This window comes from Cryptomeria japonica, chromosome 1, assembly GCF_030272615.1.
Source record: "Cryptomeria japonica chromosome 1, Sugi_1.0, whole genome shotgun sequence".
Lineage (NCBI taxonomy): Eukaryota > Viridiplantae > Streptophyta > Pinopsida > Cupressales > Cupressaceae > Cryptomeria > Cryptomeria japonica.
The window spans coordinates 19,463,901-19,752,258 of NC_081405.1; the positions used below are offsets into that span (position 1 = coordinate 19,463,901).

Genomic DNA, 288,358 nt, shown 5'->3' on the forward strand with positions numbered 1-288,358 from the left:
AGAGCCCTTGTCAACACTGAGATAGGTTCCTTCAACTAAGAACCCAAACAAGGACTCTAGAAATGTTACAAAGACTCCAAGGGGTGTTTTGAACTTAGTTTGGCAAGTTTCATATCATTGCCCATCTCAGGCAGCTTAGACAATGCCCAAACCTTCAACGCTTTCCAAAGACCACTCAGGACTCACAAGAGCTACAATAACCAACAAGGGTTGACACACTTCCCAAGACCCCAATTTCTCCTAAACCTTTGATTCACTATTCCATAGGCCCAAGTGACCTTTTCCAACCATTAGATTTGATCTATTAAGAAGATGTGATGCTGCTGCTATAATTAGGCCTGTCACGCCTAGTAGCCCTGCGAGGTTGAGGTTTCAAGTTTTCTCCTTAATACTCCAAAGGACCTCTACAAATCATGAGTGATTTTGACTCCTTTGGATGAGTACTAAAACATATCCAAAGGGCTTAACCTGATCTAAGATCTAAAGGTCACAACCCTTACTCACCTAGTAGGCCTAATAGCCCTAATTAGGCCACTTTAACAAAGGAAGTGTACTATAAAAGTGCTGAAATAAAAAATTAATACTTGGAACATGTAGAGGGAATGGAATTAACATGAATCACCAAATTTCAGACCCTAGTTACACCCCTGGCTTCATTCATGGAACCGGTTGCACAATGAGACTAGGTGGCCACATAGAGATGTCCACCTTAACACATCAAACCCTCGCTCTTTCTTGCTCCTTCCCTACAAAAGACCTTGGAAATCATAATGTAAATAGTCTAACCTTTCTCCACCCCAAAGGCTGTTCAAAACCAATGAGGTATTAGCAAGAAAATGTTATTTTTCCCTCAAAACCTAGGTAAAATTGTCAAATCCGGGTAACTTCCAGAAAAATGCACTTTTATCTCTGATCCCGAGGAGTTAAGACCTCAGATTTGAAGCATTAGAAAGGTGATTCAATTATATACCACATTCCACCATTTTTTAGACCTAGAGATGTCCGTACTGTACGAAATATTGATTATAGCAGCAAAAGTGCAGGAAATTCACCGTTTTTATTGATTTTCCAAGTGCCAAATATTACATTAACCTTCAACGACCTCTCCCACAGTTGGATTTCAACATTATATGCCCTCCATAATAGTTAGGAACCACTTTTTGTACCAGAAGTGGTTGTTGGAGGAAGTTGCACTTTTTAATCAAAAGTTGTCATGTGTGTCTTGACAACTTTGACAACATTTTCATCCAAAACTCCTCCACACAAATTTGACTCCTAAGACAACTAAAACTCCTTAAAAATTCATAATAAAATTCCTACAAGGCATAGATGACCCCTAAACACCATATTCCCAAGGTGGTTCATAACACACCTACCTAAGGCATTGGCTTACAAGGTGGGGTATGCTTATTACATGATATCAACATGGAAGAAAAGACTCAAAACATGAAAATAAGACATGAAACCATCTAAACACATCCTTAGTTATTTGTCTCCTCAAGAGCACTTTGTGTTGGATTTGAAGATGCCCCTGCATCAGTGCCTATTGTTCTACGAGCACTACCTTCCAAATATAAAGTCTATGTGACAACTTTGAATGTCATAGAGATGACACCCACTTTTGAGAAGCTAAAGAATCTACTCCAGAAAGAAGAGTCTATAAGCCAAGAACATAATCAAGATGATCATACAATGGCCACACATCATAAAGGCAAGAAGCCTATGAAACAATTCAGTGGACCTCCCAAATCTGGTAATTGATCCGAACCTCAAAAGAAGTGTGGAATATGTGAATAAGTTGGACATAATGTGAAAAATTATTGGTACAACTCTTTGGCCAAAGGATTATCTGACAAATCACATTGAAATAAGCCATTTCAAAGTGGCAAACCATGATGGGAGAAAAAGAACAAATAGAAACAACAAAGCAATGGTGTTGAAGCGAAATATTCTCAAGAGAAGGAATACGCTCTTTTATCCCACGCTCCAGAAGATGGTTCACAATCAACCTCTATATGGTATGTGGATTGAGGTGCTACAAAGCAGATGATTGGATAGAAGAAGCGGTTTCTCACATTGAAAACTCATCACAATATAGTCACTCTTGGAGATGATACCACCTATGACATCAAAGGTATTGGTGACATCTCTTTACAGTTTGACATACATTGTTGCAAGCTTATCAATATTTTGTACATGTCAGGACTTACCAAACAACTTCTTTCTATTAATCACTTTCTTTATCATAACCTTAGGATTGAATATGTCTTATCAAAGATAAGTCTAAAAATGCAAAGATTGCTGCTAATGTTATTGAGATTCGTAAAATGTTTAGGATTGATACACATGCTAATAATCAAGCCTTAGTGACTACTTGACAATGATCTTGCTATGCTTTGGCCTCGTATATTTGATCATTTGAGCACTAATTACTTACTAGAACTTAGTAATAAAAGCATGGTTAAAGGGCTTCCCTTTGCTTAAGAATTTGAGTGCTATATGTTCCAGTTGTATTTCTCAAAACCAACATTGAGCACCCTTCTATCCAAGTGAGCATTGTACAAACCAACATTTGCAGCTAGTGCATACTGATCTGTGCGGCCCCATGACACCTAATCATAATGGATACAACTACTTTCAGCTTTTTGTTGATGAGCACACAAAGAAAATGTGGGTATATTGTTTGTAGCATAAAGATGGTTTTTTTTTACTTCAAAGAGTTTTGCATTCATGTGGAAAAAAATAGGAATCATTGTATTTGTGTCCTCCACTCAGATTGAGGAGGGGGATACACCAGCACAAAATTCTCCACGTACTTGAAGGAAAATGGAATTTGATGTCAATTGACTGCAACATACACACCACAACAAAATGGAGTTGTCGAACAGAGAAAATTGCATCATCATGGAGATGGTTTGAAGTATGTTGAAAGATTTTCAACTAGGACATGCATATTGGGCTAAAGTTGTGCACACAATGGTTTATCTTCTAAATCACACACCAACCAAAGCCCTTGATGGCATCACAACATAATAAGCATGGATAGGGGTAAAGCCGTCTATCCCTCATCTTCGTGTATTTGGATGCACTACCTATATGCACATTCCTAAACAAAAAAGAAATAAACTTGATGAAAAAGCAATTAAATGTATTCTTGTTGGTTATAGTAATCAATCTAAGACATATCTCCTTATGCATCCTAACATAGAAAATATAAATTAGTAAAGATATATTTTTTTATGAGCAAAGTGATTCAAGTTCTCCTCCCACATCATCACCTACTTTAGATAGTGATCCTATATTCAACATGGATGGGAAAAATGATGGAACGTTGATAGTCAATCAACACCCATAAATGTCACAAGACCTAAGTGGTATACTAGTAATATTTGTGATGCAAAGATAGATGGAGTTTCAAACACTTCAAGTTTAGCTCCAAGGACTTGTAGAATGGTTCACAATGAGGTAAATCTAACCTTGATGACTTCAATTGTTGATATTTTTGAACCATCTAATGTTTAGGAAGCACAAGAATCAAAGTCTTGGAAAGAGGCTATGGATGCAGAGTATCAATCTTAGATGAAAAACAACACTTGGGAGCTTGTTGATCTACCACTTGTAAGAAAACATTTGGATGTAAATATATATTCAAAAATAAGTATAAAGAAGATGGTGGTATTGATAAATATAAGGATATACTTGTAGCCAAGGGTTACACCCAAAAAGAAGGGATAGACTATGAGGAAACATTCACTCCCATAGTAAAGATAAAAACAATTAGAATGCTTTTTGTTTTAGCTACACAATTTGGATGGAAATTGTATCAAATGGATGTGAAAAATGCATTTCTTAATGGAGACCTTAACAAGGTCTATATGACCCAACCAGAGGGATACATTGCAACTGTAGACATATAGATCTGACCACTTTCCTAATTGAATATTTAATATTTATTTTAACCCCATTTCTCCTATTATTTAAATTCTATTTAAATAATTTTTTCATATTCATCTATTTGATTAAAGGAATTACTCAATTTATTTAATTAAGTTCACCTGAACCTTTTCTAGCCTTTAATTAAATAAAATCACTATTTAATTAAAATCCTCTTTCTCCCTTTTTAATTAAATTTACATCACTTCAAAGAGGGGCAAAATGTAGATGTATAAATCTGACCACTTTCCTAAATGAATATTGTTAGAGTATTCGGGTATTTACTTGATTAATTAAACAATATTTTTTTAATTATTTAAGTTCCCTTTATCTATTTTACACTTAAGCTAACTTTAGGTGCATAATAATTAATTCTTTTATTAATTATTATGTGCAAGCCTAGGTTTTCCTTTTTAGGGTTTCTTGACCTATTAGAGGTTGGATTTTTTTCATTGTATTGTAAGGATTATCACATTACACATTTTGTGAATATTGAGCTCTCATTCTTTTGAGCATATTTTCTGTGTTTTGCTTTTTTATTATTTGCTTCCTTGATTCTCTTTGTAACAGATTATTTAGCTTGCAGAGATCTTTAGGCTCCTGTGGTGTTGTGTTTCTCAACTCTCACATGGTATCAGAGCTTCAGATCTGCAACTATCTGTTCTTGTTTTGAGATGTTTTGCATTGGAAGTAGATCTAGGGTTTCAAGAAGTTTTTTCTTTGCACTTAGGGATAGGCTTTTTTTTCTGAGCACTCTGGGCCTAAACGGACCTCACCATTGTGCTCATAAGGCCCCAAAACCCCTATAGTCATATAAAACTTGACTAGTTTTGAATCATGAGCATCTTGGAGTATTTTTTCCTCCAATACCAAGTCGTACGACCTTGACACACAGTTTGAGAAAAAAATTCAAAAAAATATTTTTTTGCCTGTTTATAGCATGCAGGCCAATTCTTTTATTTTTTGAAAAAATTAAAAATAAAAAAAATAAAAAAATAAAAAAGGGGAAGCTAATTTTTTTTTGCACTTTTAAAAAAAACATTGTTTGGAGCAAGCACAGGTTCCCGTACCCTGCCACCGGTCTGACAGTCCGGCCCCCGCCAGCCCTGTTAGACCGGGCCCTGTCATTGCTGCCGTCGACCCCCGCGGGCCCCAGCCCCTGCCAGCTCTTGCTCCCATCGACGCTCATGTTCCCGGCCCTCACTGCATTGCCCGCAACACCTCGCCGGCCTCCTTGTGGCCCCATTGGCCCATGCCGCTCGTGCCCGCCGCACACAGTCTGTCGGTTCTCGCCTGCAGCCACTGCTAGCGCTACCCTCTCTTGTCACCTGCACTACGCCCGCGCCCGGCTACCGCCGCTCCATCTACGGCCTTCCTGCACCACTCGTGCCCACCGGCCACTAGGGCTCCTCCACCGACAACCGCAACACCTCCACCCAGCCACCATAGCTCCACTCGCCCACCACCGGAGCGCCGCCCACTGGCCACCTCCGCCAGGCTCCTACCACCGGACCTCCTCCCTCTTGTCTTTTTAAGGGGGGGGTTCATTTTTTGGCCATATCTTGAGCATACAGAGTCATTTTTTTGAAAAAAAATAAGCGTCGGAAAGCTAGTTCCGAGATGGACCTTGTGATATTGGAATATGTTTTCAATTTTTCTATTTGACTATGTTTTTTTCCAGTCAAAGTGGGGTCTCCATTTTGCACTCCAGGAGCCATAGAATGAGCATCCAAACTCCATTTTATGAAAACTTTATATCGTTGGAAAGTTTGTCCTGTGTACTTTCCAACCATATGAGTTTTCTTTCTAGATTCTGCTCCAGGAATATTTTCTTCAGTTTTTTGCCTTTTTAGCACTTTGTGGATATCTTGGTTGTTTCAGGTCCTAAGATCTCTTATATGAGTAGGATGTCTCTATTTTGGTTCTCCTTTCTATTTCTAGTCTTCTTATCATTGTAGCTTCTTTTATGCAAACACACTGAGATAAAGTTCCATCATGCATTGTTTACTTGGTATCTTGCACATCTTGTGCTTTATTGTACATGCACTACTTATAAAGTACCATGGGGGGGTTGATGTTTACCTTGTTTACCATCCACCTTTGTCAAGTGAGTGTTCCTTCCACGACATTCACCTCATGTTGTGTGTCAAGTGAGTGTTCCTTCCATGACATTTTGTACTTTCTCTGCACCTTCGATGTTCTTGGTTCTTCATCGTACAGTTCTTGTTGGCCATTCTTTTCAATGTACCTATCCCTCTCCCTCTTTAGTATTATGGGGAGGTTTGTCCTATTGGTTCTAATGCTTCTGTGGTTTGATTGATTAGCTCTTCAGGATTTGGTTTCTCATGCCATCTGTATCTTCAATTTCAGTTGTTTGCCTTTATTTGCCATCTGATTTGAGTAGTGTCATTTGAGGGCACTCATACAGATTATAGTCTTCTCTACCTAGTCATGTTCTATTTGTTGGCATTATAACAGACAAGTGGAGATTGTTGGCAATTCAATAAGGATATTGAGAAGGTTGTTGATGATTATGGATACAACTGATTAAGGATGATTACTGTCTTAATATTATTATTTTGTCATTGATGTCAATAAATTGATTTTCTAATTCAATATGATGTTGCCATATCTTAATGTAGCGTCCTAAAATTGTGACACTTGCAATTTTGACTGCATTTGGGTCTTCACGATGGCGATGCAACACGGAACCTGAATGGAGACCCCGAAACTTGTTCATGACATCAAAAACTGCATTTTTCAGCACCTTGGCCTGATCCTCCTTGCACCCTGCTGTCCCTGGAGGTGGGACCATGGTGCCCAGTGCCCTGGTCCCTGGCCCTATTTTGGGCCCGGTCTCTTATGGGGCTTCGGGTCTTTAAGTTTGCAAATTGGAAAATAACATTTCCTGGTCGGCCTAAGGTCGGGAAAATCATTCTATCAGCCCTAATTGACAAGTATATAAACTACATTTCCTCTCCCATTTTGGAAGATGGGAAAAAGGCGGAAATGATATTCAAACATTCAAGCATTCAAGCATTCAAGCATTCCTTCAAGCAATTGATCATTCTAAGTCTCCATTCAAGGCTAAGTGTTGCATTCAAGACAAGGATTCAACCATTGAAGAGGAGATCACATACAACATACAACATACTACATACATTACACCTTCGCATGTAAGAATACAAACATTCTTACAACAAGGTATCAGTACTTGTTTACATTACAAACATTTACATTTACAGCATTCTCATTTCTTGGTTAATTCCAAAACCGGGGTTTGACCTAAAGGCAAACCCCTCATCCCTAACCTCCCAATCGTCCTCTTTTTTCTGTGTGTAGGTTGCAGGTATGCGGCTGTAATTGAAGATCTGGAATCCTTGTGCAGAGACGAACAGATCCCCCTTCATTTCACGGATTTTTCGAAGGACCGTGTGCATGTCGGGCGCCATCGTCCCGTCAACTTTCGCTCAAATTTGCAGAACAGCACCGTCTCGACATTTTACTGCTAATTCCAGGTCCGCAGCTTCATCTCATATCCCTATCTTTGTTTATAAGTGAATCTTTCCTACTTTACATGCATTCCTAGTTCAATCTTGCTATCTACATTTGTTTACAAAAGAGGGTATCCTTGATATCTTAACCCTTGAAACTCATTTAGAATCCAATCTTGCATCGCGTGGGATTGGATCTTGTGGGTTTCAACCCCTCTTTTGAATGTAAAGTCTCTTCTAAGTGAAAACCATCAACCCTAGTGACCTCCCTTCTCATTCCTCGGAGTTGGGGAGGGGAGAACGACTAGGGTTCGATTTTTCCACTTTACATTTTGGTGAACCCGACATGAACATCCTCATTCTGATTATTCATGGTTAGATCTGAAAAATTTGCTTCCTTAATTACATTTCCATGTTTGATCTTTTGCAAATTTTAGAGGCTAATTGCATAAAAAAACCCTAAAATTTTCTTTTTAGTAATTAAACTTGTGGAATGTTTAATTGTTAATGCTTGTTTCAGATCTACCCTTCTATTGCAAATTGTCAATTCATATTTGTGCTTTAATTCTGAAAATTAAGTGGTTAAAGATCAAAACCCTAATTTTTAAAACCTTCTTGATTCAACCTTTGACTGATAATTTCACTGATCAAAACACCTCCAAATCGGCTGTAACTTTGGATTCCGCAATAAAATCACAATATCTTTCATCCCTGAAAATTTGGAAAAAAGTTGCGAGGACCGTGTGCACCCTGAGCGCCATCGTCCCCGACATTTTTTCTGAAATTTCGGGAGCTAGATCTTACTGTATTTTTCTGCTCAAATCCAGAATTTTGGCTGATTTTATCAATTTTAACACCTTCAAAATTAAAGTCAAAGTTGGTCTAGAGATTGCTCGGATAAAGGCTTATAATCATTCAAAAATCATTGAAATTGAAATTTGTATCAAAATTGTGTTCCTTACAGTTCTAAATCTGAAAAGTGTGTTGGCATTCATTCGAAATTTTAGTGCTTTATTCAAATTTTTGCAATTTGTGACTTTTGAAATTAAGTGTTTCATTGCAACATCTTTGATTTCCACTTTCCAAATTCGAATTTTGCATGAAATCGAGTCAAATTTTAAACTTCAAAACTTGCATTGCTTTTAGCATTCCCTCTAAAATCATAAAATTCAAAATTTCAGTTTCCCTCTCTTTTTCAAAATTCAAATTTTACATTTTTCAACAATCTTGGTAGGGTTCAATTTTGAGATTGCAACTTTAATTTGGCCTATCTACAGATCGTAAAATCACTCAATTTTTTCAGATTAGCTTTAAAATCATCATAACTTTCATCCCTGCAAATTTTGAAAAAAGTTGCGAGGACCGTGTGCACTCCGTTCGCCACGGTCCCGGACATTTTTTCTGAAATTTTGGGAGATTGTCCTGATTGCATTTAACAGCTTAAATCTAGGAGATTGGCTGATTTTATTGAAATTTGCTACCTCTAAAATTCAAGATCTTCTCTCTTTCTTTAGTGCATGAGTTTTACAACAATAAGCCCTACTTACACTATTCCCATTAGACGAAGCCTTAGAATTAAGTCTTTCCAAGGTTTAATTACTGAGGAGATGGAACCTAATTTGAATGGCCTTTTTAACGAGGACATGGGTAATTCTTCCAATCCTCTTAATGATGAAGAAGCTCTCCATGAGGTTTCTGTAGAACAACTTTCAAAATTGGATAACCAATTTGGTGATTTTCGACAATGGATGTCTCAAGAATACCCTGATAGTGAAGCTCTTTCCTTAATTGAGGGTCTAAAACGTATGGTTCAAAGTGATAAGAATGGAATTGATATTTTGCGTGGTATTGCACACATTGTGGATTCGAATGTGATGCCTATGAAGAGTTGTGCCGAAACTTTAGGTTATACACAACCTCCTACTCAAGTTAATCATTCTATTCCTTTGACAACTCCTATTGCTAGTATACCTACTTTTACATCAAACATAATGACTACTTCAATACAAGACATTCCTCCTATGATTACCAGTCATGGGGGCAATCCCTCTTCTTCAATCAACCCTCTTCCTTCATTCAATCCAACTTCTTCATTCATTCCTTCAATGAGTGTTCCTATTATATCACCACAAATGAACATGACGCAAGGGGGCAATTCGTTTAATCATTCCATTCCTCCTTGTAGTGTTCCTCCTTTCCAATCATCTCCTATGACTAACTATCATAGTGTCCCACCACCTTACTCTCTACCTTCTTTCAATAACATAACGCCTCCATCACAATCTAACACGTCTAATATGAACTCTTCGACTGAAGCGACCATTAACAATCTTGCACAAACTGTCTCTTCTTTACAACAACAAATTGCCTCTATGAATCAATCTAAGTTTAGTGTGCCCACATTTGATGTTGCGAGCCCACTTTCTCTTGACATTGTTCGAGCTATCCCCCCTAAACATGTTGAAATTCCGCATTTGGAGCTTTATAATGGTAAGGGTGATCCTCTAACACATGTTAAGACCTTTCAAACAATATGTACCAATTTTGCTTATGACCAAAGGTTGCTTGCAAAACTGTTTACTAGAACATTAAGAGATAAAGCCCTACAATGGTATTTCTCATTGCCTTCCTATTCTATTACTTCTTTTGAACAACTTGCAAATGCTTTCATTCAACAATTTCAAAACAATATAAGTCCTAAAGTTACTTTGATTGATTTAATGCATTGCAAACAAGGTGTTAAAGAAAAAGTGACTGATTTCATTGGTAGATATAAGCATTTGTATGCTCAAATTTATTTTCCAGTGCCTGACAATGATATTCAAAGAATCTTTATTTCTAATTTACAAAAAGATATTAGAGAAAAACTCCTGTTTTCTGAGTTTACTTCTTTCCAACAGTTGTGCGCAACTCTTCACAATTATCAACTGACTGTGAGTCAAATGGAACAAGAAAATCCTATGGCTCCGGGTGATAAGGGTGATAGTAGTCAACAACCATTTGGGAAGTTTAAAACGAACAGAGAGTCCATTAAATTCAATGAAAACATCATCAACAACAATGTGAATGCAGCATCAGGTGTGCCTCCTATTTCTAAGTTTTTCAAGAAAGAAAGAAAGTTTACTCCTTTGAGTGAATCATTGCATAGTATTATGAATAAGTTATTGGAACAAAATGTGCTTACTCTCCCTCCTATAAGACAAATAGATCCTGCAAAGATTAACTCACCCTATTTCGATAACAAATCTTTTTGTCAATTCCATCGTCATCCTGGGCATGATACTGAAAAATGTTTTTCTTTAAAGGGTAAAATTCAAGATTTGATTGATAATAATACTGTAAAGCGGAAAATCGCGATCGAACCCCCATTGTTCTCCCTCTTCCAACTCCGAGGAGAGAGAAGAGAGGTTAGCTATGATTCGATGGTTTTCACTTAGGGGAGAGACTTTACATTCAAAAGAGGGGTTGAAACCCACAAGATCCAATCCCACACAATGCAAGATTGGATGCTAAATGTGTTTCAAGGGTTAAGACAGCAAGGCTACCCTCTTTTGTAAAGAATGTTGATAGAAGAATTAAGCTAAGCATGCATAGAAAGTGATAAAGATTCACTTATAAACTGAGATAGGAATACAGTATGAAGCTGCGGACCTGGAATTAGTAGTAAAATGTCGATACGGCGCTGTCCTGCAAATTTGAGCAAAAGTTGTCGGGACGATGGCGCCCGGCGCCACGGTCCTCCGAAAAATCCGCCAAACGAAGGGGGATCTGTTCGTCTCTACACAAGGATTCCAGATCTTCAATTTCAGCCGTGTACCTGCAACCTACACACAGAAAAGTGAAGACGATTGGGGGGTTAGGGATTAGGGATTTGCCTTTAGGTCAAACCCCAGTTTTGGAATTAACCAAGAAATGAGCAAGAGCTGTAAATGTAAATGACTGTAAAACAAGTACTAATACCTTGTTCTAAGGATGTTTGTATCCTTATGTGTGAAGGTATAGATGTTGTATGTTGTATGTTGTAGCATGTAGTATGTGATCTCCTCTTCAATGGTTGAATCCTTGACTTGAATGCAACACTTAGCCTTGAATGGAGACTTGAAATGATCAATTGCTTGAAGGAATGCTTGAATGCTTGAATGCTTAAATGCTTGAGTATAATTTCCACGCTTTTTTCATCATATGACCTTCTTCCTCCAAATGGGAGAGGCAAATGTAGTTTATATACTTGTCATTTAGGGCTGATAGACTGATTTTCCCGACCTTAGGCCGACCAGGAAAGTTTATTTTCCAAATTGCAAACAAAAAGACCCGAAGTCCAAAGGAGACCAGGCCCAAAATAGGACCCAGGGACCAGGGCGCTGGGCGCTCTGGTCCCACCTCCCGGGACAACAGGGTGCAAGGAGGTTCAGGCCAGGGTGCTTGAAAAATGCAGTTTTCAGTGTCGTGAGCAAGTTTCAGGGTCTCCATTCAGGTTGTGTGTTGCGTCACCAGCGTGAAGACCGAAATGCAGTCGAAATTGCAAGTGTCGCAATTTTAGGACGCTACAAATACTATCTCTGTTTCTAGTGTGAATGATAAAGGCAACACATCCGTAGCTCCTCCTAACCAAAATCTTTAGGTTTTTACTGATCCATTACCTTCTCATACCTCTAATGCGATTGATACTACTGATTTCTCTATCTCACCTGATGATCTTGTGTCTATGACTCCGAATGTTATTAACTTTGTAGAGCAACAGAAAATCCCTAAAGAACCTTCCATCACATTTGATTCCAGTGAAACTATCAGGGCACCTGATGGTCCTTTATATATAGTTGCAAAAGTCAAGAATACACCTTGCCGTGGAGTGCTTATTGATCCTTCTTGTATGATTAATGTCATTACTGAAGAATTTCTTTTTACTTTGCAATTGAATCAAGTGATCTATGATGAAACAAATGTGGTTGTGAAACTATTTGATGCATTTTCTTCTCCTGCAATTGGTTCTATTACATTACCTATTGAGGTCCATAACAAATCCCTTCATGTGGACTTTTCTATTATTCCATCATCTGAACAATTTCGTGTGAAGCTAGGTTGTCCTTCGTTATCTTCCATGAAAGCTATTGCTTCTCCTATTCACAAGTGTTTGAAATTTCCCCATAATGGTGAAGTTGTTACTGTCAATCATAGTCTCTTTAAACCAGCTAAAAGAAATTCTAGCGTTCCTATTGATTACTTTTGGCCTAAACAATTCCAATCTCTTCCTCCGCGAAGTGATCATCTTTTCAAATCTTATCAAAAGTGGAAAAAAGATATGATCCTATCTCTAAGTGAACCTAGAACACCCAAACTTGACATTCCTATCGTTCTTGAGAAGGAAGTTCTTCCTTTGAAAGATAAAACTAATGTCTTTCCTCAAGAAGATTCCCAACCCATCCCTATGGATGTGACTATGCCTATGATTAATAAACTTCCTAAAAGTAGACCTATCCCTCCTCGTCATGATGGACTTGGTCTCCTTCCTAAACCAAATATTCCTCCCTTATATGGAGCAGTTCCTCCTCCTTCCTCTTATGGAGAGAAGAGACCTTCCTCTTCTCCTATTGTTCAACCTAAGAGACCACAACCTAAACACCCAAATGATAAGGATGAGAACATTCCTCCTCCTCAATCTTCGCAACTTCCTACTAAGACTAGACGAAATCGTTCTGCACGTGAACGCCGATGAAAGCGTCGTCTTAGAGCTCAGGCAGCTACTTCTCAAACTTTGCAATCCCCAAAAACACCTTCAACTAATATTATTCCATTTTCTCCTCAGCTGATGATTGAGCCGAAATCTCCAAAACATAAGATGCATGATGGTCTTGATCCTGTGCGAGTTAAAGATCCTATTTTTATAAATCTTGATGATGATATAGATGAAAATGTTACTCCTGTTCATTCTGATAGTGAATATGAATATGTTGATGTTGATAACCATCTATCTAACGCATTTTCTAAAGCACTTATCCTAGCTCCTAGACAAGAACAACGTGGCTCGGAACATGAACATAGCCCTTGTTTGGATCTTGTGATAGCTCCATCTGCTGTGTTGGATGTTCCTCCTCTAGCGTGTTTCCTACCTTCCCGAAATATTGATCAGCAAGATCGGGGGGTAGATGACATGCTAGACTAGTTCATTAGCATAGCAGACTCTCTCCTCCTCTCTTTTGTTACTTCTTCTATGTGTTATTCTCATTCTTCTATTTGTTGTCCTTAGTGTTGCCTACTTGAGGACGATGCAAAACATTGAGATCTCTTTTGGTCTCTCTCATGTTGACTCAAAAGACACATGTGTTCCCTTCTTCTAGGTGACCTTCCTTGATTGGGGAATGAAGAACAATTATGCATACATACATATGATATACATGAATTATCATACAACATACTGACCCCGAGGAAAGTGAAGTCACCTTGTGCTTTGTGTTCTGTGTCTATTATCCTTGGGCTTATCTCACACTTGGGGGCTAAATCCTTGTGATAACGTGCTCCTTTCCTTTCTCATTTCTTATATGTATCACTACCTTAAAGCAATCACCCCCGGTGAGGCGTGTGCGATCGCTTTAATGTAGGGGGGCATACATCCCGTCCATATCTTTTCAAGATACTTGAAAATTTCTTTACAAATTTAGCTTTGCCTTGAAACTTTTTGATATCTTTCTTGCATGACTCATAGTGAGGGAACCTTACTACTGACAGTCATGGTTCTCTCTCATGATTTTCCCTTTTACTTTGTCAATCGAAGTCGTAAGATCCTTAGTCCACTGGGGGCTTGGTGTATCTTGCCTCCTTAACGTGGTGAAAGTTTTTCAATGTTGTTTCCTTGTACTTTACTGGAAGTATGAGCGTACGCTTATACTCCCGCTAAAGTGGGGGCTAAATGTAGCGTCCTAAAATTGTGACACTTGCAATTTTGACTGCATTTGGGTCTTCACGATGGTGATGCAACACAAAACCTGAATGGAGACCCCGAAACTTGTTCATGACATCAAAAACTGCATTTTTCAGCACCCTGGCCTGATCCTCCTTGCACCCTGCTGTCCCTGGAGGTGGGACCATGGCGCCCAGCGCCCTGGTCCCTGGCCCTATTTTTGGGCCCGGTCTCTTTTGGGTCTCAGGTCTTTATGTTTGCAAATTGGAAAATAACATTTCCTGGTCGGCCTAAGGTCAGGAAAATCAGTCTATCAGCCCTAATTGACAAGTATATAAACTACATTTCCTCTCCCATTTTGGAAGATGGGAAAAAGGCGGAAATGATATTCAAACATTCAAGCATTCAAGAATTCCAGCATTCAAGCATTCCTTCAAGCAATTGATCATTCTAAGTCTCCATTCAAGGCTAAGTGTTGCATTCAAGACAAGGATTCAACCATTGAAGAGGAGGTCACATACAACATACAACATACTACATACATTACACCTTCGCATGTAAGAATACAAACATTCTTACAACAAGGTATCAGTACTTGTTTACATTACAAACATTTACATTTACAGCATTCTCATTTCTTGGTTAATTCCAAAACCGGGGTTTGACCTAAAGGCAAACCCCTCATCCCTAACCTCCCAATCATCCTCTCTTTTCTGTGTGTAAGTTGCAGGTATGCGGCTGTAATTGAAGATCTAGAATCCTTGTGTAGAGACGAACAGATCCCCCTTCGTTTCGCGGATTTTTCGGAGGACCGTGTGCACGCCGGGCGCCATCGTCCTGTCAACTTTCGCTCAAATTTGCAGAACAGCACCGTCTCAACATTTTACTGCTAATTCCAGGTCCGCAGCTTCATCTCATATCCCTATCTCTGTTTATAAGCGAATCTTTCCTACTTTACATGCATTCCTAGTTCAATCTTGCTATCTACATTTGTTTACAAAAGAGGGTATCCTTGATATCTTAACCCTTGAAACTCATTTAGAATCCAATCTTACATCGCGTGGGATTGGATCTTGTGGGTTTCAACCCCTCTTTTGAATGTAAAGTCTCTTCTAAGTGAAAACCATCAACCCTAGTGACCTCCCTTCTCATTCCTCGGAGTTGGGGAGGGGAGAACGACTAAGGTTCAATTTTTCCGCTTTACACTTAAGAAGTATGATTTGATGAGTATAAAGATGTCGGTAAAAGACATAGAAAGAATATGATGAATAAGGGGAGAAATAAGTTATTCAATGCACAACTATTACCGAGTTAGACAATGATGAGATCATGATGTTTAGATTGTTTTGATATCATACATAGGTTATTGATTGTAAGGTTAATACTATACTATGTTACCGAGCAAAGAACCTAGTCGGTAAACCCTAAGGTTATCGCTATCGGTTAATGAAGGAGAAATGTCTACCGAGCGAAGTTTAGTATTTATCGAGTTGCAACCGAGTAATAATAGAATGCATTAAATGATTACATGCATTATTTAATGAAGGAAGCTGATGAGCTGGCTATGATTAAATGATTAGTATGCCATGAATGAAGTTTGTTAAAGAATCTATGGCAAAGGCAAATCGGCAGGAAGATCTACAGCTCAGATTGAACCGTAATACCCTAGCACAAGTTCCAAGAAATGTATGCAAGTTCCAAGGTGGGGTAACACATTTTCAGATCGACGAATACATTGAACCTAGACAAAGTTTGAAGACTTGATGGGTATGATTGATCATGGGAAATGTGATCAAGGAGATTAAGTGGTTGGCAAATTGTTTATAAATAAGGAACTGTTGTTAAACAATGCATGTGGGCAAGTGTATGCAAAGGGATGCTACATAGTGATTACTGAGCACTGAAGCTTAAAGACCTGTCTTGTATAACAAAGTATAAAGCCCAGCAGATGGACAAGATGAGTCCTATATTGTATTGAGCAAATAAGAATCTGCTTTAGCATTTTAGATGTGAAGTTGCAGATAGATTTTTATTACTATTATTTTGTGAAGTGACATAAAATCTCTTAACCAAGTGGACTTAACAGTCTTATTTGTAAAACCCTCTTGCAAGGTGACATTCAGATTGAGTGTTTGAAATCCTTTAACAAGGTCACTTCTAACAAGGTGAAGATCCTAACAGATTTGAGGGAAATCCCTTAAACGGGTCACATCTAGCAATGTGTTTGTAATCTTTAACAGGATTTGCTTTTAACCGAGCATACTTTAGAAGATTATATTTCTTAGTGGGTCCAAAATCCCACAGTGGTTTTTCCCTATTTGGGTTTCCACGTTAAATCTGGTGTTATGAGTGCTATGATGTTTATATGCTTTTGAGTTTGCATGTTTAGCAGTTTTGGATATATTACTGAAATATATGTTACCGACGTTGAATCTGATATTTTTATGGAAGATTAAGTTTGTATGATTCACCCCCCCCCTCTCATCTTATTTGCTTGGCATCTGCACTTGCATTAAGTATCAGAACCATCAATTGGTCTCAGATCTTTGGACTCCAGAAGAAAAAGTTTAAAGGTACTTGAGGCAAAGATCCAAAGATGTATAAGAGGGATGCACCGAAGTTGAACAAGTCAAGTTTCTCTACATGGCAGAAAAGGATGAAGCTGCACCTATCAAGAGTTGGAGAATATGTTGTATATTATCTAGAGAATGATTTCATCACACCGAGCACCTATCCATTGACAATGGAAGAAATAAAGGCAAAGCAAGAACATATCCAAGCAATGATTGAAATAACATCTACATTGACTAATTCAGAGTTTAATGATCTAGAAGGCTATAATAATGCAAAGGCTATGTGGGACAAGCTCATATCAGTGTATGGAGGAGATGAACATGTTCAAAGAGAAAAAGTGGATAGTCTAAGAGGGCAACTTGAATCTATGAGGATGAATGAAGGTGAGAATATAACCCAGTACAATACAAGACTAAAGGAGATTGTCAATCAAATCAAAGGAGCAAGTGGAACCATTGAAGAAAAGGACATAACAAGTAATTTGTTAAGAACCCTTCTACTAGCTTATGCAATCCGAGTCTCTGTAATCAATGAATTGAGGTCTGTACCAAATATGCCAGTCTCTTTAGATGCTACTATTGGTAAGCTACATGCATTTGAGTTAAGTAACTTTGATAATAGTGGGTCATCGGTAAATAAAATTGAATCTGCAGTTAGTTCTTTTCATCTTGATGAATCTAATGATTACAATGAAAGAAAGTATAAGTACTCTGAAGAAGATCATAGTGGAGCAAGTGGAAGATTTTGCAAGAACATAGAGGAAGTACACAAATTGTATGAGAAAATCAGAAAGCAAGAAGAGTTTGAAGCACTATTAGCCATAAGGTTACCGAGAGGCAAAGGTAAGTATAAAGAAAAACTACCTTTGAAATGTTTCAATTGTGATAAGATAGGACATATGGCTTCTAACTATCCTGACAAAGATTCTACTGAAAAGAGAGATTACCGAGATGACAGACAGAAAGATAATCATTACAAAGGACACCAAGACTTCAGAAGAAGAGATAGAAAGACATGCTTAATAGCTGATGAGGAATCCAATGATGATAAATCAGATGAAACTGATACAGAGGAAGTAGTTTATGTGGCTATCAAAGATGGATCAGATGAAGAAAGGTATGAAGAAAAAGCCCTAATATCTCACATAAATACTAATGACTCTTGGATCATAGATAGTGGATGCTCACATCACATGACAGGTGATAAACACAAGTTTGTTATGTTAGAAGACTATGATGGAGGCTATGTAAGATTTGGTAATGATGCACCATGTCTGGTAAAAGGTAAAGGATCCATAACACTTCTTGACAATGCAAAGTGCAATGATGTTTATTGGGTTGAAGGTTTGAAATACAAATTGTTGAGTGTAGCATAGCTAAACAACACAGGTTACCGAATAGAATTTCAGAAAGGAATTGTCAAAGTTCATGACAAGAATGGAAAGTTAGCTGCCACCAGGACACAAACAAAAGGTAATACATTTCACCTTGACTCAACTCAGAATAAGTGTCTATATGCAAAGATAGATGATACTTGGTTATGGCATAAAAGGTTTTGTCATGTAAATTTTGATAATCTGACCAAAATAAGAAAGAAGCACTGAGTAAGAGGTCTACTGAGTCTTGAAAAACCTGAGAATGCTATGTACTGAGGATGCCAGATCGGTAAAATGACAAGATCAAGCTTTACAAGTAAGTCTTACACTTCTAAGGGAATTTTAGATCTTGTGCACACCGATCTTTGTGGTCCTATGAAAGTTCAAAGTTATTATGGTGATAAATATTTCATATTATTTGTGGATGATTACTCAAGGATAATGTTAGTTATGTTTTTAAAAGAAAAATCAGAAGCTTTTCAAATGTTTAAATGGTACAAGGCAAGAGTTGAAAATGAAACAGGAAGACAACTAAAATGTCTTAGATCAGATAGAGGAGGAGAGTTCACAACTGATGAGTTCAACTTATTTTGTAATGATCATGGTATTAAAAGACAAGTCTCTGCACCAAGAACTCCACAACAAAATGGAATTGCTGAGAGAAGAAATAGATCTATTGTGGATTGTGCCAGAACCCTGATGATTGAAAAGAAAGTGCCACAAACATTTTGGAGAGAAGCAATAAGCACAACAGTTTACACCCTAAACCGAGTACAACTGAAGAAAGGTACTTTGAAGACACCATATGAAATCTGGTATGACAAGAAACCTAATGTAAGTTATTTTAAAATCTTTGGAAGTAGATGCTATGTACACAAAGATGATAGAAATGGAAAGTTTGATCAGAAAAGTGAAGAAGGAACATTTCTTGGTTATTCTTCTAGAAGTAAAGCATTTAAATGTCTGATCAAATCATCTAACAAAATAGTAGAAAGTGCAAATGTGAAAATTGATGAATTTGCAAAAAGAAATGATGAAGGAAACTCCAAAGAACCAGAAGATTATGATGAATTTGTCTATGTTCAACCAGCAAGTCTTACCGACAGAACTGTTGAAGAAAATGAAGAGAATATCCAATTACCGAGTGATGAAGAAGATCATACAGAGCCTATCGAGCCTATATTAGCCAAGTATGTCAGAAGACATCATGCATCAAGTCAGATTATAGGAGATAAGGATGATCCAGTGATGCCAAGGAACAAACTGAGACAGAACACGTGTCTGATATTTGAATTTGAACCGAGAATAGTGAAAGAGGCATTTAACGGTGAAGATTGGATAAATGCTATGATAGAAGAGATTGATCAAATCAAGAAGAATGACACATGGACACTAATCCCAAGACTGAAGGACAAAAATGTAATCGGTACAAAGTGGATTTTTAGAAACAAGTTGAATGAAAAAGGAGAGGTCATTCGAAATAAAGCTAGACTAGTTTGCAAAGGTTATGCTCAAGAAGAAGGAATTGATTATGGTGAAACTTTTGCACCTGTGGCTAGACTAGAAGGAGTAAGAACATTGTTGGCATATGCCGCTTATAAAAATTTTAAGGTATATCAAATGGATGTCAAATCTGCATTTCTGAATGGTATATTAGAAGAAGAAGTTTTTATTGAACAACCTAAAGGATTTATTGAAAACAAGAATGAATATCAGGTATGTAAATTGAACAAAGTTTTATATGGTTTGAAACAAGCACCTAGAGCATGGTATGAAAGATTGTACTCTTATTTAATCAAGATTGGTTTTATAAGAACAAGTGAAAACAACAATATGTACATGAAGAATGATGAAAATGGAATATTGATCTCAGCTATATTTGTTGATGATATTATTTTTTGTGGAAATGACTCTTTATGCAAGAACTTTGGAAATGAAATGAGCAAAGAATTTGAGATGTCATTAATCGGTGAGATAAAGTATTTTATAGGTTTACAGATACTGCAAATGAAAAAATGAGATTTTCATTACTCAATCCAAGTACATAAAGGATATCTTGAAGAAATTTGGAATGGAGGATTCAAAACCAGTAAGTACTCCTATGACTACCAACTGTAAATTATCAAAGAATGATGAATCTGCATCTGTTGATGAGACACTTTACCGATCCATGATTGGAAAGCTACAATATGTTGTTCACAGCAGACCGGAAATAGCACATACAGTAGGTATAGTTGCAAGATTCTCTGTAGATCCTAAGGAAACACACATGACAACAATCAAGAGAATTTTCAGATACTTGAAAGGCACTGAGGATTATGGCTTAGTATATCAGAAAGGAAATGACTTTGATTTAAAAGTTTATATTGATGTTGATTGGGCAGGCAACATTGATGACAGGAAAAGCACAAGTGGAGGAGCTTTCTTTTTAGGAGAAAGACTAGTGAGTTGGCTTAGCAAGAAACAAGGATGTGTTTCATAGTCAACAACAGAAGCTAAATACGTTGCTGCAGCATTGAATTGTACCAACATAGAATGGATCAAACAACTATTGGAAGGTATAAATGAGAAAGTTACAGAGCCAGTAACTATATTCTGTGATAATACTAGTGCCATTAACATTTCAAAGAATCCTGTTATGCACTCTAAGACAAAGCACATCTCTATCAAATATCATTATCTTAGAGAAGAAGCCCAAGAGAAGAAAGTGGTGTTGGAGTATGTTAGCACAAAGGAACAAATAGCAGATATCTTCACCAAGCCACTGCCAAGGGACACTTTTGAGTATCTCAGAAGTAAGTTAGGGGTCCTACCCCTATCTTCTACGACTGAGTTTGGTGAAGGCATCAATTTGATGACTCTACAGAATATCTTTAGGAGTTGATATTGATTTACACACTTTAGGAGGTTTTCTAAAGGTGTGCAGGAAAAAAATACAGGGAACAGGAATTGAAGACAAAATGCTCTGACCGAGACTAAGTTGATACATAACAGCAGGAATTCACTTTATACAGGAAGAAATTATGTTTTAGTTCTTTACTTTTTGGCATTGTTGTTAAAGGGGGAGAAGACTAAAGAAAAAGAAGACTGAAGAGAAAAGAAGAGAAGACTAATGTATGGGGGAGAATTCTGATGACAGAAGGAGAGCATTTCAGCATTTTAGAATCTCATAGCAATCCGAATCAATTAGGTCAAATCAATTGGTTTTTCCATCAATGCCAAAGGGGGAGATTGTTGGCATTATAACAGACAAGTGGAGATTGTTGGCACTTCAATAAGGATATTGAGAAGGTTGTTGACAAATATGGATACAACTAATTAAGGATGATTACTGTCTTAATATTATTATTTTATCACTGATGTCAAGAAATTGATTTTCTAATTCAATATGATGTTGCCATATCTTAAGAAGTATGATTTGATGAGTATGAAGATGTCGGTAAAAGACACAAAAAGAATATGATGAATAAGGGGAGAAATAAGTTATTCAATGGGCAACTATTACCAAGTTAGACAATGATGAGATCATGATGTTTAGATTGTTTTGATATCATACATATGTTATTTATTGTAAGGTTAATACTATACTATGTTACCGAGCAAAGAACCTAGTCGGTAAACCCTAAGGTTATCGCTATCGGTTAATGAAGGTGAAATGTCTACCGAGTGAAGTTTAGTATTTACCGAGTTGTAACCGAGTAATAACAGAATGCATTAAATGATTACATGCATTATTTAATGAAGGAAGCTGATGAGATGGCTATGATTAAATGATTGGTATGCCGTGAATGAAGTTTGTTAAAGAATCTATGGAAAAGGAAAATCGACAGGAAGATCTACAGCTCAGATTGAACTACAATACCCTAGCACAAGTTCCAAGAAATGTATGCAAGTTCCAAGGCGGGGTAACACATTTTTAGATCAGCGAATACATTGAACCTAGACAAAGTTTGAAGATCTGATGGCTATGATTGATCATGGGAAATGTGATCAAGGAGATTAAGCGGTTGGCAAATTATTTATAAATAAGGAACTGTTGTTAAACAATGCATGCGGGCAAGTGTATGCACAGGGATGCTACATAGTGATTACCAAGCACTGAAGCTTGAAGACCTGTTTTGTATAACAAAGTATAAAGCCCAGCAGATGGACAAGATGAGTCCTATATTGTATTGAGCAAATAAGAATCTGCTTTAGCATTTTAGATGTGAAGTTGCAGATAGATTTTTATTACTGTTATTTTGTGAAGTGACAAAAAATCTCTTAACCAAGTGGACTTAACAATCTTTAACTAACGGAAGCCTAAAGCCTCTCCTCTATAAAACCCCTTCCCAAAGTGTGCATATGCTGGATGAGATTCTTCGGTTACCCGGGTCGAGAGAAGGAAAATTGAACAAGGAGGAACTCAATGGAGGAATCTCAACTAGAAGCAAGATTAAGAAAAAGGTAGATGTTGGAAGTCAAAATAAAAAGCAGGGAAGGCCATCCCTAAAACATCAAAGGGAATAGGAAAGCTGGAAGAACCGTGCTGATGGAACACAGTGTTCCATAGAGTCAACCCTATCCCCAGTTAAAATATGAAGATTATATCTTGGAATATCAGAGGGCTAAATGCCCCCCATAAGTAGGATGTGTTACGGAATGTCAACAAGGATCATAAACTGGATGTGGTCCTTGTTCAAGAAACCAAGATGTCTAAAGAAAAAGTTGAAAGGATCATAATATTCAAAGAAAACGGAGTCATAGGAACTAACTCGGAAGGTGCTTCTGGAGGAACTGTGATTTTTTGGAACAAAAATACTATAATAGGAAAGGAAATCATCTCCGCCTTTAACAGGAACTCAGTTTTGCTTGAGCATATTAAGGACAACTTTGTTTGGGTGTTATCTAATGTCTACGCTCCTAATACTAAATCCGGGAGAGCTAAATTCTGGAAAAGCCTTACCGCTGACAGACTCCAGTTTGCTGATCAAAGCTGGATTATTATGGGAGACTTCAATACCCCTCTCAAAGATGAAGATAAGATGGGAGGAATCCCCCTACATCTTGATGGAAAACAAGACCTTATGGATTTCATTAATGACCAAGCTCTCATTGATGTTGATCTCCAAGGCATCAATTACACCTGGACCAATAGAAGAACCGGAGCTGATTTGATTCAAATTAGGCTTGATAGATCTTTAATTTCTCCTGACTGGCTTTCTAAGTATAGCTGCTCCCTTGGTTCTGTCATCAAAATCGGTTTAGACCATTTCCCCATCTCATTCTCTGCCAACTCTTTTTTGGCTAAGAGAAACTTCCCTTTCAGATTTGAAAAAGCTTGGCTTTTGCATCCTTCTCTAGAAGCCTGCATTACTGAATGGTGGAACTCTGAAGTGGAGGGTAAGGCTCTTTTTAGAATTGCTAAAAAGCTCAACATCATAAAAGCCAAAATTAAAACCTGGAACAAAGAGATTTTTGGGGACATATTCAAGAACAAAACTCAAGTCAAAGCTGAATTAAAGTATGTTCAGGATAAAATCCAAGAGGTGGGGTTGACCGAAGATCTTAGGATGGCTGAAAATGATCTATTATCTAAATACCACTCCATCATCTCCAATGAAGAGACTTTCTGGAGACAAAGATCTAGAGCTTTGTTCCTGAAGGAAGGTGATAAAAACACCCACTTCTTTCACTTAACCGCCCTTAAGCACAGGGCAGCCAATAGAATATCCAAACTCACTTGCAATAAAGGTGTCCTAACAGAGGATTGCAACATCAGGAAGGAAGCTCTTGAGCATTTCAGTACCTTGTTGGGTGAAGTGGACAACCTGGATTACAACAAGCAAAATACCCTGTTACAAGCTATCCCTTCTATCCTGTCGGAAGCTGACAATCGCCTCTTATCCTGTATTCCTACTAATCCTGAAATCAGAAAGGTGGTGTTTTCCTTTCAAGGTGATAAATCCCCTGGCCCAGATGGCTTCCCCATGTTTTTCTTCCAAAAATTCTGGCACATTGTGGAGGCTGACATTTGCAATGGTGTTAAGGAATTCTTTGGCTCCAGAAGACTTCTCAAGGAACTGAACGCCACTTTCATTGTCCTTATCCCAAAGATCCCCGGAGCTAATTCTCTTAACAAGTTTAGACCCATCAGCTTGTGTAACTTTGTCTACAAGATCCTTTCAAAGGTTTTGACTTCTAGGTTGCTAGATGTTCTCCCAAGGATTCTAATCTGTCTAATAGAATGGCTTTATCCCCGAAAGACAGATTCTGGACTCTATTATCTCTGTTCATGAAAATATCCACTCCCTGAAAGTGGCGAGTAAATAGGGATTCTTCCTTAAGTTAGACATGGCTAAAGCTTTTGATAGAGTGAACTGGTAGTTCCTCCTCAAGATCATGAAATCATTTAGTTTTGGTGATAAAGTTATACAACTCTTTTCTCAACTCATGGAAACTTCCTCCTTTGCTGTCATTGTTAATGGCTCCCCGTCTAATTTCTTCAAAAGCTCCAGAGGTCTCAGATAGGGAGACCCCATCTCCCCTATCCTCTTCATCATTCTTAATGAATGCCTAGGTAGATTCATCCTTAAAAATGTGGAAGAAGGCAATCTTAAGGGTCTGAAACCTTCATCCAATGTTGTTTGCTCTCATGAATAATTCGTTGATGACTCTATCACCATGGGGGAAGCCACCATCTTGGAAGCCAAAAACATGAAAATCATTCTAAATACCTATGAATTTGCCTCTGGTCAAAAAATCAATTGGGATAAAAACTCTTTGTTTTTCATCAACACCCCAGCCCAAAGGCAAATTAGGATTGGAAGGATTCTTGGTTGTAACATATCTGAGTTTCCCTCTACCTATTTAGGGCTTCCTCTCTATCTCAAGCCTAAGGATTCCTTCTGGAATAAGTTAATTGACAGACTCAACCTGAAACTTGCTGGCTGGAAAGGGGTTATTCTTAGTCAAGCTGGTAAAGTCACTCTACTCAAAGCCACTCTCCAAAATCTTCTTGCGTATGCTCTTAGCTTGTTCAAAATCCCCTCAAAGTTTGTAGAAGCTATTGAAAGAATCCAAAAAAAGTTCCTCTGGTCAAGTGTGGAAGTTAAAATAGAATCCCCCTTATAGCCTAGAATAACATTTGCTCCCCTAAGGCCTCAGGTGGGTTGGGCTTAAGGAACATTAGTTCTATGAATAAAGCTTTATTAGCCAAGCAAATTTGGAGATTCAAAGGGGAGGAAAGAGATTAGAACTCTATTTGGAAAAACAAATATCTCTATATGCAACCTTCTGAGGAAGAATTCTTTGACAACTCTTTCTCTGTTGATGGATCAACCATTTGGAATGCTGTGCAATCTACTAAAGGCTGGGCTACTGCTGGTAGAACCTGGAACCTTGGGGATGGGAGGAAAATAAGATTTTGGGAAGATAGATGGATCCTAGATAAACCTCTGGAGGAAATCCCTATCCTCAAAGATTGGAAAGACAGTTTCAAATGCAGGTATAGTGAAATGGTAAGAGATTACTGGATAAATGAGGACTGGATTGACTTTAGCTAGCAGTGCCCGGATCTCAAGTTCCTTCAGATTGCTCTTTCTGCTAAAATCCCTAGAGACAACAAAGATGACATTTTGATATGGGGGAAAACTCTAGATGGGAAATACTTTGTTTCCTTTTTTGTGGCTATTCACAATGTCCCGGTGGAAGCTACTCTCATCTGGGCTAAAGTTTGGAATTAGAACTTAGTTCCCAAAATCCACCTTTTTTTTTTGGATTTTCATCCAAAATAAGATATTAACCCTAGATAATCTTCATAAAAGAGGCTTTATTTTTCCTAACATGTGTTCTCTTTGTTGTAGGGATGAAGAGACAACTTGCCATATTCTCAACCAATGCTCTTTTAGCCAGGACATCTGGAAAATCATCCTGTCCAGGTGGAACCTGAGCTGGGTCTTCCCGAACTCTCTTGGTGACACTTGGCTTCAATGGCATTGTCCTAACTCTAATTCTAAAATTGTGGAGACCTGGAGATTCACTCTACCGATTGTTATCTGGAATATATGGAAAGAATGCAACAACAGGATTTTCAGGGACAAAAGGGCTACTCCTGAAGTGGTTGCAGACAAAATCCTTAGGAGTATTTTTGAATGCCTCTATGGTACTGATCAAGGACTTGCTGCCAAAGAGGATTTCAAAGACAGATGGAATCTTTCTACTACCACTATTAGCAAGGAAAAAGGTAGAGAAGGTCTTGTCTGGTGTTTCCCCATGCAGGGATGGATTAAGGCCAACTTCGATAGGGCTTCTAAAGGAAATTTGGGTAAAGCTGGATATGGGGGCATTATCAGGAATTTTGCTGGAAGTTGCCTTAAGGCGATGGTTGGTCCTCTGGGGAATCAAACTAGCCATTTTGCTGAAGCCTCCGCTGCCTTGCATACTTTAATTATAGCCAAAATTCTCAATTATGATAAAATATGGCTTGAGGGGGATTCACTTAATATCATTAAGTGTTTAAAGGGGGAAATAGAGCCTTCTTGGTCTATTGAGAATATCATCATGAAAGCTAGAGAGATTATTGCCAGTTTCAAATAAATTATAATACAACATGCCTTCAGAGAGAAAAATAGTGTTGCTGACTATTTAGCGAATATTGGAGTTAACTCTGACGCTCAAATGATTTGGCACGAGGATGATCTCAATTTAAATATTAAAGAGATATGCAAAAAGGATCGTTATACGGGGAGAGAAGGACAATTAAACTATGACAAGTAAAAAGTATCATTTATGCCTTGCTGGAAAGGCCATCATTACTTGGCACTACAACATATCTCCTACTATCTCAAATAATCTGTCGCACGCTTTGTGGGTTACTTAGAGTGAAAATTTGAGTTGCATCGGGAAAGAAGGTCTTAATTCATAGAGAAATAGAGTCGATAGCTTGCATTCGAAAACGGGAGGAGATCTAAGACGCGAAGAACCTGACAACACGTCGACCAAGAAAGAAATGCCTAAAGTCTGGGCAAAGCTGGAGAAGGGCTCTCTCACTAGCTTCATGGAGAAGCTTGAGGACTATGACAAAGGTAGGGTTAACTTAGCCGTTTCCAAGATTTCTGAAAATAGTCTAATGGCTCTTTTAAACTTTATGGAGTTAAATTTAAGTTGGATGTTGGGCTTATTTCAATTGTGACTGGAATGCCCCACATCGGGCTTAACTTCTTTCAAGACCTCAAGGTCTCCAACAATGTGGTTACCCTGTTCCCGCGGAAAGAGAAAGAGCAAGCCAAAATTGGCAAGGCTACCGGGGGCTACTACGATGCTGCAAACATCAAGAAGTTGTGGGGCTGGGTCCTGAACGCAATCATGGAGTATATTACAGTTGAAGGCCGCTTCTCTAGGGCCCACACTTACCACTTCGTGCTCTTAAACCATTTCAGAAATGACAAAAAAGTGTCTTTGCCCTACTACCTTTTTTGTTCCCTCTCCAGGTCCCTGAACAAGCACAGGGCTAACCCTTCTAGCCCGATTCTCCACTGCGGGCTCCTGATGCTCATCTATGAGCATTGCAAAACCTTCGCTCTGCAGGAAAATAAGCGGATTTTTGCTTCCCCAGGTAAAAGGAGGATGGAAGAGGGAGATACTAGCAAGGAGAAGGCATCATCCAGCAAGAAAAGGCAGTGGTATAGAGACGAATGACACTAACGGTGAAGACAACTGGAAAGAAGAGGAGTTGGGCAACGAGGAAGAAAGTGGAGATTCTGAGCCTGGTCAAGATAGCCCTATTCTAAGTGATCACCCTGGTAAGGACAACAACCATCTGATGGAGAAGACGACTCCCAAGGATAATGAGGAAATTGAAGTTAATTCTGAGAAGGAAACAAACAAAGGCTCTGAGAAGAACCTGACTGAGGAAAGGGACAACAAGGACAAGGAAAGTGCTGGTGAGGGGCTTATCCTAGATAATCTCAAGAAGCTCTTGGAAGCTAGAATGAATTTCAACAGATGGACTTACGAAACCCTGAAAAACCTGGAAAAGAAAGGGATAAATTTGGATAAAAAGAGGGAGGATGAAAATAGAGAGCATATTAATTGGAAGCAGGAAATGGAGAACAAGGTAAAATTGCTGGAAGAGGGAAAAGAAGCGATGAAAAATCTGATGGGATTTATCCCAAGTATCCTCTCTGCTGTCACCAAAAACCTGGAGACATTGCCAAGGTCTTTGACCATACTCCTAAACCGGTTGTGGATCTTGACCTAGAGGAGGAGACCATCCAGACTGGAAGTGGCGGTGATGCTACCCCAACGGGCGGAACTACGAAGAGAACCAGGGCCAGTATCAAGAAATTTGTGGCTACTGCCGCCAAGGACCCTCCCAACTTCAAAGACAATATCAAAGAGCTGCAAGACATTAGCAGCACCCTGGCTAAATCCCTGGATAAAATCTGATTCCTGGATGGCCTGCTAGCTTTTCAGGGCTTTTGTGGGATTTTTTCGGTTTTCCGCTGGTTTTTTCCTTTTAGTTCTGTTCCTCTCTGTTTCTCATGGCTTTGTTGTTTAAGTCTTTCTTGTAAAGGGTTTCAGAGTCCCTTCAAAACCTACTTTTTCATTAATCAAAAATAGTCTTATTTGTAAAACCCTCTAGCAAGGTGACATTCTGATTGAGTGTTTGAAATCCTTTAACAAGGTCACTTCTAACAAGGTGAAGATCCTAACAGATCTGAGGGAAATCCCTAACCGGGTCACATCTAGCAATGTGTTTTTAATCTTTAACAGGATTTGCTTTTAACCGAGCATACTCTAGAAGAGTATATTTCTTAGTGGGTCTGAAATCTCACAGTGGTTTTTCCCTATTTGGGTTTCCACATTAAATCTAGTGTTATGAGTGCTATGATGTTTATATGCTTTTGAGTTTGCATGTTTAGCAGTTTTGGATATATTACTGAAATATATGTTACCGAGGTTGAATCTGATGTTTTTATGGAGGATTAAGTTTGTATGATTCACCCCCCCCTCTCTCATCTTATTTGCTTGGCATCTGTACTTACATTAAGAATCAGAACCATCACTATTTCAGTGGAGGTTCTTCAGATTAGCAGTTATTCTTCGACAGTGTTTGCAGGTTCTTCATGCTTCGATGATTCTTCTAATCTTCTCTTGTTCCCATCTTTTTGGAACATTCTTGTTTGGAGGCTTTTTCAGTCCTTCTTGCTTTTTCCATCTCTGTGTCAATTAGAGTTTTTTCACATGTGCTTTTCTCTATTTCTCCAGTTCATAGAGATTTGGTTGTATTTGGGTACCTGATTAGGCCTTGTTGCTGGGACCCATCTTTCTTGCTTTCAGTAGTTGTTCTAGGTTTTAGCTTCTCCCTAAGTCTAGCTTAAGGGGGGGTGTTGGAGTATTCGAGTATTTACTTGATTAATTAAACAATATTTGTTTAATTATTTAATTTATCTTTATCTCTTTAATATTGTTTAATTATTTAATTTATCTTTATCTCTTTTACACTTAAGCTAACTTTAGGTGCATAATAATTAATTTTTTTATAAATCATTATGTGCAAGCCTAGGTTTTCCTTTTTAGGGTTTCTTAACCTATTAGAGGTTGGATTCTTTTCATTGTATTGTAAGGATTATCACATTACACATTTTGTGAATATTGAGGTCTCATTATTTTGAGCATATTTTTTGTGTTTTTCTTTTTTGTTATTTGCTTCCTTGCTTCTCCTTGTAACAGATTATTCAGCTTGCAGAGATCTTTAGGCTCCTGTGGTGTTGTGTTTCTTAACTCTCACAAATATTTAATATTTATTTTAACCCCATTTCTCCTATTAATTAAATTCTATTTAATTAATTTCTTCATATTCATCTATTTGATTAAATCAATTACTCAATTTATTTAATTAAGTTCACCTGAACCTTTTCTAGCCTTTAATTAAATAAAATCACTCTATTTAATTAAAATCCTCTTTCTCCCCTTTTAATTAAATTTGTGTCACTTCAAAGAGGGGCAAAATGTAGACGTATAAATCTGACCACTTTCCTAAATGAATATTTAATATTTATTTTAACCCCATTTCTCCTATTAATTAAATTCTATTTAATTAATTTCTTCATATTCATCTATTTGAGTAAATGAATTACTCAATTTATTTAATTAAGTTCACCTGAACCTTTTCTACCCTTTAATTAAATAAAATCACTCTATTTAATTAAAATCCTCTTTCTCCCCTTTTAATTAAATTTACATTTAATTAAAGTGATCCTTGTAAATAAATAAATCTAATTTATTTATTTAAATCCCCCACTTGTATTTATACAAGTTGCATCTATTTTAGTTGAAATAAAGTAATTTTATTTTAATTAAAATCATTTTTCCTCCGCTTGCGTTTTCCTACATCTCCCACTTGCCTCCTAAACCCCTTCTAGAATCTTCTAATCAATTCCAATTTAGCCTAATTCATCTCCTAATTATTGTCACAATCCTAAGCAAAGAGAAGTCACTTCTCAAAGCTTCCAAGGTCTTCAATAACCATTAAAGGCTTCATGTCCTTAACAAGTTAACCCTCAAAGTATTCCAAACCATTTAAGGCTCTTACATAACCATTAATGGTTAATTCAACCTTCTTGCATGACTAGAGAGTTTCTCTCTAACTCAACCCTCATCTAACCTAAGGGTCTCATCAAGCATTCATGGCTTTAACCTTGCTTATCCCTTTAACCCTTGCACAAGAGTTTACCCCTTGCGTAAAATCTTTATCCAATGGATGACCCTAACTTAACCTTAACCCTTACCTCCTAAGGTAACCTTCATGTCTTCTCAAGCATTTAATGCTTCTTTCATCTCCTCTCAAGCAACCTCTTGTTGAATATTGCCACCATTTCATTGGTGAGAATTGTAAATGTGGATTGATTAACTTTCAATCCTGACCCTTGTTAAGATTATCTAATCTTGACAATCCATTGTCCTATTTTACCTATAAATAGAGCTCTCATTCTCTCATTTTGATAGATCCAAGTCCTTATGCATCAAACTTATAGTCTAATTACTAAACATTTTAGCCTCTCTTTGTTAAATTATCATAATAGCATTTAGAAGCATTTTATATCATAGAATATCCATGTTAGACTAGTATATCATGTTAGGATAAATTTATTAATCCTTTATCATAAACATCATCTTCATACTATCTTAATCATAATAATTTTAATATCATACATGTTTTAGGAATGCATTCATACATAATAATCAAACATGACTCATTCTTGGAGTTGTCATTCCTAAGTCACTTTGCTTAGTGATCTAAGAGCAAAGACATTGACTTTAGGGATCATGTGAGATAGAGAACAATGGGACACCCCTTGGTAAGTTGAGCTATTTCAATATAGTTCCTATAACTTGCACCAAGAGTCTCATTGGTGTGTGGGTCTTTTGAATCCAAATTTTAGGTTCTTGTCGCCCTCATTCCCCACATACATTTCTAGTGCCCATCGTGGGGCTCATCCCCATAAATCACATCATTTTTTATACAAGACAAAGATTACAAGCACGTTGGAATACTATTTTAGCGCTACCGCGTTCATCGTATTGTTTAGCACATCAGAACCTTTTTCTAGCACTTATGAGCTTGTTGTTAGCGCATAATAGTTCAGTTTATTTCTTGTGTGTCGGGATAATAGTGTAGTGCATTCAGTAATCGGTGTGGCGCATTTGTAACTTTCTGTAGCGCATCTGTGCAGAAGTCCAACACATGATTTTGGCACAAATAAAACATAATCTGTAACAAAAGTAAAAGTTAGGCTTGTATAAGCTCACCTATGACTTAATTTTTTTCACTAACTTTTATTTTGTTGCAGGTTACTAATCTTTGTTTGCAAGTGGGAGGATTTTTATTTAGGCTTTTAATTATTTTTGTTTCTATCTTTTTCAAGTTAGTTTTAAAATAGTTCATTTCCCATTGGGTAAAAAGAACTTCACTACTCATCTGGTGCTTAAAACAAACAAACTTCATTTTTGCAAAGGTTAAAAAGAACTACAAACAAACTTCATTTTTGCAAAGGTTAAAAAGAACTACAAACAAACTTCATTTTTGCAAAGGTTAAAAAGGATCCCATTTTTCCTTTAATGTTGATTAAAAAGAACTTCATTAATCCTTTGGTGCTTAAAACAAAACCTCACTTTCATTTTTTTTTGCAAAGGTTAAAAAAGAATCTCACTTTCTTTGTTTTTGTACAAGGCAAAAAGAGTTTTCATTAAGAATTGATTTCATGATTTTCCTTTTGTTGACCAAAATCACGATTTACTTTGTTGACCAGGTTTGTTTTTCAAAAGTTTTGGAAATGCACATTTTGCTATGAAGAGTTAAAAAGAACACCATGCTTGTTGGAGAAACATCTCCAAATAGAAGTTAGCAAATCATTGTCTTGAAGGCTAAAATGAACTTTGTTTGCCTTGTCTCGAAAGTGGAAGGTATATGCTCTCCCCTTAATCGGGTGACCAAAAAGTCAAACCACTCTTATGCTTTCTTTACTTCAAGCATTTAAATCCTTTAGAAGTCTTGCCCTCCCGAGTTGCCCTTAGGGAGCCATTAATGGTCGGCGAGAGGGGAACGACCTTAGTAGGAAACAACTTTATCACCAAGTGTTCCAACCCACTATAATCAAAAGTGGAGGTTGACAAAAGTCCCCTTCAACGGTTTTGCTCAGCGATTAGCCTTCCCCCAGTATCTTTAAGATACGTAAAACCTTTGTTCTAAAGGTTGGGAAGCCTCCCGAGAGAGTTTTTCACTGAAGACTGAACGAAAGCCTGATTAAGAACTTTAGCATTAGAAGCTTTGAGCTGAGTCAGTTACTAGACATTTTCAATATCATAGTGCAAGGGTGAGGAAGAATCTGCCCCCAAGATCACTCACCATATATCTCCCAAGATAACTACTCAATTGTGAAGCAATTCACTTTGAGTTAATTTCTGGCAAAATACAAAAAATGGGGCACCCCCTAGGGAGTGACAAGACTGTTTGATCTGACGGAGTATCAAGACTAGTGGGCTATGATATTGTTGATGACCCTTGAATAAAGAGTCTGTTTGATTTATCTTATTTGTTATCCAAACTAGTGAAAACATCGAGGATTTGAACACATCCTTAAAAGAACATACACTACTTGTTTAGCATAGACAAAATTGTTATCTCTTCTATGTGTTGTATTTTCAAGTCATTATTTTTCAGAAAATCATCCATCAAAATCACAACTGTTAATTTTCAAAATGACAAAAACAAAGAAATCGGGACATTTAGCGCATAGAAACAACATCCTAGTGCGTAGAAAACATTCAATAGTGCATTTGAACCAACACATAACGCTTTCATCAATCAACTTAGTGCATAATAAATATCACACTGGTGAAATCCCCAGTAGCGCTTATCAACATTAGTGTAGTGCATTCAAACATCAACATAGCGCATCAGAAGCATTTCATAGCGCTTTTAGTTCAAACAATAACGTGTAATAACGACATAATAGCGCATAACCTATCCAGAACAGTCATTTTCAAACAGTCTAAACTAGCACATAGGAAAGGCAGCTTAGCACATAGGAAACATTCTGTAGCACATTCTGAATGTTCTTTAGCGCATTCAGTCTCTGTCTTAGCGCATGATCAATTTTAGGGAAAAATAGAGAGCAAATCTTGCATTTTGGGAAAATTTTATCGACAGTTTCAAATACCCTTTCAGGTCCTTTAGCAAACTCAGTAGAAAAAATTCAAATCCGATCATCAGGGAGGAAATTTTCTAAAATCAACAAGTTTTCAAATTATTAAAGTAGCTTGAGATCAAAATTTATCCAACAAAATCACGAAGTATCAGAAATAGTGATCAAATTTTCACCATCCAATGGATTCTACCAAAACAAATACCTAGTTTAATCATTTAGTTGTCAAATCAAGTTTTCATATCGTGAGACTTTATCCATATCATTTGACACACTTTGTCATGGAGGAAAATCTAACTAAACCTCTACTTGATAAAGTAAACTTGAGTATTCAAACAAAGTATCCAAATCCAACATCAACATCAACCTTTGATCATTCGTGTATGACCACTCCTCATATTTTGAGAAGAACAAGTCTTCATCAAAAACCTATGTTGAAAAAGAGACAACCTAGTTCTAAGGCACTTTCTAAAAGGAATAAAATTCTCTATACCAATCATCAACTCTTTGCATCACATCATGCAATCTTGCATCATATGCGATTGTATCTCCAAGGGAAAACAAACAAGTTTGACAAGGAACCTTTGAGAAGTAGGGCTTACAGTCAAAAAGTGACATTCAACTAATGCCTAAATCATGGAGGAAGGATTAACCCCACTCGATCTCAGAGAAACAAACAAAAGGAGTCACAACTAGACTTGAGTATGGGTCATAGATTATCCAATCCTTTTGATGAGTATGCCAATATGGGCGAAACAAAGATCACCAAGGAATTTCTCCAAGAATGTCAAGAAAATGCAGCATTCCAAAAACTCATGGAAAGACTTATTGAAGCAGACAAAGAAAAATATCTACTCATGCTAACTAGAAAAGGAGCCAACATTCATGAAGATTTTGATACAAAAAACTTAAGGAATATAGATGAGAGAATTTCAAGAACAAGGTCTAGAAATTATGCCTATCAAGAACAACAAAGAGAAGAAGAGACACATGGTCCTGAAAACACACACGAACAAGAACAAAACCATACCCGTAAGTAGGAAAATCTTAATGAAAGAGGGGAAACTCTCCCTCGAAGGATGAATGTGCCCATGGTTGCTCTTACATAACAAATCCAAATAGTGTAAAGGCAAATGCAGGACATGCAACAAGGAACTACGATATGATACTCCTTGGATGAGATTTGTCCTTATCCTTTTGATAGGAGATCGAACATGTTACCTTTTCCCCCAAATTTAGATATACCAAAGTATGACAAATACAATAGTAAAAGTGATCCTCGTGATCACATTCGGGAATTTTGTACAATGAGCCTAGCGTTTTCTCATGATAACACTCAATGAGATTATTCCCAAGAAGTTTGGGAGGGCAAACAATGGAGTGGTTGTCTAAACTTACACCTCCCATTAGATCATTTGATGAGTTGGTAAAAAAATTCATAACACAATACTCCTATAACATTCAACACACAATCACCATGATGGATGTATGTAACACAAAACAAAAGAGCAATGAAACATTCATGGTGTTTCTTCAGTGGTGGAGACACATGGTTTCAAGGTATCCTCAAGAGGAACCTGAAAAGGAAAAGATGGAAAACTTTGTCGATTATCTAAATAGTGAGATGAGTTATCAACTCAAACTCCAATGCATAACATCTTTTGCCAAATTGATAGAAAATGGAATCCAAGTAGATGAAGCCTGCATCAAGAAAGGAACGTTGAAGTTGTTTAAGGAAGGTGTTAATTCATCAAGCACTAACCCCTTTAACAACCAAAACAATAACAACACTTTAGACAAATCCAGAGTTTGGACAAGGAACAAAAATGTTGTTAATGATGGGGTAGTTGATGCCAACAATGTGAAGTCTAAACAACTAGTGTTAGCTTTAATAGGTAACCCACCATCCAACAAGTATCAAAAAAGTGTTAATCAAGGCACTAACACTTATCCACAGAATACCAATCAAGGAACTTCAACATCAAACACCAACAAAAATTACCAAGGCAACAACACTAACCAACGCAACAACATTAACCAAGGGAATAATACAAATCAGATAGGCAACACCAACGCTTTCCCATATCGACGCATCTACACACCATTGGGACAAACCTTAGAATTAGTGTTTCGAGAACTCTTGGCGAATAAGATCATCACATTTCCAACCATGAACAACTTTGAACCCCAGATCAAACCACCTTGGTGGAATGACTCGTATTTTTGTGATTTTCATCGAAACAAAGGACATCACACAAATGATTGCATGAGGTTGAAGAACATCATTCAAGACATGATCGATAGGGGCAATTTAATAGTTGATGGTCACAAAATGAATGTCGACCATAAAGACTTTAAAAATCCTCTTCCAAATAACAATAAGGAGCTTCAACATCAAAAGATACTAGAGGAGCTCATATAAATCACCTATACGAAAACACCATCAATCACATATCGACATACGACAACCAAGTAAATGTCATAACAATCAAGGACAAAAAAGAACATGTGTCGATCAATGTGACAACCAGAGAACAAAAATACGTCTTGAAAGGGAACACATCAACATAAACAACTCTCCCCAAGACTCAATATAACTTGGTTGATCAACTGCGGATAACTCCTGCTCAGATATCCATACTTGAGTTACTCAAACTCTCGCCAAAATACAAAGATACCTTAGAACAAGAACTTGTTGAAACAAACGTTCCTAATGATCTGGACATTAATCGATTCCAAGCCATGGTGGCTCATGTGATAGGGACACCTAACATATCCTTCTCCAAACATGATGATGTCTCCTTGAATCATCCGTATAACACCCTGCTCCATATCGAAGTCTTAGTCTATAAACATCAAGTAAAAAGAGTGTTAATAGATGGAGCAACTAGTCTCAATATCTGTGTTTTAAATCTTATCTGTGCATTGGGCTTCTATGAGCAGTCTATTGATCCAAACAAGAAGATCACCATCAAAGCCTATGATGATGAAGAAAGGTCATCCAAAGGAACAGTAATACTACCTATTTAGGTAGGACCAATAGACACCATGTGCCAAGTCTTGGACATAGATGTATGCGGGAAAAGTGGGTTGATAGAACTCAATATGTGAAAAACGGAGTCTAAAGAGCCTTGCTCACACACCCATAGGACTTCTTGGTGCAAGCTATGGAGTCATGAAGTATGGCTCAGCTTCCCAAGGTTGGTTCCATGGTTCTCTATCTTACAAGGTCCCTCAAACCAATGTTTTTGCTCTCAGATCACTGAGCAAAATGGTTTAGGGATGACAAATGCAAGAACGAGGAATGCTTTTTTTGATTTTAAGATAAAATATATCCTAAGCTATGCATGATCCTATAAAATGCAATAGACTAGTTTATAAGATGACAAGATTAGTAGCAAGACTATCCTAGCATGATATACTAGTCTATGATTAAGCTAAATGATAACAAAAATACTCTAAACATGCATATTTAGATTAATTCCTATTTAAAAGAGAGGTTAAATGATGAGCACAAATGATATATTAAAACTTGCATGGATTTGAGTATAAGTGTGATGCTAAAGACTTGGATCTATAAAAATGGAGGAATGAGAACTCTATTTATAGCAAAAATAGGGCAATGGATGGTCGGGATTGAAAGAGTTAATCAAGGGCTAAGTTTGAAAGTTGGGAATCCATGTTTACAATTGGCACCAATGAAATGGTGACAATTATCAACATAAGGTTGGTTGAGAGGAGATGTAAGAAGCATTAAATGCTTGAGACGACCTCATGGTTACCCTAGGGGTTAAGGGTTAAGGTTAAGTTAGGGTTATCCATTGGATAAAGATTTTACCCAAAGGATAAACTCTTATGCAAAGGTTAAAGAGATAACTATGGTCAAAGCAATAAATGCTTGATGAGACCCTTGGGTTACATGGAGGTTGAGTTTAGGGAAATTCTTTAACCATGCTAAAGGGTTGAGTTAACCATTAATGGTTTGGGAGACTTTCAAAGTTAAGTGGTTGAAGCCTTTAAGGGTTTTCAAAGACTTTGAGGGTTTGAGAAGTGACTTCCACTTGTTTAGGGATGTGACAAAGTTTAGGAGATGGGTTTAGGTTAATTGGGAGCAATTAGAAGAATCTAGAAGGGGTTAGAAATAGGGCTTAGGAGGCAAGTGGGAGGTGTAGGACTTTACAAGTGGATGAAGGGATAATTGAATAAAATGAATTTAATTCAATTTGGTTGCAATTGGGGAAATTAAATAAATTAGATTTATTCAATTTAGGATAACTATTTAATTAAATTTGAATTTAATTAAAAAGTGGATAGAGGTTTTAATTGAATAAAATGAATTTATTCTATTAAATGGTAAAAGAGGTATACTAAATTTAATTTAAATAAATTGAGTAATTTACTTAATTAAATAGAGGAATGTGGGTTATTCAATTAAATTGGTTTTAATTAAATAGAGAAATGAACATAAAATATTCATTTAGGAATATGGTCATTTTTATACGTCTACAATAGACTTGACATACGATATTCTATTGGGTCATCCATGGATACATGAATGCAAGCAGTACCTTCGAGATATCATCAATGTACCGAATTCCCATACAATGAATAGGAATGTCTCATATATGTAGATAATAACCCTTTTCAGCATTGCAATGCTATGGAGGCAGCTCAAGACATCCTGGTTCCACACAACAGGGAGGCCCAAGCTTCCTCAGTACCCAATTATCGCCAAGAAGAACTTAAGTCTTTATCAATAGATTTCTAGAAAAAGATGAAAATAAAGGATCAAGGCATGGGGGAGTACTCTTTTGAACCCTTATGTCTATCAAAATTGCCAACATCACCAAAATCTTATGGACAACTGTCTGCATAAACACATCAAGCAACACAACCCATCACCAAGTTTGATGGCAAATTTATTCGACTGGGCACACTAGAAAATGAATCAGAAGAAAAAGACATCCTTAGTTGGCTATAGAAGGATGAAGAAGAAGTCAGAGCTGCTACCATAGAGGTGGCCATACCAACACAACAATATATAAAAGGGTTCCAGATCATGCAACAGATGGGATACAACGGCAAAGGACCTATTCGCAAGCACCAAGAAGGCATTATAGAATCCTGCAACTTCCTTCACAATTTGCGATAGATAAAACATGACTGAGATATGGACAACATGTATCTCCTCGAAAAATGCAAAATAAATATTAGAAACCTTAGTGGAGAGAAAAAAAAATATAATGAAAACTCATGGCAAGAAGCACTACACCAAGCAATCAAAACGACAAGGAAAGAGAAAGAACATCAAGACAAAAAGAGATGACAAGAAGCACTGGCCATTCAAAGGGAGGAAGCTTCTTATAAGAAAGTGCATCATGTGCAAGAACCTGATCAAACCGAGGTAGAGCCACCACTCGAAGAAACTACTACTCACCGAAGAGAAACAATGTATAAACAAATGTAAAGAGTACAAGCAGGCCCTGATTCTGAATAAAAAAAGCTACAAAATGAGTATCAATTGTCAAAGATCTTTTCTCACCATACAACATACCTGTTAGAAGCAAGGAGATAATCTGGAACAGTAATTCTGAAACTAATTCTAATAAATATGAATGGGGTAGTTGTTCAGATGTTACTAAAGACATTGAGGTCGATACCATCCATTCATACACATCCCTTTCTCAGGAGGGACAAGGCTCAGAATCTCGACCACGACATATCTACGAGGCTAGTGAGAATGAGCAACGACAACAATATACACAAGGCTACAACGAAGATAATACCATCAAAGACCTTGACAATATCATAAACCTAACCAGTATACCAAACAACTATAACAATGACTCTATCATGACACTTACTGCGATTGATCTCAACCCACCAAGTGACTCCTTACTGCTTGTATATCCCAATCTCATAGACTGGGAAGAACCTGAAAACCATGATATACCAATATTCCCATATGATGAATCCATTGTCTAGTATCTATGTTCAGTTAACCCGAAAACGTGCTTTTCCAGCGAACAAAATAACGATATCTGCAATCCGGGGAGTGCCACGTCTCTCAGTCGCAAAAATGAAAGAAACAAGGGATCTAATGCTAAAAACTAGTCAATGACAATATTAGATCACAAAAATGTAAAAATAAAGGATGCATCTGTAGGTGAAAACCTTTTCAAGGCACATAAGGATGGGAAACTTGACACTCTTCCTAAACATTATCAAGAAAGGTCACCCATATTAGTTGCAATAAACATCGGTACTGAAGCAACAATCAAAACCATACACCTAGTAGAATAACTCACAGAAGAGGAACAACTAGATTTTATTAAATTCTTCAAGGAAAAGAAAATCAATTTTTCTTGGTCTTATGCAGATATGCTCAGAATAGATCCAAACTTGATCACGCATCATTTGTCCATCGCTCCAGGAGCTAAGCTAGTCAACCAAAAATTAAGAAAAATGAATCCGCATGTGGCATTATTGGTCAAACAAGAACTAAAGAAGTTATTAGATGTCAGATTCATCCGACCCATAGACTATGTTGAATGGATCTAAACATTGTACCAGTTTCAAAACCTGACGGAAGCATCAAAATATGTACAAATTTTAGAGATGTCAACAAAACATGTCCAAAGGATGGCTTTCCTTTACTAAGCATTGACATAATTGTGGATCTAACAACAAGCCACACAATGATATCATTAATGGATGGTTTCTCTGGCTATAATCATATCAAGATAGCCCCAGAGGATCAAGATAAAATTGCGTTCACCTATCCATGGGGAACGTATTGTTGGAACGCCATGCCTTTTGGCTTGAAAAATGTTGGGGCAACTTATCAAAGAGCCATGACGACAATGTTCCACGATATGATGCATACCTTCATGGAGGACTATGTGGATGATTTGCTAGCTAAATCATTCACTTGAGCAGAACATCTAGGCATATTAGATAAAATATTTCAAAGATTGGAGCAATTCAAGGTCAGACTAAACCCTAAGAAGTGTGTCTTTGGGGTCACATCAAGCAAACTATTAGGATACATTGTGTTAGAAAAGGGCATTGAAGTAGATCCAGCGAAGGTACATGCCATCATGGAGATGCCACCTCCCAGGAACATTAGCCAACTCAGATCTCTGCACGGATGACTGGAATCCATTAGGAGATTCATAGCTCAACTAGCAAATAAATGTCTACCATTAAATCACCTGCTTCATAAGAATATACCTTTTAGATGGGAAGACAAGTGTGCAGAACCATTTCACCAGCTCAAACAATATCTAGTGAATCTACTAGTTTTGGTACCACTGATAGCAGGCAAGCCACTCATTCTCTACATATCAACAACCAAAGTATCATTGGGGGCATTGTTAGCACAAGAAGATCTGGAAGGCAAGGAACAAGCTATATATCACATCAACAAAACTTTGAACGGATATGAGCTAAATTATACATTCATTGGGAAAGATTGCTTAGCAATGGTGTTTGCCTCTCAAAACTTCTGACACTATATGCTAGCTCATACAATCAAGTTGGTAGCAAAAATTGACCCTCTCAAGTATTTACTTAGCAAAGCATCTCTTACAGGACGATTGGCTAAGTGGGTCATGATTCTCAATGAGTTTGATATTCAGTACACAAAACGTTGGGCTATCAAAGGACAGGTAATTGCATATCAACTGGCAGAAGAACCACTACCAGATCAACAACCAATGTAGGTGGAATTTTCAGACATGGATGTCCTCACTATCGTACCCAAACAATAGACCCTGTACTTTGATGGATCCTATACACAACATGGATCAGGTGTCAACATCCTTTTCATCACTCCAGAGGGGCACACAATTCCAAGATCTTATAGACTGATGTTTTCATGTACCAACAACATCGCTGAATATGAAGCCCTGGTAACAGGAATCAAAATGGTTGTGGAATAGAGAATCAATGAATTAAGAGTCTATGGGGACTCTCAATTAGTTATCAATCAGATCAATGATGAATATCAGATAAAGGATGATAAGCTAATGCCCTACAAGAGAATGGTGGATGATTTCAAATAGTACTTTGTACACATCATCTTTGAGCAAATACCAAGATTGGACAACAGAGTTTTCAATGCAATGGACACTATTGCTTCACTGCTGCAAATTACAGACAAACAAAGTTGTTATGAGTTCTTGGTAGAGTAATTGTTTTCCCCAGCCTATGAAAATTCCGCATCCCAAGTCATCTATGCCCTAACCGGTTCAGATTCACCTCTATACAAGACAATCTATGATTATCTCAGGAACAATACTCTTCCACCTGACCTATCTCGCAACCAAAAACATAGCTTCATCTGAAAAGCTTCCTGCTATACCTTAACTGTTGACACACTTTACCATCGAGGTCTAGATGGTACTCTTCTTCGATGCCTCGATCATAATGAATTTGACTCTGCCTTACACAATCTTCACGAGGGTATCTGTGGTACGCACTCAAGTGGTTCTACTCTCGACAAGAAACTTCTGAGAATGGGATATTACTAGCCGACAATGGAGAGAGAGTCCTATCAATTTGCAAAGAAGTGTCCTAAATGCCAAATTCATGGCAATCTGATCCATGCACCAGCACAGGAGCTGCAGCCGTTCACCACATCTTGTCCTTTCTGTCAATGTGGACTTGATTTAGTAGGGAAAATTCATCCTTCTTCTTCAAATGGGCATAAGTTCATTATCACTGCAATAGAGTATTTCACCAAGTGGATTGAAGCAGTCCCAATGACCATGGTAACTGGAAAATAGATCTCCTCATTTATTCTCAATTATCTCATTTGCAGATATGGCATTCCCAGTTCCATCATCACAGACAACGGGCATCCTTTCAAAAATCAAGATGTGCGAGAGCTATGTGAACGATTCAAAATCCAACATCGCTTCTCCACACTGTACTACCCACAAGGAAATGATCAAGTAGAAGCATCAAATAAAACAATCCTGAAAATCCTCAAGAAAACAGTAAATAATGTGGGTAAGGATTGACATGTACAACTCAATCCGACACTTTGGGCATACAGGACTAGTATTTGGACACCTATAGGGGCTACGCTATATTAATTGGTGTATGGTTCAGAAGAAATTCTACCTCTTGAGGTAGAAATCCCATCTCTCAGAGTATCTTTGAAGGGCCTCATACTAGATGAGGAATATCGAGTAAACAGGTTGCATGAACTAGAGCTTCTTGATGAAAAATGATAACATGCCTCTGACCATCTCAAGGCATATCAATAGCGAATGTGCAAAATCTATAATCACAAATTCATCCCAAGGGCTTTAAAATTCAGTGATCTCGTGCTAAAGGAAAATCCAAGAAATCAACAGGATCGAGAAAAGAAGGAGAAGTTTGAATCTAACTGGTTGGGTCCTTTTGTCATCATATTAGCCTACAGTTCAGGCACATATCAGTTAACAACTTTAGAAGGGGACGTGTTTGATGAACCAACCAACAATATCCACCTAAAGAAATTCTACACTTGAGTCAATGCACGGAAAAAGAGAAAAAAAACAAATTAAAAAATAAAAAAAATACAAAAAATAAAAAACAAATCCAAAAAGTGCAATAAAACAAGTAGTGAAAACCTAGCAATAGGCGCTATTTGTGAGAGAACAACTCCTCTATCTATCAGTACTTATATCTTTTTGATCCATCTAGTCTCAGCTAAAAACCATCGCTAGAACACTTATCACAGCATTATCTTGGACATACTTAGCGTAGTCACTATCCTTGATTATCCAAAAACAATTCTCCATATCATATCCCACCATGGCTTGGTGATCAACGTATATATCCACATCGATAGATATCTGTGACTAGGGGCATCATTCCTCTCACTTCAAGCATTCCGACAACAACAAACAAACTAGGATCGCATCATGCTAAGAGAACTAATGTCAACAATTTCTCATCAAGCTAGAAAACCAGACCATTACCCTAATGCAAATTTAACACACACATGATGGATGATTTTCTAAATTATGATTTGTTTACATATAGCATGAAGTTTTGACTATTTTGTATCTTAAAATTTGGAATCATTAGATCTCCTGAGCTCCTCGAGGATGCATTGAGCTAGAGAAGCAATGAAGGAATCTGATATTTTTTTCGTTTTCTGTCTGTGAGGTGATCATTTGTAAAGTGCAAATTTGTCTCGAGACATGATTGGAAACATATCATTGAAGACATTTTCCACTTTGCACATGCAAATGGTTAACTCTTGTCTGTTTTACGCAAGCAACAGTCAGGTCATCTTGGTTCAATTATACCTCGGCGCTTGTGCCATCTTGCAATATCAAAAATCCATGTAAGTTTTACTCAGGTCATTATGGTTCAATTATACCATGAGGCTTGTATTAACTTCCAACATATCAAAATCTCAATGATGACAAACAAAAATAGAGCACAAACCAGTGACTAAACAAGAATGACAATGACAAAATGAAAGTGATCATTTAGTTGCATATCATTTTAAAATAATTGTAAATTTTGCATTTAGTTGCATATCATTTTAAAATCATTGTAAATTTTGCATTTAGTTGCATATCATTTTAATCTTGCATTAGTCTCACATCATTATCATTATCATACATCTCATTTTCAAGATACATCTCATAAATCAAAGTAATCAATGTAATGCATCATCACATTCTCACTCATCTCATCATGAATCATACATTCACATCATCATCAAAATCAAGAACATTATTATCTAAGCATCAAATCATCATCCTAGAATCTCATATCAAAACATAAGGCATTTCATCAATCATCATCCATAACACATCACATGTGGATCAAAGAAAATCAGTGCCATATATATATATATCAAAAATGGTCGAAATGTACAAGGGATATCATGTTTGTCAAAATACAACAAAGTGATCAAAATGCAACAGAGATAGGTCTCTTAGGTATGACTATCTCTTGAGGTTGACGGTCTAGTAGTAGATGTCCCAGCTCCTGGATCTCCACTAGGTGGATCACATTAGGCAAGGCCTGTAACTCCCCTATTCTCTATCCTCGTATGATTGCGGCCAGATCGAGTAATGCAACTGCAAAATAGCTAGGAGCTCTGTGATCTCTAGGGACCACCTCCTCATATAGACGCCTATAGTAATCAACCTCCTTGGCTGAGTATTATATCTCTCTCAGCATATCTTGAATTGGGGCATCGACCATCTCTCTCTCCAACCTGTCAGCAAGATCCTTTGCCTGACCTCGATGCTCTTAATCTGTGTCTTGCTCTGTGATAACCTACATAATCTAGCATTGTTGCGCTAATACCTATGCTTGTAGCTCCTACATCATGACCTGTAGCGCTCTAATCTCTGAATCCTATCGATGGGTGGGTACCCTAATCTGAACGGGTACTTGTGTCATGGTACCACCCACACCTGTCCCTGTCTGAGGCATTGGTGGAGGTATAACATCGGATCTCCTCCTCTGGGCAAGTTGTCTATCATCCTCTATACCACCCACCGTAGCTAACACCACACCTACCCTACCAACCCCACCAGCACCAAGAATGAGACCACCTCCTCTTCTCCTCCTCTCCCTCTATCTAATCCCCCACCTCCTCCACCACCTCCTCTATGTCCTCTCCCTCTATCAAAACCACCTCTACCTCCTCCTCCACCACCTCCTCTATCATCTCCACCTCCCTCTCCTACCTCCTCTCCCTCCTCATCTCTCCATCTAAATCCACCTCGTCTTTGTGGCTCCTCATCCTCCTCATCATCAAAAGAAAGTAGCATCTCTTCTGGATTAGATATACGTGCCACTGTATGTGCCACGAAGTAGGTGGAGAACTCCTTCGTCATCCCAGCATCCACAACCCCCACCCCGTAATCCTAGATTTGTCCTGGCAACAACATGTACTCCTCCACAGTTGCTCCGCTATCTAGGGTAGGTCCCCACTCCGATACATCTTGTCGTTGACGAGCATATAAACAAGCTCCTTATAGCATCCCCTGCTACCTACCATACTATCGTTGAACATGGTTGTGCAAGAATCGCTCAATAATAAAGGGCATCCACCCAATTAGATACCTCAACATATATACATAGGGCATCTCTAGCCCGTCCTCTACCCACACCTTGCAATCCATGTACGGTCTCCAAATGACCATATCGATATCATCTAGTGCCCTCTGTCAATGCTCTAGTTTGCCTAGCTTACACTAGACAACTACACCTGTATACCCATAAACATAAGCCCGACCAACTGACCTATCCATGTCTGCAAGTGGTCTCGACACAGGAATATGCTCCCAGGCCCACACCTATAACAATGTCACCCCCACTTATAAACTAGTATATCGTAGATATACCACTTGGTGAAGCTCTCTATATAGATGGGCCAACATACAAGACCCCCATGCAAACCTGCATCCCTATGTCACCATGTCCTCCAAAACCAATCCCTATCCCACAACTGGTCCCTTCAACCTATGGTTGGGACACAAAAACTCACCAATGAAACCTGCTAATATAGATGGAAATGGAGTGTAACCAAAATCCAAAAGCTCCTGCCATGGAATCTCATACCCACTAATTTGATCATCCTGGAAGATGCGAAGGAGAGCCTTTGTCCCACCCTCCTCAGTTTGATCATAAGGTAATAAGGCCCCAACAATAGGAATCCGCAAAATCCGATAATAGTCCTCTGGTGTGATTGTCATCTCGCCCGTAGCCAAGTGAAAGGTGTTCATATCACTGTGCCACTTCTCTACCAATGTTGTCAATAGACCTCAGTTAATGATATACTGAGGCATGTCTAATAAAGAGGACAACCCATCTCTCGATCAAATCTCTGTCAGCCTGTGACAAACGGGGAATCAATGTCCATGGCCTCAGAAACTACTCTCAAGACTGGAGCACGCCAAGCTCTGCCTACAAAATAACAAGTATCCACCATCGGTTCCCAAATCCATCTGATATATCAAATCAAAGAAAAATCAATTTGAAATGGCGAAGCATCTCAAGAACACATCATAAACATATTCACATCAATCCGTGAATAAATCAAAGATCCATATTGAGAATCATTGACCCATATCGAGGAAACAAGACAAGACCCATATCAAGAAATCAAACCAAGACCCATATTGAAAAATCACGCAATATCAAGATCCATATCGAGAATCACTTACCCATATCAAGGAATCAAGCCAAGATCCATATCGAGAAATCAAACCAAGACCCATATCAAAAAATCACGCATCAAGATCCATATTGAGAAATCAAACCAAGACCCATATCAAAAAATCATGCAACATCAAATCCATTTCGCAAGCATCACATCAAGACTTATATCAAAAATCAAACCAAGACCCATATCGAGGAATTAAGCCAACACCCATATCGATAAATCAAACCAAGACCCATATCAAAAAATCACGCAACATCAAGATCCATATCGAGAAATCAAGCCAAGACCCATATTGAGAAATCAAACCAAGACCCATATCAAAAAATCACGCAACATCAAGATCCATATCACAAGCATCACATCAAGACTCATATCGAAAACCAAATCACAAACTCATATCGAAAAGCAACATCAAGATCCATATCAAACTCAAAATCAGGATCCACATAAAAAATCAATCAACTTGGCACTCCACATCGAAAGCAATGCATATTGACAGTAGTAGACTTAGATCATGCTACACCAGCATATCAGAATCAGACATCATCACAAAGTAGGACTCACATTGGATCAGGAACCATATCAGAACAATCAACAGACACATATTATCATCTATGCCATCTATCTAATCTATTCAACTCAAGACGCTTTCTTCACAATAACTTTTTCATCAACTTTGGACCCTACGTGCTAAACCAGGGCTCCTAAGCACTACACTGCCGCCTATGTGCTAGCCTTTTTCATTAATGTGCTAGCAATACAACCCTACGCGCTAATCCTGTCCCACACGCTAACTAGAACCTCCTACGTGCTAAGCACTAAACTATCCTATGTGCTACCCAGCCTACCCATTGCGCTTTTATGTAGACCCCAAGCGCTAGAACAACCTATGCGCTAGCCTGTTCCCCGTCTGTGCTACCGTATGCTCCCCAGACGTTAAAACACCTAGGTTAACCCTATGCGCTAACACTCCTATCGTATGCACTACGAAAATTAACCTACGTGCTAATCGGGCAAAAATTGACCCAAATTTGCAAAACGTGATCAAAATGAACAAAATCAATCAAAAACACAAAGAGATTTCAACCACTTACTAGTGGGCCATAAGTGGTGGGTCTCCGGTGTTGCCTACCGTGCTCAAATTAGTGCGAGTATGGAATCGACATCGTTGTCAGAGCTCCAAATGTCACAATCACAAAGAGACAAGTGTGCAAATGATTTTTCCAAGTCACTTTTTACCTTTTCATAGGGTAAAGTCAAAAAGGTTAATAAGTAGGGCATGCATTTTCCTCACTTTTTCATTTTTTTAACCTTATCAACATCATTTTTGGGAGATGAATCAATAACATACATTCAACGCAGTCAATATTCTCAAAATGCAATTAATCCAAAAACGCTCATCAACTTGACAAATTTTCACTAAATCTTTGATTCATCTCCCGAGGGGGCATCATCAATATCGCTCATCGCATCTGGGGGCATCATATCGACATTTCAACACACAAACATCATATCGATCAAATTTTGACAACATATCCAACAAATTTTCTTTGAATCAATTTGTGCACACACGTCACTTCAAAGAGGGGCAAAATGTAGACGTATTAATCTGACCACTTTCCTAAATGAATATTTAATATTTATTTTAACCCTATTTCTCCTATTAATTAAATTCTATTTAATTAATTTCTTCATATTCATCTATTTGATTAAATGAATCTCAATTTATTTAATTAAGTTCACCTGAACCTTTTCTAGCCTTTAATTAAATAAAATCACTCTATGAATATTTAATATTTATTTTAACCCCATTTCTCCTATTAATTAAATTTTATTTAATTGATTTCTTCATATTCATCTATTTGATTAAATGAATTACTCAATTTCTTTAATTAAGTTCACCTGAACCTTTTCTACCCTTTAATTAAATAAAATCACTTTATTTAATTAAAATCCTCTTTCTCCCTTTTTATTTAAATTTACATTTAATTAAATTGATCCTTGCAAATAAATAAATCTAATTTATTTATTTAAATCCCCCACTTGTATTTATACAAGTTGCATCTATTTTAGTTGAAATGAAGTAATCTTATTTTAATTAAAAACATTTTTCCTCTGCTTGCATTTTTCTACATCTCCCACTTGCCTCCTAAACCCCTTCTAGATTCTTCTAATCAATTCCAATTTAGCCTAATTCATTTCCTAATTATTGTGACAATCCTAAGCAAAGAAAAGTCACTTCTCAAAGCCTCCAAAGTCTTCAATAACCATTAAAGGCTTCATGTCCTTAACAAGTTAACCATCAAAGTCTTCCAAACCATTTAAGGCTCTTACATAACCATTAATGGTTAACTCAACCTTCTTGCATGATTAGAGAGTTTCTCTCTAACTCAACCCTCATCTAACCCAAGGGTCTCATCAAGCATTCATGGCTTCAACCTTGGTTATCCCTTTAACCCTTGCACAAGAGTTTACCCCTTGGATAAAAGCTTTATCCAATGGATGACCCTAACTTAACCTTAACCCTTACCTCCTAAGATAACCTTCACGTCTTCTCAAGCATTTAATGCTTCTTTCATCTCCTCTCAAACAACCTCTTGTTGACAATTGCCACCATTTCATTGGTGAGAATTGTAAACGTGGATTGATTAACTTTCAATCCTGGCCCTTGTTAAGATTATCTAATCTTAACCATCCATTGTCCTATTTTCCCTATAAATAGAGTTCTCATTCTCTCATTTTGATAGATCCAAGTCCTTATGCATCAAACTTATAGTCTAATTACTAAAAATTTTTGCCTCTCTTTGTTAAATTATCACAATAGCATTTAGAAGCATTTTATATCATAGAATATCCATGTTAGACTAGTATATCATGTTAGGATAAATTTATTAATCCTTTATCATAAACATCATCTTCATACTAGCTTAATCATCATAATTTTAATATCATACATGTTTTAGGAATACATTCATGCATAATAATCAAATGTCACTCATTCTTGGAGTTGTCATTCCCAAGTCACTTTGCTTAGTGATTTGAGAGCAAAGACATTGACTTTAGGGATCCTGTGAGATAGAGAACAATGGGACACCCCTTGGAAAGTTGAGCTATTTCAATATAGTTCCTATAACTTGCACCAAGAGTCTCATTGGTGTGTGGGTCTTTTGAATTCGACTTTTATGCTCTTGTCGCCCTCATTCCCCGCATACAACAACTAGTAAAGAGGAAAAGGTATGCAAAAATGTTAAGTCCCCATATGGTCTCAAATAGGCTCCTAGAGCTTGGTATAATATAATTAATGAACATCTACTAAAACATGGTTTCACTAGGCATCCATATGATCTGAATCTCTACCTCAAGGATCAAGGGGGGATATAGTGATCATTAATATATATGTTGATGACTTAGTTATCATAGGAAGCTCAGAAGCAATGGTTCAGGAAACCCAAAATGATCTCATAAAGGCTTTTGATATGATAGATGTCAGGCTACTATACTATTATCTAGGGTTAGAGGTATGGAAAACAAATCACCGTATCTTTGTATCTCAAAGAAAATATGCCAAGACACTAATGAGAAGTTTACAATAATGGATTCCAAACCCATTTCTACAACTATGGGATCAAGATTGCAGTCATCAATTTCAAATCCTTCCCCTTATTTGAATGTAACTCACTTTTGGCAAATGATTGGAGATTTGATTTACTTGACTTATACCATACCATATATCAGTTTTGATGTTAATTATCTTTCACAATGATATGCATTGGAAAGCAACAAAATGGGTCCTAAGGTATATACATGGTACAATGAATCATGGTTTGGAATATAAAAGGACTAATCAATTCTTCTTGACAGGGTATACAAATGCAAATAATGCAGGATCTATTGATGATAGGAAATTCACATTTGTTTTTGTTTTCTTCTTAGGTTCAGGTCCTATTTCTTGGGGAAGTAAGAAGAAAGCCACAATTACTCATTCCTCAATAGAGGCAAAATATCGTGCAACAAGTGCCATAGTTTGTGAAACAGTTTGGTTACGTCACATGTTAGAAGGATTGGAGGTACCAAAAAAAAAACCTAAGATCATCTATTGTGACAATCAGAGTGTTCTCAAGCTTGTTTGAAACTCAATGTTTCATAAACAAACCAAGCATATTGAAGTTGGCTGTCACTTCATAAAAGAACATGTTCAACAAAATAATGTTAAACTCCAATTTTGCTCTGCACAGGTTCAACATGCTGACATCTTCACCAAGCCTCTTGCACGTGTGAAGTTCAATTTTTTCTAGGATTATCTTATTAGTATTTTAAATCAATGATGTAATAAGGGGAAAATGTTGGCATATTCCATCGTTTACCCATACAACTTGCTTGATTTGTTATGTTTTGTTTGTTTTGATACACGTAACAATTTTTTATTTGTTGTGAACCTTGTGAGTGCCATTTAATGCACTCTGTTCACCATCATTAGATGTATATAAAACCATCTCATAATGAATTTTATTCATTTGATTTCTCCACCAAATTTTATAAGAGTCCCATTCAAAATCCATTCCTATCATGCCAAAGTATGGACTCCTTCCAAGAATCCCCCATACATATCCAAACTCATAACACATGTCAAGAGGACACTCCAAAGTTAAAAGAAACGAGTCCTAATATAATCAAGATCAAGATACCATGACTCTCCAATCTCATCCAATTTTTGGCCAAGATCCCACCTATCAATATTCTTATGAAGATCCACTCATCCTTTTGTATTCCATCCATGATGCTCCCCTTTCATCTCAAGAACAAACATCCTTCCAAGTCCCATTCATAATCCACCTCTTGGGCAAGATCGTGATATCTTTTCCACCCCATCCAATAATCTCATTCAAAATCAAGAGAAAAATGCAAATACCAATAATCCTATTCCAAGTCAAGTTATCAAAGTTTCCCTTCACCTCCATCTTATAATCCTCCATATCCACCTGAAGATCCCATCATCTCTTCATATCCCCCTCATGGTCCTAATCTTCCACAAGATCCCATTGCCTCTACCCAAGTTGTTCATGAATCCCCTACATATCAAGTTGCTTCCTCCACTTTCATCCGACCTAGTCTACTCCATGATCTTATCATTTCTTCCATACCATATCCTTCTCAAAATGGACTCACGTCTTGTTTAAAAAATAGCAAGTACCCCATTGGTAAACATATTTGTCAATGCATGCATTATCAAGGCAAAGGGTTAAACTTACATGAACAAGGCATATTAGAACCCCTTCATATCAAAGAAAATCCTGATGGTCATGGCCTCAACTACATAGCTCACTCTCGAGATGTTTGTATCCCTTCTAAATCCCACATCCCTCCATCTAAACCCAAACATATACATTCCGCATCCTCCAAATTTTTTTTGGGTCCTTATATCCCAAAATCAAAGCCTTCATCCCTTACATCTATCTTAGGTCCTTATATCCCTCCATACACTATTGATATTACCCCTACCTTACAATCCTCTCACCCTACCATAACTCAATATTAGCAAAGGCACACATATTTGAGAACCTTCCAACCATCTATCTACATCAACCCATCCAAAAGACCTTCATACAATTCCTATCCAACCATAGATCCCATTCCTCTTGGAAGTAATTTGGATGCCAAACATAAAATCCATAAGTCCAAAAATCCACATGCATTCAAGATCAACATGTCTCATGTAAAATATATGTAAACATAAATAAATACTCGATCCGAAAGAAAAAAGAAATATCCAAAAGACCACAAAGGCCTATCAAGAAAAAAGAAAAATCCAAAACTATGTGGGTTCCTAAATTGCTCAAAGAAGCAATGCATTCCAAAGAACCACAAAGAAAAGAAAAATCAAAATTGTTAACCAAACTTGTTATTCACAAGGATTCCTTCATTCCTCCATCTAAAAATCTCTCACCTTTCATACCTATTTTGGGTCTCTATTTCCAAAAATTCACTATCTTAAATCCTCCATCACCTCCTTTATCCATTTTGGGTCCTTTTTCCTTATGTCCCAAAATTTATAGCCACTCTTCTATCAAAATCTCAAAATTGAAAATCTTTTTTTCTTTCATTATTCCGCAACCCCTCAAGGTGTGTGCCAATGTTGATCTTGCCAACATTTCCATCCATTCATACACAAGTCTTCCAATACCCCATCCATTATCCAATACCTATTTTCCATTCTTCCCTTCCTTTTATCCAATCTTTTGCATAAATATTTATCTCGTTACATCTCCTCATCCATCTCATATCTTTATTCATCATCCTACAAACATCTTTGAGCATGCCTTCATGATCATGGTCCATTGCAACACATATTTCAAGGGTACCATCCAAACAAACAAAACGCTTGAGTCCTTCCTCAATCTCATATAATGCAAAAAAGTGGAAAAAAAGAAATAATTCATCCATAATAAGCTACCTCTGTCTTTCTCCTATCCATCTCCATCTTAGCAGTTCTTCATTCATTCATAATGTTCCTTGCCTTGCTAGACATTGAGGGCATGCAAATACATCTTTCTTGTGACCCAAAAATCCTTAAAAATTACTAAAAATCATAAAAAGTCTTGAAAAAATCCATAAAAATTAGATACAACCATGAAAAAAATCCATTAAAAAAATGCCTTGAAAAAAAAGAAGACATAAAAATCGAATAATTAATCAAGCAAATCCAAAGCAATAAACTATCCCTAGCAAAAATGAACGTGTAAGCAGATACGTAGCATAACAAACATCATGCCAACCAAATCAAGCGACAACAAACGAACAATCAATCAAGTCTTCAATTAACTCGATCACATGTCTAATCAATCAATTAATCAATCCCTATCTATCATTCATCAACTTGTCTTATAAAAGAAAGGGTACACTCAAAAAAAGACAAATCGATCTTATATGGGGTATTACATCTCTGGGACCCGACATTATCATTATCATTATCAATCAAGCAATCAACATAGACAAAGATCAATATGGATGTTGACTCAGTTGGTCAAGTTTGTCTTATCTTTTGTTGATTTGTCTCGAGTCATTTTCCTATGCGACTCAAGGATGTCCACAAGTGAGTAGAGGAGTCAAGATGGTTTGTGATCCTTTTTCTTTGTTTGTTGTTTGTGTGTGCTTTCATGAAGTCTTGGGGCACAAGTACTTTGAATGTGTATGTTGGTACATTCATTCGACAACTATCCTATGCAAAAATGAAGTCAGGGATCACTATGCTTGTGACTATTGTACATACCTCAACCCTTAATCCAACAACCCTAGAATGGATGTAGAGACTCCTTGTCTACAATATGTATGTTAATGCAATGGGAAAGAATCTACACCTTGACCTTTCATACCTTAGTGCAAAGACCTCCATTTGTCATATAATAAGGCTCAATGATGAAATTGTCATATCACCTAACATGCACAAGAATTTGAGATTGTTTTTTATTTAAAAAGCAACGTTAACTAGGGTGCTGACCCTTAACAAAGTCATAAACTATCAAAAAAGAAAGAAAATCCTATAGGCAAAAAGACAACACATCGGAGCAAGTCCGGGATTAACAAGTTTGAACAAAGGAAACTTGTCCAACCTTCAACAACAAAGACCGAACTCAAGAAGGGGTATGGAGACCCGATCCAAGGGGGGGCTGAGAGGACTTCCCCTTCCGCATGTGACAAACAACAGTCCAGGTGATACTGTTATCGGGGCCATCAAGGGAATGACCAAGCAGTAAGGAACTCGCTTGTGAACCATCAGTGAAGCTAGCAGTAGGCTGTTGCAAGACAACAGTCAACTACTGCAGAACAGGAGAAGAAGGTTGTTGTAGAATAGAAGGCTGCTACAGAGCATCAGAAGAAGAACCAGTAGGTGTAGAGAGAAGCTGCAAATTAGAGGCAACAGGGTCCGTCGGGGCAAGAGGAGCCAAAACAATGGAATCCACAACAACATCAACAGTAGTAGAAGGCACCTCAACCTCCTGAGAGGAACCATCCAAATCAAATTCAACATCATAGATGGTCAAGTGATCAACAGTAGCATCCTTCCACTAGGTAGCAACACCTTTGTGGTGTGAGATAGAGCAGTCCGAAGCAAGATGGCCCGTAGAGAAACATTTTCGACAGCGGACGGGAAGACCCTCAAAGTCTAATAGTTGTGTCCAAGGCCGATCACCAACCATAAGAACCACATCTCCCGGGAGAGGCAAAGAGATGTCAATATCAACAAGGATGCGAGAAAAGGTAGTATGGCCCATAGAAGACGTGACATCATCCACCTTTAAGAATCGGCCTAAAGAGTTACCAATAGTCTCATAGCAAGAAAGCTCCAAAAAATGGAGAGGGAGATTAGGAAGGAAAACCCAAACTGGATGCACATTAAGTGGTTCAGTGAGAGGGTTGAAAGAAGTTGTCCAAGGCTTAACAGAGAGGGGGTGAACTCCCCAAGCCCACAACTTTCCCAAAACCAGATCCCTATCAGCCAAAGAAGTAAAAGAAGCTATAAAAAATCCCTTAGCACAAGGAAAAAGCTCAACACTATGAGCTATCAAAGGCCTTCAGGAGTCACTCACCTAATGATGGAGGTCAGGAAGTGAAGGCCAGAGCCCACAGAATCTGCAAACTAATGCACAGTGTTGGTAGAACCCAATGTTGTCCACAACATCCTGCCCACAAACCACTACAGGGGAGGATTTGGCATAGGGAAGAGGACGAACACCCTTGGAGGGTTGGGTAGTAGACCTGGCCACACAAGCAAAGCTACGCTTGCTAGCAAAGGAAGGCTTGGACGGAACCTTAGCACCAGTAGCAGTCGGTTGAGAACCATAATCAAGAGCTAAAGAGTCAGCAACAACAACACTCTCTAGGAGGACATCCACAAGAGGGGGATCTGAAAGGGAATCTCCCACACGGGGAGCACTAGAACCACCACCAGCAAGCGGGAAGACCACCGCAGGAACATGGGAGTCGTAGGGAAGAGGCAGCGCATAGGTAGCGACAGTCAGGTCCCCAGAGAAGCCAACGCCCAAGGGGGGAGGGAGCAGAGCTAGTGAGGAAGAAGGAGGGACACCGCACCCAGACAGAGCAAAGGCGCCACACCCAAGCAACAGTCGAAATGCAGAGGCGGAAACCTGATGCGGGTGAAGACATTTCAAAAAAATTATTTACTAAGAAATTGTTTAAGAAATTGAGATTGTTTTATCATCCTATCTCATCTATTATATCCATTAATAGATTCTATTCCTTAACCATTCCTCACTTCTTACTAATCATTCTTCACTTTCGTCATATTTCATCTTTCATCCAAGCAATCTAATCAATCAATCAATCGATTGATCAATTCACAAATCACCCCATTCTATCTATTCTATTTAAATTGAGCATGTCTTCAACTCTAATATCAATCATCTATCAACTAATATTCTTCCTTTCTTATTAACTATTCTTCACTTTCATCATATTTCCTCTTTCATCTAACATTCTTCTTCTTTCAAGAGATCATTATGTCCTTTTATACATAAACAATCTCTCGAGGGGGCATATTACCTCTATCCCATTGTCCTTAGGGCATATTGGGGCAGATTTTTCTTTAATTTTCTTTGAAACAATGCTTGAATACGCATTGTCTCAAAGAGGGGCAAAATGTAGACACCTAAACTTGTCCCAAGCTTGCGAACATCAATTTTACTAACTGTTCTCCTTGATAATTAAATAATCTTAGCTATTTAATTATTTTATCTTTATTCTTCCAAATTGGCATTATTCCTCCAATTCCATAATCAATTCACAATTACACATTCTCTATCTAATATTAACTGAATAATATTATTATTTAATTAATTGTAATTATTAATTTTAATTAAATAATCTTAATTGTTTAATTAAGTTCAATTTCTACTATAGACCCACAATTAATTAATTATTTTAAAATTATTTAATTGGCTAATGATGTCCTCTTAATTAAATAAAATTTCAAATTTATTTAATTTCATTTATCACTCATTTCAAATTAATTTCATTTTCTTTCAAATTCAAATTCAATTATTCCCTTCCATTTTTCCAAATTTATTAAATAGTTTTAAATTATTTGATATAATTACTAATTACCATTTTCTTCTAGATAATTAAATAAATTTAATTATTTTCATATCCATTAATTAAATAATTCTTGAAATTAATTAATTAAAAATCTTTCCTCAAATTAAAAAATGAAAACAAATATTTTAATTTATGTTTCAATGGTTTTCGAAAATCTATCCTCAAATTCGAAAATGGAAAGAAATATCTTTATTTATTTTTATTGAGTTTCAAAAGTAAGCAATTTGGAAACTTATTTTATTTTCTTAATTTTAAAATGGAAAATAAGATACGCACATCTAAAAATTGGAAACTTTCCATTTTCTTCTTCAGTCTATCTTATCTTCATGTTCTCTAATCCAATCTTGGCCATTCATCCCTTTGGGATGAAATCAATCTCAACTGTTCAATCAACCTTTAATCTCTATTTAAACTGACAGCTTTTCTCATATTTGGTTAACCACTATCTTTAAATTCTTGTGCATCAAGTACTCATAATTGCGATTCTGAGAGCCATTATAAAACACAAGAAAAAAAAAAGAATAAAGGAGGGAAGATAATTGGTGATCAACATTGGTTTTCTTTGAGTTTTATTGTTTAATTTGTTGATTTTCTATTAGTATTCCTTCATTCGGATTTGTTTTGAGATTTATGCAATAGTGTAGGTTTGTAGTTGCCTAGCATTGTTATCGTAGCATTCCCCTCAATATCTCAAAAAAAATATACATACATATAGTTATATATTTGCACACGCGCGCACACGCACACACACACACACACACACACACACACACACACACACACACACACACACACAGATATATATGTATATGTATATGTATTATGTATATGTATATGTATATCCATGTGTATATATGTGTGTGTGTGTACACACACACACACACACATATATACCTGTCATCCCCCAAAAAAATGGACCTCAAATTGTTGTTCTTGAAGCATATCCCTACAATCCCACCACCCCCATTCCCAAAATGCCACAGAACATATCAAATCAATGCTAAATACAACTATTTTCCCTTAGATGAGATTGTTTGCCAATAAGTTTGTGCCTCTAAAATGGAAAACGTGCTTGGAAATGTAGTCATGAAAAGAGCCTAGGTAGAAAAACAATGTTGACAATGGGATATGTCATTTGACAAAGAAAGTTTGAACCCTTTCAAGATTTACCTAGTTGAGACCTATAATATGAAACACAATGAACAATAGGTGGTTTGATAGTACTATCAAAGATTCTTGTCTTCAAAGGGACATGCATTTGGAAGAAATAATAAAGAGCTCGTAGATGCCAATACCAGAATGTTGTACATATATATTTATGTATACATACATACATACATACATATACATACATGCATACATACATACACATATAGTTATTCTCTCACCAATGTAGGGGACTCCCCTAACACACCCAAAACACATACTCCTTTGCACCATATGAGGGTTACTCCACCCAAGATTCATGCATAGCATACCAAATAAATTTCATAGAAATTGCAAGAATAGAAATAACTGATTTTCTATTACTTCAATATAAAGAAACACGAATATTCAAAAATGACAATGCTCCTCATGGGCTTTACCAATCCTGCAAGCAAAACTACAAGTCAACTCTCAAATGAAGGAGAACTCTTCTCAACTTCAAATTATCACTCCACGTTGAATAATCCACACCACTCTAGATGACCCACTCAAAACCTTGGATCAACTCTCAATGATCCAATCAATTCTGGGTGTTTAAACCTCTATCCCAAGCCCTTATGTATAGTTCTCTTATGCCTCTTGCAATTCTCATGCCCCCTCTAAGTGAGCAACACATAGCCAATATATAACCTTTCAACTTCCCTAAGAGGCCACCCAAAGAGGTGTCTTTTCACTTTTCCCAAGTGGGTGCCTAAAAAGATGTCTTTTCCAAAAAATTTGTAACCATTCAATAAATATGAGTGCATGACTCCTTCCCTTCCTTGGCACCACATCCAAAAGGGTATTTTTATGATTTTAGCATTATAAATAAATAAAAAAGGGCGTCCCATCTTGAAAATACAATTGCTTTTACATATAGCCCACATATATTTAATATTTTCAACCCCTTTATGCCCCCTTGGACACTTTCCTAGGTACCTAGAACACATATGCTTGCATTTATTTTTATTCAACTAACCTTAACTAAAATTTAAAATTAACAATATTCTTTGGATGATGCAGGATTGCCCTACACCCCTAGATGCTCCAACATCAGACACTTGACATAGGCAAATTTTGTGATCTTGGTCTGACAAAATGGAGTTGGATGGTAGAGCCACCCTTTTAGATTGCCAACAGTCTTTAGTGAACTCCATCACTGCAATAGGTTCCTCCAACTGGTTTTTCTTTATTCTCTTTCAACACCTAGCTAGAACAAGCATCCTTCTCTGATAACTCTTCTTTGCTCTTGTCTTCCTTGATGTGGAATTAGCTCTACCATAACCCGACCTCCTCCACCAAATGTTGCTCCACTCAACATCCCTCCTCATCTCACCATTCAAAATTCCTCTTCTCTTCTTTGTGGGTTTTAACGCCCAAGTCTAGCCACCTCCACCAAATACATTTTGCAACCGCCTCTATACCCACCACGACAATATACACCTCTCTAGCATCCTCATTTTTTACAACCAACCTCTTATTTCTTGGCTGCTCCACTCTTTCCATCATCCTCATGCCCTTCAAAGGACATTTTTCAACTTCTATTACATATTCATCTTCCACAACATCATCTTTCTTCTTTCATGTCTTCCCAAAGACATGCTCATTTATCTTCAATCAACGTGAGTCATTCTTCCTTGACTACTGCAATATCATCCACCGCTGCAACTTGTTCTTCACCTTCCTCTTTTGCTATCAATATTTTCAAGCCTTCACAAAGACTTTTCTCTACTACAATCTCTTTCACCTTCTTCTCCAGGTCCTCTTCTAAGAAGATATTGATTCTTTGAATCTCCTCTAAGATGACATCCCCATCTTCATTAACCTCTTTCTCTATCACTGCTGCAACATCTTCAAATACCTTTATGTCCTCTAAAGGATTCTCATTTACTGCTACACTCTCCTCTTTCTCACCCTCAACCTCTACAACTTCACCTTTTCTCTCTTCTTTCATGCTATTATTAAGACATATTGCTGCAATATTTCCTTTTTCCCATTTGCCTACATGCACAAATTCATTTACAAATGCATATTTGTTAGAAAAATAATGGAACTTCTTCATACCCACATTTTCCTCTTCTCTTATCTTTTCTATTTCTCATTTGGTTTCCCTGAAGTCTCTCATCATATCTCTCATTTCATTCATGTGCATTTTTTCTCTCTTGACAAGGATTGAAATTCTTAAGGGATTGTCTACAACCAACCCCAAACTCTTCATCTTTTTCATTTTCACATACAAATTCCAATCAGTAACAAAATTCACATTCTATCTCTATCCAACAAATATTTCTTGAAGACGCACCTCTCACTTCCTCTACCCACTTTCTTTTAGTGGAGGAACTATGTGCACCTTCTAACCAACTTTAATCTCTATTGAAGGACAACCAACATGCTCTCATACACATTTCATCCAACCCAAGGTCCTGGTGTAGATTGCCTCACAGTCAACAATCTATCTACACACTTAAGATCTTTGGCTCTAATACCATTTGATGTAGGGGACTCCCCTAACACAACCAAAACACATGCTCTTTTACACTATACGAGGGTTACTCCACCCAAAATTCATGCATAGCATAACAAATAAATTTCATAGAAATTGCAAGAATAGAAATAATTGATTTTCTATTACTTCAATATAAAGAAACACAAATATTTAGAAATTGCAATGCTTAGCCTCATGGGCTTCGCCAATCCTACAAGAAAAACTATAACTCAACTCTCATTGAAGGAGAATTCTTCTCAACTTCAAACTATCACTCCACTTTGAATGATCCACACCAATCAAGATGATCCATTCAACCTTAGATCAACTCTCAATGATTTACTCAACTCCAGATGCTTAAACTTCTATCTCAAGCCCCTATTTATAGTTCTCTTATGCCTCTTGCAATTCTCACACTCCTAAGAGAGAAACACATGGCAATCAATAAATGCAACACATTGCCAATAGATGACCCTTCAACTTCCCCAAGAGGCCACCTAAAGATGTGTCTTTTCAATTTTCTCAAGTGGGTGCCTAAAAAGGTATCTTTTCCAATTTTTATGTAGCCATTTAATAATTATGAGTGCATGGCTCTTCCCCCTCTTTGTTCCCACGTCCAAAAGGGTGTTTTCATAATTTTAGCATTATAAATGATAGAAAAAGGAGTCCTTTCTTGAAAATTACAATTGTCTTTACACATAGGTCACAAATATTGAATATTTTCAACCCCCTATGCCCCCTTGAACACTTTCCTAGGGACTTGGAGACCCACAAATGCTTGCACTTATTTTTATTCACCTAACCTTAACTAAAACTTAAAATAACAATATTTTTTAGATGATGTAGGATTGCCCCACACTCCTGGATGCTCCTACATCACATCCCCAAAAAAATGGACCTAAAATTGTCATTTTGAAGCATATATTTATATGTATGTATATATGTACACACACACACACACACACACACACACACACACACATATATATGTATGTATATGTATATAATATATATGTATGTGTATATGTGTGTGCGTGTGTAGTCATTCTCCCGCCACCCCTACATTCCCACCGACCCCCTCCCAAAATGCCATAGAACATAGCAAAACAATGCTAAATACAAATATTTTTCCTTAGATGAGACTATTTGCTAACAGCCCTAAGCCTCCAAAATGGAAAATGTGCTTGAAAATGTATTCATGAAAAGAGACAAGGTAGAAAATTAGTTTCGACAATGAGCTTTGGCATTGGATAAAGAAAGTTTGAATCCTCTCAAGATGTACCTAATCAATAGGCTACTAGCTGAGACTTACAATATTGAACACAAACAACAGTAGGTGGTTTAATAGTACTGTCAAAGACTCATGCCTTCAAAGGGACATGCATCTGGAAGCAATAATAAAAAGCTCCTAGATGCCAATACCAGAATATTTGAGAAACTGTCTGGCTACAGTAACCGAATCCTTTCTAAAGTATACAAAGTAGCAAAAGACTTCAGAAACTCTATATTATACGGATACCTCATCATTTGTAGCTTAATAGTTAAAATGCAAAGTTACCCCGAGTTTCCGGGACGGGGACGGCTATATAAAATATAGGAAAAATTTAAAATATATAGGAAAATTTCAAAATTCTAAATGTTCATATGAAAACATGGATAACGCATGCATACATACATTATATTCATATGAAAACAATAAAACACGGATATAGCATGTGTATGATACCATGAAAAGTTGAAAACATTTTAGAATGTAAATTCTGAACATACAACATTGTTAATACTCAATAGACAATATGCAATTATGCATTCATAAATTAGAATTTCAATTCATTCACATTGTCAATATGCATATCAATAGACTCGGAGGTTAAATTTTCCCTACTTCTATCGATGCAATTTCCCCCCATATTTTTCAACGGGGGTTTGGGGGCAGCACCCCCAAGGTGGGGTCAAGGAGCAGCGCCCCCCGAGGCCAAAAAAACTTATTCTTTAATAAAGGCGTTGGGTGTTATTTTTCTATTGACTCGCCGAGTTTGGCGATTTTCTAATCTCTATGTCAAAATGCCCAAAGGCTACACTGCTGCCATATAGTTTCATTGTCAAAATTATGAATTAAATTATTAAATTTAAAATTTAATTAATGTTAATCTTTTAATTTTTTTAATTTTTAATAACAATTTGAATTAATAAGGGGCCTATATTAGAAAATTTAAATAAAAAATTGAAAATACTTTTTTAATTTTTTAAATATTTTTTAAGGGCCTTAGATATGGGAGACGTTTGGCCATCCCCGGGACAGATTGGGGACATCCCAGCCGTCCCCAGACGTCCCCGCGACGTACGGATGTCCCCCAGAGCTAGGGCAGGCATCCCCCCATTTCGGGGACGTCCCCTCAAAATACAGGGCAATTTGGGGATGGGGGGAAACGTCCCCTGGCCGTCCCCAAGTCCCCGAAACGTCCCCGGAATGGGGATGGGGGTTTTCAGGTCGGGGACGCGTCCCCGGGTAACTCTGTAAAGTCTCAAAATCTCACCAAGACTTGTAATAATTCAGCCAATCTTAATCTTAAACACACCTAAAATAGAGTTGTTAATTAGAACTACTAGCGGAAGCTTTGGAATTCCAAAAAGATGCATTACGATTTCTACTCAAATATGTTGTTTTACATATTTATTTAAAACATTTGTTATAATATTGACATTTGCATTAACACAGCACACACTCAGTTACACAATTCCAACCTACATGTGACATGCTGCTTAGTATAATTTGTCAATGATGTACAGTATTACTTCAAATTTGCATATGCAATGAAAATAAAACCATTAAACAGGATGGATGAATACACAGAAGTGTTGTGGCAAACTGAGAATTTATCAAGAAGAATGTTTGGCAACTATATTTAAAAACATCATTCTACAAGGATTAGGACACTCCATGACTTAAGGGGTGACAAGCTCTGCATAATTTGTCCATATAATGGCCCATTTCAACAATGCAGCATATAAATGATATATTTCATTAAAAAATAATCATGCTTTTGAATTTATATGTAGGATGGAATTTAATTCTCCTCTGATGAATTTTACATTGATGTTTGACATAATGTGTAATGTGGGTTGAGCGGAAGAAAAGTCTGCAAATGCATCTCTCAGACATACATGCAGCAAACGCATGAATGCGTGCATTTGCATGTTAAGAACCATAAATTGCTACTCTTGTTCCAAAGAATGTATTTTTCTTAAGTTCTTTGTCTTGTGAATTGAAAATTCTGCATAATGGATGACCAAATAAATGCAGTATCAAGCTGCTTGTCATATTATTGTAGCTCATGGAGAGTAAAATCTTATCTAAATGCTCCTGTAATTCATTCAGCAGTGTGAGAAAGCTTCTTCATCAGTTAAATGTTGATATACAAAAAACATAGCTTGAGATCAAGGGATATTTTGTAAAGAAATCCCGGTGCTTTTCATCATGCTTCAGAAGTTCCTGGTCTTCCAAACATCAATGTAATATAATATAATTATCATCTTTCACGTGTCATATTTAATCCATGTTCCTGCAAAACATGCAGGATTCAAAAGATGAACTCCCCTTCACCCTCACTCTCTTGCTTTCACAAATTTTCCCAATAATAGCAAGCAAGCTTGCTAGCATTTGTGCATTTGTGTGTAATATAATAAATATGGATACACACACAATTCATATTGTTTGCAAGAATCTTGTCTTCCAGACGAAAGAATGCTAGTTCTTTACCTTGAGATGAAAGATATATGCTACTGTGTCCATCAAATTAAGCAATGAACATCTAAAAAATAAAATGCTATGGTTCTGAAAATTCCAATTTGAGTCACTGCATTGATAATGAAGGAAAAACAGAAACACATAAGGAAACATCCAAATCTAGACAGGTTTACAGGTTCACCGCATAATTTGAGATTTCGCAGCTTGTAACTCTTCTTGTGGTATAAGTGACAAGAACTTGTCAATCTGTTCCCTGGCAGCCTGGTTTTACCCCACAAAGCATGATCACAATCAAGCATTTTGGCGATATTAAGTCATCAAGTTGTAGCTAACATTATTAACTTGAAGATGAAAGTAACTGGATAGCAAGTTCGAGCCTTTCTCAATATTTACTACTTACAAACAATGAATTACCTGGATTGACTTGAGACTGAATTTTAAGAAGTCCAATCTGCAACCATATTATATTCCAGTTATAGATAATGCTGTTTAATTCTGCTGCATAAATAAGTTGCAACTTGAACCCTGTCCTTTCTTCTAACACATATTCATGCACATTTTCCAGCAGAAAAATAACAATGAAGAAAAATCACAAATCCAACTGGTGCGGGAAGAAGTCTCAAGGAAATGGCACAAACATGACATTTTTATAAAAGAATATTCAACGTTAGTAATAAATAATATTATTAGTGTCAAGAACATCTCCTAGCAGCTACCTTTACATGAAAAATGGGAGAAAGATAAAGCAGAAAATTAGAAGAGGACATGACTGAAGCAGGCAGTTTTGTGCCAGATGTCTAAGCTAGATGATGCATCTGTAGAGCTCTAAAGTTTAGGAAAGTGTATAAGGATACGATGATCTATATAATTCCAGGCTGTTTTAGCTGCAGTTTACTGGGGTGCATTTTTTCTTAGCATATTCTAAAATTCTTAATATTCTTTTCCTGAGGTTGCATTTTTGGACGCGTGGAGATAAATTTTCAGAATAGTCCGCCAAAAAATTGTAATCAGTTATGTTCTTCATCAGTAAAACAAATGTTTTGTTATCCAACTTAATTATGTTATTTATTATTGCATTTTTAGATTTTCTAGTATAGTACTCAAATTTTAAGTTATGAATGGTTTGGTCAATGGTTATTAATTATGTTGTTTATCAGCAGTAAGAGTTCTTTGAATAGCTTCTATTCTATTAAGAACATCTTGTTAATAATGCTACAGAATAGCCAGCTCTTACTTGTTTAGGTATCCAATAATGACTTTTTGGTTGTTCTTTATAGCCTGCAAGTTGCTTAGCATCTGCCCTTACTGAGGTGTTTAAAACTTAATTGTGATGCAAGAGCATCTCAATGGTCGAGCAATCTTTCATTGCCCAAAAACAAATTTTTGGTTTTCCTTGTGTTTTGCAATATTTTGAAGTTCCAGTTAAAGGTTGTTTCTGTGGTCCAGCAGTACATTGCATCAAGCCTACTTGAGATCCTACAGGAATGTGAAGCCTTTTGGATGAACCCATGTTGAAGTGTGCTGAGTAACGCACTTGAGAGGAGTAATGCCATAAGAGACAATGCACATTGGGAGTTGCCAAGCCTGCAACAAGGTTTTGTTTGGAGGAGTGGGCAGAAGTAGAGAGCTACAGAACAATCTTTGGAAGTTGGTAATGCAATAGAGGAACACTTGGCAAAGGGACAAGTTGGGGTTGCATTGGCTCAGGAGGAAACATAACGGGAACAACCCATGTCTGAGGAGATCCTTGGAAAGGATGTTACTGAAGTTGTTCGAAAAGGAGTAACTAGTTGGAGAAAGAAAGAAAAAATTAAAGAAAGAAATATTGAACCTTTGGATCCAAGGGGAAGGCATGGATATAGTTTGCATTAGTGCCAGTGGGCATAAGAAGACTGGGAGGAGGTCATAAATGATTGCACATAGATGAAGAAAATAAGGAAAGAAGAGAAGAAATCTCAACTAGAGGAGGATGGCACATGGTGAATTCAGACCCACCAAAAGATGGAACAAATAAGTAAAGAAGGAAAACTAAGGGTTAGTTGTGACGATTGAGGGATTAACCAAGATAAACGAGGTAAGTTGGATATCAATAGTTGTTGATTAGGGAATAAAAATTCCAATGGAGATTGTGAAAGGAGTTGTATTTCTGAAGCATGAGTTGGTTGCTAATGAGGAAGATGTGATCTTGAAGCAAAAGGTCAAGGGTGAATGAAGGTAGTAGTCTAATGGAGAACTATAATGATATTTATTGGGATTTATACTACAAATTGCACCAAGAGGAGAGGAGATGAAGCATTGGAAGAAAGTGGATGCAAATATACTGGAAAAATTATGTCACAAGGAGCGATGGAAAAGCAAATGGAGGTGGTGGATGGATTATGATGGACAAAGATCGACAAAAGGGAAGGGAGTGATGTCCAAAACTTAGTGGAGGAGGACATGATATGACCTAGCTATATGTGGAAAGAGGTGGAGGAATATGTAATGTCCCCTACTAGGTTTAGGCCTGTTTTAACCATAACTAATCTATCTCAACATACTTATGACCTAAACTAAATCAATGAGGAGACAATAATATCTTAACATGAATCAAATCAGTGATATTCCATAGTTCAATCAATTAATTTATTAATAAGTAACTTGCCCATTTATCATACATCCATAATTCATAATGCAAATGTCAAACTTTGTTTCTACTTCAGTTGCAAGGAAGAAGAGGATGTGAATGTTACCAAAGCGTTTAGATACCAAATACAATAGGTTCCCTCAAAGTTTACGGATCCAAGCCCTTACCCTATCTTGGGACCCTATCCCTCAACGTTCTCGGTGTTGTCCTCATTTTTGTTTTCAAAAATGAAGGACCATTACATGAAATTTTTGTGAAAAAATGAAAAAAATTACTCTATGGCACGCTTCTCGAGGCAGAATTTCGACTAATCCTTGGATTGGCTTAATCCTCAGTCCATCCTCGAACTACGTTTCGAATTTCGTCAAATTCTGGGTTTGTTTGCTATGTCTTTCCTTCAATTTCGGGTTTTAAAATCTCGATTGCACGTGGAGAATTTTCTTCAAACTGCAAGTTTTAATGATATTCATTGTTTTGGTCTTTGTAGGGGAATTTTTGACTTATTACATGTGCACTTTTATTTAAAAGATGTTACTTGTAATTTGTTTTAAATTTCCCCTTTGTTGTTTTTATCTTTTTATTGTTTTTTGGTCATTTTTAGTTAAAATAGGGATTTTTTGGCTCAACTGCAAGTAAACTTGCAGTTTGGTCAAAAAACCCCTACTTTAATGGTTTTCACATGTAATAGGGATTTTAAATCCCCATTACATATGTGCAAGTAAACTTGCAGTTTGGTGAAAAAACCCCTACTTTAATGGTTTTTGCATGTAATAGGGATTTTAAATCCCCATTACATATGTGCAAGCAAGTATAACTTGTTGTAGGGATTTTATTTCCCATTTACAAGTATTTAAAACTTGCAGTTTGCTCCAAAAAACCCGATTTTGCCTTGTAAGTGAAAAAGTGACAATTTAAAACTTGCACTTTGGTCCAAAAAACCCGATTTTGCTCATAAAGTGCATTTTTGACATTTTAAACTTGCTATTTGGCCAAAAAATCCCGATTTTGCCTAACATGTTGAAAAAGTGAAATTTTAAACTTGTCATATCCTCCAAAAAACCCGATTTTCATTGTTTCATACATTTTAAACTTGCTATTTGTTCCAAAAAACCCGAATTGCAAGGAAAAACATGTTTTTTGAAGATTTTTAGCAAATTTTTGTGGAGATTTTTTGGGAGATAGAAGGCGTTTTGGATTCCTTCCTATTTCCATGCATTTTTAGACACATGGAGGTTAAGTTTGCTGGTTTTTAGGTTTATAACAGCAAACACGTTTTTGCTAAAAAACCACGTTTTTCTTCATTAAAAATGCCACGAATCAGCAATGTTATGAATCGTTTTGGCTTGGTATGCTAAGGTATTGAGGTTAGAAAGAGTCTTGGCCATTTTCCATGCCATTTCTCATGCATTTGCTGCCACGTTTTTCAGTTTTTGCCATTTTTTCAAAAACGTGGCTAGGGTTTTGGAATACGGTTAATTTCTTTTTAAGAGATATTCTTCTTTATTTCAAAGATTGATTATCTTTTGGAGAGGCATTTTCACATTGGAGCAAGGTAAGATTTATTTTCTTGTTTCTTTTTTCTTGTTTTCTTGTTTTTTTTTCTTTCTAGTTGTAAATTTGTAAATGGTTGGTTCTTCCCCAAAAATCAGATTTTGTGAGAGAGATTTTTCCTTTTGTAAAGCAATTTTAGAATTGCATTGTTCTTCCCCATTTTCCCTCTTTACTTGTATTCGGGATTTTAAATTCCGATTACAAGTTGGATGAAAATCATTGTTCTTCCCTTATGGATAAAAGATTTAACCATCTTTTTTTTGAAATCCGGGTTGCAAGTTGAAAGTTCTTCCCATTTTTGCATTGGCAAAGTTCCAAGTGATCTTCTTGAAATTCATTTTTACCTATCCGCTTCCAATTCCCTCATCCGTACATACCAATTCATCCACTCATTTCACACCTTCATTCATTTTCCCCATTTAAAGTCTACTTGCAGTCAGCCATCTAGAACCCGAAATTGGTCCAAAATGCACTCAAAAAAACACTTGAAAATGAGTTTTAAAGGTCCAATTACAAGTGCAAACTTGTAGTTACCCATTACACATATGAAGTTGCATGTTTGTTCCCACATTTGCAAGTTAATGCTCTTGTTTTCCCCACACATGTAATGCAACTTCCAAAACCCGAAATTCACTAGTGAGCCCGTTTTTGCATCAATTTCTCTCTTCCCTTGTCAGTCCGGTTTGCACACACGATCTACCAAATCAATGGATTAAGGCATGGGCCTTATTTTGCAAGCAAATTTCAAGAATGAAGGATGATACAAAGAAGAAATACAACAACAATTCATGGTTGAGAGCATAAAATGCTTTCAAGACAAAGATGGTCATGACATGAAAAGAGGAAGGCAGCCCGTTCCCTCTTGAAAAGCTAGTATTACCCCAAGCAAGAAGACAAGGATGCAAGTTCCCGTTCCGGTTCAAGATGTCTTTACCAATCTAGAATACTTCAAGTTCTAGCATCCTGAAGCGACATGAAGATCATCACAGACAAAGGATGATGCAGTTAGAGTCGTGTCTTTAGACACATGGAATAGTTTTAGTTATGCATTTGTAATTTCATTTTGACAAGTTACATGTAAAAATATTTTTTGTAAAATGCAAGTTACACATTACTTGCACTTTTGTAATTACATGTAAGACAACTACAAGTTGTGTCCGATTAGGACTGTAGTTGGAATAAGTCTTAGTTAGTTGGAGTAACTCTTAGTTAGTTAATGAAGTCTCAGTTAGTTATTGAATGAGTCTTGGTGGTTGAGAGAATCTCTCAAGTTAGTTAGGATCCTCCCACCTTTTTCTCAAGGCTCCTCTTCTATAAATACTGGAGGAGTCTATTGTAATATTTATCTTTTTGAAAGCAAGCAAAAACTCTGCCAAATTTACAGCAAGAAGTCTTTGAGCTTATGTATGTGAATTGAAGGTTTTGAAGAATAAGAAAGAAGGATTACTCAAGTTTTGAGTCTTTGAACTACATGTTTGAGTTTGAATCTTTTTATTTCTTCTATGCAAAGTGTTTCTAAAGGAGCTTAGTCCAATCTGATTTGAAGTCTTTGAGCTGCAAGTAGAGAAGATTAATTAAAATAGGAAACCCTCTTGAAGGAGCAGCAAGTCTTTGAGCTTGTGTCTATTCTTGAGGAAAAATTACTGTTTGACAAGAAATAGCAGCAAGTCTTTGAGCTTGCATTAGTTCTTGTCTTTGTGTTAAAAGAATAGATTATTTCAGTCTTTGAGCTGTTATCTTTTATTCGTTGTAAAATTTAGTATAGCAAAGGGTAGATAGGACTTCCAATAGTCAAGTCTTTGAACTTGATATTGCTGTCCCGTCCCGAAGGAAGTGACGGAAGTCTTTGCGCTTTCAGGAAACTTCATTTCCTTTCTCTCATTTCACTTGAAAGTAGTTACTGTTGTTCGTTTTCAATCGCTATCCTTTTCTGTGAAGAGAAAAGGATATTGTCTTTCTTGAAGAAAGAAGGAAGACTGCTGTCCCATCCTGTTTTTATTTCAGTTTTAGTTAGATAGGGGGAGCCTTCCCTTAATTAGGAGAGTTTTTACTCATGTGTTGTGGTTGAAACCACAATTTTGTATATTTCCCCCAAATGTACAAAATTTTCAACCAACACTCGGGATGCTGATCCTCACCCTCTCTTGGGAATCATCTTATTGTCTAGATTTAGACTACCCCTCTTTGGAAACATCTCAATTCCCAACTTCTTAAACAATGACAATAGTCACGAGAATTATATATAAACATATTATTCTTACTGTTTATTACCTTATGAGCTCTTTCCGATTTACAATATAATGTTGCTATTTATCTGATATTCACTTTAAGAGTTCTTCTGATGTATATTCTAATATATATTTGTATGATTAATATATATATATTAATTTATTTATAGATATTATTATTATATATAACTGCAGAGCGGTTTCCAAAAGATATTAAATTAATTATAATTATTATATTATTATCTTTGTTTATATTATATATATATATATATATATATATATATATATATATATATATATATATATATATATATATATATATATATTCATTTATAGATATTATTATTATATATAACTGCAGAACAGTTTTCAAAAGATATTATATTAATTATAATTATTATATTATTATCTTTGTTTATATTATGATATTCTGCCTAAGAACATTACCGGCTTCATATATTAAGCATACATATTAATTGTATCCCTATGCATACCACCCAAAACAAGGATGTGACTGCCCGTAACTTAATAATAATTCTGAAAGAATTCTTTCCATGTTCTTTTCTTATTTTTCCCTTTTCCTATCTCTGCCGGAGTGGTTTTGATCCCACAGTAGGGAGTACAACCTTCCTCTCTTTTTATATCTTTTTTTTTTCTTCTTATCGTTTTATCCTGCTGTGTCCCCCTTTTACTCTACTCCCCTCCCTTTTGTATACCTTATTCGATGCCAAAAGGGAGAGTCACCTACCATGTGAAAGGAGGTGACCGTGGGGTCCTCAAAGGATCGGGCCCCACTAAACATTTCATATCTAATAAATATTAATTAATGGATAATATTACTCATTAATAAATATAATTAATATTAATTATTTAATAATATTTGTTAATAAATATAATTAATATTAATTAATTGATAATAATACTTATTAATAAATATAATTAAATAATTAGTTTTTTATTGTTAAATTTATTTCATATTCAAATTAATATTAAGTTATTTATTAATTAATAATTTAATAATAAGTTAACTGCTATTCTTATATTACAGGATGACATGGCTGGTTCACTCATATCAATGAACTCATAATTAAATAATTAACATATAAGTTATTATTTGATAATATGGGGGATATCACAGAATATCAAAATTCTTTTGAGGCACCTTTATCAAGTGATGGGGCACATTGAGGTTGAGATGCAACTGAAGGAGCAGTTCTACCACTTAGCATTTATTTGTGAATATTAAGCTCACAAATATTTCACCTAAGGTGTTTGAGGCAAAAGCACCTCAAGGGTCTTGCCGTCTTGCATCTCAAAAGAACAGTTTTTTGAAGTTTTGGTTGGAGGCTGATTTCACAGTTCTAGCAGTTCATTCCATCAAGCCTGGTTAAGATCCCATAGAAACACAAAGCCTTTCAGATGAGTCTGTGTTGCCACAAAGTACAGAGGCTGAAGCATAGTCTAAAGCCATGTGGTAGTGCAAAGATCAAATTGTTCACCTAAGTTGGATGACATCATAATGAATTCTGTAGCTTATAATCTACATTTTGGAATGGTACAATATTTCAAAATTTTGAATCATTTTTTGTAAAGCTTCCTATCTCTTTTCCACAGTGTGCAAAAGTATTGGTCAATTTAAAAGTGTCAACACACGAGCTGCATTAAATGTTTGACCCATTGGGGCTGACATCAATGGGAATTTGTCTTATGGTGTTTGACCAATTAGAAGACCTAATTTGCCTTGGGATTAAGAAAAGACAACCATGAATTGTAATTTTCTATGCTCCTCCAAGTTTCAGGGACGGGGATGACAAGGTATGATGGGACGTATTTCTGGTATGAGGGGTACTTTTGAGCCATTTTTTAGGGGATGGTAGGGGGCTGCTATTAAAATATAGGGAAAATTTTATAAATATAGAGAAAATTCAAATATTCATATCATAACATTGATAAAGCATTCGTAATAGATATTATAGAAGCTTAATATATAACAACAGACTCGAGTTGAGATTTCACATCAGAATTGACAAACAAATTAACAAAATTTAAGTGCTTTCATTGTCAATGTGCATATATATTATATCAGAATGGACCCCTCCTAAAAAATAGGAAAATTTTCAAAAATATAGAGAAGTTTCAAATATTCATATCATAACATTGATAAAGCATTCATCATAGATATTATATAAGCTTAATATATAACAATACTTGAATTGAGATTCCACATGAGAATTGGCAAACATATTAACAAAATTTAAATGCTTTCACTGTCAATGTGCATATATATTATATAAGAATGGACAGTTCTTATAAAATAGGGAAGTTTTTAAAAACATAGAGAAGTTTCAAATATTAATATTATAACATTGATAAAGCATTCATCATAGATATTATAGAAGCTTAATATATAACATTACACTTGAATTGAAATTTCACATGACAATTGACAAACAAATTAACAGAATTTAAATGCTTCCATTGTTGATGTGCATATATATCATATAAGAATGAACAACTCTAAAAAACTAGGGAGATTTTTTAAAATATAGATAAGTTTCAAATATTCATATCATAACATTGATAAAGCATTCATCATTGATATCATAGAAGATTAATATATAACATTACACTTAGATTATTATTTCACATGAGAATTGACAAACAAATTCACTTACGAAACCAATGAGCATGGATAAGTTCTCTTGGTGCAAGGAGGTCGTGGGCCTTGCATCTATACTTGATTCAATTTTTGTTTCCTATTTATGTCATTGTAATGTATGATATCAAGTGGAGTGATGCTATGATAAGGTGATATTAACCTAGTAATCCTATATGATAGTGTCAGACCTCCAACACCTTGGGAATGGGTACTTGGTTGCCCATGTAGATGGTTACGAGATTCTATTATTTTAATATTCTCCTTGTAACTTGGAATATTAGATTTAGTGACATTCATAAGGGGGATTACTTATAATGGTGGGAGTTACAAAATGTTTTGACATCTACACCACTTTCCCAATCCAAGATTGTTGTAAAATTCCCTTATCATCATTTGCCGCACAATCATGTTTGCTATCACTCTCTAGTAGCTGAGAGGTGGTGATAATGCTTCATAGTTTGGTGACTGCTTATAGATTAAGATTATTTAAAGCATGTGCTTCAAGTCCTAACTCTTGTAAGAACTTTCCAAGTTAATGATAATGCAATTTTACTTTGGCCCAGAAAGAACACTTACCCAATCAATAAAATGTCAATGTACTTAAACAAAAAAGGTATAGAAGGAGTATTTACTGTTGTGAAACCGGTGGTTGTCCCATGTAGTCAAAATATTTGTTGTAATCTGCCTGTAAAGTCAATAAAAGTGTTTTAAATCAGCACCAACATCATATAAGATTAACATTTAGCAGAATAAAAAATAGATGCTGTTGAAAAAACTCTCAAATACAAATAAAAACTAGCCATTTAGTAAAGATAGAAAACAACACCATGGACATGCACCATTCCTAGCTTTTCATCTAGGGAAGTATCACTTAATGCAATGAGTGCCAAGTGGATTGGTGATTGGTGAGCTTATGAGAGATAGGTTACTACATATCAGCTAAGTTGCCGATTCAGGTATGGGTATGACGGTTCGACAATTTTTTTTTCCCCTGAATAAGGGTATGGGTACAGCTATATATATATATATATATGTATGTATCTTTTAAATTAAAAGTAATAAATATGTTTTAAAATTTATTATAAAATATTATTAATATATATTAAATTTTAACATATAGAATAAAAAACAAAAGTAAATATCAAATGAGTGATTTAAAAACATTAAGTTTAAATAAATTAAATTTTATTTGAACAAAGAAAAATAAAAACTACCTCGGGGTGGGTGGGAGGACAAAAGGGGGTAGCGGCCCTATCCCTATCTCTCTATGTGGAGCCACCCACCCACCCTTACAGTGGGATAAACTTTAGCCCCCCTAGGGTGGGTGGGAGGTCACCCTTATTGCCACCAACCCACCCCACTCTAAAATAGTTCTAGAATCGCCCCTCCTACCCAACCCCACAGAGGTTTAGAATTCGGGATGCAAGAGGAATTCACTCATTACTGGATAAGGGTTGTCATCTTGAGGAACGGATTAGCGACAACCATGGGGAGGAATAGAAAAAAAAATTAGAAAGTGGAAGCTAAAATTAAAATAAAAACAAAACATTGGAAAGCTTCGTTACAATGGAAGCAAGAGAGTCGATGGAGGAAGACGGAGAGAGGAAGTTAGATGGGGAAAGAAGACGGAGGAAGCAAAATGCAGCACTCTGTTTTGGCCACATTGAATAACAACACTCTATTTTGGCCACGAATTTGGGACGAATCCAGAGCTGGACAGGTACCAGACTCAGATCGAACTTGGCCTCGGTTCTAGCCCTTAGCTACTGAATCTAGTATCTTAGCATATCACTATTCATTAGAGATGGGTGTGAATGAGTAAATGATTTGATACTCCATTGAGCAAATCATCAAAAAGATATTTAGTAATGTTGGTCTATAGAATCTCCACACACCAAAAAAATTGAAATATGTAGGTAGCTTTAAAATGACAAATTCATAAGGTTGAACACTTACATTTTAAAAGTGAGGTGTCAAACTAAGGGGGATTATTGAGGAAATTCCATGGTTAAGCACTATGTCAAATCTTCACTGATTTTAATCTATAAAGTTCAAAATTTTGCAAACTTCAAGAAAGGCTTTGAAAATTGTCCTACTTCATCCTAAAATTTGTATGGAAAAGGCTCAGGGATTTTTAAATAAAATATATTTTAAAATAATATTTGCAATTGATTTTCTGATTTTTTCCTATAAAGGAAACACTCATGACATGTAAAAATACATCATGAGCTTCATTATTATTTCACACATTTGTTAATGCTGCTAGGCTTTATCTAATGAGTTACATTTGGTACAAGCATTTTTGACATTAAAAAACGAAGTGTTGGCTTCTCTATGCAAGTGTGGTAGTGGTGATGGTGGCAGCTCTCTACAAACATAGAGCAAGCATGGAAACTCACTGGTAAAGGTTGGCACCAATGTGGAGTTTGGACTCGTTAGCATTCTAGGTTCACTAATTGAGGGAAGAGAGGGCACAATTGTAGGCGATAGGTACATTGCAATCCATGCTTTCCTTGTTTCTTTTACTTGCCTAGTTTGTCTTTGTTTGCATTTTAGGTTTTGTTTTAATTTTTTTAATAAAATTTAATACAATAAATTTTTAAATATGATTATTATTATTATTTTGTTTTGTTTTCAATAAATTGAAATATTCAATTTAGATTTTTAATTATTGATATATTTAATGTGTAAGATTTGACATATTTATAAAATTGGAGTATTTAAATTAATCTTTTAAAATTATTTATATTATAACATTTTAAAATTTATTATAATGTATTAAAAAAAATTATTTAACATAATATTAATTTTACTTTTAATAATTTTGTTTAATACATTTACAAGATTTAGATTAAATCCAAGATACAGAAAGGTTATATTCCGTCTACGATAAGGAGATGCTTTCCATCATGCATGCAATGGCAAAGTTCAAATAGTATTTGGTAGGTGGACAATTTGTTTTCAAAACAGATTATAATAGCTTGAAATACTTCCTAGAGAAAAAGGATTTAAATGTGAAACCACATAAGTGGGTTAGTAAAGTCTAGGCATATGACTTTGACATAGAATATGTAAAGGAAAGAAGAATATTGTGGGTTAGTAAAGTCCAAGCATATACATATTATCCATGACCAACTGCAATTCAATTAGGCTCAACCTAGCTAATAGCTAAGTTACCGATTCGGGTACACATAAGATTGTCCTTTGGCCAAAGAGGTTTCTCCTCTAACATTGCCAACAAAAGGGTTTCATTCTCTAATCATCTATAAATAAAGGTTTTTGTCTTAGAATTTGGACATTTGAACACAAGTGCTCAAAACGAGGTTTGTAGTTAGGGATTTTTTGTATTTTTCATAGTAATCCCTTTAAAATACTCTAAACACTAAATATCTCAATAAAAAAATGTTGAGATTTGCATTAAGAAAATATGGGAAAGACAGAGAAACCAAATAGAAAATTTTACACAGTAATAATGTGATATTTTCTTCACCATTTTCAATCAATACATCTTACATAAATATAGGAGAGTCTACTCCTATATTCAAGGAGAGATTATCTCCACAAATCATTATTTAGTTGTGATTGTTACTCACATAATAATACACAACTCAAATATTATGAGTTGTTAAAACAACTCCAAACCTTAATATATATTATTGTTAATATAACAATAATATTACTAAATACTAGCATTTACATAATAATAATTACTCACATAATTATTATTTACCCATATAAATGGAGCACTAACTCAAATTTCCTAACATTCCCCCCTTAGTGTGAACATAGTAAAAATTTCACACCTTCCACTGCAGTATGCTCACCCTTGTGGCATGTCCATTCTCGTGGCTCATGATCTTGATTCAAAATGAAAGGCTCTCTCCTCCCATGGTTTTAAATAGGCTTACCACAAACCTTGACGTAAACAGGAACATCCACCATTTGCCCACCTCATGTAGTTTTCTGGATCCTCCCACAAACTCTTTCAAGATCCATGATGACTTACACTGGTCCTTATATTTCTCCAACATCAGGGGAAAATATAGGAAATGTGTGATAACCCCTAAGGTATCACATAATGTAAAAGTACATTATTTATAGATTAATTACATAAGTTCCAAATGAATAAATGATTAAATTAATAAAATATATTTAATATATAATAAATGTCAATCAAATATTTAATACATTTAAATATGACAAAAGTGAATTATTTAATATTTAATAATTCACAGCCTAGGCTGTGATCACCGCCGCACCCCTCCATGCGGAAGGGCACCGTGAAGGGGTACAACCCCTCACGGGATACAAATAATATGGGGAAGGGAGAAGGCAAGGAGGGGAGGACCAGCGGTGGAAAAGAAAGGAGAGCGGGAAGTATAACATAGAGACAAACCACAAGCAGAACCTTTGCTGCGAACAGTCAGGTAAGGATATAGTATTGTTTATTTACCAATGAATATATAGTAGTTAATACGTTGCTGCTCATTACTATATATATATACCAATGGATATAGGTAAATAATACGTTAGGCTATTTACTTTATTTATTAATGAATTTATTTATTAATGAATATCATTATTTAATATGTTAAGGTTCATTACTATATATATATCGATGAACATAGATAGTTAATATGTACATACTAATGAATACAAGTAATTAATATCTTCATTTACACATTGAGGAATGAATTTATTAATACAGATGTGATGAATGGAATTAATGAAAATCTAATACATATGTGAATAATGGTAAAGCATATTTTGATATATATATATAGTTTAACAAATAAAATGAATAGTCAAGAATATATGTTAAAGTAAAAATGTGGATTATGAAATGGGAAAATAGTACTAAATTGTCAAATGCAATATAAATATGATTGAATGATGGAGGCCATAGGGGGAAACTCCCTTAGCCTAATGGAGGGATTATGATAATCCCTGAAAGGTAGTATATATATACTGATGGTCTATATGCATATATGAATGGCTTGGTTGACAAGTTCATCCAAGAAGAGACGGATCTGGCCGGTCCCCTCTAATGGACTTGGGTGATGAGGTACATCACCCAAGGCAAGGAATTGACTTATGGTCTACCTTGGATGGCTTGGGTGTAAGAGATTACACTCAAGACAGGGATCAAATTAACCTTTGGTTTCCTGGATGGCTTGGGTGTAAGAAATTACACCCAAGACAGGAATCAAATTAAAACCTTGATTCCTGGATGGCTTGGATGTAAGAAATTACATCCAAGACAGGAATCGAATTCACCTTCTTTTTCCTGGATGGCTTGGAACCAAGAGAGGGTTCCAAGAAGGCAAGCCTCACAGCCACCTAAGGACATACTTTGTATGGCATCGTATCCTTTTTATAGATAAGAACAGTGATTAGTGCTAATTGGGTAATCTTAAATTAATTTGCAAGTTGATTTAGTAACAAATTGATGTATATGTTGTATTCTAACAATTTGTTTTGCAGGACAGTGGTCCTTAACTAGTAGGGACATTACAAAATGCAACTCACACAAAACAAAACCGGGAATAATTTCACATTACATCTATGAGAACCAAATGTTCTCAATTGCAGTCACTGTTGTCGACTGTTGCCACCTAATCTCGAACAACATAGGAAACCGCAACTCCCATTGGAAGTTGCCCTTGACTTTAGCCGATTTAGCTCGAAATGGAAATGGAACATTGATGTTATGTTCCCCCCACAACGTGAAATTTCCACTTATTTACACCACACAAGAGCACTAAAAAGAAGACAAATCGCATAAAATTGCATACCAATGTCTGGATCTTGCTATGGATTTGGATTTGGATCTTGCTGCACATGATCATAATTGCCAGTGAACGTATTCACTAGTCGATCATCTTCTAACGAAGTATGGTAGTTAGAGGATCTCTATAGTTAGAGGATCACTGACATTAGCTGCTTTCCTATACAATTGCCCTTCTAGCATCCAACACACTACACACAGTAGAAAACCAAAAAAATGAAGCACACTACACCATTTGCATCTGGAAGCAAATACACAACTAAAAAACAATGTCACCAAACCTAATGCGCGGCCCCATCGTTGGTGATTGACGAGAGGTCGCTAATTGACCTCCATCCTCCTGTGCCTTCATCCTCCAGTGAATTTACTACTTAGCAAATTTGGCTTTGAAGCTCATTTCATAGTTGTGAGGAAAAAATACATTCTCCCCTTTGATGTGAACTTCTTACAAGGAGTGTCGGGTACCACCGATCATGCACTCCAATTACAATTTTCATTTTTTATATATATATTTTTTTTAACATTTTGACACAAGAATTAATGGACCCAATTCTAAAATAATACAACTTCACTTTGACTTGCTTTGATAGCATACATTATTTATTTTAAATTTTAGACTATGACACAAAATATCTCTATAAAAAACTAAACTAAATAAAATAAAATCACTAATTTAAATGAGTGTACTTAACCCTAAGGACTCTTCCCCATTTGGCATGTCATGACACCGCCTTAGTGTTTGTTGGAAGGAAAGACCTCCTTTCTTTTCAAAGATCGGCCAATTCGATGTTTGCTGATTAACAAAATCTGAAATCCTTTTTCTCATCAATGCAAGATACAAACCATAATATTTTTAAATTTAAAAGGGACTCTATGTTCTCGCTTAGGAAAAATAGACTTTTCTACTTAATGCATAAAAATATCAAACCAAATTGTTGGAGGGTTGAATCTATTCACAATGAATGCTTCAAGATCCTTCAATACTGAATATCTGTCATGAAATGCATGACTTAATCTCCTTAAAATTTGGTTGTCCATGACACCTTGCATCAAAGAACCAAACATCAAAATTGTGAAAACAATTTACCCACTCTAGGTTACTGCTTGTATTGGCGATGAGAAGGAAGTGCTTTGCTGGCGTTTCAATGTGCAACACCAAACATAGGTGAATGAATCGCTGCTCACCACCCAAGCAACATATGGCTGAATAACTGAAGTGCAATTGGCGCTTTGAAGAAGAGAATGGAATTGACAAAGGCCAATGTTGGTATTGATGGCTTGGTTCTTATTGATTTTTGTGTTCCAAATGTGCAGCGATGAAGAGTGGCTGCTAAAACCCTTGCAGAGATCACTTTATAGACGTGTGAGGAAGCTCATCTTGACATAACCATTCTGGTAGAGCATTGAAGGCAGAAATGGAGACTTCAAGATTTTTGTTCTTTTCAACTAACAATTTCTTTTAAAAAAAAAATCACGATGATAAGACCTCACTGCTATGACAAAAACCCACATTACTAATCAACTGCTCGAAATACTTGCATGCTAACAACAGTGAAGCCTAAATTTTTCAACACAAATCCACAGATCAAAAAAGCTCTGATACCATATAAGAAAATATGGGAAAGACAGAAACCAAATAGAAAATTTTACACAGTAATAATATGATATTTTCTTCACCATTTTCAATCACTACATCTTACATATATATAGGAGAGTCTACTCCTATATTCAAGAAGAGATTATCTCCATAAATCCTTATTTAGTTGTGATTGTTACTCACGTAACAATACACAACTCAAATTATATGAGTTGTTAAAACCACTCCAAACCTTAATATATATTATTGCTAATATAACAATAATATTACTAAATACTAACATTTACATTATAATAATTACTCACATAATTATTATTTACCCATATACATGGAGCACTAACTCAAATTTCCTAACACATTAATGTCCTCAAACACTAGAATAGTATGTCACTGACAATGCCCACTCCTATCAGGCACCATTTCCCTTGGATCGCACACATTATTATGCCCATGTCTGTAGGTTTGTACTTGAAAGGCATGGTTATGTGCTTCCTATGGCTTGAAAATGTCCTCTGTAATAATGGCATGAGATCTAGTGGATTTTGAAACTTTAACCATCACATTAATGGTGACGGGTCCTTTCTTTGTCTTTGCAACTAGAGGTACATGTATATCCATGTCCTAAATATTAAATAATGTCCTTGGGCAAAAGGGAGAACTTTCTTAGAAGTTACAACATCAAAATTGAGAATTAATGGTGCTTTGAGATGTGCTTGGAGGTAGGTGAGGTGAACAATGAGAAATGGCTAGAGTCTCGAACTTTAGAGGTTGGGGATGACAAGAAGATCATACCATTGAGGCAAGTAGATGAAGGGAAGTCTGAACAAGAAATCCTTGATGAGATAGAATTGTGTAAAATGTCAAGGATTGGGGATGACTCATACTTGGTACTACATTTTAGGCAAGCCCGCACCAATAAATCCAATAGGATATATTGTAGAAAGTTATTGGGCATTAAAGATCAAAGATGCACATGAAGTACACAAGTAAAAGAATGAACCCAAGTTCGACTTCTTTAATATGTATGAAGTTACTAGTGGAGTTTGAGATTTGAGCATGATAAGAAATAGGCATGTGGGTAGAGGTATGGCTGTAAGTCTAGCTCCAACAAGCTAATTTAGTAAAAACATAAAGTCAAGAGTCAGAAGTTGGGGCTGACATGAGAAGGGAAACTTTGACACTTCAATTGGAAATGAAAGAAAGGCATGAGTAGAAGAACAAGTCCAATGCTAGAGGGGTTTAGGAAAAAATGTACTTAGATAGAAAGGCATGCAAGGATGAGGAGGGGGAAGGACGAGAGAGAACATATATGTCATATACACAAAAATAGAACCAGGGAAGATGCAAGAATTTAGAACTGGGTATTTTGGTCAATAACAAAATTACAACAAAAAGGAGACATGTCATGTTCACCTTTCTCTCTCCTATATGGCATCAAGGCTTACTTGACCAAAGATGTGATCCCACCAAGTGTTGCGGGCTCTTTTCAACATTAATAATCATTCCTTTGGAGTTATTAATGTTTATGCTTCAAATTATGCTGTTGAAATATCTACCTCTAGAGGTGGATTGCCAATACAATGCCTAGGGCCACTTCAATTCTTTGTGGGGATTTTAATGATTGAAATTGCCTATGATAAATGTGGAGCCTTACCTATCCAATGTACATCTAAGAAAGGAGAGGCTTGGCTCTTCATGCATAATCATTTGGAAATTTTTATCCCAATCTTGGCTGCCACAAAGATCATATTACATGGTACACTTGGAGTAATCTTGATAGAGTGCTCAAGTGTTTCAATTGTGCTATAATGTCAGAACATTCTTTTTCCTCCTTTGCCAAATGTTATTTGCTGCCAATGGAGCCTTTGTTAGACGTCCTTTCAAACCACTTTCCAATACAACTTCTATTGAGTGGCAATTTGCCGAACCCATGGCCATGATGACTAAATTATTTCTAAACATGTCATTCCTCAATCGCAAGGCCACATGGTGTCTTGTTTTCAAGAACCCATCTTTGTCCTTTCATTGGAAAATGATCAGATGAGTTACAATTTCCATCTACCTCATAGGCGTTACTCAATTTCAAAGATGACGAACAATCTGCTATGTTGGACATAGAAGGAACTCCACAAGTATATCACTTGATATCAAAGGAAGACAAGGTTTCCAATGCATCTATAGAGCAAAATGATAGTTTGACTATTTCCACTGATCAAGAGGACAATGGCTGCACTGTAGTATCCCTTGGCTAATCTGACCCTGTTTCGCTTATTGAACCCCAAGGAATATTGTCAAACACTTGGCATACAATGTTTGAAGCCGCTGTAGTGAATTCTTTATTTGTCTTCTTTGGGTCTATTGACGTGTATTTTGTACACAATCAAACACAGAATAAAATACCCAAGGGTACCTTATCCTCTCTTGAATAAAGCCTCTGATTGCTGAAGATATCGCGAAAAAGGATCAATCAGGATGACTCCAAGGTTCTTTGATGTAGGATCTCTACGTGTGGATAAGCTCTCTGTGGTATGATGTGATTTGCTGGAATCACAAGGGGACTTACATTTGATGATTGAACGTCTGATCTGCTTTGAATATTGCTGGAACACAAGCTCTTACTAGCTTTGATTTGAAAAAAGGAAAAAAAGAGGAGGGTGAGGAAAGGATCTAATTCTAATACTAAGAATGTAAGAGCAATGAATGATCTTTGATGAAATTCTAACTAAGTCTTGTTTTGACATCCCAGGACCATCTCCACAAAGTTAGTGCGATCTTCGAAGGAAAGCTTTAGGATGTTCAAATCATCACTGCAGGCATAGACACCATCAGGTTGATGCATATCAATGAAGAAGCGACAATTGAAGTTAAGCTTAAGCTGAATGATTCCAGTTGACTACACAAGGCAAGTCTGCAATCAACAAACTACTAGTAGTATGGATATACGAATTCCACCATCAATCAAGCACATTTCTTCCACTCATCTAATAACATAAAATCAAACATGAGAAGCATAAAGACCATGCAAATTGTCGAATCGACCCATAAGTTTCACCATTTCTTCAATGAAGTTACAAGTCTTTTACAACAACATCTTGGCAACAATCTTTGCCTTCTCTCTCTACTCTACTCTAATTGCTACTCTATCAACTAGCTAATCACCTTCTAACTACTCTCTATCTATCTTCTAACTGCTTCCAACTATATTCTAACTATTGCTTTTACAAAATGAAATACCAGGGCTTATATAGTGCCCTCAATACAATTCGATGGCTTAGATCAATTCGAGATCAATGGCCAAGATTCAACAATGAAAACCCTTATTAGGGTTTGTTACAACCATTACATAACATTTAATGCTTGACCAATGATAAAATTGTATTGCTTGGACACATGTCCTCTCTAGAAAATTCCACCAATGGATAGCTGGGGTAGGTACATCGGAGTTTGTGCCACCTTCCATGAGTTAGGTACATTGAATCTGGAAATGCTGAGGTGGACCACACTGACTGGAGAAGTGATGACTAGGATGCCACCTCGTCTGACACTTGTAACTTGGTAAATATTCAACTTGATGTTGTTGAGAAGCTAGCTTTAATTAATTCATCTGGTACTATCTGCTTCTTCAACGAACCCTTGTTCTAACTTCTTGTGTCCTTGATGTGCAGGATGATTGATGTACCTCGCCTTGGAATACTGGATTGGAGAAGAGGTCGCCCTTGTCGACGTTAGTCCAAAGAAGGCCGTCCTTGTCGATGCTAGGCTGGAGGAGGTCGCCCTTGTCCTTGCTTGATCTTACAACTCCGGGATCTCCATTTGATGCCTACACAAAATATTAAAGTTAGTCTTTTGAGCATCAAACCTCAAAGCATGAAATTTAAGACCTTTCAACGGTAAAACTTAAGATATTAATTTGAAAAAAGTCATGATAAATCAAGAACTACACATTTTCAAATTAATAATGAATGGAATTTGGATCTTCAAGACTTAGACTTTACAAAATTGCAATGGGATCATAATAAGTCTTGAATAAGAACTTCAAAAAATGATTCTTCATACCTTCCCTTTGAGTATTTAAGTACAAAACCTTGAAAAATGAAGGAAGAGGACCGGATTTTGTTGGGCAAGATTTATAGTCCTTCCTTGGATGAAGTATGCCTCCTCTAGTTTGAAAAAGAATAAACTCCACTAGCCTCTTCAAAAAATCTGGAAATTCGCCTTCAAATGTCTTCAAAAAATCTGGAAATTATCCTCCAATCTAGCTAGAAATTCGCCTCTCCAATAGCTTTCAAGATGAATTTCGCCCTCCACTCCTCTGGATTTCGCTCCTCAAATTGCTCTCCAATTTCGCACTTGAAAGGATGATTGAATGATTTGAATTGTGAAACAACACCTCCAATATATAGAGCGCTCACCTTCTACATCTCTCCATAGGCCGACTTGGCAAAATAGGCCAAAAAATAAATAAATTTGCAAAAACAAGAGGCCGACCTAATAAAATAATAAAACATGATACCTCAAGTGCCCCATTTTCAATTTTAATTTAATAAAAATTAATTTTAAATGCCTTCACAATAAAAGTTCGATTTTTTTTAAGGCCTAAAATCAATTTACTAAATGCCAATTTAATTTAATTTTTTCAAATATTTTGAAGTTGATGATTTTGGCATTTCATGCGATTTGGAGGACATCAACGTTGGGATATGGCAAAAAATAAAGAATGCACATTTTAAGCGCTCTGGTCCCTTGGAGAGGGACAGGAGCGCTCTTGCATTTTAAGCCTTGCATTCCTTGCTTTCACGTTCAAAACCTCATCCTTGGCGTCCGAAATGGCCTTGTCATTTGGAAATTTGAGTTTAATTCACTTGATCTTTATAAGGAGTGTGCCTTAGGACATTTTCGCCCTTGTCCCTTGGTGAGGGACAGGAGCGATTTTCCACTTTTGTCCTTGATCTTTATCTTTTAAATTGCTAATTCGTGTTGTGGGGTAAGCAATGATCCCTTTCGTCCCTTCAGTGCATGTTCAACTCGTTTTTTGCAAGGCGAAATTGATGTTCTAGAGATTTTCGCCCTGGTCCTTCAGTGAGGGACAGGAGTGCCTTTTGCATTTGGCCTAGGATCATCGAGTTTTTGGAGTCAAACCTTTGTTCATCATGATTTAGAAGACCTTTCCAATCTTGCTCAACTTTGCCTTAGCATAATCTCGGAGGGAAATTGTTGATTTTATAAAAAATCGCCCTGGTCCTTTAGTGAGGGACAGGAGCACCTTTTGCATCCATTGCGCAAATTCTTGATCATATCAACCTCAAGGCATTTTAAACATCATTTCAAATTCGCGCCTTGGCTTAGGTTCGTCCAAACTTGGCGAGAAGGACTGGATATTAGGTTTTTCGCCCTGGTCCCTTGGAGAGGGACAGGAGCGCTTTTACCTTTGTAGACAAAAACTCCATCATTTCATTGTCTTTGATCAAGTTTGGATGCTCTATCATGTTCATTTCGTCCTCCACCATGCCTTTGATGTTCCAATTTGACCAAACAAGGCCAGGAATGACTCAAATAAGCCTTTTCGCCCTGGACCCTTGGTGAGGGACAGGAGCGAAATTCGCTCTGGATCCTTAGTGAAGGATAGGAGCGAAATTTGACTTTTTGAACTCTCTATCAAGATAATTTTTATGGAATATAACATTTCCTTCTATCTTTCTTCCTTTTAATACTTTAAGTTATATTCCATATATACTTTCAGGGTGTTTGAGAGTGGTTTCAGACCTCCAGGAATTATATTGCAAAATCTAGTTTTTTGAGGTTTTTCAGTTTCCAGACTTAGTCAAATTTCAGGATCAGGACATTCCAGACTTAACCAAATTTCGGGATCAGGACTTTCAGACTTAGCCAAATTTTCAGGATCAGGACTTCACTCCAGCAGGACCTGCTATCCTATTGATCTCCCCGACAGCACTCAAAAATGCAAAAGCCAACTAACAAAACCCTAAAAGACCTAGAAAACAAACCCTAAAAAGCAAAAAACATGGGTCCCCATTTGCAATGGGGCGATGTGTGAAAACGTCACAACAGGTTTGTAGGCTGCAAATGAAGTTATGGAAAGCTTCTAACAATGCAAAGTTGTTATAGAAATGATATGCTAGCTGTTTTAGAGCTTACACACACATGAAATGACTGAAATTAACTAGTACAGCTAGTAGACATTAAGACAAACACTTGTCATACATCCCAAAGTACACCTACAGCCATTAGGCATTTAAGCAAACAGTTGGCTTGAAAGCTAAGTGGCTGATCAATGTTGAATGTCACCTGGAATATCAATCGACCCCAATCTGTAAGTGATGAAGGCGGCTACAAGGGTTTGCAGAATGTAGAAGAAGCAGCCAAAGACTCCTTATTCAATCTTCATCATAAATCTGAACAAACATCTCCAATTTGGTCTCCACAAAGACCACAAAATTGGCAAGGTACTGTAGCGTTTACTGGAGCGCGGTACTGTAGTGTTTACTATTCACGGGTACTGTAGCGCACTGTTCACAACATTGTAGCAGCAAATAAACCCTTTGTATGATGTTCTCAGTCTGCCATATACATATGCCCTCAGCTATGCCAATAAATCTGAAAATAAATCCCCAATCAGCACAATGTCAACTTCTAGATGAAGCCAACCCTAGGAGCAACTTCAGATGAATATCTCACAACCTCAGATTGCTGATGCAATGAAGTCTTCACGTTCTCCAATGCCGATACTCTGGACAAGCTGCAAAAACCCCTGCTTCTTCTCCAAAGCCAAGAGACAAGTCTTCTCATAAAAAATAACAATGATCAATCCCCTTCTCTTCTTTTCACAAGCCTTATATATATTTCCCATGAAGGTTCGATTTTCTCCAATAAGGCATTAAATCAATTAATGATATTAAATGACATTTAATGATATTAAATGACATTTAATGATATAATATTTTCACTTTGTCATTTAATATTTCACCTTGGTAAAAGAGCCACAATTAATTAATTAAATGGTCCCCTTTAATGATACTTGGACCCTTAAGTTATAATATAAAATTATATTATAACTTAATAATATAAGCTCAAAACATTAATGTTTATTTAAACTACATAAACATTAATGTCTCCATTAATACTCAACATTTTTAAACGTTGTCTGAGCTGGGAGCTGACATGATGAAGCTGCATATGACCATACCCCTTTACTAAAAATAGAAGGGGTCCATCTCTAACATCTCAAACTTACTATAAATAGTAAGTATAGCAAATGAAGTCAAAATGATACCAAACGAAAGCCATATCGAAACACAATGAACTCTGGAGATGATACAAGCCTCGGGAGACCCTCTATCCATACTCATTAGCCTACGAGGGTCAGAATGATAGGCTAATCACCAAAAAACCATGTCTGCTAAAATGGGGACATTACATGCACCATGGGTGAAGAGGCATCAGATGAATTTTTCTTTGCATTCAAAAGTTTGTTTGACTTTGAAGAGCCAACACAAGAAAAGAAAAAAGAAAGAGAAAAATTAATTGAAGAACAAGATCTTGAAGATGATTCAGCACTAGAGGCATTCAACAAATCAGAAATACATATGGAGGATTCATTACCAAATCTTGACATCTTCTTGCAACATCTTGAGAGTGGATCATTAGTAGAAGACAGTGAATTTATCCTAAAATTTAACTCATCCTGATCTTCAACATCTCTTATGAACCTCAATGAAGAACCAAGAGTTGAATATACATCAATGGCAAATGAGCTTGTTATAGAAGTGGGTAACATGGAAGAAGTAATGTTATCTCTCCAACTCTTGTGCCAGAAGACTGCAACTACACCATAAGAGATTGCCAATTTAATTGTTTTCTCCCTCTGATGGATGGACTTTTTGAAGCACGCTGTCATAATAAGGCTGAAGAAATTTAATTCACTATCCACAGTGAGTTGGATGTGTTATCTTATCCAATTTAAACAATTTGTCATGTCTCCTGGGTAGCCTCTATCTTCTGTTGATTATTCATTCTTCACATTACCTTCTTCCTTCCATTTAGCAGTAGTAGCAGAAGCATTTATTATTTACATATATCACACAATCAACATCATTAAACTAAGTTAAGGCTCATGTTGTGTCCCCAAGCTGATGTTGTCATGCTAAAACACTTAAATCATGCAACCAAGGTGACCTTACGAGGCAGCAATTGTGTTATGGTGCAATTTCAGATAAGTTGGTTGGTTTTAACTCAATTTAATTGTTTTCTCCCTTAGATGTATGGCTACTAATTCAAAGTTTGCCCCATAAGGGAGATTCACCAAATAAAAAAGGAATGGAAATTTCCCTCTTAACTGATAACATTTACTCTGAAATCTATCATAAATAAAGGAATTAATGTTTTGGTGGGTAAAAAACTCTATGTATTTTGTTATGTGTAGGTTATATATCAGTACTCAATTTAACCACTACTTCAATTCAAACAAGTCAAATCAAATGCTTCATGGCTTGATGAGCTTGGTAAATTCCCATCACCTACTCAATATAATTATGACTTTCTTCTTTTTAATGAGATTGTATGGAAATGGAAAGAATTTCACTTCCTTATAGGAAGTAGAATTCAAAAACTCTAGCGTTCAACAGAGGAATACATGCAGCAATTCCAAACTCAAGTAATAATAGGAAAGATGCGATCACATTAGCTTAATTTCAACGGGAACATATAAGAACCATGTGAGTATATTGCACTAAGACAAACCACACCTTTGACCCCTGAGAAATTAGAAACGCCATGTAGAGAAATCAGAAGAAATTTTTTAATAAAATTACACTGCTAATTATATGCTAATGTAGGTTATTTTTACATACTTGATTCAAATAATCAAAGATGGAATAGGTAATGGATGATGCAGTATCTCTATCAGCACCTTCAAGGTACCCTGCAGCACTGGAGACACAATGGAAAGTGATTAAGATTTTCATTTGTGCAGAATGCATATATCTAAAGATTTTTCACTTAACCATACAAGATAGTTACAATTTAAAAGGCTAGAGACTACGCTTATTCGATTTCTGCAACTTGGAAGATCATTCCATTCATAAGAAATCAAGCACATTATCAAAGACCAAGCAAAAAATCAAAGCATAGTCGACTAACTCATCTGATCCTTTGGATGGGCTTATCGTTCAATTAAAGGATGCAATCATTGCTTGTGTCCATTTGATTCCTTTGCCATTTGGAAAGGGAGGGAGAAAACAGTTAACGATGAATCATAGATTTGGGGACAGCCATCAGATAGAGAAACCATAGTCCAACATCTTGAGGATTTAACCACTAAAATACTGTTGGTAGAGACATGGACTATATGTTCTATCTAAGGCAAGGAAGGTTATAAATACAGCTCAGAAATTTAATTCAAATTATCAGAAAATAGTGCACAACAATTAAACTGTGCTGCTCTTCAGCTGAGTTTTATTAGTTCTAATAGCTTGGTGCAGACCAATTGTTGTCCATGAGAACCAAATTTCTTTATAAAAAGAAAGATTGTTTTTATGCAAGTATACAGCAAGTACATTTGTGCATGTTATCATGTCACACTGCATTACAAGATGTACAAAGATCTCCTACTTCATTGCATTTTCATTAGTTATTAGTGTGTGGAACATACATAAGACATCCAACAGAATATACCTGAGAAATGTGTCCTTTGAAAAATCATCAGAATCGTTTATTTTCTTCAGTTGGAATCTCACCAAATTTACATCTGCAGTCACACTTAGTTCAGTTAAGATTTGTTCAATGTTATGGATTTTCATATTCTAAAACCAAGGATTCAAAACAATCATGCCAAAAGGTTAATAAATCTAAAAAATCTGATTGAAATATTGTAATGTCCCCTTCTCATTAGTCTTCAGATATTCATGGGATTGGCCTATCATCTGACCCTCATAGGCCAAGAGGATTGATTAGGGGGTCGGTTTGCAGTGATTCACAGCTTCACATTTCGTGTCTATGTGGTTTTATGGCAAAATAAGGAGATTACACATATTGTGAGACGTGTGGACTTTAATTATAATATAATAATATTTTATAAAATGCAATAAAAATATGTGTAATAAAATATAATAAAGTGTACCTACAGGATAAGAAGAGAATCTTCTAGAAGGAATCACATGATTGGATATGAAAGGAATAAATAGAGTAAGGTGATTCATTGTTGAGCATCAGTTGTTGAGTATCTCTTCTTGTATAGACTTGTGGAGCCAAAGGGTTTTCTGCAGATAATCATTTAGGAACGAAAACTCCTGATGGTTGGCATAATTGAGGAGGTGAGAGATCTTCCAAGGGGTTGCTATTGTGAGAGGGAGACACCTCAGTCTTCCTAATTGTGCTTAATGAGCTTGCTGTAACTTTCATGGTGGATAGGGTATTCCTGACATCTTTGGATTTCCCAATTGAGTGCCCATTTTGCTTCACTCTTCATCAAGGATAGAAGGCGATTTTATTAGTGAATGGTTGGAGGTCGGATTGTGTGAAATTTGGTCAACTTGCAGGTCTGATAACAAATCAACTTTCAGCCCTCATACCATCGATTTTGTTCATAATTCTTCATTGGAGCATCGAAAGGTCATTTTGAAAGGGTATAATTCATTGGAAGCATAAGGTGACTCTTTGTGGAGGAGTTTGGAGGAGTTCTAAGCAAATTTTGGTATCCATTTAAGGTCTGAAACAGTTCGTATCAGACTGGTAATAACTCACGACTTTGCACATAACTCATCATTTGGACATCGAATCCCCTCTTGATGGACAGCGCTACACTCTAGGGGTTAAGGCGATTAGTTTATGACGATAATTGTAGGCTAGCAGCAGACATACCATTTTTATCAGCACTTCCATATGCAGCAGCGGGGGCTACTTGTGAAGGAGGTCGAACTGGCACATTGGAGGCTCCTTTGACTTGATATTGCTTGCTTCTTCATAGCTCTTTCTCCCAGGTTCATTTGCTAATTAGACTCATTGTCATTATCAGTTAGTGTGTGTGAGATTAGGACTGTCAAGTGTCTGAAAATGGTCTATAATTACAGTCCATATATTTGATCATTTTGTTGCTTATGTAATATCTTTGGATGGTCAAATGAAATAAATAAGAAGGGAGTTGGGATTGCATCTATGTCACCCTTACATTTATGATTGTCTGAGGACGTATGCCAAGTGTTTGTCATAATGCCAATCTGCTGTAGGTCATGATTTTGATGACTTAGACTTGTAAATATTATCAATAGATTGTTGATTATGCATCTCTAGTTATCTATTGGTTAAGGAGAGTCATCTAGTAATTGATTATTCATGAAATGTTCATATATGATGGTCTTCATTTCAAACTGAAAACTCTGTCAGCATAACACACAACTTCAGGACAGCATAACACGCATTTTGGACAGCAAAATATTCCTTGTTTTCAGTCATCTTAGGACAGGGGATATTTCAAATATCGCATTTATGAAACTTAGAATTGATGCTACAAGTCGATGTGAACTACAATGCTGATCAAAAGATATCATCAGATCCAAAATGAAAGCAAAAATGTAGTTTGCTTTGACAAAAGCCAAAGATGGTAAATAAAATCCTCCTATTGGCATACAAAGTTAGCGCAAAAGTACTTGAATCCTCGATGTAAACTTCGGAAAAAAGTTTTGTCGAAGGCATCCAAAGTGTTGATGTGGAAATGCAGCACTTCCATTAACACAGAATAAAATGCACTGAGTACATCCTACTCTCTCTTTAATAAGGAAACTTTGTATGCCTTCAAAGTGTCCAAACAAAGTAACCTCAAGGTTCCTAATGAGAGGCCATGACTAAGCTCGGAATAAATTAGGACTAATGTGATTTGCTGGTAATCACAAAGGGGACTTATGCCTGTTTTCTAGATAGATTTCAAGATAAATGCTACATACAACTTTCTAAATCTATATGCCTTACTAACTTCAGATTTTTAAGATATATGATGCTTTATGAAATACTTTCACAACTGATTTTAAAAGAAATAGCAAAAATTTAGGGTTAAGAGAGCTAATCTAGTCTAAATGAAATAATTTCCAAGACAGTAGAAGCCTTTAAAAAAACCAAGCCCAACTTTTCCAGGATAGCACAACTTAGCACAGGCTCGTGCAATCTTCAAGGGATCAAATAGATTTTCAGATTGCTAAAATGAATATATTGAACTCCAAAAGACATCAAGCAATCCAATATAGACATTTAGCAATTGAACTAAAGCTCTAAAAGTTCAGACTAATCATAAATAGAAATCAACATTCAACTAATTCCTAATAGTATGAACAAAGACTTTGTCAAATACTAGCTCAGAAACCATTCCATATTAACATGCATAAGGAAAATAGATAAACGGAAGAAGGAAGAACCATGCACTCACATGAAATAACACAGATTATTCTGCCAACAGTTTCTGTATTGATTTCGACAAAGTTTCTACAACAATTCTAAAACTTCTTACAAAAATGAGAGAGGGCTTGCCCCTTTTATAGATTCTAGGAACTGGATGAATGACCAAGATTTAATTCATTCAATGGCCCAGAATTCATCCCCAAAAACATGCACCATACACATTTAAGGATTCACATCACATCTTGACTAACTTGCAACTACCTACAATTAATCCTCTAAAAAAGCAAAAGTGCATGAGGCTCAAGACACAAAAGGGTAACTTTATAGTTGAAGAAATAACTAATTTTGGGCTTTGTGTTTTTATCTTTATTTTATCCCAAAATAGATCATTCTTTTTACAATAAAAACTCCTTTTCTTCATTCAAATAGTTTTTCCATATGTCTCGGCCTACTACTCACTCTGCTTGTACATATTTCGAGAATTTCATGATGACTGGCCTTATCTCTTGATCAAGAGGCACGATGGTGCTACTTGTTGACTTGGCTAAACTCACAATGCTACAACTTCATTTGGCCAACATAGAATAGAATGTACTCACGAAGTATCCTATCCTCTCTTGTGTAACAAAGCCCTAATGCTGTTTTAGTTGATCAAAGGGGACAACCTCAAGGTTCCAAATGTCAGTTCCTGATTGCCGGATAACTCAACAGTTGATGCGTTTTGTTGGGAGCACAAGGGGACTTACGTTTTACAACAAGCTGGTCTGCAGCGATTCACAGACTGCGAAATAAAAAGCAAAGGGGAAGGGATAGGAGACCTAAAACTAACAAGACTGGTCTGCGGGTAGACTGATGCAACATAACCAATCCTTGCTTGGCCAGAATGGCTCACAACCTCGCATGAACGGTGCAATCTTCAAAAGGACTTGGAAGATTTTCAGATTGCAAATGCATGGCTAAGCACCCAATTCTGGCGCAGCTCAGACAAGAACCGGGAATTGAACTAAGCACGATTAAAGGCTCTGACTAACCATACAAAAGAACATACAATCAGTATATCCTCAATGGTATGAGCCTGAATCCATCAAATACCTGCACACCCAAATAGAAAGACTATCTAAAATGTTGAAAGAATCCATGCAAACAAGATGATAAACACCAAATCAATGTCTATATTGATTTCCGCTGCCTATTACAACAATTTTTGCAGCAGTTCAACTCTTCTCCTAATCTGAAAACTGAAATCTAACAACCTAACTAGAGTCTAACTATCTAACTCCAAAAATATAACTACAATATTCTAACCTTTACAATGAGAGGCATCCTGCCTTTTATAGATTTACAATTTGAATTGGTGGCCAGGATGGACTGCATCCAAGGGTCCTGATTTATCCCACAAAATAAGGCTGCCCATACCCACTTAATTCTTAGTTATCCTTTCAACCACTATCTCAATTACCTATCACTGTCTGCATTCAATTTGGGTCTATCCGATAGTTGAAAATAACTGTCCACAACTGACCTGTTTCCCCTTTGTTTCCGAATATCTTGAGTGGGGCCCATAGGCAGTTTTACATTAAAACAATTTGAGTTTTTAGAAACTGAACTTTTGGAATTAAATCCAGATGTGCATTTCTTGAGAATGCATACTTGTTGCATTTTGAATGTTCTTCGGTCTTTGGTCTGGTTGGTGGACTTCAACTTGGGGTCTAGGAATGAGTTAAGAAGGAAGAAACTATGTTTTACTTGCAAGGAGCCTTGGGAACCTGGTCACTGATGCAGTGGAAAGGGAAAGGTCCATCTTATTGAGGTCCATTCAAATGGTGATGAGGACCATGTTGCTGATTCAGATCCAGATAATGAGTATGATGATCAGAAGACACCTCAGATTGAGTTAGATGTTCATGAGGGTATTGATATGGCTGATGTTGCTATGGCTACACTTTAGGATACCCTAAATTTGATGCTTTCAGACTTACTATTCAGGGGCAGCGTGTTGTGTGTCTAGTTGATACTGGTGCTACACACAACTTCATCAGTGAGGAGTTGATTGACAGGTATGGTATTACCCCAGAGGAATTTTATGGTTTTGGAGTGAAGGTAGCGGATGGAGCTATCTTAGGTTGCACTAAGAGAGTGCCATAGTTGCGGATACAAATGAAGGACTACACCCCGATTGATGACTTCCATGTCTTACGGTTGGAGGACTATGATGTAGTTCTGGGTACACAGTGGCTACAGGGTATTGGCAGGTACATTATTGATCATCGTAAGATGCAGCTTGAGTTCATGAAGGGTGGTAAGAAGACCATTCTGAGGGTATGTTCGGATGGAGGTCCTTAGGTGGTTTCTTCTCACAGAATGGAAACTATTTTCAGACACCAAGATATTATTTGGGCCACTCAATGCTTTGTATCATCTAGGAAGTCACCAGTGAAGGATGAGAGGACTTTTCACATTGATATTCAGACTATCTTAGATGAGCATGAAGTGGTGTTTGGAGACATTCCATCTGGTGTAACCCCTGATAGAGGTTTTGAGCATGTCATTGAGCTTGAGGATGCTAAACCAGTTATGACCACACCTTATAGGCATCCCAAGGCTCATAAGGATGAGATTGAGAAGACCATCAGGGAACTTCTGGATATGGGATTTATTAGACCCAGTTCTAGTCCATTTGCTTCTTCAGTCGTTCTTGTGAAGAAGAAAGATGGCACTCTGAGAATGTGCATTGACTACCGTGCATTGAACAAGAAGGCCATTAAAAATAGATACCCCATTCCCCGTATTACAGAGTTGTTAGATGAGTTACATGGGGCAGTGTACTTCTCGAAGATAGATCTTCGTTCAGGGTACCATCAGATTAAGGTGAGAGAGTCAGACATTCAGAAGACTGCTTTCAGATGCCACTATGGTCATTACGAGTTCTTGGTGATGCCATTCGACCTCACTAATGCTCCTGCCACTTTTCAGTCTTGTATGAACCATCTGTTCAACAGGCAGCTACGTAAGTTTGTTTTGGTGTTCTTTGATGACATCTTGACTTACAGCAGATCTTGGGAAGAAAACTTGTTAGATCTTGAGGAGATCTTGAGTATCATGGAATCACAGTCACTGTATGCCAAATTGTCAAAGTGTGATTTTGGGTTATCTGAAATCTTATATCTGGGTCATGTAATTGGTGTAGATGGGGTTAAGGTGCATCAAGAGAAGATATAGACCATTGTTGATTGGCCACCACCCAAGAACATATCTGAGTTACGTGGTTTCCTTGGTCTGTGTGCATACTACAAGAGATTTGTCAAAGGTTATTCACAATTTGCAGCACCATTGACAGATCTTACAAGGAAAGGGGCTTTTGGTTGGTCTCCGGAAGCACAGGTGGTATTTGACAAGCTTAAGCAAGTGATGAGCTCTTGTCCCATTTTAGCATTACCTGATTTCACTCAGCCCTTTGTAGTGGAATGTGATGCTTCGGGTGAAGGTGTGGGAGCTATATTGATGTAGAATCATCACCCCATTGTTTATGAGAGTAGAAAATTGAAACTTAATGAGAAACTTTATTCTACTTATGACAAAGAAATGCTTGCAATTATGCATGCATTGACTAAATTCAGACAATATCTAGTTGGCAGCAAATTTGTGGTGAGAACTGATCACAATAGTCTAAAATATTTCTTGGAGCAAAAGGATCTCAATGAAAGGTAGCAAAAATGGGTTTCTAAGATCCAAGCATATGATTTTGACATAGAATATGTCAAAGGGAAGAATAATGCTGCTGCTGATGCATTATCTAGGAGACCTTCATCTGCTGTCCTATGTTCCGTATGTGAAGTCTCAGCTGATTGGAAATCTCAGCTGTTGGGAGAGTATTCAAAGAATCAGTTTGCATGTGAGGTCATGGATGGGATTATTCGGGATGAGAGATATTCGGTTGTTGATGATATCATTTATTATAAAGGAAGGATTTATTTCGTACCTGAATCCACACTTAAAAATCAGATTATGCATACATTTCATGATTCTCCAACAACAGGACATCAGGGATATGGAAAAACTTACAGACAAATCAGGGAGAGATTCTCATAGAAGGGTCTTAAGAGTGATATTCTACAGCATGTGCATGAGTGTCTTACTTGCCAACAAAATAAAATTGAAAACACATATCTTGCTGGTGTGCTGCAACCACTTCCCATCCCGGATCAAAAGTGGACTAGAATATCTATGGATTTCATTACTGGACTTCCCAAGATCCAAGGGAAAGATTGCATTTATGTTGTGGTGGACAGATTGACTAAATATGCCCATTTCTTTCCCATAGCATCAGATTACACAACATCACAGGTTGCTGATTTGTTTTTCAGAGAGATCTTCTGATTACATGGTCTTCCAAAAACCATTGTGAGTGACAGTGACAGTAGGTTCATGAGTGCCTTTTGGCAAGAGTTGTTCAAACTCGTTGGTACGGAATTGACTCCCAGTACTAGTTACCACCCTTAGACAGATGGCCAGACAGAGATTGTCAACAAATGGATAGAGGGGTATCTACGTAACTATGTTTCCGGACAGCAGCGTGCATGGGTTCGTTGTTTGTATTTGGGGGAGTTCTGCTATAATACTACATACCACATGTCCATTGAGATGACTCCATTTCATGCACTGTATGGTTATGATGCCATGACGTTCAATGACTTAGCTTTGGCTGATAATAGAGTGCCTTTGGCTCGGGATTGGTTACAGGAGAATCAGGATATATTAAAATCTCTCAAGAACAATATTCAGCAAGCTCAGAATCAGCAGAAGATGTATGCTGATAGGCATCGGGTTGAGAGATCTTTTGAGATTGGGGATATGGTCTTTTTACGTCTTCAACCTTATAGGCAAAGCTCGGTTAAGGTTAAGGGAGCTGAGAAGCTGAAGCCCAAGTTTTATGGGCCTTATAGAGTGCCGAGGAGAATGGGTGAGGTAGCATATGAGATAGAGCTTCCTCTTGAGAGTAAGATTCACAATGTCTTTCATGTATCATGCCTCAAAAAGGCAATTGGTCAGGGTATTGTAGCATCTCCAGTACTGCCACTGTTAGATGATGAAGGCAAAATGGTTATGATTCCTGTTGAGATTCTGGAACAGCAAGAGAGGCATTTGAGGAACAGGGTGATCAAGGAATATTTGGTTAGTTGGAAAGATTTACCCATTGATGATGCTACGTGGGAAGGAGAAGAGATTCTTAAGCATCCAACCCTGTCTTTGCTTGTGGGCAAGCAAATCCAAGAAAGGGAGATTGTCATGTCCCTATCTTTTTGATGCAATTCCCACATTGCATTTGATGAATAAAGACACTTAAAAATTTCTAAGTGTCAAAAGTTAATAAGGAAAAATTAACTTTTATAAAATTACTTTATAAGCCTAAGTTTCTTTTTTTAATAAAGGCTTATGTTTGAATAAATGTAGTATCCCAGTAAAAAAAAATTTGCTTTTTAACAGTAAGAGTTACAAGCAAACACATCAACCCGTTAAGGTTAGAGAAATAATCCAAACTGCTGAAAGGGAACCCTTCCACCTTTTGCTCACCAAGAGCCCAATCTGGGAGGGTGAGAGCATACGGTGTTTCGGGGATCGTTAGCACCATAAAACAAACTGAAATTACAATGCCTGGGCGGCAAGCCAGCCCCTTCTGCTTATCCAACAGGATAGAAACCAAACTCTTGGCAGTAAACCAGCCAAGCGAAAATAACAAGAAACTGAAACTCGATCACTCTACCGCATATTTCAGCGGGAGGACCATTGTATTAAACTTATCATTCGACCACTTATTCAGTGGGAGGACTGAGTACATAAACTGAATTACAAAGCAAGAAGGCGGCAAGCCAGCCTCTTCCACTTATGCAATGGAGATTACAAATAAGAACAGCAAGAATGGGTGATCAGTACTACTGAAACAACCTTACAAAAAAAGAGATAAGATGAGGAGTAATGCAGATTTCTACAGAAAGAATATAAATTTCTGTTACAACCAATCTGCAGGCTGAAAGTACAAATCAGCAACCTATGGAAACACCAATATGCTCATAACTCCCTCATATCAGTCCCAAACCCACAATATATCACTCACAACAACAACCAATCCAAACTACAACCCAATATTTATTTGGCACGCATCCCAATGCAAGTACAAAAACCCACGCTATGCCTAGGAAGTTCAATTTTGTCTAGGAAATTCATTGCTTAATGAAAATTGCTAAAAAATCAAAAAATGAATCGCCATTGCTGGGAAGGAGGATAGAGCTGATACCCATAACCATCAGTTGCTCCAGCAGAGAGGTGTGATTGAAAATGTGCTTCAGCCACAGGCAAAACTAGCAGTCTCCAGAATCACTTCAGCATCAAAAATGGCTATGGCCAACTCTGAGAATGTAAGAGAACACAATGCACAGCTAGGTACTGTATTTCAAGTACGAAACCGGGTAGCACTAGGGAGACACACTCCGAAGCCTCAAGTTCTGTCATCAAACAGGCAGCATAACATTACAATTTTCCAAGATAATCCAAATGGGAGCCCAAGTCTCATATTTATAACTTCACACACCTCAAACTCAAATGCAAATTCCTTCAATTTCAATGCCTTTCATTTGCATTTCATCCCACTACATGAGGACCCAAGTGTGGCGCCATTTCCCCACAAGTCAAACCTCACGCCCAAGGCTTGGACCCACGTTAATTACTTGGCAAATAAGAGAGATGCAATATAAAATGATATCCCTCCAAATAAATTTGACATCCCTTATTACACAAGAATTTCACCAAATACTTAGGATAAAAAATAAGCATTAATCCCAAATTCAATAAATCAGTAGCAATTAATCAGATTAATTAAATATTAAACCTTATGATAAGGAAATAATATTTAATTTGTCACATATGACTCCCCTACTGATAACTGTCAAAACCCGGATGAAACTGAGTCAGGAAGACCACTGAACTGTTGCAGAAACAGGACCCTATCCACTGCCAAAAATAGAATTATGCCATACTGCCACTTACTAAAAATACTAAGTCAAGAACTAATGCTCCGAAAAGCATGATCTTCGCGCCCAGAGATAGAGCATGGAGAGCTCAGTAGGATAGTGTCACCAAAATAGCCATCCCTTGACTTACTAAAAATAGTAAGTCCTCATTCCATCAATGCTGGACCCTTCATTCTTCATTCCACCTAGCCTACGAGTCTCAAGGATAGGCTAATGGACCACTGGAAGGTCATCAATGAGAAGGGGACATTACAATAAAGTGCTATGCGTACCTTTTAATAAAGTGGCTCAAATCACTTAAATGACATGGCATGGTGGGACCCTTGTCATTCTTTAAAGGCCTTTAAGCCTTTAAGCTACGTGGACCTAAAAGATGCCAAGGAAGTTGTTTTTTTTAGTTGGATATTCCATTTAGGGTTACACCACTCTTTGGAAAAGGTTATTAGACATTTTGGAGGAGGGAAATAGCATTATATTATTATTCTATTTCTGATTTTCCCTTCTTTGCATTAGCAGCAGAAATTGCAGGTGTTTGGAGGACGTAACCCTCAAATCTGCATTGGTAGTGGAGGTGTACCAACTAATTTGCCCACATGGGACAAGGATGTGCCTTGTCTAGACCCAATGGGGGTCAATTTAGCAACAAAACCAGCCCAGCAATCACCATTAGGTATGATACATCAGTTCTGAGCAGTTTATCTTGAAATTGCAGCAAGTGTGGGTTCCATAATTGCAGTCGTACCATTCCAGGCAGTGTCGTACCATTCTAGAAGGTTGTGCATCAATTTTAAATTAAATGGAGGGTTCTAACTCCATTTCTTGTGCTTGATCTCATTGTTGGGATTAGAAAGGGTAGTGTGGAAGAAATCACAGTCAACTGACTAGATTTGTGATCGGGGTAAGCAAAACAACAGGAAAAGAAGGTCAAAATTGTATAATTTTGCCTGGCAAAGGTTGGATTTCTAGTTGGTAATTGGGTTCTTGCCCAATTTGTTATTGGTAATTCATCTTATGGCAGAATAAGCAGATTGGATCCACTGATCTGCTCCTACATCATCCTTCTCAGCTTGTATCCATTTCTGGATAGCAAACTAGCCTCAAACCCTAGCACTGGATCCTTGGTATGTTTTCTGCTTGTACATGTGAATGTTATTTCACTTCTAGATGATTGTAATCTGCTGTCATATAAAAAATCAGAAGTTGATCTCTTGATTACAGTTCATTTTTACGTTGTTTCTTGTCATATGTTGCAAACCCCATCACCAAAAAACAACACAAAAGAAACAAACTCTTCTGCATCTTCTGTCTAGTCTCTAAGAACACCAAAAAGGCTCCAAAATATATTTTATTAAATTAAAATTTAAACAAGGCAGCAAAAGACCTATTTACGGATCTTCCACCTTCATTAGGAACTCAAAATTCTCAAGCTCAAGGAAGTCATCATCAACAGCAATCCACTCAAACTTTGGATCAATCGCATCAAAGTCAATTGGCCCGTCATCCTTAATAGTACCTGATTTTGTTCATCTACAAATTAGTCTTGGCCTAACGAATCAAAAACGTAATGAATACAGTAACAACTATGATTGCAAGTATATTAGAAGTCTAACCTTGAGCTTTCTTTGGTTTCTAGAAAAGGTTGTGGTGAACAAACACCAAGTTATTTGTCCATTGTTGTGTTAGATAGTTGCATTTCTTGGAATGCATGTGTTCAAAAACACTCCAAGTATGCTCGTAGATGAACTGCATGGTTGGCTCAAAATGCGTCTCACCATTCATCTAAATTTTTGGTTTCATGACCAAAAAAATACCACCATTCCACTAAAAGACACATTATTTGGAGATGATATCATGTAAGAATATCTTGAAATCTTTAACACATTTAATTTACATTTGGATGAGGTAGTTGTTGACGTATCTAAAGTCGCAGAACTACGACTTCATTCGGCCAACGCAGAATAGAAATGCTAAGAATCCTATCCTCTCTTGAGATAAGGAAATCCCTAATGCTGTGTTAATTTGATCAATGGGGATGACCTCAATGTTTCGGTTGTCAAGTCTTGACTACAGGATTACTTAGTAGTTGATGTGTTTTGCTGGAAACACAAAGGGGACTTACGATTTTGCAACAAGATGGTCTTCTACGATTCTCGAACTACGAAATAAAATTAAAAGGAAAGGGATGGGAGATCTAAAACTAACAAGACTAGTATGCGAGTAGACGGATTCAACATAACCAATCCCTGCTTGGCCAGAATAGCTCACAGCCTTGCAGGAATGGTGTAATCTTCAAGGGGACTTGGAAGATTTCCAGACTGCAAACACACGACTAAGCACCCAATTCTGGCGCAGCTCAGATGGACACTTGCAATTGAACTAAGCACAATTCAAAGGCTCAAGTTAACTATACAAAAGGATACACAATCAAGATATCCTCAATGGTATGAGCCCGAATCTATCAAATACCTGCACACCCAAAACAGAAAGATCTATCTAAAATGCTGAAAGAAACCATGCAAATAGGATGAAAACAAGACAATAAACACCAAATCAATGTCTATATATTGATTTCAGCTGCCTATTACAACAATTTCTGTAGCATCTCTATGCCACTGCTAAGATCTAACCTATTCTACCTTCTAAAATCTAACTCTCTAACAATCTAACTTTCTAACTGTATAACCACGAAAAATTCTAACCCTTTACAAAAGAAAGGCCTCTGCCCTTTATAGATTTTACAATATGAATCAGAGGCTAGGATGGACTGCATCCAAGGGTCCCTGACCTGCCTTCCAGAAGCTGGCAGCCCTAACCCATGCCCATTAAACTCTTAGTCATCTATCCAACTACTATCTCAACTGCCTACAATTGTTTTGGCATTAATTTGAGTCTATCCGGTAGTTGGACATAACTATCCACAACTAACTTGTTTCCCCTTTCTTTCAAAATATCTGAGTGGGGCCCACAGGCAGTTTTACAATAAAACAGTTTCAGTTTTCAGAAACTGAACTTTTGGAATTAAATCCAGATGTGTATTTCTCGAGAATGCATAGACTTGCAGCATTTGGAGTGTTCTTTGGTCTTTGGTCCCGGTGGTGGACTTTAGCTTGTTGTTCATCGACACGCTACCCAATGCTCGGTTCCGATCTTGCACTTCTATAGCGCGTTCTTGCATCTTCTTCTTCTTCATCTTTCAGTGCCTAGCTCCTTGACATTTCAGGCCTTCTCCTGATTCTTTGCGATGACATCCTGCGACCTGCAAACCATTGATTTCACTTTAATAAATCAATTTGAAAAAATTAGTTAAATTAACAAACATTAAATTTTAACGTCTGGCTCGAGAATCTCTTTGTGAGATGTATCTTTTGAATGTTCTCACTTTCTTTTCTAGGAATTCAAGACCTTTAGGCAAGTTGAGAGATTTCGTTTCGAGTTACTTGCCTTTCTAATCCAAATTTCGGGATTTTTAGCCTAAATGGGAGATTTTAACTAAACACTTTAATCGCCCTCCTTGTGAAATTTCATGTGATTTCACCTTTAATCACCTAAGTCCTGGAATTTCGAGAATACTGGAGGTTTTGCAAGATTTACCTCTTTTCATTTAATTTTGGCTAAGAAGCCGCCCTTTGGAAAGTTCAAAAACGTCTTACCTCATTTTCCAATTTCGGGCTAAAAGGCCCTTTTGAAAAGTTCATAAAAATAACGCCTTTCACGTATGCAATTTTCGAGTCAAAAGGGGCTTTTGAAAAGTTTTAGTTCTAACGCTTTTTCACGTTTTTGCATTTTTTGGGCTTTTCGGCCGTTTTGCAAAGTTTCACTTTAAACACTTTCCACTTGCTCCACCTTTTCAGCTTAAAGAAGGCTTTTAAAAAGTTTAAGTTTTAATGCGTTTCACTCATTCTCTATTTTCGGCTTGAGTGGGGGGTTTTGATTTTCGGCTTATAGAGCCATTTTGCGATTTTAATATTTAACGTTTGGCAAATGAGCTAATTTTCGTGAGTTTATTTCTTTGAAAATTTTGGGCATATCAGCAAGAATGCGTGAATTTCCTTTTTTGCTTCCTTTGAACTTGGACAACCAAAGAAGTTCGGGCCCTTCACCCTCTTCGCGCGAATGTCATCCATTTGATTTTCGGCCAACAAGCTTGAAATGGTTTTCGGTATGAAAGGTTATTTTGCAAGATTTTGAAGCCTTTTCGGCTCCTTGAGTCGTTTTGCAAGACAATGACATTTTCAGCGTTTAGGATCAATTTGGGAGTTTGACGTTTTCTTCCCCTTATATTTCGGTCGATGAGGGGATTTCGTGAGTTTTAGGAAAGCTTTGAACAATTGGGGATTCGGCGAACTTGTGCGATATAGAAGAACTGGTTTGGCCGAACCCTACATCACCACAAGCCCTTTCAAAAGTTATCGGGCAGGCAGACACAACACAGGGGGGGGTCCCTGTCAATGACGGGGCATGTGTACAATACGCACAACAGTAGCTCAAGCCATGAAAGACTGAATTAAAATACTTTTGCAAATTTGATCATAATGCCAAAAGTTAAAATTTTTAGGGTTTCTATTTGTGGCATTGAGCTCAATTGGCATTATGGATCATAGTGATGCTTTTAGAAGCATTTTCGAACTCCTAGAGTGTTCTCCAAACTTCTTGTAGACAACATCTATTTTAGTAAGTCACTGAGTTGGCACCAGTCATCTTCAAAGTGCTTCAATTTCACCGGCATACTCAAATTTGGATTTTGAAACCTCAATAGTGCTTTCAACAACTCCAGTGGAATATTTAACATATACACTTAAGTCCCTAATGTTTTGTTCTAAATTGTTTATTTAAGTGTTATATTTTATTAAAGTTGCTTTGCATCCCCTCAAAAATGGATGCCTAGGGAAAAGTGAGGGGGACATGCAGATGAAAATCATTTTATTATTTCAAAAGAAACATTTGAGAGGAAAATAAATTATTTCAAAAATTGTGAATTTCTATTTTCCCTTCAAAAAAGCTATAAAAGGAGGTCTGGGGTCTCATTTGCACATATGCTGAATATTTCTTATACCGTGGTGCTACTGGATTGAACGTGTGTGTTCCTCATAATCTTTTGAGGATGGAAATCCTCTTTGGATTTCTAGTTTCAGATTTGAAAGATAATACCTAGCTAGTTTGGAGTGGTTCTACTCAAGAATTACCACTATTCTTCATAGAGTTATTATTTTTGAGGTTTCAATATGAAGATTTTTTATGTGTTCTAAGTGTATATTCTTGGAGTGTGTTTAGCATTACTTCTGGAGATTTTTTGGGTTTGTTTGGAGCTGTCATGTTCCCTTCCTAAGCACTAACAACTTGGTGACCATTAGCCTATTCAGTGAGTTCCCACAGGCTAATGTGGTTGGGTTAGAGAACTCTTTGGGGACTTGGAGACCTTGAATTCAGCAATTCAGTATTTATAGGTGTTGCTTTGAGCTCAGTTCATTAAGAGATGCACTATGACACTTTATGGGGCAGTTTTGGACAATTAGTCTATTATTAGTATTTTTAGAAAGTCACCTCCTCGACACTGTTGGTTGAAAATTTTGTACACTTGGGGAAATATACAAAATTGTGGTTTCAACCACAGCATGTGAGTAAAACTCTCCTAATTAAAGGAAGGCTCCCCCTTTTTAACTACAACTTTGAAAATAAAATAGGATGGGACAACAATCTTTCTTCTTCTTTCAAGAAAGACAATATCATTTTCTCTTCACAGAAAAGTGATAGCGATTTGATATAAAACAACAGTAACAACTTTCGAAATGAAATGAGAGAAAGGAAATGAAGTTTCCTAAAAGCTCAAAGACTTCCGTCACTTCCTTCGGGACGGGACAACAATATCAAGCTCAAAGACTTGATTATGTGAAGTCCTATCTACCCTTTTCTATACTAATTCTATCAAGAACAAATTATAACAGCTCAAAGACTAGAATATCTTATTCTTTTCTACTTAAAACAATGGGAAGTAGTATAAGCTCAAAGACTCACAGCTATTTCTCACAAAATCTGCTTCTAAACTCTCTTAAGAATAAGTGCAAGCACAAAGACTTACAGCTCCTCTCAAAACAATATTTATTCTAATTTATATTAACCTCAAATACTTGCAGCACAAAGCCTGCAAATCAAATTTGATTAAGTTCTTTGAAGAAAAACTTGCAAGAAAGATAATATAGAACACAAAATCAAGTATGTAGCACAAAGACTCAAAGCTTAAGCAATTTCCTTCTATTTCTTTCAATTCTTGAATTCACACATGAAAGCTCAAAGACGTTTTTGCTGTAAATTTGACAGAGTTTTTGCTTGCTTTCCAAAAGATAAAAATTACAATAGACCCCTCAAGTATTTATAGAAGAGGAGCCTTGAGAAAAAGGTGGGAGGATCCTAACTAACTTGAGAAATTCTCTCAACCACCAAGACTAATTCAATAACTAAGACTTATTCCAACTACAGTCCTAACTAAACACAACTTGTAGTTGCCTTACATGTAATTACAAAAGTGCAAGTAAAGACTTAACTTGCATTTTACAAAAAGGCTTTTACATGTAACTTGTCAAAAGAAAAACTACAGCTAAAAGATTACAAATCTGGAAGAATACAACTAAGTGTTGAAAAACACTTAAGCTATAGCACGTGAAGACATGAATCCTGCAAACTTCTGGATGATCATTCGTAGTTCATCAAGATCCGGTTCATGGGTGTTCTTGGCAACAACCATGGTCTTCACAATGGTATCATGGCATCGGAGGAGCGTAGAGTTGTCCTTCTCCAAGATGGACTAAATTTCATGCAAAAAGATTTGGTGTTTCATCAAAATTTGAATTGACGCAGCTGAGAATTGTTTGCTCCTCCATTCATTATGAATCCTCATCAGTAAATCTGCAAGAACTTCTTCTTCTGGTATCAGCTCTCCATCCTGACTTATTATGTTGCAAGAAGCCTTTTCACAACGAGAAACAATATCTTGGAAAACTTCACCCCGTAATCTCATTGCATCACCAATCTCCTCAATGAGCAATTTAAGAACAAGGGTCTTATTTTCCAGAAGCTATTCAAATTCCAAGTACATGACCCTGGAAGGGATAATGGCACGCTCCTATAGAACACTCAACTGTTGTTGGGGCATGGTGCGCCAGATTGTCAAACTACCTTCAACACTTTCTAGATTCTTCTTAAAAGCGTCAGAGGTATGACTTAATTTCTCTTCAATAGTCTCCAACTTAGACATCATCTAAAAAATGTCTTTCAGCACTTGCGCACATAGATCATGAAGCTGATCAACCTAGGAATCCAATGCTTGTACTTTCTGAGAAGCCCTTTCAACACTACGAATTGATTCTCGTGCCTCGATAGAGATTGAAGGATTACTCACCTCACCAGTATGTTTTTTGATTTTACGAACAACTGCAACAAGTTGTCGATTGTCCTCTTCTAGCTTGTCTTTCTTAGCTAAAAGTTCATCGCACCGATGTACCAATGAAGCTACAGAAAACTGAGCATCATGTTTAATCACCTCATGCGTTTGCTTACACAATTCTATCCTTGTAACTTTGTAATCAGCAACTGACATCTCTTCAAGTGGCTTATCTGCAATGGGTTCAACAATTTCAGCTACCTTCATCTTGTTGCTGTCAACAGTTACTCTGGAGATAGTCTTGGCCTTTTTAGCAACCTTGGGTCTAGACTATTTAAGTTGTTGATAATCAAAGGCATCAGGTGAGATTTCTTGCTTCTTCCTTTTTGGAGTAAAAGAACTAAGCCATGGAGGTAAAGCCATCAACTCTCCTTCAGTAGCAGTTGTAGGCAAAGGAGAAGCAGTTTCTGTTTGACTAACCGTGGTCATCCTGGGAGGAGTATCTGTTTGGATGGTGACCATGGTCTGTTCAGTAACCAATAGGCATGAAGATTGCCTCATAAATTCTTCAAAGCCAGAAGTGGAGGTATCAATCTTTGATAGCTGGATACATGCAGGAGTATCTTCAGGAACTTCTAGCACACTCTCTTGTTGATGATCAGGAGGCGGCTCGTATGCTGAAATAGGAATGGCATTCTGAGGAAACTCTTCCACCATTAAGTCAGGAGGAGAAAGGGGCGTCTCAATGGAAACTGAGGAAGGGATCTGATGAGGCGAGTCCGAAGCTGGAGACTTAGGAGCATCATCAGATTGCTGCCCTTCTTCTAGATTATCAAAATCGATCACCTAAACATGAAAACGTGACTTTTCCTTCCCACAGACTGTCGCCTCCTCAGGAGGAAGCACTACTGCCTAAATAACTCGTAATTTGATCCTGGTGCCAGAAGATGATGCGCCTTCCTTGTTGTCCACCTGAATCTCAGACTTATGTCCAAGAGGCCCCGTAGAATCATCTTCTTTTCCAATCTTGATTTTAATGAGTCTAAAAACACTACTTTTGAGCCAAGCGTTGGTGTTAGCCAAGATAGGCTGAAATCTCTCAAGAATGGATATGCACTCCTTGTGTGACCATTGGATTAAAGGAAGTGGAACTTCCCCAACCCTTCGTGAAATATATTCAAGTACATGCCCATCGTCAATCATCCCTTGTAGATTATCCACCAAGTTCAAATCAACAACTTGCTCAACAGTGAGCCTGCAGTAATCCATCTTCCGAATATCCACCTCTGTATGGAGATCTACCCAGATATCCTCAATACGATGCACGTGCACAAAGGATTTTTTGATCTTTTCCTTCATACCTCAAAATCAAAATCAGCTTTGGACTTAAACCTTAAGAGCTTAATTTCCTGCATTTCAGTCTCCATAGCCTTGGCTTTGACGGATGTGACAAGAGAATACCCGCCAATTTTTAATGGGTTTGTTGTAGAGATCCCCATTCCAACCTTATGTTTGACGGACTGATGAGCGTGGACAGCCATGATCTGTCTTCCCAACTCCATAAGAATGACCTTATCAGTTGGGTATCTAGGGAGTATGTATGGCTTCCCATTATAGCATTCGACTCTCATATAAGAAAGATCGGGAATTGAAGAAACAGGCATTCATACTCATTCACTCTTTCCCATGCCTCATCAAATACCCTTTTGTTCTTCAGAGTTCTGTCAAACTGGCACATGAAGTAACCGAAGAACGCATCTTGAACTCTTTTGAAATGCAATCTGCTGGGTCTCAAAGGCAGCCGATCATAGTATTCCCATACCGGTATAAGTGAGTGGTCACCCTTGGTAGAAAGACCAAGGAAACGTCTGAGTGATGCTGCCAAATACACTAAGTATGAATTCATATAAAAAGTCAAGGTGGAAGGGACTATTACAAGTTGTTCGCACAAGGCATCGCTGATGACTTTTCCCCATGATATATGATGGGACTGCCTTATGAACATGACGAACTGGTACATCCATGGCTCAAAAACATGAGAATGTTTAAGACCCATTATCTTGCTAAGTAGGGTTATGATGTCTCCAATCTCCCATTTGAAGTCACAACGGTACAACTTAGCCCACCTTGAGAAGGCGGCTAGTGGCTCATGAATCCACCTGTTAATATGATGTTTGCAATCCTTCTCCCTTTTCACATAGTACTGAGCTGCACTAGATTTGGAGATCTCCATATAAACAGGTGTAGGAGGTATTCTGAAGACTTTCTCAATTGTGTCTGCGTCAAGGCGGATTATTGCTTCACCGTCATCATTTTTAATGGTTCTTGTTTCTTTGTCAAAGTGATAGGCGCAAGCAAGAACAAATTCTGGTTCTAGGGCAGCCACTAGAAAAAAAGATGCGTGATGGATATGGCTGTCCAACAGTTGCTGCATATTACTATCTTGCGGATCCCCAACCCTTTTGACAAATTCCGACATGTCCACATGCCCTATCTTTGTATCTCTTATGTGATCCAAAGGAGAAGAAACTTGAGAAGGTGAAACCTCATTTTGGTACTTGTCATATTTATACTTCATCTTTTTTGAAATCGGAGATGATGGCAAATCTGACATTCAAGGACAACCTGGTATACTGTGATGAAGACTTAAAAGTGCTAAGGCAACATCATAATCAGCTACAACTAACATTTTTCCTTCTTCAAATAGGAAGAACTTCAACCCTTGCACTTCACGATTTTGTGAGAGAAAGAGGGGAAATAAATGGGAAATGTCAGGAATCTTGACTTTGAGCAATTTCGGATCTTGGGAAAAATTTTACAAGTATACAAGTTTGGGAAGAATGCACATGCAATCGGATTTTTAAAACCCAAATGCAAGTATAAATGTAAAATGGTAAATGGAGAAATGGGTGAAAAATGGGAATTAGACTTGTGGGAAATGGCGTGAATGGAAAGTATGGATATAGGCGTTATGGATGGATAAAAATGGAAAGATTTTGGGGATGACTTTTTCATGAAAATGGGGAGAAATTTGAATATGCAATCTGGTTCTAAAAACCTGATTTTGGAAGGATGGGCATTTTTCATTTTTGCAACTTGGAATTTCAACAAAAGACGGTTAAAAATTTTAACCTTAAGGGAAGAACAATGATTTTCATCCAACTTGTAATCGGGATTTAAAATCCCGAATACAAGTAAAGAGGGAAAATGGGGAAGATCAATGCAATTCAAAAATTGCTTATCAAGGGGGAAAATCTCTCTCACAAAACCGATTTTAGGGGCAAGAACAACATATTTACAAATTTACAAATAGAAAGGAAAATAAGAAAACAAGAAAAAAAGAAAATGAAAGAAATCATACCTTGTTTCAAACTGAAAATGCCTCTCCAAAAGATGATCAATCTTTGGAAGAAAGAAGAATAGCTCTTAAATAGAGATAAACCACAATCCAAAATCCTAGCCACGTTTTTACAAAAACGCCATAAGCTAAAAAACGTGGCAACAAATGCAAATAAAATGGCCCAAGGAATGACTGAAACTTCTCCCAACTTCAACACCTAGGCATGAAAGGCAAAAATGCCTTAGGAGTTTGCAGATTTGTGGAGAAAAAATCGCCTAAAATGTGGATCCAAGGAACCACGTGTTTGCTGATTTAGACCAAAAAACCAATAACTATAAACCCCAAATGGTGTGAAAAGTGTTTGCAAATGCATGAGAATAGGATGGAATCCCAAACGTCTCTCCTTCCTTAAAAATCTCCACGAAATCTGCTTGAATTTTTCAACAAAAATGTTTCCCCTTGCTGGTCGGGTTTTTGAAGAAGATGAACAAGTTCGATTTTGCATGTATTGGAGAAAATCGGGTTTTTTGGATGAAATGGCAAGTTTAAAATTGCACTTTTTCATCAATAAGGGAAAATCGGGTTTTAAAAATGAAATTACAAGTGTAAAATCCACGAAAATGCACTTTATAGAGAAAATCGGGTTTTTTGGGCAATATAACAAGTTTTAAATGTCACTTTATTTCATTTCTAGACAAAATCGGGTTTTGGAGAGAGATGTGCAAGTTTAAAATTACTTGTAAAGGGAAAATAAAATCCCTACAACAAGTTTTAATAACTTGCAAATATGTAATAGGGGCTTAAAATCCCTATTACAAGCAAAAGACATTAAAGAAGGGGTTTTAGAAAAGAATTACAAGTTTACTTGTAACTTATCCAAAAAATCCCTATTTTAACTTAAAAAGCCAAAAAACATCAAGGGGGAAATAAAAAGTAAATTAAAAGTTCTTATTTTCAATAAAGTGCACTTGTAACTAGTCAAAAATTTCCCTACAAAGACCAAAACAATGGAAATCATTAAAACTTGCAATTCAAGAGAAATTTCCCACCTGCAGTTAGGGAGAAAAAACCCGAAATTGAAGGAAAGACATAGCAAACGAAACCAAAATGCGACAAAATTCAAAACGTGGTTCGAGGATGGACTGAGGATTAAGCCAATCCAAGGATTAGTCGAAATTCTACCTTGGGAAGCGTTTTGTAGAGTAAAATTTTCATTTTTTCACAAAAAATTTATGTAATGGTCCTTCATTTTTTAAAACAAAAATGAGGACAACAGACACCGACTTGGTCCTTTAGTATCAATTACCCCTTGGCATGGACAATTAATGCATTTAATGATTATTTGGTGAGATATTAAATAGTCAAGGAATTATTTATAACAACCTTGAGGAGAGCCATAACAAGAATAGATCAACCACCTACTTGCTACTTGCAAGTCGCTGATGAAAAATCATGATATGAAAAGAAACTACTATCAATATGTAATGTCCCCTTCTCATTGATGCTCTTTCAGTGGTCCATTAGCCTATTCCTGAGACCCGTAGGCTAGGTGGAATGAGGAATCAGGGTCTAGCATCGATGAAATGAGGACTTACTATTTTTAGTAAGTCAGGGAATGACCATTCTGGTGCCACTGTCCTACTGAGCCCTCCTTGCTTTGCCTCTAGACACGATGATCATATTTTTCTAAGCATTAATTCTTGACTTACTATTTTTAGTAAGTGGCTGTGTGGCACAATTCTATTTTTGGCAGTAGATAGGGTTCTGATTCTGCAGCAATTCTGTGGTCGTCCGGGCTCAGTTTCATCCTGGTTGTGATAATAATCAGTACGGGAGACATTTGCGACATAATTAAATATTATTTCTTTATCCTAAAGTTAATATTTAATTAATCTATTTATTGGCTACTAGTTTATTAAATTTGGGATTAATGCCTATTTAATCCTAAGTTTGACGAAATTCAGGTGTACTATGGGATGAGAAATATTTTAGAAGGATATTATTTCACTTTTGCATCACCATTATGCGCCTAAGTGTTTAACGTGGGTCCTCCCCCTTCTTGGGCGTGAGTTTTGACTTAGGAGAATGGGCGCTACACTTGGGTCCACATGTAAGTGGAATGAAATTCAAATGCAAGGCGTGGAATTTGGAGGGATGTCATTTGAATTTGAAGAATGAAGTTATAAATATGAGGCTTGGGCTCCCATTTGCACCATCTTTGAAAATTGCATCGTTATGCTGCCGGTTTGGCTACTGAAAATCTGAGCTTCGAAGTTGGCTTCCTAGCTGAGTCTCAATTTCGTACTTGCAATATAGTACCTAGCTGTGCCCTTGTGTTCCCATTGCAGATTGGTTAATGAGTTGCAGAATTATGGAGTGATTGATGATGGATTTGACTATTTTTGGTTGCTGGTCGCGGGACTGCTGAAAGTGAAATTTGCTCATACCTCTCAACCAGGCGACTCCATCCATCTGGGTACCGGCTCATTCTTCCTTCTATGCCATGGCAATACATTGTGTGGGTTTTTAGCTATTTTGTTTGAGCATTGTTTTTATTAGACAAAATCGAAATTCCTAGTCTAGGCGTGGGTTTTCTATGTTGCACTGGGATGCGTGCAAAATAAAAATGGGCTTGTTTGGGTTGTGGCTTTGATTAGTTGTCATCACATTGGATGTACGGGAGGATCGGGATTGGTTTGAATCAATTCGGGTAAAAATTGAGTGAGTTATGAGTGTTTTGATATTTCCATGGGCTGCTGAAACTGTACTTTCAGCCTGCAGATCAGTGTAACAAAAAATTACAGTATTGTTGTTGAAATCTGCATTTTATCTTCTCATCTCATCTCTATATTGTAAGGTTGTTTCAGTAGTACTGATCATCCCATTCTATTTGCTTTCATTTGTAATCCCCACTACATAAGTGGAAAAGGTTGGCTTGCCGCCTTCTCAGTTTTGTAATCAGTCCTCTCGCTGAATAAGTGGTCGAGTGATATGTTCAATACCATGGTCCTCCCACTGAAATATGTGGTAGAGTGATTGTTTAATGTAATGTCCTCCCGCTGAAATACACGGTAGAGTGATTGAACTTTAATTTCTTGAAATTTTCCTTGGTCGGTTCACTGCGAAGAGTTTAGTTTCTATCCTGCTGGATAAGCAGAAGGGGCTGGCTTGCCGCCCATGCATTGTAATTTTCAGTTTGTTATTGATGCTAACGATCCCTGGAACACCGTATGCTCTCACCCTCCCAGTCTGGGCTCTCGGTGAACAAAAGGTGGAAGGGTTCCCTTTCAATTGTTTTGTTTATGCCTCTAACTTTAACGAGTTATTTGTTGTGGATGAATTGTTATTGGCCTGAAAAAATCAAAAAAAAATTAGTGGGATATTACACAATACATCACTATTCTTCCTCACGTCCAAGCAATGCACTTGTAGTTCCAATTCTATGGTTAAATTTTACTTGATAAACGATTAAATAAAAAAAATAGGCACTATATAAGGGTTTCCGAGAGTTATTTTTCATGATTTAAACATGATTTCAACACCAAAAAGTTGTTGAAAATTGCAATCAATGAATTGCAATTTATTCGGTCAAAAAATCGCAACAGGGTTCAGTTTTATTAAAACCATGATTAATCATGATTTTTTCCGATTTTATGCTTCTATGGTATTGATGGCATCTATCTACCTAGTTATTAAAGTGTATGTGTGCACTTGTCTGTAGTAAATAGTTGTAGCTAGTTTTTTGTAAGTATCATATATTTTTAGATTGTAACTACTTCCTTTTTTGCATATGTTCAATATAATGTGATGCTCTCACCTTGAAAAAGCTCACCATTTTCCTTTAATCTCATTCTTTGGTTTTTACCAATATGCACTAGTGGCATGTACCACATAAAGGGAAGTGAGTTTGAAGTTTCAATACAAATGTAAAAGCATGTATTGATGCATGTTAATATACATAGGAACATTTTTCTCAAACTTAAAACATGTCAAAGGGGTTGAGCTCAATTGATTAAATCATTGGGTTCTTATTATTGAGATCCAAGTTCAAATCCCCAAAATAATATCTTATATGGCAATCTAAGGTGTGACTCTTGGAATTCAATAGTTGGCTTCCATTATTAATCATCATGCCCCCATTTTCCATAATCTATGTTGTGGTCCAAAGTGCCCATTTCATATCACTAGCATTCCTCCTTATCCAAACCTGTGTAAAAATTATTCCCATCCATCTATTTAGAACCCTGTTGATGTGCTTTTTATGCACATAACAATACAGAATAAATTACCAAAGTAATTTACCCTCTCTTGAATAAAATCACCTCAGATGCTAAGAATGAGATCAACTAAAATGATTCCAAGGTTTCTACATGGCAGGTCTTGACGAGTGGGTAAGTTCAGTGGTTGATGTGAATTGTTGTGTTTCACTTGGGGACTTACGCAAATGTTTGGACTATCATGAATGATGCAGAATAGGTTTGCTGACAACTTAAGATTTATCAATAAGGCTCTGGATTTACTTCTTACTAAAAAAAGGGGAAAAAGAATAGGGTTCAGGAAATCTATTCTAAACCTAAGAACGTAGGAAATGATGAATGGATCTAGTGGAATCAAACCAGGCAAGGTCTCACAATCAAATATTGACACAAGCTTAGTGCAATCATCTAAGGTATACTTAAAGATTTTCAGACTATTACCATCAAACGTAGACACCATCCAAGTTGATGCTTGTCAACGGACGCGTAATAGTTGAAGTTATGCTTACTTAAATTCCAGTTGACCACACAAGGTGCACTTACCAACGACAAGAGGCTAGTGGTATGGATTAAGGATTCCACACAAATATACTCAACAAATCTTGCACTCAATCTAACATACATGAAAATAAATTCTAATCTAAATTCTAATCTAACTTGGAGGAATTGAGAACCATGAATGCAAATACAACATTTGAAGAGCAAAATCACCAACAATTGAACAATGATTAGGATTCAAATAGCTGCAGCATATACCAACAATTCTACAAAAACTCTCCCTTACAAATGAGAGACAAGGGAGCATATATAGAGCCTCTTCCAAAAATGGATGGCCAAGATTGATCTAAGATCAACGGCCGAGATCATGCCAACAAAACCCTAGAATTGACCTAATTAGGGTTACATCAAAAATAGCGCCACCAACATATGGCCCAATGAAAAGATACCTAGTCATCATATAGAGAATCTTCTAGAAGATTCCTCCCTGCATCTCTCTCTCTCCTAGCATACTCCAAGAATCTAGCCAATACTGAATCTGACTCATCCATGGAAATGCTAGGCAAGGTATCCTGTTGTAAATCAATCACGTCCAGTGAATCCGAGCAAGCATTCAAAGTGTTCTCCCATTCTGGCATGAGTTTCTGCGAACTATGAACATGAATCAACGAAGAGACCAAGTCATCAATCTGACTCTTCTGCAAAGAGTCCAACTGGCAAAAATCCATAAATTTCATCTTGTCTCTTAATTTAGCTAAGTGTAAACCACTAGCATCACTAACATCAACACCCAATAATTCCTCAATCGAGGCAAGGATCTTCATCTAAATGTCCTAAATTAATCCTTCCATCTCCATACAACTCGACTGGGCGTTCTCATAAGTTGATTTCTTCACGGTTAGGGAACAATACCAGCCATGGAAATCATATCTGTCTCCACTGTGCACAATGTTCTCGTTGACCAAGGTGGAACTAGGAATCTTCTTCACTGCCTGGAGGCATGGAATAGTCTTGTCTTGAATAGGCCGGAATTCTTCCCAAACTCCCTCAAAATACTGGATTTTGAATATAAGCCCTGTTGTCCTATCATATGCATGAACAAACTAGGTAAGGAAATCATCTGCCTGCTTTCTTGTGCTTGCAATCCACTTTTCCACCTCCGAGTGTGTACCTCTCGCTACCTCACAGTGTGAATGAATTCCATGGTCAACTGCAATAGGGAAAATAAGGGTGGGATCTCCACGCCTTGTCCCTGCAATATACTCTCTGAGTCCAATATTTTCTTCTCTGTACCTTTCATTCTCCGCAACAGCTCTATCTAACCTTGCATTGATTGCCTGGAGGTTGTCACCAATCTCCTAGAATTCCTGCTCTTGTGGATGTACGACCAAGGGCGACTGAAGTGATCTGGAAATCCATAGTAGCAGCAATGTCCGCTGTCACGCCTACAATAGGAACAACAATCTACGCAATCTGCATTCCTGTCTCATCTCTAGCTATGTGCGACAAAATCTCCACTCTCTTGGGCTCCTTCTTCTTAGCACTCCTAGCTAGGTAGCCATCAATATCATCAATAGGTTGTACCTCTATCATTTGTTTACTTTTCTCCATACTTCTCCTCAGCCATTCAGGAATAGCGGCCATCTCCATACCATCATCGAGACATACTTCTCGATCAAGTCCTTTCAATGCCGAGATAACATCCTCATTGTCATTAGATTATCCCTGGTCCGATCATATACCTCATTTCCCAAACTAACTTCCAAAAGGACAGTAAGGGATTCCAGCTGATCATTATTCTCATCAGGAGGTGCAGATGTTGTTGTGGCATGGAATTCCTGAATATTCTCTGGTAGTATCACTGTGTTGGAACACTGCTGAGTCTCCTTATTCTGTTTTGTTACTTCAATCACCTCGATTGATGAGACACTGGGAGGGGGTGAAGGAATGATAAGTGGAGTGATAGTCTTTTATTTCTTCTTCACATCCTCAATCTTCTTCCCTCTGGCCTTAACTTCTCTTGGCGTGTTCTTCCTTCTCTTGGGAGCTTGACTCTCTTCGTCTGCATGAATCCTGACATCACTGACAGTCCTCTGCTCATCCTCGGAAGTAGACTCTTCCGGCTTCATCCTTTCATAAGTGAAGGGAACACCCATGTCAACTAACTTATTCATCTATATATCTACCCATAGGCGGGAGAAATTCAAGAACTCTTTCATCAATACATTCAAGTCGATCTCTTCTGACTCTGACCAATTAGGCAATAGGATTGCCTTCTTCATTTCACTCTCATATTGTGGATGTGTATGATCTCTATCATCTAATACCTGATCAGGAATGAGGAAAAGTCCACACTTCCTCATGAAATCTACTGACATTCTGAACCACATTCTTCTCTTTACTGCCTGCTCGTCCATCAGGTTAGCCCAATAATCTTCTATGTCAATCTTATGAGTGAACTTTTCTCCTCTGATCCTTCCGACCTTCTTGTCTGGATTGAATCTTTTTCTCTTCTTATACGTAGCAAATCGATAGAATGCAAGCTCCTCACTCGCAATGTTGGTGGCTATGGCGGACTGGCAAACCTCTGACGTCTTCCCAACTGAAATAGGGAATGTCATTCCTGTCCTGTGATTCTCTCTCTGGATAACATCGAACTCTAGAAGCTGTCTCGCCACTTCCAACAATATCATTCTGTCGGTAGGATACCTAGGAAGTCTGTAGGGTTCGGATTGAAACCCATGAATCCTGAGGTATGTGAAAGTGGGAAACTGTATATACCACGATCCATATTTTTCTATTAACTCTGTTGCCTCCTTGGACAATCTTCTGTGGATTCCACCTTGCAGCATCCATGTGATGTACATAGTGAATGCATCATTCACTTTCTTATAGTCTTCAATTCTATGCATGCTCAGTTGGGGGTAGCATTCATAACTCTTAAATTGTCCTTGCCCATTCCCGACTTCACATTTGCATATTAATCCTCTGTATGAAACAAACCGTGCAAGCAGGTACACCAGGTAAAAAGTCATGGCGAATGACTTGGACCGCTCTACATTCCTCAACTGAAAATCCAGATTGTCACTTATAATCTTGGACCAATTCACTAGTGTTCCTCTAAGACAATCCTAGATGAGGTAGAACATCCATCCATCAAATATTGCTCCCTACAACATCCCCATCACTTTGTTGAGTAGGAATATCAAATCACTATATTCCTCCTTAAAATCTATGCACATAATTGTCTTGGGAGCCTTGGAATGATGAGACCTAGGCTCAATCATCCACTCTTTGTTAATTAAATTCTTGCATACACCCATCTTCTTTGTGTATCTGTCTGCATAATCCTCCTTGGTCACATCCTTCATGTCTGTTCCGCGTGGAATTCCGAACACCACAACAATGGCATCGTTAGCAAGGTAGGCGATGACAATGCCTTTAGGACTCTTGATCATTCTCGTGAGCGGATCGTAACATCATGCACATTCCAGGATAAGCTCACTACACTGTATGGACTGTGGAAATCCAGCGGCATGGAAAATGTCACTCTTAATAATGTTCGCATATGCTGGGGAAGGAACCTGATCTCTAACTCCGAACATCCGACGCTGCATCTGGTCGAAGTCTAGGAAATGCATGTTTGTATCAACGATCTCCTTCCATCTGGATGAAATCTTAAACTCTGGATAAAATCCAATCTCCAGCGTCTTCAATAGTTCTTTCCTTTCCTTATATCCTAACTTTGACATCGCACCTGTATGAAGCTCGAAGTTAGACTCAGGAAAATATTCGTAATAAAATTCCTAACTTTCTAAAGATTTAGTTAATTTAGAGCATGAAGTCAGGAAAATAATCCATACACTTGGTAATTTTTAGCAATTAAGTTCAAAGTGTGACAACACTAAGGCATGGGAGCCTTCCATAAAATTCATTTAATACCTCCTTATGCTTAGAAAATATGCAAGCTAAAATGCAAAAGAGTATACCGGATTAATGATGACTAAAGAAAAGTGTGAAAGGTTTGTGTTTCCACACAATGAATGTCTGAAGACACCTTCCGCAGTCAACAATGGAGGTCAAAATTCTGAAGACAACCTGAAAATCAGACTTTTAAAACATGTTGTAATCTTCAGAAATGTGCATAATCTTGATAAAAATCAGCTCTAATGATCAAAACAATCATTTTCTAGAATGTAAGTATGGCTAATAAAATTTAGTTTTCTGAGGACAAGCCTGAAAATCGGATACTTCAGACTTACCAGCACCTTGCAAAGTGGTTTAAATCCCTGAAAATGATGAAAAATTACTAAGGAAACAACCCCAAGCAAATTCGCCAAAACTGGTTAGGTGGCTGGAAATGAAAATTTCTGAGGACAACCGCCTAACAATGGAGTTTCAAACCTGCAACAGCGATAAAATGGTCTAAAAAATGCACAGAAAACTCCCTTGAACACCTCCAAATGCTAAATGTTTAAGTTGGAATTGGCTGGGCAATAAAAACTTAAGTCTGAAAATTAATGGCAGCCATTAATGGAGGTCAAAATCTGAAGCAAACCTCAGATCTGAAGCGAATCAGCAGGCTGGAAATGATGGCAGCCAACAAGCATGCACGAAAACCATCAAAATGTGGCACCAAATCACCACCTTAGCAAAATCGAATTTTCCCAACTATGGCGTCAAACTGAAATTTGAAGATTGATGTCAATGGCCGCCTTGATCTGCAGTAGCAAGGATGGCAGCAATCTAAAAAATTGCCCAAGTTGGGATTGGATACCCAAACACAAAAAAAAAATCGCCTTAGCAAAAATCGAAATTTTCAGAATTCTGAAAAATGTTGTAAATGGCAGCTTTGATCTATAGTATTGAAGGTTTGAACAGCAAGCAAAAATGGTGGAGGAAAAATCGCACAAGTCTCCAAACATGAAATTGCCAATTTTCACCAAAAAATGCTAAAGTTTGAAAAAATCACCAAACTTAGCAAAATCGAAACTTTGAAACTGGTCTTTAATGGCAGCCAAGAGGAATAGATCAGCAAGCTGGAAAAAATGGAGGAAAATAAATCCTCAATCCTACATTTCACAAAAATGCCTTGCTAAAAAATTCGCCCAACTTGGAGAAAAATCGCTTTCATAGAGAGACCTGACAGAAATAATAATAAAATAATGCTAAGTCTCCTCTCATATACTTGTTTTCACCTCTCACTTTCACCACACAAGCAATGTGGGATAAAACACTTGTATAAATACTTGCTTGGTGAAAACCTAACTTGCTTCTAGAAGGTTCAAATATTAAATAATTATTGCAAGTTATTAAATTTTGCTTTTAAATTTTAAATAATCATTAATAATTATTTAAAAGCAATTAAAAATGGGGCTTATTTATTAAAATATTGCAATTTAAATCAAAATTAAGCCTCCAGGGGAAAATCGATATAAGTTGGAATTGAAAAATCCCTTCAAAAATCATTAAAATGTCAAAATTCACCCCATAAGGAAAATTTGACCCATGCTTGGATAAAAATCCATGCATAACTTCATCAAAATGCACACAAAAAACCTCCCAAGGGAAAATCGATATGAGCTTGGACCAAAAGTCCACACAAAAATGCACTCTAGTTGCAAAAAATCACCCCCCAGGGGAAATTCAATATTAGTCTAGATAAAAATCCACACTCAAAACTCACTTAACTTGGAAAAATCCTCCCTAGTGGAATTTCGACCTTAGTCTGGATGAAAATCCGGACAAAAATCCTTACAAAAGCTCTCAGGGGAAATTCGATCTCTGTCTGGATGGAAATCCGGACAAAAATCCTCACTTAGTTGCCACAAAAATCCTAGTGGAAAATCGACCCAGGCATGGAATCATCCTTGCATTCCAGTCCGCACCCCGGTGGAAAATCAATGGCAGTCTGGATAAATCCTGACACTTAGCCAAATTTTAGCACTTCCAGGGGAAATTCAACCCAGGTATGGATAAACAGTGGGGGGAAATAGTAGCTAGTATGGATTTCAGGGGAAACCCATGTGTGGTATGGATTTTGAGTGGGGGAATGGGTTGGGTAGTCTGGAATGTGAGGGGAAAAGCACCTCTAGCATGGAATTTGACCCTTCAACCCTTGGAATATGAATTTCTCTTAGGATTTTTCATTTTAACCACTCAAAATCACTTAGAAACATTAAATTTATACTGGACTTAGGCTAATTTTCCAAAAATATAAGCGAAACGCTAGGAAAATAATGGAATAAAGTGCAAAACCAACTTAAATAATACCTTAGGAGCGAGAAAATAACTCCAAAAGGTCTATGAATATCTTGGCACTTTAAAACCACTGATGCGCGTATTTAAAAACACGTTAACGCTCAAATAGATCTACACTTAGACAAAACTTAGGATCATTAAAATATCAACTTTCGCAACTTGATCCTATGACTTCAAAAACCTTAGACGGCGCTAGGCATGATCAAAACTCCGAGACTCGAGCACGAGAAATGCAAAATTGCCCACTAAGAAGCCAAAACCCTAACCTACAAAGTTGGCAAAGAGGGGGTCCCCATTAGCAATGGGGCGATGTGTGAAAAGGTCACAACAAACCCCAACATTTTGAAGTATAGTGGCATGGCCAATTTTCTAAGTCAGTGTAAGCCATTGGAGTCACAAAGCTTTCCTTCCCGACATGGCATTCCTCCCAAGTCTACTTTCTTCTATATTGCCATCAAAGTTTAAGACTTCCCCATTTAGACATACTTCACAACCATCCCCTGCCTTTGCTCTATTCTCCAATTGGTCTATCAAACTTGTTCATCTCATCATACCTCTCCTAAACCCCTCTCCTTCATAGTCCCTCGTTGGACATTCAAACTCAGTCTCACTAGCATGCCTCCCTTCGGAACCTTGATCCCTAACTTGTGGTATGAGTTGTACGGTATTACCAACACCCCAACTCCAACCATTCTCCCCATTTATCACTATTCATCCCACCTACCACCTAACACATCAATACATCGTAATGTTTATTCTTGAGACATTCTTTACTTCAAGGATGTAGCTCCACATGTACCCATTACAAGAGGTGAGTATACTACCCTAGGAACCATTAATGCAATAGTTAGGGTTTGTGGCGACAAATCTTCACACTATTTATGTTGGGAGTTGTTGCAAGTTTCAATTATCTTCTTCCATACCTTCCTAGCACCTCTTTGTACATGTGGATGCATATTATAGGTGTGTTTCAAAGGAAAATGGTGTCGATTGGTATGGTTGCCCCCATTTGTGTACTCTAAATGTAATATCCCTTGGCTAATCTGACCCTGTTTTTGCTTATTTGAACAGCAAAGAATATTGTCAAACATTTGGCATACAATGTTTGAAGCCGCTGTAGTGAATTCTTTCTTTGTCTTCTTTGGGTTTGTAGGCTGCAATTGAAGTTATGGAAAGCTTCTAACAATGCAAAGTTGTTATAGAAATGATATACTAGCTGTTTTAGACCTTTCCACACATATGTAATGACTGAAATTAACTAGTACAGCTAGTTGACATTAAGACAAACACTTGTCATGCATCCCAAAGTACACCTACAGCCATTAGGCATTTAAGCAAACAATTGGCATGAAAGCTAAATGGCTGATCAATGTTGAATGTGGAATATGCAAATTATATCTCCATTAAACATATGCAACCTCCAAATATTTCATGATATAATCATAATAGAAAATGATGCAATGAAGTAATGATTTTCTAATACAATGACCATAGATAGAAAACCTGGTATTTCAATGGCTGCCTTGATATATTGGTTTGATTCTCCTCATATGCAAATCCCTTGTCACATATATATAGCTGTTCAACCTCTCTAAATCCCCTTCTATAGAACTCCAACTACTGTAGCGCATTGTTCATGCGCACTGTTCACAGCACTGTAGCGCACTATTCACGGCACTGTTCACGCGCACTGTTCACGGCACTGTATCGCACTGTTCACGGCACTGTTCACGGCACTGTTCATTCTCACTGTTCACGCGCACTGTTCATGCGCACTGTAGCAGCAAGAACAAACTTGCAATCTGCTCTTAAAACCTTGAATAATTTGTTGCCAAATAAGGATGATTCACAACCAACTATAAATGTTCTTCAACAATAAACTTCAAACCCTTGTAGAAAACTTCACCAATTTGCACAAATGAAAGAACTAAAGTATTCTTTCCCACAACTGCAATAATTCAGGTGTTATTTCACACCTTCAAAATTGCTATCAATAGGAAGTTTTCGTTTCCTATGATCAAAGAAGAAAATTGCGAAAGCCCTAGGCTCCACAATAAAAATCAATCAAAATACTATTCATCAACTGGATGCCGAGAATGAACTCCTGCCTTTCCTTTTATTCTTTCCTTAAGAGAGCTCAAACACCTTCCTGGCCAATGTGGGATAAAAGATTTATTCCCACATTAAATTATTCACTTAACGCACTTTATTATATTAAAGTGACTTTATTATTATAAAGTTACTTTAGAACTTTATAATAATATTAAAATATTAAATAAATCACTTAAGTCACTTAAACTTTAATATCTCTTGATGTACTTGTCTGATTGCTAAGCCGTCTGAGCCAGGAGTCGACTCTCCCTGTTCTCCATGTGATTGGATGCCTGTCTAAAAATAGAAACCCTGAATAGTGACTTACTATAAATAGTAAGTATGTGGAACTGAGTCTAGAAATAGCTGCAAAGGCCCAATCAAGGTCGACACTGCCAATAAGCTCTGCTCAGGTGTCTTTCTATTAATAGGAACCCTGACTCTCCCAAAATAGTAACTTACTATAAATAGTAAGTGTGTCAATCTGAGTCAAAAAAACCTGTGCAAAGGCCAAAACCTGAATCCAGCTGAAGAGTAATGTCTCTAATCACCAAGTAACTGCCACACGAGGCCCTCTATCAATAATTGTTAGCCTACGAGGGTCAAATGATAGGCTAATTCTTACAAACTCTGATGCTCGCAAAATGGGGACATTACACTAAACAATCTCCATGTTGACCTTGGCCTCTCTACAAATGGTATTTTGGGTTGGAAACCTAAGAAAAAACGTCTTGAACAACCCACACAAACCCTAACCCGAAATTGCCATGAGCACTCAAGTTCAAGCGTCCGAATTTGAGGATGAAAACCCATGAATCTATGGAGATTGAAGGAAGAAAAACCCATGGATCTTGCATTAAAGGATGAAACCCATTCAGCTAGAGGAGTGGTCTCACATAGAGATCACATTCAAGCATTAATGGTGGCCAATATCCACAATATTGAGCCTACATGACACTTCTAGTTGTTGCGGATGTAAGCAATGGTGTTTCAATTTGTCTTAGTTGTTGTAACAGAACATTGTAATATTTTACAATCCATTTTAATATAATAATTGATATGTAATCCAAGTTCTCTAAATATATTGTATTCTCAATTGGGTGTTGTGACTAGGCAGTCATTGGTTTGCCATTGTTGTAACTATCAATTTTCAGTCTATCATTGTTGCAACAACAATGTTTTGTAAAGCATCTGACCTGCCTAATATAAACACAATTTGCCATTCATCTACCATTGTGGGCTTACTATTATTTGGTGAATGTAACAAAGAAAAAAAATTGTTCAATTCAAGTAGAATATATTAGTGTTTAATGTTTTAGGGTTGTGTAATTAAATCTGAAGCTTAATAATGAGTTGTGAGGTTTTCTATGAAAACATTAATATAATTTAGGGTTTGTATGGCTCTAATTTAAATGGTTTTAGTCTACTAAAATCATTTACCCTAATTTTAGCACAAGACATTACATTAATAACTAAGTCATTATCTAATATTAATGTTATACATAGCCATTTAGACCTTATATTTGAGCAGATTTCCTTAATATCCACATGCACCACATTGAATACACTCGTTTTGAAATTTAGTTTCTTGCTTAGTGAGGTGCACACCTTAGCACTAAAGAATGAACTTTGAATATGAGCAACTTTTCTTTTATACAAGTGCAACCCTATATGAGCAACTTAGACTTCGATTTGAAATTCAACTCTTTCTATGAAGGTCATGACTTAACAAACTCCACACTTTTGATTTTCACCTTTTTAAGGTGTGCATCAGAAATAATGCTTGAAATCCTCTAAATCTGCATGGCTTTGATTCTCCCTTATTGAGGTAAACACTTTTGAAAGCAGTTGACTTTTTCAAACCAATCTTGACTTCCCTTCACTCAAGTGCACACCTGATATGGGAATTGTGACTTTATTTTTCTTAATACAAGTGCACCACAAAGCAAAGAAATTGACCTTGCAATTTCCTTCATAATGTGCATATCCCCATAGTATTTCAAATTGAAAACTATACTCATTCTTCCAGATCAGGCGTATGACTAGTTTTTATACTTAGCATATTCCTCCAAAAAAACTCCTTTTTTCCACTATGATGAATGGCTTCAAGATTTCCTTTTTGTGATCCTATGAACATTTAGAAAAGGATAACAAAGATAACCACACAAGATGAAGCAAAGTAGACAAAATTTGAAACATGATTTATGTTTGGAAACCTAACAGAATTTAACTTGAAACGTGACACAATATAAAAATTTGTTATGGGTACAACAAACCACTCCAAGGTGGATTGAATCATTTATTAACTAATTTATAGTTCTAAAATGTACTTGTAGATAATAGCAAAAGTTTGAAGATAATTTATATTATTTTTCATATAACCATAGTAGAAATACTCACAGAGTACTCAGCAAGTTTTTAAAAACTCGTGACTTTTTTTGCTCTATGAATTTTTCAGCTAAAAGCTCACAAAGAGAACTCATAGAGTTTTTGTAAAAAAATCACTGAGTTTTTGGCAAGTTTTTCACAAGAAAACTTGGCAAGTCTGGTAAAAACTAGGCTGCATAAAAAGAAAGAGGCCCAGACGCATCAAAAAACCATCTAAAAATATATTTTTTCGGGGGCCCACTTCTAAACGGCAGGGGAACAAAAGTTTGCTCCATGCACCCCCTCTATCATTGGGTTTTTCTCACATATAACACCTTGTGCAATTTTCCATCATTGCCAATGCCACCAACATCTAAATCAAGGATGGAGGTCGAGCCACAACTTGTCATGCCAAGCAAGGTGGAGGAGCCATAGCGGACTCCTACGACTAGATCCTCTACTTGAAACTCACCCCTAGTTTTCACTAGAGCTGGAAAGAGGAAGATGTAAAATACTTTAATGCAGTATTTACTCTTAGTTTTATGAAAACAATTTGCTATTTTCATTTTGTTTCGGACTATAATCCACATGAAGATGCCATTTTGTACACAATTTGCATTTAAATCAATCAAATATAACTAGACTCAGATTGTTTCTTTTATGTACTCATTTATTGACTCATTGGATGCATCTCCTCATCGAATTTTGCAAAAAGAAAGCATTTCTAATGAAATTTAAGCAATTTTTTAAGTTGCAAATTTTTTGCCAAGTTTTTCCCAAGCTTTTGTCGAATTTTTGCTAAGTTGCATTTTCGAGCCTTGCCGAGTTTTTGCCAAGTACAAGTTTTTCAACTATAAATATAACTATAACACATAATATGAAAGTTTCAGATGGGTACAACAAACCACTCCAAGATGGATTGAGTCATTTATTAACTACTTTATAGTTCTAACAGGTACTTGTAGATAATAGCAACAGTGTAAAGATAATTAACATTAGTTTTAATATAACTATAACATTCCAGAAAACATTATGCTAAAAAAACAGCAAATAAATCAACAAGTGGTCAATATAGGCAATGCTAAAATAGATATTTTGTTTGCCCAACGTTACAAGGAATTAATTCTAGGATCCTAATTTCCAATGTCACCCACCGACTCCTAAAAGACTTCAATTATTTGCACATACATTAGTATTTCTGTAAGTTAAAGAATATATACAAGCTTACACACCCTACATTAAATAGCTTGAATTAAATGTCAAGACGAATGCTTTAGAATCCTATACTTGGATCATAAGTCAATAAATTATTGAAAAGGAATTATTCTTAGAAATACACTAAGGAAAATACTTGTTCTAGTATCAACAAGACCAAACAAAAAGGACTTTTCTAATGCAAAGCTTTTGAGACTTCAACTACTGCATAGGACATAATTTCACAGCATTTGAAATATAAGCTAACAAACACCGAATCAAAAGTAGGACTATAATCACCTGAGGCAAAGTTTTCAATAGTCATTAGTTGCTCTCTAAGTTGAAGTATAGGAATAACATAAACGAAAAGAGGCTTTGAAGGCTTGACCAACCCTGCCGGAAGTTTAAACTACACAAAATAAAAAAGGGTGGAAAATCAGTATCACACTAACTTAAAAGCTAATATGCAGACTTACATATTATATTGTATTGGTCAAATTGAACTAAGTATTGAAAACGATAAAATATCAAGTGTTTTCAAGAACATAAACTGAATACATCCATTTCTCCATTACGCGCTCAGAATGAAACATATTGGAATGTCAAGATTGGAATAAAAAGGAATTAGGAAATAACTCACTCCAAGTACAAGAATTTCTGCTTTGTGTCTATGCATTTTTTGTTAGATCTGCTAAATATCTTTTCTGTGTTTTATACAAAACACAGAAAAGATATTTAGCAGATCTGACAATATATATATATATATATATATATATAAAGCTGACTTAACCAAATAGAATTAAGTTAATCTATATCTCGTTTTGATATTTTTTTCTGTTAAAAACACGGTTGAGTGCTTTGTTTTGTGAATTTCCTCTTAGCTATCATTGATATGATTGCCATTATGATTAGACATCGAGTACAAAATGTAATAAATTAAGATCTGGCTGGTTGTGCCTAACTGTTATATGTTTGTTAGCACCAAACACCTTAAATCAAGCATAAATATGAATGCATCCCCCAATGTCCCCATCCCACCACCGTCCCTGGGGCATGAGGATGGTAGAGGATGTCCCCTATCCATCACCTATCCTCTAGGGAAATTGGGGACATATTCTCAGAAAATGGGGACTCATCCCATTTTTTCAGTTTAAAAAAGATAAATTTCAAAAAAACAGAAAGTAAAAGGATTAAGTGGTGACAAATGACCTCCCACTCCATCCATACTCTACTATTCCCAAAAAAAGTACTCTTGGAAAGCTATATTTAAAATATATACTGATGTCCCCTATCATCATCCTGGATATGCCATGGAACATAGCCATAAAGAGGTCCCCACTTTGTTACAAGATGTCCTCTGAATACCTACATCCATCAATCAGTAATATGGGAATTCAAATAAATAAGCCTTAACATGAAAGATCCCTACTCCAAATTTTACCCAATCTGACCCAAATTAGGATGTTAGGTGCAGTGTTTATTTGCTGATAAATTTTTGGCCAGCGTATATTTGGATGGGGTTTGACTGGTTTTTGTTTTTGTTTAAGTGGGTTTGAAGTTTTTATGCAAGATTCTTGAATATAACATTAAGAGATTGCTGATTTAAACTAATACATTGCATAACCTACAAGGAAGGTAAATAAGTAACTGTCATTTGCTTAAAAGTTCAGCATACATACCATTATCTTGAACTCATAAGTCTGATGCAAGTTTCCAGCACACAGAAAAATGGAAATCAGCTCCAATTAAAGTCAAACCCCTAAGTACATGCTAGGGTTTGAAACCCTTCTACCCAAAATAGACCAGCAAGCTGAAATAGAGCTGGAAAAAGATGGAAATGACCTCTAAAAGGTCAGCCGTGCAACCGATTGAAGAAACCCTGCCTTCTAACTGATTAATCTACTCAAAGATTCCCAAAAGAGGCTGCCATATGCACACTAAAGCTGTATTATGATCGAAACTGACACCCGGGGAAATGGGTTTTCATCCAAATCCCTCAATTCTTCCAAGACTTGGTGTTCCTGGAAGCCCAAGCTGTTGAAGTTCTCATGCAAGCTGCAGATCTGAAATATGGAGAGCTAAGAATCAGCCCAAATGTTATGAAATTCACCTTTTATAACTCTCCAAGAAATTCGATCCATGAGAGGGGTTCTTTTTGGCCTTAAGAACTTAAAATTGAGTTTGAGGGTCTCTTTCTCATTGAAAAAATGGCCCCCTTTTAAAAACAACTTGAGTTACTAGGTAGGGGTGTCACTTTTCACTATTCATCCTTATGTTTCTCTATTACTATTCACATAACGCCAACTTTAATATTTCAATTTTAACCATAGAAATAACTCCCCGCAACCAACTAGAAGACCTGCGAAACTCCTGTTGTCATTTTATGACACCCTTGGTCCATCAGTGAAAACCGATCAGAGATATGTTCCATGGACCAGCGTTGCCCCAGTTTGATCAAGAGAAGACGATGGAATCATGAAGTATGAAGTGTTGTCTTGTCGGAAGTTCCTTTCCCAAGCCTTCTCTTCCTCTCTCTTTCCCGAAACTCTGGAACACCGAGGTTCCGAAGTTCCCTTCCTTGGTCTCTTGTTCTCTTGCCTTGGAACTCTGGAACCCCGAATTTCCCAAGTTGCTAAGTCTTCCCAACTTCGATGACCCAGGTCTCCGAAGTTTCCCCAACTTCGATGACCCAAATCTCTTAAGTTCCCCCAACTTCGGTGACCCAAGTCTTTGAAGTTCCTAAGTCTTCAACTCTGAACCTCCGGAACCCCCAGGTTCCCAAGTTCCTAAGTCTTCTCTTCCTCAACCTCGGAACTCCGAAATCCCCAAGTTCACAAATTCCTAATTCCTCAACCCCGAAACTCCGAAACCCATAGGTTCCCAAGTTCCTAAGTCTTCAACCCCGGAACTCCAGAACCCCCAGGTTCCCAAGTTCCTAAGTCTTCTCTTCCTCAACCTTGGAACTTTGGAGCCCCCAGGTTCCCAAGTTCCTAATTCCTCAACCCTAGAACAATGGAACCCCTACATTCCCAAGTTCCTAAGTCTTCAACCCCGGAACTCCAGAACCCCGAGGTTCCTTGGTTCCCAAGTCTTCCTAACTTCAGTGACCCAAGTCTCCGAGTTCCCCCAGCTTCGATGACCCAGGTCTCCAAAGTCTTCCAAACTTATTTCCGACTGGTGACACTTCCGGATGGCGTGATCGACACCCAAGGCTTTAAATGCTCCAACAGTTTTGGTCACTTATGCACTTTCTTTTGTAGAGCCACAGGGGTGCATTTAATGTTTTTGGCAGGATTTCCATCAAGAGAGGTATGGGGCCATGCTTGTTGTAGTGACTTATGTCATGTCTGCATACTCTAACTTTGGAAGGTCAGTCAATCCACCCTTCTCAGGGTTGCCTTTTGTGGGTATGGCTAGGTTGCTTGCATGTACAAAAGTCAAGTGCATGCACTTCCCTGCACTTCCAGACTGACATGCAGGGGTCATGATCACTCTTGTAACCATTTTTCTATATAAAGGTTGTTAAGCCTCATTGAAAAGGGTTCTCTCCCTGCTGCCTTGAGCTTTCCTATGCTCTTCTCTTGAAGACTTGTAATTATTTTGGCATTTCTGCAACTATAAGTTTGGCCTTTGGCCTTTGAATGAATTGAAATTTCATTCTTGCCTTCCTTCAACTTATGCATGTTGTGTATGTTTCTTTACCTTCATCATAGGTGTATGTTTTGTGGCTCTTCTCTCCATATATGTTGTGTTAACTTGTTTTTCTGAGTGCGACTTGTGGGAACTCTTCTCTCCTCTTGACACTAAACAAATTCTAACCTCCATACATGCATTTGGGTCACTCATGCAACTAAAGTTTGTGCATCTCTTGGGTATTTCAGTTGATTCCTTGTGCCATTTTGGGTGGGTAGAGGAACAATCTCTTATCTTGGTGCATCACCTCCTTTGGTTTAAGCATTTCTCTCTTCCCTTTACCTCTGCAATTTGTTAGGATAGACCTAGGAGTTAGTTTTGAACTGTTGAGTTGGTTCAACACCTGCACCTGGATTGAGAAGGAAGTCGGCCTTCTCCGGAGATTCAACCCCCTTGCTCAAGGTCCCACACTTTGGGGTTGTTTCCATGTTTCACAAGATTGCTGAGTTGATAGCTCAGCAAGGGTGCGAGCTTTTGTGATAACAATTTTTGGCACACCCGATGGGACTTAATTCGACATACATGCTAAGGATTAAGTGCTAATTCTTAGTGTTTCAGCCTTTAGAGGCAAACACCTTTCAAGCACTTGGCGACTCTACTCAAAGTCCAGTTCTTGTTCATATGAAGTTCCTAACTCTGGGACCCTGGAACCCCCAGGTTCCCAATTCACCAACTCCAAAACTTCGGAACCTCGGAACCCCCAGGTTCTGAAGTGCCTAAGTCTTCAACTTTGGAACCCCGAGGTTCTGAAGTGCCTAAGTCTTCAACTTTGGAACCCCGAGGTTCTGAAATCATGCAGTCCTAAGCCCAAGCCAACTGAAGGTTCGGTGTGTTCTTCAGTTCATCAAGCCTTTGGAGGCAACACCTTTCAAGCACCTGGAAACTCTGCAATCATTTGGTGGATCTGTGGTATGTTATCAGTCTTTGGTTGAGAGGGTTCATCTGCTGTAATATCCCTTGGCTAATCTGACCCTGTTTTTGCTTATTTGAACACCAAGGAATATTGTCAAACATTTGGCATACAATGTTTGAAGCCGCTGTAGTGAATTCTTTCTTTGTCTTCTTTGGGTTTGTAGGCTGCAAATGAAGTTATGGAAAGCTTCTAACAATGCAAAGTTGTTATAGAAATGATATACTAGCTGTTTTAGACCTTTCCACACATATGTAATGACTGAAATTAACTAGTACAGCTAGTTGACATTAAGACAAACACTTGTCATGCATCCCAAAGTACACCTACAGCCATTAGGCATTTAAGCAAACAATTGGCATGAAAGCTAAATGGCTGATCAATTTTGAATGTGGAATATGCAAATTATATCTCCATTAAACATATGCGACCTCCAAATATTTCATGATATAATCATAATAGAAAATGATGCAATGAAGTAATGATTTTCTAATACAATGACTGTAGATAGAAAACCTGGTATTTCAATGGCTGCCTTGATATATTGGTTTGATTCTCCTCATATGCAAATCCCTTGTCACATATATACAGCTGTTCAACCTCTCTAAATCCCCTTCTATAGAACTCCAACTACTGTAGCGCACTGTTCATGCGCACTGTTCACGGCACTGTAGCGCACTATTCACGGCACTGTTCATGCGCACTGTTCATGGCACTGTAGCGCACTGTTCACGGCACTGTTCATGTGCACTGTTCACGCGCACTGTAGCAGCAAGAACAAACTTGCAATCTGCTCTTAAAACCTTGAATAATTTGTTGCCAAATAAGGATGATTCACAACAAACTATAAATGTTCTTCAACAATAAACTTCAAACCCTTGTAGAAAAATTCACCAATTTGCACAAATGAAAGAACTGAAGTATTCTTTCCCACAACTGCAATAATTCAGATGTTATTTCACACCTTCAAAATTGCTACCAATAGGAAGTTTTCGTTTCCTATGATCAAAGAAGAAAATTGCGAAAGCCCTAGGCTCCACAATAAAAATCAATCAAAATACTATTCATCAACTGGATGCCGAGAATGAACTCTTGCCTTTCCTTTTATTCTTTCCTTTTATTCTTTCCTTAAGAGAGCTCAAACACCTTCCTGGCCAATGTGGGATAAAAGATTTATTCCCACATTAAATTATTCACTTAACGCGCTTTATTATATTAAAGTGACTTTATTATTATAAAGTTACTTTAGAACTTTATAATAATATTAAAATATTAAATAAATCACTTAAGTCACTTAAACTTTAATATCTCTTGATGTACTTGTCTGATTGCTAAGCCGTCTGAGCCAGGAGTCGACTCTCCCTGTTCTCCATGTGATTGGATGCCTGTCTAAAAATAGAAACCCTGAATAGTGACTTACTATAAATAGTAAGTATGTGAAACTGAGTCTAGAAATAGCTGCAAAGGCCCAATCAAGGTTGACACTGCCAATAAGCTCTGCTCAGGTGTCTTTCTATTAATAGGAACCCTGACTCTCCCAAAATAGTAACTTACTATAAATAGTAAGTGTGCCAATCTAAGTCAAAAAACCTGTGCAAAGGCCAAAACCTGAATCCAGCTGAAGAGTAATGTCTCTAATCACCAAGTAACTGCCACACGAGGCCCTCTATCAATAATTGTTAGCCTACGAGGGTCAAATGATAGGCTAATTCTTACAAACTCTGATGCTCGCAAAATGGGGACATTACATCTGCTCTTTTAAGCATTTTATTAAACAAGCTCCATCTCTTTCAAATGCTTTAAAATGAGTTCATATCATGGGTGTAACTTCTATTCACCCCCATTCTATGAGAATGCCAACCATTTTTCCCCTCCTTACCAACAGGGTTGTTGTCCTCATTTTTGTTTCCAAAAATGAAGGACCACTACGTTGAAATTTTTATGAAAAAATGAAAAAAATTACTCTATGGCATGCTTCTCGAGGCATAATTTCAACTAATCCTTGGACTGGCTTAATCCTCGGTCCATTCTCGAACTATGTTTCGAATTTCGTCAAATTCTGGGTTCGTTTGCTATGTCTTTCCTTCAATTTCGGGTTTTAAAATCCCGATTGCAGGTGGAGAATTTTCTTCAAACTGCAAGTTTTAATGATATTCATTGTTTTGGTCTTTGTAGGGGAATTTTTGACTTATTACATGTGCACTTTTATTTAAAAGATGTTACTTGAAATTTGTTTTAAATTTCCCCTTTGTTGTTTTTATCTTTTTTATTGTTTTTTGGTCTTTTTTAGTTAAAATAGGGATTTTTTGACTCAATTACAAGTAAACTTGCAGTTTGGTCAAAACACCCCTACTTTAATGGTTTTTGCATGTAATAGGGATTTTAAATCCCCATTACATATGTGCAAGCAAGTATAACTTGTTGTAGGGATTTTATTTCCCTTTTACAAGTATTTAAAACTTGCATTTCTCTCCAAAAAACCCGATTTTGCCTTGCAAGTGCATTTTTGACAATTTTAAACTTGTCATTTGTCTAAAAAATCCCGATTTTGGCTTGGTAAGTGAAAAAGTGAATTTTAAACTTGCTATTTGTCTTAAAAATCCCGATTTTGCCTTGTAAGTGAAAAAGTGACAATTTAAAACTTGCACTTTGGTCCAAAAAACCCGATTTTGCTCATAAAATGCATTTTTGACATTTTAAACTTGCTATTTGGCCAAAAAATCCCGATTTTGCCTAACATGTTGAAAAAGTGAAATTTTAAACTTGTCATATCCTCCAAAAAATCCAATTTTCATTGTTTCATGCATTTTAAACTTGCTATTTGTTCCAAAAAACCCGAATTGCAAGGAAAAACATGTTTTTTGAGGATTTTTAGCAAATTTTTGTGGAGATTTTTTGGGAGATAGAAGGTGTTTTGGATTCCTCCCTATTTTTATGCATTTTCAAACACCTTTCACGCCACATGGAGATTAAGATTGCTGGTTTTTAGCTTTATAACAGCAGCCACGTTTTTTTGCCATTTGGAATGCCACGAATCAGCAATGTTATGAATCTTTTTGGCTTGGTATGCTAAGGTATTGAGGTTAGAAAGAGTCTTGGCCATTTTCCATGCCATTTCTCATGCATTTGCTGCCACGTTTTTCAGTTTTGGGCATTTTTTTCAAAAACGTGGCTAGGGTTTTGGAATACGGTTAATTTCTTTTTAAGAGATATTCTTCTTTATTTCAAAGATTAATCATCTTGTTGAAGAGACATTTTCAGTTTGAGGCAAGGTTTGATTTCTTTCCTTATTTTCTTCTTGTTTCATTTTTTTTATTTTCAAATATGTTGGTTCTTTCCCAAAAATCAGATTTGTGAGAGAGATTTTCCCCTTTGTAAAGCAATTTTAGAATTGCATTGTTCTTCCCCATTTTCCCTCTTTACTTGTATTCGGGATTTTAAATCCCGATTACTAAAATCCCGAATACAAGTAAAGAGGGAAAATGGGGAAGAACAATGCAATTCTAAAATTGCTTTACAAAGGGGAAAATCTCTCTCACAAAATCTAAATCCCGATTACAAGTTGGATGAAAATAATTGTTCTTCCCTTACGGATAAAAGATTTAACCATCTTTTGTTGAAAGTTCTTCCCATTTTCTTGAAGATGATCTTCCCAAAATCTTTCCATATTCATTTCCATCATCCGTACATACCATTTCATCCATTTATTTCACACCTTCATTCATTTTCCCCATTTAAAGTCTACCTGCAGTCAACCATCCAGAACCCGAAATTGGTCCAAAATGCACTCAAAAAACACTTGAAAATGAGTTATAAAGGTCCAATTACAAGTGCAAACTTGTAGTTACCCATTACACATATGAAGTTGCATGTTTGTTCCCCGCAATTGCAAGTTAATGCTCTTGTTTTTCCCACACATGTAATGCAACTTCCAAAACCCGAAATTCACTTGTGAGCCCATTTTTGCATCAATTTCTCTCTTCCCTTGTCAGTTCGGTTTGCACACACGATCTACCAAATCAATGGATTAAGGCATGGGCCTTATTTTGCAAGCAAATTTCGAGAATGAAGGATGATACAAAGAAGAAATACAACAACAATTCATGGTTGAGAGCATAAAATGGTTTCAAGACAAAGATGGTCATGACATAAAAAGAGGAAGGCCGCCCTTTCCCTCTTGAAAAACTAGTACTACCCCAAGCAAGAAGATAAGGATGCAAGTTCCCGTTCCGGTTCAAGATGTCTTTAGCAATCCAGAATACTTCAAACTTATAGCACCTGAAGCGACATGAAGATCATCACAGATAAAGGATGATGCAGTTAGAGTCGTATCTTTAGACACATGGAATAGTTTTAGTTATGCAGTTGTAATTTAGTTTTGACAAGTTACATGTAAAAGTATTTTTTGTAAAAAGCAAGTTACACATTACTTGCACTTTTGTAATTACATGTAAGGCAACTGCAAGTTGTGTCCGATTAGGACTGTAGTTGGAATAAGTCTTAGTTAGTTGGAGTAACTCTTAGTTAGTTATTAAGTCTCAGTTAGTTATTGAATGAGTCTTGGTGGTTGAGAGAATCTCTCAAGTTAGTTAGGATCCTCCCACCTTTTTCTCAAGGCTCCTCTTCTATAAATACTGGAGGAGTCTATTGTAATTTTTATCTTTTGGAAAGCAAGCAAAAACTCTGCCAAATTTATAGCAAGAGGTCTTTGAGCTTATGTATGTGGATTGAAAGTTTTCGAAGAATAATAAAGAAGGTTTACTCAAGTTTTGAGTTTTTGAACTACATGTTTGAGTTTGAATCTTTTATTTCTTCTATGCCAAGTGTTTCTAAAGGAGCTTAGTCCAATCTGATTTGAAGTCTTTGAGCTGCAAGTAGAGAAGATTAATTAAAATAGGAAACTCTCTTGAAGGAGCAGCAAGTCTTTAATTAAAATAGGAAACTCTCTTAAAGGAGCAACAAGTCTTTGAGCTTGCGTCTATTCTTGAGGAAAAATTATTGTTTGATAAGAAATAGCAGCAAGTCTTTGAGCTTGCATTAGTTCTTGTCTTTGTGTTGAAAGAATAGATTATTCCTTTCTTTGAGCTGCTATCTTTTATTCGTTGTAAAATTTAGTATAGCAAAGGGTAGATAGGACTTCCAATAGTCAAGTCTTTGAGCTTGGTATTGCTGTCCCGTCCCGAAGGAAGTGACGGAAGTCTTTGCGCTTTCAGGAAACTTCATTTCCTTTCTCTTATTTCACTTAAAAGTGGTTACTGTTGTTATTCAATCGCTATCCTTTTCTGTGAAGAGAAAGGGATATTATCTTTCTTGAAAAAAGAAGAAAGATTGTTGTCCCATCCCATTTTATTTTCCAAGTTGTAGTTAGATAAGGGGAGCCTTCCCTTAATTAGAAGAGTTTTTACTCGTGTGCTGTGGTTGAAACCACAATTTTGTATATTTCCCCAAGTGTACAAAATTTTCAACCAACAAGGGTTGAACTAGGACTACTCCTAGTTTCATGCCAAACAACTTCACTTCAGCAGTAGGTGGGTACTTTCCTAATGCTTGCCACCCACCCACCCCTGCTCAACCTTCTTGGCAACCCAACCAGCCCTAAGATGACGAAAAAAGGCAAATTGTAGAAATCAAAAAGTGTGTTGCTTGATTTCACCAAGCAGCTGGAGGAGTTGAAGAGACAACATGAGTGGTATTTACAGCAGGATCAACTTGCTTATCAGGCTCAGCTTCAGCAACAACAGATGGGAGCCCAAAGACAACATAGGGAGTTCCTTGCAAGGCAACTTGCCTCTGCTAGGAAGGAAAAAATTAAGCAGCTAGCAGCCATAGAGATGTGGCTCATACAGGAGGAGGTTTCTGCCCCTAGTGTTCCTAAGTTTGAAATCCCAAGCTTCAAGAAGGGGAGACCTCCCAAGCCTTCAACTAACCCCCCTAGTTTTAAAATTTCAAGTTTCAAGGGATCTCCAACTGTTGTTATACAAGAGCCTTCTCCTGAGTGCTTTTTGCAAAACACCCCACCACCTAGGCCCTTTCCTGATTCTATCTCCCTTTTTAAGGGTGGACCTTTTGTATGGAGGACGGATGGTTCCCATCCTCAGCATGACGAAGGGGTTCAATCAGCCATTGGTGAGTCTTCATATGCTCTAAAGGAAGAGGAATCGACAATGTTGCAGGAGGATATTGAGAACAATCAGTTGCAGCAGCAGGTCATTGAACATGAGGAGTGTGAAGGTAAAGAGGACACTGTCCTCTCATTTGACAATCTTCCTTTCTTTATTGATCATGAAGAGAAGGATATGTCTACACCTCCCTCAGTGGTAGCTCTGGAGCAACAAGCTAGTCTTGAGGAGGGCACAAGGGATAATGTTTTTACTACAGATTTCATGGCGGATGGATCGTGCCATGAACCTGAAGTTGTTACATTTTGTTGCCAGGAGGAAACAAAAACAAAGAGACAATCTAAAGATTTTAGTTCTTTTGAGGTGTCACATAAACTTGAGATTTGTGCTGATGAGTTGGATATCAACACATGTGATTATGATGTATGTTGGTTCTCCCCTATCCCTGAAAATGATGACGTTGAATATGAGGTCTTCATTCAAGGTGAAGATGTTTCTTTTAGCATTAGGGATGATGTGCCTGAGCTTGAATGTTTCACTTGGGACCAACATGCCAAGTTTGATGAGATTGAGCAACAACATGTTGGTTATGCCGACAGTCTTTTGGTTGCTCAACTTGACAGTATACCCGAGCTTCAAAGTTTCCAATTTGATGTGTCTAAAGAGCCCACTTGTGCTGGCCAAGACGGAGATATGATATACTTTTCATCACCATATGAGTTCATGGCCTTTTCCTTTTGTTTCAACTCACGCCAAGAGGAGGTCGGCTATTGTGGAAAAAATGATGCCCCCTTGTATAAAAGAGATGCCTTCTCTTTTGCATGGAGTAGTTCTTTTGATGCTAGTCGACTCCTAAAAAGCTCCACCCTTGCTACTATGTGTATGCTTCATGCATCCCTGGATGTCTCAGGTGCCTATTTTCTATGAAATCTCTATGATGGCAAGGTGAATGGCGAAGCGTTCTTTCACCACATGAGTAGTATGTGTCATCTAATGCATGCATACAAGAGATTTCAACCATGCAGCTAGATGGTGAATGTAAGAATGGTATGAGGGGGATCAGCTCCTTCAAAAGGTTCCTCTTTGACAGAGAAAAAGCAATCAGTTGCCTCTTATTGTAACAATGTAAATATTAGTTAGGTTTCTTGTTTTCCAAAAGTGCACGAGCACAGGCTATTCCCCTTCAGAATGGCTGATCTTGATCCTTTGCAGGTTACAGAAGAGAGAGTTTTCCTTTTTCTTGTAGTTGTGACTCTACGCCCAATGGATTACACAGGCTACTGATATATATGCTTAGCAGGCAAGCATCCCGCAGAGGTCGCCAAAAATGTTGTCATTTTATGACACCCTTGGTCCATCAGTGAGAATCGATCAGAGATATGTTCCCTGGACTAGCGTTGCCCCAATTTGATCCAAGAGAAGACGATGGAATCATAAAGTATGAAGTGTTGTCTTGTCGGAAGTTCCTTTCTCAAGCTTTCTCTTCCTCTCTCTTTCCCAAAACTCTGAAACACCAAGGTTCCGCAGTTCCCTTCCTTGGTCTCTTGTTCTCTTGCCTCGGAACTCCGGAACCCCGAAGTTCCCAAGTTGCTAAGTCTTCCCAACTTCGGTGACCAAGGTCTCCGAAGTTTCCCCAACTTCGATGACCCAGGTCTCTAAAGTTTGCCCAACTTTGGTGACCCATGTCTCCGAAGTTCCTAAGTCTTCAACCCCGAAACCCAGGAACCCCCAGGTTCCCAAGTTCCTAAGTCTTCTCTTCCTCAACCCAGGAACTCCCAAGTTCCCAAGTTCCTAAGTCTTCTCTTCCTCAACCCCGGAACTTCGGAACCCCCAGGTTCCCAAGTTCCTAATTCCTCAACCCCGGAACCCCGAGGTTCCCAGGTTCCCAAGTCTTCCCAACTTTGTTGACCCAAGTCTCTGAAGTTCCCCCAACTTCAATGACCCAGGTCTCCGAAGTCTTCCAAGCTTCTTTCCGACTGCCGACACTTCCGGATGGCATGATCGACACTCAAGGCTTTAAATGCTCTGATAGTTTTGGTCACTTATGCACTTTCTTTTGTGGAGCCACAGGGGTGCATTTAATGTTTTTGGTAGGATTTCCATCAGGAGAGGTATGGGGCCATGCTTGTTGTAGTGACTTATGTCATGTCTGCATACTCTGACTTTGGAAGGTCAATTAATCCACCCTTCTCAGGATTTCCTTTGGTGGGTATGGCTAGGTTATTTGCATGTATAGAAGTCAAGTGCATGCATTTCCCTGCACTTCCAGACTGACATACAGGGGTCATGATCACTCTTGTAACCATTTTTCTATATAAAGGCTGTTAAGCCTCATTGTAAAGGGTTCTCTCCCTGCTGCCTTGAGCTTTCCTATGCTCTTCTCTTGAAGACTTGTAATTATTTTTGCATTTCTGCAACTGTAAGTTTGGTCTTTGGCCTTTGAATGAATTGAAATTCCATTCTTTCCTTCCTTCAACTTATGCATGTTGTGTATGTTTCTTTACCTTCATCATAGGTGTATGTTTTGTGGCTCTTCTCTCCATAAATGTTGTGTTAACTTGTTTTTCTGAGTGTGACTTGTGGGAATCCTTCTCTCCTCTTGACACTTAGCAAATTATAATCTCCATACATGCATTTGGGTCACTCATGCAACTGAAGTTTGTGCATCTCTTGGGTATTTCAGTTGATTCCTTGTGCCATTTTGGGTGGGTAGAGGAACAATCTCTTATCTTGGTGCATCACCTCCTTTGGTTTAAGCATTTCTCTCTTCCCTTTACCTCTGCAATTTGTTAGGATAGGCTTAGGAGTTAGTTTTGAAGTGTTGAGTTGGTTCAACACCTGCACCTGGATTGAGAAGGAAGTCGGCCTTCTCCGAAGATTCAACCCCCTTGCGCAAGGTCCTACACTTCGGGGTTGTTTCCATGTTTCACAAGGTTGCTAAGTTGATAGCTCAGCAAGGGTGCGAGCTTTTGCGATAACAGCTCCCAAACAGCATTCCACAACCCCGGGTTTGATCCCAAACCACCCTGCTGACCTACGGGACCCCAATAGTAGGTCAACCTCCACCAAAAACTTGAGAGGACTAAGGAGGGGACATCACAGTCCTCGCTTCCCAGAATTGCTTGCCCTCAAGCAATTGCAAAGATGGATGTTGAAGTATCCTCTCACTTTCCCACGTGGCATCCTCCAAAGGCAAGTCCTTCCATTGTACTAAATACTCCCTGATGACTTTGTTCCTTAGCCGCCACTCTCTCATGTCAAGAATCTTTGTAGGAATTAGTATCAATTGGCCTTCTTCATCCAAGGGAGGCAAATCTGGTGATGAAGTAACATGCTGTCCCAGAGCCTTCTTCAAACAAGATGTCCTAGAGCCTTCTTCAAACAAGACACATGGAAAACATTATGTATCTTGCTCTCTGTAGGTAGCTCAAGATCATAAGCAACCTCTTCAATCCTTCGGAGAACTCTGTATGGTCCAAAAAATTTGGGCTTGAGCTTTTCAGCCCCACTCCTCTTGAGTGTACTCTGCCTGTAGGGTTGTAGACGTAGGAAAACCATATCTCCTACCTCAAAGGTCCTCTCTGTCCGGTGCCGATCAGCATAAATCTTCTACTGATTTTGTGACTGCTGAATGTTATCCTTAAGTGCCTTAAGGATATCCTAGCTGTCCTAAAGCCACTCACGAGCTCTAGGCGCTCGACAATCACCCAAGGCCAGATCCACAAATGACAGAGCATCATAACTATATAATACTCGGAAGGGAGTCATGCCAATAGACATATGATGCGTAGTATTATAACAATACTCTCCCAAGAATAACCACCGCACCCATGCTCTCTGTTGGCTCGACACATAGTTATGCAAGTATCCCTCAACCCACTTGTTGACAATCTTTGTCTGCCCTTCAATCTAAGGGTGGTAATTGGGACTAGCGGTCAACTCGGTACCTATAAGTCTGAATAGTTCTTGCCAGAATATACTCATAAATCTGCTATCCCGATCACTAACAATGGTCCTCGGAAGTCCATGGAGACGGAATACCTCACGAAAGAATAACTCTGCAACCTATAAGGCTATGAAGTCTGCTGCAATAAGAAAGAAGTGTGCATATTTTGTCAACCCATCAACAACCACAAATATGCAGTCCTTCCCCTAAACCCTCGGAAGACCTGTAATGAAATCCATCGATATACCTTCCCACTTCTGTTCTGGAATAGGCAATGGTTGTAGATGTCCAATTGGGAAAGTATGCTCAGACTTGTTTTGCTGACAAGTCTCACACTCGCGAACATAGCGTAGGACATCATCCTTGAGTCCTTTCCATGAAAATCTCTCCCGAACCTGCCTGTAAGTTTTGAAGTACCCAAGATGTCCTGCTAGTGGATGTTGTCGGGTAATTATGTCATATTGTAATTAGAATGTTATGTGTGTTACAGGTCGGTAGTTACGTGACGGTTGTCAACAATTGGCACCGGACAACCCGTACCGACACCTATATATATGTACTTGGTTTCCTATTTCAGTGTGTAGATATTGTCGAAGAAAGCTATGTTTTGAATGTACTGGCATTTCGCATTAATGAATACAGACATATGAGTTCTTTTGTTAACTTGCATTGTTGTATACTGTCACATTTCCTACATTTCTGTACTGTTATGCACTGTTGAGCACACACACCCCATGGTGGAAAACATCTGGCGTCGTTGTCAAATTAAACTTGGAATGATGTGAACATACTACATGGCACGACCATAATGGGGCAACCAGTGAGTGAGGGGACCAACAACAATCTCGAGGAAGAGCCGACGGAGTTGTTCGAAGGAGAGGAGAACTAACAAGGGATTTCACCTGCATCCTACAGGCATCCATCGAAACTTATGTACGGAGGGAGACCACGACCGAGGACGTCCTTGAGAGCGCAATGTGGAGTGCCCTTGGCGTAAGTCTGGCCGTAAATCAATTGATGAATAACTTGCCTAGCTTGTTGGCACAAGCGTTCCTTGCTCTCCAAACTCGCCGGGAAGAAACCTACCGCGAGACCCGTTGACAAAAAATTTTGCAGCAATTTGAAGAAAGGAGTCGACGAGAGGAGGAACGTGACGAAAGTCATCGATGAACCTTCAATGCCACAGAAAGAAGGAATTGATGCTCGTGACGCTAAATAAGGATAGAAACTATGTGCCGGAAGAGGAAGAAGACACACACAAGGCAGCCGCGAGGACGCTGAGGTTAGAACAACAAGCAGAACATTGATGACGAATGAAGAAACTTGTTGAAGAAAGCACAACTAGCAATGATGGCTTGGGTACTGAGGGCCAAGTTTCCGTACTAATAGAAACCACTAGAGAGCGGTTGGGGGACCTTTCCCTGACATTGGAAGAGATTGGTGAGGGGAGTATGGTAGAGGCGTACACGCCATACAGAGGTGCCGAGACCTAGAGGGAAGAGGAGACAGAGACCGAGACCAGAGAGGCGAAGGATACCAATGCGACCGAAAGTGTCAGAAGGACACAAGGTCACGGTAGTAGAAGCAATCTGTTCAGTTTAGGCTCATCACACCGTGGTACTTAGAGCAACTTGGTGGGACCCAACAGACCAAATCTCAGCGGAGTACCTTCTGGAGGACCAGTGTCTGGAGGAGGAGTTCCTAGAGGGTCAAGTTCGAGTTTCAGAGGGGAGACTGGGCCGCCGCCAAGGAACGTGATGGCGAATCGGCAAAAATTGCCTAAGTTCAACGGAGACGAGAAAGAAGACCCGGTACGGCATTGCCATACATGTGAAACAATCTGGTCGGCCAATGGCGTAACTGACAGGGCGGAATAGGTGGTGCAATTCCCCGCCACCCTATGAGGAGTAGCCATTGATTGGTACTCGGATGGTGATAAAACTAAGCTGACAACTTGGGATGAATTACACAAAGCCTTCGAAACAGAGTTTCGACTTCTTAAAGACGACAATAAAATCATTGCAGAAATCCTGAGTACCAAGCAAGGGAAAAGTGAGACCATCCGAGCATATAGCCAACACCTGAAGGAATTGCTAGGAAAAATGGACAACCAGCCCGGTGATGGATTGAAGAAAAGGTGGTTTGTGGAGGTTTTGAAGTCGTCACTCAGAAGGAAAATGAAAATTGTACCCCCCACATCCTACAAAGATGCCTATAACCGGGCAATGTACCTGGAAAGTGAAGGGAAGACATCCAGGAAGAAGAAAGACAGATCCTCTGTCCTCTGGGGAGGACTCCTCCGACGGAAGTGGCAGTGATGAGGGATTGAGCAAGATGCAAGCCCTTCAGAAGGATATACATCACATGATGAAGGAATTCAAAAGTATCAAGGGAAGCACCGACAAAAACGAGGAAGTGTGGTGCGCGGAATGTGAGGAAGGTCATCCATCATACAAAAGGCTCCTGTCCTAAAAAGGCCTTCTGCGACATTTGCCAAGTGTTGGGACACTCCACCAAAGAATGTGCCTACAACATGAAGACACGGGGGAATCAAGTGCTCTTCACCCAGGAGCAGCCACCACCCTCTGCTACAGCAGGCACATCCCAGCCTCAATCCAACACCACGGCATCATCTGGTAGTTACAGAGGTAACCGAAGGGGAGGAAGAGGCAACAATAATATTAGCAATAACCGGAGTCTAATGCAGTATGATGCCAAAGGATGGCCGATGAATCAGTGTCGGGCCTACAACCAGTGGGGACACTTTGCACGGGATTGCCAGAAAGAGGAAACACCACAGAACTTGTGCAGATGGTGTGGTCCTAGAGACCACGACTTCTTCTCAGAGCAACAAGAGTCATGCCACATTCCGCCTTGCCAACAGGAAGGAATTAGAGAAAGATCCGAGTACAAAGGGCCATGTAGTGCCTTTTGGGCACATGACGAGAGGAATCCGTGGATTACCGGCAGGTGGAGAGCGACCTGTGGGAGTAGTCCGACTAGTGTATGCACCAGTAGTATTGACTCAGGATGGAGGACTGACACCTCTCTAGACTTCGAGGGTGACGATGGGAGCCATACCAGCTGTACCCATCCCAAGATTTGGGCAGTTGAGACCTCGAACTTCATTGCCTACATCCTCTAGGGTCGTCACAGCAGTTCTGGCAAAGGATGTTCTAGCAGTGTCATTGGTTCCCAGCGAACCTCCTTGCATTGGGTCTACCGTACGGAAGGAACCAGTACCTACGGATGTCTCAGCAATAGAGGGTACAGTGACCAGAGATGATGATGGCACCATGGATGTGTGGTTGGGTCGCTATGAGATGCCTCTCATGACCCCACTGGGACCCCCACCTGCCTCACCCCAGCCGCATCCTTTTCCTGAGATTGTGGACCTTGATGAGGGCAGTTCTCATCAAGAGGCAGGACAGCAAGAGTTGGTGATGGACTTCCTACGGGACACCATTGGGTTTGAGGAAGAGATGGCAGAAATGCAGCAACAGGAGCAGGCCACTACCGAGAGCCAGTCGAAGGGCATAGCGGTATTTTTGGCAGAGATGGGAGCCAGTGCGCAGAGATGGTAGCAAAGGTGGAGGTCAGCGCACAGAGATTGGCAGTCTCTATGCAAGAGCGGACCGTCGGGCAATCTGCCGTTGAGGGACTCCTCGCCTTTGCCACCGGTGGGTGTGCTGAGGAGTTTGGGAGATGTTTTGAGGCCAACAGTTGGCCTGCTATGGAGACTCCCCAGATGCTAGCAGATTGGAGGAGTGAGGAGACGGCTGGGGTTGGTGGAGTACACTTGCTGCTACAGCGGGTAGAGAAAGCTTTCCAGGATGGGTACTACCAGCTTAGACATACCCAGCATGGTGCCTCGGCAGCAGAGATAGAGCGGGTGGCGGCCATCACAGCTCGGGAGGAGCTAGCCACTCGCCTGCATACAATGGAGATGGAGCTAGCACAACAAAGAGCTTGAGCGACCAACCTAGAGGAGGATTTGGCTCGTGCCAAGGTAGAATTGGCCCAAGAGACAGCAGGGCGTGCACACGATGTAGCAAAACGGGCAGCCCTAGAGACCCGTCTCACATCTACCTTAGAGGCATTGGATGGGAAGAAGAAGGAACTTATGGAAGCAGTCTTTATGGTGAAACAATCGAGGGAGAGGCAGTTGGTAGCCGAGCGAGATCTCTAGCATCAGACACAACAGGTTCACCAGCTAAGGGAACAGTTGGCAGCACCACCACCACCAGCCCCTTTTTCATCAGGGACACCCTCTATACCCACTCAGCTTTGATTTTCATGATTGGTCTTAGTGTCATTTCCCATTTTGTTTGTATGTCGTCAGGAGACGACCTCCTTTTTTGGGGGGGATGATGTTGTCGGGTAATTATGTCATATTGTAATTAGAATGTTACGTGTGTTACATGACGGTTGTCGGCAGTTGGCACCAGACAACCCATACCGACACCTATATATATGTACTTGGTTTCCTATTTCAGTGTGTAGATATTGTCGAAGAAAGCTATGTTTTGAATGTACTGGCATTTGGCATTAATGAATACAGACATATGAGTTCTTTTGTTAACTTGCATTGTTGTATATTGTCACATTTCCTACATTTTTGTACTGTTATGCACTGTTGAACACACACCCCATGGGGGAAAATGGTGGAGTATCAAGAATGGCACGTAGAATCTTTTCCTTCAACTTTGATCTAGGAACTAAGTAGATTCTATTCTTATTGCATATCACATCATCAATCACCATATACCTGTCATCCTGGACCTGCCCATCTATAATCTCACATGCAAACTGATTTTTGGAATACTCCACTGAAAGTTGAGACTTCCAATCAGCTGAAATCTCACTTATGGAACAAAGGGCAGCAACCGAAGGCCTCCTGGAAAGTGCATTAGCAGCAAAAAATTTCTTCCCTTTGACAAACTCAATGTTGAAATCATATGCCTAAATCTTGCTGACCCATTTATGTTGGCGCTCATTGAGTTCTCTATGTTCCAGGAAGTATTTCAAGTTGTTGTGGTCGGTTCTCACCACAAACTTCCCACCCACTAAATACTATCGAAACTTTGCCAAAGCATGCATGATGGCGAGCATCTCCTTATCGTAGGTAGAGTACAATCTCTCATTGCCCCTCAATTTCCTGCTCTCATATGCAATGGGATGGCGGTTCTGCATAAGTACCGCCCCTATACCACCTCCTGAAGCATCACACTCTAGGACAAAGGGCAGAGAGAAATCTGGAAGAGCTAGGACGGGACATGTGCTCATAACCTGCTTAAGATTGTCAAATACACTCTAAGCCTCATCTGTCCAACAAAAAGCACCCTTCCGTGTACGATCCGTCAAAGGGGCTGCTAGCTATGAATAATCCAAGGAAACCTCTTATAGTATGCACATAATCCAAGGAAACCCCGCAACTCTGAAACATTCCTAGGTGGCGGCCAATCTAGCATTGCTTGTATCTTTTCCTGGTGACCTCCACTCCATCTGCACCAATCACGTGACCCAAGTATAATATCTCTGTAAGTCCAAATTCACATTTGAATAGTTTGGCAAACAAAGACTGAACCTCCATAATACCAAGAACCTCGTCCAAATGTCTCATGTGCTCCTCCTAGGTTCTACTGTATATCAGGATGTCATCAAAGAACACAAGCATAGACTTGCACAACTGCTTATTGAATACAGGATTCATGCATGACTGAAACGTAGCAAGTGCGTTAGTGAGACCGAATGGCATCACTAAAAACTCATAATGTCCGTAGTGGCATCTAAATGTGGTCTTATGGATGTCCTCACGAATATAGATCTAATGGTATCCTGATCGAAGATCAATCTTCGAAAAATACACTGCCCCATAGAGCTCATCTAGTAACTCATCTATGCGCGAGATCGGATACTTGTTCTTAATTGTTTTCTTATTGAGTGCACGGTAATCAATGCACATGCACATAGTGCCATCCTTCTTCTTCACCAACACCACAGAAGAAGCAAAGGGGCTAGAACTAGGCCTGATGAATCCCATGTCCAGTAATTCCCGGATGGTCTTCTCTATCTCATCCTTAAATGCCTTAGGATGACGATAAAGGGCAGTAATCACAGGCTTGGTGCCCTCCTCTAACTCTATCACATGCTCAAACCCACAGTCAGGAGGTTTACCCGAAGGAAGGTCTCCAAACACTATGTTGTGTCTATTTAATGTCATCTGAACATCCCCATGCACTACTAGTCTATCATCTGAAGAAGGTGACTTGGACGAGATGAAACACTGTGTTTTCCAAGCAACATCCCCGTGCCTTAAAATAGACTCCATCCTATGTGCTAAAACTACAATAGGTCCACCATCAGAGAGAGCCTTTAGCATAACCTTCTTGCCATCCGCTACGAACTCCAACTCCATCCGCCTAAAATCTTGAACATATCTACCTAGTGACTAAAGCCACTAGATACCAAGCATTATGTCAATCTCCCCAAGACCCACAACATAGAAGTCATCGGTCAAAGTGTAGTCACCCATCTGAATACAGAGCTGTGGAACTCTCCTAGTGCAACGCATAGAAAATCCATTTGCCACTGTCACACTAAAACCCAAAAAATCCTCTGCCTATAGCCCACGCTTAGCAACCAACCCCTCGTCAACAAAATTATGAGTGGGACCACTATCCACGAGGCAAATCACATGCTATCCCTTAATTACTCCTTTCAAACGAAAGGGATGGATACTAGGGACTCCTAAAAGGGTGGCAATAGTGACCTTGGACGTATCCAAAGCTCATCCTCTCCAATCTCAACCTATGGAATCTCCTGCTCATCCTCACTATGGCTGCCTTTGGATGTTGTGTCCTCTGCATGCTCATCATCCACATCTGAATAAACCTCTATGAGATGTGCTTTAATTTTCCCAAGGCATCTGTGACCGGGCTCCCAAGGTTCCTTACATGAGAAGCAAAGCTTCTTTCTCCTCAACTCATTTTGCATCTCCCAATCCATCCTAGGGGGAGGTGGAGCACCTCTATGCTGAGAAGAAGACCACTGAGTAGGCTTCGAGCCTCTAGAAAACTTCCTGTCCGAGTGATGAGAAGTGGGTGGTGGTGTGATGTCTAGGTCCAAGGTGATCTGTCTAGCCTCCTGAAGGGTGCTAGGCTTAAGAGCCTTGAGTAATCCCCGTAGTCTGTCATGTAATCTCTCCACAAATAACATCACCACACGTCCAACTGGCATCTCAGGAACCATCACTGCAATATGTTGAAACTCATTAATGTGGGTTTCAACATGGTCTGTCTGTCTCAATAGTGCTAGATCCCTGTAATAAAACTCCACATCCTTGCAGTCAAATCTAGAAATTAGTTGCTTGGTAAACTCAGTATAGGAGTGTATAAGTCCATGGCTTTGGGTGACCAAACCATGGTGCCACCAATCATAGGCCACACCCTCAACATGCAACACTGTGAACTATATGGCCTCCTCCTCGGGCATAGGCTTGAGTGACAAGTATATATCCAACTTGTGCACCCAAGCTCGTGCACTCGTCGTCCCACTGCCATCAAAGGTAGATAAAGAGAGCTTGTTGGTAGCCCTTTGTAGGTCACTGTTACCCTATTGACGAGGACGTCTATCATCCCTCCTCATGCTATCATTGCACTGTGAACAATACTGGGGAAGAGGGAATGCCTCTCTTACATGAGCAGGTAGACGGGTCCACTCATCACTGGCCGCCATCACCATATCCTAAAATGCAATGCCCTCTTGTGGGTCATCTAGAAGTGGCTCATCTCTAGGAGGGAACTGAGGCTACAGGGATCTATCTACTATCCGAGCGTGATCCCTCTCATGTCTATGTGAACCACGTGCACTGTCAAACGATGATGGAGCTCTACCATTGCCACAGCTGCCAGCTGCGGATACCAATTTGTCATGTCTGTCACGCCTATCCCTATGGCGCCCCAAGTCCAATTTGTCCAATGTGTCCTGTAACTTGTCAAGTGCCTGCACAATCCTAGGCTAAGACTCGGCAAGAGTTCTAAGTAGTGCATCGGGGTCTAGACAATTATGTATGTGATTAAGGCTCCTACTACCCTCTTAATGATCACCCATGTCTGCACCTGTTGGGACATTGAAATTAATGGCCAAATGACAGGGTTCTCTCCTGTGGGTGTAGTATCTGTAAGGACTAAACTGCCTACAATGCATGTAAGAAGCCACAAGACCCTCAGGCTGGAAGGGTCATGGCTCTGATACCACTGAAAGATCCCCACTCCAAATTTTACCCAATCTGACCCAAATTAGGATGTTATGTGTAGTGTTTATTTGCTGATAAATCTTTGGCCAGCATATATTTGGATGGGGTTTGACTGGTTTTTGTTTTTGTTTGAGTGGTTGAAGCTTTTATGCAAGATTCTTGAATATAACATAAAGAGATTGCTGATTTAAACTAGTACATTGCATAACCTACAAGGAAGGTAAATAAGTAATTGTCATTTGCTTAAAAGTTCAACATACATACCATTAACTTGAACTCATAAGTCTGATGCAAGTTTCCAGCCCACAAAAAAATGGAAATCAGCTCCAATTAATGTCAAAACCCTAAGTACATGCTAGGGTTTGAAACCCTTCTACCCAATATAGAGCGCAAGCTGAAATAGAGCTGGAAAAAGATGGAAATGACCTCTAAAAGGTCAGCCATGCAACCGATTGAAGAAACCCTTCCTTCTAACTGATTAATCTACTCAAAGATTCCCAAAAGAGGCTGCCATATGCACATTAAAGCTGTATTATGATGGAAACTGACACCCGAGGAAATGGGTTTTCGTCCAAATCCCTCAATTCTTCCAAGAGTTGGCGATCCTGGAAGCCCAAGCTGTTGAAGTTCTCATGCAAGCTGCAGATCTGAAAAATGGAGAGGTAAGAATGAGCCCAAATGTTATGAAATTCACTTTTTATAAGTCTCCAAGAAGTTCAATCCATGAGGGGTTCTTTTTGGCCTTAAAAACTTAAAATTGAGTTTGAGGGTCTATTTCTCGTTGACAAAATGGCCCCCTTTTAAAAACAACTTGAGTTACTAGGTAGGGGGGGCACTTTTCACTATTCATCCTTATGTTTCTCTGTTACTATTCACCTTTTACTATTCAGATAAGGCCAACTTTAATATTTCAATTTTAACCATAGAAATAACTCCCCATAACCAAGTGGAATACTTGCGAAGCTCCCAAACTGGACTTCACAACCCCGGGTTGGGTCCCAAACCACCCTGCTAATCTACGGGACCCCAATAGTAGGTCAATCTCCACCAAAAACCTGAGAGGACTAAGGAGGGGACATTACATAACATTTCTCAAATATAAAGTGTCAAGGTTTAAAATATTAGGCTACAATATGTTTATAGCAAATAATTAAGGAGAAAACTGAAAAATGAATTTATACTAAGTAATTACAATGGTCCCCTACTTTAACATCAGAAATAGAAGCATTGCACATATGATGCACCCAATATTTTTCTCTGTAATATTCGTCAGTTATTTAGTTCTACAAAGTAGCATATCGGGCACATCACATGTTCAATGCTTTTATACTATAGTATAGAGTATAGAGTAGCATATTGGTCACATCATGTATTCAATGCTTCTATTTCTTCTACTAAAATAAGGGACCAGCAACAAGAAAATTGACTATGAAACTTAATAAGGACTTTGCAGCTTTTCTAGCTAATCCGGTCAAATATTCAAACAGTAAGGTGTTCATGTAAATGTAGTACTTGATATACTATAATGTTGGCTTAGCTAGCCAAATTATTTGAGTAAATGAGTTATACTATAAGACGATCAATAAGCAGATCCTATTGACCAAGAAGCAAGCCATTTACAAGTGCCTACATTTTGTGTTTGTTTCAATCAAAGAATGAAATGCTATTTACCAACCAAAACAAGAATGACATTGCAAAAAAAAGCTTGATTTGTCTGTATGATGTAGAGGTCGTCAGCAGTAGTGTGGCAAACCCCACAGACTCTCTCACCTTTCACTCTCACAATCCCAAGCCTATGAAGGCCTCAACTCACACCAAAATCAAAACTTGAACTTTATCCCTCACAAGGGTTGGCAAACACCTTCACTATGCCCTTAGGGTCTCACAAGACCTTCCACAACCTTCTTATCCTTGATGGCAACAAGGTTCAACTGGCAATAGACTTCGCCTACCGGCATCGGCAAATACAACAAAGTTCATTCACACCAGCAGAAGATTATACCGGTAAATTATAATTGTAGTTTCAACTTTCAAATACCATTTTGGAACTTCTCTCAGACTCCAAAGAACTAGATCTCCAACTTGCTCCAGTACACCTGTCTACCTATTTGGGTCACAGACCTAGTTGATCAAATTAGGCCTGGGTTACAAAGGAAGTGTACGGGAATGAGACCACAAGGAAGATCCAATGCTTCAAAGGGATTGTCTAATGTCTGAATGTACCAATTCAACCATCTAACTCCTAATGTCTGGCATCATGCAATCCATCAATTCTTGACTGTACTAGTCTAAACCCTTACAAAGTTTAGGCTAGGGCTTGGTGGTAAAAATACCAATCCAACTCCCCTGAGCTCACCCCTTTGGAATCTCATAATACACCCCCCTAACTTGCATCCTACCAAAGGCCGTTGAGAGCCAATGACTAGATTGCAAGTTAGGGCCTCACCTTTGCAACGCCCTAGGGAAATTAAGGGTTTTTGGACCTGTAGAAGCAAATTATCAATATCTTCCTCCAAACACCACTTCAAGGGGTCAGACCAGATTCATATGAAAGATTATTCAGCATTCTACTGTACCAAGCCAAAGTTTTACAAAATCATTCAACGTTTTGTACGGACAGTACGGAAAAGTAACAGAATTCAGGGAAAAATCAGATTTGTTTCATTTCCTACTCTCCACCAAACTTCTCCAAATCGTTTCGTGCCTTCAACCAACCTTTCTCTTCGGTTGTACAAGCACAAAATAGGCTCCTCTCAACAACCACAACCAACTTTGAAATGGCTGTGATCATTGGAAAGAAGTTACATTCCAACCGGCAACTTTTCAAAAGTTGCTTTGACAACAATGACAACTTGTATGCAACTTTTGCAACTTTGGATTCCTAAGCACCTAAACCTTATCAAACATATCTAAGAACATCATTAACCTTTAAAACACCTAAAACAACATTCTAGGATCATAAACACAAATTTCATGATTCAAGCCCACATGGCCTAATAGACCTCTAGGCTTATATGTGAACCTGAGAGGTTATTGACCATACAAAGGCATTTTATTACATCTAGGTTGATCCTTGAGATCCAACCCATTATGGCAACATAAGTAAACACAAAACAAACACTAGACACCCCTAATGGCATGAAAACACCATGAAAAGAAGAGGTGCCCTGCACCACTGTATATCACTGAGAAAGACTTGTGTTTTGAAACTGAATTTTTGCTACATACATAGGCTAGACCAATCGCTGAGAGTGCAAGCCCACTCCCAATAAGTAAGCGCCGTGCAACAATTTCCTTTGAATTATCTTCTATGGGAGAACTGCCTATTTGTGTCCTTTCTGACGGTGCACCCTTTGAGAGAAATAACTCGGCTTCTGAGAGACCCCATTTGCTAGGCTGTTCCACTTCTGTACCTGACATCAAAAGTGGCACATTATTAATTTAAAATTTATTAGAATCACCTATATGGAACTATTTTAAATACACACGTCAAAATTCAAGTATTCTTAAAAATGTACATAATGTAGTAAAAAAGGTAGTGTCAAATGATTCAAAAATTCAAAGAACATAGAACAAAGGATAGAAAAGCAAGCTAAAAGGTCATATTACAATGCACTGAAAATGGTAAGAGACCTATTTTTTCTATAATCAAAGAAAGGAAATTGTTTCATATTTATGGAATAGCAATAAAACTACTGATGTGAGTTACGTCATAAGAAATTATCTGACTACAGTAAGCAGACATTGCACGTATGACTAATTAATGTAGCATTTATGCTCTTCAATGATAGGATTGGTAAGAAATGAAGAAATGCTTATATGGTAAACACTTGCAATCAATCATATGGTCTCAAAACAGCCCCAAGGAATGGACCCTTGTAATGTCCCCTTTTGAGATTTATCATAATTCAGTCCTGGGACATCAATTTTAATTAATAGTGAGAGTTGTAATATATTAATAAATATAGTTTTGCCAAAACTGAATATATTTCATTATAACATTTAACTTAAATTTGTAAGATTAGCTTGGAAGTTAGAACTTATCTTCACAAATAATGCTATTAATCCACCAATCTGGAATAGGTCTGTAACAATGCTCTCTTCTTAAATTTGCTATGTTGGAGATCTTTTTATTTCCCCCTTAAACTGTCCATATTCTCTTTATGAATTTGATGTGAAGTTCCTCTTATATCTGCTTTGGATCTATTTTTTTTACTCCCTCAAATATTATTTCCTTAAAAAACGGGACTGCTAGTTGTATATGAGATATATTTTCTTTGCACTTCCTTAAATTATCCCCTAAGAATTGCAGCACCCTTACAAATAAACTTTTAAGACAAAGCCTATCTCATTCTTAACCAAGAATGGTTTGTTTAATGTTTAACAAACGCATAATTATGAATACGGTCCTTTTCCTTTATTCAATATACTAACTTAAATGCTGCCTTTTTTTGTCATCACCACTGCTTGTGCTTATTTGTTTTCACATTAACAAATCATACCTTATTAATCGCTGCTTAATAAAGGTAATTGACCTTGCAAAATTTAGCCATCACCATCGCTGCGACTTTAATTGATAACAATTTCATTGCTCGTTAATTGACTATCGTTATTGATGCTGATAAGTCATTTTTTTCTTATGAATTGATATTGCTACATTGAACACTGGATTTCGCTGCTTCTTGACCTCTGTGAAGTTAATTGTTATTCCTTTATTATTGCTCCGTACTTGACCCAACGATCAATCAGATTTGGGCTATGTAGACAGCGATAAGACTTGGTTCTGTATAAGTCTTTGGTACCATATCTTCTGTAGATGCTGAGACTTTATTCATCTCTTTGTAGTGCTTTCACCCTTGTCAAGAATCGGATAAAGAGTTCTTCCATGTTTATTGCTTGGATATCCATGATTCACTGTAGGAAGATTATCATAGACGTCCTTCCTCCCCTCCTAGAATGAGGTCAACTCTCATTTTATATCTTACTAATCGAATAGTTGCATCCATAAGATTTGAAAGACATATCCCTCCATTAGTTACCTCTTTCTAATACATCGCATCTCTCCATAGTTAATGGTTATTAGTTAATCTTGTCCATGATTATCTATTCAAATTGTAACTTTTCTTTACAACACAATAGATCAGTTTGTAAATGAATTTGCCTTCCTTAATCGCTGACCACTTCAATATTATTAGTCATGATGGTCTCAGCTCATCTTTATAGTTATTAATATAATCACTGCTTAGTCTGATCGTTGACTGTTGTTATCATATTGATTTCGTCTTTATCTTATAATTGTTTCATAGTCATTCAAATTGCTGCCCATGATATTACCATTGAAGAATGGAATGTGAATCGTCGATTGTCTTCCTTCATTGATATCTAGTTGTTACTGTTAACCGATAATTAGTTATCATCGGATCTTCTTATTATGAGTCTCCTTGGTTAGCATAAAAATGATTTCTGTTTAAGGGTAAGGTAGATTATCGAGTTGTATATTATTGCACCATATTTAATATGAATTAGTCTTCCAATAAAGATCTCTTGATTCATTCTGCAATTTTGTCTCTTTTAGAGACTTCACCAAATTGCAGAAGTACTAACTATGTAAGGCTGAATTTGGGGACATTACAACCCTATGTTCAAGAAAGAAACTAGAATAATTAAAAAAATAACCAAACAAGACTTCCAAATAGTTTGCTAATAAGGATTGAAAAATTATTGTCAGAATGACCCTTTGTGATCCAGCAACATGATGAAAGATAACAGAGCAATTATGGGATATTTGTACAGATCAACCAGATTACAATGCAGTGTGTCTCTTATCTGTTTTCTTATCATTCATCCTGATGATGAATACAAAGGCTGGTTGTGAACATCAATTTTTCAGTCCTTATTAACAGTTTATACAGAATTCTTTTTGCTTTACATAATGGATTGCAGAAGCTTGGGCTATTTGATAATTAACAAAACTAATTTTGAATTTGTAAATGGGCAAACAACATTTGAGTGTGCGAATACCAAATAGCATACAATAAAAACTAAACTACAAAGGCCAGTAAGACTTTATGAGATAGAGATATATTCCTTTTTGAAAGTATCTGATTTTGCAGGTGTTTTTAATCACAATTCTCTTATTCAGGAATGCAATTAGTCTTTCAAAATCTGTTGGATCATATGTTATGCCCAAAATTTCTCCATTTTGATTTTCCCTTTGTTCTACTGATAAGCGACTAGCAAGTTAAAAATGTCAACAACATTTTCAAAGATTGACCGATGTACGCTAGAGTCCATTCATGCATAACTGAAGTAGCAGCCCATCTGTTGGAATTATTACTTCAAAAAAATTCCAGCAAGCTCGTGCTGAATGGTAGCACACCTAATGCAATGTCAACCTTTTATGGTCAAATGGAATTACCAAGACTTTCATCATTGATTCTTAAATTTTAAGTCTCTCATTTCTTAAAAGGTCTTGTGTTGGTATGTGTTATGTCAAAAACATACACGCCCCATTACAAATGGGGACCCCCACTTTTTCGCTTGCTAGATTAGCGTTTTTTCTTAGCTTGGCAATAGTTTGTCCTTTAGCCTTTGTTTGTGAGAAGGGTTTATGTTTTGTTAGTTCAAAAGAGTGTGTTGATTGTCCTTGAAGTGACTTAGAGTGCAAAGTTTGTCCTTTGGGTGTGATCAAGTCATGAATTCAAGTTTTGAGTATGGAATTCATGAATGTGTCAAGATTGAGGATTGATGGCAAAATTGTGTGAAATGTCAAATCTTGCCCAAAATGCTAAAAGTTGTCAATCTTGTCAATGTTGCAAAATGTTGTCACAATTGTCAAAGTGCAAAAAAGTTGCAAATGTTGTCAAGAGGATTTAGGATTTTGAAATTGCTAAGTATGTTGTCACAATTGTCAAAGTGCAAAGAAGTTACAAATATTGTCAGGGAATGTTGTCAAGAGGATTTAAGATTTTGAAATTGCTAAGTGTTGAGAATGATGAGATTTTTAAGGATGAAATGTTTTGACAAGTAAAATTCCTTGTCAAGGTCGGATTTTCCAACCTTGACAGGATATGAATAAGGTGAATTTTATGAAAGTCTTGTTGTGACATTTTCACACATCGCCCCATTGCAAATGGGGACCCCCTACCTCTTAGGCCCACTCGATCTTTTGGTTGTGTTTCTCTAGGTCTTTTCGCAACAATCCCTTCAATCTCCTCGATCTGCAATTGTTTTGGGGTGAATTTGATCAAGCCTACAAGTTGTTTGAGCAAATTTTGCTAAGTCTGGAACTTGTTTTGCCTATTTTAGGGTTTTGCCCTTCAGACTTAGATTTGGGGTCTTTTCCTTAGGGTTTTGAAAAAACTGAGCATTGCATTGGAATCAGGACCCTTCAAGGAAGCTAACAATGAAATTTGAGCGAATTTTAAGCAACTTTCTATTTTTAGAAACTTCCTATTTTTAGGGATTTCACTGCCTCCCGGATTGTCTTTATTTTGCCAAAAATCAAACTTACTATTTTAGCAATTTCTATTTTTAGTAAGTGTTATCCTGTCCTATTTTACCCTAATCTTAACATTCTGAAGTACTTACTATTATAGTAAGTCTATTTTTGACAAGTTCTTCTCAGGCAGGGGGTTGGCACTGAAGACAAAACATTCCTGAACATTTCTAAATCTGGAACATTTTTGTGCAGGTACCAAATTTGCAAATTGGTCAAAAATTTGGTGTTTGGAAGGCTTTTGGCATTTAGCCTTATTCTTATTTTGTATCCCACCACAGAATTTGGAGAGAAACATTGACTTAGCAGATATCTAAGATTCCTAAAGTCCTTAATGCCAAATTTGGGGAGAGGGTCAAGATTGACCATTGTATGTTGAAGTTTTTACAATCTCTCCCATCTCCAAACTTTATTCTAAGATGAGGTTTGATCTTTGAGTTAAGACTTATAGGCTTGCATCTTTACTTCTTTAGCTCTTGGATGAGTTTTAAATTCCATCTTCTCTTCATTCACCTTATTCTCTTCATGTTTAGACTTCACCTTATGTTCCATTCCCCATGCCCTCTCACTCCTAGAGTGCAATGTAAGTAGCCCCAGGATAGACCCAATGAAGCCTTATGGTTCAATGCCCAAATCCTAAATGACCTCCTCGGGGCTATTCAAATTGCTACAATAACCAGCGAACCAAACAAAACAAAGGGCAGTCCCTGTCGAAGACGGGGTGTGTGTGTGCAACACAATAGGTCCAATACCTTATGAGAGAGTTGTCATGTCCCCATCTTTGAACTAGAAAACAACAAGCAGGTTGTATATTTTTTGTAAAGTAGTACATGTGCGTTATGCACACCCACCCCGCCTGTGACGAGGACCCCCTTTTTGGCCTTAGTCCGCTCCATGAGATAGAGGCTCATGTTTGAAACCGCATCTGCAAATACCAACAAAACTCCCTACAATCATCTGATATTTGCCAAGTATAGTCTAAGCTTGAAAGTAGGCTCGAAGTTGCGAATCATAGAGATGAAGGATGGCAAAATCGTAGGTCGCTGTCAGGTCCAAAATCACCGGAAATATCCTGAGCAAAGGCCATGTTCAATATCAGTGGGTCGAAGAAAAGTATTGAGGTTCGTGTGTTTGAAAGCAATTGCACATTCCTCTCAAAATGTCAAGCAAAACGCCCCCAACGCCAAAGGTAGCACAATGAAGCCTTCCAATGTTTTCAAATGCCTTCAAATCGCTGAATTTGTCCCCCATTTCGTGCAAAATACCTTGCAAACCCGAAAACTCCCCAAAATCCCAAATAAAGGGCTCTGTGTTTCAATTTCAACTTCAAGTGAAATCTAGCCTTCTAATCCTGTAAAAATCCCAAGTTGATGCCACAGAAAGGGAAGTTCGTCATTTTTGTTTTTTTTGCAAGATGCCAATTAAAGTCGTGCATTTTCCTTCGAATGGCTGAATTTTGCAAAGTGCAAAGGAGTGGCCATTTAAAAGAAATTCGTGTATTTATGTACAAAGCCCGAATTCTCATGAGCAAAAGGTTGTGAGTTTTTGTGATGAGGGCATCCTCACATTTCTTTTTAGTCTAAGTATTTGCCAGAGAGAGGTCGTGCATTTGGTATGAAAGGGCCAAATTTTATCCTTTAAGGTGTCGAATGTTGAGTTAAAAGAAAATAGAGAGGAGGGGTTTTGAAATGACAAGTGACTTTTCACAAAATGCCTATAAAGGCCGAGTTTTCTCCAAAATAGTAAAATGCGTTTAAAAAGAAAGCAAAATCGCACCATTTTAACAAAGTAGCCGAATTTCATTTGGAGCACATGAAGAGGTTTAAGTTCGACAATTTCCACCCCTTTTACAAGGAAAGAACAAAAGAAAATCGCACAAAACTTAGAAAATTCACGAGTTTTATAATAGGCTAGTTAGGCGTTTAAAACTAACGGATGAAATCACACAATTAGCCTCAAATAGCCGAACTTAAAAGGAGGCGTTTAAAGCAAAATCGCACATTTCTATTAAAAAGACCGAGTTTCCCATTCATCGAATCGACCACATAAAAGGAGAAAAGAGGGATTCAAATTAATTTAAAAGTGAATATTTTTATGTTTCCCTCTTATTTGAAACAAAGCCCGACATTGCCTAAATTTAATATTTGTTAAATTTATTTAATTTTGTGAATAGATTGATTCAAGTCGAAATTAATTGTTTGAAGCTCAAATTGAAGACCTGATCACAATCTAATACCAAAGACAAAGAACACTCAGAATGCAACAAGTGTATGCATTCTCATAAATGCACAATTGGAATTAATTCCAAAAAATCAGTTTAAAAACTGAAATGCTTCATTGTAAAAGGACTGCATGTGGGCCCCATCTAATGTATTTAAAATGAGGGGACACAGGTCAGTTATTTCCCAGCTACCTAATTGACCAAATTGATGTCAAATAGTGGTCGATAGCTGAGGAAAGTGGTTGGGAGGATAGCTGAGAGTAACTAGGCATGGGTTAAAGTTGGCAGGCTTCTAGAAGGCCATTTGCAGCCATTGGATGTAGTCAATCCTAGCCTCTGGTTCAATTTGTAAAATCTATAAAAGGCGAGATGCCTCTCATTGTAAAAAGTTAGAAGAAGTTAGATTTTTAGACTCTTAGAGGTTAGAATTAGTTTGATTTTAGGAGTTAGATGCAATTTGCAGATTAAAAATAGAGTAGAGCTGCTGAAGAAATTGTTGTAATGGTAGTTGAAGCAAATATATGAACATTGAAACATGGTGTTTGTTGTCTTTGTTTTCTTTTGTTTGCATGGTTTCTTTCCAGCTGGTTAATTAGAGTTCAATGATTTCAATGGCAAAATGTGGGGGGGTATTTGATGCATTTCAGGTTCATACCATTGAGGATCTGTTGATTGTAGGTCACCGTGCATGGTTAGTGTGAATCCAAAAACTATGCTTAGTTCAACTGTAGGTGTTTGTTTTTAGGCTATGTCAGAATTGGGTGCCTAGATGAATCCCCATAGTCTGAAAATCCATTTATCCTTTGGAGTTTGCACCTTTCTTGTCGAGTTGTGAGGGTGTCTTTGGCGAAACAAAAACTGGTTTATTGAAATCTGTCTACCCACAGCACTAGTCATTCCTATCATTGCACTTAAGATCCTTAAAATCTTCTCTTTTTCTTTTATTTCCTCGTCCGAGAATCGCAACATCTTTGGATGCAGACCAACTTGTTGTGAACATAAGGCCCCTTGTGTTACCAGCAAAACACATCAAACCGTTGAGCTATCCCGCAGTCATGACCTGACATTTGGAACCTTGAAGTTGTCCCCTTTGATATCTTAAACAGCATTAGAGATGCCTTACACAAGAGAGGATAGGATACTCAGCAAGAACATTCTATTCTACGTTGACCGGATGGAGTTGGTTATCCAACTTTAGCCATGTCAACAATACACATTGAGGAGATCATCTTATTCCCATAAGGAGTAAGACAAGTAAGAGATTGATATATTATCCATCCATCAAGGCATAAAGACTTACAAGCATCCAAATTCTCATGATGATGACCTTGTTAAACAACTGTCCTACTCATACAAGATCATAACCATGCATCGATCAAATACAATCAACATAACCAATATAGAGGCATAATCACTGAGTCAGCATGGAGAGAATACATATTGAAACAATGACTATAAGGTTGAGGTCAATCTCTCTTCATCTAAAAGATTATATATAATATATCCATTCCTCATTACCTCTGCCAGCAGAGGAAGTATCGAAGAAGATCAGAGCATGACTCAAAACTATGCAATACTCAACGTTCAATCTGAATGGATATAACAACAGTCAGCATGATGATAATCAGAACAATATCCTTATGAGCATATCGATCCAATATCTTTTGACCAGATTGAGTTATCATATCGATGCATGAGGAGGATCAACAAAGATGAAATAAAGTAAGTAATAATTTATCTATGTGCCAAATACTCAAGGCTGATAAGCATCCAAACAGAATGAATATAGCACCATTAGAATCGATGATGGATGGAGACTATTAAACTTTGAGGATATGGTAGGTAGATCGGTGAGTGGTAAACAGTCAGACTAAGAAATATACATGTGAAGAGATTAATGACATTGATAATAATCTAAGTTACCGGTTCCAGTTCGGATTCGGGTTCGGATTCGGGTACGGGTTCACGGATTCGGCCAAAAAAAAAAAAATTTGGGTACGGGTACGGGTTCGTCCGTACATATATATATTTTAATTTTTTTTAATATATATATATATATATATATGTTCAAACTTCAAACATCAAAATTATATATGTTCACAGTTCAAACATACAAATATGAAACATCAAACATACAATGTAACTTTCCCATACAATGATACATAGATGATAACAGATAAATCATAAATCAATAAATCATAAATCCATAATTGCCAATGCCAATAAATATTCTGAATTAATGGCTTGGGTTGGATGCTTCAGATGAAGATGAATATGGAATTTAAATCCCATAGATGGCTTGTAATTTGAATGTTTAACTTTATACTTTATTGTGTCATGACATTTTCACATTTTGAAACTTGAAACTTGAATATTATCTTTTTTGCAAATTATGAATATGATTAAAAATATTGTTTTTTTATTGTTTTTAAATGCTTGCTAACCCGTGGGCCCCGTTTTTGGGAACCCACGGGCTTGGGTTCACCCGGGTCCTCCTGGGTTCACCCGGGTCCTCGTGGGTTCGCCCTGGGTCCCACCCAGGTCCTGCCCAGGCGGCTGGGTTCCCTGTGGGTCCTGGCCACAGGGAACCCAGCCGCCTGGGCAAGACCCGGGTGGGACCCAGAGCGAACCGGACCAGGACCACGACCGAGCACGGACCAGGACCAGGACCCAACCAAAATAGGGGAGAACCGGTATCTGAGATAATAATCGATAAACAAGGGATTTGTTAAAACTTGTTAATGACAACAAAGACAGCGATCATAATATGTGTACATACCCGATTTGGTTATGGAATAAATTACTACCGCCAGCAAATAAAGAAGACAGAGGTCAGAGGAATTATATTTATCTTAAATCCCATAGCCAATGATAACAAGCGATTATCATAAAGGAACAAACAGTAGCAATATGGAGGAAATTAACAATAAGTTATGAAAAGGTGGGATTAAAGATAGACAAGGCAATGATTTAAGGGAGCAATAATAAACGATTGCAAAGAGACAAGAGACGTGTCTCTTGGGGCATTCTTTCCCACCATATATATATAAAGACATCCCATCTATTTGGAAAACCAGGGAATATAGTATTGTTTATTTCTTATATCCATTTATGGATCTGCTCCAATTGAGCATTTGCCATTTGGCATTTATAGGTTGCAAGGATATATGAATATGGAACTTAGAAACTTATTTATTTTTAATTCCTTAATTGGATCTGCTCTGGTGAGCATTGATCCACTTGGCTTACCAACTGCCAGCACATAAGTTTAAATTAGAGACAACACTATTGATTGCAAGGGAGCAAAAGAATGGCCTATACCACGTGGGAGGAATATCATCTGATCATATCAGAATTATAGTAAGGGGATTTCAATAGAAAATTCAGATTTATTAGTATTAAGCTTGTCAAAGTGCTTGGTGAGCCCCACACAATAATTATTCAGATTCCTATAATAAAAGAATCCTAAAACAGTGTTTGCAGCAATTAGAAAAGGTTTTGGAGATTTCACCATTATTGTTGTGTTTTTAGCAGCAGCCCCACTAAAGGGAATGGGACTCTCACTTGGAAGACTTCGGAATATTGGTTGTGGTTTTTATTTGAGCCTCACCTAAGCCTTGTAGATTATTGATTGTGATTTGAACAATTAGCATTACCAAAAAGTCAATGATGGTCTAAGAAGAGTCAACAATATGTTGAAGATTAAAGATTTTTGTTTGGGAAAATTATTTGTGTTTTTTACCCATTCTCCACTAATAGTGAGATATCGGATACAAGCTGCAGTAAAACATGATCAACAACAAGAGTCAACACATGGTTTAGAGGGGATGTTGGGAAACTTATCTAGATAAGTTTTTTCTTCCAAAAACTATTCTTAGCATTATGAGTTAAATATTAGAGTAAAATGTCTTCAGAATTAATGAAATTATATTTATAAATGTATTACAATTCTCACTTTAAGTTAGAAATGTTGTTTCAGATCTAAATCAATGTGAATCCCGAATGGGGACATTACAAGAGCACACTAATGACAAGGATTTTGTGTGGTTAGGAGTCACACACTTTACCACTAATTTCCTCACCTTGCAAAGTATATTAGCTACAATGTCCAACCTTAAATGCATGTTTAAAAGGGAAAGGTGGTTAGTGAGTCCTTATTGTAGGAAGGCTATAGCAAAGGTCACGAAGACCATTTTTGATGATAGAATTGCTTAAGTTTTCAAACATCAATTTCTACTTATGCTTTTTATTTTTTAATGTTCTAATTTTCTGATTTTGTTAAGTTTTGATATTTAGAAGTTAGAACCGTTTGGTTAAAGTTCCACAATTAGTGTATGGGGATTAAAACCCCATGGGGTATCCATTCAAAGCCATGGATAAAGCCAAAGTGGCAATTCAGCATTTTTATGGATCGAACAAGACCAACTATGAACCCATATGGTGGATAGTTGATCGGGGTGGAACCAACAACTCCACCAACATATTCATGTCATTGCCTACTATTTGAACCACAAGTCTCGTTTTGCTTCTTATTTCAAAGTAGATGCAGAGTTTGTTCTTGGCCTTAGAACATGTATTGAGAGATTGATTGATGATAATAACCTTTGAGACCTCGTACTGGATGAGATATAGAGTTAAAAGAAGGCCAACGGGGCATCATTTTCTTCAAATTTATGCATTTGTAGGAGAGCCAAGTTAAAAAAAAAATGTGTTTAATTTAAATTTGTGATTTATTTGAATTTTTTAGTTTACTATAATCCTTATTGAGTTATAAATGCCAATTGTTATCCTTGCAAACTTGTGGTGGGAAGAATATGGTGCCACAAGGCCTAAACTTTAGGCATCTACATTTTATCCTAGCCTTGTAGTGCTTCTAGTTGTGAGCACAACTGGAGTATTTTTGAGTCCATTTGCACAAAGAAGCACAATAGGTTGACTCAAAAGCAATTGAATGACCTTGTCTATGTGCAATACAACTTTCAATTGCATCAAAAGAAGGTGCAAAAGCAAGGTACACATGAAACACATGATCTCAATGACATTAATCCATATTCAGATTGGATTGCTGAGCTTAATAATGTTGATGGGGATCCATTGTTAACTGATGATGAGCTAGTTGATTTGGCGAGGGAGGCAACACAATGGGAAGTGAATGTGGCAACATATGAGGAAGTAGAAAGTGAGATTGGTGAGTCATTAGGGGTAGGTTCTTCACATACATTGCAGCTATACCATCCACTTCACTTCAGCAACACCCACGCAACAGCAACAAAATTTTTTGAGATGAAGTCATTGATGAAATTTATTATTTAAAATTTTCATTGATATTGAAACTTGAAGTTCATATGTATTCAAAGGTTGAAGTTTTGAAATAATTTTTTGGTTTACAATATGTATTAAACTCTAATTTTGATTTATATATTATGGAAATCTGTAATAAGTTCTACAAATTCAATAATATGAGTATTTTTGAAGAATATTTTTAAAACTTTATGTATTTACAAATGTTCGGTAGATTTGCTGATTTTTTCCTTGAGTTTTCGCATAGTCCCAAGTTTTTTTAAATTTTGGGCCTACTAAGTGATTGTGTCATGTCCCCACCATGTACACTTGACCAAAATGGTGAACCTAGGGAAAATCCCCTTGCCCAAAGAAATGATAAGGATAACGACAAGTAAGAAATGGATGCATAAGTCATCCAGACATAAAGACTTGCAAGCATCCAAGCTTATATCACCATGATGATGACCTCACTTATTGACAATCTTACACATATATGAATTATGTCTTTACTATTAATTACATCGTCGATCAACTTTCCAAAGTGATAAGGATCAACCTATTGAGCAAGAAGAGCATTAAGTCAATTAGTCCACATGGAGGTCACATATTCCCAAATACAACGAAGACTGATTTAAAGTTGACTGTCTAAATAATGGAACATCGATGACACGCAAGATTAGTAAATGCTCATACAAAGATCGTAGGTCACCAAGCATCGTATATTAATATAGTAAGTCCCACTAAACAAGGGAGGACAAAGATCGATTATTGGCATGACGATAGTGAATGGAAATCGATGGATGAAGAAACGGTAGTGATTACACACATTATGTTCATCGATTGGTTAGCCATGTTCACTGATCATAACAGAATAAAGAAACCATTTACATTCAACACCTCTCACCTATATTATAATCAACAAATAAAATATCAATTGGACTGACTACACAAGTATAATCGACATTAAGAGTTGATTGGATAGCAATCATGATAAGCCAATATCGATTATGTACAAATCCGATTTGATTATGATCATGGCTGATGGATACGAATTAAAAGGGTAATGACATTGATCATGTCTTAAAACAAAATTAACAAGTGATGCCACCTTTAAAAGAAGGCTGATTATCAGCTAAAGTTGCCAGCGATTTCTAAGAGCATTATGGGTATAATGAACTGATCCAAATGGGAAAGATATGACTCATCAAAGAGGTGCAACCTTTAAGAGATAGAAGTATAAATGAAGACTCACACATTCAAAAAAAAAACCACAAGGAGAAATCGGAGAATGTCAGAATACACAAACCACAAGAGGAGATATTGGCATTTATAAGAGATGAAATATACAACAGTTCGATTCAATTCTGTAGTTGTAGTATTGTTTCCCCATACATGACATAATGATTACTTTTTATATCGGTATACTACTGACTAGTAACGTAATGCCGTTTATAATTGTTTAATATAGCATAATGAATGTGACTTTAATCTGTTCATTGCTGATACGCAGTATATTATTGCTTATGACTGTCTAGTATATAAAGGTATAGGATACATGACACAATATAGGATGTTCTATATATGCTCTGTCTGATTATTATAACCAGACATTGTTGGGAAAATGGGGGAGATGGATAGGAATAGAAAAAAGATTGCTCCAGAGCAGATCAGAACCGTTATAAAGTTACATGCAGTAACATCCTTGTTCTCGGCAGTATGCATAGGGGATGTGTTTAATAAAGACTGCTTAATATATATAGCCCGATAATGTTTGTATGCAGAATTTAATAATAATAATAATATTAACATAAACTACAATATGTATAATAGTAATACTAATATAAAGGTATTCAAGCTTAATTTCACATACTGTGTCAGACATGTCAGATCTGTCTGCCACTACAGCTACTAAGTTGAATAATGATTGGTGTTTTAGTAAATGGACAGTGTTAGTAATTTATATTATAGGGAATATAATCTGTTTTATGTATATATAAGGGTTGTTCAGTAAAATAATATTTTATAAAGAATCACTCTGCAGTAAAACTTATAGTGTAATACTATCTAAACTTATATATATATATATAGAAACAGTAATTTGAATGAACAAGTATATGTGAGATTATAAATCTGATTGAATTATCAATTCAATATCAGGAAGAAGATTATGTTATCACTGATTGAATTCAGGTTAAGATGGTTTTGTCTCTTAATCAATGTAGTTTAAGTCATAAGTATGTTGAGATGGATAAATTATGGTTAAAACAAGCCTAAACCTAGTAGGGGACATTACAGATTGCCGAGTCCAAGTTTTACAACTGTGGTCCAAATAGTTCAAAGCAAAGTGAGAGAATAGAGAATATCCTAAGGAAGCTAATATTCGTACCACACTATGAGAATGTGTTGATATTACGTTATAACCAAACTAATAAGGCCTAACATGTTAGAATTAGAAGCCTATTGCAATAGAAACTAATTATGTAATTTTAATTATTGATTATACAATATTGAATCAAGTTGATTGTCATAAAAATATGTTGGTTCTGACTTCTGAGTATCATTGTGCATTGGCTGCATGTGTGTTCATGTAAAGGCTCAATCATTGGACAGTCTTTTATCAGACCCTCCATCCATCACTGCATCAAATCTTTACTCTCCACCTCCAATTCAATGTGTCTTTCTTTGTTGATGCAACATAGCCTTGGCTTGTGCAAAGTGTCTATGCCTTCAAGAGGCTTGAAAAAGCAAGTAGGAGACATTTAATTCAGCAATATGTTGATAACGTTTTTAGCTCTGTCCTATGATAAAAATAACAATCTGCCTACTTTAGATATATGAGCATACAACATATTTGCATGTCTTGAAGGTTGCTTGTACAATAGTCTAGTTTTATTGACATATGCTAATCAATGACAAAAGCGACTAGCCAAATATGACTAGGAAGTGGTGTAATTGTAATTATTTCCATCACTTCAAAACCATATCAGTTGATGATAAATGTGTCTATTGGCTCTGCACGTCAATAAACTGCTCATTTTTACAGTGAAACAAAGCTCAACAAGAAAAGAAAAGTCAAAACAGAATTTTTTTTCTTGTTATAAATGTTCAGCTACATACCTTTCAGTCAGATTTTGTAAAAACAACATTAAAATAAAGTCAACTCAGGAATAGAAAATACAGGGTCGAAGTAAAAAATCTTGATCAAACAAAAGGAAGCAATTAACAGTGGAATATCTAGTTCTTTCTATTGTCTTGCTATCTTATTCTGTGTCATTCTTTTAACTTGTTTGCAAAAAGTGGAAAATTTTATATAAACTCAAATGCCATTACCCATAGCCTTCCCAGGTGCTGAGAAAATGGTTTCCCGATATCCTACCCCATCAATACGCTTTTCAGGTATTGCAGGCTTTAGTTTCGAAAGATCTATATCTCTGTTGCCTTTCCTTTCTGCCAACTCCCTTCTTAAAGCTTCTGCCTCTGCTTCAGCTGCTGCCAACTAATAACAAACAAACAAAAGCCATTCAAATTCCACAATCAGTTGCACAACCCATTCTTTTGCAGAATCTTGCAATGCTAGCTTCTATAATCATGTTAACCTGAACTAAGAGGATACAGATCCAAGATCTTACCTTTGCAGCTAAATCATCTCTGGAAGTATCAGAAATTGAGGCTGGTTCCTGCATGCCATAATCATAAGACATGTTCTAATCATGGAGAGGCTCTGTGAATCTTTATGACAGCTTAGAAAAGAAAAAATGTTATATCTATCTGAAAGTAAGAAAAACGAATTTAAATGGAGCCAATCTCCAACAGGAAACTATAAATTACTTCAGTAAAATGAAGAAAAAGATTAGTCATATAGAAGGTCACAATTATGATCATGAATCTGTAATCACCTTTGATGAGTAGTAATGTTACAAATAGAAACTTAGAGATTAGGTCATTCATCATTTTGTATGATAGTACTTATACTGCTCCTATTGTAAATAGGAAACAAATGATGCAGAACTTTATCTGTTTTCAGCTGCAATTCAAATGAAATTTGATATCATTTTCAGTAAAATTAATATGAAAAACAATAATATATGATTATGATATAATCCTAGATCTGGGAATCTGATAATAAACAGAAAAACTGGAGTTAAAAATAGAAGTTTGTTATCTTCTGTTTTAATCTTTTTTCTGTTTTTAAACTGAAGTCTCTGATTTCAGGAAATGCACACCAAATCAAACGAGACTCAATAGAAAACTATTACAATTAATAACAGTATTTCTAAGTAGTATGTAAATGACAAAATGCTTTCAAGAACTGCTACCAGATCCGGTTGAATATTTAACCAGCTGAATTTGTTTGATTTGATCAAGATTTTTCAATTCTTATAGAAATCTTACTTAAATTTGTTGAAAATTCTGGATTTCCAAATTTCTTTGACATTCCAAACTGAATCAAATTTTCAAAGCTGATAACTTCGAATGCTAACTCAAGACTCCATCAAGTGTTATATGGTTGCAGCTCACGCCCATGAACAATCCGTACTCAGCAATATTCTAGCCCAAACACATTTTATTTGAGATTTTAAGGCCTTTTGTAGCTTCTGCTGATAAAGGCCCTAGTGTAAATGGCTGCTGTGTAAAATATGAATTAAATTACTCCCATGTAATGTCAAGAAAGTAAATTTTGCTACACAACTGACAAATTCTAGCATAGCTCATTTATTCTGTATAGCTGATTTGTACCAACACAACCATGTAGTATTCTAGCATAGCTCGTTTATTCTCTATAGCTAATTTGTACCAACACAACCATGTAGGAACATTAATGTTTAACACAATAGTGTCTCATTTAGGGTTCATAATGGTCTCCACCTTAAAAAATTTCCCTCAGCAATTGAAAAGCTGAAATAAGTATTTTCAAACTTCTTTTGGTAAACAATGCCTCCTAGATCAAATGATAAGGCAATAACAAAGTAGATTCTTTAAAAATAATTATGGTAGGAACATATCTTGTAGAGATCTGTGAGAACTTCCCATATTCTCCATCCATGTTCCTTGGTCACTTTAATGAAAGAAACAATTTTAAATTCTAACTCCAACTCCCAAGTAGAATGTTCTACTCTATTAAATATTTCAATTGGATATCATGATGCTTCCACATTTCTACCTGCATATCATATGTGCTGAAGGTGGCACAATTCAATTGACCTTTCTTTAGTAGTCAAAAGGCCATCTCCCAAACACAACCAATGACTCCAAGAAGCAAGGTGCTTTTGAAAGTACCACATAGAAGATGATTTGTGGCTGCATTGCCATTTTCTTTGGATAATAATGCAAACTTCAAGTGCCTTTGCTTTAGTATTACCTCCCAAAGTATGTTAGAAAGAAAAGAAAATCATTTGTTAAAAACGTGTATCAAGTACAAGAAGCAAGACTGCCCTTTTACAAATACCACGAGAGCTTACAGTTGTAAGGATTAGTGGGCAGCATGGTAGTCAAAATGTTACAACTAACACAAAACGTTAAAATAAACTGAGGACAGTTATGTAATAACAGGCTGAAATAGCCTAACAACTAATTTTTCAATATGGAATTACATTTCAGAACAAATATCAAGATATCTTCAGAGTAACAACAAAAATACAAAAAAGTTATGTCATTGCACTCCTGAGGTTCCCACCATTGGCAGATCACCATCCTTTTGAACAGTTCTCCAGACTGAGTTGACCTGCCTAACAGAAGGCTTGAAGAGTCATTGATACTCGAGAACACTCACATGGTTCTATGGACTCTTCCATAGCTTGCATTCTTTGCAATTTGTTGAATTTTTTCATGTAGCCTGTACCTTCTGCCTCTCAGAAGTTGTTCTTCATTGCCTCGGATCTATTCTGAAGATTCTTGTTAAATCTCCATATTAGGAGAAATATCAAGCCAAAAAATCCAGAAAACTAAGATGTCTTCAAAGTAACAACATATATGACAAAAAGGTTATGTCATTGTGCTCCTGAGGTCTCCACCATTGGCAGATCACCATCCTTTAGAATACTTCTACAGACTGAATTGACAAGCCTGCAGCAGGCTTAAAGAGTTATTGAGCCTTGAGAATATTCACACAGTTCTATGGACTCTTCCATAGCTTGCCTTTTTGCAATTTTCTGCATTGTTTCATGTAGTTGTATCTTCTGCCTCTCAGAAGTGAGAATATTCTCAATTGCCTCAGGTCTATTCTTAAGATTCACGTTAAATCTCCATATTAGGAGAAACATTGAGCCAAAAAATCCAGAAAACCAAGATATCTTCAGAGTAACAACATATATGACAAAAAAAATGTGCCATAGTGATCCTGAGGTCTCCACCATTGGCAGATCACCCTCCTTTTGAGTTGTTATTATTTTAATTGTCAGTTCGACCAGCAGTCACAGTTTGTATTATTAGAATAAGTGGACAAGATAATTTGTAATAAAGCTTGCACACCATGCAAGCAATCATAGCTAGATTTGTAGTCCAGTCACTTTCTTTCATTGCATGTAATAACTTTGCAAATAGTATAAATAGGTGTCTTTTTTCACTTATTTTAACAATGGTAATTTTCACTTCTGCAGATTTGCTATTCATTGAGCATTCAATGTTATTGTTATTCAGAATTTGGTATTCATTCAATGACATTTATTATGCTTATCTTGCTTACAATTTTTATTAATGTCTCTTGCTATGTGTGCTAAGAGTTAAATTGCTTTGACAAATTTGCAATCTTTGTATTACAAGTAAGCTCAATGGTGTAGATTGTGGCTTTGTATTGAGTCTTGCATTTAATTTAGGCATAGCATTCATGTCTGTGTGTTAGCCATTTCAACTCTGTATGTGTATTTGCATTGTTCAACTCTGTATTTAGATAAACAATGCAAGCATGTAGGAGTAGAGATTTCTTTCAGTAAAAAAGCGTAAGTTTTTTGCCTTGTGTTGAAAAAGTATCTCAGCCTTTAACACTAGGCAAACCCAAAAAGATACATATTTAAATTTTATTCAACTTATACATGAAATCAAATGAAAACACTGTAAAAATTGTAAATTAGACGTACATATTCTTCATAATGGATTAATTTTTATTCTTACTCCCCTTCTATTTATAAGAGTAGTTCTACAACACATTTGTTTCTTTTTGTGTCAAACTGAAAAGTGTGAATTAAAATGCTAACAATATGATCAGTGATTTGAAATTTAAGAATGGACATTGAAAACAGAAAATGCAAATGTTAAAGTATCCAAGGCCAAGGCTTACATTGAAAGCTTGATAAATGTATTGAACAGATGATTGATGAAGACTTGCTCTTCCTCTTGCTCTTATAGTTCACTCTTGAATCCTTTCTCAATGCAATGACAAACTAGAACTTGAGAGTGATTTTGATTGAGGGTGGGATATTTTTTATAGGGTTTTTGAGTGCTTCGGGTGTAGGTGGCATCAATAGAACTTTAAGGGTTAGAGCTACTAGCCCATTTTTTCAAAAAAAAAAATTAATTAAAAAAACTCATTTTTTAGATGTTTCAAGTATGAGGAATGGGCAGAGGTCTCAAAAACATTTAAGGACATGAGCGAGTTTCTTGCAGGTTTTGGGCATGCCCAGCACCACCTTGACATCCTCATCAAGAGGGGTCACCCCATAAGTATCCCCTCTCATTGGAAAGCATCCCTATGATGTCTCCTCCCTACTAGCGGCAATATGTGTTCAGCAGGGGGACACATCCCCAATGTCTCTACATCTCAAGGACATCCACATCTCTAGAAACAACAAATTCTGGGGTGACAAGTCCCCATGGGGCACTAAGTTTAACACCGCATTCTCCTTTGTTAGGGGTTAGTAACACATGTTAGTTTGTAGTTGGGTTGGGTGTTTATGTTTATGTTTATGTTTATGTTTATGTTTGAGTCGCCGAGAGGTTCCCGTGGGGTAGTTGGTAGTTAGTGACGGTTGGCAACTTGGCCAACAATCGAGTCTATATATGATTTGGATGGAACCTCGGCAAGGATAGTATTGTACTGGCATATTCTTGAGAATTCAATAAAGATATCATTCTTCTGGTATAGCTGGTTGTTATTGGTACTTATGCTTTGATATATGAATGTTTTGTTACATGAATAGTTGGTATGTGTGGGAAATCCTTGTTTTATCCATGAGTTACCAACCTCACATTAAGGACTAAACATCCTTTAAACTTATGTTCTTGCGGAGATGTGTTATAGGAGTGTTTCAAGTTGCCTTAGTCATTATTAATAGTAAGTTAGATTAGTGAACTACTTGAACTTAATTCAATATGTTTGCATGCTTAGTTCAAAAAGTTGTGCCTAATCAACCTTGGCTTATATCACCTATTCAAGGATGTGAGAGATGGCTTGTCTACATCAGTGATACAACTCATGGGTGTTTGTTAAACATTTGTAGTAGAGGCCCACGTACTATAGAAACTTTGAAGAATTTAAAACAGAGATTGGAAACTTGCCTATACTCGATGAGTCTTGTGCCGCATGACCCAAGGCTAATCTCGAGGGCCCGGACTCGGATTCGACCAAGTCCCAACAAGACTCGCCGAGACTGGCGAACTCACCAAACTCGCCAAGTCCAAGCGAGTTCCGACTCCTAGACTCGACTGACAACAGCAAGGGAAAAAATGCAAAAAAATAAAATAAAAAAGAAAGATTTAAAGAGTTTTTTTTTGGTTCTATTATATCTAAGCGCAATGCTTTGGGTTGTGAGCACTATTGGAGTATGTTTGAGCACATACACTCCAAGAGGTACAATAGACTATCTGTGGAGAGGTTGAATGATCTAGTCTACATTCATTACAACCTTCGTCTTAGACAAAGATAGGTGTTGGACCATGACTCCACCCCGATCACCCTAAAGGAGGTCAATCCAAAATCTACGTGGATCATTGAGGCTACAAATCATGTCTTTAGTGATGAGGACCTTGATTGGGCTGACCAAGCAAATAGAGAGGCTGAGGTTGTAGCCATGGCAAAGGAGGAGGATAGAGCACGAACAGACAGAGGCATGACTGATGTTGGTGAGGGTGGCATGGTTTCACAGGCAGAGATTATGTCTATTACATCATTCAAGACCTACCTTAGAAGCATTTGTACGAGCAATGTAGGCTCATTTGAGCCATAGACTTGTAGTTATTGTTTTGATATTTGTTTGGAACATTTGATGTCATGGATTTCATATTCCATGAGTCTTTTATACATTTGACAATATTTATATATCTAAGTTTGTTGTTTCCTTCAGCTACAATTTGCATTTATACTTATGTGATTGATGTACACTTGTGAATGTGATCAAATTAGCTTCTCTTTGATGATGTTATTGTGTCTTTAAGGTTTATTTAATAAAGGGTGCATGAAACAAATTTTAAATCCTTAAAAATCTCTAAATTTCTTGGTTTTTTCACTTTGTCGAGTCTATGCCAAGTTTTTTTGCCAAGTCTCGAGTCTGGTCACCCTCGTCGAGTCCAAGTCTCGTTTATTTGATTTAAAACTCATCTTATACACAAACCCATAAATGGAGGAGCTTCTAAAGGATGATGACCCATGGTTGGCTCCTAAAGCTCAAGGGTGGTCTATACTTAAAATCCATTTTAAATGGAATGGCAGGGCCGCCTATACATTTTGGCCACTATTTTCTTTCCGACAATATAATAAGAGTTTTGAGTATTGCCCCCAATGATCTCCATACCCTATAGTTATCATTTTTAAATTGCTAATACAATTTCTTCATTACTAGTAATTGTTGCGCCTTGCACACACACCCCATTCGCGACAAGGACCCCCTTTCCCTTTTGTCGTTGTCGGTTTTGAGTTAGAGTTTTGTGTCATGGTTTTGTTATAGTGAAAGAGGGAATGACTTGAATTGCATTTGCTTAGGTCAAGGTCACCGGCTCAAATGAGTCAGTCAGGAGTGAGTAGTTTTTGATGGATAGGGGTTCAACCGTATGGAACATAAATCAATGGCTTATTCAAAGCTTGCTTAAGGAACTCCTCTTCGAGATCCAAAAATCAACTAAGTATACCTTTCTCTCCAAATTCGGTCCTTGCAATCAAAACAAGATTACGACTTAGTCCTAAAATCCTTCCTACCACCAAATTTGACCCTAAAGTAGGCTTTTCCCAAAATTCGCACTATGCATTTGAACTAAGATTTGCCTTAACTTGATTTTCTCTCCTAGCTTTGAATTTGGCACCAATAAGTTGTCTTATACCTGAAATTGTTGATCAGAAAGTAAGCAAGATGAAGTACGAATATCAAGGAGTGCTACGAGAGTCCAAGATCCAAAGCAAGTGGGAAAATGTGGGAGATACCAATTTTGGGCATGTGGACATTCAACAATTCAAGGTAAGGATGTATGGTCCTAATCCAACATGGAGGGCACAAATGATGGTTCAAAATGGCATTGCACAAGCTACTGGATTTCCTCAAGCCAATCAGAATTATGAGTTGATTGTGGAATGCAGCAAACATTACATACACTCCTCAAGAATAGTCTTTGCTAATGGAATGACCATAGCTGATTTCACACCTCAGGCTATTGCAGATACATTCAGCATTCCAATTTATGAGCATATGAGGACCATACACATGGAGGAGGCATAGAGGCTTTTCTATTAGGATCCAAGCAAATGTAAGAGCAAAATGAATGACAATTGGTATAAGTGATGGAAATATTGTCATTGATGTCAAAGGTGTGAAGAAGTTGTCATTGATGTCACCCAGAAGGATTAGAAATGAAGTCAATTTTATGATTATGTATTGTTGAGGTCAGAAGTAGAGGGCAACTGAATTATCATTGTTAAAGTTGAGAATATGGTCATGAATATTAGTGAGAATACAAGGTATTTGACTATACATGAAATCACTAACTATGCATCATATTTATGGATGGAATAGATGAAATTTCTGGACATCATTTCAATGAAGAAACTCTTAAGAACAGACTTTGTGGGAGCTTTAGTTGTAGCTGCAAATAATCATGAAGCATGCTATTGTCAAGTGGAACATAAGACAATAACCTTGTGTCATTACATAGACTGCAAAAACATAACATTATAGGCCACATGAAGGGGGATGAATAAAGCACCATATAGTATGCATCACCAAGAAAATAATGAAAAGAAGCCGACTCTATCCATAACGAGTAGAGAATTAATTTGCAAGGGGAACAACTTGTTTGAGAAGGATTAGAAAAGAACATTGTTTCATCAACTATTTTGAATCACAGCAATTTGGAAGTGGTTCAGTACCAACCCATTCTATTGGAGCAGCATTATGGAAGACTGCAGTAAACTTGATCCTTGACCCTCAAAATGGAGAACACGGAGATTAATCCAGAAGCCAATTGATTATATGTGTTACACAAACATTAAATGAAAAATCATCTGAACTTAAAAAATCGTAAGATTTGGAGACACAGCAAAACCTAGGAAATAATGTAGTTGGACGTTATGCTAAAGAGAAATTGAAAACAAATGTAAAGGAGATGCGATTTCATGGAAGAGTCTGGTTAGAAAGAAATAAATTATAAGAGATAAAGTGCAATCTGTTTAATATGGAGACAATGATCTGTTTAATATTAAGACAACATGTAATATCCCACTAAATTTTTTTTTTGTTTTTTCAGGCCAATAGCAATTCATCCACAACAATTACCCGTTAAGGTTAGAGTAATAAGGAAAACAACTAAAGGGAACCCTTACACCTTTTGTTCACCGAGAGCCCAGACTGGGAGGGTGAGAGCATACGGTGTTTCGAGGATCGTCAGCATCAATAAACAAACTGAACATTACAACTGCATGGGCGGCAAGCCATCCCCTTCTGCTTATCCAGCAGGATAGAAACTAAACTTCTTGGCGGTAAACCGACCAAGGGAACTATTACAAGAAATCGAAGTTCAATCACTCTACCGCGTATTTCAGCGGGAGGACATTACATTAACAATCACTCTACCGCATATTTCAGCGGGAGGACCAAAACATTGAACTTTATCACTCGACCACTTATTCAGCGGGAGGACATTACATTAAAACATCACTCTACCGCATATTTCAGCGGGAGGACTATTTATCAAAGAAAACTGAATTACAAAACTGAGAAGGCGGCAAGCCAGCCTCTTCCACTTATGCAGTGGGAAGTACAAAAATAAGCAGATAGAATGGGATGCTCAGTACTACTGAAACAATCCTTACAATAAGTAGATGAGATGAGAAGATTAACTGCAGATTTCTACACAATACTGTAATTTTCTGTTACACTGCTCTGCAGGCTGAAAGTACAGTTCCAGCAGCCCATGAAAACATGAAAATACTCATAACTCACTCAATGCTTACCCGAATTGACTCAAATCAAGCCCAATCCCACCATACATCCAATACAATGACAACCAATCACAGCCACACCCCAAACAACCCTCTTTTTATTTTGCACGCATCCCAATGCAACCCAAAAAAACCCACGCCTAGACTAGGAATTTCGATTTTGCACAATTAAATCAATACTCAAACAAATGGGCTAAAAACTTACAAACTTATTTGCCAGTGCTGGGAAGGAAGATAGGAATAATACCCATAACTATCAGCCGCTCCAACAGAGAGATGTGAGCAAAAATGTGTTTCAGCCACAGGCAAAACCAGCAAGTCCAGAATCGTTGCAACACCAAGATGTCTATGGCAAAGCTCTGAAAGCGATAGGAGAATACAAGGCACAGCTAGGTACTGTATTTCAAGTACGAAACCGGGTAGCACTAGGGAGACGCACTCCGAAGCCTCAAGTTCTGTTGCCAATCCGGCAGCATAACATTACAGATTTTCAAGATGGTGCAAATGGGAACCCAAGCCTCATATTTATAACTTCATTCTTCAAATCCAAATGACATCCCTCCAAATTCCACGCTTGCATTTGAATTTCATTCCACTTTCATGTGGACCCAAGAGTAGCGCCCAACTCCCTAAGTCAAAAGTCACGCCCAAGAGAGGGGAGGACCCACGTTGGACACTTAGGCACAAAAATGGCGATGTAAAGTGAAATAATATCCCCTTTTAAAAAAAACATTTCACATCCCATAAAATAATTGAATTTCGCCCAACTTAGGATTAAACAGGCATTAATCCCAAATTTAATAAACCAGCATCCAATAAATAGATTAATTAAATATTAACCTTAGGAAAGGAAATAATATTTAATTATGTTGCAAATATCTCCCGCACTGATTATTATCACCTCCAAGATGAAACTGAACCCGGACGACCACAAACTGCTGCAGAATTCAAACCCCTGACTACTGCCAAAAATAGAAATGTGCCACCCAGCCACTTACTAAAAATAGTAAGTCAAGAATTAATGCTCAGAAAAATATGATCATCGCGTCCAGAGGCAAAGCAAGGAGTGTTCGGTCGGACAATGGCACCAGAACGGTCATCCCCTGACTTACTAAAAATAGTAAGTCTTCGTTTCATCGATGCTAGACCCTGATTACTCATTCCACCTAGCCTACGGGTCTCAGGAATAGGCTAATGGACCTCTGAAAGAACATCAGTGAGAAGGGGACATTACACAACAAAGGCAAAGATTAGTTAATGTTTTGTTAAGACAAACAAGAGAACTGCAGCGACTATAATAGAAGCGGCTTTATGTTAGAAAATCGACCAAGGCTAAGGAAATATCAATTTACATATGAAGTCATTATGCAGCGATCTTAATAGGATTTGATCAATTTACAGTGACTGTTATTATATTTGATAGCAGCCACTTCATAATAAAGTAGAGCCCATTGTTTAAGATAAGAAGCGACCAAGTTTAATATTTATGTAGGGCTAACTTTGGAATGATAAACTGTGATTAATGACGTTAGTAAAGGTGGCGGCAATGATATCCAAAGGCAGTGACTATATTCATCAAAACTTGTCCAAGACGACTCATAGAAAAAGAGATGTGATTCATTTCTAAATAATATCATTTGTTCAAGAGATTGATTAGATATTTTGAACGGGTGCAAAGCAAATTAGAACATAATCGTTTTGTTATTGAAGACAACGATTAGTTAATCAATCGAAGGCATTCATGAAGACCAATGTGGCAACTTGATAGAACATGTATTTGGTTTGATGAAAAATACTTAATGAGACGTTAAGTGGTGATTATTGAAAAGCGGCAATTACATTTTAAATATAAGTAGCAATTATTTTTAATGAAAGACATCAATTAACAGCAGTAATATGTGTGAGATTTTGCCAAGATCAAGAGCTCAATGAAAAGAACAAAATATAGGACAAGAATAAACTGTATTCTCATCAATAGTTGTTAATACAATGAATATGAGCCTGCATATATAGGCAAGGCTATATGAATATGTGAGCACACAAACATGACATGTGGTTCAATAAGAAACAAGGGTAGGTAGGAAATAGGTGTGGGTAGGTAGGAGAAACAATAAAATATTCCACATGAGGTGGATCACCCACCAAAGGTGGAATTATCACTCCACAATAAGTGGATATGATAAAGTAGTAACAAGATCACACCATAAAAGGTGGAAATTCTCCTACACACACTATCCCAATGTTGCACAAACACCCAAGTGTCTCATACCCAAACTACTATGAAATGCATTATCCTAAGTAAACTTAAGTAAGGTGTAATAATATCCATGATGAATAATCATTTACGCCAACACCCCCCCTTAAGTGCAACTTAGGGGAATGCACTTAAGTCTACAATGCAACTAAGCAATGCAAGATGGGTCCCGGCTACATGGCCATGTTAGGTACCCATGTACAAATGCAAATGCATGCAAACCAATGCAATGAAATCTCTCACACGGCAGGAAAAGAGAGAAATACCCAATGGGAAAAAAGCCTCCCCCAAAAGAGAGATGAAAGCTATACAAGAGAAGTCCCATAGAAGCGTGTGAGGAACAAAACCCCATGTGAGGAAAAAGTCCCCCCCATATGAGAGAAGAAGAGAAGCTAGGTAGCCCCCCCTCAATGTAGAATCTGCACCAATGATAGAAGCTTGATGATGTATGAAGAAACTGCTCCATGAACATCGAACAACATTCCTCCCCTTAGGAAGAAACAAAACTAAAGGTGTATCCATGAAGTCTCCCCAATCATGAAGGGAAGATGTATGAAAAAAACTCATGATAAATGAATTCTTTGAAAATTGCTCAAGTGTCTCCATGTCGATGCTGAAGGTTACCCCCTCCAAAGGTGGTAAACTGCTCCACACTGCTGAAAAAGGCACTCCAAGATCTAGTGGAGAAAAAAGTAGAACAAGTCCCAAAGACTCACATGTCTCCTCTAAGGATAAAAAGACCTCCTCCAGCTATTGTGCATAAGAATCCACAATCATGTCAATCTCGAAAGAATGATCATGTAGAGAATGAACAAGAGGGTCATGTTGTGACCTAATCACACATCACCCCATCCCAGATAGGGACCCCCCTAGCTTTTAGGCCCTTTTGGTCGTTTGGTCTTGGTTTTTGTGTGTGTTGGTAGCAGTCTCTTCAATCTTTCCACGTTGCGGATGTTCGGGGGTCAGTTAGAATTAATTTGCTTCTCTATCGAGTGAATTCTATGAAGTCTAGGGCCTGTTTTGTCCTTTTTCTAGGGTTTTGCCTTTTGTCCTAGATTTTAGAGGTTCCTGTTAAGGTTTTAGGAAAACTGAGCATACGACTGGAATCAGGACCCTTCAAGGGACCTCCCAGTAAAATTTGAGCCCAAACGGAGCAACTTTCTATTTTTAGAAAGTCCCTATTTTTAAGGGATTTTTCTGAGTCCCAGAATGTCGCCATTTTGCAAAAAATCAAACTTACTATTTTTAGTAATTTCTATTTTTAGTAAGTTTCTATTTATAGTAAGTCATTATTGCACCCTGTTTGGGGATCTAATGCTGACACCTGGAAAGTTTCTATTTTTGGAAAGTCGGTACTGGTAGGGTCAGTCAGACAAGGCGACAAGGATCAGGCGTTCGCAGACATTTCTAATTCCGGAAAGTCAGACAGCAAACAAAGATAGCAAGAAATGGGTCAAGTGCTGGAAATCCATGCCTAAAATGGAAAGCTCAGGAAAACACTTCAAAAGCACAGGAGGTCAAAATAATCTAAGTCTGGAAGCCATTCACAAGTGGAAAAATCCACCAGTCCATGGACATGGCCAAAATGCGCCCAAGACTGGGCTAGGGCGCTGAATTCAAGAAGGCATTCACAAGTGGAAAAATCCACCAGTCCATGGACATGGCCAAAATGCGCCCAAGACTGGGCTGGGGTGCTGAATTCAAGAAGGCATTCACAAGTGGAAAAATCCACCAGTCCATGGACATGGCCAAAATGCGCCCAAGACTGGGCTGGGGCGCTGAATTCAAGAAGGCATTCACAAGTGGAAAAATCCACCAGTCCATGGACATGGCCAAAATGCGCCCAATACTAGGCTGGGGCGCCAAAACCAAGAAGGCATTCACAGGTGGAAAAATCCGTCAATCCATGGACAGAGTAAAAATGCGCCCAAGTCTGGAGTTAGGCGCTAAAATGGGATTCCCAAGGAGAGAAGGAAAATCCATGAATCCTTGGCATGGTGAAAATTTCACCCAAGCTAAAAAATTGAAATTTTGCCTAAGGCATGGAATCCAAGGAGTCAAGGAGGAATAAAAAGCAAAATTCCCCTCGGGCGAATTTTCGACTATGCTATTTTTAGACACCAAATCTCAACCAAGTGTGGAAAATTTTATAGATTCAGAATCGGGATGAAATTCCCCATCCAATGAACCTAACTCCTAAATTTTAGGAAGATCCCTAAAAAATAGTAAAGTGGAAAAAGGGGCATGAAAATTCCTTCGAAAGCAAGAGATGACAAGTAGAATGAAATCGAGCAAATCCTGAGAAAATCCTTCGATCTCCCTCCAAAATTAGAAAGAATGAAATCGTCGAGTTGGCAGAGGGAATCTTCCAAGTATGATGCATGACTTGGAGCATTTAAGGAAGATTTTAAATTTGAACTCACACGCATGGGAAACTGCCTTTGCATGGCATAGTAATTAAGGAAAGTATGACGCGTCATGAATGCAATTACTAATTATAGCCTCTTGAGAATTCTATATAAGTTTAGGAAGGCATTTCAATCCTCATGTGCAAGATTCAGAAAAGAAGAAGTGGAGAAGCGAAGAATATTCATACTTAGCCTCTATTTTCATCATTTCAAGGTGCTTCCAAGATGGCGGAACCAAGCAAAGCGGCTACTATCTCTAGGTAGGCATTGATCAAAGCGGATATGAGGGGTTTTCTTCCTCATTCTCGGTTGAATTCAAGATGGGATGAAATCAGCGATACTAATCTAGGCATGTTCAACTTGGCTGCATTCAAGATCTGAATGTTCGGAACAGCAGGACACAATCCATCCCCGACAGCTGTCAGAATTGTGAAGAGTGGGATAGTTGCAGCAACTGGTTTTCCTCCCCTTATTCAATGCCCAGAAGTGGTCTTGGAATGTGCAGCACATTACAATCTGGAGCGGAAAACAATCTCAATGCCAGATGGCAAGTTACCGGCGACATTGACTCCAGAGTCAATTGGTGAAGCTTTCGGAATCCCTTCACATTATTCCATGACGTACAGGACCAGCAGCGGAGCTCAAGCAGTATATGAAGGAGGCCCTGCCAGGTGTGCTGATTTGATCAATAAGCAATGGTTGCTGAAGCCTAGAGTGCACGCTTCCAAGATGCCCAAAACTCTCACAATGTTCGAGTTCAAGCAGGAGTATGTGGACCTGATCAAGATGTTGAGCAGAATAATGGGATGCCCACATTCGGTGAACTTCGAGGCCTAGATGTTCTTCTACATAGGCAAGATCATGAATTCAAATACATTGATCGACTGGGCTAGATTGATCAGCCACTACTTGCATGAACAATTGAAGAACCTGAAAGAGAAAAGGTCTCTGTCCTTTTTCATGAGCTCCCACCTGTTCTATATGCTCGCACGAAGGGGAGGATTCGATGGGCTGCCAGCGAAAGGAATCATGGGTTGCAGACCAACTCAACTGAAAGTGCATGAATGTTATCCTCAGCTGCATCTCCACAATATGAATTCTTACAGGTTGACGAATGACACCTTCACTATGTACCTGACACGACTTATGCAAAATAAGTTACACACGAGGTTGTCTCCACAAGCAAGTGCCTTGGTCCAAAGGTATGGCGCTGCATTCCTACAATTCCCTAAGTTCACCTACATCAGGACGCAAGGGTTCTCCTTCTAGTCTTACAAATTGCCCAGATATCCATCGGACAAGCTTATATTACTCGAGCTCATGAGGCAGTTAACTGCCTATGATCAACTACAGAAGAAGAAGAAGCAATCTATTGAATTTCCAATTGTCTTGGGGGATTTCATGGAGATATGCCCAGGTTTGGAGGCCGCTGAAAGTGCAGCAGGCGAATTGGCGTTCTATCGCCTACCATTTTACACATCCAAGGCCCAGTATGATCCCTACAGCCAGATTAGGAAGGTTGCCAGTGTCAAATTCATACACAGATTTAACTTGGAGGATTACTGGGCAAGTGTCGAGGATGACCTTGAGGTTCGGAGAAGAATGCACTCCAGACTGCCCCTCGACACCATCAAAATAAGTGAAATTCATCAGGTACCGGACCAAGTGAAGGAAGATTCAGATTTGACGCAACTCGAAATCGAGAGGGTAAAGGATCAACCTATCCAGTTGCCAGATTGGTCAGAGCCTGAGGTAGATGATTTGACAATCTTAGCTAGACTAGTGCTAAAATTCACTAAGCACTGGATTGACAGGCAGACAAGAAAGTTGGTGGAAAACAATGTCCATCTGACAAACCAGCTAATGGGAAATCTGGATTCCCACTGTGAGGCAACTGAAGGCTCTTCACAGGTTCAGGCAGGAAGAGAGGCCCGGATGGACAAAGAAAAAAATGCCCCAAAGAGGCCAAGGGCAACAAAGATGAAGGATATCCAGCAGGAAATCCCACATGAGGTTCAACAGGAAGCCCAGCAAGAGGAACCTCTACAAAAGAGAACAAGGACAGGAAGGGAGCATTCACCAGTTAGCTCCTCGAGCATACGGGAAGTGGAGATGTTCCCACATCCCGCAGGCCCACTTCCAGGGAACGTTCCAGCCCCTAATATACTCAGCATCAACGCTTCGCAAGGCCATCATCAACCAAGAAGTCAGAGGCAAGAAAGTCCCTTGCACCAGGAAGAAGTTCACCAAGATAGCTTCGTGGAGACTATCCTTGGTGAAATGGAAGAAGAATCTCAGGAACAAATACATGCAAACGATCATAGCCATTCCATCCCCGCGCCAGATTGGTTGATAGGCAAATTGGGGAATGAAGCAGAAGGAGGAACCAATCCTGCTCAGGAGTTAGAAGAATTATTGAAGAGGATGGATCGGCCACCAGAAAGAAAGGCCCCTCGGAAGTTTTCCAAGGTGGTCAAGGAAGAATCTGGATCCCAGACTTTGCACATTGCTTAACCTGCAGTGGATAAGGATAGGAGTTAAATTAGACAAGAGGATTACGTCATCAGACAAGTTGATCATGGCCATGCTTCCACCGGTCAAGTTGTGGGGGATTTTGAAGATTCCTCCTTAGCCATGAAGGAGAAGTTGCTGAAGTCAAAGGCAAAATGTAAGCGGCTGAGGGAGGAAAATAGATTTCTATGCGAATACGTCAGGAGTTTCAAAAGACCCCTAAGGGAAGCAGGTCCCTCATCCACTCCTCCTCCCTTCTTTCCCAAGGAAGTAGTTGATGATGCAGAACTTATTAGAGCAATGGCACAAAATTCCCGGGAATGGGTAGAGGATGTCTATGCTGAGGCAAGAAAATTCGTTGAGGATCTAGCTCAGCTTCATTCGAGGTTCGTGGCCCTCCTAAGCAGATTAGAGACAGCAGAAGGACTATGGGAGGATGTAGATGTTTACCAAGACTTAACCATTTCCCGACTCAGGGCTTTGACAAAAACTCCAAGGCAAACTCTGGTGGACGGGAAAGTGATCCAAGAGAATGAAGCCTATGACTTTCCCGGATGGTTCTACGCCATCTGTTCAAGAAAGAACACCCTTGACAAATTCAGCATTGATTCTGTCACCTTGAAGGAATCTATCAGAGGGATACAGGAAGAAATCCTTAGTGCCATGGAAGCTTTATTTTCAAGGAAACTCAGTGACGGAGGAATAACCGTGAACTCCTTGAAATCCCAATTGCACGATTTCTTCTTCGTCGGTTCGTTCCCTAAGGAACATTTTGCAAATGTTTCTTCATTCTCCGATATGATGAAGAAAATGCAAGAAGTCATGGCAGAGTGGGAAAGCTTCTTTTCCAGAAGCGAAGAGGAAATTGCCTTGATGGAATTCAACATTGAGAATGTGCCAAGTGTCTCCATCGGAGAACTAGAAGTTGTCCTCGGTAGATTCATTGCATACACCACTAATAAACGAGATAATGGTTGTCCATTTTTGGACAAAATTCTTTTGACTGAATAGTGATGGCGTACTTATTGCTGAAGGAATATTGACTAGGCATGGACCAGTCAACGCATGCCACCACCAGATAGGGAATCTTCTTGCATGTCGCCTTCTCATTATGGTTTTATGACAGATTCTTCGTGCATGTCGCCGTCACTTGGGGAATGATGGCCATTTATGATGGTGTCGGTTATATTCTGGACATGGTCAACATCGTGAGGCATTTAATGTGCTGAGTGGGCGCTATTTTTGGGCTCTTTTAATTTATTGTAAATGGGCATAATGGGTTATTAATTGCAGATTCCTACCTCGTTGCACCTTGAGTGGGGAATCTTTAGGGCAAACCCTAATTAGGGTTTTTGCATGTAATCATGACCTGAGGCCTATATAAGGGGGTGACCCCTCATTTGTAATCACGAGAGACTATCGTCAGAGATTGTTGCTAAGAGTTTTTGAAGCAAACACTTAATGCATTGTTCAATTGTTGGTGTGTTCTTGTGTTGTTTTGGAGCCTCGCATGGTCTCATTCTCTTCATAGATTAGATTTGCTTTCATGCTGTTAGACGAACTGGATCTGATAGGATCGCTTGTTGCAAAATTCGTGCTCATACTTTTGGTGTGCAGCTAATTGTTGCATACCGTGCAAAGTTAGCCTGAGCCTCCATTATATGTGTATGTTTAACTTCGATTATCAGGAGAGATTGCTCGACTTGATGGTTTCTCTTGATGATTTGAAAATCTTTAACACACCCTTTGAAGATTGCACCGCCTTCGTGTAGTTGTGCGTTGTTGGCAAAGCGAAACGTGGTTGTATTTTGCGCAAGTTACCCCGTCTCCTTGTTCATAGGATTAGATTACTTTTTGTCTAGTTTTCCTCTGCCCTACCCCTATTTACTTTATGCATAATTCAAAATCCGAAAGATCCAAAACTAAGAGCTTTTATTGCAAATCATCTGTATAAAAAAAATCCTTGAGCTTGCATAAATTTCTTCGACATACGTAAGGCCCCTTGGGTTATCAGCAAACCCATCAAACAACTGAGTCACATCCACGCACTGAAGGAACCTTGGGAATTAGCCGTTTGAACTTTAAGTGATCCTAGCATACGAACTAATCTTGATCAAGAGAGAATAAGGTGACCATTGGTGACTTTATTCTGTGTTTGACGCAGTCATAAAAAACACGTCAACAGGTCAGAGTGTTCCCTCACAACAATCGAAGAAGGGTCATCTTCATCAAAGAGAAAATGAATATCATCAATGTTGTCTCCCAAATCTGCAATCTAGGATTCCACAAACAAACCTGCAATGTCTGTCAAGTACTCATCCCATGAATCTAAAGCTGGAAGAAAATGAATATCCTGCTGCACTGAATCACAAGAAGGCAAAATTGTCGCACTATCCGCATCATCAGGTGCAATAGGTGATGTGATATCAATAGGAGGAGATGAAACACAAGTCTCAAGAACAGGGTCACATGTGAGAATCCCCAAGTTCAAGTACCCAAAGTTCTCCTCAAAATCTGAATCATCACAAGAAGTGTGATCATCATGTGTAGAATCATCATATGTGAAATCATCCTCATCAACAAAATCTGAAAAGGTGTATAACCGAGATGCATGATCAACCACCCCAGTCGCAATGATAGCTCTAGTCTCCAAATCTCTAATGAAAACTGACTCAGGTATGAACTCCATAATTCTCTTAGTTGCGCCTTGTGTGATTTGATAGATGGAAAGGAGATTGTTTGTCAAATGGGGTACACGCAACACATCATTGAAGGAGTTATCCCCAATGGCAATAGATCCTTTCCCAATCACATCCATGTATGTATGATTGCCCATCAAAATTTGCGGCATGGTGAAAGGCTCAAATGTAGAGAACATAGGCTGCGAAGATGCCATATGATGAGAAGCCCCTGAATCTAAAAGCCATCTCCCTGAATCATGACTTGTAGTAGCATAAAGAGATTTTCCTTTTCTTGTCCCAAAAGAGTGACTCTTCCCACTTGTAGAAGCCATGAATGCTTGCCCTTTTCCTTTTGAGTGTGAAGAAGTGGAAGTTATGAATCGTCCTTCTTGTAGACATTAGGCAAATCAATGTTATGCTTTTTGAGGATGTGTGTGAGCTCATCAATCTTCTTAGAATGGCAACGATGCTCCTCATGGCCAAACTTTTACCAATAGGCACAAGTAGGTCTCTCCCTCTTTGGTGAATTATCCCTCTTGGAAGAGGATGAATCTCCTTGTTGTGGAGAAGGTGATGCTTTGTCCTTAGGCTTTGATTGCCATTTCTTCTTGTTTGAGTTGTCCTTTCCTTGATTTCCTTTGTTCCCTTGATTTGCCACTAATGCTTGAGACTTAGAAGTCTTACAAATGCCTATGCTTATCAACTTAGTTTGTTCCATCATCAACATTTCAGCGAAAGCATCAAATGTACGCATTGTGTAGCTTGAACCCATTGTCATCCTATGGGTTTGGAAATTAGAAACAAATGCTGCATATTCTTGTGGAAGTTTGCCCATCAAGTTGAAGATCAATTGAGTATCCTTCTTATCAATGCCACAATCTTTGAGTTGTGCCCTCAACTCTTTTGCCTTAGTGACATAATCTTGTATAGTATCAAAGTTCTTGGGATCTAACATGGTGAGATCACTATCAATTTGATATCCCCTAATATCATCAACTTGACCATACAAGTCTTGAAAATTTTGCCAAGCATCCTTGATTAGATTACATTTCTCATTATGAAAAATAAGATCCTTTGATACATACTTTCTTAAGGTATCAATTGCCATGATATTTTTAGTGAACCAATCCAAGTGACCAACAGGATCAGCAAGTGCAACAATAGTTCGATCAATGTAATGAGTTCATTTTTCCATAAGTTTAATCCATGCATCAATTTTCCAAGTAGCATAATTATGAGGAGTTAAGAGAGGAAACTTAGGAGAACCCATAGTAGCAAAAAGGAAAGAACACAAGAGCACAAAAGCACAAGAGACACACCCCCCAAATTCAATCAATCAAAGTACCCCCCCCCCCCCAAAATGATGATTTGGGCACTTTATATGTAGTGCGTGTACAATAGGCCACTTGCAAACAATGGCAAGGTGGACTTCTACTTTTGTTTAAAAACTGCCCCAATAGGTTGAGAACTACAATGCAAAAGACCAGCAAGATAGATCTATGCAATACAAGTGCCAAATTGGCCAAAAAAGACCATATGCTGAAAGTACAATTTCTACCCAAAAAAACTGCAAACTGATAGCAGATTATGAAAGTAAACAAAAAATTATGCACTTTCAAAAAAAACAGCACCTGAAAAGGAGTTCATATGAGCCCAAACGGAATCCCGGAAGTTGCAGAAACGGGGATTGGACAAGTACAGTCACCCAAAACTGAGATTTCTGAAAAATCTGTCCAAAATCATAAAATAATTCCACCAGGAGAAAGTAAACGAAAAATTAGCCCGTTTCAAAAAAAATGCACCCAAAAAGGAGCAAAAATGAGCAAGATATAACCATTTGAAGTTGAACTACAAAATCAAAAAGCTCAACAGAGGGGGGCCTGCCAATTTTTCAAAAAAATGATGACGTTAGCAAAACACGATGTTAAATTTGACGGTCGTATGACCGTCGCGAAAACTTCACCTCCTTGCTGACTGAGCGTTCGTACAATACGGACGTGCTGACGTGGCGCGATTTGGTTGGTCGAAATTGTTGATGTGTCCGTATGACTGACTACGTGGAGGGCTAACGTGGCACTACGGAAGTGATGACTAAGCAGATCGGACAGCTGAGGTGGCAAGTAAGTCAACAGATCGTACACCTGCATGGCCTGTCAAATAGGCGCCAACTAGGCGCTAACTCAATCTACCGCGTGGCGGATGACTGGGACACCACCTGGCAGGGTCCCACATGGAAGCCACGTAGAAGGCGGGGTCCGGCGAAGCTAACGTGGCGGCTTTGGGTCCGCAAGGAGATCCGATGGACGGTGCACGGCACGGTCAGCAAGTACGGGAGGGACACGACGTCGGCAGCACAGGCAAGACATGGCGCTAGCAGCACTGGATGGATACAGTGTCGGCAGCACGGATGCGACCAGCAGGACACGGCGCCGGCAGCACTAGCGGGATACAACGCCGGCAGCACGGAAGTAACCGGAGGGAGCCGAGGTTGGTGCCAGCAAGGAGCTGGGAGGCAAGGCCAGGGCCGATGCCGATAGGCATTACAGCGAGGATAGCGGCGGGGGAGCGCAGGTGGCAACCTGCAACCTACAGAATCTGCAAGGTTGTACGATGGCGGGGGGATTGTAAGCCCAATTTTGCGAATAATAAAATGAATTTTTTTTTTTTTTGCAGAAATTTTTTTTTTTTTTAATTTCGAAAATAAGTACCGTACCGCCCAAATTGGGCAATTTTTTTCCTCCAAGCTTGAAATTTGACTTTCACCAAAATAGGCCGAATTTATACTCAAAATTCATGGAAACGGCCACCCAGACGCAATGGCGAGATCGGATCTAGTCTAGGACGCCTCCAAAAGATGCTGCTCCTCAGATCTGCCTCTTGACGTCGCAATAATACCTCTCAAAGATGAATCAATGACGCTCTAATGGCTTTGATACCATGTGAGATTTTTTTAAGATCAAGAGCTCAATGAAAAGTACAAAATATAGGACAAGAATAAACTGTATTCTCATCAATAGATCAATAATTATTCATACAATGAATATAAGCCTGCATATATAGGCAAGGCTATATGGATATGTGTTGACGTGTCTGAAATCGCATTACTACGGTCCCATCCGGCCAACGCAGAATAGAATACTAAGAATCCTATCCTCTCTTGAAATAAGGAAATCCCTAGTGCTGTTTTTAATCGATCAATGGGGATTATCTCAATGTTTCGGTTGTCAGGTCTTGACTGCAGGATAGCTTAGTGGTTTGATGTGTTTTGCTGGAAACACAAAGGGGACTTAAGGTTAGACGGTTGGCTTCGAGTGAGTTCCCTAAAGTTTAACAGTCCTATATCATTTGATTTCACCTGGATTGATATTATCTCAGCTTGACTGTATGGTTTCTTCTTGACAAAAAATGGGGGAAAAAGGAAAGGGGAAAAGAGATAGAGAAAATCTGATTAATTTATCTAAGATAACATGTTCAGGAAAACAGACAAAATCCTCCAATAAACCAGATTTAACATTATCAGCTAATAAAGCACAAAGTTGTAAAATCTAGTGCAATCTTCAAAGGGAACTAAATTTTCATGCTACTAAACATAAATGCAGAATTTGAAATTCATTCACTTGATGTTTAACAACCGAACTAAGCACAGAAATGGGTTCAGACTAACTAAGCAGGGGGAGTGATGATCAGCCAATCCTTAATGGTATGAACACCAAGGCTTTTATCAAATATTATCCTAAAAATACTATCTGAAAACAAAAGACATAACAAGAATATTAAATGGTGAAGGAGACCATGCACTCACAAAGAAATGAAACAGCATTAATTTTCAATAATTCTACATAAATTTCGCCAGAGCTTCAACAACAATCTTAGACTTCTTACCAAAATAAGGGAAAACCAACCCCTTTAAATAGAGTTTCAAAACTCAGGTGAATGGCCAAGATTAAAACAAAACAAGTGGCCCAGATTCATCAATACAACATAGTACCCATGCCCATAAATAGGAGGTAAAATATCAACAACTACCCAAGTTGGAATAATAACTACCTAAAAAGGCAATTAATAACTACCTAAAAGCAGCTCAAAAGTGCACATGCACGGAGCTCAAAAATAACAGCTGACTTGGCAGTTAGACATGAACTTTATGGCCAAAAGTGTCTTTTTAGATTTTAAAATAATTATGCACTTTATAAGGCACTTTTTCCTTTTCTGCTGCAGCTCCCTTTTCTAGAAATTCATCCTTGGCATGCAGATATTCTTTCCAGAGGTCCCGATCGGCCGCACGTTCTGCCCGAACATACTCTTGAAATCTGATGCACAACTGAAACAGCGCCATGAACTGAGGCATAGAAGGATGACATATCTTATATTGCATGCCCTCCAAATGACAATCTACATGCTTTAATCCATCCTTCCAGTCGGACCAATGAGCCTCAAAACATAAAATATTTGAATGCAATCTACTAGCAAAATCCAGGTCCTCTGTAGAGTAGGCAATCTTATCCATTATCAATCTATCCTCTCAGTCCGGCTGCACTATGTCATCGGACAAACTATTTTTCCAACCCAAAACCATATATCGGAGGATCCTCCCACCAAGGTCCCTCATGTCCTTCAAGATTTCCTCGCATTCCGCCTGCTCTTTATTAATGGTATCTTTTGTTTTGCTCTTCATGGTGGTAGTCCAATACCATTCTTTAAAGACGATGATGTCATAAGGATCTAGGATGGCGGACAATGTAGGGATCTGCGTATGGGTCCAAAAAAACGTCCTCATGAGGGGGAGAGTTGTAGCAACGACCTCATGAACCCTGAGGCATTCCCTCTTTACCTCAAATAATTTGACCAAAACGGTCTCTCGGTGGTGGGCCATTTCTTTTACATCCTCAATGATCAGTTCTTCCCTTTCTTTAATGTCTCGAATCCATTCTTTGACAGCCTTGGCGATATCCCGTACTCCTTCGAACTCTGTTGTAGTCCTTTGCGCCAATGCTGATAGGGGAACATGGGATTCGAGGGCATGATGCAACAGTCTCAGCAAGTGATACCCCTCGGCTTGCTTAGCACGAACTTGGTACATGTTTCTCTTAGTAGTTATCTCGTCGAGTTGCCTAAGCATGTTTTGCACAGAGTCCTTGAACTCCTCCCTTTCTTGTTCTTCGGTGGCTCGCCCTATGGAGATGGTTGTAATGCTATAATCGGCCAACGCAATCTGATCTGTTGGCTTATCGACAGGCGGGGTAGCGATATGGATGGTGTGGTTCCTCTACTCATCCTTAGTGATTCGGGAGTAGGTCTTAGGATTTTTCTTCCCTTTGGACTTTGTTTCCCCTATGCAAGAAAAAATATCCTCCAAGTCGATAGGTGGCTTGGTGGCTGCCTTCCGCTACGCACGAGCAACTAACCAATCTTGAGGTATGGTCTGCCCGAATGCTATGGTCAAATTCCCACTATGCTCTTTAAAGGTTTCAGCTGATTCATTGCATATCTGTAACTAATTTGTTATAGGAGGAGCAGAGAAAGTGTCCAGTCCTTTGCTTATAGTTGAGTTCTCCCCTACCTCACTGAACAACTGTCGAGTATCCCCATGTGATGGTTGCTCCTCAGTTCTGTCAGGCTCGTGGGTCTCATCCGCCCTCCGTTCTCCTTCGACGGTGGTGTCATCTTTGCTGGCACTATGCAATTGCAACTTGTGCCGACTCCCCTGGGTGAGTTCATGTACATCAGCCTCTTGATTGGACGGAATTTCTCCTTCCTCAACTTGGTTTTCAGGTTCACCAGAACCAATGATCTTCACTTCTGTATTTAGCTCGTCTTGTGCCAGAGGATTATCAGCCTCGAATGCATCAACATCGCTCTGGGAGGGCGAAGCAGGTATATAATCAAGCTCGACTACATCATCATCGGAACTGGGGTCCTTGGATGATGAAGTGACTTCTAGTCTTCTAATAGGGATCTTCTCCCTTCTAGTCCTTTTTGACATCCGAGTCCCTCTGCTAGCTTTGGCTTTCTTCCTTTTTTTGGGGCCTCTCAACCTCTTCCTTTGGTGCACTTGAGGTTCCCTCGTCTTCCGAGGACTGAGAATCAAGACTACCCATCATATGATACGTGAATTGAACTCCTTCATGAATTAGCTGCTCAATCTGTTGGTGTAGCCAATGATCGGTGTACCTCCCCGAGGCCGCCATAACTACCTCAAAATCAGTAATTAGATCCTGAGACCAATCGATGCTTGGCAAGAGGTGCCTTACTGCCTCCAACTCCCGAACCTCCAAGCAATTTCCAGAATCTGTTTCTTGATCCGGGACCCGACGATATTCATAAAGTCGCATTTGCTGCACACTTAACCTTGAATATTCACGCTGTCGGACCTCATAGTCATCAGAACAATTCTGACAATAGTCTTCAATTGATTCCTTTGCTCTATAGAGCCTGCCGTAGGCTCTTTTTGCCAAATTGTCATGATCAAAACATTTCCTTGGGAAATGTTTTGTAGGCCATAAGAGGCTAACTCAGCAAGTGACTCATCAACATGAGCTGCATTCTTTAAATGCACATCGAGGTTACCCAAAATCATAGGGAAGGTGAACCCGGACTGCTTCTTGTCTCTGAGTAAACTGCTCGTCGGACGTGCTTGCCTTGCAACTTCCAGAAGAATTATTTTGTCAGTTGGATAGCGCGGAAGTTGGAAAGGAGCTCTTTCAAAGCCGGCTATCCGGATATAGGAGAACCTAGGGAACTGAATAAACCAGGCGTCGTAACTTTGAAGAAAAATGGTAGCATGCTATGAGAGCCTTATGTGTAATCCCCCCTGCATCAGCTTGACTAGGCACATTGTGAAGGCGTCATTGACACGCTCATACTGACCAATAGTATAAGCAGGGTTGTTCTTTTCCCTCTGAGCTATGTCATGATAATGTAGTTGAGTATAGCAGTCGTACACCTTTATTTGATTGGGCCCGTTCCTGATTTCACCCTTCTTGATCAACCCCGGCAACGGCTAGTGTCAGGCAAACATATAAACTAGGTAAGAGGTCATGGTGAAGTGCTTTTTCTCTTCAAGTTCGACCAACTGGGTATGGATATTATCAGTGATGATCTGGGCCCAGTCAAACTTGGATTTCCTGGTGAAGACCTGCTCTGTAAAATAGAACATCCACTCTTCAAAAAGGTTAGACTAAGGGAGTACCATAACCCGACTGAGCAAGGTGACCATATCTCCATGCTCATTGTGAAAGTCACTTCTAGGGGTCTTTTTCCCAATTCTAATACTCGGAGGCCTTCTCTCCTTATACCATATCAATGTCCTACATTTAACAGGGTTCATGTCATATGCAACTTGTGCTTCATCTATGGTTGTCGCAATGGGGCTATCCGGGAAGGGGATGTCGAATGCGTCGCCAATGGCCTCAAGTGTAAAGTCAGCTAGGACCATATTCTCAAGAACCAATAATCTAGTATCTGGTTGATAATGTCGGGCAGCCTCAACTACTAGCTCATAGTTCTGCACTGATGGAGGAAATCTTGTTACCTGGGTGATACCACTTTCCATCATCCCCCTAGGCCTACCATAGGCGTTAGGGGGAAATACCCAGTCTCTGAAGTCCTGATTCTTGATGTGGCCCAAGTCAATATCGCCTACATTTTCTCATATGCTTTGGAGCTTTGACTCTCTGGGTCCTCCTCTTTGGTACTGGTATTTCATCTTCTCGCCTTTGCGAGGGATCTCTGATTTATAACCCCGAGATGTTCCGGCTGCACTAGGTGTCTTTGAGGATTCTATCGCAGATTTAGGCATCTATCCTACACAACCGGACCCGGATTACGAGACGAGCTAAAGGAAACAAAACAGGTTAGTTAAAAGGGATATGTTAGCACATAAGGATCAATGGAAAAACCGAAATTTGAAAAAAGCACGATGCTTCAGTAAAAGAGCCTGATTAATTTGGGCATGGAATGTTATTAAGCTCTTCGATTAAAATTTGCCACTCGGCTGCGGTTCAAGGACTTAGGTGCTTAATGATCGCTAAATTTGCACTTAGTCTTTAAGATCAGTTTTTTCAAAAATGAATGAGGTTCAAAATTCCCTAAGTCTGAAAATTGCATTCCTAGTTGACTTTAGACAGACTCTGATTTTGCTGCTTTGCTTGATGCCTTTCAAACGGGAAAGATGCGGTCTACGTGATTTAATCATTTAATCAATTTTGCATAAACACATCTAACCAATCTTGCATATATTTCAATCTATCCTCCCAGTCTGGCTGCACTATGTTATCAGACAAACTATTTTTCCAGCCCAGAACCATTGATCGGAGGATCCTCCCACCAAGGTCCCTCATGTCCTTCAAGATTTCCTCGCATTCCGCCTGCTCTTTATTAATAGTATCTTTTGTTTCACTCTTCATGGTGTTGGTCCAGTACCATTCTTTTAAAATGTTGATGTTATAGGGATCCAAGATGGCGGACAATGTAGGAATTTGCGCATGGGTCCAGAAAAGAGCCCTCATGAGGGGAAGAGTTGTAGCAAGGACCTCATGAGCCCTGAGGCATTCCCTCTTTACCTCGAACAATTTGACCAAAATGGTCTCTTGATGGTGGGCTATTTCTTTTACATCCTCAATGATCAGCTCTCCCCTTTCTTTAATGTCTCGAATCCATTCCTTGAGAGCCTTGGCAGTATCCCGTACTCCTTTGAACTCTGTTGTAGTCCTTTGCGCCAATGCTGATGGGGAAACATGGGATTCGGGGGCATGATGCAACAGTCTCAACAAGTAATCAACGTACCCCTCGGCCTGCTCAGCACGAACTCGGCACATGTTTCTCTCGGCAGTTATCTCGTCGAGTTGCCTGAGCATGTTTTGCACTGAGTCCTTGAACTCCTCCCTTTCTTGTTCTTTGGTGGCTCGCCCTATCAGGACGGTTGTAATGCTATAATCGGCCAGCGCAATCTGATCTGCTGGCTTATTGACAGGCGGGGTAGCGATATGGATGGTGCGGTTCCTTTGCTCATCCTTGGTTATTCGGGAGTAGGTCTTAGGCTTTTTCTTCCCTTTGGACTTTGTTTCCCCTATGCGAGAGAAAATATACTCCAAGTCAATAGGTGGCTTGGTGGTTGCCTTCCGCTGTGCACGAGCAACTAACTAGTCTTGAGGTATGGTCTGCCCAGATGTAATGGCCAAATTTCCACTCTGCTCCGTAGAGGTTTCAACCGGTTCATTGCATATCTGTAACTGATCTGTTATAGGAGGAGCTGAGGAAGTGTCCAATCCTTTGCTTATAGCTGAGTTCTCCCCTACCTCACTAAACAACTGTCGGGTATCCCCATCTGATGGTTGCTCCTCAATTTTGTCAGGCGCGTGGGTCTCATCCGCCCTTCATTCTCTTTCAACGGTGGTGTCATCTTTGTTAGTACTATGCAGTTGCAACTCGTGCCAACTCCCCTGGGTGAGTTCATGTACATCAGCCTCTTGATTGGACGGAATTTCTCCTTCCTCAACTTGATTTTCAAGATCGCCAGAATCAATGATCTTTACCTCTGTATTTAGCTCGTCTTGTGCCAGAGGATTATCAGCCTCGAATGCATCGACATCACTCTGGGAGGGTGGGGCAGGTATATAATCAAGTTCACCTACATCATCATCGGAACTGGGGTCCTTGGATGATGAAGTGACTTCTGGCCTTCTAATAGGGATCTTCTCCCTTCGAGTCCTTTTTGACGTCCGAGTCCCTCTGCTAGCTTTGGCTTTCTTCCTTTTTTCGGGCCTCTCAACCTCTTCCTTTGGTGGACTTGAGGTTCCCTCATCCTCCGAGAATTGAGAATCAAGACTACCATTCATATGGTATGTGAACTAAACTCCCTGATGAATTAGCTGCTCAATCTGTTGGTGTAGCCAATGATCAATGTACCTTCCCGGGGCTGCCATAACTGCCTCAAAATTAGTGATTGGATCCTGTGACCAATTGATGCCCGGCAAGAGGTGCCTTATTGCCTCAAACTCTCGAACCTGTAAGCAATTTCCAGAATCTATTACCTGATACAGGACCCGACGGTATTCATAAAGTCACATTTGCTGCACACTTAACCTTGAATATTCACGCCATCGGACCTCATAGTCATCAAAACAATTCTTCCAATAGTCTTCAATTGATTCCTTTGCTCTGTAGCGCCTGCCGTAGGCTCTCTTTGCCAAATTGTCATGATCAAAACATTTCCTCGGGAAATGTTCCAGTAGGCCATAAGAGGCTAACACAGCAAGTGACTCATCGGCATGAGTTGCATTCTTTAAATGTACATCGAGGTTACCCACCATCATAGGGAAGGTGAATCCGGACTACTTCTTGTCTCTGAGTAAACTGCTCGTCGGACGTGCTTGCCTTGCAACTTCCAGAAGAATTATTTTGTCGATTGGTTAGCGTGGAAGTCGGAAAGGAGCCCCTTCAGAGCCAGCTATCGGGATATAGGAGAACCTAGGGAACTGAATAAACCAGGTGACGTACCTTTGTACCAAAATGGTAGCCTGCTCTGAGAGCCTTATGTGTAATCCCGCTTGCATTAGCCTGAGCTATGTCATGATAATGTAGTTGAGGATAGCAATCGTACACCTTTACTTGATTGGGCCTGTTCCCGATTTCACCCTTCTTGATCAACCCTGGCAGTGGCTGGTGTCGGGCGAACATATAGACTAGATAAGAGGTCATGGTGAAGTGCTTTTTCTCTTCAAGTTCAACCAACTGGGTATGGATATTGTCACTGATGATATGGGCCCAGTCAGTCTTAGATTTCCTAGCGAAGACCTGCTCTATAAAATAGAACATCCACTCTTCAAAAAGGTTAGATTGAGGGAGTCCCATAACCCGACTGAGCAAGGTGACAAAACTATCTTGAAAATCTTGAAGAAAACAGTCAATGAAGCTGGAAAAGACTGGCACATTCAGCTAAATCCTGCTCTTTGGGCATACCGAACTAGTATCTGCACTCCAACAGGGGCAACTCCATATTGTTTGGTCTATGGATCAAAAGCCATATTACCTATAGAAGTAGAGATACTATCTCTACAAGTATCCTTGCAAGGTCTTATACAATATTACCTATAGTTTGGGTTTGGTTTGGAGTGATTTGGGCAAGTTGTGAGAGAGTTTTATGCATTTTACTGTGTCTTGGTGTTGCTGGTTGTGCATTTCTAGCTTGCTGTCAAAAATTACAGATTTCCAGAAGTTAGTGTTTGGGTGTACATTTAGGAGTGTGAGTATATTAGTTGATTTGGGAGTGATTTGGAGAGATTTGGGTGAGTTTGGAGAGAGATATGAGTATGTCATAGCTTCTTGAAGTTGTTGGTCATGTGTCATTGCTCCTCATAATTTCATGTTGAAGGGCTTTTGGGGAGTTAGCACTTGCTTGGAAATATTTATCAGCTTGGACAGCATTACTTCTCTATTCAATCTCTCTATTTTCTATATTGTAAAGTTAAGTAGTAGTACTACTAACCATTTCTGATGTGTTGCTTGCCCACTGCATAAGTGGAAGAGGCCGGCTTAGCCACCTTCTTGCTTTGTAATTCAGTTTATGTACTCAGTCCTACCACTGAATAAGTGGTCGAGTGATAAGTTTTATGAATTGTCCTCCCGCTGAAATATGCGGTAGAGTGATAGCTTAATGTAATGTCCTCCCGTTGAAATACGTAGAATGAGTTTTAGTTTCTTAATATTTCCCTTGGCTGTTTTACAGCCAAGAGTTTAGTTTCTATACTGCTGGATAAGCAGAATGGGCTAGCTTGCCGCCCGTGCATTGTAATTTCAGTTTGGTTATGGCGCTAACGATCCCCTTAGCACTGTATGCTCTCACCCTTCCACGTTGGGCTCTCAGTGATAAGAAAGTGAAGGGTTGCTTTCAGTTGTATGGATTATTTCTCCAACCTTAATGAGTTATGGTGTTTGCTTTGTAATTCTTATTGCTAAAAACCAAAAAAAATTAAGGGGAATATTACACAATCTCAACTCAACCGCTTATGCAGCGGGAGGACTGAGCAACAAATATCAAAATATAGGCAGCAAGACAGCCTCTTCTACTTTCAAGTGGGAATGCTTACAATCCAGAAATGGTTAGTAATACTACTGCTTAACCTTACAATATAAAATAGAGAGATAGAATAGAGAAGTAATGTTGTCCAATGCTAATAAATATCTTCAAACAGTTACTAACTCCCAAAAGATCCTTCAACATGAAATTATGAAATCCTCGGATCAATAACACGCAGACCAGCGGCTTCAAGAAACTATGAAATGCTCATTTCTCTCTCCAAACTCACCCAAATCACCCCAAATCACACCCAATTCAACTAATCTACTCACACTACGAAGGGCACACCCAAATACCAATTTCTGGAAATTTGTAATTTTATGACAGCAAGCTGAAATGCACAACCAGCAACACCAAGACACACTAAAATGCATAAAACTCACTCACTACTCACACCTAACATCCCCAAAGGCTCCCAAACTGCTAATATATTGAAAATGACCAATTACAATCAGGAAAGTGACCTCCATATACCCCATTTACCACATCTTGCTTCCAAAATGCCCACACAAGAATAACGCCTAGGCTGGGAAGTACGATTTGCAAAATAAAATTGATTACTCAAAGATTAGTGCTGAAAACTTACAAATGCCACCGCCTAGGACATAGAAATCCACAGAGCAAATACCCAGAATGATAGAATCGCCTAGCCAAGAGGTAGGAGCAAAATATGGTTTCAGCAACTCCGCGACCAGCAACCAGAAAACACTCCAATCCCACACAAAACTCTCCACAATCTACAAAACACTCACTGACAACATTGGAATTACAAGAACACAGCTAGGTACTATCTTCCAAGTACGAAACTAAGACTTACCTAGGAAGCCACACTTCGAAGCTCAGATTTTAATTGCCAAACCGTCAGCATAACGATGCAATTTCATAAGATGCCAAATGAGAGGCCAAGCACCTGTATTTATAGATTTTCCCTCTCAAATTCAAATGCAAATGGCGCCCAAAACAATTGAAATTCAATTTCATTTCATGTCATAGCCTCCCCTAGACATGGTGTTAATTTTCCCAAACTCCCTAGGCAAAGTTTGAACTTTTTCCTAGGTGACAACTTTGCAATATAAAAATAATATAAACATGAAATATTTCATCTTTCTCAATGCCACCTTTTTAATGCCACTGACTTAAGAAAATAAAAATATTGCTGGCAGATAGATATTTTTACTAAGTCGCCCACAACACAATTAATCAGTAATAAAAATAATTAAATATTAATTCCTTATCCTATTAATATTTAATTAAATAACTTATAACTCCAATACTGATTAATACCAAAATTAAGGATGAAGTTGTGCAATGAAGACCACTGAATTGTGCTGAGTTAGGACCCTGTCCGAGACTGCTAAAAATAGAAATGCTCAACACAGCCACTTACTAAAAATAGTAAGTCAAGAAATACTGCTCCGAAAAACATAATCTTCGCACCCAGAGAAAGAGCTTGGAAAGCTCAATAGAACAGCATCATCCAAACAGCCAAACCCTAACTTACTAAAAATAGTAAGTTCTAACTTCACCAAAGAATCAAATGCATGTTATGCCACCCTGGAGTTCATGGAAAACCCAGAAGGAAACCATAAGCAGAACTAAAGAATTCCCTCTTGACAAACCCTAAAAAACTCGTGCAGAACTCCACAAAAGTTGGAAACCCTAATTCTCCTTTCCAAATAGCCTACGGGTCTCCGTAATAGGCCAATCGACCACTAAATGCACATCACTGAGAAGGGGACATGACACACTTTCATGCCTCTTGAACAAGAACTAAGGGCAGTCCTATTAAAATTCCAAGAATATGTGCAAGCAAAATGTACAGCTGGCAGAGATATATGGGAGAATTACTTGATCCATGGAGAAGAATTTTTATTGCATAAAGAAACATTATTTTTTGGCTAAAATAAAATAAAAAATACGAAGCCAAAACTTAGTTATTTCTCCAAATGAAAATTTGGTCTTTTTGTGCCTTGGGAGAGGTGAACTTTGTCTTTTAGTGGGTTGTTAGGTGGTTAGGATTTGGTATAAATTATTAAATGAGGTAGTTATAGTTCCTACGAGATGAATCTGGGCCATTAAAAAGGATTTAATCTTGGCCATTCATCTTAAACCTAAAAAACTACAAAAGGGCATGCCCTCTTTCATTTTTGCGCAAGAAGTTTTAAGGAATTGTTGCAAGAACTCTGGCGAAATTAATGCAGAAATCATTGATGTGATGATCTATGTGTTGTTTTATGTGAGTGCATGGTTCATACTTTTTCAAAATTAGTTATTTTATTTCAAAGCAAGTTAGTATAGAATAATTTCTGGAATCAATATTTGATGAAACCCTGTTCATACCATTGGGAATTAGTTGATTGTTAGTTTTCATCCATGGTTAGTCTGAATTTTATAAGTTTTAGTTCAATTACTAAATATACATGTTGGATTGCATTGTGTTATGGATTCAATGTGCTTATTAGTAATCTGAAAATCTATTAAGTCCTTTGAAGATTGCATCAGCCTATGCTTAGTTGTGTTATTCTGGCAAAGCTGGGTCTAGTTTGAGGGTTTTTGTCTATTGATTGAGGAATTGTATCATTAGGATTAGATTAGCTTTCTGAACCCTAAATCACTTTGATATTTCTTTAAAAATCAATCTCAAAAGTTGTTTATAAAGCATCAAGTATCCTGAAAATCTGTTTTTAAGAGGTTCTAGACCTAGAGAAGTCGTCTGCAGTTGTGACTGTGGAAAATCTATCCAAAGAATAGACACGTAAGTCCCCTCATGATTAACAGCAAATCACATTATCACTGAGTTATCCTAAGTATAGTCAAGGCCTAACATTAGAAACCTTGAGGTCGTCTTGTTTGGACAATTTAAGGGCATATAAGATCACCTTAGTCAAGAGACAATAGGATATATTCTATGTATTTTATTTTGTGTTGATAGAAGTGCAAACTTCCCCATCAACAATAACAACATTGCTATTTTGTTTTTAGTTGTCCTAATAATATTTGTGTTTTTCCTTTTTGCTACTTTCAGTTAATAATGGAGGACGTGTAGTTCCCCATATGATGCAACTAGGTAAATCCTCATTGGAATTTTATGTGCTGTGCCTGTTTGTAATGTCCCCTTCCTAATTTGCCCTAAAATCATAATTGCAACAAATTAGGGTTAGTGTTACATCTTACCAAGTAAATATCTCTTTAATAATGCAATCCTGGATTTGAATCCTACAATCATAGCATAAGAAACATATATATATATATATATATATATATATATATATATCATTCAATCATTAGGGTTAGACAACCCACATCATATTCATATGCTATCAATAATACTATACAAGAATTAGCGTTTGGAGGAAAAGACATGATGGGTCCACTCGAAGCCAATTCTACACTAAGCCCAAGAGTGGATGTCTACCACAGCCCTCTTGCTTGCTTAGCAGATTGTACCTGCTTTCCCCATCAATGTCTCATCTTCCCAAAGACAAGTGCCATCTTGCAAGACTGGGCAAAGGTCATAAGGGGGCTCCTTGACTCTTCTAAGTAAGTGCCCTCTTGTCCTAGGAACCAATGTGGTCATTCTAGGATGGCCTACTTACGAGCCCACTCGTCACCCATCTCTTACACCTCAAGCCCATTCCTACAAGATGGGTTTCAGACAAGTATGCATCTCTCATATTCTATCATATAAACATAGACTTAAACATCCTCTATTATGTATGAGCAACATGTACACACACATATATATATGTATCAGAAAGCAGTGCTTTGTCAATGGAGATCGAAAGATTCCGGATGAATGCCTGTAGCACCGAATCTAGGTGGGAAATACACATATTGCTCTATATACGATGCGTGCTTCAATCTCGGAGCTAATGATCATACAAGGGTGGACCCATCATGACTCAATGAATCTCAGTCCTTTCCTTCCCCTCATTGCGGGGCTAACCTTTGATTTAACAAAATAGTTTCCCCATATTGTGACTTGTTGGAGAAAGCAGGAGAAGCAAAGATATAGCAAGCAAAGATGGAGCCAGGAGCAAAGGTAGCAAAGCCAGTCGTAGTGCTAGTTCCAGGACGAGATCGAGATCCTGAAGAGACTAGGGCAGGTGCAGCAGAGACAGCTGCAAAGGCTATGGTAGCAGAGACAGCCTTTCTCGTCTCGCCCTCTAGATATATGGGCTGTTTATTCAGTAGCAGCTGAGAAAGTTTCATATCCTCCAGCAGCCCTTTAGATAGTAGGGGAGTCAGTCGAAGAAGCAGCATACCTAGCAGCAGAGGCAGAGTAGGTTAAGGTTGAGATGAATATTCCTCTTGTAGATGTACTACTAGTGTTGACAAAAGGGTTGGTCGAGACTCTTTAAAGGATACAAGAAGAGTCTCAACTATAGATGCAATTCAATGACCTGCCCCTATATTTGAAAGGGACGCGGAAGCACCTATACTAATACCCCCACTAGCGACTGTTCGTGAGCAAGCCAAAGATCCATAATCATAGGCAGCAGCATAGGTAAAAGAGACAGAGAAGAAGCAGTTGACTCAGTAGTTTAAGTAGCAGTGGTTGCAGATAAACTGGCATTCATTTCATTCATTGTGTTCCGTAGTTCCCACCGAATGCAACGGGTTGGGGTGCATCATAAATAAGGAAGAATGCGTACTTCCCTTTCTCGACCCAGTCGCAGTCCCACCCAGTTGTTCCACCTATTCTATACGCAACTTCTATCTCCCCCCACCCACCAACAACTATTCCCTCCCTGGCGCTTTCAGAATCTGTATTTCTAAAGTAGCCTTCAGAAACTAATCTTTCGGCCCGGGTGGGGTTTACTTCAAAAACTAGATCTTTCTTTCGACTAAACAATCGGCATGTTACGTATAGATGCTTCCGCCCTTACAATCTATAGGGGTCGAACTGTGAAATGATGCGATTGTGCCGCCAACTATATGAAGTGCCGAAGGGCCCCCCCCTTTCGATTTCCCCTTTCCCCCGGCACTGTTTCGCATCTTACCGCCTACGTTAAAAGATGCGATTGTGCCAACTATATGAAGTGCCGAAGGGGCAGAGAACGTCGACAAAACGACGTTTACTTTTGAAAAACCCCCGGAAGAGAACACTTGCCATCGTCTACGGATCGTCAACGCACTTTCCTGATGAATAAACCCGACTGGCCCCAATTATGCCCATTAGAATAGTAGGGCCCCACCCAGAGGAGGAACGGACGGATCCCTCACTATAGTACCCCTTACTGAGTGGAGGTGTGTCCCTGCCCTGCGAGAGTGCTTACAGAACAGACCCACCCTCCCTCGATGAACCCGAGCGAGCCGGTACGCTCTCCTTCGCTGGAAGGCGGGATAGATGCTCTTTTTGCCTGTTCGTCTTTGTTTCATTTAAATGGTAGGTAACCTTGGGCTTGTACTACAGCAAGCCAATAGCCGTCCTTTCTCGCATCCAGATCACTCCAGTCATGAGGCCCCAATGCAGAGCCCAGCCTTTCTAGTTCGATAGAAGCGAGGCCCCGTAGCCTATCCTTTCGGGGCATGGGAGTTATAGCGTATTTCTTGTTTCTCGACGCGTATGAAAGGCACCCCGCAAGCTTAATCTACGCGGGTTGAACTGTCTTCCCCTAAAAACTAACACCTTACGCGGGTTGAACTGGACCGATCATGCAGATGTGTTTCTGCCGGCTGACCACGCTGGCATTACCGAGGGTGAATTATGCGCATGCTTTGCTCGGGTTCACAGTAAAAGACCTTCCGTGAGGAGACCAAACCCACCCCAAATGGTGAACTAAGAGGAGAATAGACCTGCCGTGCCGATGAAGAGGAAATCCTCCCCTTCCTGCCGATGAATGCATGCAGACGAAGGGTCGGAAAATGGGTCACCTTACTTTCACCCACCCCATGATGTCCTCCCAGCTTACCGTCAGGAGTGAGGAACCTCAGCCAATTTACCCGAACTGGTGAACACTTTCTCAGGAAAAGAGATGGATAGGTAGAGTAGATATAAGAAACATACATGTAACTCAATATTAATAAGTCACTAGTGAAATAAGATAAATAACGTCATAGATAGTCCTTCTATCCCTATCTATCCATAGTGTATCTCTAACGACTTATTTCAGTGTATCTCCAACGTGGCACTAACTAACATATCTTCGGTTATTAATTGATGAATAGATATTAAAGTAGGGCATTCTATTGAAATAACGTAATAAAGAGAGATACTTTCGTTACGGCTGAGTTAGTCTTTGAGAGGGCCCCTTCCAGTGAGCTCACGAACGGATCCCCTTTGAATGAGGAATAAATAGGGGTGGAAGTGAAACCGAACGGAACTGATCTGCATCTACAGCGTGCTCAGCGTCCAGTAACGCCTGCGCTGCTTCTTCTGGACTGGAAGAGAAGTGCTTCCCTTATCAATATCCCGCCTCCCGGCCAATGGGGGGGCCCTGCGGTGTAGTTCACTGAGCCAACCACGGGATTCTGAGGCAGAGGAGCAATTACTCCACTTTCGTGTATCCCGTTCGTGATAGGTAGGTGTTTGCGCCCATCTCCTATACATATACGGCCTCACGACCCGGGGCGCCACTTTGCTTTGATTGATTTATTCACGAGTTTTTCGACACCCGGTTTCTTAAGGATTCGAGAAGGAGGCTGTACGAGCCAGAATGCACTCCGGCCGGGGATCACTCACTAGATAGAAGACAGAACTACCCCAGCACAGACTCCAACACCTTAACGCCACTTTCTATAGTTATATGGATATAGTTCACTCCCACACATACCCTCATATCCAAGAACATCCCCATCCCATCCTAGTGATCAGCATCAGGCCAGCCACAGTCATAGTCAGCAAACTGGAGAGAGAAGATCGTGATACCACCCCAATATCGAAAGGAGAAAGGGAAACCTCGATCAATCCAATCCCTACTCCCCAGGGATACTATCTACCTATCTTCTGCTTCCCATTCATACTGGGATTCTACCTATCTTCCCATTCCTAATGGATGTCTCCGAGGCCATTACCATTCATCCATCAACCTCTCATCTTCCCATTCCGAGATCTCGTCTCATTCATGTCTCTGAGGCAGGCCACAACCACGCTACTCTCAGGGAGGCTCCCAAATTGAGTGGTGTACCAGTTACTTGATATTACCTGGCCCCTCCCTGAGAGTCCCCCCAATAGATTCATTCTGCCAGAGGGCGGGCATGAAAAGGAGTTGGTCACTCCCGTATGGTCTCCTTGGGCTAGAGTGACCGGCCAAAGCCATTTGGTGTATTGGTTTGTTCGCTCGATCTTCACCCCAGTATGAGAGCAGATTATAGGTACTAGGAGCGGAGACCCGACATCAGTCGGCGCTCTCTTCGCACTCAACCCCTCCATACTGCGAGAACGAAACTGAGCTTATGAAGAGTGCATTCTCTCAGCTCAGTAAAGAATCGTTCCTCTATATCTGTAAGTAATTACGCGCATGCCCCGTTTCTTTCCTTCCTCTTTCAATAGTACATAACTCCGCTCTTACTTTACGCACGGAGACCAAAAGTAAGTGTTTATATAACGTATTGATTGACTCATATTAGGTAACAGCGGGATAGAATAAGGCCAAGGAGAATAGCCAGAGTATAATATTACTTACTGGGCAAAGGCCCCTAAAATTCTATGGGCGCCTTCCAATCTTCCCTTATTTAGCTCTTTGGGGTTGGGGCTCTGGCTTTTCTCATTGGGGATTGGAAGCAGGGGTACACCTCACCATGGTTTACCTATGGCTCATGCAATCTGACTGTCTGTAGAAGATACCCGGATTGCTTCGGATCAATCATTTCTGACTCCAAGCCCATTCCCTTCCCAGAGGGGATGGGTCCCTTCCACTCCCTGAACGGAGAGAGGGGAAGGAATGAAATAACCTCCTGAACCTCGGGAGGGAAATGACTGTGTGGCGCCATCTTGGGGAGTGGTTAATGAGAAGGCAGAGCTGTTTCTACAGACAGACAGTGAGGGGAGATAGGGAGATCCCCACAATGGCTCACCAGTAATGCTACTCTTGTCTTTCCAAGCCGGAGTCAGATCGACCGGAAATGAGATAGATCGCGCTTGCTTCTTGGTTGGTTAGGATAGCTATTCCCATGAAAGAGAGAAGGTCACCCTTCTTCCTCTTTCCCAACCCTATTCCCCAAATATATACCCATTTGATCATCCTGTATAGGCTATCTCGGTCTAAACGGGCATCGAATATGTAGGAGACTTAAGAGCTTTACAAGAGACTTACGATCAAGACAGATAGACGTAGTTAAAGAGACTTACATTATATATGAGTCACTGGTAGGGTATATGATAGATCTTTATTTATCGAAGGACGTAGGATCGTCATGGCAAGGCCCTTACACGTTACAGAAGGCATGGTAAGGCCCTTTCACGTGCTAGCCCCCCTCAATTTTGATACGGCGAAAGGCCCTGTCTCTCTCATCATTATTCATTTCGTATCGACGCACTTTTATGGAAAGCGAACAGATAGGGTAATCCTATTTATATCGTATTGTTAACTGAGTTATTTATAGTTTCCGTGGTGGTGTGTTCTTTCCCTCTTTATTCTATCTATAGTTACTTTATTCTATTTACGTTATAGAAACATTCGACCAAAGAGCCAGCCATTCAAATCATACTTTCTTTCCTGAGTCAACTGCCTGTCTTCATGAATCAAATGGTCTTCATCATGCTCGTGATCACTATACCGGCCAAGATAAAGAATACAGTCTATTAGGCAGAAAAGGGAGAGGGGAACACCTCGACCAACGGGAGAGCGGGTTAAAGGCAGTAAAGGCAATCTGGTTGGATGGCCCTAGGAGACCAGCGTTTGAATGAGGTGACTGCTAATGCTAATACGTATCAAAAAGCTATAAAGAAAGGCTGGAGAAGAGAAGAAGGTTTTTGGGGTAGGTCTCTTCAACTAGAAGCAGAGTCTACGACAGCGCCCATGGAGTAGAAATCAGGCAATTTTCACATGTGCATGTAATAAAAGCAGTGGAAGAGGTATTCTATTTCGTTCTCATTTCGGTTCGGTAAGCGCCAGGCAAAGTTGAGGTAAAGGAGAGGGGCATATTACCCGTCTAAACCAATTGACAGATATCCATCCATTTCCATATCTCATATCCACTAGCCTTAGAATAGTAGGGCCCACCCACCCCGGCCCGCCCTTATAAACTCGACTGCGTCAACCACCTTAGAATAGTAGGGCCCACCACCTCTTTTCTATGACGCGATCCCCCTACTATTCTAAGGCTTAGCTACTCCGAAAGATTCTATACGTAACATGCCAACGCCCCTTAGAATAGTAGGGAGATTCCTGGGTGGGAGGAATAGCCCTATATCCTCCCACCCACCCCCCTTACCCCCCTAACCCCCCTATAAGAAGTTGTTGTAGGGGCCCATAGAATAGTAGGGCCCCCCACCCGGAACTTCTATTTCTTGGGGGCCGGGTGGGAGGCCCCTACTATTCTATGGAAGGGGTTGTTTGCCAGGCGAGACCGGGCCCACTTCTGGCAGTGTGTCTGCATCTCAAAGGAATCGACCACATTCAATAGGAGACGCTGATCACTCGGCAAAACTCTATTTTCGGTTGGGGGCCAACCCCACAGTGGTGGTAGGTGGGAAATGAGCATTCATTCGGGACAGATGGATTAACATCAGCATCAGCGGCGCCCTAGGGAATCAATCGAACCCCACTTTCTATTACGAATTAATCTGGTATCGGCCGAACCAACTCTAATTAGAATTCCCTCCCAAGACGGACCCCACCATCCTAGGCGGGCCTCCCCCCTACGGGCCTCCCACTTTTCTAATCTACCTCCCTTCACTATATCTCCCACCCCCCTCCAATGGGGTCCGCCTCTGCAGGGCGGTGGGGTCTTGGCGGCGCAACGCGTAACATTGGACTCTCCCCACGCTCCCACTTCTGAATGAGCAATTGAACAACCAATCCTTTCACCGGCCGGAATGATAGAGCTCGACCAAACCCGGAGAGGAGGAGGTGACGTGTCGATTAGCGCACAGCAGACTAATTCTCCCGGGAACGAACGATGGACTCCAGGCCCTACGGGCAACCCGGCAAGAGAGATTGTCTTCATACCCACCGCTTTCCCGCCCTGCCCGGAGAAACGACAAGATATCCACTCCCCAGCGTCCATGCATTACTATCTGGAGTTGGGCAGGAGAGGAGCCAATCTCACGTGCCTGTGTGTGCAAGACCCCACCGGCCCCCCCAACTTTCTATAGTTGGGAGGTAGATTCTATTCGTGGGAGGCCCGTAGGGGGGATAGGCCTTGGGTGGGGGGCTAAAGCGTCAATGCTGCATCGCTTCGCTTCTCATTGTGGTAGTCCCTTGGGCGATTGAGTGAGCTAACTCTGTTCCTATCCGGGGCCACTCGACTGTGAATCGACAATGGCTGGCGGAGAAGGGTAAACGCCGGGAGAGGCCCTATATATCTATGGGGGGAACTCGACGTCGTTAATCAATATCAATCCCTCTCCCCACCCCACAAAGGTAGTGACTCCTTAACTAAATACTTTGTTGGTTATTGAACTAGATTATGGTTAGCGACTTGTCCTAGTTGTCATTATTAAGTTATAGCTTTTGTATTATAATTGTAATATCTGGATCACATCTTTAATCGAGTTGAGATCGCTATTGTAATATCTAGATTGCTGCCTTATTCAAGTCGAGATTTCCAACCAGATTGCTGCCTGATAGATAATTGATATGATTCCTCCACTCACTGTTAGACTGGGCATGATTGGGTTTTACAGAAAATTGTTAAGTCTTATTCCAAGACAATTTTCTCTTATTAACAACGGTGCGGATAGGGGTGTCACGGCGGGGACATGACCTTGGAATAAGGCGGTTTCAGCAATTTGTTTGCTATCATTATAATGCCTTCTTAACTATAAGAAATCTGCTTGCGTGTCATATCCCTGTGTAAAGTTTTGTTCCACACCAATAGCTAATCTCCTTTCCTTAAAATTGGTTTTGTTCATTTCACACTGAGGAGTTCACATGCAGCAACTCCATTAAATGACCGCTATCAAATTGTCCATAGGTGCAGAATGTCTAGCAAATCGGTTCCCTGCTGCAAGTTCAGAGACACTGAAGAAATAAATTCCATCTTATATAAAGGAGAGACCTAAAAGTACAACTAATCCGTCATATCAAAAACCAGGTATTCTGTCCCAGCTAATCCCCATGATGCAGAATCCAAGACATTGTGGCACACTAACACTAAACGCCAAATAAAATTATATCAACCTCAAACTAAATGCATGGCAAATACAGTAGAACTCGAATCATTGTCCTTCTCGGGAGGTGTACAATTATCAACTCATGGTACAAAATTTAAAATAAACACTCATCGGTATTGAAGATATGATTGATCTTTTATGTCGTTAGACTCCATGACGGAAACAAGGGAAAAGAGGCAAACAATGGATGCAAGCTCTGTAGAAACTCCCAACTTGGTCTGCCACGTCAATCATCCCCACCTTATGTAGACAACAGCCCAACTGACAACTGTGTATAAGCAATTGTCACTTTATGAAGACAATTTTAAACGCTTGAATTGCTTGGAATATTGAAAGCTTGAATTCGTATGGAGTAATAGGCTGTGTTGGGGAACCAGCCCTAAAGAAATCCACCAACATGGCATTTTTAACTGCGTAATTAAGCTCTTTACACTTAAAATTCTCAGACATAATTTGGGAATATGACTTGAAAGTGGAGAATTCGTCCCCAAAAGCTGCCACTTCAAATGGCATTTTTAATTCCTCCATTTCTAGGCTATCCTAATAAACCAATTAAGTGCTACGATATCTATTGATTTGTGTTTTCTACTTACATACCTTATTATCCTCAGCATTGTTGTCTGAAGATGCTGCACGAAGCCTGGTACGGGATTGCATGCCTGTAATTATTGTGTGAGGGGACCATTTTAGCTCTTTGGTGAGTGTGACTGAATAAGTGTGATGAGAGGCAATTTTCTGTGAAGAGGAATGAGAAATAATATGAAGGTGGCTACCATTGAGATTAAGAGGTGAGCAGAATGAGACTGTCATTGACATTGGCATTGATGCGGTCATTCAAAATGAGCAAATTGTTGGAATTTTTCAGAGGGATTGATGGATATTGTCAAATTGGCCGTGGATGATTTTGGTAGCTTTCTTCTATTGCATCGTTTCCAGCCATGAGGATTGCTTCACTTTTAGAAGAAATAAATGAATGGTCGCTTTGTGCAGATAAGAAAGTACGCGTAATTTTTTTCAAATAAGTACAAGCACCCCACAATATGGAAGAACAAGAAAATGATTGAAAGAAAGGAAAAAATTTAATGTTCACCACGATAAACATTAAATTAATATTAAAAAGTCTATGGGACAGTTAGTCTTGTTATTTTCAATTTTCATGGTTTAGTGTTTTTCTATATAAGATGATGATGAGCACTCTCAATTTTTCAACAGCATTTTCATTGAAAAGGCTATATCAAGAATCAGTTGTCAAGACATTAACATAATTGCTCTTATGTCTAAATGAAGTGTCTTTTAAATTGAATTGCCCCAAGAAGTGCAAAAAATACACACCCTTCCTTCCCAAGTTTCTTTCGGCCTTTTTCACCGCCTATTTCGTAACGGAGTTGATGAGAGATAGTTCATAATTGAGCAATAAGAATTTTGGCTCTCCATGAGATACAAGCCTTTATGTATGCTATTTGAAAAAGATCACGTGTGATTGAACTCCTCAATATAACAATTATTTTTTCTCTCTAGCACTTTATTCCAAGTATGCTTACTAAATTATTCTATAACAAAAGTTTTTATCTCTTTGTTGTCTATGAGACATGCATTTAAATAGATATTCCATTTACTAATCTATCTGCCATTTTGTCTCATCCATGTCTTCCTTCTTTTGCTCAAGCTATTACTGAATGAATATACTTTAAATAAATTATAGGAAGTTAAATTTGGGCACAAGAACAAGAATTGATGGGTAAGAAGAATTGAGTTGAGTATCTTAATTTTGCGTCTTTAAAATTTTCATGTGGCAATTTCAAACCACTTATTTTTTTACAGTAATTTATTTGGCAAGTCCTACTTGCAATTGAGGTTTTAAGTCCACATCATCAAATATGATGCCATATTAGCATGCTTTTATTGAGATGTCCAAAATGGCCCCCAAAAAAGTTAGATTGATAGTTGTTCACTATGTCATGTTTTACTGGTGCATTGATGTGTCATCATATGATTTGTTGTTTTTAGATCTAAGAAATATATTTCATTCAATTATTAGTACTCGTGATCAAAACTAACAACTTTGAAGTCGAAATTACTAGTGTGTGCATGAAATGTATGCTCAAAGTATTAATGATTTGGCAATGAAACCAAACAAAACATAAAAACAAGCAAACACTCATATTAAACTAAAGAAAGTTTAAAAAACATATAATTTAACGAAATCAAATTATATTAGACTATGTTTTGTAGATTTTTTTTAAATGTTTGATTGGATGTGTGCTCACTTGCAATTTTGGCAGCATAACGACGTTCAAATGATAATAGAGTGAAAGATAGATGAAAATGGTTAATGTTGGATATATAGGATTTAGGATGAAATGGATTAAGGGTCAAGATTTCTTGATAAAGATCAAGGGTGGAGAATGATTGGAAGATGATTTAGTCCTCTCACTTCATGGGATGGTGCCAAGTGGCATCTTCAAGTGAGAGGAGAAGATGAAGAGTACTTGGCAAGACTTCTAGGAATTAAAAATCCTCATCTATGAAAAAGAGAAGGATTGGAGGGAGATAAAGGAATAAAAAAAATATTTTGGATACTTGAGGAAGCAAGATCCATGTGCTCAAGTACATAGGGTCTTCTCCAAGAGGGAGTGCGTTAAGGTTAAGCATGAGGGATGTATTTGAATGGATCAATCCCATTTAATTAGGATTAGAGAATGTGCAAATGATTACGAGAGATCCAGTGAGGATTAAGCATTAAATAAAAGTGATGAAGGATGTGACATGTGAAAGGTAAAATTAAATAAATAAAAGATATTTTTTAGGAAGAAGGGGACTAAGGATGGAGGCAGATAATTAAATTAATCATTTACCTTAGGTTGGGAGTTAGGACAATAGAAAAAAATGGAGAATATTAATTAACTAATATAATTTTATTTAATTAATAGAAATGACGAGGAAGTGGATAAAATAGGGACAAATTGACCAAATGTGGTCAATTTTAGGTGTCTACATTATTTACCTCTTTGAGATGGTGTTACAAAATAACATCATTTCAAAAAAGATTAAAATATAGTGCTTGGAAGAAAAGGGTTAGGTTAGGGATGATGCCCTCGTCATTTGAAGGAGCAACTAGGAGAAAAGATGATGAGAGTGAAAATGAGGATGAGGATGAGGATGCTCCCTTGAGAGGACGAGTGAGTTTAAAAGAGCATGGGTGTGCTCTCAAAATGGATGAGATGATGCATACATGTTGTATGGATGATTATGGTAGAAGTGTTATGGATGCAGTAGCCTAGGCTTATAATGTTAATGGTGAAGGATGGAAAGGTGAAAATGATAATGGATAAATAACAAGTCTATATTATGCAAGGTGAAATGAGATGATAATTCCATGATGGGAATGGATGCAATGACAAAACTAGTGGAAGAGAGGAAAATGGAAGAGGACATGTTTGCACATGAAAAGTATGATTAAGTGGGGATGAGGAATGGAAAGATAGGTTGAATGGATTAGAAACGTGTAAGATAATGGATGGGGGGGGATCGAGTGTCATATGATAATTATCATTTAGTGAGCACTTAATTTTATTTAGCATGAGATACTATGGACAAAGGTAACTTCATACCACATACATAGGACTAACTTAATAATAAGAAGGTTAGTCCAACATCTCACAAAGTTGTAGGGAATTTTGATGGGCATGATGTTAGAAAATCAAAAAACAGAAGAAAAGTCCTAGCATAACATGAGATCACAATTATTTATGTGGGAAAAAGGTGAGGCGGGTCAAGAAGACAAAGCACATGAAAATCAAGACCATGCCCCTAGTTTCACCATTTGTAGCACACCATGATATGAGGGATCATGATGACCATGAGTAGATAAAAATAGGAAGTTCAAGATATAGATAAACAAAGATTCAAAAGCACCAAAGAAATAAAAAGCATCTCAAGTTCCTTGTTCTATAGGGATGGTGGATGGGGTTGATGCAGACTGGTGTCAGGAACAATATATCCTAAAAAGGCCAAAGATGGATCTACTAAGACTAATATTTGTATGAAAACAAACTAGCAAGACACCTGAACCCTCAAGAGGACTAGTAGTTGAAGTACTAGTTGAATAGGGACAAAGTCCTAATGGCACAAGGACGACTAACACATGGGATGGGACCTAAGGACATAATATGTACAAATTAACCTAGGTGATGACACAATATTTACAAGATGTGCAAGATATACAAGGGGTGGGGATTATGGATTATGATGGTGTTATAACCTAGTTGATTAATGACTTAAAGATAAACATGGTGTTGCCCTATTCAAGCTAGAAATTCAAGATGGATGGATGGTGGATGGGGTGTTGTTGATGTGGGAATGATATATCCCAAAATAACACTAGGATTAGGAAGGATACATCCCAATGATGATGATTGTATTTTGATAGAGAATTAGATGAAATAGGGATAAATTGGCCAACTGTGATCAATTTTAGGTGTGTACAATTAGTTCTATAATATTAAAAATATTAGACTTTAAATCAACAGATATTATAAAAATTATTGTAACATGCTCAACTAATGGTTACTTTCCTCTAGAGAGGCAAGTAAAGATTCAAATTGTAGAAGAAAAGTAATAACTTATTAAGAAATCAAATATAATTATCAAGAGGATGAAATACTTTTGTGAAGGGGAAGATATTAACAATCTAGCAAAGGGTTTCCTTATATATGAATTAGAATGTAGAGGGTAGATCAAGCAAGTAAGTAGAATTGTGAAATGGAGCAAGGGATGGAGGTACGAAGAGATATGAATATTTGAGTCACAATAGTAAACTATGATGATAAATCAAGACTTACAGGAAATATAGGCATTTTGAAATATCCAAAATACTACCTAGATGAAAACTTTGATTTTTTTTCTTACAACTAGAAGAGATAAATAAAGAATGGGAAAAAGAGAAGGCACAAAAAACTGAAGGAAGATGAGTATCACTAAATAATGGAAAAAAATATATTACAACTCAATAAACCCAAAGAAAATAGGGATTATGACCTATGCAAGTGAAACTCACATTAATAAGTTGGAATTGTAGGGTTTATGCTAGGAGAAGTGGGGTTGGGCTTGGGCCCAAACTAGAGATGAAATTATTTTGAAAAAACCTTACTAACACTATATGGGCAAGACATCAAATTTAAAGGGCACAAGAAGACAACACACATGGAACAAAGCAATAGAAAATCTCAAAGGTCAAAAGGGTATATAATGATATTAATAAAACAATAATGAGGTGTATCATGTCTCGTTTTCAATTAAATTAGGTATATTATTTATTTCATGTTTCCCCTCTAGTCATGTTTTATTGTGTTTTCTTTTCCTTCTTTTTTGAAAAGTATTTCTAAAGTTTATTCTTTTAAGCTGTGTTACTTGTCATAGTTCCCCTTCTGAGTATGTCTTTCCTTCTAGCTTTTTTCACCTATCTTCCTAACAAAGTTTTAGAATTATCCATCTTGTCACACGTTCTATCCTTCCACCCTCTTTCCATCATATTTTCATACTTTCAAACTTGTCTCTACTAACATGCTTGTTCCTTGACCCATAATGTTTGACTTGTGGTATTTCCAACCCTTAAACACTAATATCTTTGCCTTTGATTTCATTCTCCTTCCAATTCCCTAGCACATGTGTTTTAATGCCATTTAATTATTTTCTTTGGTGTTAGCATTATATTATGTGTTGTCATTGATGTCAAATCTTGCGGTCCGGATGTGATATGTTGAGAAGAAGTGTTTGATTAAGGTATGTTGTGTGTTTGGAGGTTTCCCATTTTTACCAAATGAGTTTGGTACTTTGGAAGATGTTACTCAGTATTATCTTTGGGTTTGGATTGGTCTAGAGCTCGAGGTTTTGGACCGGATATTGAAGTTGTGCAATATAGCTTGTGGATGTGTTTTGGGTCCGACTTTGCAGATGTATGTAGTGTGTTGATATGTTCGATGAGGAATGGTGTAATATGGTCTACTTCTCATTCCTTCCCACCACCAAAATGTTTAGTGGAGACCTATTTTAGATCTTTGTCTTAGCCGACATTGAGAATTATGTTTTCTAGAGACAGTATATGTAGGAGTACGTTTTGATGAGATCACATATGGATTTTTGTGTTGAAGACATACGAGATTGAAAGAATCCAATAGTTGTGTGAGTATAGTGTTGCACATTGTTACCGGAAGCAGTTACGACAGTGCAGACTGTGTTTTTGTGGTGGATTCTCTTTATCTTTCTTTCTTTTTTGGCAGTGAGCCTTTTAGAGCAGTGAGACCACCTACAGTGAGCACCTTGATAGTGAGTCATCCTTTATAAAAACCACCTTAACCGGTGTTTATATATTGAGAATTAGCATTCTCCGTGGTTTTTCCCTTCTTGGGTTTTCCACATAAATTCTGGTGTTTCTTATGTCTGATCTATTTTGTGCATGTGCTTTCATATTTTATTAATTCTATTAATTATTCTGGATCTATGGATTAAAGTTAAAATAAAATTTTATTGTCAACTGATTCACACCCCCTCTCAGTTGCCTAGATATTCAACAATTGGTATCAGAGCTTTAATTCCTTGATATAGAGCTTAATCACTTGAGGTAGATCTCGATCCAATGGCACACAAGTTATCAACTCCTGTCTTTGAAGGATCTTATTATATCTTATCGAAAGTGAAGATGAGAGGTTATTTGGTTTCTTTAGGTTACATCACTTGGAAGGTTGTGGAGACTAAGTAGGCTCCACCAGTAAATGCTCTTAACACTCTGAATGAGATTCAAGCTTATGAAGAAAATGAAAATGCAAGGTATGCTATCTTCAATGCATTATCAAAACTGAATTGACTAAGGTTATCTCTTTGAATACTGCTTATGAGGCTTGGTAGAAGCTGAAAAATATCTATGAAGGAAATGAAAGAGTTAAGTTGACAAAGAGGCTAATAGCTAAGATAAGATACAAAAACTTGAAGATGGAAGTAGAATAAGACATTGTAAGCTATTTTGAGAAGGTTGACACCGCAGTGAATGAAATCAGAGAACTTGGAGGCACCTTGTGTAATGAATGATACGAGGGATACTTTTTCACTAAAAATTGAAGTGTCTCCAATACTACTGACTTTAGCATCATCAAAAAGAGATAAAAAAAAAGAACCCAACGCAACTTGAGCGAGGTCAAAAGGAGCTTGTATACTCAAGTTATGGCCAGTCAAAGTTTGGTCAAACTAGTACCTAAGGCCGTCAAAAATGTGGAAAAAATGATCATCTCAGAATTCATTGAAATTAGTGTCAAATTGAAGAGATCATTGGCACGATCCCAACGATGCTCGTTTCGTCAAAATCTAAGTCCATATGCAAAAGTTATCGCAAGTTAAAGTCGGCATCTTTAGATGATGCCAACATGCTGACGTGGCATATCCACACAATACGGCTGTGACATTGAAGTGAATCCTTGTGTCAACTTATTTATCTCACTCAAATGACTTGGCACAAATACACTTCAGCCAACCAATACTAGGTTCCTTAACCCTTCACACCTTGTACTCACAAACCTTCACCAAATCACCCAAATGGGGTTTCCAACTTCAATGGCTTAAACAAACATGAATCAGGGGTTCAACACACCTATGACACCCTGAAAAAAGATTCCACATACCCAAGATGATCGGTTCAGTCCCCAATACACCAAAACAACACTTAACTAGTTTATTCCTACTAGCCCTTCAAACCGGTATTTGCACATAAATCAAAAACTTTCCAAAATACTTAACCAACAAATTACATTTCCTGATACCCTTTTGAGAGTACAATAACATATGTCAAAATTAGGTGTGACTCCTTTGGAAAAACTGTATGGAACAGTACCCTGCAACTTTTCAACTAGGCCCAATTAGCCCACTTTTCCAAAGGAACACCCCTTAGATCACAACTCCAGACCTTCACACCCAAAAAAATTCTTAGGAAATGTTTCAAAACAAAATATTTTCAGGGTTTTAGGCAATGCCATGCCCATTTACCTATTCAAAAACAAAACCCTCACTTTTAGGAACCCAAGCCTAGGGCTTTCCTAATCTCTCACTTCCGGTCACTTCTGGACCCAACCAAAGGATCCAACACCATTAAAATGACTTGTGTGGACATAATCCATCATAAAATGCTGCCCTCATTCAATGAAAAACTCTTAGACTAATACATGGCATCGGTTATGCTCTTTGTCAACTTGTGACTCATCGCCCCTAAGGTATCCTCATGCATTTATGTTATCTCCTGCATTCTCAAAGTTAGAAAAACTTATCTTACAATGTTTTAAACCCATTCCACAAGCCACAGTTATTACATAAAGCAGAATGGGTCAGATTTACAAAATGACTCTCAAAAACCCTCTTAAACTGTCAACTACAACTGTTTATAGAACAGTAAAATATAAATTGATCAAATTTGAATAAAACTATATGCCACCAATTGGAAAAGGAAGGTAATTCAATGGATATTCATAACAAATCAAAAGATAGTGTCATTCAATGCCTCTTGGTACGGAAAATAGTCCAAACTCAGACCAGTAGCGTTCGAATTCACAGGGAATTTTCAAAACTTCAATGCTTTATTGCCTTTTATCATCAAATTACAAATCTTCCCCCTTTTCATTTGAGGGAAAGGGACATGTTTATACCCCTACAACCCATAAAACTGACTCAACCACCTTTTAAACTCCACTTGACCATTCGAGACATAAAACTGCCCTTTACAAAGAAAAGTTGCTCATGACAACATTTCTCAAAAATGACAACTTTCAACATTTTGCTAAACCATGACCTTAAACACATTGAAATTGGTCCAAATAGACATGAAAGGACCTTTGGAACCAACTTTTACATTATTACATCAATTTGACCCATTTTGACTCATTTGCACAATATTGGCCAAATCGGGACCTTCCTAGGACCAACTAGACAACTTGATTACATGAATGGTCAAATGACCTTATTACAATGCTATTGGTCTTTTTGATGCCATATAGGTCATTGGAATCAGGAGGTACACTTGGTTCACTTGGTACTCCTGCACTAGACATGGACCAAACTGTGAGCGATACGTGGCAGACGTACAATAACATGGCTTGTTGAGTTAGTAGGTGATATGTCATTCCATTGGCTGGGTTGGCAGTTGAGTCATCTTTGGCAGAGAATAGCAAGGCGACATGTGGCAGCCTGTCGGGTACCTCCTTCGTCTGTCGGTTTGTTGAATAGTATTATCTTTAGGTCTGGATTGGTCAGGACCTCAAGGTTTTGGACTGGATATTGAAGTTGTGTAATATAGTTTGTGGATGTGTTTTGGGTCCTCACCTTTTCTAATGTATGTAGTGTTGTCCTCATTTTTGTTTTCAAAAATGAAGGACCATTACATAAAAAATTGTCAAAAAATGGAAATTTTACTCTATGACATGCTTCCCGAGTTAGGATTTCGCCTTATCCTTGGACTAGCTTAATCCTCAATCCATCCTCGAACCACGTTTTAAATTTCATCGCATTCTGGGTTCGTTTGCTATGTCTTTCCTTCAATTTTGGGTTTTTCCTCCCTGACTACAGGTGGGAAATTTTCCTTGAATTGCAAGTTTTAATGTTTTTTTTAGTTTTGGTCTTTGTAGGGAATTTTTTGGCTAATTAAAAGTGCACTTTATTGAAAAAAGAACTTGTAACTTACCTTTTATTTCCCCCTTGATGCCTTTTGGCTTTTTAAGTTATGATAGGGATTTTTTGGATAAGTTAAAAGTTAATTTTAAATTGCATATTTATAAATAACTTGTAATTCTTTTCTAAAACCCCTATTTTAATGTCTTTTGCTTGTATAGGGATTTTAAACCTCTATTACATGTGTTAAGTTATTAAAACTTGTTGAAGGGATTTCATTTTCCCTTTACAAGTAATTTGTAACTTGGACATCTCTCTCCAAAACCCGATTTTGTCTAGAAATGAAATTAAGTGACATTTAAAACTTGCTATTTTGCCCAAAAAACCCGATTTTCTCCATAAAGTGCAAATTGAGGAATTTTGAACTTGTAATTTCATTTCTAAAACCTGATTTTGCCTTGTTGAGAGAAAAGTGACAATTAAAACTTGCTATATGGGAAATAAAACCCAATTTTCTCTATTGCATATGAATACATGAATTAAAACTTGTATTTTCTTCCCAAAAACCCGATTTTCCTCTCCTAAGCCAATTTTGCCACAAATTCTTCCCAATTTTTTGTCGAGAAATTCATGGAGCAAGGAGGCATTTTTGTTTCTAGGCGGTTTTTGTGAGCTATGGGACACGTTGTTTCTGTTTTAGTAATGATTTAACCCTCATTTTTTGCTAAAACGGTTTACCACATGGTTCTTTGAATCCATGTTTTGGGGAATTTAAACTTCATGAAGTTGCAATCTCCTAAGGCGTTTTTGCCTTTCATACCTAGGCGTTGAAGTTGGAGGGAGATTTGGCCACTTCTTGTGCCATTTAACTTACATTTGGTGCCATGTTTTGATGCTTATGGTGTTTTGGTAAAACGTGGCAAGGGTTTTCAAATGCGGTCTATTCTCTATTTAAGAGTTTTTCTTCCTTCTTTCAAATATTGATCATCTTTTGAAGAGGCATTTTCAGATTGAAACAAGGTATGATTTCTTTTCTTTTCTTGTTTCATTTTCTTGTTTTCTTGTTTTCTTATTTTTCCTTTCTAGGTGTAGATTTGTATATATGTTGATTTTGCCCCAAAAATCAGTTTTGTGAGAGAGATTTTCCCCTTTGAAAAGCAATTTTTGAATTGCATTGTTCTTCTCCATTTTCCCTCTTTAATTGTATTCGAGATTTTAAATCCCAATTACAAGTTGGATGAAAATCATTGTTCTTCCCTTACAGTTAAAAAAAAAATTTAACCATCTTTTGTTGAAATTCCAAGTTGCAAAGATAAAAAATACCCATCTTTTCAAAATAGGGTTTTAAGAACCGGATTGCATGTCTAAAGTTCTTCCCCTTTTCTTGGAAATGACATTCCCAAAATCTTCTCATTTTTATCCATCCATATTGCCTATATCCGTACTTTCCGTTCATGTCATTTCCCGCAAGTCTAATTCTCATTTTTCACTCATTTTTCCATTTTCCATTTTACAAGTATACTTGCATTCGGGTTTTAAAAATCCGATTGCATGTGCACTCTTCCCAAACTTGTATACTTGTAAAATTTTCCCTAAGATCCAAAATTGGTCAATGTCAAGATTCCTAGCATTTCCCATTTATTTCCCATCTTTCTCTCACAAAAACGTGAAATGCAAGGGTTGGAGTTCTTCCCATTTGAAGGAGGAAAAATGTTGGTTGTAGCTGATTATGATGTTGCTTTAACACTTTTAAGTCTTCATCGCAGTATGCTAGGTTGCCCTTCAATGCCAGATTTGTTGTCATCTCTAATTCCAAAGAAGATGGAGTATAAATATGACAAGTACCAAAATGAGGTTTCACCTTCTCAAGTTTCCTCTCTTTTAGATCGCATAAAAGATACAGAGATAGGGCATGTGGACATGTCAGAATTTGTCAAGAGGGTGGAGGATCCACAAGATAACAATATGCAGCGGTTGTTGGACAACCATATCCATCATGCATCTTATTTTCTAGTGGCTGCACTACAACCTGAATTTGTTCTCGCTTGCGCCCATCACTTTGACAAGGAGATGAGAACCATTAAAAATGATGATGGTGAAGCAATAATCCACCTTGATGCAGATGCAATTGAGAAAGTCTTCAGAATACCACCAGCACTTGTTTATATGGAGATTTCCAAAGATAGTGCAGCTGAGTACTATGTCAAAAGGGAAAAGGACTGCAAATGTCATATTAACAAGTGGATTCATGAGCCACGAGCTACCTTCTCAAGGTGAGCTAAGTTATATCATTGTGACTTCAAATGGGAGATTGGAGACATCATAACTCTCCTCAACAAGATGATGGGTCTTGAACATTCTAATGTTTTTGAGCCCTGGATGTACCAGTTCATCATGTTCATAAGGCAGTTCCATCATATATCATGGGGAGAAGTCATCAGTGTTACCTTGTACGAGCAACTTGCAACAGTTCCTTCCACCATGACTTTCTACATGAACTCATACTTGGTGCATTTGGCAGCTTCACTTAGACATTTTCCCTGGTCTTTCTACCAAGGGTGACCGCTCTCTTATACCTATATGGGAATACTATGATCAACTACCTTTGAGACCCAAAAAATTGCATTTCAGAAGAGTTCAAAATGCATTCTTCGGTTACTTCATGTGCCCATTTGACAAAACTCTAAAGAACAGAATGTTGGCATTATAACAGACAAGGAGATATTGTTGGCATTTCAATAAGGATATTGAGAAGTTTGTTGATGATTATGGATATAACTGACTAAGGATGTTTACTGTCTTAATATTATTAATTTGTCATTGATGTCAAGAAATTGATTTTCTAATTCAATATGATGTTGCCATATCTTAAGAAGTATGATTTGATGAGTATAAAGATGTCAGTAAAAGACACAAAAAGAATGTGATGAATAAATGGAGGAATAAGTTATTCAATGGGCAACTATTATCGAGTTAGACAATGATGAGATCATGATGTTTAGATTGTTTTGATATCATACATATGTTATTGATTGTAAGGTTAATACTATACTATGTTACCGAGCAAAGAACCTAGTTGATAAACCCTAAGGAACCTAGTCGGTAAACCCTAAGGTTATCGCTATCGGTTAATGAAGGCGGTATGTCTACTGAGTGAAGTTTAGTATTTACCGAGTTGCAACCGAGTAGTAACAGAATGCATTGAATGAATAAAAGAATTATTTAATGAAGGAAGATGATGAGCTGGCTATGATTAAATGATTGGTATGTCGTGCATGAAGTTTTTTAAAGAATCTATGGCAAAGGAAAATCGACAGGAAGATCTACAGCTCAGTTTGAACCGCAACACCCTAGCACAAGTTCCAAGAATGTATGCAAGTTCCAAGGTAGGGTAAAACATTTTCAGATCGAAGGATACATTGAACCTGGTCAAAGTTTGAAGATCTGATGGCTATGATTGATCATGGGAAATGTGATCAAAGAGATTCAGCGGTTGGCGAATTGTTTATAAATAAGGAACTGCTGATAAACAATGTATGCGGGCAAGTGTATGCACAGGGATGCTACACAGTGATTACTAAGCATAGAAGCTTGAAGACCTGTTTGAATAACAGACTATAGAGCCCAACACATGGACAAGATTAGTCCTATTGTATTGAGCAAATAAGAATCTACTTTAGCATTTTAGATGTGAAGTTGCAAATAGATTTTTATTACTTTTATTTTGTAAAGTGACAGAAAATCTCTTAATCGAGTGGACTTAACAGTCTTATTTGTAAAACCCTCTAGCAAGGTGACATTCTGATTGAGTGTTTGAAATCCTTTAACAAGGTCACTTCTAACAAGGTGAAGATCCTAACAAATCTGAGGGAAATCCCTTAACCGGGTCACATCTAGCAATGTGTTTGTAATCTTTAATAGGATTTGCTTTTAACAGAGCATACTCTAGAAGAGTATATTTCTTAGTGGGTCCGAAATCCCACAGTGGTTTTTCCCTATTTTGGTTTTCACGTTAAATCTAGTGTTATGAGTGTTATGATGTTTATATGCTTTTGAGTTTGCATGTTTGGCAGTTTTGGTTATATTGCTAAAGTATATGTTACCGAGGTTGAATCTGTTGTTTTTATGGAAGATTAAGTTTGTATGATTCACCCCCACCCCCCTCTCATCTTATTAGCTTGGCATATGTACTTAACATTAAGTATCAGAACTATCAATTGGTATCAGAGCTTTGGACTCTGGAAGAAAAAGTTTAAAGGTACTTGAGGCAAAGATCCAAAGATGTATAAGAGGGATGCACCGAAGCTGAACAAGTCAAGTTTCTCTACATGGCAGAAAAGGATGAAGCTGCACCTATCAGGAGTTGGAGAATATGCTACATATTATCTGGAGAATGATTTCATCACACTGAGCACCTATCCATTGACAATGGAAGAGATAAAGGCAAAGCAAGAACATATTCAAACAATGATTGAAATAACATCTACATTGATCGACTCAGAGTTTAATGATCTAGAAGGTTGCAATGATGCAAAGGCAATGTGGGACAAGCTCATATCTGTGTATGGCGGTGATGAACATGTTCAAAGAGAAAAAGTGGACAGTCTAATAGGACAACTTGAATCTATGAGGATGAATGAAGGTGAGAACATAAACCAATACAGTACAAGACTAAAGGAGATTGTCAATCAAATCAAAGGAGCAGGTGGAACTATTGAAGAAAAGGATATAACAAGTAAGTTGTTAAGAACCCTTCTACTAGCTTATGCAATTCGAGTATCTGAAATCAATGAATTGAGGTCTGCACCCAATATGTTAGTTTCTTTAGATGCTACTATTGGTAAGCTACATGCATTTGAGTTAAGTAACTTTGATAACAGTGGGTCATTGGTAAATAAAGTTGAATCTACATTTAGTTCTTTTCATATTGGTGAATCTAATGATTACAATGATAGAACGAGTAAGTACACTAAAAGGGATCACAGTGGAGCAAGTGAAAGATTTCGCAAGTACATGGAGGAAGTACACAAACTGTATGAGGAAATCAGAAAGCAAGAAGAGTTTGAAGCACTATTAGCCAGAAGGTTACCGAGAGGCAAAGGTAAGTATAAAGGAAAACTACCTTTGAAATGTTTCAATTGTGATAAGATAGGACATATGGCTTCTAACTGTCCTGATAAAGATTATACTGAAAAAAGATATTATCGAGATGATAGATAGAAAGATAATCATTACAGAGGACACTGAGACTTCAGAAGAAGAGATAGAAAGTCATGCTTAATAGCTGATGAGGAATCCAATGATGATAAATCAGATGAAACTGATACAGAGGAAGTAGTTTATGTGGCTATCAAAGATGGATCAGATGAAGAAAGGTATGAAGAAAAAGCCCTAATATCTCACATAAATACTAATGATTCTTGGATCATAGATAGTGGATGCTCACATCACATGACAGGTGATAAACACAAGCTTGTTATGTTAGAAGACTATGATGGAGGCTATGTAAGATTTGGTAATGATGCACCATGTCTGGTAAAAGGTAAAGGGTCCACAACACTTCTTGAAAATGCAAGATGTAATGATGTTTATTGGGTTGAAGGTTTGAAATACAATTTGTTGAGTGTAGCACAACTAAACAATACAGGATACCGAATAGAATTTTAGAAAGGAATTGTCAAAGTTCATGACAAGAATGGAAAGTTAGCTGCTACCGGGACATAAACAAAAGGTAACACATTTCACCTTGACTCAACTCGTAATAAATGTCTGTATGCAAAGATAGATGATGCCTGGTTATGGCATAAAAGGTTTTGTCATGTAAATTTTGATAATCTGATCAAAATAAGCAAGAAGCACCGAGTAAGAGGTCTACCGAGTCTTGAAAAACCTGAGAATGCTATGTGTCGAGGATGCCAGATGGGTAAAATGACAAGATCAAGCTTTACAAGTAAGTCCTACACTTCCAAGGGAATTTTAGATCTTGTGCACATTGATCTTTGTGGTCCTATGAAAGTTCAAAGTTATTATGGTGATAAATATTTCATATTATTTGTGGATGATTACTCAAGGATGATGTCAGTAATGTTTTTAAAAGAAAAATCAAAAGCTTTTCAAATGTTTAAATGGTACAAGGCAAGAGTTGAAAATGAAACAGGAAGACAACTGAAATGTCTTAGATCAGATAGAGGAGGAGAGTTCACATCTGATGAGTTCAACTTATTCTGCAATGATCATGGTATAAAAAGACAAGTCTCTGCACCGAGAACTCCACAACAAAATGGAATTACTGAGAGAAGAAACAGATCTATTGTGGATTGTGCCAAAACCCTGATGATTGAAAAGAAAGTGCCACAACCATTTTGGAGAGAAGCAATAAGCACAACAGTTTACACCTTGAACCGAGTACAACTGAAGAAAGGAACTTTGAAGACACCATATGAAATTTGGTATGACAAGAAACCTAATGTAAGTTATTTTAAAATCTTTGGAAGTAGATGTTATGTACACAAAGATGATAGAAATGGCAAGTTTGATCAGAAAAGTGAAGAAGGAACATTTCTTGGTTATTCTTCTAGAAGTAAAGCATTTAAATGTCTGATCAAATCATCTAACAAAATAGTAGAAAGTGCAAATGTGAATATTGATGAATTTGCAGAAAGAAATGATGAAGGAAGTTCCAAAGAACCAGAAGATTATGATGAATTTGTCTATGTTCAACCGACAAGTCCTACCGAGAAAACTGCAGAAGGAAATGAAGAGAATATTCAGTTACCGAGTGATGAAGAAGATCATACAAAGCCTACCGAGCCTGTATTAGCCAAGTATGTCAGAATACATCATGCATCAAGTCAGATTATAGGAGATAAGGATGATCCAGTGATGACAAAGAACAAACTAAGACAAAACACATGTCTGATATCTGAATTTGAACCAAGAATAGTGAAAGAGGCATTTAACAGTGAAGATTGGATAAATTCTATGACAGAAGAGATTGATCAAATCAAGAAGAATGAAACATGGACATTGGTCCCAAGATCGAAGGACAAAAATGTAATTGGTGTCATTCGAAATAAAGCAAGACTAGTTTGCAAAGGTTATGCTCAAGAAGAAGGAATTGATTATGGTGAAACTTGTGCACTTGTGGCAAGACTTGAAGGAGTAAGAACATTGTTGGCATATGCTGCTTACAAGAATTTCAAGGTATATCAAATGGATGTCAAATCTGCATTTCTGAATGGTATATTAGAAGAAGAAGTTTTTATTGAACAACCTGAAGGATTTGTTGAAGACAAGAATAAAGATCAGGTATGTAAATTGAACAAAGCTTTATATGGTTTGAAACAAGCACCTAGAGCATGGTATGAAAGATTGCACTCTTATCTAATCAAGATTGGTTTTATAAGGACAAGTGAAAACATCAATATGTACATGAAGAATGATGAAAATGGAATACTGATCTCAACCATATTTGCTGATGATATTATCTTTTGTGGAAATGACTCTCTATGTAAGAACTTTGGAAATGAAATGAGCAAAGAATTTGAGATGTCATTAATCGGTGAGATAAAGTATTTTATAGGTTTATAGATATTGCAAATGAAAGATGAGATTTTCATTACTCAATCCAAGAACATAAAGGAAATCTTGACGAAATTTGGAATGGAAGATTCAAAACTAGTAAGTACTCCTATGACTACCAATTGTAAACTATCAAAGAATGATGAATCTGCATCTGTTGATGAGACACTTTACCGATCCATGATTGGAAAGTTGCAATATGTTGTTCACAACAGGCTAGACATAGCACATGCAGTAGGTATAGTTGCAAGATTCTCTGCAGATCCTAAGAAAACACACATGACCGCAATCAAGAGAATGTTCAGATACTTGAAAGGCACTGAAGATTATGGCTTAGTATATCAGAAAGGAAATGACTTTGATTTAAAAGTTTATACTGATGCTGATTGGGCAAGCAACATTGATGACAGGAAAAGCACAAGTAGAGGAGCTTTCTTTTTAGGAGAAAGACTAGTGAGTTGGCTTAGCAAGAAACAAGGATGTGTTTCACAGTCAACAACAGAAGTTGAATACGTTGCTGCAACATTGAATTGCACCAACATAGCATGGATCAAACAATTGTTGGAAGGTATAAATGAGAAAGTTACCGAGCCAGTAACTATATTCTGTAACAATACTAGTGCCATTAACATTTCAAAGAATCATGTTTTGCACTCTAAGACAAAGCACATCTCTATCAAATATCATTATCTTAGAGAAGAAGCTCAAGAGAAAAAAGTGGTGTTGGAATATGTTAGCACAAAGGAACAAATAGTAAATATCTTCACCAAGCCACTGCCAAGGGACACTTTTGAGTATCTATTAAGTAAGTTAGGGGTCCGACCCCTATCTTCTACTCACTGACCGAGTTCGGTGAAAGCATCAATTCAATGACTCTACAGAATATCTTTTAGGAGTTGATGCTGATTTACACACTTTAGGATGTTTTCTAAAGGTGTGCAGGAAACAAATACAAGAAACAGGAATTGAAGACAAAATGCTCTGATCGAGACTAAATTGACACATAATAGTAGGAAATCACTTCATATAGGAAGAAATTATGTTTTCGTTCTTTACTTTTTGGCATTGTTGTCAAAGGGGGAGAAGACTGGAGAAAAGGAGTGGATGCAAATGTATGTGGGAGAAAACTGATGACAGGGGGAGAGCATTTCAACATTTCAGAATCTCACAGCAATCCAAATCAATTGGTTTTGCCATCAATGCCAAAGGGGGAGATTGTTGGCATTATAATAGACAAGGAGAGATTGTTGGCATTTCAATAAGGATATTGAGAAGGTTGTTGATGATTATGGATATAACTGATTAAGGATGTTTACTATCTTAATATTATTATTTTGTCATTGATGTCAAGAAATTGATTTTCTAATTCAGTATGATGTTGCCATATCTTAAGAAGTATGATTTGATGAGTATAAAGATGTCGGTAAAAGACACAGAAAGAATGTGATGAATAAAGGGAGAAATAAGTTATTCAATGGGCAACTATTACCGAGTTAGACAATGATGAGATCATGATGTTTAGATTGTTTTGATATCATACATATGTTATTGATTGTAAGGTTAATACTATACTATGTTACCGAGCAAGGAACCTAGTCGGTAAACCCTAATGTTATCGCTATCAATTAATGAAGGCGGTATGTCTACCGAGTGAAGTTTAGTATTTACCAAGTTGCAACCGAGTAGTAACATAATGCATTGAATGAATAAAAGCATTATTTAATGAAGGAAGCTGATGAGCTGGCTATGATTAAATGATTGGTATGCTATGCATGAAGTTTGTTAAAGAATCTATGGCAAAGGAAAATCGGCAGGAAGATCTACAGCTCAGATTGAACCGCAATACCCTAGCAAAAGTTTCAAGAAATGTATGCAAGTTCCAAGGCAGGGTAAAACATTTTCAAATCGAAGGATACATTTAACCTAGTCAAAGTTTGAAGATTTGATGGCTATGTTTGATCATGGGAAATGTGATCAAGGAGATTAAGCGGTTGGCGAATTATTTATAAATAAGGAATTGTTGATAAACAATGTATGCGGACAAGTGTATGCACAGGGATGCTACACAGTGATTACTGAGCACAGAAGCTTGAAGACATGTTTGAATAATAGAGTATAGAGCCCAACAGATGGACAAGATTAGTCCTATTGTATTAAGCAAATAAGAATCTGCTTTAGCATTTTAGATGTGAAGTTGCAGATAGATTTTTATTACTATTATTTTGTAAAGTGACAGAAAATCTCTTAACCGAGTGGACTTAACAGTCTTATTTGTAAAACCCTCTAGCAAGGTGACATTCTGAATTGAGTGTTTGAAATCCTTTAACAAGGTCACTTCTAACAAGGTGAAGATCCTAATAGATCTGAGGGAAATCCCTTAACCGGGTCACATCTAGCAATGTGTTTGTAATCTTTAACAGGATTTTCTTTTAACCGAGCATACTCTAGAAGAGTATATTTCTTAGTGGGTCTGAAATCCCACAGTGGTTTTTCCCTATTTGGGTTTCCACGTTAAATCTGGTGTTATGAGTGTTATGATGTTTATATGCTTTTGAGTTTGCATGTTTAGCAGTTTTGGTTATATTGCTGAAGTATATGTTACCGAGGTTGAATCTGTTGTTTTTATGGAAGATTAAGTTTGTATGATTCACCCCCCCCCTCATCTTATTAGCTTGGCATTTGTACTTATCAAAACTATCACAGAAGGGTGTCAAATGAGGCATGGGAAAGAGTGAATGAGTATGGGTACTTGTTTCTTCAATTCATGACCTTTACCTACATGAGAGTTGGATGCTATAGTGGGCAACCATACATTCTTCCTAGATACCCAACCGATAAGATCATTCTTATGGATTTGGGAAGACAGATCATAGTTGTACACACTCATCATTCTCTCAGTCATGAGGTCCGAATGGGGATTTCTACAACAAACCCATTGAAAATTGGCTGGTATTCTCTTGTCACATCCATCAAAGCCAAGGCTATGGAAACAAAGATGCAGGAAATTAAACTCAAAAGGTTTAAGTCTAGGGCAGATTTTGATTACCGAGGTATGAAGGAAAAGATCAAAAAGTCCTTCATGTATGTGCATCGTGTTGGGTGAATATTTTGTCACTAGCGTACCAATGACAAAATATATGATTCACTCACATCTATATTGAGAAATTAATCTCTCCTCTCATCAAGGGAAAGATGAATTCAATGATGAGGACCTGGGCATGGGCATGACTCAATCAGAGACTGCTCAACAATTCTTCGCACTATCCAACTTTTCCAGCCTTGATGATATTCCTTCAACCATTATTGAATCTTCAATATTGGAGTTTCCTGAAGCTATGGAGCAAGCGTTCGTGGAACAACAAATGATGACTTTGTCTTCTACGATGGTTGTAACAGAGATTCCATCTCAGGTAAGCATTGAAGTTATTTCTACTATGACAATTATAATAGAAATTCCACCTCTGGTTACTACTCAAGTTGTTTCAACTATACCTTCCACTTTCTCCTCTGTGGCTGTAACTGAAGAAGGGTCTGTTGGTTGAAAATTTTGTACACTTGGGGAAATATACAAAATTGTGGTTTCAACCACAGCACACGAGTAAAAACTCTCCTAATTAAGGGAAGACTCACCCTATCTAACTACAACTTGGAAAATAAAATGGGATGGGACAGCAATCTTTCTTCTTTTTTCAAGAAAGACAATATCCTTTTCTCTTCACAGAAAAAGATAGCGATTGAATAACAATAGTAACCACTTTCAAGTGAAATAAGAGAAAGGAAATGAAGTTTCCTGAAAGTGCAAAGACTTCCATCACTTCCTTCGGGATGGAACAACAATATCAAGCTCAAAGACTTGACTATTGGAAGTCCTATCTACCCTTTGCTATACTAAATTTTTACAACAAATCTCAAAGACTGGAATAATCTATTCTTTCAACACAAAGACAAGAACTAATGCAAGCTCAAAGACTTGCTGCTATTTCTTATCAAACAGTAATTTTTCCTCAAGAATAGACGCAAGCTCAAAGACTTGTTACTCCTTCAAGAGAGTTTCTTATTTTAATTAATCTTCTCTACTTGCAGCTCAAAGACTTCAAATCAGATTGGACTAAGCTCCTTTAGAAACACTTGGCATAGAAGAAATAAAAGATTCAAAATCAAACATGTAGCTCAAAGACTCAAAACTTGAGTAATCCTTCTTTATTATTCTTCAAAAAATTTCAATCCACATATATAAGCTCAAAGACTTCTTGCTGTAAATTTGGCAGAGTTTTTGCTTGCTATCCAAAAGATAAAAATTAAAATAGACTCCTCCAGTATTTATAGAAGAGGAGCCTTGAGAAAAAGGTGGGAGGATCCTAACTAACTTGAGAGATTCTCTCAACCACCAAGACTCATTCAATAACTAACTGAGACTTCATTAACTAACTAAGAGTTACTCCAACTAACTAAGACTTATTCCAACTATAGTCCTAATCGGACACAACTTGTAGTTGTCTTACATGTAATTACAAAAGTGCAAGTAATGTGTAACTTTCTTTTTACAAAAAATACTTTTACATGTAACTTGTCAAAACGAAATTACAAATGCATAACTAAAACTATTCATTGTGTCTAAAGACACGACTCTAACTGCATCATTCTTTGTCTGTGATGATCTTCATGTCGCTTCAGGATGCTAGAAGTTGAAGTATTTTGGATTGGTAAAGACATCTTGAACCAGAACGGGAACTTGCATCCTTATCTTCTTGCTTGGGGTAGTACTATCTTTTCAGGAGGGAAAGGGTTGCCTTCCTCTTTTCACGTCATGACCATCTTTGTCTTGAAAGCATTCCATGCTCTCAACCATGAATCATTGTATCTCTTCTTTGTATCATCATCCATTCTTGAAATTTGCTTGCAAAATAAGGCCCATGCCTTAATCCATTGATTTGGTAGATCGTGTGTGCAAACCGGACTGACAAGGGAAGGGATAAATTGATGCAAAAATGGGCTCACAAGTGAATTTTGGGTTTTGAAGCTGCATTACATGTGTGTGAAAAACAAGAGCATTAACTTGCAATTGCGGGGAACAAACATGCAACTTCATATGTGTAATGGGTAAACACAAGTTTGCACTTGTAATTGGACCTTTAGAACTCATTTTCAAGTGTTTTTTGAGTGCATTTTGGACCAATTTCGGGTTATGGATGGCTGATTGCAGGTGGACTTTAAATGGGGAAAATGAATGAAGGTGTGAAATGAGTGGATGAAATGGTATGTACAAATGATTGAAATGAATATGAAAATATTTTGGGAAGATCATCTTCAAGAAAATCGGAAGAACTTTCAACGTGTAATCCGGTTCTAAAACCCGATTATGAAAGGATGGGTATTTCTCATCTTTGCAACTTGGAATTTCAACAAAAGATGGTTAAATCTTTTATCCGTAAGGGAAGAACAATGATTTTCATCCAACTTGTAATCGGGATTTAAAATCTTGAATACAAGTAAAGAGGGAAAATGGGGAAGAACAATGCAATTCTAAAATTGCTATCAAAGGGGAAAATCTCTCTCACAAAAAACCGATTTTTGGGGAAGAACCAACCATTTACAAATTTACAACTAGAAAGGAAAAACAAGAAAATAAGAAAACGAGAAAAATGAAACAAGAAGAAAATAAATCTTACCTTGCTCCAATCTGAAAATGCCTCTCCAAAAGATGATCAATCTTTGAAATAAAGAAGAATATCTCTTAAAAAGAAACTAACCGTATTCCAAAACCCTAGCCACGTTTTTGAAAAAATGCCCAAAACTGAAAAACGTGGCAGCAAATGCATGAGAAATGGCATGGAAAATGGCCAAGACTCTTTCTAACCTCAATACCTTAGCATACCAAGCCAAAACGATTCATAACATTGCTGATTCATGGCATTCCAAATGGCAAAAAAACATGGCTGCTGTTATAAAGCTAAAAACTAGCAATCTTAACCTCCATGTGGCATGAAAGGTGTTTGAAAATGCATAAAAATAGGGAGGAATCCAAAACGCCTTCCATCTCCCAAAAACTCTCCACAAAAAATTGCCTTAAATCTTCAAAAAAAACGTGTTTCCTTGCAATTCGGGTTTTTTGGAACAAATAGCAAGTTTAAAATGCATGAAACAATGAAAATCGAGTTTTTTAGAGGATATAACAAGTTTAAAATTTCACTTTTTCAACATGTTAGGCAAAATCAGGATTTTTTGGCCAAATAGCAAGTTTAAAATGTCAAAAAAGCACTTTATTAGCAAAATCGGGTTTTTTAGACCAAAGTGTAAGTTTTAAATTGTCACTTTTTCACTTACTAGCCAAAATCAAGATTTTTTGGACAAATGACAAGTTTAAAAATTGTCAAAAATGCACTTGCAAGGCAAAATCGAGAAAACTGCAAGTTTTAAATACTTGTAAATGGGAAATAAAATCCCTACAAGAAGTTATACTTGCTTGCACATATGTAATGGGTATTTAAAATCCCTATTACATGCAAAAACCATTAAAGTAGGGGTTTTTTTGACCAAACTGCAAGTTTACTTGTAATTGAGTCAAAAAATCCCTATTTTAACTAAAAAAGACCAAAAAACAATAAAAAAGATAAAAACAACAAAGGGGAAATTTAAAACAAATTACAAGTAACATCTTTTAAATAAAAGTGCACATGTAATAAGTTAAAAATTCCCCTACAAAGACCAAAACAACGAATATCATTAAAACTTGCAGTTTGAAGAAAATTCTCCACCTGCAGTCGGGATTTTAAAACCCGAAATTGAAGGAAAGACCTAGCAAACGAACCCAAAATTTGATGAAATTCGAAACGTAGTTCGAGGATGGACTGAGGATTAAGCCAGTCCAAGGATTAGTCAAAATTTTGCCTCAAGAAGCATGCCATAGAGTAAATTTTTTCATTTTTTTCACAAAAATTTCATGTAATGGTCCTTCATTTTTGAAAACAAAAATGAGGACAACAGGGTCAACATCAATAGTTGTTGCTACATCAGCAAGTATATCACTGGATACTTCAGCATTAATATCAGTCACTGCTGCCAGTTCAAGCCAGCATGCTACTGAAATACCAAGTGACACTCAGCAAGAAGTTACTACCTCGCCGACCAATCCTGAATTACCACCTTGGATGGAGGTAGTATCACCTAAGAGGAAGAAACTGATGATTTCACCTGATGAGTTTGACTTTGAGCAATTGGTTCCTCCAAAGCCCAAGGGAACAAAGAAGTCAGAGACTGTTTCTCGGGTGTTAGTAGACCCAACCTCTAAAAGGAAGTATGTTGAAGTCATGGTGCCATCATCAGATAAGAATAAGAATGATATATGACCTAATGATTACATCATGCAAACTATAGAGCTTGGGTAGGAGACGCATGAAAGTGTAAAGCTGGATTCTCAAACGGCTTTAAACTCTTTGATATGAAGACTTGACCAAGAAAGGGATGAGAAGAATGAATTAAAACATAAATGTGAACAATTGACTAATGTTCTTTTGAAAGTTACCTGATCCTCTCAGGAAGTTGAGCCCATAGGATCCTCAATAGACACCGAAGCTCTCAATAAAATTGAACAGGTAGGAGCCAAGGGCTGAGTGGTGGATGAGTGGATAGCACGGCTGAAGTCAGTAAGGGTCTCATCTCTTAAGTTCAACAGTTGGGTTGTTGAAAGATTTTGAAGTGATCCAAAGTCAGATACAAAGTGTTAAAACCTCACTATCTCAGGAGATTGAAAATATTGAAAAAAGTACAACACTTTGGAGCAAAATGGAGGACAAAATATACATCCTCATTGAAAATAAAGTGGTTCCTTCAAGAGAAAAATATATCCAAATATTGTCGCTACTATCTTATAGGAAAGAGACAATAAAGTTGATGATAGCAGAGTTGGATCGAGAACGGAAGGAAGGTGATGATGAGATTGATCTCATTTCTACCAAGATTGTTGACCTTCCTTGTTATATGTATGATGACAATCAAAATCTTGTTACTACTGATGCCATCACATAGGAATTTATGTCCTTAATGGATCATTGCACTAGACAAGACTTCTCACTTGATGCATTCGATAAGTAACTGGAAATCCAAGTTAGTTTTGAGGTCCTTGCATCCATGCTAAAAGACAGAAAAAAAGAATTTGTAGAGGTTGAAGATACGATCTCCCGTGTTCGTGTGATCACAGATTCTATCCAGATACCAAACCAAGTAGAGATGGAGGCCATCCTGACTAGGTTCGAGGAATTCCACAAATCAAATGAGGAGGAGAGAAATGAATAAAGTGTCCCTTTTTGGCATTTCCTTTCCATGTAGTTGCATTTTTAGATACTGCAAGTTTTCTCGAAGCTACATATTTTCTTTATGTTTTAGTTGTAGTCAAGTGGGACTGTGCAGTTGAATTAGTCAACTGTGCCCACATTTTTCTCCAATTTTCTTATATATAAGGGGAACCCTCATTTGTATATTTTTATCTTGGATTATGCTAAGCAAAAATCTGCTAAATGTTTCATCCATTCTTGAGAGATTTCAGCCTATCTTGGCTAACACCAACGCTTGGCTGAAAAGTAATGGTGTTAGACTCATCAAAATCAAGGTTGAAAAAGAAGATGATTCTACGGGGCCTCTTGGATGTAAGTCTGAGATTCAGGTCAACAAAAAGGAAGGTGCATCATCTTCAGGCACTAGGATCAAATTGCAGGTTAGTCGAGCAACAATACTTCCTCCTGAGGAGGCAACAATTCATGGGAAAGAGAAGTCTCAGCTTCACATTCATGTGATTGATCTCGATGATCCAGAAGAAGGACAACAATCAGATGATGCTCCTAGATCTCTAGCCTCGAAATCACCTCATGAGATTCCCTCTTCAGTCTCTATGGAGCCTCTATCTCCTCTTGACATAGTGGTGGAGGAGCCTCCTCAGCATGTTGTCCCCATTTCAGTAGTTGACCCTTCTATTGATCATCAACAAGAGAGTCTGCTGGAAATATTCGAGGATAATCTTGCATGCATTCATCTATCAGAGATTGATACCTCTAATTCCATCTTTGAGGAGTTTATGAAACAGACTTCATGTCCTTTGGTTACTGAGCAAACCATGGTTTCTATTCAGATGGATACTTCCCCTAGGGTGACCATGGTTGTTCAAATAGAAACTGCTTCTCCTTTGCTCGCAGCTGCTTCTGAAGGAGAGTTGATGGCTTTACCTCCATGGCTTAGTTCTTTTACCCCAAAGAGGAAGAAGCAAGAAATCTCACCTGATGCCTTTGATCATCAACAACTTAAACAGTCTAGACCCAAGGTTGCTAAAAAGGCCAAGACTATCTCAAGAGTAACTCTTGATAGCAACAGGATGAAGGTGGCTGAAATTGTTGAGCCTCTAGCAGATAAGCCACTTGAAGAGATGTCAACTGCTGATTACAAAGTCACAAGGGTAGAATTGGGCAAGCAAATGCAAGAAGTGGTTAAATATGATTCCTAGTATTCTATAGCTTCACTAGTGCAATAATATGATGAACTTCTAGCTAAGAAAGATAAGCTAGAAGAGGACAACTGACAACTTGTTGGAGTTGTTCGTAAAATAAAAAAACCAACTGGTGAAGTGAGTAATCCTACAAGTTCTTATGAGGCATGAGAATCAATCTGGGGAGTTGAGAGAGCTTCTCAAAAGGTACAAGCACTGGAATCTTGGGTTGATCAACTTCATAATCTATGTGCACAAGTCTTGAAGGAGGTTTTCCAAATGATGGCTAAGTTGAAAACCATTGAAGAAAAAATGAACCAAGTTTCTGATACTTTCAAATAGAACTTGGAAAAGGTAGAAGATAGCTTGAGTATTTGGCTTAAAATTCCTCAGCAAAAGTTAAGCATTCTTCTAGAATGTCAGGTAATTCCTTCAAGAGTTGTGTACTTGGAATATCGGGAGCTCTTGGAGAACAAAGCCCTTGTTTTTAAGTCACTTATTGAAGACATTGATGATGCTATGAGGCTGCGAATGGAATTTTTTAGGATATGGCCTCTCATTGTTAGAAAGCTTCTTGCACCATCATGGGTCATGATGGAGAATTGTTGATAGAAGAAAATGATTTTTCTAATCTACAGTTGAAGATTTGTCAAGAGTGGAAAAGTGAACCATTTTCAGCAACATCCATTCAAGCCTTAGTGACTTATGAAGGTTACTTGTAGGAAATTCAGTCTTCCTTTGAGAGAAATAATGCCACAATCCTTCATTGTAGTGATGTTATCATGAAAACCATGATCGTGGCCAAGAACACCCATGAACCAGATCCTGATGAGCTGCAATTGATCATCCAAAAGTTTGAAGGATTCATCTCTTCACACTCTGTAGCTTAAGTGTTTTTCAATACTTAGTTGTATTCTTCCAATTTGTAATCTCTTAGTTATAGTTTTTCTTTTGACAAGTTACATGTAAAAATCTTTTCGTAAGTCAAGTCATTACTTGCACTTTTGTAATTACATGTAAGGCAACTACAGTTTGAGTTCAATTAGGACTGTAGTTGGAATAAGTCATAGTTAGTCATTGAATAAGTCTTGGTGGTTGAGAGATTCTCTCAAGTTAGTTAGGATCCTCCCACCTTTTTCTCAAGGCTCCTCTTCTATAAATACTTGAGGGGTCTTTTGTAATCTTTATCTTTTTGAAAGCAAGCAAAAACTCTGCCAAATTTGTAGCAAAGAAGTCTTTGAGCTTTTATGTGTAAATTGAAGAATTGAAAGGAATAGAAAAAAATTGCTCAAGCTTTGAGTCTTTGTGCTACATTTTTGAGTTTGTGTTCCATATTTCCTTTCTTGCAAGTGTTTCTTTGATAACTTAATTGAATTTGATTTGCAGTCTTTGAGCTGCAAGTAATGGAGATTAATTTAGTTAAAGTAGAAGCTCTATTGGGAAAAAGTTGTAAGACTTTGTTCTGACACTTGTTCGTAACAGAATTTAGAAGTAGATTTTGTGAGAAATAGCTGCGAGTCTTTGAGCTTATACTACTTCCCATTGTTTTATGTAGAAAGGATGAGATATTTTAGTCTTTGTGCTGTTATAATTTGTTTTTAATCAAATTGCTATAGAAAAGGGTAGATAGGAATTCACATAATCAAGTCTTTGAGGTTTATATTATTGTCTCCTCCCAAAAGAAGTGACGAAAGTCTTTGAGCTTTTAGGAAACTTCATTTCCTTTCTTTCATTTCATTTCGAAAGTTGTTACTGATATTTTATATCAAATCACTATCACTTTTCTATGAAGAGAAAAGGATATTGTCTTTCTTGAAAGAAGAAGAAAGATTGTTGTCTCTTCTTATTTTATTTTAAAGTTGTAGTTAGATAGGGGGAACCTTCCCTTAATTAGGAGAGTTTTACTCACACACTATGGTTGAAACCATAATTTTGTATATTTCTCCAAGTGTACAAAATTTTCAACCAACATTTTTTTGGTGACTCTGCTGGGGACACGAACGCATTCGGAAGCCTCATGCTTTCGTTTGAAGACTAGTGTCTTGCTGATTTAAAAAAAATAAAAAAAGAATAACTTTTCTTGGGTTTCTTGATGAAGAGAGTTTTGAAATACTTTGTTAGTTTTGTCTTAGAATCTCTGGTATAAATTTGATTGGCCCATCCGAGTCATTGTGGTTGAAACCACATTTTTGTATATTTCTCCAAGTGTACAAAATTTTCAACCAACATTTTTTGGCGGCTCTATTGGGGATACGAACACATTCGGAAGCCTCACTCCTTCGTTTGAAGTCTAGTGTCTTGCTGATTTTTTTAGAAATTTATCACTTTGGTTTTTCATATTTCTCTAAGCTAGAAGGTTTGCGTGTTTATATTCATCATAGGAAGGGTGAAAGTTCTCAAGAAATATCTCTTGTTGAACAAGCTAGATTCTATTTGCTTACTAGCACATCCTCCCTTTCACAAACTACAAGTTACCCTCCGTCAAGGAAAAAGAAGTCTATCCCAAGTGAAAATTCCCCTTTCTTTTTCAAACCATTGATATCTTCATCGTCTAGTATGGCTAATCCACCTCCACCTCCTCCTCCCGGTCTGTGGGGAGTAGCTTTTGGTCCTTTAGCCCTAACCCCACCTCTTCATCCACTTCCGCAAGGTTCCTGGAAAAATCTTCCCAAGTTCCGTGGAGATGGAAAGCAACATCCCAATGAGCATGTCAAATCTTTCTATATGGCATGTGGTGTTCTTGGAGTAGAACATCAAGATGTTGTTGCTCGTTTGTTCATAGAAACTCTTGAAGGTATTGCAGCAAATTGGTTTTTCAATCTTGTTGTTGGTTCAATCATTTCTTGGAACTCGTTGAGAGACAAGTTTGAAGAATGTTTCAAGACCAAAAAGATGAACACGCCTTGCTGGCCCAATTGACCCAAATGAAGAAGGATACCCATGAAGGCATGCGTGAATTCATTGCTAAGTTCAACAAATTAGAAAATAGAATTCCTATCAATTCTCAACCTACTCTTGAGAATCTCAAGTGCTTTTTTATCAATACTCAGTTGCCCGAGGTCAGTTTCTTCTTAAGGCGAGCATCTCTCGCTGATTTAGTTGTTGCTCAATCAATGGCTACTAAAATTGAAGACAATTTGATCCTAGTTGGTAAAATAAAAAAGGATTCTAATCAGTCCAAAGGAGGTTCACATATGGAGAGTTCATCTTCTGGTTCTACCAACCCAATGGTGCAGAAATTGGCAAATTAACTTCTTGCTTTAAAGAAGCAAGTATCTCAGAATTCCTATCCTATACCATACAAGGATATCCCAAGACGGACATATCCTAATGTTTCTGTTAGTTATGCTGCTAAGAATCAACCCAAGTTACCTCCTCCTCCCGAGAGACTTGCGCTTGAACCACCTCCTTCAAAAGCAACAGTTGGTTATTATGAGACAGATCAAAATGAGTCTTCTTATTTTGATTATCAGTCTGATGATGTTGCTCTTCCTCAACAACGAGAAGAAGATGTAACTGGTGACTCTACTATACGCTATATACACTATGATGACTATGTTGTTACTGAAAGGACTCATAGTCAAGCATTTGCCATGATGACAAGATCTCAGACTCAGTTGGCTCAACAAGATGAGGCTGCAAAAGTTGCAAGTGGTTTACAATCACCTATTACTATTGCTACAAGGGGAACACCGCTGCCCTACATTCCAAAGGATGCAACAAAAAGTCTAGTAAGTAACAACAATCATCCTTTTGCTTCTTCTATTGATCCCAAGCCCAATATGCCTAACCCCAAACCATAATTGGACAATGTTCATCCCTCCCTAGCTGGTTCGTTTCAAGCTCTCGACATTATTGATCATGCTAGGAAGACCAAGATTCAAATGTCCAAAGTTGAATACTTACAAGCTAATCCTGATCAATTTGATAGATTAGCTAATTTTGTTAAAAGTAAGGAAACTCGTCCTATACTTGAAAATACTACCCCTCAAGAACCCAAGAATTTGCCCAATCATTTGGTGACCATTCCATCTACTACCCAAGGAAAGATAGAACCTTTTTATATTTCCCTGTTGATCAATGGTTTTCAATTGAGTAATTGTGTCTTGGATTCTGGTGCTTCTGATAACGTCATGCCTGCTAAAGTTGCTCAAGCTTTGGGGCTGACCTTGACCAAAACTTCTGGTCATTGTTCTTCCATGGAAAACAAACAAGTGCCTCTTATTGGGCAAATCAAGGATGCTCAATTTGCATTTGCAGCTTTTTCAGATAATAAAATAAAGATGACTGTTTTGGTAGTTGACGTTCTTGCGTCATATGGAATGTTACTTGGCCGTAATTTTTGCAGGGATGTTGGAGGTGAACTCAACATGGATATGATGGAAGCAAGAATACCTGTCAAAGGTATTATGCAGAAGTTAGTTCCTGAAAGAGAAACCAAGTACACGGTTGTCAAGTCTAATGATCCCCATGCTTAGATTCTTTTTGAATCTTCAGGTTTCAGGAATTATTATCTTCATATAGATTAAATCTCATAATTTGCTGAAGATTGTCCTTCTAGTAGCTCCGACATTTCGCTACTTTCAAAAATAAAAAATTCGCTGATGTTGAGCAAGACCAAGCATCAGAAGGTGGGTCTTCAAGTTCATATATTATGGTTGAAGAAGCTTCATCTCTTGTTGCTGATGAAAGTATTCCACTCCTTCTCAACAAGAAGAGTTTCACTCTTCTCCTACACAAGATGAGAGTTCATCTTCTCCTATGGAGGAAGATGACAACTTTTCTTTTCATAATGCATCCATTTCAAATGAAGGTAGCACTAGTAATTCCAATGAAAATGACAGTTCAAATGCTGTGTGGACTCTTGAGTTTGATGGTAGCTGTGCTACAAATAGATCCAGAGTTGGCATAGTTCTCATATCTCCTAAGGGAGAGATCTTCCCTTATTCCTTCAAACTGCAATTCGCTAATACTGACAATACGACTGAATATGAGTCACTTTTGTTAGGAATGAGCATTGCATTAAAAAGAGGAATCAAAAATCTTCACGACCAGGGTGATGCAAAATTAGTAGTTTGTCAAGTAAGGAGTATATATCAAACTAGAAATGATAGACTCGGGCATTACCATAATTTGGTATGGGAAAATATTGATTTCGATTCTTTTACCATCTCAGTTGTGCCTTGCGAGTACAATGACAGGGTTGATTCCCTTGTTGTTTCAGCTACTTTGTTGATTCCCCATCTTGACTTTGGTCAAGATAAATACATTATTGAGTTAATATGCAGACCTAGTGTGCGTGACAATTGGGATCATTGGCAGATCTTCAATGATGATAAGCAGATTAATAACTTCCTGCAAGCATAATATGGTTTCAACAACCTATACTTCGAAGGGAGTAATTCTCCTACTTCTTTGTCATCAGATTCAATGTCTGAAACATCATCTGAATTGGATGAAAATATTCTTTAGCTGAAAGGAAATAAAATTCCCAAGGGGTTGGTTTCTCTTGAAAAACTTTTCGATCAACATGATCGTTATATGAAGAGGCGACAACAAGAAAGTGTTGATTCTCCTATGGGATATGAGAAATATAATATTGGCTCAGATGAAGACCTCAAATTTGTCAATATTGGCAATAACTGCACTTCGGATGAAAGAGATCGGTTTATTCAACTTTTGCGCCAATACCGTGATGTCTTTGCATATTCATACGATGATCTAAAATCCTTTCAACCCAAGGAAGTGGAACATGACATTCCCCTAAAGCTTGGTGCAGTTCCCTTTAGACAAAAGAAGCGCCAATATAATCCAAAAATTTCAGGTACCAATCTTTCTGAGATTCAAAAGATGCTTGATTCTCGGATTATCTTTCCCATCCATCATTCAACATGGGTGGAAAATATAGTGTCGGTGCATAAAAAGAATGGAGAAATACGTATTTGTGTTGATTTTAGAAATCTTAACTAATTGTCACTCAAGGATAATTATCCATTGCCAGTCATGGATCAAGTTTTGCAAACGGTGACAGGTTTTGAAATGCTATCTATGTTAGATGGATTTTCAGGATATAATCAAATTGAGGTTAGTGAATTTGATGAACATAAGACTACATTCACTACTCCATGGGGTACATTTTCCTACCACAGAATGCCTTTTGGGTTGATCAATGCAGGAGCTACTTTCCAATGAGCTATGGACTTGGACTTTCGTGGTACTATGGGAAGATATATTATAGTATATCTTGATGATCTTACTATTTTTTCTAAAGACTGCGAGAATCATCTTTTTCACTTAAAAGATGTACTTGAAAGATGCTGCAAGCATGACATTTCCCTTAATCCCAAGAAGTCAGTTTTGGGGTGACTGAGGGAAAACTCCTTGGTCATATTGTTTCCAAGGAAGGGATAAAAGTTGATCCTAAAAGGGTTAAATCTATTCAAACTCTTCCTCTATCATCCAATAAGACTGTTGTTCATTCCTTCCTTGGTAAGGTAAATTTTTTGCGAAGATTCATTCCCGACTTTGTAGAAAAGACTCATCATATCGTGGATATGATGAAAGGAAAGACTACTTTCTATTGGACTTCAGAAGGAAAAGCTACATTCAATGAAATCAAAGATGCAACCACCCATGCACCCATGTTGGTATGTCCCAACTACACCAAGGAGTTCATCATGTATAGTTATGCTTTTGAGCATACTATGTCTACTATTTTGATGCGGAAGAATTCAGAGGAGATTGAATGTCCTATTGCTTTCATGAGTTGTCATTTGAAGTCTCATGAACTCAAGTATTCCTCTATTGAGAAGAATGCCTATGTGGTTGTTAAGGCAATCAATAATTTCTATTTTTATATCCCGAATTCTCATATTGTTGTCTTAGTTCCTAATACATCAGCCAACTCTATCTTAACACAATAGGAGTTTGGCACAAAAAGAGGGAATTGGATTGCCAAAATCCAAGAGTATGATTTGGAGATTAGGCCTACAAAGCTTGTTCGAGGAAGAGGACTTTGTCAGCTGATGGCGGAAGGGACTCCAGAGGAGCAAGAATTGGATGATTCTGAAGATCTTCCCAAGGTACTACTTGTCAGTACTACTGATGAATGGTACTCTAATATAGCATTTTTCTTGACTTATGGTGAATGTCCACACCATTTGTCATTCAAGGAAAGGAGGAGTATCAAGTTGAAAGTTGTGAACTTTGTATTATGGGATACTAGTTTGTACAAAAGAGCAATTGATGGTACTTTCCTCTGTTGTGTTGACAAAGCACAACAAACCAAATTTCTGGAATCTTTCTATGACAAGGCTTGTGGTGGTCATTTTTCCGCACCAGTGACTGCTCATAAAATTTTGAGAGCTAAGTATTATTGGCCTATGCTCTTTCAAGACGCTTTTAGATGGGTGCATAAATGTATACATTGTCAACAGTTTGTCGGCAAACAAAAACTTGCAGCATTACCATTGAAACCGGTGATTGTTGAAGAACCTTTCCAGCAATGGGGCATTGATTTCATTGGTGTGATCAATCCTTCTTCAATTGAAGGTCATTCATATGTTCTTACTGCTACAGATTATTTCACCAAGTGGGTGGAAGCAATACCGATAAAGAACGCTACTTCTGAGACAGTGTGCAGATTCCTCAAGGAGAATATTATTTCTAGATTTGGTGTTCCATACAAGATCGTGACTGATAATGCAGCTACCTTTTCTTCCTCTAAAATTTCATAATTTTCTTTTGAATATAGTATTTTGTTAACTCATTCACCCGATTATTACCCCCAAGGTAATGGTCAGGCAGAATCAAGTAACAAAAATTTGATTTCCATTATTTGCAAGCTTGTGGAAGAAAATCAAAGGTCTTGGCATAAGACTCTTTTTGATGCTTTATGGGCAGACAAAATTCCACCCAAAAGGGCTATTGGCATGTCACCATTTCAGCTACTTTATGGGATCAATGTAGAGATACCCGTCACTTTGGAACTTCTTGCTTTTAAGTTGGCTAAAGCAATTGAAGATCAAACTTTTGAGAATTCTTTAGACAAGAGGATCATGTACCTTTCTTTGTTGGAAGAGCAAATAATACAAGTGGTGGACCGGATTGCTCAGCATCAACAATAAGTCAAATTCCTTTTTGACCAAAAAACAAAGCAAAGAGGATTCCAAGTTGGTGATCGTGTGTTGCTTTGGGATAATCGAAGGGAACCGAGAGCTATACATGGAAAATTTGATTCTCTTTGGCAAGGACCCTTCATTGTTCACCATATTGCTGGAGAAGATAGTTTTATCTTGGGTTATCTTGATGGTACACCATTTGCGCTGTTCTATAATGGCCAGCATTTGAAGCATTACTTTGAATGAAATTTTGAGGTAACTTCTTGTAAATAATGTCCTTTTCTTGTTTGATTTTTGCTTTTTGTCTTTTTGTTTTTTTCTTTTTGCATTGATCGACTTTGTGGCCCAATGGATAAGAGGAAGGCACTTAAAGATCTCATTTCTATTCTTTCACAATATTGAAGGATAAAAGAAAGAATTCCCCAGTCAGAGCTAGTTGTTTTCCTCATTTTTATTTTAAAAAATGAAGGACCATTACAAAAAAAATTATCAAAAAATGGAAATTTTACTCTATGGCACACTTCTCGAGGCAAACTTTCACCTAATCCTTTGACTGTCTTAATCCTTAGTCCATCCTCGAACCACGTTTCAAATTTCATCGCATTCTGGGTTCGTTTGCTATGTCTTTCCTTCAATGTTGGGTTTTTTCTCCCTGACTACAGGTGGGAAATTTTTGGCTAATTACAAGTGCACTTTATTGAAAAAAGAACTTCTAACTTACCTTTTATTTCCCTCTTGATGCCTTTTGGCTTTTTAGGTTATGATAGAGATTTTTTGGATGTTACAAGTTAATTTTAAATTGCATATTTATAAATAACTTGTAATTCTTTTCTAAAACCCCTATTTTAATGTCTTTTGCTTGTAATAGGGATTTTAAACCCCTATTACATGTGTTAAGTTATTAAAACTTGTTGAAGGGATTTTATTTTCCCTTTACAAGTAATTTGTAACTTGCACATCTCTCTCCAAAATCCGATTTTGTCTAGAAATGAAATAAAGTGACATTTAAAACTTGTTATTTTGCACAAAAAACCCGATTTTCTCCATAAAGTGCAAATTGAGGAATTTTGAACTTGTAATTTCATTTCTAAAACCAGATTTTGCCTTGCTGAGGGAAAACTGACAATTGAAACTTGCTATGTGGGAAATAAAACCCGATTTTCTCTATTGCATATGAATACATGAATTAAAACTTGTATTTTCTTCCCAAAAACCCGATTTTCCTCTCCTAAGCCAACTTTGCCACAAATTCTTTTGATTTTTTTTGTGGAGAAATTTATAGAGCAAGGAGGCATTTTTTTTGCTAGGCGGTTTTTGTGAGCTATGGGACACGTTGTTGTTGTTTTAGTAATGATTTAACCCTCATTTTTTTCTAAAACGATTTACCATGTGGTTCTTTGAATCCATGTTTTGGGGAATTTAAACTTCATGAAGTTGCAATCTCCTAAGGCATTTTTGCCTTTCATACCTAGGCGTTGTTGTTGGAGGGAGATTTGTCCACTTTTTGTGCCATTTAACTTGCATTTGGTGCCACGTTTTGTTGCTTATGACGTTTTGGTAAAACATGGCAAGGGTTTTCAAATAAGGTTTATTCTCTATTTAAGAGTTTTTCTTCCTTCTTTCAAAGATTGGTCATCTTTTGAAGAGGCATTTTTAGATTGAAACAAGGTATGATTTCTTTTCTTTTCTTGTTTCATTTTCTTGTTTTCTTGTTTTCTTATTTCTCCTTTCTAGGTGTAGATTTGTATATATGTTGCTTTCACCCCAAAAATCGGTTTTGTGAGAGAGATTTTCCCCTTTGAAAAGCAATTTTTGAATTGCATTGTTCTTCCCCATTTTCCCTCTTTACTTGTATACGGGATTTTTAATCCCGTTACAAGTTGGATGAAAATCATTGTTCTTCCCTTATGGTTAATTTTTTTTTTTAACCATATTTTGTTGAAATTTCAAGTTGCAAAGATGAAAAAACCCATCCTTTCAAAATCGGGTTTTTAGAACTAGATTGCATGTCTAAAGTTCTTCCCCTTTTCTTGGAAGTGACATTCCAAAAATCTTCTCATTTTTATCCATGCATATCGCCTATATTCGTACTTTCCATTCACGTCATTTCCCGCAAGTCTAATTCTCATTTTTCACTCATTTCTCCATTTTCCATTTTACAAGTATACTTGCATTCAGGTTTTAAAAATCTGATTGCATGTGTATTCTTCCCAAATTTGTATACTTGTAAAATTTTCCCCAAGATCCAAAATTGGTCAAAGTCAAGATTCCTAGCATTTCCCATTTATTTCCCATCTTTCTCTCACAAAAATGTGAAATGCAAGGGTTGGAGTTCTTCCCATTTGAAGGAGGAAAAATGTTGGTTGTAGCCGATTATGATGTTGCTTTAACACTTTTAAGTCTTCATCACAGTATACCAGGTTATCTTTCAATGTCAGATTTGTCGTCATCTCCAATTCCAAAGAAGATGAAGTATAAATATGACAAGTACCAAAATGAGGTTTCACCTTTTCAAGATTCCTCTCCTTTGGATCACATAAATGATACAGAGATAGGGCATGTGGACATATCAGAATTTGTTAAGAGGGTGGAGGATCCTTAGGATAGCAATATGCAGCGACTATTAGACAGCCATATCCATCACGCATCTTCTTTTCTAGTGGCTGCACTACAACTTGAATTTGTTCTCACTTGTGCCCATCACTTTGACAAGGAGACAAGAACCATTAAAAATGATGATGGTGAAGCAATAATCCACCTTGATGTAGATACAATTGAGAAAGTCTTAAGAATACCACCAACACCTATTTATATGGAGATTTCCAAAGATAGTGCAGCTGAGTACTATGTCAAAAGGGAAAAGGACTACAAACATCATATTAACAGGTGGATTCATGAGCCACGAGCCACATTCTCAAGGTGGGCTAAGTTGTACCGCTATGACTTCAAATGGGAGATTAGAGACATCATAACTCTCCTCAACAGGATGATGGGTCTTGAACATTCTAATTTTTTTGAGCCCTGGATATACTAGTTCATCATGTTCATAAGGCAGTCCCATCATATATCATGGGGAGAAGTCATCAGTGATACCTTGTGCAAGCAACTTGCAGCAGTTCCTTCCACAATGACTTTCTACATCAACTCATACTTGGTGTATTTGGCAACATCACTTAGACATTTCCCTGGTCTTTCTACCAAGGGTGACTGCTCACTTATACTTTTATGGGAATACTATGATCAGCTACCTTTGGGACACAACAGATTGCATTTCAGAAGAGTTAAAGATGCATTCTTTGGTTACTTCATGTGCTAATTTGATAGAACTCTAAAGAAAATAATGGTGTCAAATGAGGCATGAGAAAGAGTGAATGAGTATGGGTGCTTGTTTCTTCAATTCTTGACCTTTACCTATATGAGAGTCAGATGTTATAGTGGGCAACCATACATGCTTCCTAGATACCCAACCGATAAGATCATTCTTATGGAGTTGGGAAGACAGATCATGGCTATACATGCTCATCATTTTGTCAGACATAAGGTCGGAATGGGGATTCTACAACAACCCCATTGAAAATTGGTTGGTATTTTCTTGTCACATCCACCAAAGCCAAGGCTATGGAAATGGAGATTCAGGAAATTAAAATCAAAAGGTTTAAGTCCAGAGCAGATTTTGATTACCAGGGTATGAAGGGAAAGATCAAAAAGTCCTTTGTGCATGTGTATCGTATTGAAGATATCTGGGTAGATGTTCATACAGAAATGGAGGTTCTCAAGATGGACTACTACAGGCTTACTATTGATTTGAACTTGGTGGATATTCCACAAGGGATGATTGATGATGGGCATGTACTTGATCCTGAATAGATTTCATGAAGGGTTGCGGAAGCTCTACTTCCTTTAATCCAATGGTCACACAAGGAGTGCACATCCATTCTTGACAGATTTCAGCATATCTTGGCTAACACCAACACTTGGCTGAAAAGTAATGGTGTTAGACTCATCAAAATCAAGGTTGGAAAAGTAGATGATTCTATGGGGCCTCTTGGACGTAAGTCTGAGATTCAGGTTGGCAACAAGGAAGGTCCATCATATTCTAACACCAGGATCAAATTGCGAGTTAGTCAGGCAGTAGTGCTTCCTCTTGAGAAGGTGACAGTTCGTGGAAAGAAAAAGTCACAGTTTCATGTTTAGGTGATCGATCTTGATAATCCAGAAGAAGGACAACAATCTGATGATGCTCCTAGATCTCTAGCCTTAGAGTCACCTCATGAGATTCTCTCTTCAATTTCTATCGAGTTGCCTCTATCTCCTCCTAATATAGTGGTGGAGGAGTCTCCTCAGAATGTCATCCCCATTTCAATAGTTGACCCTTTTATTGAACAACAACAAGAGAGTCTGCTAGAAATTCTTGAGGATACTCCTACATGCATTCATCTATCAGAGATTGATACCTCTACTTCCATCTTTGAGGAGTTTATGAAACAAGCTTCATGTCCTTTGGTTATTGAGAAAACCATGGTTGCTATTCAGACGGATACTTCCCCCAGGGTGACCACAGTTGTTCAAACAGAAACTGCTTCTCCTTTGCTCGCAGCTGCTACTGAAGGAGAGTTGATGGCTTTACCTCAATGGCTTAGTTCTTTTACCCCAAAGATGAAGATGCAATAAATCTCACTTGATGCCTTTGATTCTCAGCAACTTAAACAGTCTAGACCCAAGGTTGTTAAAAAGGCCAAGACTATCTCAAGAGTAATTGTTGATAGCAACAGGATGAAGGTGGCTGAAATTGTTGAACCTCTAGCAGATAAGCCACTCGAAGAGATGTCAGATGTTGATTACAAAGTCACAAGGGTAGAATTGGGCAAGCAAATGCATGAAGTGGTTAAACATGATGCCCAATATTCTATAGCTTCACTAGTGTAATGATATGATGAACTTATAGCTAAGAAAGATAAGCTAGAAGAGGACAATCGACAACTTGTTGCAGTTGTTCATAAAATCACAAAACCAACTGGTGAAGCTGTAATAACCCACCATAATTCATCCAACAAAATTTGAGTATATTTTTTTTTTCCCTTTATTATGTTTTATTCAATTGCATACTCTGGGCATCCATCCAAATAGGATTGGGCATTCATCCATTCGGGATGAGCTTCTAACCATACGGGTTAGGCAATTGTCCATACGGGACGCAATTTCCATCTATCCAATACGGGATAGGCATCTACCCATACGGGGTAGGCATCCATCCAAACGGGATAGGAGATGCTCTGGCCAGAGACTTAGACTCATCGGGACCATTTGGGTCCTGAGCCACTCACTAAGTACTACATTCTTCTAACAAGAATGCACCGAGGTCGCCGTCCTTAGGAGTAATAAGAAAATAATACAAGCTTGAATTCCGCCTCGGAATTTGGCTTAAAGCCTCGGGAAGTCAAGCGAATCCATACGGGATTCCTTCCGAGTATGCATTGAATTAAGTTTGATTATCTTATCTTTCAATTTAGGATTCTTACTCAACCAAGCCTAGACCCCACCCACGAACGCCTGAGTACGAGGGACAACTCCGTCCCAAGACTGCCTACATACCCGCTTCGGCACGGGATCAAGGCGTAAAGTATGTAGTTCTATTTTCTAATCTATGGTTTGATGTAAACTGATTTGTGGGTACGCAACCCTTTCTAGGGTCAGTGTCCCAGACAGTTTCTCTGCGGTTGCTACCCACGAAGGTAGCACTTAAGCGAAGGCTCAAGATGGCCTATTGCTTGTGGCCTAAACAAAATAATTAGAACCTAATACTTATCATGAGCGTCACCCACTTGCAAATCACCAATATCCCTTCGAGGTGAATAAATAAATAAATAAATAAAGTAAATTTCACGAGAGCTTTTAACTTGACCATCCCTAAGAAGGGTTTACTATGGTTTATCTCAACGGATGTGAAATTCATTTAAAAGTTATCTTATTAAATTATCGATCCAAGAGGGATTACCCGCCCCTTGGATTTTTAACTTCCAAATGTCCCTTATTACTCCCCGACGATTTATAGGGACAATGCCACAGACGTCGTTAATGCAGCTTTATTAGGCGTTAAGTGCAGTAGTTCAACACGACGGCATTACCCGTAAGCGTGACCCAGAGGCACCATATATACCGAACGCTGCTAGTTTTGGTTTTTCCAACTTCCTTTATTTAGTTATCTAACTACGAATAACTAAAATGAAAGCGTAATTAATTGAAGTAACTGCTTGAAGTGTAATTTGCATAACAAATGAAACTTGCATAATAGTAATTGCATGAAAGATATAATTATCCTATAAATAATTCGCATGCTATGAACCATTAACGAAAGCAATTAATCTTTGATGTAAGATGACTTAACGAATCCAAAATAACGATTAAATCTAAGTATTTGTAATAAGGTAAGTTAATCTCTAAGGACCAATCAAGTGTCCCAACGATTCTTTTTAGAAGAATTAATCTTGCTACACATTAATCCCATTTTTAATTGAAAGGCAATATCCTTAAATTTACACTAAGGAAAAAAAATCATCATTTCCTAAATGTCATTATTATCAACTTAAAAAAAATTAACTAAATGGTAATTAACTTAGATTTTTTTTTTTTTAAAAGAAAAACAAATTAAAACTTCAAATTTTGAAATACTAAAAAAAAATCAATTTTAAAACTTAATGGAAAAAGGCTTGCATTTTATTATGATAATAAGGAGGGTTGCGGGGTGGGGACCACGGGTTCCATCACCCCTGCGGCCCTGCATGCGCAGGACCGCAGAGGTGAGGGGACCCGCGGGCCCCCCGTACTCTGCGACGGTTACGTAACCGTCCATGCACTGTTGCCGACGTCCAATCAGCGAAAACGCCATGCGTTACGGGCGTGGGAGACTTTTCTAACATTGATATGATTTCTTCCTTTTTGATTATTTATTTATATATATATATATATATATGTTATAATATTATTATTATCATTTTTCTTATACAGGAGTATTATAAAATTTATTGAAGATTACTTAGAGCAGGGTAAATAATAGGCAATAACAATGTTGCAGGTTTGTCTCAGGGACAAAATGAAGTAGTAACCAGAGGGATTTTTCATTTCTTTGTTTTCTATACAGGGAAATCCATTCACAGATAAAGGGAGTTTATATCTTTTCTTCATTTCTTTTGTTTCCTACACAGGGAAAATTCATTCACAGAGAAAGGAATTCATTTCTTTACACAGGGAAAATTTATTCACAGAGAAAGGAATTCATTTCTTTTGTTCTTTACACAGGGAAAATTCATTCACAGAGAGAGGAATTCATTTCTTTACACAGGAAAAATTCATTCACAGAGAGAGGAATTCATTTCTTTACACAGGAAAAATTCATTCACAGAGAGAGGAATTCATTTCTTTACATAGGAAAAATTCATTCACAGAGAGAGGAATTCATTTCTTTACACAGGGAAAATTCATTCACAGATAAAGGAATTCATTTCTTTTGTTCTTTACATAGGGAGAATTCATTCACAGAGAAAGGAATTCATTTATGCACACAGGGAGATTGTCTACAGAGAAAATTGTTTGTACACACAGGGAGATCTAATTTTTATCAAAATAAACTGAAGACAATGAATCTAATTTCCATTTACTCTACTTCTTTCAATCTGAAACTAATCTCTTATCAGAATTAAAACAATGAATCTTATTTTCTACAAAATCCGAAACTAAGAATTTAATCAATGAATCTCATTCTACAAAATCTGAAACAAATTTCTTATCAAAAATTTAAACAATGAATTTCATTCTCTACAAAATCTGAAACTAATTTCTTATCAAAAATTTAAACAATGAATCTTATTTAACAATAAATCTCATTCTCTACCAAATCTAAAAAACTAATTCCTTATCAAAATTTCAAACAATGAATCTCATTTAAGCCATAAATCTCATTCTTTACAAAATCTAAACTAATTCCATATCAAGAATTTAAACAATGAATCTTATTTGAACCATGACTCTCATTTTCTACAAAATCTAAAACTAATTCTTTTAACAAAACACAAATGAATTTCATACTCATAATTAATCTAATCAAATCTAATCTACCATAAACATGAGATGCATAAACTAAGTTGAAGGAACCTGGATGCTTGAAGATGGTGTAGAGTCTTCCTTGATCCTCCAAATTGAAGAGAAATCCTCCCAACAAAAATCTTAGCTGCCAATGAAAGTGGACTACAAAGGAGAATTCAACTTGCAGAAATTTCTTATGGAATAGCTAACTTTTCTTTTGAAACTTGTACCTATTTTATAAAAGAAATTTCAAATTCCCACTACCTAATTATTAATTGAAAAAAAAGAGATTCTCTCCCAATTTGGCCTCCATGCAAATTGATTAGGCTTAGTGGGAGGAGTTACATGCAAGGAGGTGGAGAAGCCTCTAGAAGCTTCTTATTCCTCCTACAACATGTGCCTTAATTTGGGGTGAGGGAAATTAAATAACAAATTAAAAATATATATGCATTTTCCATGTGTGTGTGGTTTATTATTTTTATTCCCTTACAATATCCATTCAATAATTCATCCAAAGAATATAAATAGAGTTTTGTATTTAAATCAAAAAAGGTGATAAAGGAGGGTTGTGGCAGAAGCGAGTAATCCTACAAGTTCTTCCAGGGCACGAGAATCAATCTAGGGAGCTGAGAGAGATTCTCAAAAGGTACAAGCATTGGACTCGTGGGTTGATCAGCTTCATAATCTATGTGCAGAAGTCTTGAAGGAGGTTTTCCAAATGATGGCTAAGTTCAAAACCATTGAAGAAAAACTGAACCAAGTTTCTGATACTTTCAAATGGAACTTGGGAAAGGTAGAATACAACTTGACTATTTGGCTTAAAATTCCTCAGCAAAAGTTAAACATTCTTCTAGAACGTCAGATAATTCCTTCAAGAGTTGTGCACTTGGAATATCAGGAGCTCTTGGAGAACAAATCAATTGTTCTTAAGTCACTTATTGAAGACATTGATGATGCTATGAGGTTGCGAATGAAATTTTTTCAAGATATGGTCTCTCATTATCAAAAATCTTCTTGCACCACCACGGGTCATGATGGAGAATTGTTGATAGAAGAAAAGGTTCTTTCTAATCTACAGTTGAAGATCCGTCAAGAGTGGAAAAGTGAACCATTTTCAGCATCATACATTCAAGCCTTACTGACTTGTCAAGGTTACTTACGGGAAATTCAGTCTTCCTTTGAGAGAAATAATGCCACAATCCTTCATTGCAGTGATGTTATCATAAAAACCATGATTGTGGCCAAGAACACCCATGAACCGGATCCTGATGAGCTACAATTGATCATCTAGAAGTTCGAAGGATTCGTGTTTTCACACTCTGCAGCTTAAGTGTTTTTCAACACTTAGTTGTATTTTATAAAAATCACCTTAACCGATGTTTATATATTGAGAATTAACCTTGTCTATTGTTTTTCCCTTCTTGGGTTTTCCACATATATTCAAGTGTTTCTCGTGTCTGATCTATTTTGTGCATGTAATTTCATGTTTTGTTAATTCTGTTAATTATTCTAGATCTGTGGATTAAATTTAAAATAAAATTTTATTGTCAATTGATTCACACCCCCTCTTAGTTGCCAAGATATTCAATAATTGGTATCAGAGCTTTGGTTCCTTGATATAGAGCTTAACCACTTGAGGTAGATCTTGATCCAATGGCGCATAAGTTATCAATTCATGTCTTTGAAGGATCTTATTATATCTTCTCGAAAGTGAAGATGAGAGGTTATTTGGTTTCTCTAGGTTACAACACTTGGAAGGCTGTGGAGACTAAGTATGTTCTACCAGTAAATGGTCTTAACAATCTGAATGAGATTCAAGCTTATGAAGAAAATGAAAATGCAAGGTATGCTATCTTCAATGCATTATCAAAAACATAATTGACTAAGGTTATCTCTTTGAATACTGCTTATGAGGTTTGGTAGAAGCTGAAAGATATCTATGAAGGAAATGAAAGAGTTAAGTTGACAAAGAGGCTAATAGCTAAGAGAAGATACAAAAAGGTGAAGATGGAAGAAGAATAATACATTGTAAGCTACTTTGAGAAGGTTGACACCGTAGTGAATGAAATTAGAGAACTTGGAGGCACCTTGCATAATGAATGATCCGAGGGATACTTTTTCACTGAGAAATTGAACTATCTCCAATACTCCCAAATTTAGCATCATAAAAAAAAATCAAAAAATAGAACCCAACATAACTTAAACGAGGTCAAAAGGAGCTCGTATGCTCAAGTTATGGCCAATCAAAGTATGGTCAAACTAGTACCTGAGGCCGTTAGAAAAGCGAAAAAATGATCATCTCAAAATTCATCGAAATCAGTGTCAAATCGAAGAGATTGTTGACGCGAGTCCAATGATGCTCATTTTGTTGGAATTTGAGTTCATGTGCAAAAGTTATCGCAAGTCAAAGTTGACAGCTTTAGATGATGCCAACATGCTGAAGTGGCATATCCGCACAATATGGTTGTGACATGGACCAAACCGTGAGCGACATGTGGTAGACGCATAGTAACATGGCTTGTTGAGTCAGTAGGTGACATGGCATTCCCTTGGCTGGGTTGGCAGTTGAGTCATCTTTGGTAGAGAATAACAAGGTGACATGTGGCAGCCCATCAGGTACCTCCTTCATCCGTAGGTTTGTTGAACAATCAAACAAAATATGGTGCAGGGGTTTGATTCCTTAACTTCTTTTATATAAATCAATAACCCTACCAGGGCACTCGTTGGCAGGCTTCAACTTAATATGATTAACAATTTTCTTTGTAATTTGAAATATCAAAATCCGTGGAATTAATATGATTAGTGAGGGTTGAACTCCCAACCTCCCGACTACTAAAATGCATAGCCACCATCACACCACTTAATAACTTTAACAAAGTCATGGGCGACATTAAATTCAAACACTAATGTAAGCCAAAATATGGTTAATAATAACCTTTATTTGGTAAAAACCACCAACCCTAAATGAATATGCCAAAACCCATAAACACCATAAAGGGTTGTAAATGAAATATGAAGGTTATTTTTTGTTGTAAGGGGGTTATTTTAATAATTATGGTGGTTTAAACCCCATATGGGAAAACTATGTATAAAAGGGGGTGATAGGCCTTTTGAAAGGCATTCCAACTGATGAGAAGGAGAGAACGCTTTGGAGACATTGAAGTCATTTATGTACATCAGAGGAATGTTATGTCATTGTGCTAGAAGGGAATCGTCTAGTAACCAATTGTAATTCTGATTTTTGGAGCATAATCGGATCGGTCACTCTATTGGAGAGGGACCCAGAGATGTAGCCATCTGGCGAACTCTATTATCAATTATGTTCGGTCTTCTATCTCTTTTATCTCTTTCTTTATGTCATCATCTTTATAATGCTTTGTTCTTTGAAGAATTTTAGTTATGTTAATTATCTTATTAAGGCTTTGAATTAAATGTTATAAATGTTATGAATTCATAAAGAAATTGTCATAGATCCTAAATCAGATCAATGAAGATGTGATTGAAAAAATCTTGATGACATTACCGGTAAGCTAGAGTGATAAGATCTTAGTGATTGAAGAAACTTATGATCCAAAGAAGTTTACCAGAGAGCAAATTTTTGGTACCCTAATTGCATTCAAAGTAAAGAAAAAATTGGAAAGGACAAAGACAAGTCAAAGACCACATTCAAGGCATCTGAAAACAATCCAAATGATGAAGAGAGCCCGGATGAGGTGGAAGCAAAATTTGTGAGAAAAATGAAGAAAGGCACTGACAAGTACAAAGGTATGTTACCCTTTAAATATTTTAGATGTGGAAAGATTAGTCATATTGTAACTAGATGTCCAGAAAAGGGAACTAGACATAAATTTAAGAAAAACAAGGGAAAATTCAATAAGAAAACATATTATGTTAAGAATGATGCTGGCATCTCAGATGATGAATCAGACTATGAGGATGATGATTGCTTGTTTCTGGTAGAAAAGGACGTTCCTAAGTTTGATATCTCTAAGATTGTTGTTAACGCATTTCATGCTAGAAAAGATAAGAATTAATGGTTGATTGACAGTGGATGTTCAAATCATATAACTAGTGATAAAAGTAAGTTCATAAAACTTGAAAAATATGATGGAGGTTCAGTTAGGTTTGAAGATGATCAGACAACACAAATTGTTGGTATTGGCTCAATTACTTTTGATAATAAATATATCATTGACAATGTCTATTATGTGAAGGATTTGCATCACAATCTCTTGAGTGTTGGACAGATATGCGAAAATAGATACAATGTTGTTTTTCAAGACAATGGATGTGAAATCGAGGAGTTTAGAATGATCATTGCAGCCAGAAGAAGGACAAATGGAAATATGTACAAATTGGAAGGAGCTACAAAATATTGCTCGATATCACAACTTGATGATAGCTGGCTATGGCACTGGACGATGTGTCATACCAATTTTGACAACTTGGTATAGATTAGTTCAAGGAGTATAGTAAGAGATTTGCCCAAATTGAGTAAACCAAAGAACAACATTTGCAGGGAATGTCAAGTAGGAAAGCATACTAGAAGCACATTCAGAGGAAAGGAGTAGTCATCCACTAGATTACTAGATTTGGTTCACATAGATCTTTGTGGTCCGACCCAGACAAGAAGCCTGTGAGGTAAGAGGTATTTAATGTTACTGATTAATAATTATTCTAGAATGACTTGGGTTGCATTTCTAAGAAAGAAATCTGAAGCATTACAAAAGTTCAAGATATTCAAGGAAAAAGTTGAAAATGAGGTTGACAAGAAAATAAAGTGTTTAGGTTTGACAAAGGAGGAGAATTCATCTCGGATGAGTTCGATGACTTCTGTGAGAAACATGACATCAAAAGATAGTTATCTGCCCCTAGACACCACAACAGAATGGTGTAGTTGAAACAATGGACCAAACTATATAAGAGGCAACTAGAACCATGATAAAAGGAGTAGAGTTACCATAAGTTTACTGGAAAGAAGCAATTCATACAACAACATATACACTTAACAGAGTTTTGTATCAGAGGAAGTATGGTAAGACATCTTATGAACTGTGGTATGGTAGAACTTTGACAGGGAAATAATTCAAAGTATTTGGAAGCAAGTTCTATATCCAAAGAGATGAGGATAATATTGGAAAGTTTGACAAGCAAACCAGATGAAGGCATATTCTTGGGTTTTTCAACAAAGAGAAAAACATATTGATGTTACAACAAAAGTTTGAATAAGATTGTTGAAAGTACAAGTGTAAAAGTTGATGTCAAGAATGCTTGAAAGGATTCAGAAATAACATTAGGATATGAATCAGATGAGTATGGAGAAAAGGAAAAGAAAGAAGAAAATAGGAGTGAAGAAAATAATGATCAATATGCTCTAACATCTGCATCCAAGACTCCAAGGTATGTCTAGAAGAATCGCTCAGAAGAACAGATCATCGAAGACAAGAACAATGGTGTCATCACAAAAAGCAAAGCAACACAAGAACAAGTCTTGTTGTGTTTACTGTAGACACCTAAAATTGTCCAGTCTAATAAAATAAATATCTTTATTTATTTAATTATCTTAAGCCTAATTCTTCTATTAATTAAATAAATCTTTATTTATTTAATTAATTCATTTATCCTCTTCTAGCCTTATTTCTCATTTAAATAAATACACTTATTTATTTAAATTATCATTTTTCTAAATTAAATAAATATTTTATTTATTTAATTATCCCACTTCCTCTATTAATTAAATGAATCTTTATTTATTTAATTAATTAATTCATTAGCCTTTTCTACCCATGACACATGTCATTCATCTCTTAATTCATACACTACTTACCCTTTCATTATTTTATTATTTTCTTTACCTACCCTTTAATCATAGTCGACCATTTATCTTTTACACATCTCAATATTTTCCCTCCATTTCATATAGTGTCTTCTATATAAGGAGATGCTTCCTTCATTATCAAACCCTCACTATGCATCCTAACTGATCAATTGACTACACTACGCTTTGCACTTTCATATGCGATCCTACTTGCAACCACATTTCCATTCTTTGTTGAGCTCTTGTGCACATAAAATCTGAGAGCAAATATATCAAGCAAGATCAATGGAGACAAGAAGAATGGAGATCCAAACTCTATTGGACATGTGATGGTATAATCCTTGTGATTTCATTTGATTTGCATTGTCTTAGGTAATCTTCATATGTTATGGTGGATCTTTGTTATTGTTAGGCTAGGGTTTTTGTGGTTGAATTCATTTAGTCTTTCATCATTGTTGTTATCCATTTTCACTGTATTACATTTTGGCACGCCCGGTGGGACTCTTGTCCCTTTTGCATTTAACATCTTTTGTTGCAAATTTTGTTTTGAGGTTGCAGATTTGACATTTCCGACAACATTTTGATATTTTGCGTTTGTGCACTTTCGGATCGCGTTTTTGATTTTCTGCCGCATCTGTGACATCTGGAGCCACGTCTGCGTATTCGACAATACTTTATTTTTTTGGAGATTTCAGGAAACACGTTTGTATTCCACAGTCGCGTTTGTGAGGTCTTCAGTCGCGTTTGCATTAGAAAAATGTGTCTACGTTTGGGAGTCGCGTCTATGTCAGATCTAGGTGCGTCTGTGTGTTCTGGCAGCATCTGTGTCTGTGACAACTGCGTTTGTGCTTGGTTGTTGCATTTTTTTTGTTTCATTGATTCAGTTTGCATCATTTAGATTTCAGATCTGGTTTATTTTGAGCTAACATTTTCAAATCTAGCTAACAAAAGTGGTGCAACTTGTCTTGGTCAACAAAATGCATTGTTGAAGGCCCCTATTTCACAAAGTCTTTTGGATCTAAAATTTACCTAACTTGTGTGCTTGCAGGAAGGGGTGATTATTTGAAACAATCCAAACTACTAATAGATCTTTGTTGCAGGACCTTGGCAAGGGTTTTTGATCTTTATTATGTGCCTTGTTTTCATAGATTAGCAAACACTTCGATTGATGCACTAAAATTGAATCATTGTCTTTTGTGTCTTGAGTAATAGGCTCTTTTTATTTAATCTTTAGAGGGCCTATCTTCCCATGTGGTCATTAGGACTACTAGTGAGGAGAGAATGACCCAAGTGGTAGCAAAAGAAAAGCCATATTCTTCCAAACCACTATAAATAACTATATTCATGGTGAAAACTATGGATAACATGTGTTGATTAGTTCATACCGACACTATGTCTCCCCATAAACTTGTTTGATCAAATTTATTTGATCATTTATAGGGCGTAACCCCTACCGGTTGGGAGCCTTTTGTATTTATAGAGCTGAAAGTGCCACATGTATGGCCACATGAGCAGATGCCCTTACTAGCACCTTTTTGTTTTAGAACCCAAAATCCTTCTAGTTGTTGGGGCAGGAGGTTGGACCTCTGGTAGCGGCCCACACACATATGGTTCTTAGTAGAGATATAAAGTTTGCCACGCAGAGTTTTCATGGGGACTGATGCTTGGCTGCCCCGAGAAGTGAGTGTCGAGGGTGGAACCAGTGGGGTCAAGCATCTAAGTATCTGCTCTGAATAACATAGCCTCGGGGGAAACTCCATGTGGGATCAACAACTATTGTCTTGGCCAGCCATAAGAATTGTGCTTGACTTATTTTGAACAATCAAACATTCAAGACCAAACACCAAAACATTGTGTCTTTTGTGTCTTCAAGTGTATGCAAAACATTTTTACATCAAACAACACACTTGTCTTTGAGTCATTTTGGGAAGTCTAAACACTTGCAAACATTGAGTCCTCATCAACACTGTGTCCTCTTGTCATGAAAAATAGTCAAACATTCAGATTTGGTCACAACAAAACAACTTCACAGATTGGAAAAATTGCACAAAGTTTGCAAAAATGCGTCTGTGTCTAACAGAATAGCGTCTGTGTCATCTGAACGCGTCTGTGTCTTTTGAGCAACATTGCATTTACAACATCTCAGAAATGCATCTGTGTCTGATAGAATAGCGTCTATGTCATTTAAGCGCATTTGTGTCTGACAGAATAGCATCTGTGTCATTAAAGTGTGTCTGTGAAGTATACAGGCACGTCTGTGTTCAGGATTGAAAACTTCCATAATTTAGCAAACAAGAACAGTCAGTTTCAGACTTATTGAGCTTCCTAGGTTATCTCTCTAGGGTTTTCATCTCGCATTCAACCTGTCTTTGGGTCTCACAAAGTCCATTATTGCTTTACACCTTACATTACATTCACATTTATCTAAACTTGAGTCAAAAGGTCACTTGCTTGTCCTCATCATACTTTGTCAACATACTACATACAACAACACTTTGCTAAGTGGTCCCTCATCAAGGTCTCTCACCTTTGGGTCTCATTTGGACGTACTTAGAGTCAAGGTCAACTTACCTCATCAAGAGAAACTATCATCTCTTTGGAAGCCACACCTACTCTACTACATACATACTTGGTCTTGCACTTTGGACATTGCAAGTACACTTCAGATTCATTTACATTCCATCTAACTCTTGGTCTTTCATATCTTTCCATTTTCATCTAGTCTCACACATCTTGGTCAAGACCTAGTACATGGTTGAAACTCATTTCCAAAAATCTAGGAGAGAAGATAAAGAGGCTCAAGAGTCTGCAAAAATGAGTTCTTATGAGTATGACAATGATGTCTTTTTCAATTTTGATCATACTACATTACCTGACATGGATGCCTATAGAAACATTCCAAATGTTGAGAACATGGACACTACAAACAACAATGATACACACAATGACAATATGGACAACTTCTTCGTACATTCAACAAAAGTGGAAGACACCATTATGAATCCCCATTTCAATCGATTGGTTGAGGAAATAATGAGGAGAGATAGACAATACTTTCTACAAGTGATGGCACAAAGTGGAGCCAAGATCCCTCATGATTTCGACATGTCTCAAATAATGGAAAATTGACCTTTGCAAAAAACTCACTCCAACATGGATCAAAGGAGGTCTAATAGTGGAGGAAATAGAGGACCACATAGGGTGCCTGAATCACCATCATCTTTGTTTCAAAAAATAGAGGTCCCTTACACACACGGTCAAGCATATGATACTCACCTTCACAGACCATTATGGAGATCTTATTGAGAAAAATATGCTCAATCACATACCAATGCTAAGGATCAACCACCAAAGCAATTGGATATTCAAAGACATTCTCAAAATTTGGACACAAGGAAACCCCACGTCAAATTTGGGGGCAACACACTAGAACAAACTCGTGACATGCCTATAGAGTATGGTATGCATGGACAAAGCAGATATTCCATTCCTCATTATGACTCTATACCAAGTGGTCCATATACGCAGCATCATTATAGACCTCCTCCATATGAACATGTGTATGATCAATATCATCCATATATGCAACATGCTCCTCCTCCAATTGGTGCCTCAAGCATGGGGTATCATCCAAGAAGTCGGTCTCCACCGAAGAACAATTTGGAGCAACAAATTAGGGACTTACAAAAGAAAATGGAGTACATAAATACACCAAAGCCAACTTACAAAATGAGAGACATATGTCCTTATCCATTTGACAAGAGCATTCCAATGCCTCCTTTTTCTACACCTAAGTTTGATAAGTATAGAGGTAGAGGGGATCCTAAGGCACATATAAGACAGTTTTTCATAGCTTGCATTGAGGTAGCAGGAGAAGAGACATATTTGATGAGATTATTCCCATAAAGCTTAGGTGATCAAGCTATGGAAGGGTTCTCCCAACTCCCACCTGGAATTAAGTCTTGGGGTGATCTAGCAGAGGCATTTATCCAACATTTCTCATACAACATAGAGACAAACATATCAATGACTACTTTGTCCAACACCAAACAAAAGGATGGCGAATCTTTTTCATCATTTTTACAAAGATGGAGGAATCTAGCCAGTATATGCTCTTGTGAAATTCCACAAAAACAAATGGTAGAAATGTTCACCCAGAATGTTAATAAAGACATTGGCTATGATCTAAGGAAAGCTTGTTTGTCCACCTTCAAGGACATCATTGAAAAAGGCTTAGCGACAAAAAAGGTCCTAATTGAACAGGGAGTCATTAAGATATTCAAGGAAAACAAAGATGACTTTAAAGGAAAAGATAAGCCAAGATTTTGGAACAAAAACAAGAACATAGTCAATGATGTTGTTGTTGATGCCAATACAGTGCGACCCAAAATCATTTTTTTGAGATCAATCTCTACAAACAATCAAGTGAATACTCAAACAACTTCCAGATCACGAAGGAAGTACACCCCATTGGGAGAACCACTTGAGTCAGTTTTCAAGAAGCTAGTGGCAAACAAAGTAATCACAATTCTAGATTTTCCTCCATATGAGCCAAAGGTCAAACCAAATTGGTTGAATGATGATGAGTATTGCGAATTCCATAAGAGCAAGGGTCATAAGATAGGAAATTGTCATCGACTGAAGAACATCATACAAGATCTAATTGATAGAGGTGACATTGAGATTGAAGGACACTCATCCAATCAAGAACATGAGATGTTTAAGGAACCATTCCCAAAGCATGACAAGGGAAAAGTTGCAGCCACAAATGACCAAACCAATACAAGAGCATCCTATAACTATGATTCAACTATCAATCACATCTCGATGGATAATTATGTCTCTACCATTATCATCAAGGACAAAACGCCTGAGAATTCTACCCAAAGACCCAAGATTGTCCTAAAAGGCATTGGATCTCCTTCCGAACCTACCTCTAAATGTCATGTTACAACCCATCGAGGTAAATTCACTTTGCAAGGTGCTCCAACTAAAAACACAACTTCCTCATCAACCAAGCCTGAGTATGACCTTGTAGAACAGTTAGGGAAGACACCTGCGCTTATTTCAATCCTTGAGCTTTTACATATATCCCCTGCACATAAAGCCATTCTTGATAAAATCTTGAGAGACACTTCCATCCCTACTGATCTGAACGTGGACCAGTTTCAAGCCATGGTGGGATACCTTTCCATTCCACACTCCCTTACATTCACAGAAGCCGATGACACCTCCGTAAGTCAGCCACATAATGCACCTTTACACATTGAAGCCTTCATACACAAACATCGAATAAAATGAGTCCTGATAGATGGAGTAGGTCTAAACATTTGTACATTAAGCACTATTAAACAATTGGGATATTCTAATAAAGCTGTGAATTCTACAAACAAAATTACCATCAAGGCATATGATGATGAAGAGCATTCATCCAAAGGCACAATCACCTTGCCTCTCAGAGTTGGACCAGTTACAAAGGATGTGGTTTGTCAAGTCCTAGACCTAGATCTCACATACAATATATTACTAGGACATCCTTGGATTCATGAAATGAGGGCAGTCCCATCTTCATACCACCAATGCATTAAGTTTCCTCACAATGGAGTTGAAATAACAGTTAATGGAGATCCTAATCCATTCATATACTGCAATAACTTGAGACCAAAAACTGAGATGATCATTCCCAGTAATTGCGAAGTTGTTACTTCTTCAACATACATTGATCCTGAATCATTAAAACCTTCGACATCAAAACAAGGTGAGCTTAAAGGGAAATTCTAGGACAAGGGCATGGGTGAATACACTTTGAATCAAACCATGTACTTACAACAAGTCATGAGTTCACCAAAAGAATATAGAAAACCACATCCTAATAAGCAGGTATCTATCATTATACTCAAATGGGACACTACTATCTTTCAAAGATGGGGTGAACTGGAAGAGGAAGACTTACACAAAATGCTTTACAAAGACCTTGATAATGATACACAAGATCACATCAGCATACCATGTGAGAAGTATGGAAAAGGGTTCAAGATTCTACAAAAATTTGGGTATGATGGCAAAAGCCCTCTTGGCTTAAGAAAGGAAGGCATCATTGAACCTTTACAACCTGAATTGACATTCAAAAAGGTATGCTCAAAGGGACTTGGTTTCATGACTTCCAAGGTCCACACTCAAAGGATGGAAGAAGCATTACAAATCAAAGCTACCAAAATTCAATAAGAGAATTGCTATTCCACAGACTCCAACGAATGGGAATAGGGTTCAGACAAATCCTCCAGTGACTATGAGCTCACCGAGACATTCAAAGAGCCAGATGAACCCACAGAAGAAGAGGAATTTTTTGAAAAATTCAAAGTTGGTCAAGAAACAACCCCGAAGGATCCCATATAGTCCTTGCCTCTAGGTCCTAGGTTGAAATCACATAGAATGAGAACACCTATCCCAGAATGCGCTACTAGTGATGATAATTTGGATTCGTTCACGATTGAGATTGATGAGGAGAGTGCCAATGATGACCTTGATAACTACCTCGACATACCTAAATATAACTGCATCTTCACTCTTAGCCCTGCTAACTTAAAAGAAATCAAAGGCCTTCCCCTTGTTCACCACCAACTTATTGACTGGGACCATGAAGGACCTACACAGTTTGACACATTCCAAAATGATGAAGCTTTTATTGACTATCTTGGCATACAAGATGATCTTCCCCCTAGGGACCATAAAGTGGGATACACTATAGAACTCAATAGCGTGGCATATATTGGTGAGGGTGTCGAGCCTTCCAGTTCCAAAAATATAAAAATAAAAACAAACCAAGGGTATTATGGTGAAAACCACAATGTGGCGCTGTCTGACCCCAAAAAAGTAAAAAGAAAGGACGTATCTGAGGGCAAAAACCTCTCCGAGGCACCCAAAGATGGAAGGCTCAACATTCTCCTAGCATCATATGAGGAAAAGTCATCCATGTTGGTAGAGGAGACTATCAAAACAAACACCGGTACATAAGAAGTTCCACACAACATATTCCTGGCTCAATCTTTGATAGAGTCAGAAAGGTCAAAATTCATAAGTTTCTTCACAGAATGACAAATCAACTTTGCATGGTCATACGTTGATATGCTTGGATTGGATCCAGATTTGGTAATGCACCATTTGACCGTTAAACCGGGGGCAAAACCAATGAAACAGAAATTAAGAAAGATGCATCCACAAATTGCATTATTAGTCAAAGCAGAGCTTGGGAAATTATTGGATGTCGGATTCATACACCCAATTGATTATCCTGAATGGATCTCCAACTTAGTGCCTATCAGTAAACCAGATCGTAGTATTAGAATATGTACAGATTTTAGAGACATCAACAAAGCTTGTCCTAAGGATGATTTTCCATTACCAAATATTGACCTGATTGTCGATCTCATAGCAGGTCATGCGATGTTATCTTTGATGGATGGATTCTCTGGTTACAATCAAATAAAAATCACATCCGAGGATCACCACAAAACAACATTCACTTATCCTTGGGGAACTTTCTATTGGAATGTCATGCCCTTTGGGCTAAAAAATGCAAGCACTACATATCAAAGAGCCATGACTACTATCTTTCATGATCTCATGCATGTTACTGTGGAAGATTATGTTGATGACCTCTTGGAAAAATCAATAGACAGAGATACACATTTGGACATACTTTCAGTTGTCTTTGATCGGTTGGAAAAGTATAAAGTAAGATTAAACCCCAAGAAATGTGTCTTTGGAGTAACCTCCGAGAAGCTCCTAGGATTCATTGTATCAAAAAGAGGAATCGAAGTCAATCCAGCAAAAGTCAAAGCCATCCTAGAGATGCAACCACCACGAAATATCAGTTAGCTTCAATCTTTGCAAGGGAGACTCCAGTCCATACGAAGATTCATAGCACAACTTGTAGATAAGTGTAATCCCTTTCAGCACTTGCTACATAAAATACATCAAATTCAAATGGGATGATAACTGTCAACAAGCTTTCCAAATACTCAAAGATTATCTTCTGAATCCGCTAGTTTTGATGCCACCAGTTCTAGATCAACCTCTATTACTATACATATCAGCTACTTCAATAGCCTTGGGGGCACTCTTAGCGCAACAAGTTGCTGAGGGCAATGAAAATGCAGTATACTATATCAGTCGCACATTGGTGGGATATGAGCAAAACTACACACCAATTGAGCGTACATGTCTTGTTGTGGTCTTTGCTTTGCAGAAATTACGACATTACATGCTAACTCATAAGACTAAGTTGGTTGCAAGGATTGATCCATTGAAATACCTTCTCAATAAAGCAACACTTACTGGGCAACTAGCTAAATGGGTGATGATCCTAAGTGAATTCAACATTGAGTATGTGGATAGAAAAGCAATAAAAGGACAAGCTATCACATATCAGTTAGCAGATGCTCCCATGATAGATGATGTTCCTCTAATTTCAGAATTTCCAGATGAATCCATTTTAACAGTGTCGCATGCAAAACCTTGGCAACTATACTTTGATGGCTCATACACACAGCATGGGGCAGGAGCTGTCATCCTTTTCATAACTCCTCAAGGGGATTGTATACCAAAATCATGTAGATTATCATTTCCTTGCACTAATAACATAGCGGAATATGAGGCATTAACAACTGGATTACGGATTGCAGTTCAGTGGAAGATCCAGGAACTTTGTGTTTTTGGAGACTCTTAACTTGTAATTCGTCAAGCAACTAATGATTACCAAACAAAGGATGATAAATTAATGCCTTACAAAAGAATGGTGGATGACCTGAAACAACATTTCATGAAGATAGACTTTGAGCAGATACCCAGAGAGCAGAATAGAGCCGCGGATGCCATGGCTACAATTACTTCACTAATTGATCTACCACCGAATGAGACCTGCTATGAGTTCTTTGTGGATGACCTTTTGGTTCCCTCATATGAAATCACTCCTACTGAGATGATATGTGTTGTTGGTCCTGAGTCCCAATTATATGGTTTCATTTTCGGATACCTTCGTGACAATACCCTACCTCTTGATCTATCCAATAACCAACATCGCACTTTCATTTGCCAATCTTCTCGATATATCATTTTAGCCTATATCCTCTACCGTTGAGGTCTAGATGGCACTCTTCTTAGATGTTTAGAAAGCGACGAAGCTCAGATTGCGTTACATGAAGTACATGAAGGGATATGTGGTCCATATTCTAGTGGTCCTACCTTAGCCAAGAAACTCATCAGGACTGGATATTATTGGCCCAATATGGAAAAAGATTCATATCAATTTGTCAATAAATGTAAGCAGTGTCAACTTCATGGAGACCTCATCCATGCACCAGCATAAGAAATTCAACCAATTGCAACTCCTTGGCCCTTTTGTCAGTGGGGACTCGATCTCATAGGCAAGATTCACCCTCCATCTTCCAATGGTCATAAATTCATCATCACTGCCACAAAATATTTCACAAAATGGATCGAAGTCATGCCTCTCACACAAGTCACTGGAAAACAAATTGCTACCTTCATTCTCAACTATATCATTTGTCGATACGGTATTCCTATTTCCATCATCACTGATAACGGGCATCCCTTCAAAAATCAGGATGTTCGTGAACTCTGTGACTACTTTCATATTACCCATCATTTCTCCACACCTTATTACCCCCAAGGTAATGGTCAAGCTTAGGTGTCTAATAAAACAATCCTTAAAATCTTGAAAAAGACAGTCGATGATGTTGGCCGTAATTGGCATATCCAACTTAATCCCGCACTTTGGGCTTACCGCACAAGTGTCTGCACACCTATAGGAGCTACACCCTATTCACTTGTCTATGGCACTGAAGCTATCTTGCCTATTGAGGTCGAGTTACCATGCGTCTCTTTGCAAAACATTATCAGTGATGAAGACTACAGGGTCTCTCGCTTACAAGAACTTGAACTATTGGATGAACGAAGACAAACTACTTTTAATCATCTCAATGCTTATCAACAACGAATGAGTTGCAGCTACAATCATAAAGTCAAGCCTCACACATTTGAGGTAGGTGACTTGGTTCTCAGAGAAAATCCTAAAAATCAGCAAGACAGAGAGAAGAAGGGCAAGTTCGAACCAAACTGGCTTGGTCCTTACATCATAACAATAGCATATGGATCTGGTGCATATCAACTCTCAATCACAGAGGGTGAATCCTTAGAGGATCCTATCAACAACATGCACCTTCTTAGGTTTTACACATAGCTCTTTAGAGTATCCCAATTCAAAAATACAAAACAAATTCAAAAATTTCAAAATACAAAAAAAATCATAAAATAAAAAAATCGTTACTTGGTGAAAACCTGGCAAACAGGCACCTTGTGACACAAAAAAATTGAAAAATTGAAAAAAGTAAAGAGAAATAATTTCGTCCAATGGTGAAAACCACTTCGGTGGCACCCTAGGCAAGTACCATGGTGAAAACTGGGTCACCGACGCCATGTGTAGAGACATTGCTCCTCTCTCCTTCAGGATTCCATTTCCTTCATTCTTCACTTTGCACACACTCACAACCTATCCATTCATAATAAACTTACCCATTCCCATCATGGCTTGTTATTGATCTACCTAAGACTGGTTAGCCATTCATAATAAACATTCCTTTTCACTCATTTCAATCCATAATAAATCAGCTCCTATCTGTGGCTAAGGCAAATCCTACGTCTAGTGATGGGTGTGGAACTAAGAGCATCACATGTTTCGAGCAATACAGTTTCTTCTACTTTTCTTCAGTCTATCTGCACATAATCTGTAATAAAATAGTATCTGCATTGCCAATCCACAATAAAGTTTTGTCTTCTCCACAATAAAGTATCAGTTGCATGGATTCAGTCAGTTTTAGATGAGACACAGCAGCAACAATGGGCTTCGAACAAATCAAATCTTTCAACAGACTCAGACAACATATGGTTCAGTTCTATCTATCCTTTTTGTGAAAGTAAACATTGTGACCACAATCAAATAGACTTATACAAGTGACAAGAGACACTAAAATTGAGGACTACAGTGAATGTTGGTGTCGAGTCTTTATTTTCTTTTGATTTTATCTTTTGGTGACATGTCTTTTAGCTTTTCTAGGATGTCTCTGACTAGAGATTCTATCTCCATGATGTCTTTGACTAGAAAGGCGAGGATGGGGTATCGTCACCTATTTTTTTCTTTTGCTATCTGTGGATTGTCTCTTGGTAATGCTATGACTTGTCCAAGGATATGAGGACACTGAGAGTCTAGTGTGAACTAGGGCATTCCTTGTTTGTGACTGTCTTATCTCCATACAAATAGGTACAATGACTTTCTGGGTTGAACATATGCCTCGATTGTCATAACCTACTTGCCATAATAAAGCTCAATGATGATAACGCATAAGAAGCTCTTTTCACTTTCATATCTTCTATCTTCCATCCCCCTTTCTTGATTGACCTCCATCATCCTTCTTGAGTCCGCATAGCCAGCTATCACATGACTGAGTATAATGACACACCAAAAACATTTTCATCTCATGTAGTTGCACCTGCATTACCACATATTAGCATTTCATACATATAGATATCACAATTTCATCACATCTTGCACACAACACATGTTATCACATTTTACATTTTTATCATGTAAATAATCATTTGCATTATCATATTCATCTACATTTCATACATTTGCATTTGCATCATACATAACATATAAAACATAAAAGATAAAAAATATTGCACTTCATTATGTACATATTTGCATCCATGTCATAATCATAAACATACATCACAGGAACATCTCATCACATAGGTACACATGCATATAACTGCTGCAAAGATGAATCATCTCATATATATATAATCAAAAGTGTCATGATACAATGATGTCAAAATCATATGGCTACAATCACCCGAAGGTGTCTACATCATAATACAAAATGGTACAAAACTGATACATAGGGAGCCCTCTATGGCTATGATGAACTCCCTCCCTCGGATCTGCCTAGCCTTAACGGAGTCTGAGCCCTAGAAGGACCCACCCTAGGATCATCTCTCCTACCCCCTCTATCTGGTGGTGGTGGAGGACCCATAACCCCACCGCTAGACACCTGTCTCCTCTGGCTCCCTCCTGTAGCCGTTGCTGTCTGCGATGGTCTATGGAAGCTCCTCCCCCGCTGCTCTGGTGGCACTGCCTCGTAGTATAGGTCTCGCCAGTAACCTATCTCCTCCCCTACTCATAGAACATAGGCATATCCAGCCCCTATGTCCTCTGCCACCTGCCTCCCAGCCCTCAGTGTTGTCTCAGCCTTAGTATAGCCTAATCCCGCTCATGCTCTATGTCCCTCAGTCGCTTCCTGAGCCTAGCTGTCTCCCTCTCCAGGTCTTGGATCTCATCTGCCTATCCTTGGTAGATCTCCCTTAGCTCAAGCAGCTCATCCTCCTCCTCCTCAGCCCCTTGTGCCTCTACCTATGGCTCCCCCTATACTTGTGCCTCTATCTGTACTTGCCTCTGCCCCTGTCCCTGCACGTGTCTAGGACCCTATGCTACTGGCACCTGTAGTGGCAATCCACTGCGACCCCTCACCACTCGAGCTTGTCTCTCCTCCCCACCCTCTCTCCATGGAGCCACCCTCCTCTCTCCAACTACACCCCACCTCCTTTGTCGGCCTCTCCCCCCACCATCTCCATCATCATCTCCATCCCCACCACCATCTCCATCTAGAGGCTCCCTTGGGTCTGTCAGTCATGGAAAGGGATGCTCAACCCAATACACCGTATACTCTGCATCCATTCCTGCATCCTCAATCTTCGGCCACATATCCCATGGCATAGGCACCATCTCTACCAGCTGCATCATGACCTGATCATACAATAACAATGGCCCAAAGTGTGCCTGATCCCTGATTGTTCGAGCATACATCTCGGAACCCCGTGGCATTCGTTGGATCCTGCCAAACTGCCTACATACCTTTTCAACCAGCTGTCTCTCCAATACATAGGGTGTCCACCCAATCAGATATCTACTCTAGAAGGTATAGGGTAGATCCACTACGTCCTCCTCCCACTGCTTGCACTCACGATATGACCTCCATATCACAGTGTTGATCTCATCCAGGACTCGACGCCAATGCTTAAACCGGCCAATCCGTGGCTGTGATGTAATCATATCGTATAAATGAACAAGGCTGCATCCATGACCCCTGCCCCTGAAATGTATCAGTCGAGTAATCGGCAGATGCTCATATGCCCACACTTGCAACAATGTAACTCTGTAGCCCAATCCTATGGATCCATGATACACAAACTGATGCAACTCATAGTACAAGTGTGCCAGCACACATGGTCCCCAGGCATATCTGGTGTGTTGTGTAACTAGTGTCTCCAAGGTGCTCCCCCAGCCCACAGCCAACCCCCGTGTCGCCCTGTCTGGACATAGGAACCCACTGATCACTCCTCCTAACACTGCTAGTAGTGCTAGTTCTGTCGCTATCATCGTGTCCCATGCCATGTGTCCAGCTCTCATCTCCAGTCCTGGATCTCGAAACACTCATCTCAGGGCCTCCCTATCTCCATCTCGATCATAGGGTATCAACTCCACATAGATCGGTATCCTCAGAATCCTGTAAACATCCTCCAAGGTGACTATCATCTCACCCATCGACAAATGAAAAGTGCATGTCTCAGAATGCCATCTCTCAACAAGTGCAATCAGCAAACCCATGTTCGCCCAAAACTCAGGCACATACAGAATGTATCATAGATCCATACCCTCAATAGCAGCTTGGTCCTTGAATGTCAGCTCTGGTCGTAATCTCTGAGTCGATGGGAATCTCTCCCATGACTCCAACATAGGCAAATACTCTTACAGTCAAGAAAATCAATCATGTCAGTCAAAGTGACACTCACTGTTCATCACAAAGTGTTGCTATCTATCCTAGTGACACTCACTGTTCATCATAAAGTGTTGCTTTTGCTCCTAGTGGTACTCCCTGTTCATCACAAAGTACTACGTGTCTTGCACTCCCTGTTCATCACAAAGTGCTACTCATATTTGCACTCCCTGTTCATCACAAAGTGTTGCTCCTATTGGTACTCCCTATTCATCACAAAGTACTATGTCTTGGTACTCCCTGTTCATCACAAAGTGCCTCGTTTAATCCTATCTTAGGGCCTCTGCTTGAGTGTATCCTCTTGAGTAGTTTCCTAATTGGCAACCTATGTTCTATCATAGAATTGTCAATCCTAGCCCTATCTGCTATCCTAGTCTTCCCTAGAGGACCTACTTGAGCGTATCCTCTCAGCAGCTTATCCAATCGACAATGTATGTTCATCACAAAATTGTTGATTTGACCTTGAAGACATAAACGCGCCTTCATGACATAAACGCGCTTACAGACTGCATAGACGCACCTGAAATACATAGATGCGCCTGTCCTGCACAGACGTGCCCACATTTCACAAATGCGCTTGAACAACGTAGAGGTGCTCGCATCTGACATAGATGCTTTTCCCAGCATAGACACGCCTGGCACAAACATAGACGTGCCTAGCCAACATAGACGCGCCTGGCACAAACACAGACACGCCTACACATTTTTGACATTTTTTTGACATTATCCTAAAGCACATTTATTGCACTACCTAGCATGCATTTATGACAACAATTAATGTGACAAAGTACAAGGAGGTTTTGTGGTACTCACCGACTCTCCTGCGTCTGCTGGCCTCTAAAATCGGCGAACGCGATCGAAACTATGCACCAATGCCATCACTGCTGACTGTTGACTACTCTCTGTAAGGAAGTTAAGTAGCGGAAACAACTTCCTACACTAACCTTGAGAGGAGGGTAATGCAAAACTTTTTCAGATCGTTACAACAGTTAAAGAAAAATAGAGATAGATATAATAGCATTCATACCACAACACAGTGATTTACGTGGGGAAAACCCTTTCGGGAGAAAAACCCCACCCTCCAAAAGCAGCTCAATATTTTATTCAGCAATCAAAAACAGATTACAACATACTTGCAGAGCAAGCTCTTTGCAGGAGTACCACTAATCAGAGATTCAGAGGCAACTCAATAGCCATAAGACTCTTACACACAACCTCTATCTCACACACCTCATAAATAGGAGATACAATACAAGAAACCATCAAACGGTATTACAAAACCATGGGTTAAAACCACCCAATAAGGTGTAGCCGACCTTATCTCCCTTCTAGATGCCCTATGACATGTTAAAGCACACATCAACACGTGTCGCTCCCTTTTACAGCTCATTTATGTATCCGATACAAATTATTTTTCCTATTTCAGGAGTACAAACTTCTGGAGGCCATAACTTGAGAACCGGGTGTCCGATTGACGAACCGTTTGAAGCACCGGAAAGCTCGGGAAGTGCTCTATCACCTCGTAACTTGCTGCGCCGGTTATGGCCACTTTTCAGGGCTTTTCAGAGCCTCTAAATCCTCCAAAATTAAGTTTAAACATTTTATCGCACCCCTCCAAGACGAAAACTTTAATATCTTCAAAACTAGCTGTGACCTTACGACGCAATTTTATCGGAATGCTTATCTAGCCAACCAGAAGCTTCAGGGAGAGTTTCGCACCATTTCGTGCTCAAATGAAAACTTACTATAAATAGTAATCTCACATAAATGCAAGGTTGAGACACCATTTTTCCCAACACTCTCTACTATCTCTACACTCTGATCTCTTAGGTGTGTGGATGACAATGAGGATGTATTCCCCTCGTGGTCTATTTTATAGATTACCCTAGCCCTAACCCTCATTTCCCAAGTCAGTCTTCTTTATCCCGTGACTCTGTCACTCTATCCTATTCGGTCAGTCCATTCTAGCCTTTCTTTCTTATCGAGAGATTGTCTGTGATCTTTTCAGACATTTTCATCCAATCTCTCAAGGGGGCATACCATTCCCATCTTGGGGCAACTTTGTATCAGTTCATATTATCTTCTTTGAAACAACGCAACAAGCTGCATTGTCTCAAAGAGGGGCAAAATGTAGACACCTAAAATTGTCCAGTCTAATTAAATAAATATCTTTATTTATTTAATTATCTTAAGCCTAATTCTTCTATTAATTAAATAAATCTTTATTTATTTAATTAATTCATTTATCCTCTTCTAGCCTTATTTCTCATTTAAATAAATACACTTATTTATTTAAATTATCATTTTTCTAAATTAAATAAATATTTTATTTATTTAATTATCCCACTTCCTCTATTAATTAAATGAATCTTTATTTATTTAATTAATTAATTAGCCTTTTCTACCCATGACACGTTATTCATCTCTTAATTCATACACTACCTACCCTTTCATTATTTTATTATTTTCTTTACCTACCCTTTAATCATAGCTGACCATTTATCTTTTACACCTCTCAATCTTATCCCTCCATTTCATATAGTGTCTTCTATATAAGGAGATGCTTCCTTCATTATCAAACCCTCACTATGCATCCTGATTGATCAATTGACTACACTACGCTTTGCACTTTCATATGCGATCCTACTTGCAATCACATTTCCGTTCTTTGTTGAGCTCTTGTGCACATAAAATCTGAGAGCAAATATATCAAGCAAGATCAATGGAGATAGGAAGAATGGAGATCCAAACCCTATTGGACATGTGATGGTATAATCTTTGTGATTTCATTTGATTTGCATTGTCTTAGGTAATCTTCATATGTTATGGTGGATCTTTGTTGTTGTTAGGCTAGGGTTTTTGTGGTTGAATTCATTTAGTCTTTCATCATTGTTGTTATCCATTTTCACCGTATACATTTACTATATGAAATTGAGCCAAAGACAGTGGAATAACCTTGTAATGATCAGAACTGGATGAAGGCAATGAAAGAGGAACATGATCAGATTGATAAAAACCAGACATGGGAATTAGTCAACACACCGAAAGACAAGAATGTGATTGAAACTTGTAGACACCTAAAATTGTCCTATTTAATTACATAAATATTTTTTATTTATTGAATTATTTTATCCTAACTCTTCTATTAGTTAAATAAATGTTTATTTATTTAATTAATTCATTTATCTTCTAGCCTTTTTCTCATTTAAATAAATATTTTTATTTATTTAAATTATCTTTTCCTGAAATTAAATATATATTTTTATTTATTTAATTGGTCTCACTTCCTCTATTAATTAATTAAATATTATTTTATTTAATTAATTCATTAGCTTTTTCCTCTATGACACATCATTCATCTCTTAATTTTCCCCTACCCACTCCCTTCATTATACCTGCCCTTTAATCTTAGCCAGCCATTTATTTCTTTCACCTTTTAATCTTATCCCTCCATTTTCTAAAACATCTTCTATATAAGAGGATTCTTTCATCATTATCAAATCTAATTAGTACTTTATGCAATCAAGCCTTTTTGCGATCAAGCGACTTCACAACCACAATCTGTTCTTTGTTGACCTCTTGTGCACATACAAAATATGAGAGAAAATATAAAAAAAAAATCATTGGAGATAGGAAACAATGGAGACTGAAACTCTACTTGGTATGTGAATGGTATTATTTCTTTATTTATTGAGATGCATGTTCTTAGGTATCTTCATTGGTGTATGGTGAATGTTTGGTTATAGAAATAGGGTTTATTTTGGTTTTACAATAGCTTATCATATTTTTGACCATATTCAAAACTAAATGGGTATTCTAGAACAAGCTTGATGAAGATGGAAAGGTTGTAAGGAATAAGGCAAGGTTGGTTTGTAAAGGATACACTTAGATTGAAGGCATTGACTTTGATGAAGCTCATGCCCCAGTTGCAAGAATGGAGGCAATCTGGATGTTCCCATTGTTTACAACATTCAAGGACTTCAAAGTTTATCAAATGGATATAAAATCAACATTCCTTAATGGATAATAGAAAGAAGAAGTTTACATTGAACAACCAAAAGGTTTCAAGTTGAGAGATAATCCAAACATTGTTTGCAGACTGAAAAAGGCTTTGTATGGACTGAAACAAGCTCCTAGAGATTAGTATGGGAGGTTAGACAAGTATCTAATTGATCAAGGATTTCAGAAAGGTTTAATGGATAGGTAATTTGTACTTCAAGATAAATTCAGATAAATTTCTAATTTTAGTAGTATATGTTGATGATATAATCTTTGGAGGAAATAAAGATATGTGTAGAAGATTTGCTAATGAGATGCAGAAATAATCCGAAATGTCCTTGATTGGTGAGTTAGATTTATTTCTTGGATTGTAAGTTAATCAGAATGACAAAGGAATTTTCAGTCTAAGTATGTCAAAGAACTATTAAAAAAGTTTGGGTTGGAGAATTCCAAACCAGTATGTACACCTATGACTACCATATGCAAATTAAATAAAGATGATAAATCACCTAAGGCAATGTTGATACAAAAATGTGTACCCTTGTTGAACTCTCAAGTTCATCCACCTTGTGTCACATGGAAACAACCTCCAAGTGTGGGGCCTTGCGTTGTTGAGGTTGAATCTCCGAAGAAGTCCAACTTCCTTTCCAATCCAAATGCAGAGTGTTGGACCAACCCAACACTGATAAAACTAATCTATTGATTCTAACAGAGAAAATGGAGAAATAAGGGATGCTTGAAAGGGGGGGTAAACGTTTGCACCAAGACTGAAATGTGATCTCTTTGCGTATGACTACACAAAATACTAATAAAACTACCCCAGGTATGCAAAATATTCTACCTAATTCAGCTCCCTATAGATGAGTGAAGGTTGGAGTTATAAAGAATAGCAAGAGGAACAAAAATTGTTCTCAGGTGTCACCCAAAGAGGGGATCAACACAATCAATTATGAAAAAGGAGACAAGAAAGAGATGCACTCAAACAAAGAGGTAAGGTAAATACACACATTTGTTCAAACTGAACAAAGGCAAGAAGACTAACTTTATTAATGGAAAGCAAGGCAACATTTACAATTGTAGAAAAACATGAATTCTACAAGAGAAAAGAAGAGATCCTTTTGAAAGATACAAAAATTGCCTTTATAGCTAAGGCATAACTCAGAATGAACTAAAGCTAGAAGTAGGGTTAGGTTTCAAAATAGAAAAGAGGAGAAGAATATCATATTGATTGATCTGATGGCCTATGGAAAGAAAGTTCTTAGAATGTCCTCAGCCTCTGGAAAAGCAAAATCCCTGCAGAAAAGAGGAAATCTCTACAATTGAATGCACTGGGATGGTATCTGCAAGCACAAAAGTCCTCAATCTGTATTGAATGAACATGGGCGACATAAAAAAATAGCCTCAAGGTCCAATCTAGAGTAATGGTGGAGATCCCTCAGCCCTTTGAAAGTGGTTGAGATGGATTGGATTTAATTTGGTTATCCGATAGGGTTGAAAACTGATTTTTGACCCATTAAGTCGAAAACCACTACCGTACAGTTGTTTGAATTTCAATGATCACCTCTAGTTTAAATTTGGGCCACTAGATCCTCCCTATTGCATGTGGATGGATGACCAAGATTTCACCATGAAGGTTGGGTCCATCAACTAAACAACCACATCGCAGTATCACAGCCAAGGGTGGGACCCAGTTCCTGATTGCTGTGAAACAACGATAACACACTCTTCCTCTCAGCCTCATCACTTATCGCCCTGTCACGGGAAAGTGGAAATGTCACATTGTTCCCATTTAAAAGAAAAAAGTGATAGGAAAATCAATCAATAACAACTTACTTTCCTCTTGATAGCATCAGTTATCATGCAATCGCACAAAAGTGGAACAGTTGTAGCAGGGAACATAAGTGGAAAGTTCTCGACTGCGCAATAAGCAATAAAAAATAACTCTCGCTAGCCGGTTGTGGGTGAAAGGGATCGATCCTGTCGTGAAGAAGGGACCCTCCAACTAGTAGAAACTTAAGTGAGTTGATCGGTTGACCCAATCAACTCAAAAGTAGAACTTGGATCCTGAAAAGACTAATAGGGCAAAAGAAACTCATGTCTTTTGTTACGAATATGGTGCGCATAACACGCAGGTTATGCGAAATATTTCCCAGGCTTGATGAAGTTAAATTGACACATAAATAGTTAACATTTTGGTGACCTAGAGGGGGCCCTAAGCCTGCTTAGGGCAAGACCAGATGTCTCTGTGTATATCCATTGGGCACGGGTCAAAAGGGGAAAACAAAAAAGAAACTCCTCATTGTATCCTACAAAATGTTGAAATTCAGCCACTTTGGAAGAGATGACCTATGCACACACACTTCATGGAAAGCTACAAAACTAACTATAGACATTTGCAATATTTACAATGTCTGAAAGTCACCCTAAGCACATGCTTTGAGGTGTATAATATTGAATACAATAGGAAGGACTTCACTGTTTAGCCTAGCTAGATTGAAAGAATTAGCCTCCTTATAGCCTGCAATCACATAAGGGCCACTCTAAATGACATAAAATTTTGAGTGGCTACCTAGTTCTTCTTTGTCAACATCCCATTTTAGGACAACATATCCAACCTGAAAGGTCCTCAAAATGGCCTTGTTGTCAAAGTATCTCTTTACTTGTCCTTGATGGATATTTAAGGTTTGCTTGGCTCTTTCTATGATCTCTTCAAGCTCTATAAGTTCAACATACCTTACTGACATGGTATCATTTTCTAGGAGCTCCAACTGATGTGCTAGGACTAGAGATGGCAACTCAAGAGATAAGGGAAGCCTTGCTTCCCTTCCATATACTAGCATGAAAGGTGAGTTGCCTAAATCTATTTTGGGAGTGATTCTATCAACCCATAGAGTTGTTCCCAACTTAAGGTGCCATGACCTCTTATTGTCTGCAAGATTCCTCTTGATGATTCTAATGAGATATTTGTTGGAGGACTTAGCTAAGCCATTGCCTTGGGGATAATAATTTGATGATGTTTTCAAAAAAACATCATGTTGGACTGCCCATACACTGATCAAAGATCCCACAAAGGCCTTAGCATTGTCTGATATAATTGTGGAAGGAGTTCCAAATCTAGTTGTAATCCCGTCAAGATATTGAACTACTGAATTTTCAGTTGCGTCCTTCAAAGCAACTGCCTTTCTCCACCTTGTGAAATAGTTTGTGGTGGCCAAAATCCAATTGTGGCCTGCACTTGACACCAGATTGATAGGGCCAATAAAATAGAGCCCCCACTGAGCAAAGGTTTGATCAACAAACATAGGATGAAGGGGCAGAGATGCCAATCTTTGTTTGCTCACAAAAAGCACACACTCCTTGCACTATCTGATCCATTTTTAAGCATCACCAAATAGAGAAGGCCAATAATAGCCTACTCTTATGATTTTCATGGTTGTGGTCCTTGCTAAGTGACCACCTGAGGGTCCATTATGAAATTCCTCTAGCAGTCTATTGGTCTGATCACCTTGAATGCACCTTAATGGGACAACATTTAGATCCTTTTTGAATAAAATCCCATCCACCAAAGTGTAGGGGATGGACTACCTGAGTATCCATCCAAGAAAGAAAATCTTTTCGAGTCACTAACTTTGGCTAAAATTTGCTCCATGGAAGTAACAGGATAATGGTCCTTGAGGGAGGCTCTATTGAGGTCCCTAAAATCTTCACACAATCTAATTTCCCCATTCTTTTTCCTAATTGGAACAAGATTAGGTACCCAAGAAGAATGCTTGATTGGAAAAATAATAATAGATTCTATACACTTGGATAGCTCCTTTCTCATCAAAGGATCAATATTTGGGTTATAGGTCTTTGCTTTTGTCTAACTGGCATAGCATTAGGATCTAATTCTATGGTATGTTGAGCTAAGTTGGGATCAAACTCTTTTAGATCCTCATACGTAGAAGCAAAAATATCATTATACTCTTGACAAAGATTTACAAAAGTACCTTGATCAATTTGGGAACATACGTCTCCCAAGTTGAGAGCTCTTCCATTATATATAGGGACTGATTTGTAGTCTCCATTCTTTGAGGCTAGGTTCATTTCTCTCCCTTTCATCTAATCGCTAGTGTTGAAGATCCCTTCCAAGGTGATAAATCCCTTGGGAAGCTTGTTTGAGCTTAGATACATAATTTGATCTCCATATTGGTCCTGTAGCATGTCTTTCTTTTTATGTGAGAACTCTACCTCATCTTGTAGAAATCTCACAATCTGTTTATCAAAGTCAAAGACTTGCCAATTCATTTGGTTATCCAGTACTGCAGGTCTTACCATACATTTGATTTGTTTCTCTTTCTCTACTACAACATAAGATGGAATGTCATGTTGAGAACCAATTGTTGCTAGTCTATATTGAAGGCCTCAAATCCTTCAATCAGATCCCATGCTCTATGCTTGTAGGACTTGAGAAGGTTGTTCTTGGTGGTGCTATGAGCTCTAATCTGATTAAAAACCAACTTGTTGTCTCTATGCACCTCAAGGATTCGATCCCTCTCTTTTGTGCTGTTTGGAGACCTGAAATTAAAGATTCATACTCGGCTACATTATTAGTGCATCAGAAATGAAGTTTAAATGAAAAGTAATATTTCTCCCTTCTTGGAGAAATAAGAAGCACACTAGCCCCTACATCATTATTGTTCCTTGATCCATCAAAGAACATATCCCACAATCCATGTATGCCATTGTATTCTTTTGAGAGATTGGGGATAGGGGAGTCCTCCTCACAGATACAATAAGTACCTAGGGCTATATCTTTGATCTCATCAATGGGATCAAATTGAAATGCATTTTCCCACTCATCAAGTAGGAAATCAGGGACCTCCTCCAATTGATTTGCAGGCTCTCTTACTAAAATTTCTTCTTTCTCTCCATGGAGGGTACAGTTCATATTAATAAGACTGGGAGTATAGGGCTCTATGTGATCATTGGAAATAGGCTCAGCCCTAATGGTTACTTTGGTGCCATATCTTATCCTAAACAACATGTGGGACCAATTAGAAGATAGGTAACCACCTATCTTAGTAGTGAATTTTGTATATAAATAAATGGCAAAATAAGCAAGGAGACCTATCAATCACTGAGATGTCTTACAACACACTACAACCTAGTCAGGCATGCAAGGTTAGATTTAAATATTTAATGTCCCCTATAGTCTGAATTGATGTGCCATCAAGTTGTACCACCCATCTTGTTATAGGATCATATTTGATACCTAGGCAGTCAGCTATTCCCTTAGGCATAATTGAATTACTGGCCCCACTAACTATCATGTAATTGTGAACAAGTTTATCTCCTACGATTTATGATAGATAAAAAGGGAGAGGCTTACTAATTTTCTTTGGATTGTCTACCTCCAAAGGCTGCACCAAGGTTTTAGAAATTGAAGAGTTGCATCCTTGACTAGCGCCTTCTGCATCATCAATCCCCCTTAGGGCTTCCTGAAGTAGATCTCTCTGAGATGGAATAGAAAGATCATCCCATATAGATACATTTAGGCTGGCCTTCTTCATTTGTTCAACAATATTAAAGGGGATGACATCCTTAGCAGGGACCTTTGTAGCAACAAGGTCCGGTTTTGATATTATAGGAGCCTTAGGTGGCTCTCCCTTCTTGACATTTTGAGTCAAGTTTTATTCTCTATTTGGAGCAGTCACCTCGTTAGATGCCTTAGGCATTGGGGATTGAAAAGAGGCCTGTGAAGTTTGAGCTGTTGTGGTAGAAGAAACACTAGGGTCTATGACCCTCTTTTTTTATCTTGTATTTTTGGCCACATTGTCCCCACTTGTTTGATTTATTCCACAAAAATCAGCCTCCCACCAATTTATAAAAGTTGTATCTCCTTATGGATGATTAGGATAGTCACCAATATGTTGTTTCCATGATGTTTTGGGCTCATTTTGTGCTACTAGGGCTTGAGAAAACTCACCATTTTGAGAAGAAACATGATTATGAAGTTGATTGCATGGAGTACACCAATCTTGCTCTTGAGCAAGATTGTTGATTGTTCTATGTTGGCACTAGTGCTTTTGAGGTGCTTGTAGTTGAGGGATTCAATCTATTCAAAGGTCAAGAATTTTTCCATTGGTTTTGCTCTTGGAAATTGGATCTCTGTTGTTGATAATTATGATTTTGGGGTTGATAAGGCCTACTGTTAGCCTACGACAATTGTCTCTTGACTGAGACCAATTCATTCTCAAACCCTTGCATCTGCTGGCTCATTTTTTGCATTGAAGCTTCCATAGAAGCCCCGAGCTATTGAATTTCAAAAGATGGAGGAAGTGCAAGTGTGAGTAGATGGCTCATGGAAACCACTAGAATGGGAGCCAAAACATTTTGTTGAATAGGAGCCTCAAGGAATGAGGGAATTGGAGGGCTAGGGGAAAACTTCCTAGCCTGTATTAAACATTTTTCTGCCCTTATGGATGTAACATATGCCCCTGGAAGGTTATCTCCTCCCATAGACTGAATCATAGCCACATTATCATTGTTCAAAGCCTTAAGAAAGTATTAAAAAACATGATTTGATGAAGGTTTTGCCAGTGATGGGATTCTATCCCATGTGTTTTGAAATCTATAATTAAAATCACCGATGAACTCATGGGATGCTCTTTTGATTGAAGTCAGTTTTTCCATAAGTGACAGATGGTCACTTTTATCTTCATAATGTTTGCAAATTTTTTCCCCTAGTTCATTTGAATTATGGATTGAGCCATAGAGAAAACCCCTATACCATTATAGGGCCTTTCCCTTCAATGAAAAGACTAGGAGCCTTAATACAACATTATCTTCTATCACATCAAATACAGTGCATATACTTGACATATCTCAAATTTGTTATTCAGGGGTGACAGAGGTCTCTCCAGTAAAAAAGGGGATAGACTTTAAGGGTGCTATTGGAATATCATTTTTATGGGCCAAGACCAAAGGGATACCACCATTAAAGGTGACAAAGGTGTGTGCTCTAGGGACTGCCATGTGAATTAGTGGTCTATTGATGTGACTAGCAGGGCCTCTAGATTGAGAAGATCTGATAATAGGAGGGGTAGAATGGGATCTTAGGGGTGTAGATGATTCTCCTTGAGTTCACCTCATAGGTGACAAGGAATGCCTACCTCTATTTCTCCTATAGCCTAAATAAGGAAGCTAAGTAATTGAAAAATACCTCTTGAAGATGACCCGGTTTGTCTTCTTGGCATAAAATCTACTACTGGTCAACACCGAGAGTATATATTTATCCTTAAAAGTCGGCAAGTGCTTGATTGATTGCCTCCAAAGGCAGAAATGCTAAGAGCAACGCTAAATCCTCAACATGAATATTTTAATGTGTCCCACCGAGCGTGCCAAAAATTGTTGATGCAAAAGTGTGCACCTAAACTGAAACGTGATCTTCCTGCCTATGACTATACAAAACACTAATAAAACTACCCCAGGTATGCACAATATTCTACTTAATTGAGCTCCGTATAGATGAGTTAAGGTTGGAGTTCTAAAGAATGGCAAGAGGAATGAAAATAGTTCTCAAGTGTCACCCAAAGAGGGGATCAACACAATCACTGATGCAAAAGGAGACAAGAAAGAGATGCATTCAAACAAAGAGGTAAGAGAAATACACACATTTGTTTAAACTAATGAAAGGCAAGAAGACTAATTTTATTAATGGAAAGCAAGGCAACATTTACAGTTACAAAAAAACAAGAATTATGCAAGAGAATAGAAGAGAACATCCTTTTGAAAGATACAAAATTGCCTTTATAGCTAAGGCATAACTCAAAATGAACTAAACCTAGAAATCGTAACCCTACTAGGGTTAGGTTACAAAATAGAAGAGAGGAGAAGAAGATTATATTTACTGATCTGATGGCATATGGAAAGTAGGTTCTAAGAATGTCCTCTACCTTTGGGAAAAAAAAACCCTGCAAAAAAGAGGAAATCTCTGTAATTGAATGCACTGGGATGACGTATGTAGGCACAAAATTCCTCAATCCGTATTGAATGAGTATTGGCTTCATAAAAAATTGGCCTCAAGGTCCGATTTGGAGTAATGGTGGATATCCCTTGACCCTTTGAAAGTGGTTGAGATGGATTGGATTTGATTTGGTTAGCTAACAGGTTCAAAAACTGATTTTTGACCCATTAAGTTGACAACCACTATCGAGCAACTGTTTGAATTTCAACGATCGGCTCCAGTTTAAATTTAGGCCACTAGATTCTCCCTATTGCATGTAGATGGATGACCAAGACCGTTCCACAAAGGTTGGGCCCATCAACTAAACAACCACATCATGGTATCGCAGCCAAGGGTGGGACCCAGTTCTTGATCATTGTGAAACAACGATAACACTCTCTTCCTCCCAGTCGCATCGCTTATCACCATGTCACGCGAAAGTGGAAAATTTTCATTATTCCTATTTGCTGGAAAAGAGCGATAAAAACTTCCTTTCCCCTCGGTAGCATTGCTTATCGCACAGTCACGTGAAAGTGGAGTAGTCAAAGTATGGAGAAAAAGTGGAAAGTTCCTGACTACTTGATAAGCGATAATAAAGAATTCTTGTCAGCCGGTAGCTGGTGAAAGGGGGTGGTACCACCATGAAGAAGGGACCCTCTAGCTAGTACAAAATTAAGAGAGTTGACCGGCCAACTTGGTCAACTCAAAATAGAACTTGGAGCCTGAAAAGAGTAATAGGGCAAAAGAAACTCTACTCTTTTGCCGCCAATACAGTACGCATAACACGCAAGTTATGCGAAATATTTTTCCAGGCCTAATGAAGTTAAGTTGACACATAAATAGTCAACAAGAAGATGGAAGTCAGTACAGATCAATGATTGGAGGACTATTATATTTGACTGCTACCAGACTGGATATCATGTATGTAGTATGTTTGGCAGCCATATTTTAGCAAGAATCGAAAGAATCACATGTTGTGGTGGTAAAAAGGATTTTTCGGATATCTTAAAGGCACATAAGAGTTTGGTTTGTGGTATCCCAAGAGCTCAAATTTTATGCTCACAACTTACAAAGATGCAGAATGGCTAGAGGTGTTGATGACAGAAAAAAGCACAAGTGGAGGAGCATTCTTCCTTGGCTCCCGATAAGTTGCTTGGTCGAGTAAGAAGCAAGACTCTGTGTCCTTATTTACAACAAAGAAGAATATATTACAACATATTCTTGTTGCACTCAATTCTATGGATGAAGCAAACTTTGAAGGACAATGGTGTAAAGTTTGATAACCTTGTCTCAATCATGTGTGATAATAATAGTGCAATAAATATTTCAAAGAATTTGGTACAACATTCTAGAACAAATCATATATCTATCAGGTATCACTTCTTGAGGGAAAAAGTTCTAGATAATAAGGTCAAACTTGAGTATGTACCTACAAAAGAGTAGATTGCAGATATATTCACTAAGGCATCGTGAAAAGATGATTTTGAGTATCGTAGGAAGAAGTTAGGGGTGTTACCCCTCCCCAGTTTCGACTAATGTGCATTTTAGATGTGCATTGGTCCAGTGAGCAGCCTGTATATTCTTTTTTGGATTGATTCTCATGTGATTCTTCTCAAGGGGAGTTTTGTCCACCTTTGTCATTGTTGTCAAAGGGACAGAGAGAGAGTTGAGTTTTCATAATGATGATTTTGTTGTTGTTGTTGTTGTTGTTGTTGATGGATGTTGCCATCAATGACAAAGGGGGAGATTGCTAGCATTATATTATGCATTGTCATTGATGTCAAATCATGTGGTTTAGATGTGGTATGTTTATAAGAAGTGTTTGATTAAGTTATGTTGTGCATTTGGAGGTTTCCTAGTTTTATCGAATGAGTTTGGTACTTCAGAAGATGATACTCAATAATATCTTTGGGTCTGAATTGGTCTGGAGATTGAGGTTTTGGACCAAATAATAATTTTTTTTAATATAGCGTGCAAATGCATTTTGGGTCCATCTTTGAAGGACAATGGTGTAAAGTTTGATAACCTTGTCTCAATCATGTGTGATAATAATAGTGCAATAAATATTTCAAAGAATTTGGTACAACATTCTAGAACAAATCATATATCTATCAGGTATCACTTCTTGAGGGAAAAAGTTCTAGATAATAAGGTCAAACTTGAGTATGTACCTACAAAAGAGTAGATTGCAGATATATTCACTAAGGCATCGTGAAAAGATGATTTTGAGTATCGTAGGAAGAAGTTAGGGGTGTTACCCCTCCCCAGTTTCGACTAATGTGCATTTTAGATGTGCATTGGTCCAGTGAGCAGCCT

The 288,358-nt window shown here is 37.9% G+C and overlaps 1 protein-coding gene across 4 annotated transcripts; it reads right to left on the minus strand.

The window, feature by feature from the left end:
• Positions 1-63,923: 63,923 nt before the first annotated feature.
• On the minus strand, positions 63,924-212,463 carry LOC131031204 (uncharacterized). 4 transcript variants are annotated; one of them, XM_059218046.1, is made up of 12 exons: positions 212,029-212,460; positions 169,495-169,542; positions 169,196-169,361; positions 154,092-154,270; positions 128,239-128,347; positions 90,820-90,892; positions 89,997-90,075; positions 84,809-84,949; positions 74,377-74,429; positions 65,095-65,131; positions 64,862-64,941; positions 63,924-64,495 (listed from the first exon to the last, which is right to left on the minus strand). In XM_059218046.1, the coding sequence occupies exons 1-12, from the start codon at positions 212,263-212,265 to the stop codon at positions 64,483-64,485; spliced, it is 1,215 nt and encodes a 404-aa protein (XP_059074029.1). In that variant the 5' UTR covers positions 212,266-212,460; the 3' UTR covers positions 63,924-64,482. The 4 variants fall into 4 exon arrangements, with proteins under 4 accessions (XP_059074029.1, XP_059074019.1, XP_059074056.1 ...); XM_059218036.1 differs by having other exon boundaries at positions 154,092-154,276; positions 212,029-212,456; XM_059218073.1 differs by lacking the exon at positions 154,092-154,270 and having other exon boundaries at positions 169,242-169,361; positions 212,029-212,463.
• Positions 212,464-288,358: the final 75,895 nt, after the last annotated feature.

Excerpts from the sequence above, each read along its gene's own strand:
- LOC131031204 (XM_059218036.1), bottom strand. The coding sequence starts at position 212,265 with ATGACCGCATCAATGCCAATGTCAATGACAGTCTCATTCTGCTCACCT. Across the intron at positions 128,348-154,091 it reads CAGCGATTGGTCTAGCCTAT|TTTAAACTTCCGGCAGGGTT; the intron begins GTATGTAGCAAA and ends TATTTTGTGTAG. Across the intron at positions 84,950-89,996 it reads TCTTTGATTATTTGAATCAA|GCATCAAATGGAGATCCCGG; the intron begins GTATGTAAAAAT and ends TATTTTGTGTAG.